This window comes from Chironomus tepperi, unplaced genomic scaffold (assembly GCF_022539635.2).
Source record: "Chironomus tepperi strain 1889 unplaced genomic scaffold, CSIRO-AGI_Ctep_v1 contig_351, whole genome shotgun sequence".
Lineage (NCBI taxonomy): Eukaryota > Metazoa > Arthropoda > Insecta > Diptera > Chironomidae > Chironomus > Chironomus tepperi.
This window is the reverse complement of record NW_027226473.1, coordinates 111,496-380,681: the sequence shown is the minus strand read 5'-3', so window position 1 is coordinate 380,681 and position 269,186 is coordinate 111,496. Positions and strand designations below refer to the sequence as shown.

At 33.1% G+C, this 269,186-nt stretch overlaps 23 protein-coding genes across 34 annotated transcripts; 13 read left to right on the top strand and 10 right to left on the bottom strand.

Moving 5' to 3' along the window:
• Positions 1 to 36,860: 36,860 nt before the first annotated feature.
• On the bottom strand, positions 36,861 to 73,133 carry LOC139094168 (trophoblast glycoprotein). 9 transcript variants are annotated; one of them, XM_070645135.1, is made up of 3 exons: positions 72,478 to 73,133; positions 70,183 to 70,596; positions 36,861 to 40,332 (listed from the first exon to the last, which is right to left on the bottom strand). In XM_070645135.1, the coding sequence occupies exon 3, from the start codon at positions 40,069 to 40,071 to the stop codon at positions 38,884 to 38,886; it is 1,188 nt and encodes a 395-aa protein (XP_070501236.1). In that variant the 5' UTR covers positions 40,072 to 40,332; positions 70,183 to 70,596; positions 72,478 to 73,133; the 3' UTR covers positions 36,861 to 38,883. The 9 variants fall into 9 exon arrangements, with proteins under 9 accessions (XP_070501236.1, XP_070501234.1, XP_070501235.1 ...); XM_070645133.1 differs by having other exon boundaries at positions 72,500 to 73,133; XM_070645134.1 differs by having other exon boundaries at positions 70,183 to 70,573; positions 72,500 to 73,133.
• A 365-nt stretch (positions 73,134 to 73,498) lies between these two features.
• LOC139094205 (1,4-alpha-glucan-branching enzyme-like) lies at positions 73,499 to 79,710 on the top strand. Its single transcript, XM_070645181.1, has 7 exons — positions 73,499 to 73,744; positions 76,374 to 76,543; positions 76,604 to 77,394; positions 77,457 to 77,941; positions 78,002 to 78,141; positions 79,143 to 79,227; positions 79,307 to 79,710. Exons 1-7 carry the CDS (start codon positions 73,653 to 73,655, stop codon positions 79,608 to 79,610), a joined length of 2,067 nt encoding a protein of 688 aa, XP_070501282.1. The 5' UTR covers positions 73,499 to 73,652; the 3' UTR covers positions 79,611 to 79,710.
• A 1,436-nt stretch (positions 79,711 to 81,146) lies between these two features.
• On the bottom strand, positions 81,147 to 86,649 carry Scm (Polycomb protein Scm). The gene is made up of 3 exons (XM_070645180.1): positions 85,765 to 86,649; positions 84,063 to 85,703; positions 81,147 to 83,231 (listed from the first exon to the last, which is right to left on the bottom strand). The coding sequence occupies exons 1-3, from the start codon at positions 86,389 to 86,391 to the stop codon at positions 83,085 to 83,087; spliced, it is 2,415 nt and encodes an 804-aa protein (XP_070501281.1). The 5' UTR covers positions 86,392 to 86,649; the 3' UTR covers positions 81,147 to 83,084.
• Positions 86,650 to 86,787: 138 nt separating this feature from the next.
• Positions 86,788 to 88,803, top strand: LOC139094188 (ATM interactor-like). Its single transcript, XM_070645162.1, has one exon. It carries the CDS (start codon positions 86,859 to 86,861, stop codon positions 87,807 to 87,809), a length of 951 nt encoding a protein of 316 aa, XP_070501263.1. The 5' UTR covers positions 86,788 to 86,858; the 3' UTR covers positions 87,810 to 88,803.
• Positions 88,402 to 91,475, bottom strand: Hgsnat (Heparan-alpha-glucosaminide N-acetyltransferase). The gene is made up of 3 exons (XM_070645161.1): positions 90,796 to 91,475; positions 89,793 to 90,187; positions 88,402 to 89,734 (listed from the first exon to the last, which is right to left on the bottom strand). The coding sequence occupies exons 1-3, from the start codon at positions 91,187 to 91,189 to the stop codon at positions 88,793 to 88,795; spliced, it is 1,731 nt and encodes a 576-aa protein (XP_070501262.1). The 5' UTR covers positions 91,190 to 91,475; the 3' UTR covers positions 88,402 to 88,792.
• Positions 91,476 to 93,105: 1,630 nt separating this feature from the next.
• Positions 93,106 to 141,292, top strand: Dh44 (diuretic hormone 44). Of its 2 annotated transcripts, XM_070645173.1 has the most exons (5): positions 132,103 to 132,190; positions 132,350 to 132,450; positions 133,834 to 133,951; positions 139,808 to 139,930; positions 140,004 to 141,292. In XM_070645173.1, the coding sequence occupies exons 3-5, from the start codon at positions 133,853 to 133,855 to the stop codon at positions 140,406 to 140,408; spliced, it is 627 nt and encodes a 208-aa protein (XP_070501274.1). In that variant the 5' UTR covers positions 132,103 to 132,190; positions 132,350 to 132,450; positions 133,834 to 133,852; the 3' UTR covers positions 140,409 to 141,292. The 2 variants fall into 2 exon arrangements, with proteins under 2 accessions (XP_070501273.1, XP_070501274.1); XM_070645172.1 differs by lacking the exons at positions 132,103 to 132,190; positions 132,350 to 132,450 and adding an exon at positions 93,106 to 93,557 and having other exon boundaries at positions 140,004 to 141,290.
• On the bottom strand, positions 137,539 to 139,329 carry slim (scruin like at the midline). The gene is made up of 4 exons (XM_070645143.1): positions 139,162 to 139,329; positions 138,642 to 139,089; positions 138,123 to 138,584; positions 137,539 to 138,049 (listed from the first exon to the last, which is right to left on the bottom strand). The coding sequence occupies exons 1-4, from the start codon at positions 139,244 to 139,246 to the stop codon at positions 137,854 to 137,856; spliced, it is 1,191 nt and encodes a 396-aa protein (XP_070501244.1). The 5' UTR covers positions 139,247 to 139,329; the 3' UTR covers positions 137,539 to 137,853.
• A 5,220-nt stretch (positions 141,293 to 146,512) lies between the features above and the next one.
• Dhc1 (Dynein heavy chain 1) lies at positions 146,513 to 169,544 on the bottom strand. Its single transcript, XM_070645182.1, has 25 exons — positions 169,479 to 169,544; positions 169,383 to 169,400; positions 169,208 to 169,325; positions 168,883 to 169,141; positions 166,537 to 168,364; positions 165,331 to 165,450; positions 161,719 to 165,260; positions 161,549 to 161,659; positions 161,225 to 161,420; positions 159,796 to 160,771; positions 159,493 to 159,726; positions 155,572 to 158,214; positions 155,227 to 155,513; positions 154,706 to 154,989; positions 153,141 to 154,591; positions 152,930 to 153,082; positions 152,747 to 152,821; positions 151,873 to 152,680; positions 151,513 to 151,605; positions 151,294 to 151,450; positions 149,991 to 150,086; positions 149,848 to 149,904; positions 148,741 to 148,843; positions 148,648 to 148,677; positions 146,513 to 146,900 (listed from the first exon to the last, which is right to left on the bottom strand). Exons 1-25 carry the CDS (start codon positions 169,542 to 169,544, stop codon positions 146,647 to 146,649), a joined length of 13,959 nt encoding a protein of 4,652 aa, XP_070501283.1. The 3' UTR covers positions 146,513 to 146,646.
• Positions 169,545 to 175,839: 6,295 nt separating this feature from the next.
• LOC139094209 (coiled-coil domain-containing protein 149-like) lies at positions 175,840 to 178,541 on the top strand. Its single transcript, XM_070645184.1, has 4 exons — positions 175,840 to 176,059; positions 176,120 to 176,803; positions 177,749 to 177,833; positions 177,892 to 178,541. The coding sequence occupies exons 1-4, from the start codon at positions 175,979 to 175,981 to the stop codon at positions 178,488 to 178,490; spliced, it is 1,449 nt and encodes a 482-aa protein (XP_070501285.1). The 5' UTR covers positions 175,840 to 175,978; the 3' UTR covers positions 178,491 to 178,541.
• A 695-nt stretch (positions 178,542 to 179,236) lies between these two features.
• Positions 179,237 to 183,587, top strand: LOC139094208 (bumetanide-sensitive sodium-(potassium)-chloride cotransporter-like). The gene is made up of 10 exons (XM_070645183.1): positions 179,237 to 179,490; positions 179,552 to 179,648; positions 180,047 to 180,970; positions 181,031 to 181,417; positions 181,481 to 181,752; positions 181,807 to 182,124; positions 182,185 to 182,336; positions 182,401 to 182,653; positions 183,021 to 183,294; positions 183,361 to 183,587. Exons 1-10 carry the CDS (start codon positions 179,366 to 179,368, stop codon positions 183,472 to 183,474), a joined length of 2,916 nt encoding a protein of 971 aa, XP_070501284.1. The 5' UTR covers positions 179,237 to 179,365; the 3' UTR covers positions 183,475 to 183,587.
• A 364-nt stretch (positions 183,588 to 183,951) lies between these two features.
• Positions 183,952 to 190,993, top strand: NKCC (sodium potassium chloride cotransporter). Its single transcript, XM_070645164.1, has 10 exons — positions 183,952 to 184,089; positions 185,843 to 186,134; positions 187,426 to 187,522; positions 187,627 to 188,556; positions 188,615 to 189,001; positions 189,085 to 189,674; positions 189,741 to 189,982; positions 190,042 to 190,327; positions 190,383 to 190,656; positions 190,717 to 190,993. Exons 2-10 carry the CDS (start codon positions 185,959 to 185,961, stop codon positions 190,828 to 190,830), a joined length of 3,096 nt encoding a protein of 1,031 aa, XP_070501265.1. The 5' UTR covers positions 183,952 to 184,089; positions 185,843 to 185,958; the 3' UTR covers positions 190,831 to 190,993.
• On the bottom strand, positions 190,859 to 201,703 carry LOC139094212 (uncharacterized). The gene is made up of 14 exons (XM_070645188.1): positions 201,212 to 201,703; positions 201,018 to 201,153; positions 200,803 to 200,936; positions 200,587 to 200,738; positions 199,110 to 199,568; positions 198,439 to 199,049; positions 197,921 to 198,378; positions 193,457 to 193,669; positions 192,935 to 193,395; positions 192,714 to 192,877; positions 191,887 to 192,655; positions 191,729 to 191,827; positions 191,622 to 191,666; positions 190,859 to 191,564 (listed from the first exon to the last, which is right to left on the bottom strand). Exons 1-14 carry the CDS (start codon positions 201,446 to 201,448, stop codon positions 190,994 to 190,996), a joined length of 4,509 nt encoding a protein of 1,502 aa, XP_070501289.1. The 5' UTR covers positions 201,449 to 201,703; the 3' UTR covers positions 190,859 to 190,993.
• Caf1-55 (chromatin assembly factor 1 p55 subunit) lies at positions 194,261 to 196,082 on the top strand. The gene is made up of 3 exons (XM_070645165.1): positions 194,261 to 194,521; positions 194,642 to 195,487; positions 195,546 to 196,082. Exons 1-3 carry the CDS (start codon positions 194,500 to 194,502, stop codon positions 195,968 to 195,970), a joined length of 1,293 nt encoding a protein of 430 aa, XP_070501266.1. The 5' UTR covers positions 194,261 to 194,499; the 3' UTR covers positions 195,971 to 196,082.
• Positions 196,557 to 197,777, bottom strand: LOC139094191 (SAP domain-containing ribonucleoprotein). Its single transcript, XM_070645166.1, has 3 exons — positions 197,606 to 197,777; positions 197,395 to 197,532; positions 196,557 to 197,333 (listed from the first exon to the last, which is right to left on the bottom strand). The coding sequence occupies exons 1-3, from the start codon at positions 197,630 to 197,632 to the stop codon at positions 196,728 to 196,730; spliced, it is 771 nt and encodes a 256-aa protein (XP_070501267.1). The 5' UTR covers positions 197,633 to 197,777; the 3' UTR covers positions 196,557 to 196,727.
• A 252-nt stretch (positions 201,704 to 201,955) lies between the features above and the next one.
• Positions 201,956 to 203,060, top strand: RpS18 (ribosomal protein S18). The gene is made up of 3 exons (XM_070645125.1): positions 201,956 to 202,009; positions 202,405 to 202,604; positions 202,667 to 203,060. Exons 2-3 carry the CDS (start codon positions 202,416 to 202,418, stop codon positions 202,934 to 202,936), a joined length of 459 nt encoding a protein of 152 aa, XP_070501226.1. The 5' UTR covers positions 201,956 to 202,009; positions 202,405 to 202,415; the 3' UTR covers positions 202,937 to 203,060.
• A 277-nt stretch (positions 203,061 to 203,337) lies between these two features.
• LOC139094211 (uncharacterized) lies at positions 203,338 to 230,824 on the top strand. Its single transcript, XM_070645187.1, has 23 exons — positions 203,338 to 203,573; positions 219,225 to 219,358; positions 219,419 to 219,814; positions 219,876 to 220,087; positions 220,146 to 220,322; positions 220,382 to 220,477; positions 220,543 to 220,664; positions 220,726 to 221,294; positions 221,358 to 221,476; positions 221,535 to 221,709; positions 221,770 to 221,913; positions 221,973 to 222,083; positions 222,438 to 222,474; positions 223,879 to 223,881; positions 226,855 to 227,210; positions 227,283 to 227,339; positions 228,230 to 228,384; positions 228,463 to 228,639; positions 228,698 to 228,915; positions 228,978 to 229,546; positions 229,909 to 230,202; positions 230,258 to 230,401; positions 230,457 to 230,824. The coding sequence occupies exons 1-23, from the start codon at positions 203,428 to 203,430 to the stop codon at positions 230,606 to 230,608; spliced, it is 4,563 nt and encodes a 1,520-aa protein (XP_070501288.1). The 5' UTR covers positions 203,338 to 203,427; the 3' UTR covers positions 230,609 to 230,824.
• Positions 230,825 to 232,017: 1,193 nt separating this feature from the next.
• On the top strand, positions 232,018 to 235,734 carry LOC139094181 (neprilysin-2-like). The gene is made up of 10 exons (XM_070645153.1): positions 232,018 to 232,080; positions 232,142 to 232,467; positions 232,795 to 233,006; positions 233,381 to 233,557; positions 233,623 to 233,718; positions 233,791 to 233,912; positions 234,095 to 234,663; positions 234,722 to 234,816; positions 234,878 to 235,069; positions 235,427 to 235,734. Exons 1-10 carry the CDS (start codon positions 232,064 to 232,066, stop codon positions 235,727 to 235,729), a joined length of 2,109 nt encoding a protein of 702 aa, XP_070501254.1. The 5' UTR covers positions 232,018 to 232,063; the 3' UTR covers positions 235,730 to 235,734.
• A 102-nt stretch (positions 235,735 to 235,836) lies between these two features.
• LOC139094182 (CUE domain-containing protein 2-A) lies at positions 235,837 to 244,920 on the bottom strand. Of its 2 annotated transcripts, none has more exons than XM_070645155.1 (5): positions 244,810 to 244,920; positions 238,339 to 238,513; positions 238,082 to 238,226; positions 237,620 to 238,012; positions 235,837 to 237,449 (listed from the first exon to the last, which is right to left on the bottom strand). In XM_070645155.1, exons 2-5 carry the CDS (start codon positions 238,499 to 238,501, stop codon positions 237,278 to 237,280), a joined length of 873 nt encoding a protein of 290 aa, XP_070501256.1. In that variant the 5' UTR covers positions 238,502 to 238,513; positions 244,810 to 244,920; the 3' UTR covers positions 235,837 to 237,277. The 2 variants fall into 2 exon arrangements, with proteins under 2 accessions (XP_070501256.1, XP_070501255.1); XM_070645154.1 differs by lacking the exon at positions 244,810 to 244,920 and adding an exon at positions 239,204 to 241,855.
• Positions 239,586 to 244,789, top strand: LOC139094180 (transcription elongation regulator 1). Its single transcript, XM_070645152.1, has 11 exons — positions 239,586 to 239,776; positions 239,874 to 240,093; positions 240,161 to 240,363; positions 240,426 to 240,979; positions 241,039 to 241,137; positions 241,203 to 241,388; positions 241,446 to 241,827; positions 241,974 to 242,124; positions 243,217 to 244,128; positions 244,368 to 244,537; positions 244,595 to 244,789. The coding sequence occupies exons 1-11, from the start codon at positions 239,688 to 239,690 to the stop codon at positions 244,722 to 244,724; spliced, it is 3,096 nt and encodes a 1,031-aa protein (XP_070501253.1). The 5' UTR covers positions 239,586 to 239,687; the 3' UTR covers positions 244,725 to 244,789.
• On the bottom strand, positions 244,730 to 245,690 carry LOC139094183 (zinc finger CCHC domain-containing protein 10-like). Of its 2 annotated transcripts, none has more exons than XM_070645157.1 (3): positions 245,510 to 245,690; positions 245,235 to 245,444; positions 244,730 to 244,973 (listed from the first exon to the last, which is right to left on the bottom strand). In XM_070645157.1, the coding sequence occupies exons 1-3, from the start codon at positions 245,536 to 245,538 to the stop codon at positions 244,859 to 244,861; spliced, it is 354 nt and encodes a 117-aa protein (XP_070501258.1). In that variant the 5' UTR covers positions 245,539 to 245,690; the 3' UTR covers positions 244,730 to 244,858. The 2 variants fall into 2 exon arrangements, with proteins under 2 accessions (XP_070501258.1, XP_070501257.1); XM_070645156.1 differs by having other exon boundaries at positions 244,730 to 244,976; positions 245,510 to 245,678.
• Positions 245,691 to 245,919: 229 nt separating this feature from the next.
• On the top strand, positions 245,920 to 247,363 carry LOC139094210 (CDK5 regulatory subunit-associated protein 2-like). The gene is made up of 3 exons (XM_070645186.1): positions 245,920 to 246,588; positions 246,836 to 247,030; positions 247,196 to 247,363. Exons 1-3 carry the CDS (start codon positions 245,950 to 245,952, stop codon positions 247,361 to 247,363), a joined length of 1,002 nt encoding a protein of 333 aa, XP_070501287.1. The 5' UTR covers positions 245,920 to 245,949.
• Positions 247,245 to 251,522, bottom strand: SMC2 (structural maintenance of chromosomes 2). Its single transcript, XM_070645177.1, has 6 exons — positions 251,352 to 251,522; positions 251,101 to 251,198; positions 250,341 to 251,042; positions 250,091 to 250,282; positions 249,885 to 250,032; positions 247,245 to 249,707 (listed from the first exon to the last, which is right to left on the bottom strand). The coding sequence occupies exons 1-6, from the start codon at positions 251,419 to 251,421 to the stop codon at positions 247,396 to 247,398; spliced, it is 3,522 nt and encodes a 1,173-aa protein (XP_070501278.1). The 5' UTR covers positions 251,422 to 251,522; the 3' UTR covers positions 247,245 to 247,395.
• Positions 251,523 to 251,823: 301 nt separating this feature from the next.
• JMJD6 (Bifunctional arginine demethylase and lysyl-hydroxylase PSR) lies at positions 251,824 to 253,679 on the top strand. Its single transcript, XM_070645145.1, has 4 exons — positions 251,824 to 252,126; positions 252,200 to 252,396; positions 252,456 to 252,747; positions 252,810 to 253,679. The coding sequence occupies exons 1-4, from the start codon at positions 252,048 to 252,050 to the stop codon at positions 253,454 to 253,456; spliced, it is 1,215 nt and encodes a 404-aa protein (XP_070501246.1). The 5' UTR covers positions 251,824 to 252,047; the 3' UTR covers positions 253,457 to 253,679.
• The last annotated feature ends 15,507 nt before the right edge of the window (positions 253,680 to 269,186 follow it).

Genomic DNA, 269,186 nt, shown 5'->3' with positions numbered 1-269,186 from the left:
CGACAGCATCAAATTGATGGTCTGTGAAATTAAGTTTTGAGCAACAAAAATAGAGGAAAATTGAAAAATGTTCAATTGAATTTGTCGGTGCTGAATATTCCCACAAGGACTGAATTTGTAACATGTCTGTTATGTATTTGATGTCTATAGAGGGAATTTATTACATGAGCCTAGTCAATGTCCATAAACAAATCACATTCGTTGTGTTCTTCGAGGCAAAAACTTTTCGGTTCTGCATTCATCCTTGGACATGCTGAACATTGAACGAGAGATGGAAATTCATATTGAAATCTTTTATGACTTTTGGAATGTCTAAAATGATGAAAAAGGGAAGTTATCAGCTCTAGGAACTTATAGACATGAAAACCGATTGAAAATGAAGCTCATGAACACATTGAAGAGGATGAATAGATAGTCGGTCATGTTGGTTAGTTAGGATGAATTATATACTCGAATTAATTGGAAATTTTAGAGTGTTTGTCATTTTACGGCTTGATGATTCATGAATTTATCATCTATATCCAACATACAATGTCAAAATTTGATGTTGAAAGTCCATTGGCACATCCTACATACATGAAATGAGTCTCGTCACTAACAATGATGTTTTCATGCCATAATAAAGTTGTATGTTGGTAGTTGGCATTGATGAACTTCTATGAATATTAAATCAGTTCCAATTCTCGTCCGTAATACCATTTTAAGCTTTAAATGAGCTTTTTTGATGCTGCAAATGAGTAAATTTTCATCTCATATTGTTTTATCGGTCATAAATTAATAATCATGAATTTATGTGTGCATGTATGTCTACATATAGGCTGTATAGCTGGATGTCATTAAAAAATATGTGGAGGTAAAAATGCGGCACATAAAAGCAGAAATCCGATTAAAGCAATATAAAAACAAGAGCATGAATATCAACAATTGAGTTATTGTTCGTCGTCAACAGCATCGAACGAGATTTATGCTTAAAAAGTCCTTAAATTATATTACCGAAAAATAATGTTCCCGATGTGAAAAATTGCATGGAACTGATTGATTTTATTTTAATGCTGCAAACATTTTTTGATGTCATTTAAATTAATGAAATGTTCAGCATGACATTTGGGGATTTTAATGAGGCACTTAAGCTCCTTTATTCCATTTCAAAGAAGCTTAAAAACAATCAAAATTGCTGAATTTTTAATTTTAATTAAAAAATCTTTTTTAAGCGCTAATCAGGAATGGAATTAGAGGATGACTAGGCAAAGCAGGCTTTAGTGGACTAAGGTGTGGGAAAATATTCAAGAAATTGTTGATGTCAGGTTTGAAGGAGTAGACTGGATGATAATGCAGTCCATATTCGTAAATAGCTACAAAATACTGTCCAAAGTTACATATTGGAACTAATGAACAGTAATAACAAGGATAATATGGATCAGAGTCATGGAATATGGTCACTTTGGGATCTGTAATCGGCAGACTGAAGTCATCAATATACCCAGCATTAAGAGACATCCAAGAGACTTCATAAATTCCAAATTGATCAGTATGACCAGCAAGATAACAGAAATAACAAGACACAGACCAGAATGAATACATTCCTCATTCTTAGACCACATCAAATGACGATATAAAGCAGGTATAAATGAATATTCAAGACTTTTGTTTAAGGTTGAGTGAAAAAAAAGTGGAAGGGATGAAAAAGGATGAAAATTTTAACGACTTAAGATGATTGTAAGTGATAGAACACATCATTAATCCTTGTTCCTTTCTATTTTTTGCTTCTGCTGCTGCTGCTGTTGATGTTGTGAGAAAAAAGACTTTAAGCATGCATTAAGAAGATGTGGAGAAAGGTACGAGACCACAAAGAGATGGAAAGGCAAGTGAAAAATGAGGAGACTAATGATGATTTTTAAGGCACAGAAAAGCTTTTCGCTTTTAACCTTTCTTTACTTTCCGTTCAGTTCCTTTTTTGCTTACTTTTCATTCCGCAAATTTTTTACATTCTCATTTCCATTTTCACCACGACTCAAAAGCCACAGAAGCACCGCACACGTGCATGATGATTGAAAAACGACTTTGCGGGTTCCTTTATTCATGTGGTTTGAACTTTCAGTGCTTGATGATGTTGAATAAATCTTGCATTAATTAAATTTTACTTCTATTTTACCTCATTTCCATTGCTTTTTCAGATTTTCACATGATTGCATGCAATGAAGAAATTATCTAGTACAAATGTGATGCACTTAAGCATGTATGATGATGAGGAAATTTCTATGATGAGCTCAGTTCAGTTCTTTATATTATTTTTGTGAATGGAGCACATCCGCAATTATTTTCATGAATTGCACTCGTTCCTCATTAAATATTTTCACTAGATTTATGTACATATAAGGATGTAAAGTCATTGAGAACTGGATAATCTGAAATATTATGGACGGAATTGTTTACTTGAACTTTGAGGATTAATAATTCAAAGTGCTTTGGTGCTGGAACTGTAAATAGAAATGATTTAGTCTGTGGGAAGGCAAAAGCTACTTGGATTAAGTCCTTAATGTGACTATAATTAGCAAACTTAAGCTAGAATGGCTGGTTAATGTATTTGAATTATATCCATAATGACTTAAATATTCAGACTAAGGAACACGATCAGAATCTGGAAGTTCCTCTTGTTCGATGGCTTAGGTTCAAATCCTATAATTCCTCATGTATCATGACAATCCACAAGATCCATCCTATCCATAAATATCACATAGTAACAAACATTGAGCTTAAATCAGTTTAATCAGCACTGGAAACTGGATCCTTTAGTGACTCATAATTCATACTTGACATTTATCAAAGGAATCATGTCACCTCCTCCCACCTCTTAATCATCATCATAGTTCTCTTTACATTCTGTGCAGTATTGCATGATGAAAGTCTTTAGATCAAATATTTACACAAATGGAACAAAGATAACAAGAAGGATGGATGGATGGATGGAAGAAGAATGAGGAAGATGAGGAAGTGATGCAAAAATACTGAAAAATTCCTTCATGCATGGAAAAATTTGCTTTGGAAATATTTTAAAAGAAAATTGTTTGCGATGCTTGTTGAAGGTATTTAATAGATGCATCACATAGTGCTGTGAATGTGAATGTGTGTGGATGTATGTAGAATTGGAAGTACTGACAGTTACGATGATCGTACAGAAATCCTTCACAATGCTATTATGTGAAAAATGAAGAATTTGTGTGGTAAAAAAAGCTCAAAAGTGTGGCAATGGGGAGATAAGAGTGGATGTAAGTGAAGGCACTTAGTGGATGTCACTATTGTGAATGTTTTATTTCCACCTTTTAACCTCACTTCCTTCCATTAACATATAAAATTGTAGAATTTATGCTTTAAATAGATAGTAAACATTTATGCTGCATATTCATGAGATTCGTTCCTATAACTGCTGAATTTATGTGAATAAGCAGCTTAAAAGTTGACTGACTGTGCCGAGCAGCTTAACAAACAATAATAAAAGAGATAAAATTTCACATCATTTGGATTTGTCAAGGATGAAAGAAACTTTTTTAATCCACAGTCGAGTTTGGAACTCCAAAAAAAAGGAAGGAAGAAGTATTTCCAATTTCAATTAATGCTTTAGTTTTAGTTTTATGTGAAAAATTTTCTTTTTCTTCAATTTTGTGTGCTTTTCATTTATTTTCCGAGCAAGTTTTCCTGCTGTACAAATTTCATTCACAATTTTGTTCCTGTTTGACTGACTTCAACATCATGACAAGAATCTTTGAGGATGTAAAGGAATTCAATTATTTTGTACATGTTTCTGTTACTTGCATGCATGCTGCTGCAACCTTAATTGGAATACAGGAGGTTTAATTAAATGGATATGAAGATGCTTTGTTGCAGGAATTGTCGAGGATTTTTAGGGACTAATTGAGGTGTTTTTGTGCTTTATATGCTGGAATTGTCTCTTAAATGCTTGCTAGACTGGCTGTCTACTGATTGGCTTGGCATGAATTTCTCGGCAACAAACGTGACCTCTGGACATCCACAAAGTCGAACATAAAACCTTAATTATTGAACCTTCAACAAGTCTAGTCGATTATGTCCAGCACAAAAGAGCTTATTGATTCTGATTCATCTGACACTAAATATCAGCCTGAACTTCATTTTTAGATTCTCAAACTTGCTCATTCCTCAACCTCAAAATATACAGCTTGAAGGCAACTTTTGTACCAATTTCATTCATTTTCTCATTTTAAAAGACCTGAATGGAAAAAAAGAATCGAAAAAGCAGAAGTGATGGAAGTAGAAAAAACTGAGAAATTTTCACCACACACAGAAAAGGCATCAACAACAACCAAACTTTTTTCCTTCCTTTTTTTTGAGTCTCGAATCGAGTCGAGAAAGGAAATTGAAAATTATTTATTCTTTTCATCTGCTTGTGACTGCAAAGCTCCTTTTTCCATTCATTTAGTTCCTTTTTTTACTTCTCATTCTAGAAGATTGAAACTTGCCAAACATATGCACGAGACTGTGTGTGTGTGGCTGTGCCTGTATGCTGAGCGATGAAATGGAAAAAGTTAATTTATATTTTTTTGCTGCTGCTGCTGCTCGTTCCTTAAACTTTTCATCAACTATGTAGCTTTCTTGCTTCCGTCCACTCGCTTTGTAGTTCCATAAATGGCTTAAATTGTTATTAACCGACACCGACACACAAACACACACAAAGTCACAAGAAATTGGAACTTTCTACCTTCTTTTGTACTCAATGTCAATATAAATGATTTCCTAAATTGATGTGAAAGTTAGTCAGCCCCACATCAAAATGGAAATGTCATCCATTGACATATTGTGTGTATAAAATGCCATAAATTTTCCTCATATCGGAATTTTCCTCTCATTCGACCGAAAAAGTAAATAAATGGAAGTGCCCTTCAAGAATTTCTTCTTCCTTTTTTTTTCTTCCTTACCAGGATGTTCATGGAAATATCATCAAAAGTAGAAATAACAATAAAAATAACAAAAAGCAGTCATCATAATATAAATTTTTTCGTGTCACAAGAGTCATCTGGATGTTTACATATTGTAGATGAATGTTTTTTTGTGGCTGAAAATTGTACTCGACATGTGATAAGTTGAGGTTGTTAAGCGAAGTGGAAGTAAATCGTGGTATTAAAATTTCACTCGAGTAGTTCATGTACATGTATGAATTTGAACATCAACCACAATATTAATTCTCGAGTGATATAAAATGTAGTAAATCAAAATATGTTGTGGTTGTGAAAATGTTGAATGAAATTGGAACTGAATATGATGAAAATATTGAATTAGACTTTAAGGAAAAGGACGTAGAATATAATGTAGGGTTTGCTTATAGCAACGGCACTCCAATCGATCTGTTTACTATCCCAAATTCTTGATGAAACCAACAATGTCCAAATAGCGTTGTTTTGGTATACCATCAACAACCGGTAAAGGAGGTAGACAATTTATACAATTTCAAAAGCTGTTAAGGAGCTTATGAGCCACCTGGAGAGAGAGGCTGAGTTGATAGAGACAGTAAAGCATTTGGTAATAGGCAATGGACACCCAGGAATAAAGTCAATTTTAGATGACATCTGTGACATCTTTGGAAAGAAATGAATCACAAATGATCTGTACCGCTAGCGAAGTAAAGGAGTTTATGGATATTAATTGGAGATCATAAATCAAAGGTAGAAGTTGATTGACATTTTGTGTAGATCAATCTACTGAGTCAAAGTGATTCGATGGCTTAATAGTTTCGTTTTTAGGACACCTAATCCAGCAACATCGTGAAAATTGTAGTTTGCATCCTTGAACCGACCCTTGATAAGCCCAGATTGAACTCAGAACAGCCCGAGGATCAAAATTAGACACAGAATCCTTCAGAAAAATTTCATTTGGCTTCATCCCAACCCCGAGCTCATAACTAAACCAATGCTGGATTAACTTTTATTTTTCGCAACACACTTTGATAGTAAGCCTTAACTGAGATCACACCCAGCATAAGATTCATGATATTTCCAACAAAATTTGACCCCATTCTTGTGTACCGCATCACACAGATTGCCCATCATTGACTTCCAATCTCAAACCATCTTTTCAGCCTTTTTTCTCTCAAATTTGCATCATCTATTCACATCTAAGCCATTCAGTACTTGGCAGACCACACAATATTTTTTAATGTCCTTAAAATGAAAATTAAATGAAAATATTACAGCAAGTCATTAAGTTTAATGAAAATTGAGCTAGAAGAGGAGGAACAGCCCCAACAACAAGAAAAAAAACCTCACATTAAGCACCACAATCTTTTTTCCACTTCTAAAGTCGGTTTGGGACTTTTAATTTTTGAGAAAGCTTCTTTCTTGCTTCATAAATTTCAGAAATTATGATCACAGCACCAAAGAAAAAGAAAAACTTCTTTGCCTTCCTTTTCTGCTCATTTAATCTTATTGATGGGAAGCAAAGAATTTTTCGACACTAAGATATGAATGTGTGTGTGTATTTGTGCCTTTTGGGACATGACTTTTTATGATTTTTGCTATTCTTCATCATGCTCAATTTCATGACTGCAACATCGACTGCCGTGCCTGAAAACATAAAAATTTCTCAAGTATTGAATTGAATTTGATTATGGAATTATTTTATTCGATGAGTTATCAAAAAAAAGGAGGCAGGAATGAGAAAAATCCACAACATTTCCTTTTTGATTGCCTCCCTTTTCTTGTGCCTTTACGTCTTGCCGGGTTGTTGCCTTTGCATGAAGAAAGATAATCAAAAAGTTGAAGGAGAAATATTTTCGCAATCAAAATGTGTATTGAACATAAGCATGTGAGCCATCAATCATGTCTCATTTCTCTTCCTTTTCAATGCATACATTTATATCCATTCATATATCTGTGCCTGTATGCGTGGGTATTACGAAATATTTTCAATATTAGATATAAATACACACGTAAATTATTAAGAAGGAAATAAAGGAAGTAAGAAGAAAAGTAGAAAGGAAAATATTTGCTTGAGCTTTTCTTGGAACATCCAAATTTATATTTCCAATATTTTCGCTAGCAACCACTTATCGATGCTAAATTGTTGCCATTTTTAGAGCCTTTTTTTGTGTTCATTCCTTAGTGACAGTTTGGCAGAATTGCTTTTTGTGGTTGATTTGGGGTATTTGATGCCATAAGCTCATAGGCTATTGTATCTGAAGATCTGTGGATGATTGAGAATCGAGAATGTTAAGCTTGGATACCTTATTATTGGTTACTTATGATAGCTTATAGTCAATACTTGTAGGAGAGGTCTATGGAAGTGTCTTGTGATGACTATGACTATGAGCCTGAGCATGAAGCTTACAAATCAACTAGATGGACATAAATCTAGCCTAAATACTGAATAACAACCTAAATGCTGCAAATCTCTTAAATGCTGGGTGCAATGGTCTCCAAGTGAATAGTCCCAGATCATCCAATTTCCGATTTTTGTACAAACTTGGCGGCATAGCCTGTAACAGAATCAGATGGGAAGCCTTTTGTTGTAACCTAAAATCAACCTAGGAACATGTTCACAGTCAGTACTTTTTCTTCGCTGGCCATTCAGATCAATTGTGATTCATGGCCACTACAGTAAGCAAGTCATACAACTTCTGGTCATGCGTTCGAATCCTAAGAAAATATATCAATGAAATAATAAAAATTGTGATATTATTAAAAATTCCTCATGTTAACCGCGTTAATTTCATCGCAATCTTATGCCTTAATTCCCAAATGTTCCCAAATAAATCACACAAAATCATCGTCACATCCAAAAAAGATGAAGCCATTCAGGAGAGAAAATTCATGAATAAACATGCTAAGTAGATTCCTTTAGGGAGTTTCCCTGGAAACATTTTAGTGATTAATATTTGACATCATTCTTATTTGATATAGCAACACATGAGCACCCACAATTCCATCCCATCCAATACCTAATACTCAGAATTGTATAGAATGAGGATATATGCAGCATCAGGAATGGAATGTGTTGTGATTAATAAACAGAAATTAATACATTTCATGTGAAAAATCTTTTATGGTTGTTGTGGCTGCACAGAATCGTACCTTGAATAAAACATGCGTGACATCCAGGCTGAATAATAACAAAAAAACAATAGAAGCACATGCAGGAAGTGGAAATAAAAAATTAATGTTGATAAATGACAAAATGAATACGAGCACATTTGCTTCTTTCTTTACATCCATTGCTCTTATTGTTATTGCTTCATTTCATATCCTTGTGCCTCTCATGCACGCACATATGTGAATAAAGACTAACAAATAAGGAAATGGATAGGTATGTATGCATGTACAAGAGTAAATTTATGGCGAAAAGAGTTTCGATAACACATTTGAAGCATTAAATCAACTCTTTAGACTAACTGTTCACGTCTCGTTCCTTTATATCATGAATGTCACGTGAATGACTGTAGGGAATGAGAAAAGGCACAACTTGACAAGAAATACAATCGAGTGCTGCATTTTATCAAGTCAAGGATGTGTGAAATACTTCTGAGGGTTCTTTGATATCGTTTCCTCAGTCGTGCCTCATTCCACAGCCTACAGGCACACAAAAAACTGTAAAAATTCGGAATGTATAAAAAGTTTAGGCACATGACAATCGTGATATGAAAGCGAAAAAGTCCCTTTTTTGTGTGACAACAGCAACACAATTCATTTTCAAGATTTATCACTGCCAACAGCTGAGGTTTTTACTTCTCTTTTGTTGGATGTTGTGAAGGAGGAAATAAAACATCAAACTTTAACCGAAATGGATACTTTTCCACTCGATAAACCAGAATTCGTGGTTCCAAATGGATTTTCAATCCTCTTTTGCAGCTCTTTTTGTGCCTCAACTGTCGATTATTGAGTCGATTCTTATGAAAGGATAATGTTTGCAATTTAAGTGATAAGATCCATGTTAAGGAAATTGGTAAACAATCTTTGAAGCTTAGCTGCAATGTCATCGATTTGAGGAACAACAATTTTAAGGTTTATATAGTCTTGTGCTGCATAAATTGTCTTTAAACTTGAGTTGTGGTTAGATACAGATCGTGTTGGCTGGTATTTAATGTATATCCACAGCCATGTCTAGGGAAAGCTCGTATCTGCAGCCTTAAATGGATTGACTCATCCAAACAAGCATCCTGACTGTGTTCCTTCATAAAACTCCATAAATGACACCAAATAGTTCAATTTAGGAACCAATGAAGCATTCCATGCCATGAAATAAAATACCGCAAAGTTGTCTGAGCGTCTTGCATAAATTTACAAGCAAGCAGCATAAAGCTACGGAAAAATCAAAGAAAATTCAATATTGACATTCATTTCCAATTCTCGTGTGAAAATTATGGCAGGAATGAAGGAAAAGTTGAACGAGAGCAAATTTCCCATCAGTGAATTGAATAATGGAAATATCTAAGTCATGCATCATGAAGCACATACAACATATAGCATATCGCACATAAAAACAATTTCTACCTCGAAAAAGCACATCCACAAAATGTGAAAAATAGCTTTTTTGTTGTTCCTTATTCTCGATTTATCTTTAGAATGACAGCCATTTGACAGTTCCACTCTTTCCATTTCAGCTATGGATGGGCTGATGTGTGACTCATCATTTTTAACTCAATCACATTTTCTGTGCAAATAAATTGGAAGCTTTTGTCACTCACTCGACTCGATTCATTCATGTCTGTGCTGTATAAATAATATGTCATATAAAAAATAACAGTAAACAGCCATCATCAAACTCCTTTTTTTCATGTGTTTGAGCACTTTTCGATTATCGAGCAATAAAATGCGATAGCAATAATCCGATTGTGTCTGTCTGTCATTTATTTGTGATTGCATATTTCATTATTGAGGTCTTTTTATGCTGAAGCAATCAAGTCACACTGAAAATAAAGTGCACATGAATTGGATGAAATGTGAGTGAAATGGAGAGAAAGGCATGAAAAGGTGAAGCGATAAATCCAGCACAGGAAAATATAAAAAATTGGCAACAAAAAGTTTTAAAGCCAAAAAAAATTTTATTTCATATTTTATCGCGATTTCAAATGCAAACACATCCACAGATTCATATTGTTGTATGCCTGGATATGCTGATATTTTGTAGAATTGAATTTTTTATTTAAATATGTCGAAAATGTTTATGTTCTGACTTCCATATGTCCATATTGATGGCTTAGATGCTGCATTTTGTGGATATTTTGAGGATATTCAAAATATTGGACATTGCAGTCGATTGTCTGGACCTGTTATAGAATTTCAGACATATCCAGCCATCCTGCCTCTTCCTCTACATCTCAAATGTCCAATTCCAGCTTTATCCAACTTAAATCACATTTTGACACCACACGGAAGTTCATGAACTGCTTTCAACATCCATTTATTTTTCATAAGCTGTTTCCAATTCCCTCCAAAAAAAGCAGCAATTCGACATGAGGAAAAACACGAAAATTTGAAATAACAATGACTGAATTGTGGATGAAAAAGCATTTAAAATTGGAAGTGGAAATTTTGATTGAGTTTTGTAGGAACAAGCAATTTATTTTCAATCTTTTGTGACTGACTCGTTGTCTGTGGCTGTAGCTGTGTGTCTGTGTATTGGAATCGACATCATTGAGCACAAAAATTGATGTATTTATGACCAAAGTAGCTCAGATTTATGAAAAATTACCAATTTATTGCTTCTTATCCGAGGATATCCAATACTTCCTTCCCCTCATCCTCCCACCCTTAATAAGCTCGTGTCAAGCTTTTTTGTGATTTATTGCCCGATTTTTTTATTAGTTTAGTTATGGCTTCTTCCTTCAACCTCATTCATGTGCTTCTTCAGCATCCAACTCAATATTTCTTTGTAATAATATCCATGTGATATGATATAATGCAGCACAATACAGCATAAGAGAATGGAAAGAAGGAAAGTCGGATCAAAAAAGTTTTCATCTTATATCCTGCAAAATGATATCTTATTCCTTAAAAACTCCTCGAATTCCACTTCAACTACGTCAATAAATTGTGCTGCTGCTTCTTCCTGCTTCTTTTGAGGATATTATTTATTTATAGTCATGACTATAATACACGACATGATGCTGCTATATGAGAATAAGAGAGAAAGGAACTGCCATTTTTGCCAAACGATTTAATCTCATAATGAGATTTTGCCTTAAACTGATTAACCTCTCACATGAACATTGTTGTAAGGCACTGGAACCAAACATACCCAATTATTTATGTCGGCAATTTGCTCAAATTATATTTTAACATGAAAGTTAATCCTATCAAGTTTCACAAATTAATTATTTAACACAAAAGCTTGCTTGCTGTATTCCTTGCTGTTGTTGTTGTTGTTGTTCCTTACAGAACTTTCTCAAAACTTGCTCATCCTCATCATCATCATCATCATTAAAATTTAAACTTTCTCATTATTTTTTTTGAGAAATATTCTTGACCTCCTCACAGATCCAATAACACAAAGTGATGCAGGATGAAGCAAAAGAAAGGAAAAAAGTCTGAAAAAGTTTAAGGAACTTCTGTAGAAATGTCAAAAGTTCCCGCAAAAATTCTTTCAAAATTGCTTTTTCTTCAGTTCTTTTAGACTTGAGCAATAAATAAACTTCAATTTTTGATGCTTGATGCTGAGCTTGCAGAAAAATTATTGAAAAAGTAGTTGGAATGACTGTTGAGGTTGGGATGACTTTGGCGCTTTATTTTCTGTCTTTACAGCTGTTTTAGAGACTCTTTGGAGAGTTGGATGTCTCAAAGTATTCAATTGAGGCCAAATCTGGACGGAAACATTTGAATTAAGCCTTATTGTGCCTTAATATCCTCAATATTGCCATGACAAAGCATCCAGACAAGTTTTTCACGAAGTTTTGTGACTCAGACAACCAATGTCACTAATTTTGAATCATAATCCTCAATTTCACCAATTCTCACAACTTCTTCCTACCTCTACTCAATCATTATGCTTCCAGCCATCAAGCAATTCATCCATACATCAAATTACAGAACCCTTCAATCAAAAAAACAAGTCATAATCATTCAATCCTGTCTACAATTTTGATTTCAATTGACTACATCCGATACCTGAAGTAATTTATTATGCATGAACTTCTTGGCACTTCCAAGTCCCAAATCTTGTGTGCTAAGTGATGAATCAAAAATTTATCTCCTGTACAGGTGCCAGATTTGCAACCTTAATCATATCAAAATTTCATGAAAGGCAAATGAAGCTGTCAAGTTGGAGAATTTATGGTAGACTAAGTGACTGTGGATGAAGCATTTCCGGCTTGGCTCACAACATGATTATGAATGTAGACAGAATGAAGATTAAAGCATGGATTGAAGTAATTGCCGGAAAATTGAGATGAAGAATTTAGTTTGGAATCATTAGAAGTTTTTGAAGACGAAACTTTATCTTTTGTCGATTTTCATCCTCAATATGAAGGAACGAGCGGGAAAATATTTCATTCATTCATCCATTCCGACAGCAACAACAACGAAAAAGAGAAATAAAGCATGAAAATTGAAAATATGAAGAAATTTCATATCCAAATCACGTACGACCCAAATGTACCATGCAGCATACTTATTCCTTTTCTTTTTTTAAGCTTTATGAAGCTTCTCAGAAGTTGGAATCTTCATCAGGATTATCAACACATGGATATGATTTACAATTTCATTTTTATTGTCGCAATGCACTTTTTCTCTGTCAGATTTATGCTGAACATGCTGATGCTGAGCATCTCTTTGAGATTTGAAAACTTCATTATGTTGAAAGCATTGAGGGAAGGTAAATGGTACGTGAAATTTGATGGAATTCATCACCCGACCCCCTACCATCCTCATCTTTAGATTCTTATTCGTCATTCGAGTCTTGAAAGAATTAAATAAAAAAAAAAGGTTCAAAAAGACTTTCAAGCTCCGTTTTTAAATTTTTTCTTATCTGATTCCGTTGCAATGAATGAAAAAAAAGGAAGCATAAGCAATGTCAAAAAGATTCTTTCCTCAGACATCTTTAAGATTTATTTGAAGATTCTTTCCCTCCGCTCACTCTCTGTGCTGCTAAGAGCTTCTTGTCAATATGAAAAAAAGCTCCTTTCAGCTTGCATTTCTTTTCACAGTTCCTTTTCATTTTGATTTATTTTATTCCATTCCTTCTTCTTTTCCATTTTTTATAGCACAGATTCTGACTGAAATGGAAGATTTAGAGCTGATGACTTGACTGACTTTCATGCTATTCAAATTATCATCTAGGTATGGCAAGTCAGAAGGTTATATCCATCATAAAGTAAGACTTTAATCCCATATGAATCATGTCTGGACACAAAATGACTTTAAAGTCAGTCAAGCCATAAATGCGCTCTCAATTCACATCCATAAACATAATAAATGTACAAGTAAGAAGCATAGAAGTTATAAAGGAACAAACAGAAAGGAACTCAATGCAATGCACAGCACAAAGTCAGTCTTATTTCCCACAATCCATTCATAAATAAAGTTGCATTAACATTTTTTGCTCCCACTTTACTTCCATTTTTCATCCATAGATAAACAACAATTGCTGTTGTGCTGGATATCCAATGCTTCATACATAGTAACATCCAGCACCAACAACAGCATAAAGTAGCTAAAAATATTTCTTAATTTAATAAATTTTCACTAACATACAGCACGAAGCAGAACGAAGTTGAGAGTGGTCAGCCATTATTGTGCTGACTTCAACTACTGCCATTACGAATGTACAGCATAGGATACATAAAAAAGGAGCGGAAAAAGCAGCAGAAATTGAAAATTATGTGAAAAATATTTTCTCGTATGCGATTTACTTTTACAATAAATTTAAATTATTTTTTGATTCCATTTCAGCTGCAACTTTTGTGCTGTTTGTTCCTCCTCATTCCACCCTCTTTTGTTTTTGGGTGCTGCCTGAAAACTTTCTCAATTTTATTTCCATAAACAAAATTTTATGCTGTAAATGTGAATATACGCGATTTAATTTTATGCATGTTCTATGAAGCATCTCATCCTGCACATTCCCAACAAATTTTCAGTTTCTCGTTAATTCCTTTTCTTCAATTCCTCGTTCCTTCATCCTCACAAACCGCATGCAAATATTGAAAAAAAAAGCAAAATTTTAATGAAGCAATTTCCATCCTTTCTTCATTCAACACATTTCCATTGATGCAGTTCCACACACAGTCGGTGTTACTTGATAAAATATTCACAACCACAAACACGATTGATATACAGTCAGTCAGTTGCTGGTGTCGTTTGCAGGATGAAAAAAAAAACAACAATCTTTTGAGCGGCTTTCACATCACATTTTCAATACTAATCTCTCCTTTATGCTTCCGCAAATCTCTTTGATAAAAAGCAAAGCCTGTTGATAACCTCTTTTTGTGCACACAAACAGATGTGGAAGCTTATGGATGAATCTTTTGTATGTGTTTACTCATCAAAAAAGAAAAATTCTCATTTATTAAAGCATTTCCTTTGTTTTCATTCATCCATACCCGCCGTATATTCATCACATCATTCAAAATCAGATACTTGATAAACATCCCTTGTGTTGACTTTTGGGTGGATTTTTGGGGATATTGTTGAGATTCTGTGTCTTGCTGTGTCGTTCTGTGTCGTTTTGTGTCTTCCTGTGTCATTTTGTGTCTTTCTGAGTCGTTCTGTGTCGTTCTGTGTCTTGCTGTGTCGTTCTGTGTCTTTGTGTGTCGTTCTCTGTCGTTCTGTGTCGTTCTGTGTCTTTCTGTGTCTTTCTGTGTCTTTCCGTGTCTTTCTGTGTCGTTCTGTGTCGCTCTGTGTCATTCTGTGTCTTTATGTGTCGTTCTGTGTCGCTCTGTGTCTTTCTGTGCCTTTCTGTGTCGTTCTGTGTCTTTCTGTGTCTTTCTGTGTCTTTCTGTGTCTTTCTGTGTCGTTCTGTGTCTTTCTGTGTCGTTCTGTGTCGTTCTGTGTCTTTCTGTGTCGTTCTGTGTCTTTCTGTGTCGTTCTGTGTCTTTCTGTGTCGTTCTGTGTCCTTCTGTGTCCTTCTGTGTCGTTCTGTGTCGTTCTATGTCGTTTTGTGTTTTTCTGTGTCGTTTTGCGTCGTTCTGTCTTTCTGTCTGAAATTACCTACTAAGTTGCCTGTGCCTCAAATTCCAACTACATGAACAAATGCCACAAAATCCAGCTTCCAGCTCCTCACTGATGAATTCCATCCTAAAACCCCAAAATAATCAACCTTTCTGACCAAATTATCTCTGTTTCCACCCAACTTTCCACATTTTCATGTCAATGTTATTGACAAAAAATTATCCAAAGGATGTTTATCTCATGTCAAAGCTGGTTTACATACAAATTTTCATGTAAACATCCAGATGACTCTTGTGACACGAAAAATTTTATATTATGATGACTACTTTTTGTTATTTTTATTGTTATTTCTACTTTTGATGATATTTCCATGAACATCCTGGTACGGAATAAGAAAAAAAGGAAGAAGAAATTCTTGAAGGGCACTTCCATTTATTTACTTATTCGGTCGAATGAGAGAACATTCCGATATGAGGAAAATTTATGGCATTTTATACACACAATATGTCAATGGATGACATTTCCATTTTGATGTGGGGCTGACTAACTTTCACATCAATTTAGGAAATCATTTATATTGACATTGAGTACAAAAGAAGGTAGAAAGTTCCAATTTCTTGTGACTTTGTGTGTGTTTGTGTGTCGGTGTCGGTTAATAACAATTTAAGCCATTTATGGAACTACAAAGCGAGTGGACGGACGGATGGAAAAAAGCATAGTTGATTAAAAGTTTAAGGAACGAGCAGCAGCAGCAGTAGCAAAAAAAATATAAATTAACTTTTTCCATTTCATCGCTCAGCATACAGGCACAGCTACACACACACAGTCTCGTGCATATGTTTGGCAAGTTTCAATCTAGAGCTAGAATGAGAAGTAAAAAAAAGGAACTAAATGAATGGAAAAAGGAGCTTTGCAGTCACAAGCAGATGAAAAGAATAAATAATTTTCAATTTCCTTTCTCGACTCGATTCGAGACTCAAAAAAAAAAGGAAGGAAAAAGTTTTGTTGTTGTTGTTGCCTTTTCTGTGTGTGGTGAAAATTTCTCAGTTTTTTCTACTTCCATCACTTCTGCTTTTTCGATTCCTTTTTTCCATTCAGTTCTTTTAAAATGAGAAAATGAATGAAATTGGTACAAAAGTTGCCTTCAAGCTGTATTTTTGAGGTTGAGGAATGAGCAAGTTTGAGAATCTAAAGATGAAGTTCAGGCTGATATTGTCAGATGAATCAGAATCAATAAGCTCTTTTGTGCTGGACATAATCGACTAGACTTGTTGACGGTTCAATAATTAAGGTTTTATGTTCGACTTTGTGGATGTCCAGAGGTCACGTTTGTGTCTAGGAAATTCATGTCAAGCCAATCAGTAGACAGCCAGTCTAGCAAGCATGTGAGAGTCAGCTCTAGCATATAAAGCACTAAAACCCTCAATTAGTCCCTAAAAATCCTCGACAATTCCTGCAACAAAGCATCTTCATATCCATTTAATTAAACCTCCTGTATTCCAATTAAGGATGCAGCAGCAGCAGCAGCATGCATGCAAGTAACAGAAACATGTACAAAATAATTGAATTCCTTTACATCCTCAAAGATTCTTGTCATGATGTTGAAGTCAGTCAAACAGGAACAAAATTGTGAATGAAATTTGTACAGCAGGAAAACTTGCTCGGAAAATAAATGAAAAGCACACAAAATTGAAGAAAAAGAAAATTTTTCACATAAAACTAAAACTGAAGCATTAATTTAAATTGGAAATACTTCTTCCTCCTTTTTTTGGAGTTCCAAACTCGACTGTGGATTAAAAAAGTTTCTTTCATCCTTGACAAATCCAAATGATGTGAAATTTTATCTCTTTTATTATTGTTTGTTAAGCTGCTCGGCACAGTCAGTCAACTTTTAAGCTGCTTATTCACATAAATTCAGCAGTTATAGGAACGAATCTCATGAATATGCAGCATAAATGTTTACTATCTATTTAAAGCATAAATTCTACAATTTTATATGTTAATGGAAGGAAGTGAGGTTAAAAGGTGGAAATAAAACATTCACAATAGTGACATCCACTAAGTGCCTTCACTTACATCCACTCTTATCTCCCCATTGCCACACTTTTGAGCTTTTTTTTACCACACAAATTCTTCATTTTTCACATAATAGCATTGTGAAGGATTTCTGTACGATCATCGTAACTGTCAGTACTTCCAATTCTACATACATCCACACACATTCACATTCACAGCACTATGTGATGCATCTATTAAATACCTTCAACAAGCATCGCAAACAATTTTCTTTTAAAATATTTCCAAAGCAAATTTTTCCATGCATGAAGGAATTTTTCAGTATTTTTGCATCACTTCCTCATCTTCCTCATTCTTTCTTCCATCCATCCATCCTTCTTGTTATCTTTGTTCCATTTGTGTAAATATTTGATCTAAAGACTTTCATCATGCAATACTGCACAGAATGTAAAGAGAACTATGATGATGATTAAGAGGTGGGAGGAGGTGACATGATTCCTTTGATAAATGTCAAGTATGAATTATGATCCACTAAAGATCCAGTTTCCAGTTCTGATTAAACTGAGTTAAGGTCAATGTTTGTTACTATGTGATATTAGTTTATGGAATGGATCTTGTGGATTGTCATGATACATGAGGAGTTATAGGATATGAACCTAAGCCATTGAAGAAGAGGAACTTCCAGATTCTGGACATGTACCTTAGTCTGAATCTTTAAATCATTATGGATATGATTCAAATCCATTAACCAGCCATTCTAGCTTAAGTTTGCTAATTATAGTCACATTAAGGACTTAATCCAAGTAGCTTTTGCCTTCCCACAGACTAAATCAGCTCTACTTCCAGTTGCAGCACCAAAGCACATTGAATTATTAATCCTCAAAGTTCAAGTAAACAATTCCGTCCATAATATTTCAGATTATCCAGTTCTCAATGACTTTACATCCTTATATGTACATAAATCTAGTGAAAATATTTAATGAGGAACGAGTGCCTGAATTCATGAAAATAATTGCGGATGTGCTCCATTCACAAAAATAATATAAAGAACTGAACTGAGCTCATCATAGAAATTTCCTCATCATCATACATGCTTAAGTGCATCACATTTGTACTAGATAATTTCTTCATTGCATGCAATCATGTGAAAATCTGAAAAAGCAATGGAAATGAGGTAAAATAGAAGTAAAATTTAATTAATGCGAGATTTATTCAACATCATCAAGCACTGAAAGTTCAAACCACATGAATAAAGGAACCCGCAAAGTCGTTTTTCAATCATCATGCACGTGTGCGGTGCTTCTGTGGCTTTGAGTCGTGGTGAAAATGGAAATGAGAATGTAAAAAATTTGCGGAATGAAAAGTAAGCAAAAAAGGAACTGAACGGAAAGTAAAGAAAGGTTAAAAGCGAAAAGCTTTTCTGTGCCTTAAAAATCATCATTAGTCTCCTCATTTTTCACTTGCCTTTCCATCTCTTTGTGGTCTCGTACCTTTCTCCACATCTTCTTAATGCATGCTTAAAGAGTTTTTTCTCACAACATCAACAGCAGTAGCATCAGAAGCAAAAAGTAGAAAGGAACAAGGATTAATGATGTGTTCTATCACTTACAATCATCTTAAGTCGTTAAAATTTTCATCCTTTTTCATCCCTTCCACTTTTTTTTCACTCAACCTTAAACAAAAGTCTTGGAAATTCATTTCTACCTGCTTTATATCGTCATTTGATGTGGTCTAAGAATGAGGAATGTATTCATGCTGGTCTGTGTCTTGTTATTACTGTTACTTTGCTGGTCATACAGATCAATCTGGAATTTATTACTGCCTTTGGATGACTGTTAATGCTGGGTCTAGTGATGACTTCAGTCTGCCAATTACCGATACCAAAGTACCATATTCCATGACTATGATCCATTTTATCCTTGTTATTACTGTTCATTAGTTCCAATATGTAAATTTGGACAATATTTTGTTGTTATTTACAAATAGAGTCTGTTTTATCATCCAGTCTGCACCACTAAACCTGAAATTTTCATTTTATTGAATATTTTCCCAAACCTTAGTCCACTAAAGCCTGTTTTGCCTAGTCATCCTCTAATTCCATTCCTGATTAGCGCTTTGAAAAAGATTTTTTTAATTAAAATTAAAAATTCAGCAATTTTGATTGTTTTTAAGCTTCTTTGAAATGGAATAAAGGAGCTTAAGTGCCTCATTAAAATCCCCAAATGTCATGCTGAACATTTCATTAATTTAAATGACATCAAAAAATGTTTGCAGCATTAAAATAAAATCAATCAGTTCCATGCAATTTTTCACATCGGTAACATTATTTTTCGGTAATATAATTTAAGGACTTTTTAAGCATAAATCTCGTTCGATGCTGTTGACGACGAACAATAACTCAATTGTTGATATTCATGCTCTTGTTTTTATATTGCTTTAATCGGATTTCTGCTTTTATGTGCCGCATTTTTACCTCCACATATTTTTTAATGACATCCAGCTATACAGCCATATATGTAGACATACATGCACACATAAATTCATGATTATTAATTTATGACCGATAAAACAATATGAGATGAAAATTTACTCATTTGCAGCATCAAAAAAGCTCATTTAAAGCTTAAAATGGTATTACGGACGAGAATTGGAACTGATTTAATATTCATAGAAGTTCATCAATGCCAACTACCAACATACAACTTTATTATGGCATGAAAACATCATTGTTAGTGACGAGACTCATTTCATGTATGTAGGATGTGCCAATGGACTTTCAACATCAAATTTTGACATTGTATGTTGGATATAGATGATAAATTCATGAATCATCAAGCCGTAAAATGACAAACACTCTAAAATTTCCAATTAATTCGAGTATATAATTCATCCTAACTAACCAACATGACCGACTATCTATTCATCCTCTTCAATGTGTTCATGAGCTTCATTTTCAATCGGTTTTCATGTCTATAAGTTCCTAGAGCTGATACCTTCTCTTTTTCATCATTTTAGACATTCCAAAAGTCATAAAAGATTTCAATATGAATTTCCATCTCTCGTTCAATGTTCAGCATGTCCAAGGATGAATGCAGAAAAGTTTTTGCCTCGAAGAACACAACGAATGTGATTTGTTTATGGACATTGACTAGGCTCATGTAATAAATTCCCTCTATAGACATCAAATACATAACAGACATGTTACAAATTCAGTCCTTGTGGGAATATTCAGCACCGACAAATTCAATTGAACATTTTTCAATTTTCCTCTATTTTTGTTGCTTAAAATTTAATTTCACAGACCATCAATTTGATGCTGTCGGTTCCGATATTTTTTGATTCCTCATAATTTTAAAATAACAGAACTAAAAGCTGCTTTTTGCGGACACGACGGAATTGAAAATGTTTTGTATTTGACAGGAATTAAATTGCCACGATGGAAAATGTTTGTTGGAATTAAATGAATTTTCAGGAGCAGAAGATGTGATGCAATGATATCAAATGCTGAGAGGGATGGGGGACATGGATATACCGTTCACAAGTTCATTGGAATGTCCATCACAGTAATAAATCTCAATAATTCAAATTAGACGCATGCCTTCATCAATATTCCCAGAACTAAGCTTGAGTCACAAAATCAATCAGAATTTTCAGCATATGAAGCATGTGCAGCACTTAAAACATCTCATTGTTCTCAATTAAAAGCTAAAGTTCTGTCAATATTTGTTAAATTGCCATCAGGGATGCTGCACTTGAATCTATTATGAATATATAAAGTATATCCATTCACAAAACTACAAAAGACTCAATCAATTCAGCAATTTTCTTTTGTATTTTATGCTGAACAAATGCACAAATGCTCAATGCAATTGAGAATGGAAGCTCAAATCATCTTCAAAATGGAGATTCAGGAACAAAAAAAATTCTCGAGAAATTCAATTTGCAATCGAGATTTTGAAAAAGTTTTATTGTAATGTCAAGTGCCACTGGTCATTGAGCATCTTCAATCTATTTAAATTGAATTCTTTGCAGCATGACTTAAAATAAATTTCAATTTGACTTTTTGAAATGTGAAATAAGTTCTGTGTCCATAAAAGTTGCTCTCAATTGACCTGAAATTTATGAAAATTAAAATTTACATTCCCAAGTTGAGGATGAGTGTCCAATGGAGGATATACTTCATTTAATATTCCATTAACGTGTCCAATTTATAATTTTTTAATCTAAGCTTTAATCACATCATAAAAGTACGTGACATAAATTTACAGATTTTATTCTCTCCAAAAATATTTTATCAGGAACAATGTAACGAGCAGCTTCAGGCACAGAAATAAATAAAATAGCATCGTGTACAGGAGAGTCAGCTCAATTACGGCGATAAATGCTATCGTCCTCGCGGGAACATTTTCAATATCGCGATTATAATGACAGAACAAATATTCAGCATGTTCATTCATTGATATTTTCGAATATAAGGCTTGGAGGACATGAGAGACATTTTTTTATGCGTGGATTAATGCGAGGCATTTTTGTCATGCAAAATGGAATTTTGTATTCAATTTTGGATGATGTAGCAATTATTCAGGTTGTTAAGTTATGGATATGAATGAGTTGTGGAATTGGATCAAGTAAGCATGAGAAGTTGTCCCAAAAATGCGCTTTATACCACTTAGTGCCTTTCTTACTTGAGTTAAATTGAAATATTTTAATTGCAAAAATTGCTACGATTTGTGAGAATTTCAAAATGAGAAATTTCCTCGCAGACAACTCAAATACCAAAGCAGAAACTACAGCCAGCAACAGAACTAGCAAGCAATAAAAAGGAGATGAAAATTTGTGTTAAAAATAGAATCAAAATTGCTGCACAGATTGCATAAATTGCCTTAAAACTTTTAAATATTATGTATCAGTTGCCAACAACTCCTCTCATCTGCTTAAGTAGCTTTTCACTTCTCATTCTCATTATTAATTAACAGCATCGATATTCCACTTAGAAACAGAATGCTAAGCTCATTACTAATATTCATATTAAATTGTTTACGTAAAGAAAATACCAATTTTGCACAGCACATGCCGATAGTGTTGTGGTTTATAAATATTTTATCAAGTAACACCGACTGTGTGTGTGGAACTGCATCAATGGAAATGTGTTGAATGGAAAAAGGATGGAAATTGCTTCATTAAAATTTTGCTTTTTTTTCAATATTTGCATGCGGTTTGTGAGGATGAAGGAACGAGGAAATGAAGAAAAGGAATTAACGAGAAACTGAAAATTTGTTGGGAATGTGCAGGATGAGATGCTTCATAGAACATGCATAAAATTAAATCGCGTATATTCACATTTACAGCATAAAATTTTGTTTATGGAAATAAAATTGAGAAAGTTTTCAGGCAGCACCCAAAAACAAAAGAGGGTGGAATGAGAAGGAACAAACAGCACAAAAGTTGCAGCTGAAATGGAATCAAAAAATAATTTAAATTTATTGTAAAAGTAAATCGCATACGAGAAAATATTTTTCACATAATTTTCAATTTCTGCTGCTTTTTCCGCTCCTTTTTTATGTATCCTATGCTGTACATTCGTAATGGCAGTAGTTGAAGTCAGCACAATAATGGCTGACCACTCTCAACTTCGTTCTGCTTCGTGCTGTATGTTAGTGAAAATTTATTAAATTAAGAAATATTTTTAGCTACTTTATGCTGCTGTTGGTGCTGGATGTTACTATGTATGAGGCATTGGATATCCAGCACAACAGCAATTGTTGTTTATCTATGGATGAAAAATGGAAGTAAAGTGGGAGCAAAAAATGTTAATGCAACTTTATTTATGAATGGATTGTGGGAAATAAGACTGACTTTGTGCTATACATTGCATTGAGTTCCTTTTTGTTTGTTCCTTTACAACTTCTTTGCTTCTTTCTTGTACATTTATTATGTTTATGGATGTAAATTGAGAGCGCATTTATGACTTGACTGACTTTAAAGTGAGATTGTATCCAGACATGCTTCATATGGGATTAAGCTCTTACTTTATGATGGATATAACCTTCTGACTTGCCATACCTAGATGATAATTTGAATAGCATGAAAGTCAGTCAAGTCATCAGCTCTAAATCTTCCATTTCAGTCAGAATCTGTGCTATAAAAAATGGAAAAGAAGAAGGAATGGAATAAAATAAATCAAAATGAAAAGGAACTGTGAAAAGAAATGCAAGCTGAAAGGAGCTTTTTTCATATTGACAAGAAGCTCTTAGCAGCACAGAGAGTGAGCGGAGGGAAAGAATCTTCAAATAAATCTTAAAGATGTCTGAGGAAAGAATCTTTTTGACATTGCTTATGCTTCCTTTTTTTCATTCATTGCAACGGAATCAGATAAGAAAAAATTTAAAAACGGAGCTTGAAAGTCTTTTTGAACCTTTTTTTTTATTTAATTCTTTCAAGACTCGAATGACGAATAAGAATCTAAAGATGAGGATGGTAGGGGGTCGGGGAGATGAATTCCATCAAATTTCACGTACCATTTACCTTCCCTCAATGCTTTCAACATAATGAAGTTTTCAAATCTCAAAGAGATGCTCAGTATCAGCATGTTCAGCATAAATCTGACAGAGAAAAAGTGCATTGCGACAATAAAAATGAAATTGTAAATCATATCCATGTGTTGATAATCCTGATGAAGATTCCAACTTCTGAGAAGCTTCATAAAGCTTAAAAAAAGAAAAGGAATAAGTATGCTGCATGGTACATTTGGGTCGTACGTGATTTGGATATGAAATTTCTTCATATTTTCAATTTTCATGCTTTATTTCTCTTTTTCGTTGTTGTTGCTGTCGGAATGGATGAATGAATGAAATATTTTCCCGCTCGTTCCTTCATATTGAGGATGAAAATCGACAAAAGATAAAGTTTCGTCTTCAAAAACTTCTAATGATTCCAAACTAAATTCTTCATCTCAATTTTCCGGCAATTACTTCAATCCATGCTTTAATCTTCATTCTGTCTACATTCATAATCATGTTGTGAGCCAAGCCGGAAATGCTTCATCCACAGTCACTTAGTCTACCATAAATTCTCCAACTTGACAGCTTCATTTGCCTTTCATGAAATTTTGATATGATTAAGGTTGCAAATCTGGCACCTGTACAGGAGATAAATTTTTGATTCATCACTTAGCACACAAGATTTGGGACTTGGAAGTGCCAAGAAGTTCATGCATAATAAATTACAGCAGGTATCGGATGTAGTCAATTGAAATCAAAATTGTAGACAGGATTGAATGATTATGACTTTTTTTTGATTGAAGGGTTCTGTAATTTGATGTATGGATGAATTGCTTGATGGCTGGAAGCGTAATGATTGAGTAGAGGTAGGAGGAAGTTGTGAGAATTGATAAAATTGAGGATTATGATTCACAATTAGTGACATAGGTTGTCTGGGTCACAAAACATAGCGATAACTACTTGGATGTTTTGTTTTGGCAATATTGAGGATGTTAAGCTTTATTGAAGTTCAATTTATGTGTTTCCGTCCAGATTTGGCCTCAATTGAATACTTTGAGACATCCAACTCCTTACAGAGGCTCTAAAATACCTGTAAAGTCAGAAAATAAAGCGCCAAAGTCATCCCAACCTCAACAGTCATTCCAACTACTTTTTCAATAATTTTTCTGCAAGCTCAGCATCAAGCATCAAAAATTGAAGTTTATTTATTGCTCAAGTCTAAAAGAACTGAAGAAACAAAAGCAGAAAAAAAGCAATTTTGAAAGAATTTTTGCGGGAACTTTTGACATTTCTACAGAAGTTCCTTAAACTTTTTCAGACTTTTTTCCTTTCTTTTGCTTCATCCTGCATCACTTTGTGTTATTGGATCTGTGAGGAGGTCAAGAATATTTCTCAAAAAAAATAATGAGAAAGTTTAAATTTTAATGATGATGATGATGATGAGGATGAGCAAGTTTTGAGAAAGTTCTGTAAGGAACAACAACAACAACAACAACAGCAAGGAAGAACAGCAAGCAAGCTTTTGTGTTAAATAATTAATTTGTGAAACTTGATAGGATTAACTTTCATGTTAAAATATAATTTGAGCAAATTGCCGACATAAATAATTGGGTATGTTTGGTTCCAGTGCCTTACAACAATGTTCATGTGAGAGGTTAATCAGTTTAAGGCAAAATCTCATTATGAGATTAAATCGTTTGGCAAAAATGGCAGTTCCTTTTCTCTCTTATTTCTCATATAGCAGCATCATGTCGTGTATTATAGTCATGACTATAAATAAATAATATCCTCAAAAGAAGCAGCAGCACAATTTATTGACGTAGTTGAAGTGGAATTCGAGGAGTTTTTAAGGAATAAGATATCATTTTGCAGGATATAAGATGAAAACTTTTTTTGATCCGACTTTCCTTGTTTCCATTCTCTTATGCTGTATTGTGCTGCATTATATCATATCACATGGATATTATTACAAAGAAATATTGAGTTGGATGCTGAAGAAGCACATGAATGAGGTTGAAGGAAGAAGCCATAACTAAACTAATAAAAAAATCGGGCAATAAATCACAAAAAAGCTTGACACGAGCTTATTAAGGGTGGGAAGGATGAGGGGAAGGAAGTATTGGATATCCTCGGATAAGAAGCAATAAATTGGTAATTTTTCATAAATCTGAGCTACTTTGGTCATAAATACATCAATTTTTGTGCTCAATGATGTCGATTCCAATACACAGACACACAGCTACAGCCACAGACAACGAGTCAGTCACAAAAGATTGAAAATAAATTGCTTGTTCCTACAAAACTCAATCAAAATTTCCACTTCCAATATTAAATGCTTTTTCATCCACAATTCAGTCATTGTTATTTCAAATTTTCGTGTTTTTCCTCATGTCGAATTGCTGCTTTTTTTGGAGGGAATTGGAAACAGCTTATGAAAAATAAATGGATGTTGAAAGCAGTTCATGAACTTCCGTGTGGTGTCAGAATGTGATTTAAGTTGGATAAAGCTGGAATTGGACATTTGACATGATAAGGAAGAGGCAGGATGGCTGGATATGTCTGATATTCTATAACAGGACCAGATTCTGACTTCACAATCGACTGCAATGTCCAATATTTTGAATAGCATGCAAATATCCACAAAATGCAGCATCTAAGCCACCAATATGGACATATGGAAGTCAGGACATAAACATTTTCGACATATTTAAATAAAAAATTCAATTCCACAAAATATCAGCATATCCAGGCATACAACAATATGAATCTGTGGATGTGTTTGCATTTGAAATCGCGATAAAATATGAAATAAATTTTTTTTTTAGCTTTAAAACTTTTTGTTGCCATTTTTTTTATATTTTCCTGTGCTGGATTTATCGCTTCACCTTTTCATGCCTTTCTCTCCATTTCACTCACATTTCATCCAATTCATGTGCACTTTATTTTCAGTGTGACTTGATTGCTTCAGCATAAAAAGACCTCAATAATGAAAAATGCAATCACAAACAAATGACAGACAGACACAATCGGATTATTGCTATCACATTTTATGACTCGATAATCGAAAAGTGCTCAAACACACAAAAAAAAGGAGTTTGATGATGGCAGTTTACTGTTATTTTTTATATGACATATTATTTATACAGCACAGACATGAATGAATCGAGTCGAGTGAGTGACAAAAGCTTCCAATTTATTTGCACAGAAAATGTGATTGAGTTAAAAATGATGAGTCACACATCAGCCCATCCATGGCTGAGATGGAAAGAGTGGAACTGTCAAATGGCTGTCATTCTAAAGATAAATCGAGAATAAGGAACAACAAAAAAGCTATTTTTCACATTTTGTGGATGTGCTTTTTCGAGGTAGAAATTGTTTTTATGTGCGATATGCTATATGCTGTATGTGCTTCATGATGCATGACTTAGATATTTCCATTATTCAATTCACTGATGGGAAATTTGCTCTCGTTCAACTTTTCCTTCATTCCTGCCATAATTTTCACACGAGAATTGGAAATGAATGTCAATATTGAATTTTCTTTGATTTTTCCGTAGCTTTATGCTGCTTGCTTGCTAAATTTATGCAAGACGCTCAGACAGCTTTGCGGTATTATATTTCATGGCATGGAATGCTTCATTGGTTCTTAAATTGAACTATTTGGTGTCATTTATAGAGTTTTATGAAGGAACACAGTCAGGATGCTTGTTTGGATGAATTAATCATTTAAGAGTGCAGGAACAAGCTTCTCTTAGTCATGGCTGTAGATATACATTAAATACCAGCCAATACGATCTGTATCTAGCCACAACTCGAGTTTAAAGACAGTATATACAGCACAAGACTCGTTAAACCTCAAAATTGTTGTTCCTTAAATTGATGACATTACAGCTAAGCTTCAAAGATTGTTTACCAATTTCCTTAACATGGATCTTATCACTTAAATTGCAAACATTATCCTTTCATAAGAATCGACTCAATAATCGACAGTTGAGGCACAAAAAGAGCTGCAAAAGAGGATTGAAAATCCATTTGGAACCACGAATTCTGGTTTATCGAGTGGAAAAGTATCCATTTCGGTTAAAGTTTGATGTTTTATTTCCTCCTTCACAACAGGCAACAAAAGAAAAGTAAAAACCTCAGCTGTTGGCAGTGATAAATCTTGAAAATGAATTGTGTTGCTGTTGTCACACAAAAAAGGGACTTTTTCGCTTTCATATCACGATTGTCATGTGCGTAAACTTTTTATCCATTCCGAATTTTTACAGTTTTTTGTGTGCCTGTGGCTGTGGAATGAGGCACGACTGAGGAAACGATATCAAAGAACCCTCAGAAGTATTTCACACATCCTTGACTTGATAAAATGCAGCACTCGATTGTATTTCTTGTCAAGTTGTGCCTTTTCTCATTCCCTACAGTCATTCACGTGACATTCATGATATAAAGGAACGAGACGTGAACAGTTAGTCTAAAGAGTTGATTTAATGCTTCAAATGTGTTATCGAAACTCTTTTCGCCATAAATTTACTCTTGTACATGCATACATACCTATCCATTTCCTTATTTGTTAGTCTTTATTCACATATGTGCGTGCATGAGAGGCACAAGGATATGAAATGAAGCAATAACAATAAGAGCAATGGATGTAAAGAAAGAAGCAAATGTGCTCGTATTCATTTTGTCATTTATCAACATTAATTTTTTATTTCCACTTCCTGTATGTGCTTCTATTGTTTTTTTGTTATTATTCAGCCTGGATGTCACGCATGTTTTATTCAAGGTACATAGACAGCAGCCACAACAACCATAAAAGATTTTTCACATGAAATGTATTAATTTCTGTTTATTAATCACAACACATTCCATTCCTGATGCTGCATATATCCTCATTCTATACAATTCTGAGTATTAGGTATTGGATGGGATGGAATTGTGGGTGCTCATGTGTTGCTATATCAAATAAGAATGATGTCAAATATTAATCACTAAAATGTTTCCAGGGAAACTCCCTAAAGGAATCTACTTAGCATGTTTATTCATGAATTTTCTCTCCTGAATGGCTTCATCTTTTTGGATGTGACGATGATTTTGTGTGATTTATATGGGAACATTTGGGAATTAAGGCATGAGATTGGCATGAAATTAATGAGGCTTATTATGTGTATTTTCTTAGGATTCGAACGCATGTCCAGAAGTTGGATGACTTGCTGGCTGTAGTGGCCATGAATTGATCTGAAAGGTCAGCGAAGAAGAAGTACTGACTGTGAACATGTTCCCATGTTGGTTTTAAGTTACACCAAAAGGCTCTGGTTCTGTTGCTGGCTCTGCCACCTAGTTTGTACAAAAATCAGAAGTTTAATGATCTGGGACTACTTACTTGAAGATAAGTGCTCTCGGCAGTCAAGGACGTTGTAGTATTTAGGCTATTTATGTCCATCTAGTTGATTAGCGCTATTCATGCTCAGGTTCATAGTCATAGTCATCACAAGACACTTCATAGACCTCTCCTACAAGTATTGACTATAAGCTATCATAAGTATCCAATAATAAGGTATCCAAGCTTAACATTCTCAATTCTCAATCATCTCCTGATCTTCAGATACAATAGACTATAAGCTTATGGCATCAAAGACCCCAAAACAGCCACAAAAAGCAATTCTGCCAAACTGTCACTAAGGACTGAACACAAAAAAGGCTCTAAAAATGGCAACAATTTAGCATCGATAAGTGGTTGCTAGCGAAAATATTCGAAATATAAATTTGGATGTTCCAAGAAAAGCTCAAGCAAATATTTTCCTTTCTACTTTTCTTCTTACTTCCTTTATTTCCTTCTTAATAATTTACGTGTGTATTTATATCTAATATTGAAAATATTTCGTAATACCCACGCATACAGGCACAGATATACGAATGGATATAAATGTATGCATTGAAAAGGAAGAGAAATGAGACATGATTGATGGCTCACATGCTTATGTTCAATACACATTTTGATTGCGAAAATATTTCTCCTTCAACTTTTTGATTATCTTTCTTCATGCAAAGGCAACAACCCGGCAAGACGTAAAGGCACAAGAAAAGGGAGGCAATCAAAAAGGAAATGTTGTGGATTTTCTCATTCCTGCCTCCTTTTTTTTTGATAACTCATCGAATAAAATAATTCCATAATCAAATTCAATTCAATACTTGAGAAATTTTTATGTTTTCAGGCACGGCAGTCGATGTTGCAGTCATGAAATTGAGCATGATGAAGAATAGCAAAAATCATAAAAAGTCATGTCCCAAAAGGCACAAATACACACACACACACATTCATATCTTAGTGTCGAAAAATTCTTTACTTCCCATCAATAAGATTAAATGAGCAGAAAAGGAAGGCAAAGAAGTTTTTTGGTGCTGTGCTCATAATTTCTGAAATTTATGAAGCAAGAAAGAAGCTTTCTCAAAAATTAAAAGTCCCAAACCGACTTTAGAAGTGGAAAAAAGATTGTGGTGCTTAATGTGAGGTTTTTCTTGTGAATTGTAGCTTAAAATTAAGCTATGGGTTTTGAGAATTTGTCGGACAAGCTACTTAAAGAGGATGAAAATGATGGAATGGCTATTTTTTTAGGTATCGGCATAGAACACGCAAGCCCGCATTTCTTGCACTTTAGATGCTCAATCCTGCAGTTGTGGACTGTGCTTTAAAGTCCATCCAAGGCTGCAGGCGTTCATCTTTTGTCTAAATATCTGCAATTTTTGACGAATCCAATTATTTTTGTAGCTTTTTTAAGGAATCAATTTCAATTAATTGCTTCCAATTTATGTATGTAACTATGGTGTCTGAATAAAGTGGAATCTGAAGGAATAGAGCCATATTTAGACAAATCTATCAGTTTATATGCAGCCAATGTAGCTAACAAACTCTGGTGTCTGAGCAAACTTGAATCTAAGGTAAATAGTCTAATATAGACGAATCAGCAACGAGAGTATGGCTTCTGTGGTCTATTACTAGAGGAACAGATTGAAAATCTGCATCACTCTTGAATGAGTACATGGATTCAATTCCTATCAGAATCTGGATCTCTCAATCCTTTATACTTATAGAATGTTGTCGATATGGCAAGGATTCGCACAATGCTGCAATGATACAAATGGCAATGATTTCCACAGTAGATAATAGAAATTGGGGCTTAGGAGTTGCTTACTTACCCTTAGCGACATCTAAGCCTGACAATGCTTCAATTGGAAGTATCTCGAAGCTCCCAAATTCATATGAATTCCAAACACACTGAAAACTAAATTTTCACATGCTTAATTTCCTGAAATTTGAAAAATCTGATTATGGACCGTTCACTTATCGCCAATCTATCGTTTTTATGTGACGCTCTTAGACAACGGGTGCCAAAAGGTCGACATTTCACCTTATATAATAAGCGAACACCTCTTAAAAATTAAAAAAAAAAAAAAAATCGGAATCAAAACTCGCATCACATTCCCTTCATCAAAAAAATAATTGATATTTATGCACTCCCTTCCATTTTCCCCTACAAAAAAAAGTCATTAAAATTCTACAACAATATACAATTATTATACAATTTAGTCCCCATAGGAAACTGCATATATGTACGTGAAGCTGAAAATTCGTTTTTATAAAATGAATAAATCATCATTAACCCAAAATATGCGCTATAATTATCTCCAACATTAACGAATCCTCGTAATATTCAAGTAAACATGTCTTTCCTCATCATCATTATCATTTCCATTACACTTAATGGTGGTTTAAACATATTCGTTTGCTTGCTTTTAACAGGAGGTTATTTGCTCGTTATGTATGACCTTAAAGGTAGTGCTTTTAAAGTATTTTTCCATATTTCAGCTAGAAAGACACTAATGTACTTACTTTGGTCTGTTCCACTATCTCCTTTTACATGATTAGTGGGGAACCTGTGTGTCACGGCATGCTAGTGTGGTCACGGCACACCATAGGTGCCGCGGCACATAGGTTACCCACTACTGCATTATAACTTGTCAATTGACGCTGAGCTGTAAAGTAAGACTTAACTAGGCCTGCTGAAGTTCTGCAAATTGGTTTAAATGCTATTCTTAAACATGACATTGAAGCCATTTTGTATTTTGAGGGGTATACAACTGCGATAAAATTAGTATAAATTAGCTGTAACTTTAATGTATTTCAACTAAATAACGTGAGTTTTGGCATGTTGGTTCAATGATTGTCCCTGAATATGGAACCAATGTCAAAATGTATTTCAAAGGGCATGCAACTACGCCAAACTTAAGTATTTTAGCTCTAACTTTAATATATTTTGACAATATGCACTGAAATTTGGTATGTAGTTTTAATGATTGTTCCTGAATATGGAGCCGATATCGTCATATATTTTGAAGGGTATGCAACTACGCTAAATTCTTGTTAGCTTCAATTTGTCAAAAAAAATTTTTGACAAAATATTTTAAAATTTAGTTATTAAGCTCAGTAGTTGTTTCTGAATATGGAATCAATATTTTGATATATTTTAGGGGGCCTGCAACTACGATAAATCAGTTTAGCTCTTTCTTTGATATACTTTGACAACATAATTTGAAATTTAATATTTAAGTTCAGTAGTTGTTCTTGAATATGAAGTCAACGTCACAATGTATTCCGAGGGGCATGCAACTACGTTAAATTCGTTTTTAACTCAAGCTTTCCTATATATGTTGACATTATAAGCTGAAATTTAAGAAATTAATTTATTTAGGTTCAGTGGATGTTTTCCAATGTTTTCTGATATGAAACAAACGTTGTAATATACTTTAAGGGGCATACAACTACAACAAATTAGTTCTATCTCTTTCTTTGAAATATTTTGACAATATAAGTTGGAATATATTTAGGTTTAAGGATTGTTCCTTGGTTTGCTACCAATGCTTCAATGTTTTTGAAGGGCATGCAACTACATCAAACTAATCCAAAATTTAACTTTGATGCTTGCCTGTATGATTCATTAAATCGACATGAAGAATGGCAAATTTTCGCATTACATCAACTGACATCATCTGCAAAAAATCCAACCGAAATAGCTGCAAGAAAAACATCAATTTGCGACTTTTGCGTAAAATAAATATTTAACAACCTGAAACAAAATGAATTTGAATTGGATGAGGGGCATCAAAAAGGCAAATATTTGATTCAACAATAAAAAATATTCAAGTTGAAATTTTTATTAAGATAAGAAATAAGAACAAAGATAATCAAAAACAATTTTCTGTTCTGTATAATTTTCATTATCATAAAAATAAAATAAGAAACTTCATCGCTTTTTTTTGTGTGTTTTCATCGCCTTTTATTGTTTTTAAAAATATAAAACTTTTATTTTTTTCCATTTTTTTTTTACTTCTAAATGAACGGAAGAAAAATTTTTATTTATTTCTATACAATTGAATGCATCACAGCTTAATATAATTTTCATTATACGTAATTGAATTTTCCATTTTGTTCATTTTTTTCTCCTTCTGTCTGCCTTTTTATTCTTTCTCTCTTGTCGTTCAATTTAGATTAACAAAGTGCTTTTGCTCATAATTCTTTTTTTTTCTTGGGAAAATTGTGTGGACCGTCAATGTAGAACACTCCGCATTTGATGAGGATATATTTGCGTTGCCTCAGGCAACTATAAGAGCAGAGGAATTTCAATGAATATATTCAATTTCATTGGAAATAGCTCAAAATGCTAGGTTGGAATTTTATTGCATAAAATAGTTTTAAAATCCTTTTTGGGGGTTGATTAGTTGTTACGTGACGCAGTGGTGAGCAATCTTTCATTTTTCGCGGCACACCTTGGTGGTAAGTATGCTTTCCCGAAATCGATCGGATCTCGGAAGATTTTCGGGACTCGGGACTGGACTTGGACGGGACAGTCCCGGGATTTCCCGGTCCCGGTATCGAGAAGGCATAGTGGTAAGCACCAACCGAAATCACACCAGAGTTGCAAAACAGGTGCCTGTGACAGGCAAAAACCGAACAAATTCTTGAACATTTGTATGGTTTTGTAAAAATCATATAAATGATCAAGAATTTGTATGGTTTTTACCAGTCACAGACTCCTGTTTTGCAACTCAGAATCGCACACAGCATACGGCTCGTGAGATTTCCAAAAAAAAATTGACGGCACACTAGTGTGGTGTCGGTACGTAACGGTCTTAAAAATGGTGGGAAGAGGGGGTATTGAGATGAAGATTTAATTAAGGAACCCCTCTCCGGGGTATCAAATTGTCGATTTTCACGTTACTTAATAAATGAACGACCCCATGAAAATAATTTGCATATTTTTATTTTTCTTAAGAAACTTCTACAAATTAGAGAAAATATTTCCGATTAAAATGAGGGCATTTGTTCAGCATGACAAGGGGTATTAGTAGCCTTTTGATAGAAAAAATGTGTTTTTCTGGAATTTTACTAAATTTAAAATGGGTTTTGTGCTCTTATTTTGCATAAATTAATAGCTTTTAACATAAAATTGTCTGAGTAAAATCCTTTCTATCTTAGCTGTTACATCCTTTGATCTCCCTTTGTCCTGGGACACCCATTGCCTTGGCATCCCATCAAATACCCTTCTGGGAAGGCAGTGGTCGACAACCTGTGTGTCGCGGTACATTAGTATGAAGCAAACAATTTTTGAAAATGCCATGAACAGTATGCTTTATCCGTTTTTGATCTACCCACCACAGAAGTAATTAAGGTAAAGTGAAACAACCCCCATTTTTGAGGATCCCCACCCTCTAAAACCTGATTTTTTTTCTGTATAGATCGCAAATATTTAGATGGGGGAGGGAGATTCGGGCTTTTTATCACGAAGAAACCTAACAAATTGAAGATTTTATTTCCTAAGAGGATTGGGTTGTTTTCTTCTTTTGAATGTACCCCTGGGTACACGAATATGCTCCCTTGGGTACACAAATATGCGCTACTGAGTACACCTCCTATTCATCATAATTAGGCTCATACCTATGGTTGGATGTTTCATCCGCAAAATTAAATCTTCATTCCACAGCATTATATCCTCTCTAAGTGTCTCTATTAACAATCCACAAATTTACCCTATCATCTTCTCATTCCTTGATATGCAAGAAAAATATGTTTTAAATATTATTTATGTAGATGAAATGATGCATAATTAAATTTTATAATAATTTTTTATATTCTCTGCAAAAAGTCATATGGAGATTGTATCTGCGTTTATTCTCTGTGAATGAATCCTTAAATAGCATTATCTTAATTACAAAAAACTTTATACAATTTTGGCACATGTTAAACTAGCATTATACATTACTTAACTGTACTGTAGTGTAATGTAATCATAAAATAAAAAAGTTAATTTTACACTCATGAAAAAAATTTGAATTTTTGAAATTTTGAAATTTTTAAAAATGTTTTTAAAATTTTCAAAATTCAAATTCTTCAATTTTCATTTCTAAATTAAAATTTCTAAAGCTTTCAAAATTCAAATTTTTTAATTGTCAAAATTTAAACTTTTTAATTTTCAAAATTTTAATTCTTAAATTTTCATTTCAAAATTCAAAATTTTGATTTTACAAACTTCAAATTTTTAAGTTTTCGAAATTCAAATTTTCAAAATTTTCAAAATCTTCAGAATTCAATTTCCTAAAATTTTCAAATTTTCAAAATTCAAGTTTTTAAGTTATCAAAACTTAATATTTCAAATTCTTGAATTTTTCAAACTTTTAAATTTTATTTGAATTCCTAAATTTTTAAAAAATTTGAATTTTGAAAACTTAAAAATTTGAATTTTGAAAATTTAAAAATTAGAGTTTTGAAATTTAAAAATTCAAATTCTTAAATTTTTATTTCAAAATTTAAGTTTTTTAAAATTTTTAAAATTCAAATTTTTAAAGCTTTCAAAGTTCAAATTTCTAAATTTCAAATTTTTTATAAGTTTCAAAATTCAAATTTTTAAATTTTCAAAATTCACACTTTTAAATTTCAAAATTCAAATTTTTAAGTTTTTAAAAATTAAATTTTTAAAAATTTTCAAAATTATTTTTTTCACGAGTGTATTAAAATGCGGGGAAATTCTATTTTGCAATTTCTGTTCTGAAAAGCCTGTCTTTTTTATTAGAAATTATAAATGTGCATTAGATTAAGTTTTAATTTTTTTTTTTTTTTTGATTCAGCTTTTAAATTTTATTGAGTTAGAAAAAATTAAACAAAAAAAAGAACTCTTTTGTCTGTTGTTATTTTAATATAATAATCTATATAAATGAAAAACTTCATCGTAATCGACTAAATTGTTAAGAATTTTATTCTCGTTAGTTATTTTTTTGTTTTAAAAAACATAAAAAATATATTTAAAATATAAAAAAAAATTCTCTCTTGACTATGTGAATAAATTTTGAATTTAAATTCAGATTCTCGTGCTAGAACAGCATCAAGCTGTTAGTTGGGAAATTGATGGTTGTTATCTGATAGTTTTTGTGCTTCATATTCATGGATAAACTTTTTTTTGGAATGGAATAACAAAAAATACCGTAAAGTTATGAAATGCAATCTACATCGTTATTTTTATCGTTTGCTGGTAAGCAGATTAAATGGGAAATTGGATATCTGAATTGGATTTAATTTTTTTTGACTCACAACATTGTTAGTGTTGGATAGAACTTGATATGTATATCAATTTAAAAATCAAATTTCAAAAGTGTTTATTTTTTTTTATTTTCATCAAAATAAGCTAAATTTTGTTGGTATTTTGAGCTTTTAAATTGGATTGTCTGCAGTTTAGCAGTGTCTGAGTTTGTTGGATGTTGATCAGATATGGACAGAATTTGATGACAATTTTAAGTTTGACTCTAAATGTCAAATGCTCTTGTTATGCACAGGGAACATCATCATGTGTTTGCTCCTAAAATTGTTGAAGCATATGACCAGTGTCGCTGTATTATTTTTGGATAAATAAGATGCTTCCACTGAGACACACGATGCAAATAAATCAAGTCATTTTTTGCAAAATTATAGCCGATTATTCCATAACTCGTGTTAAAAAATCCATTGAACAGTGTCCACATGCCAGCATAACGATCGGCACAAATTGAAATTGCCACCACGGCGACGAGTCGGTCGTATACTTAAAGCCAAGTGGCTGCCACTTGGCAAATTCGGTTGTTTTCGCCAAGTGGCAGCCACTTGGCTTTAAGTATACGACCGACTCGTCGCCGTAATGGCAACATTTCAATTTGTGCCGATCGGGCATGACTCTGTTATGGTGCCAGATTTCAGCAAATTTGATTTGATGAATCGATGCCAAAATCACACAGACCTGCGGACATTTTTCCCAACCTTTTTCACATCATTTCTCACAATTTCATTGATTTTCATTCATCTACCTTTTAGAATTCTATCAATTAACTCCAACCATAACAACACACAATTTTTAAATTTATTCCAAAACACGAAAATCTGATTTTTCATTCAAAATCTCTTTAATTGACTAAAAATAATAATTATTTCATTATAATCTAGCTACCATAGTAAAATTTTTCTTCAAATTATTTAAAATCAACCATTGAAATTTATACTCTCTTTTTTTTCACTAACAAAATCTTTGAGGTTGGAGGGCTTTTCCTGAAAATGACAGCAATATTTTTTGAAAAAAAGGCAAATTTTGAAGCCATGGAAATTAGAATTTTTTAATGGAAATTTTTGAAAGTTTGGGTCGTTTGGAAATTATGTAAGTTATATAGTATATTTTTAGGTTCCTAGTTCGCCATATTGACATTTTAGGTTGAGACCAAAACAGACATCGAGACTGCAATGGACATTATTCGAGATTTGTCGAAACTTAGACCAAGACTACCCATTCGACTAGGAGAATATCACAAAGTGGATTTAAGTAATGACTGTAAGGATTCTCGATACCAAAGGCATGACTTCTCAGTCTAGGAACCGCAATCGAGAGTGGGATATTGGCCGAGAATTCTCAGCGTCGGTCTCGGTATCAGTTGATCTTAGGTTTGGTTGCGATCTCGAGATTGAGAAGTTATGTTCTCGGTATCGGTCTCGAGAATCTTTACAATCAATACTCAAATTCAAATTTGTAATGCCTAACAAGTATTTGCTGGTTTTAGGGGCTAGACCAGTGAATACGATTCTAGACCTTTAAATCAAAAGCGTAGGACTAGGACCGTAGTCAGACAGTGAGGGGGTTGTAAATGGAATTTTTTCGGACTATCTCCCAAAAAACGAACAAATTGAGGATTTTTATTTCAAAAAAGGGGAGGTTTACTTACAACCTAATTCAAAGGGGGTCAATCTACAACCTAGCACCGCCCTCTAACTCAATCCAAGGGGTTTACCCTCAAAATTCTCCCTAACCTACTCTCAAAGGGGTTCATTGCCAACCTACCTCAAAAAGGTTAATCCCATCTTAGATACGCAACTGTATAGAAAAACGGTAGTCTGGTAAAAAGTTTCTCGAATATTCAGCATCTAACTCTTACATGAAAACCATTCCATAATTCACGAACGACCCCATTCCAAAAAAAGGCTTGTATAATTAATTCTAGTCATGCTTTTTCCCTCCAAATCCCATCATCATTTTCCCAAAAACAAAAAAAAAAGCCATCCCTCACCTCCGACATTTTCAACATTAATTAATTCTTCATTTAAATGAATTAAAAAAATTTCCCAGAAAAAAAAGACAAATAAATTTAATCAAAATTCAATTTACCCTCAACAATATGCCGTCGTCATTGACTCACTTGGTATCACAATTATTTTTATATTTAATTATATTTCATTTATTGGTACCAGAGTGTGGCTGTCTCAAATTCGAGTTTTATTGACATTAGATTCTCGAAAAATTCAAACAATTCGAATTCAACTTATTTTGAAATAAAAATTTCCGTTACAAAGAAAAGTAAAAATAACGGTAAAAAAAATTTTGAAAATTCAACGGTCGCTTTTTTTAAATAAATTTTAAAATAAAAATTTCCGTTACGAAGAAAAGTAAAAGTAACGGTAAAAAAAATTTTGAAAAATTCAACGGTCGCTTTTTTTAAATAAATTTTAAAATAAAAATTTCCGTTACAAAGAAAATTAAAAATAACGGTAAAAAAAATTTTGAAAAAATGCTACGGTCGCTTTTGAGAAATCCACACTCTGACTGGTACAATTTTAGGGACGAAATGAAAAAAATGGAAGATTAAAAAATAAAATTGAAGCAAAACAAAAAGTATCCGGCACAACAAACTCAAACGTATTGCTCCGGCGCATCATCATCCTTTATTGTTGTATAGTGGACCTTCCTCGAGACATTTGTCATCACAGGATTTACAATCTTCTTAATACGATTACGATTTATGTAGATGGCCATAATAACTAACGTAAGTAATATTGTTAAAATAACTACAGATAGAAAGACCAAAGCTATTGTATGACCTTTAGCTATGGCCGTATCATGACTTTGTACATGACATTTATTGTACTTGACTGATAATAATGGCTGATATTTGTGACCCTGCTTATAGCAAAATAAATTATCAAGATTACGTATCTTGACTTTTGTCTTTTTCAGCCAATCCTGTACATTATTTACCGTACAATCACATGCTAGTTGATTATATGTTAGATCGACAATTAAGTCCGTATCACGATTTGGTATATTACCCAACATATCCAACATATACAAATCAGCCTTACGCATTTGTGTAAATTTATTACGTTCGAGATCGAGAAATCTCAAATGACTTAGACACAGAATGTCAAAATTTATCTCTTCCAGTTGATTATCGCCTAGATGTAAGTCACGTAGACTCGGTAAATCACAAAATACACGCTTGTCCTTAAACTTTTTAATCTCATTCTGTTCAAGATGAAGTTTTGTTAATTTTGTTAAATTACTATTTACGAATATGTCATGTAAATCCTCAGATAATTCATCTGTAAGATTATCTGAGAATGCATTCGTAAGATGCAGTTCCATAAGATTTATAAAATTTGAAAAGACTCTCGGATGATGATGATTAAACTCGTCGTCATCTCTTGATATACTCAAATTATTATGATTGAGTATAAGACGCTTAACATTCGAGACATGATGATAACTTTTACCACGTATCTCACGTATATGATTATTGCTCATGTCTATAATTGTTAAATTATCTAAATTATTAATTGCACCAAATACATTCCATGGTAATTCGGGTACATAATTTCCGGTCCATATAAGCACTTCCGTCTGTTTTGGTAATGATTGTAACATTGTTGTATCACGAAAGCCTGTATTTGTGCAATTTACAATATATTGCATACGATCAATATATTCGCCTAGGCCACATGAACATTTATTTTGGAATTTCGATCCACAATCACCGCCATTAACAATTGGAAATGGTATGAGGATGAGAATTACCGCTGATAAATATCTCAATGACCACATTTTTGTGTTGTTTTTGCAGCTGATTCCACAATTTTTTCAATGTGCTTGTTTTGCTTTTGTGTATGGATGGGTGGTGATGTCAACCCAGGCCGCACTCAAAACAACAGCAAATAATTCCGGAATTGTTTTCCTATTGAGATTTTATGTTATTTTTTTCCTTTTTACTGCTGCTCTTCTTATGCTTGTTGTCTTTATATCTAACAATCTCGACTCGATTCAATATGCACATTTGCCAAAAACCCTCGATGTGATGTTCAGACTCTGAAATATAGAAGAAATATAATAAATTCAGTTTTATGGATGGAAATAATGGCTTGGAATTTTAAAATAAATCGAGTAAAATATTTCAATGCTTGGGATATTTTTTTTGGTTGCTTCTGGTTTGAAATGGTAAATGCTAAGGATTGGAAGCTGACAGATTAAAATGCTGAGGAATTGACCGTTATTTTTCAAATTTTGTATTTTTTGACCGTTATTTTTCGAACGTTTTTTGACAGTTAATTTTCAAATTAGATATTTTTGACCGTTAATTTTCAAATTGGGTACTTTTGAAAATTAATTTTCAAATATTTTCTAACCGTTAATTTTCCAAAAAAAAATATGATCTTTATTTTTCAAATTTTTCCTAACCGTTAAAATTGAAAATTTGAATTTTTTAAAACAATCCACTTCCATCAACCATAACTGACTACCACCATCTCACCAATTTCCCCCCAAAGCTTCCACCCCTTGACTCTATCTTTGGTCTATGCCAGAACAAAACAATATTTTTATTTTTTTCCCTTTTCTTTTTCTTTCATTGTGCCTTTATAAAACTCTATTATTATTATTGCGTTCTGTTTGCTGATGTAATGCAATCGTTTCAATGATTTTTATAGAAGGAAATGGAAATAAAGCAAGAAAGCTAAATGTAGATGGATTCTGTAGCTGGAAATTATTGTATGATTGTGAACAGTTTGTCGGGTTATTGGGTGTTGGAAGGGTTAGAGCAGTGGCTGGCAGCATGTGAGCTGCTGTAAATTAGTGTGTCTATTGCCGTGAACCGTATGTTGTGTACGGTTTCGGTCGAGGTTTACCACCAAGTTGTGCCGCGAAAAGTACAGAATAGTCGAATCCAAGTGCAAAACCAGCATCCTCAACATGCCATACCGACACCCACTACCTCACAGCTATTTTCTCCCTACTGAAACAGTCACAAAAAGCTTAGCAAAATCCAATTTGTTTCTTTCCTTTTTTGCAGCCATCCATTCGCATCCACACCAAACACATAATACAACTACGACCCAAACCACTTGACTGTTCAGTCGATTTTTACACAATTTATATTCATCACAATGAAGTTCAATTCCTACTTGACTCAAGTGCACTTCATATCTAGCAAGTATGTGAAAAAAGAAAATCAGATTATCAATATTATATTGAGTTTTTATTTTATGGATTTATTAAGTGCATTATTTAGTATTTTTTAAGTGTTACAACATACATAATCACATCATAAAAATCAGAACAAATTACAAAAGTATTGGAGCTTATTGAGTGATTTCAGCGCATTTTTGTCATAGATGTTTCATGCTAATGCTTCAATCATGGCTGGCTTGTCTGCCAGTCTACCAGCATGCCAGCTAGTCAGCCAGCCAGTCAACTAGATACTCAGTCAGTCAGCCAGCCAACCTGCCAATCAGACAGTCAGCAAGCCACCTAGCCAGACAACCAGCCATCTAGTCATCCAGTCAGTCAGTTAGTCAGTCAGTCAGTCATTCAGCCAGCCAACCAGCCAGCCAGCCAGCCAGCCAGCCGGCCAGCCAGTGAGCCAGTTGGCAAGTCACTTAGCCGCCCAGCCAGTCAACTAGCCATCCATCCAGCCAACCAGTCAGCCAGTCAATCACTCAGTCAGCTAGCCAGTCAGTCAGCCAGCCAGCCAGTCATTCATTCAGCCAACCAGCCAGTCAGTAGGCCAGCCAGCCAGTCAATCAGACAGTCAGCCAAGCCACCTAGCCTGCCAGCCAGTCAGTCAGTCATTCAGCCAGCCAGCCAACCATTTTACAAAAATTGCACTAAAAATCCCGTCCGTGTGAATTTTTTCTAATCGATTTTCCTTCAATTTCCTCTGCAAAAATTCCCATCAACTTCCCCAAGACTAACAAGAAACTGTAATAGTAAATTGCAATGTAAGGATGATTGACGCTGTTTGATTACCGTCAATAATCATCAATCTTTCATTGATTGACAGATTGATAGTGTTCACGTCTAGATACACATATTTAGGTCCTTAATTGTTCATCAATAATCATCAAGGCACAGACAACAACACAACATTGATTGGGTGAGTCAAGATTGTGGTTATTTCCAACTTGATATCATTTTATGTCTATGGTGATTTGGGAATGCAAAACAGAAGCAATTTCTGTTCCTTTTTCTTCCTTTTTGTATATCCTTTAACCTTAAAGCACACAGAATATACCATATGCATTATAATACTCAATAACATTGACTAATTCATGTCTATCGTATAATAAACCAAAGAAATAAGAGCAAATATACCCACAGTACTATATCCGTAAATGCATGCACATACAGTTATTTATTTATTTATATTTTGAATGAAACAAGCCCAATATTCATGCTGCATATACATGGATGTTTATATTTTTGTGGTGCTTTTTATGTTTAAAGCTTTTTTAAGTGCAATTTTAATAGGTAGGATGTTGGAAATGGCAGGTTGTCTGTCTTTCTGAGTGATGAATTCTAAGAATGGATGGATATGATTTAGAATCTGATATGATAACAATCGAGGTGGATCTGTGGAGGAATGGATTCGCACTTCTGTACTTAATTATTGACATATCGACCAAGCGGTCATGGGTTCGAGACTTGGTCGGAGAAACTTTTTCACCAGTCCTTTTTAGAATCATTTGCAGTGGAAATGCCGCTCATAAGTCTCCCTTTGAAGACTAAAGACGACTTGCTGACAATATCATCATCTAGGGAGTGGTTCTGATCCCACCATAAACTCTATGTCTTCTGAGTACATTGGACAGAAGAATCCTAATTTGTTAAACAATCATTAGCCGCGAAATGAGGCCTTTCAGATAGAAATGCGAAAACCACAAATTTTAGAAATTGAACGATATTTCTAAGACTATTAATTAAAAGTATGACATATTATATATTTTTGGAAAGGTCTTTTTTTAGGGTATCCAAAAAAATTAGTTATAGTTTATGAAATTGTCCAGGGTTGGAACACAAGAGCTTTGAATCATGACAAAACCATACTTTTTAATCACCCTAGTTCGGCATGTTCCAATAACTCAAAAATTTTGTTGTTATGTTTTTATAATAGAACATCCAGCATACTAAATTGCAGTGAAGAGATATTTTGAATACAACTCTGTACAACTGAAGAATCGGTATTTCAACTCTGCCTATTTTTACATGACATTTTCACAAAAATCAGCATAATTAATCACAGGAAACGATTTTTTGAATGATCTAAACGGATTCTGGTAGACAATTTAAAGCATAATTTTATGAGCATAAAAGTTTTTTGATTACATACATTTTGAATTTATAAAATACGTTAAACACATTTTTTCAAGTAATTTTAAGTTTTCATTTATGTTTCACTTTTTATTATTATTTATTGATTAAAGCATATTTAATATGTTTATTTTATTACTATGATCTTAATTTTATAAATTAGATAAGAATTTCAACTAAATCAAAATTACGATAATATTTGGGTAAAAATGGAAAAATGCATAGAAATTACATTTAACGTATTTTATAAATTCAAAATGTATGTAATCAAAAAACTTTTATGCTCATAAAATTATGCTTTAAATTGTCTACCAGAATCCGTTTAGATCATTCAAAAAATCGTTTCCTGTGATTAATTATGCTGATTTTTGTGAAAATGTCATGTAAAAATAGGCAGAGTTGAAATACCGATTTTTCAGTTGTACAGAGTTGTATTCAAAATATCTCTTCACTGCAATTTAGTATGCTGGATGTTCTATTATAAAATCATAACAACAAAATTTTTGAGTTATTGGAACATGCCGAACAAGGGTGATTAAAAAGTATGGTTTTGTCATGATTCAAAGCTCTTGTGTTCCAACCCTGGACAATTTCATAAACTATAACTAATTTTTTTGGATACCCTAAAAAAAGACCTTTCCAAAAATATATAATATGTCATACTTTTAATTAATAGTCTTAGAAATATCGTTCAATTTCTAAAATTTGTGGTTTTCGCATTTCTATCTGAAAGGCCTCAAATGTCCTAGCGATTATCTGATTGCATAAAGCTTTTGTTTATGACATTGATTAGGCATTACCAACTTACAACCCCTAACAGATCGGCGCAGAACAGTAATGAAAGGATGTCAGCTCAACGTGCGGACAGAGAATTTGTACAAACTAGGTGACAGAGCCAGATTGAAAGCCTTCTGTTGTAACTTAAGCTCCACATAGGAACATGGTTGCAGTAAGTAAGTAAGTAAGTAAGCCCTAACAGATAAAGAGGTTGCTGTCATTATACAGGGAAGCCACTACAGAACCAAAAAGTTGTCTCTCTTTGCCTGTTGAGGGGCGTGTTTTAGGGGATTTCGTACCCTCGGGAGAGTAATTCAGAACATTCAATTCAGATGTCTCTGGGAATTATCAAAAACTGCTGGTTTCTGCCAGAAAAAAAACCGGTCGAAATCTGGCCTTTTTTGGCCAGACATTGAAAGATTTCGGATGAAATTCCTGAATTTTTAACAATTTTGTTCGAAAAATTAACAAAATCTGGTCCATTTCCCTCCCAAATCATTGAACAATTCATTTCAAGCTTCCAAAATTCGGATAATCTCCCAAAAATGCGCTCTAAACCCACAAACCTTTAGGCATTTTCCAACTTATTTTTCTCCTCTCTTTGTGAGTAATGCTGCAATGCAAACAACAGAGAGAAGTCTGCATTGCAACAGAAAAATATTTATTTATTTATTTACTGTCTATGGATGGCTATAGATGGCCATAGATGTAGTTAAAAAGTGTAAATGCAGACTGAACAAACGAAAGAAAATGTGATGAAATTTATTATTTAAATTTCCCCTTGTTTCAATTTTTTTATGGATATAAAAGAAGTAAGGACCAAGAATAAAAAATATTATTTCCGGTCCGGAGTCTCCAGAGGTTTTCCTCATTATTTATGGTTTCCGAAATTAATACAATTATGAGCTGCTCTTTCGTTATGGCAAGAGAAATAGCAGCAAAAGCAGATTACAGGCAAAAGTGTGCAGGAATAAAAAGTTTATTTATGCCAATTTGGCCTTAAATTGAATTGCCAACAAAAAATTTCTTCTTGTTCCTGTTTTTCTCAATTTTCAACTTGATTGCAATGATTTCTAAGTGAGGGTGGAACGGAAGATGAGAATTGTAATGAAATCATTGAAATGAAAATGAGGAAATTGAGGATTTTTCCATCGTGCATTGAATCAGAAGTTGTAGATATTATTGTGGATACGTAATGAAAATTTGAGTATTTTTTCGTGGAATTGCTTGAGAGGTTTAATCATTTTTGGGACGGGGATGTTCGGAAATATTGTCCGCATGACAGTTAAGTGGGCAAGAGACAGCACATATTGAAATATGGCTATATCGGCGAGTTAATGACAGTTTACTTAGAATTAAAATTGACAATCGGTTGTCTTTGGCTATTTTTTTGTCTCCTGCAACTGACTGTCTTCGGCGATTGGCCGCCCTCGGTACCTGGTGTCAATGATCGCCGTCGATGCCTAATGTCAATGGTCGCTGTTGACTGCCAATAGTACATGATATTCGTTGAACTTTCGCAGATTGTAGTCGATCAATAGTAAACTCTACTTGAACTAAGTGGATGCAACTTGACAAATTTGGTGACTGCCATTTGGTTCCAAGTCTGTTAAAGCCTCGTCTCCGTGATTGCAACATTTCAATAGGCGCCAATCGGGTAGTTGCTTTGTAACTTTAGCGTCCGTTAGGCTTTTAAGCGGCTACTAAGCAGTGTTCTTTAGTCTTAGTCAACCTAAGGACTAGTCATGTAACTAACCAAGCTGCAGTAGGATATAACTTAGAATTATGATAATTTGGGGTCGTTCATTTATTAGATAATGCTCTTGAGGAGGAGGTTGCCGCTTTAGTGACCGTCCCAAGAGATAACTATCCAAACAAACAGCCTCATCCATCATTTCATCAACTATAGAATCAACTAAAATTCACTTCCCAATTACATCCACCAACTTCTTCTTTCCATCCAACTGCCTTCAAACTAATTCCTTAATTTCACAATTCTACAGCTTTTATCTTCAATTTAACACAGTAGTCAACAATTTTCCTATCATTAACAGCGATTTTCATGTAGTCAGAATGAGAATATCCTACAAGTGTTCATGTTCACAGAAAATTGAGGAGGCACGAAAAACTTTTTTTTTCCTTTCCATTTTCTTATTCCATTCAGTCAATTTCAATTCATCTAGTTCCAACATGTATATAAAGACATTCTATAGTACATACGAGTACAATGCATTAGTCATGACTGAGCAGAACGAAAGCATAAATTATTAATGCCAAATGAACGGAACTGAATGGACTGAGAATTTTTCCGATAATTTTATGTGTGGAAATACAAAAAATGTTCATTGGCAGCGACGACATCGACGATAATTTGATTCTATCATGCAATCATTTGTCATTATTAATTCATGCCATAATAGTTTATTGACTATGGTAATAAATAATACTTTTATCAAGGGGGAGGAACTTACATTTTTTTCATGAAAATGCATGTGAATGCATGTGAATGCATGTAAATGCATGAAAATGCAGGTAAATGCAGGTAAATGCATGTAAATGCATGTGAATGCAGGTGCCATAGAAAATGAAGCAATAGATCGGAACTGCCTCGATTTTCCTATAGATGGGTGAAAAATTACCGGAAAAACCGATTTCGCTTCAATTTTCTTGTTCATGGATAAAAACCACACGGTAAAAACTAGTAAATTGGTGTTTAAAAGTAGTATTGAAAAATATAGTAATAGTTCGAAAAAGTCGAATTTCGCCTAGATTTTGATGAAAATTCCTCAGAAAATCCGTATGCTTTATTAGTTTTCTTTATTGCTACGTCAATCGAAGCTTGACCTATCCGCTTAACCTGATCCCTTAAATATGTACCAAGCAAAGCTTGGCCTAATTTCAATTCTTTTTAGGGCACGGTATGAATATATCAACATGAGGCTTCTAACCAATAAACTAGTTGGTGCTGGATGTTACTGTATTTTAGTTTTTGTATACAATAGATCTCGAAATTAATGGATCTTATCATTATACTGTAAAATTGACTTGGATACACTTTGATGTTTTGAATCAGAGTTATTACGTATCGATTTGCTATCATAGGCAAAAATCCATCATAGACATTACCTATATAAAATATATTTGCCTCGTTGTAGGTTTGTCTAGCCAAAGGCAATACCTAGGAAAAGGCACTACCTAGCCGAAGGTAATAGTTTTTGCCTAAAAATTACCTGTAATAGTTATGCCAATGCCTAGGCAAACCTAGCGTAGATTTGAGAAGACACATTCTCGTTTCTACCAAAAAAAATCATTAGATATCTACTCAAATCTTCACTAGGTTTGACTAAGCATAGGCATACCTATTATAGGCAGGTCTATATAAAGGCAAAAACTATTGCCTTTGGCTAGATTGTGTCTTTGCCTAAGTATAGTCTTTGCCAAGGCAAGTCTAGGCAAATTTGTTTGCTTTTCTATAGGTAATGCCTAGACAAAGTCAAAAGATAACATGATACAGCCAGGCATCTATTCACAGGCATCTATCTGACAACTCTGTTATGTATTTAAGTATTCGATGATCATGAATGTTCATGGATCATATTATATAGTGAGCTTGTGTAAAATGGTTCTGGATGTCATTGAAATATTAACATAGTATGATTACAAAAATGTGCATGCTCAATTATATTGAATGAGTATACTCTTGAACACGCTCATTTAGGTGATTATGCTCATTGTTTGTTAGGGACAGTAACACTGAATGTTGCTGGATAATAGTTTCAATCTATTCCGAACAATTTCATCGGTCTTATAAGATCTAGTACGATCCTGGATCATTAATTCCTTCAATACATAACTTATAAGACAATTTTACAGAATAATAATAAAATTCAGCAACCTTTAGAACTATTATTAATAAAAACTAAGATCCAGTAACATCCAGCGCCATCAAATAGAGCATAATAAATCTATGTAACATCCAGAATCCTCGACTCTTTAATCTATGAACATCTAGGCTCATTATAAACAAAGAGATGATATTTAATAATGAACAAAATCACATACATTTACCGGTTTTTTGTGATTTTGAGTATACATATATGTATATTTTTTTGCATAATGTACGCATATAAATGTATATTCACCAAATCTTAATCTACAGTGAAAAAATCCTCAGAAAAGACGAAATTCGAACTAATTTTCTCATAAGGAGAAAATAAATCTTCAGAAAAGTCGAATTTTGTCATTTTTTTGAATCACTAGGTTATTAAACCATAAAAAAAAATCAAATTTCGGCTCCATTTAGTTACCAGAGTGTAAAAAAATCTTGGACACATTATCAAAAAGTTTTCAGGATGCATATATCCGTTAAAAATCCAGTTTTATCAAAATGCATGTAAATGCAGGTAAATGCATGTGAATGCATGTAAATGCATGTAAATGCATGTGAATACATGAAAATGCAGGTAAATGCAGGTAAATGCATGTAAATGCAGGTAAATTTTTAAGTTCCTCCCCCTTGACTTTTATATATTTTTTGGTGAATTTGTGCCTGCATTGATTTGATTATATCATCAGGCATTGATTATTAGTCATTATTGCATGCATATTTTGGATTTAAATTAATTGAATTATGTTCTGATGATTTGATTTTGATGTTTGCGATTGTTCATGAATCTCACTCGATTTGCTCTTCTTGTTCCTGATTCTCTCATGAGATTTGTGTGCATGTGGAGCTGATGTTATGTGAATTTCATGTTGATAGGGTTGAGGATTTGATTATTGACTGTTATTTCCATTTTATTAGACTTTATGTCTGCAAATTTTACTAAAATCATGCAAGTTTTATTGACTAGAAGACTTAAAACCTTAAAAAACTTCATACATGATCCATAAGACTCAGAATCACATCCACATGAATCCTTAATAAATCTACAACCCAGAAATCAATCATTAAATATACAAATATTCCACTAACACGCGCTATGTCCCATCCAATAGCTATAAAAAATCACAGCTGTTTGCCTGAATCGAATCCAATTGAATGGCATCAGATTTCTATCGATTTGGAAGTTTTATGAAGACATAAAATTAATGCAAGAAGCATAAAAGAAGACGAAAAGGATTGGAAATTCAATTATTTGCGTCATTTGATTGTCGATTGTGTATGAATAATAACGAAACAATGATAATATGGCCAATAATGTGCGTAGGTTGTGCATAAATTGAATCTCGTACCAGTTTATGTTGCTGTTGAACAGGCAATCCATTCAGATGGAAAATTGCTTGTCAAAAATTCACTTTTCCATGAAATTTCATTTTTTTCTTCTATCCAGCATCCAGCACAGCTCAGACTCCTTCCTACATGATATAAATCGAGTTATTACGTTCGAGAGGTCCTTTTTGTGCCTGAGTCATGCTTCAAAATATATAACTTTCACATATATTATGTTATGGAGCTTGCGACATGTCTAGGGATATAAAAATTTCACACATCATATATACAGCACATATACAGACACAACAGTAGAAGCATAAAAGGATTTTTGAGTGAAACGTGATGTGAAATGACTTGAAATGTTTTTCTTTTCGAGTTCATTGTCGCATTTTGTAGATCAGCTTTTCCATCAGGATGGAGATGAACATTTTCTTCGAGTAAATTTCAAGTCACATCGGGGGACATGATTGGTCATTGTATGAGAAAAATCTCAAAAAACTGCTGTATCTTAATGCTCATGTGATGTTTCGACGTATGGACACGTAGGAAGCTTCAATTCTACGGACTATGGAGTTGAAATGAGGGACATTAAGGTAATCTGGATGGGAAACATTTTTATGACTGCAGATTAAGGTTGGAAAATTGAATTTTTGAGGCATGTTTGGATAGTCAAGGCATAAATTTTTGTCGTTATTCTGTGAAATTCAATTTTCGTAGGAATCGAACTGTCGTCCCTTATAAAATGAAGATTGACAAGCCTCATGGCTGCATAGACCTCCTTGCATCAGCAAATTCATCTACAAACCACTCAAATCCCCACAAAATTGACATAACCTCAACTCCAAATTAAAGCCACAAAATCTTACGTCAATCAGAACTAGTTAGTAAGGAACATCCACATCTCATCCCATATCTTCGTCTCTGGTGAGTTTTGTGAGGTCAAATGAAAATCCAATTTGTAATTTCTTCACTCTCCAATAATTTTGAATGTGAACCTTCTCAGTCGTTCCGATAAAATAAATTCGGATTGACTAATTTCTAATGACAATCACGTGATGGAAAATGGAAGTGGAAAATGAGGACGAGAAACTTATTTTGTATAAAAAATTCATCATGAACCCTTCTCATTGAAGATTGATCTCCTCTTAACGGAATTACCAGTCATCAAAATCATCATTGGATATTATAGTGAGTCAAAACCTTCAATTGCCTATTCAAATATTTATCAAGGATTATGCAATAAACTTTCATTGCCTTAAGCACTTTTGTCGTTCTCATGCCTCATGCCTCATGCCTTGCTTGTGTTTTTGATGGTAAAACTTGAATAATATTGATTCTGTATATTTTTATTTCTATTTATAATCAAAAACAGCCTCAAAAAATCGGAAAGATTGATTGGAAAAACATTTTATTGCTGCCATAGTGCCATAAAGCCAAACTTTTCTTTTCTATTCAATTTTCATTTTGATGTCGGGTTGATGAAAAACGAGAGAAACACGATGGAAAATTCATTTTTTTCGTTCCTTTCGTTCTTCTTCTTCTCCTCGTCATCATCATCATCAGCATCAATGTTATTTAAAATTTATTTGTTCAGTACAACAAAAAGTTCAATTGAAAATTCAGCGAAAAATGAGAATAAAAAGGAAAATTTTTATTTCATTTCATTTCGTATTGGAAGGAAAATTGAAGATGAATGAGTAAGGAAGTCATTGGTTGATGTGGATTGAAGAGCATTTTGATTGGAATTTGAGGAATTGGCTTGATGCAATGCATGTGAAGAGACATTGAGTTGAGTAACGTTAAGGGCTTAAATATGAGGAAGAATAAGGCAGAATTGATCGGAATTGACCCGAAATTGAGGCTGATTAAGTCACAGAATGTGCATTTTAGCTTCTAATTCATCACAAATGACTTTAAATAACTTTATGCTGAATTCAAACCTTTTAACATCACAATACCTAATGTCCTCCATTCTTTCACCCAAAATGAAGCATCAAGTCACAACATGCAATCTCCAAAATGTCCAACAGAATCAAATAGACGAGAAATGTAGGAAAAGAATGAAAGCAATTGATTGAATTACAGTCATTGAACAACAATTCAATAAAAAGTAAAATTTTACGCCACATTTACTTCATTTTTATTTTATTCGGAACCGAAAGACACAAGACATTGATGTCGGAGATGTCTATCCTGTAACTTTTGTGTATTGTGCCATTAGGAATATGAAAAGAAATTCCAATGTGTATTGTCGATTGTAACGTAAATGAATCTAAATCACCGATGATTGCGAAATCGAGGAAGGAAAACGCCTCGTTTGAATATTTACATCCCCATTTCCACTATCGCGTGCTCCTTTTTTTTCATTTTCATTTCCATTCACAATTCACAATTGCGTAACTCTTTATTCCTTTATCTCTCAAGTTAAGCTGAAAAAATCAAATATTTGCTTATCGACGGCATGACAAAAAAGGAAACTTCGTTCCGCTCTTATCAATGGAAATCAATGACTATGACGATGACAACGACGACAATGAAAAACTTTTTGTTTTGTACTTGATTTTCACTCGTTCGTTCAAGCGAGCGAGCGCTTACTTCTTTAAACAAACGTGCCAATAGAAATTTCCATTTCCCTTAACAGTTTTCAATCTGTTCTTGGTTCCTTGTTGGGGATTTTGTCAGAATTTCAGGATTTTCAGGTGATTTTGTATGTTTTTGATGTTTTTTCTATGATTTGGGAGGAAATTAGACTTAAGAGTAACTAATTTGGCAGTTATATTGATACTAATACTTATTTTGGGTAGTTTGGAGAGAAACAATGACAAACATTGAAAAACATTGGAAAAAAATTGAAAAACATGCTGAATTCTACTCAATTTTCATTGAATAGACCCTTAGTCAGTAGATTAAGAGCCTGACAACCTGAATGTCTGATCCATGCCTTCATAGACACAAAACAATGTCAAATTTAACCTAAAATCACCACAAGGACTAGTTCCTCACTCTCATTCTCAATAAATGTGACTTTTCCCCAATGATAGACTTAAACTTTATTCATTTTTCCATGAATACATTTGAATTTTCAATGCCATAGCAATGATTAGTGACGAGAAGTTGGAGACAAGCGAATAAAACAAAGTCAGAAACTCAATAGAATGAGATGGAATAATTTTTAATATAAAATGATTCACGTACAGTTCAGTTGATGGTCTGGGTATGGTAAAAAGAGGAAAAAAGGAAGAATGCAAAAAGTTGAGGAACCGCCTGAAGCAGAATATGCCAAACAGTCAAACCAAAATTTTCGTAATTATTCAGCAGAAACTTTTTTAATTAACATGCATTATTTCATATGTCAAGTGAGAGAGAAAAACGAGTACGGAAGGAACAAGGAACAACCAGTAGAACTGTGTGTGCATTAACTCAGTTACGGTAGAAGCAAAAATAGAGATTTATGACAATTAAGACTAATGTTTCATTCCTGACTTCACTTGTGCCACTTTTTCACATGTCTCTCGATGTCATTTCATTTGAAGTACATACTGTGCTGTAAAGAATAGCTTAGTTAATTAGTTTTTGAGTCGCACACTTGCATCTGACATTTTTTAAGCTTAGTGACTCGAAAAGAGAACCAAAATTGCCTCAAATGGACCGTAAATTTTAATTATTTCATTCTATGACTGCCAAATCTGAATGTTGATGCTGAATGTTGTTGCTTCCTTAGCTCTAAATGAATAGAATCAAGAAAAGTCTCATAAATTTATTTTCATATAAAAAGAACATCCTTTAATGGCAGCAACATGTTTGTAATTCATTATGTGCTTTTCCTTTTCCTGTCTACTTCCTCTACTTTTTTTAAAAGAAATGAAAGAAAATTATTCAAAGAAATTCTTCTTTTTTGTTCCTTCACAAGAAGCACAGCACACAAATAGCACAAAAAAAGGAAACTTTTTCATCATCATCAAGACATTTGTGCTCATTTGTGTTGATCTAAACATGGAAATTTTTCTCTCTTCCTTCTTCGTTTTGTGGTCTGAGAATTTGGAAAATGTTTGGATATCTTGTGGGAATGTGATTTGGACAGGGCAACTAGCCACAAGTTAAGGTTTTGATTGAGATGAGGTGAGGTGAATTTGGAGTGTCTGTTGGATGATTAAATGACAGACTGAGTGTCTAAGAGCAGGAAATGTGACTCAATGCTCTCATATAGCTCATCTTAGTGGAATTGATCAACTCAGACCTATGCTTAACATTACTCAGACCCTGTCGACTATCCGATAACGACCAATATGATCCAGTATACTACGAAAAATAGTAAATCTCATTCAGACCTCTTAGCAGGCAATGAGCGTGCTGTCAAAAGCAGATTAAGCTCAAATCAACCCTCACGAGTATGCTCATCTAGTATATTGAAGGTGATCAAGAACTCAAGAGCATTGCCTTCAAATTTCTATTTTTGGATACTCCTTAAAGTATGAAAAACAAGCAAAAACCCATAATAATCCTCAACATCATATCCAAAAACAAAGTAAACAAGAAACTCAAAATTTTTGAAGACTTTTCAAACTTTTCAGACCACAATCGACTTGAAATCCTTTAAAAATAAGAACAGGAAAGTATAAAAAAGGATGAAAAAGCATCTTTGAAAGTTTTCAACTCATTTTGCTTCCATTAATTCCATTAAAATGAAAATTCTGTTCCAATTAATGAGCTGTATGAAAATGTGAAGCTTAATTCAATTAAAATAGTTCGTCTGTTGATGGAATTAAGCTTGTTAATTAGTTGATTTTGATGAATTTGCTAAGCAAAATAATTGAAATGTTCGCACAAAAATCATTTGAGGATGTTAGGAAGGAGGTTGAGTGGAATCAGAGAAACATTAATGCTCGAAGTTGTAATGTCAATTTAGCTATTTAATCGAGTGGAATTTTCATTTTTACACCTCAATGGACATGGAAAGAACTTGATAGTGTTGCTGTGCTATACAAACATGAATCCACGCAACTCTATTCGACTGTTTTCATCTACCATGAATTGATATCATTGAAACTTGATATACAGAACAAAAAATAATAAGAATGACAACAGACAACAAACGAAGGAATGAAGGAACGATGGAAGATTGTTTGCTCAAATAAACTTGATTCATTCTTCTTGTTGATGCTTCAATAAATTCATGAAAATAGCAAGATATATGATGGAACCAAGCTAGCTATAGCTATTGATGGAAAAAGGAGAAGTTTGTGTCACAAAATCCACAAAATTTGTTCGTCTTGCATCGTCGGAAATTTAAATATTTACATATCAATGTATATTTTAGCACCAGCATATTCTCTATGTGTCTTGTGTGCCTGCTATTTATTTTAATGTCTTTCATGTCACTCATCATTTTCTATGCAAAATCATAGCAAACATAACAAAATGAAACAATGACAAAAGCTGCTTTGAAGTCTTCTTTATGTTGATTATTGTTAGATATTTGTTATTCATATTTCATGGGATCAGGACAGGCTGTGGACATGTTGATGGACTTTTGAGGCATGCAAGTGAGTCAATTGATTCTAGGGAACTGAATTTTGAGGTTGATTCCTCAATTTTTTATGTTTTTTGTACAATTTAGGGAGATTTTTAGGAACAAAGTGAGGTCAACTGGAACTGACGTCCCTAGAAGTCACTAAGCAACTCCTGCTAAGATTGGTGTCCATTCTTGTGATTCTCCCAATGTCTAAGCACTTAACATCACTAAAACCATCACAAATACTCAGTCACAGTCATCTGTTCATCAACCCCATCAGCACCAAAGTTGAACTTAATTTTGCATCCACTTTCAAGTGCTGAAAATCAAGAATTTCCCAGAAAAACACTTCCTTTGACTGTAAACAGCTCAAACTCATTAAAAATCCAGTCTGAAAAGACATCTCAAAAAGTTTTAAATTCCATCAGAGTCTGCAAATATCAACAAGAAAGGAACAAAAGGAAGAAAAAGGAAAGTTTCAATACAGAATGAGACTGAGTACATCCACTAATTGACAGCAATGCTAAACACACACAAACATTTCATTCCATTCAATTCCATCCATTTGTTAATGACGGCTTTATTTAATTTAATTAATTCCTTCACATATATTCATCATATAAAGGCATCAATGGCAGAAGCAACAGCAAAAGGAATTAAATGAAAAGGACTAATGTGAGACATAGAGAATGAAAGAGATTATCACGTCACTTAATGCTTATGATAAATGGAAAGAAAATTAAATTTCATTTTTTGTAGACAAAATCCTTGAGTGAGTCACACATACATGCACAGGCGGTGCCTGATGTCTTTGAGCTTTGGTATTTTTAGAGAACATTAAGCTGAATGTCGTGACGAATTTGATGGTTTATTTAAGCTGAGATCAAGGATCTGAACAGACTTTGTGTGAGAGGAACAAGATCCGATTAGTCGACCGTCTTTTGTGCGGATGTGTGACTTACTATGAAATGCACAGTTCATAAGTAGACATTTGGTCAATCGCAGTCTGTTCCACTTAGGTTGTGGGTACTAACCTAGTCTGTTAAGCTGTGTCAGGATAAGCTATCGTCAAGTAGCATGACCAACATTCAAAACCATCCAGATCGGCATTAAAGCAAGCATTGAACCCATAAAAAATACCAAAAAATAAATTTAAAATTCAAATTTTCGAATAAAAATCGTGCAAAAGTTCTAAATGAAAATATCAAGGCACCAACAAAGGAAAGGAGTATGGAGGGTAAGATGAGATATCATTCAAGGACATTACAACAATGCCTGTAGATATTTTGCGAGAAAATTGAAACGAAACAATTTTAAGGTAAACAAATTTGTGATTTTCTTTTGTTTTACTTCTTATTTTTATGTACAGGCAAGCAGCACTTCTTTCACAGTCTGTCTGTTGTCACCTTTCTTAACCTTTCATCATCATCATCATCATTAATTGATTCCTTCAATTTAATTTCTCTTTCTCCAAAAGCATCCATTTTTCTTGTGTAAAATAAAACTTATTCATTTAGCACTAATTGCTTTACTAAAGTACATAACAACACGATAAAGCGGGTTGAGTACAGCAACAACAACAAAAATGAGAACTTTTTTTTTATGCATGTAACATTAAATATATAAAGTTTGTAGTAAGAAGAATGAAAAATAATTTCCATAATGCAGACGAGTTACTCGAACATGGGAAAGAAAAAGATGAACGAAAAAAAAGAAAAAAAATTAAAAATTCATTTCTTATTTCGAGCATGCAGTGCAGCCACAACTTATGCAAATTCTGTAAACCACATGAATAAAAATTAAAATAACTCTGAACAAGCATGTAGGGAGAAGATAGAACACAGCTCAAGATGTGGTAGAGAGAATGGGGCAGAACAAGTTTGGGTATGGTTTTGGATGGATGTGTGGCTTGCCTGAGCATTTTTTTGAGGTTGGGAATTGAACTTTTGGGGGATTTTTGAAGTTATGTAACGGCTTTTTTGGATTTGAATTTGGAACTGAAAAAAGATGTTATTTTGAATTATTTTCGACCGTTACTTTTATAACTCTTTGAGATTTGAAAGAGTTGGGATTTTCAAACGACTTTTCGAAATTTAAATTTTCTGCTTGATATTCAGATTATTTTTGAATATTTATTGACCGTTATTTTGTAATTTTGCTTTTTATTTCGAAACTGAAATTCAAATTAGGCATTTTTGAATAATTTTCGATCGTTATTTTCGGATTTATACTTTATTAACACAGAATTAGAATTTTCTAACGTCTTTGTGAGATTTGAATTGCTCAAAATCTAAATTTTGGTTTAAAATGGTTTTGACCGTTATTTGTGAGAATTTTGCTTTCTCTAACTTTTAGCTAGATCATTTTGATTTTATAGACTTTATAGAAAAATGTAGTAGCAATATGGATTCCTTAGTTCCAAAAGAATACTACAAAATCATATTTAAGCCCTAAGTTCACTTAATTCTCAAAAAATTCACGTTTTAGACAGCAAACAACATTCAGTGTTACTTATAACGTCTAATAGCCCACATCTTAGTGCATTGTTGGCCAAACTGTGTGCCGTAGAACTTTTTGAAAGTGCCATGACCCGTATGCCGTGTGCAGATTAAGTCAAAGCTTACCACAAGGTGTATTGCGGCTTAACAAAGTATAGAGAGTACTATCTTCCCCTATCCCTCAACCATACCCATCCAGTCAGTCATAACTGCATCAATTCAACCCAAATTCACACTTTCATTCAAAGTCAACCAGCATGAAACAGAAATAAAAAAAGAAATATTAAGCAAAGAAGTTGAAAAGATGTAGGAATGAAAAATAAAATTTAATTATAAGAAGCACGAAATGATGTCAGAACCGAGAAAGAATGGAACAAAAAAAAATTAAGCCAAAATAACATCGGAGCAGAAAATTGCATAAAAAAACTTGGATCCTCATCTTGCTCTTCCACTCAAAAAAAAAATTCTTTAAGAACTTCTTATTCTTTTCACAGACATTAAAATATGCAACAAATGCATGCAAAGTTTCTTATTCTTCTTCACATAATTCCTCTTCTTCTTCTTCTTTCTCATTCGTGGTAATGCGGTATGATGTTTTCTACCTTTAAAATGACGTTGCCCTCAAGACACAAAATAATAAAATAAAATTGTATATGTATATACACTTGCAATTATGTACATGCGAAAATGAAAAGTTTTATTTTACTGCAAAACATTATTTTTCCATTAATTGTTCGTTGTTCTCTTTGGGGTCGTTTAATTATTATGTGTCTGTGTTTTTTAGGGGAAGAGGGAGACATGGTGTAGTGTAGGGAGGTAGATTAGGTGCGTGACTGTAAGAATCTTATGATAAAAATGCGTTAAACTCTGTATAAAGGTGATTTACATGTCCTTAATTCTACTATATCATTATTAAGAACATTACAGGGGATATCCATGTTTTTGTAGCATTTGGACCGCGTTAACAGACAGGTATTTGGATTCTATAGATCAAAATTGTTCTGTGCAGTCGGAGAAGTAAGTAACCAAGTAAGAACAGACTGGTATGTGATCAAAAGACCCGTTTTTGGACAATTCAGTAACCAAGTAAGAACAGACTGGTATGTGATCAAAAGACCCGTTTTTGGACAATTCAGTAAAGCCAAATCGTATTTATTAATTTCAAACTATGCGACTATGTAAGTATGTATCCTAAACAGCATAATATGGTCGCTAGAACACCGATGTGTCGCTCTATTAACAGTAAGACGCAAAGTTGTCCTGACCACATCGTGAATGCAGATTTGGATCCATTTTAAAGTATTTAATACGGTTTACCGAATTGTGCTTCTCTGAATGAAACCTGAAACAAAAACAGCAAATTGCCATCTTTCGAATTGTATCACCTTGATTGCCAACAGTCTAAAAATCAAGATTCTCAATTGACGTCATTAACAAACTGACCCACTTTGCTTAACGAGAAATGAAATAATATAATTTTTGTTCCTCACTTTTTTTTTTTATTTCTTTTTAATGACAAGCGCATTTTCAGGTTTTATTTTGATTGACGTTAATTTACAGTTCTTGTTGATGATTTATTAAGAATCCACTAAGGAAATGGATGATTAATGTAATTAAGCTTTTGGTTTTTGATATCACAAATCACCGTGAACTGCCTTTTTTATGAGACTTTATTTGCAGACTTTTTGGAGGCTTTTTTTATGGAAATTGTTTTCTACTTTTTTGGATGATGATTTTTATCGCGGGTTTTGTGGTTAGGTATGTCAACGTGATTTAGTGATTCTTTGCTGTGGTTGTAAGCTTTGTTATTGAATTTTTGTAGAGATTAAAAAGGTAGATTTGATGATAAATGGCTTCTTTATGGATTATATTCCAAGAAATAGCAATCATAAATGCAAATTAGGCTCGGAGGTGGAGAATGGGGAGATTAGAGGAACTGGATTAGTCGCTGAGGCAAAGCTACGCTACACAACACTAGGATATGCAATATACTGTCGCGCCACACAGTTTGAACAACAGTGGTCTACAGATTCTTCAGAATTTCAAGACAAAGATGCCGCTGCACATAGTGTGAACAGCACTGGTATAAAAATTCTCAAGACGACTGTTCCACAGCAAACCGTTTGATCAGCACTGGTCAAGGATTCTCAAATCGATTGTGTCACGCCACATAGATTGAACAACATTAGTCTATAGATTCTCAAGACAATTGTGTCACGGCACACAGTTTGAAAAGCACTTGTTTTTAGATTCTCAAGACGACCATGTCGCGTCACATAGTTTGAACAACACTGGTCCATAGATTCTCAAGACAACTATGTCGCGGCATACAGTTTGCACAACACTGGTCTATAGATTCTCAAGATGATTGTGTCACGCCACACAATTTGAACAACATTAGTCTATAGATTCTCAAGACGGTTGTGTCGTGGTACACAGTTTGAACAGCACTGATTTATAGATTCTTCAGAATATCAAGACGATGATGACGCGGCACACAGTTTGAACAACACTGGTCTATAGATTCTCAAGACTACTGTGTCGCGGCACATAGTTTGAACAACACTGGTCTATAGATTCTCAAGACTACTGTGTCGTGGCACACAGTTTGAACAACACTGATCTATATATCCTCAAGAACACTCAGGAACCCATAATACCCAACTTTATCATACTCTACAAATTTCCACACTGATAAACTTATCCATTTTCCTAATAATTTCATTTCTATTCTCATTTGAATCAAACAAGTCACTTATCATTAACAATACTTTTCCCAAAAAATGAGAAGAAAAAGAACTTATGTAACTTGCCTCAAAAAAGATACAAATGAACAAGTTGGAGATACAATAAAGGCAAAATTACAACTTTTTTTTCCTCCTTTCTTAATCGAACATAGATGCTTAATGTAATTCAGTTAAGGACGGAAGAAGAAAAACTTTTTTGTAGTTTACTGTGTGTAGGAATACGAGAAAAATATGCTTGAGGGAAGCATGTCAAGAGAATTGTAAGATACAGTCTGATAAGAGGACCTGAATGTATTAGTTTTTAAAAGTGTTAATGTCAAAAAAGCACAATAACATAATCAATAAATTAAAGTTGGAAATTGGTACACAAACAGTGTTAATTGCTGTAAAGGTAGTAAAAAAAGTTCGGATGTGGCTTTTTTCATATTTGAATTCAAATTAGAAGAATTTTAATGAAAATTTTGGAACATTTGTAATGAAAATTGAAATCTGTGGATGGATATTAATGGAAATTGGTGATTATCTGTGTGGTAACTAAATTGTTGGCGTAATTGCTGTAATTTTCCATTTAATATTAGCACAAATTTTTTTGCGCCAAACGGTGTCACATTTTTAGAGATTATCTGATAATAGAGTTGGGTATGTTGGCAAATGATGTCTAGTGCAAGTCTGGTGCTTAATTAATATTGCTGCTTTTGTTTTCACAATAGCTTAGTGATTTGAGCATTTGACCTGATTAATCGGGAAACATAAGGTTCGATTCTCATTTGAGACATACCCGAGTATCACAAGTCGATCCGAAATTCGGCATCAGGTTGACGAGACTATGACATGGCGTTAAATCAGATTAAGTCATGATGTCTATGGTATGGTGCCGATTATGGATTATTAAATCAGAATCACGTCGGATTTCAACCCAATCCGGCATCAAGTCAGAGTCACATCGGCCTAGGATTGGATTTTTGATCGATTAACCGTTTTGTGCAGTTCCAAAAACCAAGCTTATAGAGCCTAATCTTACGTACCCCACAGCAAACCGTGTTCACTAATGCACCGCAGTGTTGCCATATGACGGTAGAAAGAGCTATGGGATGTACAGGATAGTGAATTAGGTACAAGAACTCGACAATCAGACATCGTAAAGAGCACTCTATTGATGCAAGGAGGGGAAGGCTCTTGAATGGGATAGGAGGGGTTTATAACCTTTACAGGCCCAAAGAGACCCTTCACGACCATGATTTGGAATATAACCACAGTGCTATTGAGCTATTCTAACATTGATTGGATCAATCAAATTGAAGCTGGATCAATGAAAAATCACGTCCCTAAACACGTTAGTCGATAATAATATTTGCTTAATCCACTATTTAAGTATGAATACTTTCTAAATTTACTAAATTAGACGTCATTTGTAAACGACCCCCCTTCTAGCTTAACAGATCAAAAAACCTCGTGACTACGTAACTTTCTACACGATAAAATCTTATCAGCCAAAAACTTACGCAAAATATTAATTTTTATCAATCCATAACCTACTTCCCATGCCACCCAAAAACAAAAAAAGATACATTAACATTAATAAAAGATAACGATTAAAGCAAATGACCCTTCTGGAACAAATAAATCATATAAATTGTTAATTGCTTATTAAGGCTGTTATGATTTAATTCTATCATCTAAAAACAATGCCAATAAAGACAATATCACTATGGAAATGAATGACTATATAATTAAAATAACGATGAGCGAGAGAATGAGGATGAAGAAGAAGTAGAAAATTACCATGAATCATCAAAAATTCACTTTACACGATAGATGTGCTGACTCAACGTCTGCAGAAAATATTAAATCATTTTTCAAGTTTCTTTACACTTATATCCATTCAATTCACAATTAGCCAAGTCGCAATAAAGTCATTTGTGTCAATTGGATATTGAATGTATTAAAATATTAATAGATGATGGGTTCAGGAATGAAAAAAGTTGACCTTTTTGAGAGAACGAGAGATGTATTCAATTGATTGAAGCTCTCTTTTTCAGCTTCTTTGTGATGTCGTAATTGCTTTGTTTTGTTTCGTTGGGGAATTTACTTTGAATAGACAAGATTGGGAATTTGTACTTAGTATGGAAAATTGTGTTTTTCTATGGATTCTTATTGTGGATTAGAGAATGTAAGCTGTGGAAAGAAGAAATCTGGGACGTAACCATAGAGTTCAGGGAAATCTGGAGAATCAGGAGGACAACATCATCTTCAAAATTTTTCAATTTTTAAGGGAATTAATTTTACAGAATATTCAATCAAATTTAGGAATTTTCCATCATTAGGGTAAGGGCAAATGGGTTAAGCTTCCCTAAATACGCCTCTGACTCACAGAATACGTCTGGTGTAAGAAGGAAAGGTTGACCTCCCCTCAATACCCCTCTGACTTACAGAATACGACCGTGGTAAGGGAGAAAGATTAAGCTTTCTTCAATTTGCCGTTGACTTTTGGCAAACGACCTCAATCCCAGTGAACAGTCTGTCTTTTGAAGTTGTGCATCATAAGTCACTTAAACAGCATCTAGCTTATCGTCTCACTATCCTGCGGTGAAGACTGTTACACTAAGCCATATAATCCCCACTAGACAAAAATATGGTTTGAAATTGACATAAACATCAACTGGATATTAACTTTATATTGACTAGTTCAAATGTATTTTTGACCATTTGGGAGTATAGCGCCTTAACAACGAAAAAACATCCTGTAGCGATCTTGCTCACCTTAAGTATACTAAATGAGCATACTTGTGAGCATTGTCCTAAGCTTACTCTGCTTTTGAGAACAAGCTTTTGGTCAATTATAGGTGGAATCGAATGAGAATCTGGTTTTTACAGGATACAGCAAGCTATAGCTATAAAACCCAAAGAGAAACAAAAACCAGAGCTCGAAATTCACTCAAATTCCATATGAAGAAGAGTCAACTTGAGTCGACTTTGCCATAAACTCGAGTCAACCTCTTTCTATGAAGTAGAACTCGAAGTCGGCTCGGATTTTGAATGGAAACTTGAGTCAATTTCAAGCTCAGCCTTAATAAACACCACCTCCAGTCTTCTAAGTACTCGAAAAAGCTAAAACCCAGTCTAAAATTAACTTCAGCTAGCTTATATCAAATGAATAGTATCAAGTGAATGTCATAGTTACCAAAATCCTGATATTGCATCTAAATATTCCAATTAAAACTCTCAAAAACTCCACATTTTACTTCAAAATCAATTTTCAATAGATCCACCAACATTAATAAAACATCAAATTAATGAAATATGATGTAGCATTGAACAGATTGACGCTTAAAGCCATATGGCTTCAAATTTTCCATCTTGAACATAATACAGCAATTATAGCTCAAAAATTTTTTTCCATCTATCCAACCCACGTGTAAGCCCAGAGTCAATGAAATTAATTAATTTTCCATAAAATTTTCATAGCAATTATGAATGACTTTAAGGGGAGGTAATTTTGACTATTATGTTGATAAGTAGCATAGTATGAGTGTGCAGGCAGGTTGAAAGGAATCAAATGAATTTTTTATGCTGACATCAAATACTCAGGGACATTAGATCTATTTTTAAATTTGAGCTATTCAAATTAAAATTTTAATATTTTATATGAAGATGTCTATGAACCTACCGGTGCAGCATGAAATATTCAAATGAACGGAAACTCAAACTATTTGATTGTTATACTGAGACAATGACAATTTTTGCATTAATAATGAGCTATTGTCGATTTCCAGAACAGTTTTTAGTTTTTTTGGAGATAAAAATTGGTCTTGTACAATTTATGGCAATTTGATATTCACGAGCACCACATGACAGGCAATTTTAGAATTGATAATTTATGTCCCTCATGTGACTCCCACGTATAATTTTTATAAGCCAGAAAAATAAAAAATTAGCATTAATTTGACATGAAAAATGTTGCATTTGTTGGTTTAAAAATGGTGAATTTTTTGGATTTTTTGCAGAAAAATTATAGCAAATTTGCTGATTAAATATTGAATCCGGGTGTTAAATGAAGATCATGTGGGGGAGCTGTTTAGTTATTTAGTTACAAAATGGTTCTGAACACATTGAATGAGCTGCTTAGCTGTTATGAAGACCATCATTGGGTAATAAGGGTTCTCAAGATCGTTTCCATGACATCTCAGACTTCATGACATCCCAGACTTGGGCTGAAGTGTCAGATAGGACTCCAAGTGTCTGGACTGAAGTCTCCGCTTAAGTGAAATGCTCTACAGACTTTGATGGATATTAGTTGTTCTCTAGAGCAAAACCATGACTTCCCAAGACTTGGAATAAAGTTACAGATGAAACGTAAAGTGTCTGGACTGAATTCCAGGTCGGGTAGGTTGGGTCTTGGTCTCGATATTTCTTGAGACTTCAGAAAACACCCTAATTGGTATGGTTAATCTACTAAACATTGTACGAATTCTTGTCACATCGCCAATGATTAAGAGATCGGTTTCAGGTGGGAATCGAACCCACGCACTCACAAAGGAGTGATACAGATTTACCGTCTGTTGCCTAACTCCTCGGCTTGCTTTTGAATTGGCAGATTCGACTATATATGGTTCGACACTTCAGATTCCACTTTGCTCAGACACCAAGTTCTGTTGTTAAGTGCGTCTGCTGCTTATAACCTGAAAGATTCGCCTAAATATCGATCGATGCTCCAAATTTCACTCTGCTCAGACTCCAGAGTTTGGTAGGTGCATCGGCTATGTAAAAACTGGTAGAATCGCCTAATTATGGCTCGATATCCCAGATTCTATTTTATTCAGATATCCTAGTTTGTTAAATGCATTCGCTGCTCACGAAAGTTGCTCAAAAATGCTTCAGAACCCCTAAATGACTCCCATGAAATTGAAACACATGTCCATATTATAAAGCCCCAATTTTTCGACCAATCTGTCCAAATATAATTCAACCCAGATCCAAAACAAACTTTTAATTTAACCTCAAAAACCCAGAAAAACACTTGTTATTCCACTAAGAGGTCGGTTTGGATGTTTACTAACCACCACAAATTAACATTTTACACCCTCTATCAAGCTTCAAAATGAAATTTTCTACGTTACATAACAATCGAACGACCGTCGTCATCCGTAATACTCTTTTTGTACGTGCCGAGTTCAGATGACCTCAACTTTACATTCATTTAATATTCTCAAGCTATCTAGCTATCTATTTACTTTAATAATTTAAACGATGATGTGAATAGGGTGTGTATACTCAACTCAAGTTAGTATGAATGCGCTTGAATGACTTCATGAAGTTTCTTTAATGGAATGATTCATGTGGAGCGTCTTACAAAAGTTTTGTTGGATGTTGGGGAATGTACAGAGTTATAAGAAGCGCAATGGAGTCGATAGGGTGTCGGTGTGTCAGTGTGTTGACGCTAAGACAGAAAGGTGGATTTACGAGTTATTTGGGTTCATTTTATGGAACAAAAATGAAAGTTTCTGAGTCATCAAATTTGGGGGTACTATGAATGTGGGCAGATTTTTCTTGGTGACTATTTGAGTAAGATGATAAATCGCATGACCTGGTCATCTGTTTGACTGATATCGTGGTCATCTTGTCGACCGCTCGACTAATGTCATCGTATTGCCGTCACTATAGTGACGATGCATTAGTGCATTAAAACTAGATACACACAATGAGTAGCTTTGTCTTCATTTGAACTAGTCACTAGAACAATTCAAATGAAAACCTGATTCCTCGGGAATAATATGTCATAATGCATAGCCTGAGTAGTCACTTGTCTAACATGTAGCGAGACTTCCTCCATTCTACTTATTCTTAACATACTTTACTTACTATACAGATCAAGAATTAATCATTGTCTCTTTTAAATGACGACTGAAGCTGCTTATATTGTTGACTACCGTTTGACAGTTGTTAATACCTGGGCATAGCTTGGTACAGGTACCAAAAGACAGCTCCAGGCGCTATTTAAATGAAGCTATTGATTGCAAGAAGACTTGTGGATGCTCCGTTATTTAAGGTGTTCAAGTCTGATTTTATGGATGGTAAAACAGCTTATGGGCGATCAAAGAACTCTTGGAAGGAAGCTGTCGATAGAGACATTGTTGTACCTTGTATTGGAAACTGTCAACTGGAATCTAGCGATAGAGCCAGCTTCAGACTGCTTCAGACAACATCTATTTGAGTTCATGAATCACAATTGATCTGTACGACCAGCGAAATACGTAAGTAAGCATTGACTACAGTCTCTTTGTAAGGTCAGGTGCACTTCAAGTGACATCACTCACCCTCGACCCTCTCCCCGAATAATTTATGCTTAGTTTTCATCGAAATGCATTAATACAATTTTAATAATGAATCATTTGCACAAATTTTCTCCTCTTTATTCTATCCTCTCTACATTTTAATGCGCCAATCTTGCTCGAAGCACGATGAATTAAAAGGAACATTATCGCAATATATCCATAAGCAGAGCGAAGAGAGTGAAAAAAAGAAACGAGAAATTCATTTCTTATTTTAGTCACAAATTTCCTGCAGCATTTAAATTAATGTTGCTAAGGGAATGAATGCGAGAAAGATGAGGCGAGAATTGAAAACAACAAAAAAAAGAGAAGAAGAAGAGGAATCGCTGAATTGAAATGCTAATTAGGTACATTATATACCTAATTTGAAATTTCAGAACGGAAATTCATCAGCATTTTAACTAAAAAATTATATTATTTTTTGACTCGATTCTTTCTTCTTTTTAGTTGTTTTGCTGCCGCATGTCGTGCCACATTAGGAACTTTTCTTTCGGATAAACGTCACATGATGAGATTTTATGTGACAAGAAGTAAGGTGTGCTATGATGTCAATGAACTTTTAGAGCGCATTTTTTTAGGTTTGGGAGGGTGTCAGAGGGTGGTTGGGTGATTCTGGTACTTAAACCATTCCTTCAGGATCCAAATCAGTTATATCCAAATATTTTTGATGTGTCACGTCACATCTTGTTGATAAGAAACGTTTCAAACCACACATGGGATGACATTTCGACAATCGACGAAAAAATTCCCAAAAAATCCTCAAATTTCAAATGAATTTCCAACTTTAATCACCAACCGATCAAAAAACCTCAAAAATCACATTATTTCAATAAATAGCAGCCTGCGTCAGCAACAGCACAAAAAATAATAAAAATTCTTGTTTAACCAAAAATTTTCAAGAAGCTTCAAAATTGCCCCTAAAGCGATTCACTGAACTGCGTAAATGCTTTTGCAAGCAACTTTATAGTCTTGTAATGCTGAAAATTTATTTTTTTGATAAATCTACCAACATTAACAGACGTTTTGAAGCAAATAAATAACATTATTGCTTGTTAAAATCTCAAAAGTAACATTTAAAAAAAATAATAATATTTATGTTATTTGTGAGATTAGTTTATGGCAGGCTTTAGATCCGATTTCTCCGAATGGATTAACAAACATTTTTCCCGTCAATTAATCCGGAAATATGCTGTGTTTATGAGCAAAATGTTTAAGGTTATGTTCAGCTAATTGGATGTTTAATTAGCATTTGAGTAATGCAGACGTGGGCAGGGTATGCTAAGGATGCTTTAATTGTGGAGATGGTTCTTCATTCGATGCTCAAATTTTAGTTAATTTGATGCTTCATTTGCTGCCAAATTTTAGCTTCACTTTATGCTAAACTTTTGCTTCATTTGATGCTAAAAGTTTGCTTCATTTGATGGTAAACTTTTGCTTCATTCGATGCTAAATTTTTACTAAATTTGATGCTAAACTTTTGCTTCATTTGATGGTAAACTTTTGCTTCATTCGATGCTAAATTTTTACTAAATTTGATGCTAAACTTTTGCTTCATTTGATGCTAAACTTTTTGCTTCAATTGATGCTAAATTATTGCTTCTTTTGATGCTAAGCTTTTGCTTCATTTGATCCTAAAAGTCTGCTTCTTCAATTTTTAATTAAATTTTATTAAATTCATTAACATTTCAAACCATTGAATTGAAAATATCTACCAAATAACATTTCCATCTCTTCTTAATTTCCCATGAACTTATAAATGATTTATCAAAAAATGTTCATCAAAGAAGCTAAATTTGCTACGGCTGGTTATCAACATTTCCCGCATCACTAGATTCATCAACTAATTTCATTGCAATTTAAAATTTATGCCTCAGCAAACTGAGAATCTTAATAAAGTAAAATGAATGAACCAAAAGTTTTGACAGACTTGTTAAGATCTCGTTACCACACCCAGCCAACCAAAACGAGCAACGTACCAAAAACAAATAAGAATAATCTCAATGCGTTTAAAAAAAATATACAAATGGATAAATATTAATAATTTGTAAATTAATATTCAGAATAGAAGATATTCATTAACACTATAAACGAACAATGATGATGGAGAATGAAGAGAATAAAATATATACAGCACCGCGTATATTAATCAGACTCGCAGTCCCGCTCGTAAAAAAATTTTTTTTTTATTTACTTATTTGTCAGCAAGAAAATAAGAAGAACAACAGAAGAGAAATAACAAAACAACAAGACAAATGTATCCCGAGCGGGGCAAGTTTGAAGGTTGTCTACACAGATGTCTTGTGGATGCAGGATAGATTGTTCACCGAACTTAAGGGACGTTAGAATTTGCAGATCTGATGCCATTTAGATCCAGAAATTGATGTTGATTCAATTTTTGTATGAAAAAGTGGACTCGAGTCGACTTGTCTGCATTTGAAATTCAAGTCGACTTCTAGCTATAACTGTCCTGTCCACTTGGTCATGTTTGACCATTTCATCAATAAAAAAGAGATTCAAAGCTCGATCAACAGACTATTGTGATTAATTTTAGCCAGTAATACTGACAATGCTGCAGTCTGGAGGTGTCTTGGTGACTTATTCATGATCTCAACCCAACTTGACTCTGTCTTGATGTCGGATTTGGATTCAATCCGGCACTATACAATACTCTAAAGCTAAAGTTCTCAATATCCCAAACTGACAGTAGTTATCGAAGGATAGAGCTTTCTACAGACGTTCTCAAAACATGACAATGGTTCCCCATGCGCCCCAATCAAGGAAGTAAGTAAGTATACCAAAATCATGTCACCCTGGTGTCGAATTGTGGCTCGATTAGCCGGTGCGTGTGGTATTTGAATCCATGATTTATCTCCCATACCAAAACCCACTCAATAAAAGACAATGAGCAGTATCTCATACCCGAACAGCATACTGAATTTCACTAAGGTACCACTACGTCGCTTTATTAACAGTAAGATTCAAAATTGCTGTGACAACATGGTCAAAATTAGTAGAAAAATACTGTTCGACGAATTGAGCCGCTCGGGATAGTAATGTGATTCAAGTACGGTGTGTCAAGTGCAGGGTCAAGTGTATATTACTGGATTTGGTCAAATTGATTGATAGCACCATCATGGGGCAGCATTTAGAATCGATCACAATGTCATATCCCGATTAGCTTGGCAGATTATTTGATTTTAAGTAGATATTGTCAAGACTAATGCAAAAGCTACCATGCTACAGCTCGATACTTTTCTAAAGGCACTATCTGACAACTCTACAGTCAATTAATCAACCTATACTGTTCGGGATTGCCTGACAAAGTTAGCAATCTCAAACTGCATTCTAAATTGCCATAAAACCCTCCAAAAAATCCCCAAAATAATAATATACGACTCGGGGCCATTGTATATATCTCAGTCAGAAGCATGAAGAAGTATCTCCAAGTAATCAAACATTTTTTTTTTGCTCGAGTGTGAAAGGCGTATCATCTCACCATAAAAAGCTTCTTTTATTGCTCCCACGATGACATCATCCGGTGCTAGATAGAAAAATTCTGTTAATCCAAATAAAATATACTTTTTTTGGGCTGCTGCTGCTATATTTTATTGTTTTGTATATAAATCCAAGGAAAAAAGACAATTAAAGAAATGTATCTTAATTGCGTCACTAAGTCCACAAGATTAATGCTATTTGATGTATGTAATCCGTGTAATTCTGATTCAAGGATGCTTTTAAGTAAATTACTATTCCTTTTTTTAAGCACAAATGAACTTTTTGCTGCTTCCTTTATAATTAACGTCTTTTCATGCTCTCCTTTTTTGCCTTTTTCTTCTCAGCAATAGCTTTTCACTTGTTAACAATTAATATACTGTATTAATGTACACCTATGTTCGGTCAATGAGACTTTCTGCTTTCAAGTTTAAGTACAATGACTCTTTTTTTTTAATTTCGAGTGAGTTTTTCCATAGAATTGCACTAATTGCTGTGGTGATGTGGATGTACGGTGAGTTTGGATTGTTGGAAGATTTGTAGATGACACGTTGAGAGGTGTAGCTTGGAGTAAATTAAATTAAAGTTCTTTGAAGTTTATGTCAGAGTGTGGACTTGATTATCTTTAACAATAGGAGAACCATGACCGAGATTAAGATGTCATTGTCCCTGTCTCGGTCTCTGTCTCAGTATCAGTCTCAGTCTCAGTTACAGTCTTAGTCTAAGTGTTTGTCTCGATCTCGATTTAGGTTTCGATCTCGGTCTTAATCTGAGTTTGAGTGTGAATCTGAGTCCGAATCTGAGTTTCAGTATCAGTATCAATATCAATCTCTGTCATGGTCTTAGTTTCAGGCTCAGTCTCAGTACCGGTCTGGGCCTCAGTCGGAGTCTCAGTATCAATCTTGGTATTTTTCTCGGTAAAGGTCTCGGTCTCGAAACTAATACTTTGGGAATCCTAACTCAACCAACAAAGCCAATAACTAGCTGTTACTTAGAGTTTGGAATTGCGTTTGAGATTTTTAAAATGGCTATGCAGCAGGGATTGAAACTGTACTTATACTCAATACTTAATATTTCAGAAAACTGACCGATTATCAATCCCTTCTGTGTAGCATAATCAGCATCTCAAATAACTCATATTTTGTGTGTTTTAATCGATGCCAATTCTAAAGTTGTTGGTTCTAACCAAGTTCGAATCCTACCATTCGCAAATTTGTATCTTTTTTAAAAGTTAAGACACAGTATCTTCTGAACTGCTTTATGGATGAGGTTGAGATGAAATCATATCTTTAGGTAATGTTGTATATGGGAATGAATCAGAAATACCAATCATTTCGAGAAAAATAAGAACTGGAATCATAAGACTGAGTTGAAAAAGCTCTGTTTAATTGACCTTTATATCTAATTAAAAAATTGGCATTTGTGGAGTTTGTCATGAAATGTTTTGACTATTTCTAGATGTTACTAATCGCAGCCTATTCCACTGGTGAACTTTATCTTTTAGATTTAATATTTATAGAATATATCTGAGCATAACCGCATCATGCGTAAAGAACAGTTTTGTCCAATTTTTTTTTGCAGTACGGCTGAACTTGGCTCACTCAAAATTCAAACCTTAGCTCCAAAATTGTTAATTCCAGCTCTTTTCAGCGCTGCAAATTTCAAACAACTACCATACTCTTTTACGTCACTAAGTGAAATACCTCAACTGTAGCGAAATAATTAACAAAAAATTCCAAGTTTAATTACTTGTGAATCATAGCTTGTAGTAAAAAAATGTCTTATCAATTTCACAACAATTCAGTCACAGAAATCATGAAAATGTGTATGATACTAAAGTTCTTTAGGAATGTCAATAAAAGATACAATTTTGGTATGTAGGTGAAGAACTAAGGCTTGAATTTCAGGAGTTTTGTGATATTATAAGATTAATTCCTTTAAAATTCAGAGGAAATGAATTTTAAAATAGTCTTGAATTTCAATTTTGATTCCACTTCTTCATTATTCATCCTTTCTTCTAAATTGTGCACAGCTTGAAGTCGACTTGGATTTTATTTTGAAAAATTGAACTTTGAGTATTAAAATTGTGCAACAAAAATTCTCTCTGGACGTCCGAAACTCTCGCTACATCTCAGATTCCCAACCATCCATACAGTCCACATTTTAAGTTACTCGAAACTTTATTCCATGACCTATTTCTGTCATAATTTATTGAACTATTTCATTCCAATAAATTTATCGACACATTTTTTGTTAATCCACAATGTTCACCACTGCAACTATAGCTTGCATTTCTCACAATCTCAAAAAAAAAGAGTCACCTCGAGTAAGCATTCATCCTCACTTGGCCGGTCATAGATACAAATTTATACATACGTATATAAACTTATCCAATCATTAGCAATGCACACAACACAAAAATAAAATAAAAAAACTACAAATGTTCACATGCGACGTTTCATAAGAGAAATCTGAAACCCGTTCTTTTTAAACTCTAACCGTGCCGATTGTTTTTCTCGCTTCTACGTTTATTTTTTAATGTTCATACGAATGTTAGTCAGACTTTATATATATTATATTGTTGCTGTTTTTTTTATTTTATTTTATTTCACATATATTAAGTTCTGCTTGTTGAGCTCATTCTCTTCATATCAAATGAATGGAGTGCATATACATGTATGGTTAAGGTACAGTGATGAGGAACTCAACACAGTTGATGGCACTTAAACACGTATCCAAAAAATTAACTTCCCAACCTTATCAATTGGATTTACTTTATGCTGTACACGAGTCACTATTATTTTTTGTTTACATTGCTTTATTACCCAACATCACATGGATGGGTCCATAAATTATAATTTTCATTTACTTAACACTTGTTTGTCCAAATAGGTGTCAAATAGATACCGAGTTTTGTATTTTGACAGGCATTCGGATATGCGTCTTATTAGTTTGAAATCGAAAACACTACTAAAGTGGATATACAGAATGAAATTTGTTGTATTGCAATGTGTTTGGGGACTCTTGAGTGTAGGTGAGAAAGAAGAGAAAATAAAATGACTGGAAATGCTCTGTTGGAAGTTTGATTTCGAATGTTTTGTGCTGCATGAGATTTATGTTTTGATGGAATTTGATGTTAGTTCCTTAAAAATCTACAAAAATACTTTCAAAATCCTTAAATTTAACTAATAATCCATCAAAATTGATAAATTCAGCAATCCAATGGAAATAACCGTTAAAAAAATATTCAAAATAATTTTTTCGGTTATAAAAAAATCTCAAATTCCAATTATCGAAAATTCGACATAAACAAAAATAAACATTCAGTTTTTTGCCGATTCTCACATCACAGTGCATCGTAATAATAATCAATTGATAATTATAAAGTATTTTAGACACATAACGATCAATAAAATCATTCAGTGATATCACATAGTACAAGTGTAGTGCAATAAAATATAAAATTGAGTGAAAATGGATACGAAAAAGGTTGAAATAAAGAATATTGAGGAATTGCTGAGACGTGATAAATATATAGAACCATATGAGACAGAGATAAGACGCAGGTTCGTGTTATGGATCAAATTATAATTAAAATTCATCTCATAAAGATTCATAAAATATCAAATTACACGAGAATTTCTATCAAAAGAATTAGAGTTCAAAAGTTTTTCAAAGTCATGCGAAGGTCGATCGAATCATCTGCTAAATGATGAATGGAAAGAAAAACATTATTTTTAGCCGGCCTGGAGTATTCTACTACGCACTTATCATGTCATGGCAATGCATGGAAAAAGTTTAGAATTAAAGTTATTATCCGTAAATCTTGACGAATTTTCCTTCTAGAAATTTCCACAGCATGGCAATATGATTAATTGCCAGACTTGCGAATATTATAAATTGGCATGATAATCTCATCAATTTTTGAGATATTTTCATAAATATTTAACACCTTCTTGACAGTTTTCTATGAATAATTTAGCCGATGCTTGTTTACACCGGGGAACATTTTACAGTACTCGACATACTATGACATACATTCAGTTATCACGTGAATCTTAATGATTTCTTAATTCTGTCTGAATTTATGTGATATATATGAAGATGCTGTGGGGGAAAAAAATCTGTTGAATGTTAGACGTAGGAATTTATGAGGGGATTAATTGGTGTTTTTAGCGTGCATGGTTACTGCGTGATTAATGTAGTCATTTTCGGGAACTCTCTTAAAATTGTTGTGCAATCGGAAGTTGCCATAATGGTCAGGAATCATCCACATAATTCATAAGAAATCTCAAAGCTGTTCAAGCAGAATTGGTTGGACTATTGGTGCCTACACATAAGAATCCATCAAACCATGTCTTCAGGTATATTCAGATTGAACTATTCAAGAGATTTCAGATGCAATGATAATAAATGCAATGATGATAAAGCACCCAAAATTAGATGTTCTTTTCAACAACACCAACTACATCAACTGATTTTACAATGAATTTACGTCGCCACAAGTGCGTCACACCGCAATATCACCGTAGCACAGCTGCACAATGTTCATATGTTAGCTTTTGATCAATTTATCATTGTTTCGCCGAAAAAACCATTTGTTTTTGGTGCTGTTCGTGTCAGATTTATAATTTAGCTATTGCCAGCACTCCTTACAGTATTTAAATCAGAGTCGAGTTGGCAATTTAATACAAAATCCAAATTGACTTGAGAATATGATTAGATAGTACGTCAACTAATCCAAAAAGACTACTTGTCTGCAAATATTAATCTAATAACTACCCAATAAAATCGAAAATATTGTGAACTTGCCAAGAATTTGCGTAAAAGATTAAAACAGATGACTTTTATATAGAAATAAGAATATTAATAGAAGATATTTAAAGCCAAAGGGCAAGATGATTACAATTTTAGCCTTGAAGCGATGAAAAAAAGAAAATCTAATCTACATTGTCGATAGTATTATCTGTTTTTAAACTATAATGCATAAATACTGGCGTATATGGGACATTTGTTAGAGTTGGCAGAAAATTGGCAGTCCGGACTCAAAAGTGGAGGCGTCTCTACTGATGTTCGGACTCCAAAAGTCTATAATGACACAGTTGGCAGAAAATTGAGCTCGGACTAGAAAGGAGGTGTCATTTTGGACTTTTGGAGTCCGAACATCAGTAGAGACGCCTCCACTTTTGAGTACGGACTGAAGTGGAGAATCTTTCATCTTGGAGCCTTACCAATTCTTCCATTTGTAGAACAAGAAGCCTTTCCTGGCTTTTAACTTACATTACCATCGAACCATGCTCTGATGAAGAGTCTAGGTTACTAAAATAAGCTTTGTATTTGACCCTTTTGCTGTCTTTATCGTAAATTTTGTGCAATTTATCTGTTGCCGCATTCAACTGCCATTATATCAGAACCGTCTTAGTTCATGTTGCTTTTGGAGTTGCCCTGGAGCATATTCCTTTGTAGATTCCATTCAAGGGCTATAAAAGAAACTTGTGTTTCTGTCCAAGCATTAACACATTCTTTTGAGTTTCTTCCTGACTTCTTAATAAGTCATAAACATTGTTAGAGTAAACAGAAGATGTTCAACAGTTGATATAGCCTAGGACATTAATGTCCGAGCGACACAAATTAAGAAGACTCCACTAAAGCTCTTTTATTGGCATCAAATGAGTTAGGCGACTAAGCAGTTCTTGAATGTTTAGTAGAGATCTAGCGGAGCCTTAATACCTCCGTATTTGAGCCTTCTTCATTTGCGTCGGTCATTTGATTCCACGCCCTTTCTTTCACATCCCTTAACATACACAGAAAACAATTCCAAATCAGATACATCAATTAGTAATTCTAATAATCCTAATTGTATAATATCATATCCAATAAAGGTCATCAAAATAAAATAAAAATCACATCAAATTTCCCAAACAACCTTTAACATTACAAACGTTTACATTACACAAAAAAATTTTTACCAAAACCGGATGTGCCTCTTGTTTTTCACTTCCAAAAACTTAGTCGAAGCATCTCTTACAATATTTTGATAAAGCTTCTTCATTTATGCTGTATCATTATTTGCTTTCATTTAATATATTCATAAAGTGGGCCCTTCTACGAAGTACACTAAACGTTCCTTAATATGGCCTAATGAAGTTCCTCTTGTATTTCTATTTATTCATTAACTTATGACTGTTTTTACAGACGCGGATGCGTTGATCAATGGCTAAAAACACTTGAACAATCTGAGGGTGGAATTGATAAATTCACAAAAGGATATGAATATTATGGTATACATGTGAATGGAGATAATTCTGTTGTTGCACGAGAATGGGCCCCAGGTGCCGTTGCTGTATATCTAACTGGAGAATTCAGTATGAATTTTAGAATAATTTTAACGTAAAAAAGCATAAAATAATAATTTTTTTCGACAGATAATTGGAACTGGGAGGAATATCCATATAGTAAGTTGGAGTACGGTAAATGGGAATTGATATTACCAGCAAATGATGATGGTAGTTGTCGTATTGCACATTTATCTGAATTAAAAGTCATCATACGTACGGAAAAGGGTCAATTGGTGCCAAGAATATCACCATGGGCAACATATACAGTACAACCAACAGATCTAGCATATGGATCTAATTATAAGCAAATTTTATGGAATCCACCACAAACAGTACGTTATCAGTTTCAATATAAAAGGCCAACAATTATCCCAAAAGCATTAAGAATTTATGAATGTCATGTTGGAATTGCAACCGAGAAATTGGAAATTGGTTCTTACCGGAATTTTGCTGACAATGTTATACCAAGAATTGTGCGTCAAGGCTATAATACAATTCAAATTATGGCTATAATGGAACATGCTTATTATGCTAGTTTTGGATATCAAGTGACAAGCTTTTTTGCTGCATCATCACGTTGTGGAACGCCAGATGACCTAAAGTATCTCGTTGATGTTGCTCATAAAAATAATTTGATAGTTTTATTGGATGTTGTTCATTCACACGCATCGAAGAACGTTCTAGACGGTCTTAATGAATTTGATGGAACTGATTCATGTTTCTTTCATTCGGGTCCACGTGGTGTACATGCATTATGGGATTCAAGATTATTCAACTATAATGCATATGAAGTTTTACGATTTTTGCTGTCGAATTTACGTTGGTGGTATGATGAGTATGGATTTGATGGATATAGATTCGATGGTGTTACTTCTATGGTGAGATTAATTCCTATAAATTTTTTAAAATTTAATCCAATTCCCCTTTCGTCCATGTATAGCTCTACCATAATCATGGTATTGGAACCGGCTTTAGCGGTGGATACGATGAATATTTTGGCATGAATGTGGATACTGAAGCCCTCACGTATCTGGCACTTGCCAACAAGATACTACATGACATTAACCCAAATATCATTACAATTGCTGAGGACGTGAGTGGAATGCCTACATTATGTTGTCCATATGATGAAGGCGGTATCGGTTTTGATTATCGCCTAGGCATGGCCATACCGGATAAATGGATTCAAATCTTGAAGGAGAAACGTGATGAGGATTGGAGTATGGGTAATATCGTACATACGCTATCAAATCGACGTTATAAGGAGAAGACCGTTGCCTATGCTGAATCTCATGATCAAGCACTTGTTGGTGATAAGACACTCGCGTTTTGGCTTATGGATAAGGACATGTATACAAGCATGTCAGTTGATTCACCATCGAATCTTGTTATAGACCGTGGAATTGCTTTACATAAAATTATCAGGTAAAATAAATTGGTAATTTCCATAGATAATAATCTCCAATTTAACATGCTATCCAACAGACTCATTACGCACAGTCTTGGCGGTGAGGCTTATTTAAATTTTATCGGTAATGAATTTGGACATCCAGAATGGCTAGATTTTCCGAGAATTGGCAATAATCAGTCGTTTCATTATTGTAGACGACAATGGAATCTCGTCGGTAAGATATATTTGATTAATGGGGTGGCTGTGGATTATGGTGAGACAGAGGTGTTGTGGATGGGATGAGGGTGACTTAAGTGCTATGAGATAAATTGAAATTGCTGTTCGCGACACACAAGCGTTGCTTTAAAGCATGTCTGGTGGTCCGTGAGACATTTTAGACAGAAGACATTGCCCTGACAGGCATAAAGTATGCTTTCATATTACAGAAATACTTACGGTATCTAAAAGGGGCCTCTTAGCTTGTTAGGGTACGTGTCAAAAAGCAGTAGTTATGTAATTATCAGCATAACGGCCTCTAACGATCCGAGATTGATCCAAGATGCTGTTTTGTTTAGATTAGTCTTGGTTTGTGAGATTTGTGACTATCAGGGACGTATTCAGAGGAGAATTTAGGTGTCAAACCTCGAAAACGGGAGATTCACGTCCTAGGGACGTCTACACAAATTGTGGCTTGACAATTTTGATTACAGAGTTGGTAATTGGCGGACGGTAATCGAAGAAAGCCCGCCGAATATCATCTTGCATCGGCAATTAACGGTGAAGGTTGAAAACTGCCATCGGTAAGCGTCCGGCGACCATTTACATCTGCCAACGTAGGCAACCAGTTGCCATAGACTGCCAATCGTAGAAGACTTATGTCTTAAAGTCAGCCAATTGCCAACTCTGTTTGATTACCTGATTAGACACTGATATACCTGAAATCATGCAAACCACCACTGAATCATGATGAATTGCAAGTCAATGTGATATCCACGGATTATATCTAAAGACATGCCTTGAATATCCTTAAGGCATTTCATAGCTTTTCCATTTAAAATTGCCGATTAATCTCCAAAATATCTCGAAAATCAGCAATGAACATTCTTTAACTGCAAATCAATTTGAACTACAGCTATACACGACCTCCTTCCATGTTCCACAGCAATTCCGATAATATCTCACTTATCACAACTGACATTTAATTTGCTTCCTTTTAAATTTATTGCTAACATTAAGACGATACAAAATTGCGATATAAATACCTCAATGAATTCGATCGGGCAATGAATATGACAGAAGAGAAATACGGCTGGCTTAATAGGTACGGAATATTATAATTACATTTTCTTAAAGCTTTTCCCGTACCTTAATCATGAAATTTACAAAAAAAATCTTTTCAGTGATCCAGCTTACGTGACATGGGCACATGAAGGCGACAAGATAATCAGCTTTGAGAGATCCGGTCATGTTTTCGTGTTCAACTTCCATTCGGACAGATCGTTCACAGATTATCGTATTGGTGTGGAACGACCAGGAAGCTATAAAATTGTTTTAAGCTCCGATGATGAAGCTTTTGGTGGATTTAATCGGATCGATACAAGCTTAACACACGTTTCAGTACCAGAAGGTCATGCGGGTAGAAGTCAATTTATTCATGCATATATACCGGCTCGTACTGGATTTGTATTTGTAAGACTGGGATAAACATAGAGAGAGAGAGAATTTAAGTCATGTACTGTGAAATTGTAGCCATAAATGTCATGCAATAAAAATAAATAATATTATTTTTGTAGACGGAAATGAATTGATAGCCAAAAGTTCTTAATTTTTTCTTACTTTCTTCCTTTATTTAGTTTTTTAGTTTTACTTTTTTTTTATACAATTGAATTTTTACTTCTTCTTATCGCCGACGTGCTTCTATAATATATAAAGGTCCATTTGTATTTGATAGGACCATTAATTACACAAATAAAATTAATAACTTTCATACTCACTGTAACTTCAACGTTGGGAATTGAAGCTCTGTACACACACACACACACACACACACTCAAACTTTTTCATTTTATTTATATTTCATCTCTCATGAGAGTAAGAGAGGTTGAGGGATGAGGAGGTGGATACATTGGTTATTTAGTAGATGCAATAAAAAAAGGAATGAATAATGAGTGTAAGTTGTCTGGAAGTGGATGGGCACTTGTTAGAGATGGTAAGGGTATTTTGAGGGAATTAGGACATGGAGATTGAATGATATTCAGGGTACTGAAGTGGATGGGTTTCTGCATAACTTGAAATTTAGATAGGATTCAAGAGGATTTCATTAGAATTCAATTTGGAGTTCTAGGTACCTAACGAAAAAAGTGCTGAAGCGATGTATTGATATATTTAGTATGATCAAGTAGTATACTTAAAAAAGTATACTACAATTAGTATACTTCAAGTAGTATACGTCAAGTAGTATACTTCAAGTAGTATACGTCAAGTAGTATACGTCAAGTAGTATACTTCAAGTAGTATGCTTCAAGTAGTGAACTTCATGTAGCATACTTCAAGTTGCATGCTTCAAGTAGTGAACTTTAAGTAGTATACGTCAACTAGTATGCTTCAAGTAGTGAACTTCAAGTAGCATGCTTCAAGTAGTGAACTTCAAGTAGCATACTTCAAGTAGTGAACTTCAAGTAGCATGCTTCAAGTAGTGAACTTCAAGTAGCATGCTTCAAGTAGTATACGTCAAGTAGTATACTTCAATTAGTGAACTTCAAGTAGTAAACTTCAAGTAGCATGCTTCAAGTAGCAAGCTTCAAGTAGTGAACTTCAAGTAGCAAGCTTCAAGTAGTGAACATCAAGTAGGATGCTTCAAGTAGTATAAGTCAAGTAGTATACTTCAAGTAGTTTTCTTCAAGTAGTATACGTCAAGTAGTGAACTTCAAGTAGCATGGTTCAAGCTAAATACCATTCCATTACTGGAGAAATTGGGGCACTTGATTGACCTCTAATTTCCATCATAATTAAACTCAAAATTCACCAAAAAAGTGACTATATCAAATAACCAACAGAGTTCCATCCCCATCGACAAAAACAAAAAAATAATTGTTGAAAAAGATAAAGAATTGTACAATTTATGAGCCATCTGCATGCTTTCCGACACAAGCTCAGCACACCAAAAAATTGAAAGCTATCGTCCATCATCATAATTGCTTCAAGTCCGGTTGTTATGAATTAATAATAAAAAAAAAATGATGAAAATTGTGAAGTAAAAGTTTTATTTTCTCTTCTATTTCTGTGCTGATGGCTAGAAAATGTACTGTGGGCAGGCACTGTGCAACCCTTACTATTTTGTTCTGGCTTTTTGAATTAATTACATTGATATATATTTTAATAGCATTTTTATGTAATGTGGGTAATTTTCATCATTTTTTTCTGTTCTTTTTTTCTATTGCAAAAAGTATTTAAATATTTTTTTTTTTATATATTTTGTAAGGTATGGTATGCCAATGGGAGATGTTGACTGGGGTTCGTTGTTCGAACAATTTTTACCTCCTGAGTTTAATGTGATATAGATTTTTTTTTTTCATTATTCTTGTTTCGTGAGCTTTTGTATTAGTTACCGAAACAAAAAAAGTTCAAAAATATACAAAGATATACACACGATGTGGGTCAATTGATGAATAATTCCTGTACATTTTTTGTGTATAGGGGTTGTTTGAAAATGACGTCTATTGGGAGCTTAGTTGACAGTCTGATAGATAGGTTTAATGATATGCATGACCTCCTCGATGACCAATGTTGATTGCCTTCTTTCACAAACTATTCAGGCTGTCCCCGCAAAGTATACAATGAAGAAGCCCAGAAGATGCTTTGGATTTCTGACTAACTTGCCTTGACGTTCTGTATACAATCCTAATGTTCCGAATTAAACCCATAATGGATTGGACAAGACCCGAAAGACTGTTTAGGAGAGACTGGACGTTACTACAGATCTTCGGCTTTTTAGACCTTTCTAGTTTATGATTTTCTATTTTCATCAAATAATCCTAATAAATTTAACAAACTTTTTGTAGAGAAGGGTTTCAACCACAAATACCCCTCTCTGGCAACATCCCAAGCTAAGCATTTCCTATCTTTTGTCTACAACTAACTCTAACTCTGATTCCCTTCTATCATGGCACTATCTGTAGTATGCTCTTCATTTAGAATTATTTATTATTCCTAAGTTATATACATAATGCCTCTAGTACAGTGGTCAACCTGACCACTTATCATTGTGTATCCAAAAATTCTTAGAAATGTCATGAACCGTATAGCGTGTCACCCTAGTGCATCTAAAACCACTTCAAGTGCGTCACATATCCTAACAAGCAAAGTGACCGCTTTTAGGGACCGTAGTAGTATTCTGTACCATAAAAGCTTTGCCTGTTAAGAATATTTATCTAGTGTACATTTGGTATACCACGAAGCATAGTTTGAGAAACACAGTAGTATGCATCATAATTTTAAGTAGCCCTAATGGAAACAGTTGCAGTCAGTGGTGGCCAGCCTATTTGCCTCTGAAAATTCTTGAAAATGGCATGATCCGTAAGCCGAATTCAGTTTTGGTTGAGATTTATTATTTTGTAATATGTACTATTAAAGCTTGCGCACCACTGACCTAGATGACCAGATTCTACAGACGTCATTGTTAAACGACCCCAAAAAAACAATTTTAAATTTTTCCTAAAACTCATCTGACCCAAACACATTAATAAATACGCAATAAATCCTCAACAAAAAATCATTAAAATTTCAAACCCATGAAGCATCCCCAAGTCGTTGTCCATTGGCAAACCACAAAAATTTGTTAACAATTAATTAGAATATTTTGTGTGTAGTTGAAAAAAAAAACTGAATAATTATTGCTACTTCTGTTGTACGCTATGAAAATAAAAAAAGAGTTTTACATTCTATTCTGTGTGCATCTACATCATCCGACAAAATGACTTCATCATAGACAAAAAGCATCTCTTTTTTTTTAAATATTTTAAAATGAGACAAAAAAAATCAACAATTTGTTCCTTAATATTATGAGACAAAATAAGAATTGATTCACTTTTTACAATAATTTAGAAAATGCTTTAAATTTAAAGGTTCCTTTACGAATTTTTTTAATGTTGGGATGTCGAGAGTTTCACTATGCTTGATTCAATGACTCATGTGTCGATGTCTATTCGATTTACTATTTACTTTTTCAACTAAATTACATATTTTCAGTGCAGGTCCTAATTTTATGTCCATGTATTTCATCATCATCTCTGAATTAAGAAGCAGCAATGCTTTTCCGTCGATTTCCTGGAAAATAATTGATAAGATTAATATTGAGTTTAGTTTATGGAAGAGTATTTGAAAAGTTATGTATGGGGAAGTTGCTGATATGGGCAGTTTTTTTGTAAATTATGTAATTCCCATACCAATTTAACACTCAAGCTTGATTTAAGCATGTAACAAAATGAGTCCCTTGCAACATTCCGCAATAAATCTCATTTGATTGCCATTAAAAAGGCCCCAGACAGTCATTAGGACAACTCAACGTGATGTTGACATCAGGACATCAACAGAGCAACGTTGCGATGTCTTAGTGACTGTTGTGCCACAAATTAGGCAAATGACATAAAATTCATAATCAAAATTCTCGATTTTTGCGGCCAACCCAAGTCACGTATTGTGCCACTTGGCAATGCCACTTTAATCTGACATTAGGCAAATGACAAAATTTTAAACATAAATTCCCGATTTCTATGGCCAACCCTACCTAGTGACTGTATTGTGCTACTTGGGAATGTCATTCAAATTTGCCATCAAACAAATGACATGAATGAAATTCCGAACCTAAATTCCTGATTTTTTTGGCCAACCCAAGACACTATATTATGCCGCTCGAAAAAGTCATTTTAAAATTGGCATTAAGCATTTTACATAAAATTCGACAAAAAATTCCCTATTTTTATGGCCAACCCCATCTGGTGACTGTATTGTGATACTTGGCAATGCCACTTAAATTAAACATCAAGTGAATGACATAAAGTTCAAAACTAATATTCCTAATTTTTGCGGCCAACCCCACCCCATCCCAATCCCCAAATCCCCATCCAACCACAAAACAAGAACAATCTCTATACTCACATGTCTCCTAAATAAATCAGCATGTACAGCTAGTGAACTATCAGCAGTTGAGATATACTGTATAACATCCTCAATCTTCCAGTCATTAATATTACCGCTAGGAATTGTCGGGCCCGGGCTTGATGCACTGCTCGACGGACAGTCTGTACTCTTGTCAATTTCAATTTCCGATGAACTTCGGATATCCGACGATCGTCCACCACGCATTTCAGCTGATTGCGGTGTCTCAGGCTCAGGAAATGTCGGAAGTTCCGGTGTCACTCGTTCCTCCTTTATTTTTGTCTCTTGTACATTTGTTACAGCTGGCGATACAATCGGCTTTGATTCCTTTACATTTGATGTTGCCGACGTTGTTGTCGATGTTGTCGTTACAGTTGTTGTAGGTGTATTGCTTGAAGTTGTTGTTGCAGGCGTTGATGGTTCAGATTCATTAAAAACTAATTTCTTTCGTTTAGGAATCGGTGAGTCAGTTCCTTTTGACTGCCGTTTTGGCGGCGTCGATGACATTGTATGATGATGAGATGTTGATGTTGTTGATGATGATGTTGTTGTGACATTTGATGATGATGTGCTTGTTTCTACTTTTTCGCTACATTTCTCGCATTGTTCAGGCTCGAGTGATAATGTGATTAAGTTCTTGCATGAATGACATGCTGTTAATAGTGATTCAAGGAAATTTTTCATCTCCTCATTGCCTTTCTCTTTCGTAAACATTGGAATCTTAACTGTAAAGTTCTTACTTGATGCTGTCACAATGTGAACCTCACCGTCCATATTAAATAAGACGGGCGACAGTTGACTTGTGTCTCGACATGCTGATAATATTTCCTGTATACAAAGCTTAGCTAGAGATTGATGTGATGGTCCAGTAAGGATGACGGGAAGTTTAAGAGGATTTATAAATGGTCCAGCTTTACATTGTGTATGAAAATGTGCAGTTACTGGTGTTGCTTCTTTCAGTTCTTTATCTTGCGCTAGTGTGTAATTGACTCGAGCATGACGCTGTCGACTTGATGTTGAGTCAAAACGTCCTTTATGTCCAGGCGGTTGCATTGGATGACAACTTTTTGCACACCATCCAACTGGAAAGATGTCACGTGAATCATAACAACACCAATAATCAAATGCACCACGCCATCCATCAAATGTGACATGAATTTCATTATCTTTCACAGCAGCAACTGTTGCACAGCATATTAATTGTGGATTCTTTTTATCTACGGCTTCAAGCTTATGGCCAACTTTAAATAAATTACGTTTAGGTGTTTTTGGCTCTGGTTGAAATATTTCACCCGGTGCCATTTCAGCACCATAGAGAGTTTTTGATAGAAATGATGGCCAACTGCTTGCATTCATACGAAAGCCTAACGGTGGTTGTAACATTCCTTTATTCCTCTCACAATCGCCGACCGGTTTAATTTCACTCGAGTCAACAAGTCGCCAAAAGTCATTCTTATTATCACTACCATCCAACCTTAGTCGTAGTCGTGATCCTAATACACCAACGACTGTCGCAATACATATTGAATTAACATTACGTGGATCTACAGCTTCCAATTTCATTCCTATTTTAAAATCATTTTTCGGTGGTGCAAAGGCTTGCTTGAAGCATTCGGATGGTGCAGGTACTGATCCAGTTTCCTAAAATGAGGAGCAATTAAAAATTAGAAAGTTGAGTGCATGTACAGTACAAACTGCTTACCTTTAAATATTCATTCCAATCGAACACGTGAAACGCCTCATATTGAAACATTGGACTAATTTTTGTTACTGCATAATGTTCCTTTATCGTGTTATTATTGTTATTGTTTGTCTCAACAGAACTACTCTTCTGTTGCTTACTATTGTTATTCTCAAGATTATTATTGTTATTGTTTAGTAATTTATTTTGTGATGTCGATGGTGCTTGTGTCTGTGACTGATTACTAGCTGTTATACCTTTCTTTTTATTATTCTTATTGAGACAATATGTTGAGCAAAAGTCACGATTTGGTCCACTACCTCTTATCGCATTATCACATTCCTTACATGCACCCTTACTATATGCTTTACGAAATTCCGCAATACATGTCTCACTGCAAAATTCTTTTTTACCATTTTGTGTCGGTAGGACATATTTAAGCGGTGTTTTTGTCTCAGCACACCAAGTGCATCTGTTTGGATTCTGTTGTTGTTGCTGTTGCTGTTGGGATGTTGCATTTTGTTGCTTTATTGGCGATTTTTTGCCACTATTACGATTTTTACCATTCATTAAACTATTTATACTTCCATTTTTATTATCATCACTTGTACTGCTACTACTTGTCGTTTCAGGTTCCGTCGACGACATTATAGCTCATGAATTTTTTTATATTTTTATTGAGTCATCAATTGGATTGGAATATTTTTATATTTTTTCGCGGGGCCGAATGAATTTTTTGCAAAAAAGTCACTTAAACTAGTGTTTTAAATGGCCTGCACATGCACAAGTGATGAATTTTTGCATTTAGAGTCTGTTAAATTTTTTCTGCAACACAAAATTTCCAAGAAAATGGAAAAATTAATTTTTTTATGTGAGAGTTTTGTCAAAATTACGCTTTTTTTTCGAATCGGTTTGTACGGTTTTAATGGCGAAAACGTTTACGTCAAAAAAATACGCATTGCATTGCATACAATCCGTGTTAATTTTGCTTAACGTAGTCACGTAATTTTTACGTACGTAATTTTTGAATCGGTTCATTGTTTTGAAAACAATTGGAATTTTTGTAAATAAAGAATTAAATTATGTAAATAGTGAATTAGTCAATCCAGTAAGCTATGGATTTTCATATAATCATACAAATATCACCGGATAATATTGAAAATAAGGAATATATGTGCAATGAGTTGAATTGTAATAAAATTTTCAATAATGAACAGAATCTTAAGAAGCACATTAACTTACACTATGACGAAAGTGGAAAGTCATCAAGAATTGTCTATCAATACAGCTGTCCAATCACTTCATGTCGACGATTTGTTGCTAATGAATATTTTTCATCTCGTAAGCACTTGATTCAGCATTTTTATAAAGTCCATAACAGTGAGAAAATAAGCTGTACAAATGTAAACTGTGATAAAAGATTTTCTACTGAAATATTGAGGAATTTGCATTTAAAAAATTGTGGAAAGACATTTGAATGTAATTTTTGTAAATCCAAATACAGTTCGGCTGAGGCTTTATTGACTCATCGGAGGAGGAAGAACCATTTGGACAATAAAAAGAAGAAGCCGGAAGAATCTCCAGCTAAGAAAACTGTGTCCACAGCTACATCAACAATCTCCTCACAAACATCACCAACCAAAGAATCTAGTCAGACGAAGATTGTCACATCCGAGTCAAAATCAACATTAACTGACAATATTTACACAAATCAGCCAGCAACTTCCTCATCATCCTCATCATCAACAAAATTAATAAAAAATTCATCAACATCAACTGATGATTTTATGAAGGAAGACAATTCCAACAGTTTGTCATCAACTTCTAGTCACAATAAGACAACAAATGTCAACTGGATGTCTACTGGTGGATTTGAGGAGGATTCTGTGACATTATTTGACAATGATGTCAAAATGGAATTTTATTCAGCTGAAACACAGACAGATTTTAGTGAAAATTTATTCAATAACAACTACACGCAGACTACATTTGCTGATCTTTATGATTTTGAAAAGTTTGATAGTCAAACGCAGACAAATTGGGATGAATTTAATCAAGGCTTTTGACAAAAGAAGTTTTAATGTTTATTGTTATGGTTTTTTGTTGATTTGGAAGTGAGTAAATGAGGATGAGGAGCTATAAGGAAGGACACAGGATGCAGAGGATGAGTTGAAGCTGTGAATCTAATTGGAAATAACTGGAATTGAAGAATATGAGGAAGAGGAGTTAGAGTGAAGGACTCTGGATAGAGAGAATGACTTTGAGTTGTGAATCTAACTGGAAATGACTGGAATTGGAGAATAGAAGGAAGTGAAGCTAGAGTGAAGGACAGTGAATGTAGAGGATGACTTTAAATTGTAAATCTAACTGGAAATGACTAGTTCAACAAGCTGAAATGGATATGAATAAGATGAATGTGTAATATTGATCCGTACTTACTAAAAGATTGCCATCAGAGCGACTAGGCAGCAGTATACTAAGAACCAAGTCTCATCCAATTGGCAACTTTGGTTGTTTTCACAAAATTCACTAAAAAAATTTATCATAGTAAGCACAAGTCCCTGAAATTGTTCAATATTCTGCAAATAACTAGTGATTCACCATGACTAGACCAAGCAACCATTGAAAAAAGTGTAAACAAACTTTAAAATATCAAAATTTATCATTAAAATGAACTTATTTATTAAAATCAATAGAATGTTAACAAAAATGTTGTTAAAGTTAAAGCAAATAAGCTTAATTGGTTAGAATCAATGGTTAAATAACTGGTAACTTGAGCTTGAACTCGACTTGAAATTTGTCTGGATTTCCATACAAAATTCCAGCCGAATTCAAGCTCTACAAGTAACTAATAATTAAATTAAAATGTAAACATTCAAAGGGGAAAATCAACCATCAAAAATTATCAAATACGTAGTTTTACTCCCCTCATTTCCTTGTAAACAAACAAAATCTTCACTGCCATTTTCTTAGATTCTCAAATTGTAAAAAATTGTTATTTTATAGCTTTAAAGCATAAAAGAATCAAAATAAAAATAATTAAACTGGGTTAAACGTTAATAAAAATCTTTTTGTGGTACATCCAGTGTGAGATTAAGATCCAAATTATCACTGTATATAGATTTTCCAAAAGGAGTACAAAATGTGTGTTCATAACATCCAGAGACCAATGGAATGGCCACATACTATGGAAGACTGAATGACCGACATAGAGGACAATTGCATTCATTCCTGGATATAAGAAAATTGTCCAAAAATCATCACCGATATTTTTAACGTCGACGAGGAAGTAAATTAGGCTGAGCAACAGGAATGCTAGAGATGATGTCACGCTCACAAATGACAATGACCACAAGTTCTTGTTGATTGGTATGAAGCCATCATTTACTGAGAATAATGTGAGGATACAGGTCAGTGCCAGCAATGCCAATCCCCACAAAATCCATCGTCTCAGTCTCTCCTTTGCTGTTGGGTACACAACCAGCGTCACACCACATTGAACACCCAAAAAGACCTGGACACAAGTCATAATACATCCAAAAAGTCCTTCCGGATCAAATGGAAGTGCATCATAAACGGATCGAATTTTGGCACGTTGATACAAGTGATTTACACCTAAAATAGTTCTGTCAATGTATCCAGCAATTCCACCTGTGCAGTTCTTATGACTCATGTATTCATGAATGCCACCAGGTCCATTATATCCACGATCACAATTTGGTGCATTAACTCCAAAAATGAAGATCAAATATACAGCAATAAACGACAGAATCACCAGCCATTGTCTCCAAATCATTCGGACATCGTAAAACAGTTGCTGAAATCTTGTTTCAGCATTGACGGAATTGTTCATAAATGTCAGATGAATCAGACTGACGACAAGGTAAGCGACCCCAAATCTCTGAAGGACTCCAAAAATTCGAATGTTTTGGAACGTTGCACCCCAAAGTGTATTGAGGCATAGACCCAAGAAGAATAAAGTAATCGACCGCTACAAGGATAATGTCATGTGAATAATAGTAAATTATTGATTAATTGCTGATCCGTACCTTAATAATTTTCTTGACGATGCTTTTTACGGCAACCTGTCGATTAACTTGTGATTTAATACTCAATGGAATGCATACACCCATAATAAATAGAAACCATGGGAATACTAAGTCAGCGAAATGTAATCCATTCCATACTGCATGCTCAATCCACCAATAGTGACCGCCACCGCTATTGACAAATATCATCAGCACAATTGCGACACCGCGAAAAATGTCCAAACTTTTGAGTCTCTTCTTGGCTTTTGATGTATCAAGTTCATTATCGGATGTTGACTCTTGGATTGGATTTTCTGTTGCTTCTTGTGCGTTGCGTGGTCGTGATATGAAAAAGATGTTGATGAACTTGCATATCCAGTAGAAAGATATGAGGAAAATTGATATGAAGAGAATAGCTGGAAATTATGGAAATTAAATTAAATTAGTAAGTCATGAAGGGGGTAATTTAGTAATTTAACGGATGTTTTGGATTTAAATTCTTGTATTTTGATATTTTGAATTCAAAGAAGCCGGTAAAATTGAAATTTGAATCTTAAAAGATCGATAAATTTGAGAAAACATTCAAAATTTTGTAAATTGACCAATTTTTACGGTTTTGAAAAATTCAAAATTTAACGAGTTTGTCAAATTCAAAAATTTTAACGGTTTTGTAATATTCAAATTTTGAATGATATTGTAAAATTCAAACTTAACGGATTAGTAAAATTCAAATTTTTTTTTGGATTTTTATAATTCAAATTTTTAACGGTTTTGTAGTTTTCAAGTTTTTTAAAGATTTTGCAAAATTAAAAATTTTTGACGTTATTGTAAAATTCAAAATTACTAACAAATTTGTAAAAATCAAATTTTTAACGGTTTTGTAAAATTCAAATATTTAGCAAGTTTGTAAAATTCAAAATTGTTTTCAGCCAAGACACAAAATTTGGTTGATTTTTCAAATTTTAAAAGTCCGTTAAATTAGAAACTTTTACAAAATTTTGTAAATTTGTCAATAACAACTTACAAGTCAGAGTATTCACAGGTTCCTTAGCCGTCTCAAGCATCGCCGGTCCAGTCTTCTTAATTAACAAGTCATAAACACCAAACTCCCCAAAATCAGGCTGATCACTCCAAAACAAATCATCATTGACAAGTTTTGGATCAACATACTGTCCATGATCTTTCCAAAATAACCGCAACTCAAAACCTTTATCGACATTTAATTTCACTAATGTATCATTTTCCGGTCTGATTGCTTTAAGAAATCGAAATGGACATTTTATGCATTGTTCCGACAACGAGTACAAAAAGTATTTTTTCGACTGTTGATTACTGATGTTAAGGTAGGCTTGATCAACTTTAAGTTGAGTAAGGTCCAGTCCACGAAATTTATTATCTGTCCATTCAATCCACGACATTGCGACAATTTTTGTGCATTTATTTTTCTTTCTTTCTCGTCACTTAAAGGTCAATGAGACCAGATAAGGCAGTGAGATGTGAGAGATTTCACAATATTTTCAGCCCTGACCGCTATTCTCTATTTGCTATATAGCTCGTTATCTCCAATACACTTAATCACATGTTATTAAAAATATTGTTTTTCACTTCCACACTTTCTAGTCTTTCAACAAAGGAGATTCGACGTGAAATGTCACAAAAAATACTTTTTATTTTGATTTTTTCATTGTTTTTCTCTCGTCTTTTTTAGCTGTTTGTGTAAAAATTAAAACTGTTGTAACGTTCAGAATTGGAAAGAGATGGAAGATTTGAATTAGATGTAGGCATGCATTGCTAATAACGGAATTGAGACATAGGCATATTTCGTTTTGATGATTTTTTTAGATTTTTTCACAATTTTAACAAATTTCTCTCAAAAACCAATCAAGTTAAAGCCAAATTCCCGGTTTTGAACCCTCAAATCCCCCTTCCTTAGCTGTCCCTGGAATGAGAGAATCTTCTTTTGGATTTTTCTAGAATAGCAACTTAAATAAGAATAGATCAGCATAAATATGTTGAACTATAGGCAAAATGACATTCAAACGTTAGTTCAATTAGTACCAAGAGTTATGTTCTAGCAAGGGCTTAGCTTGGGAGGGGTTTTTGGGGTTCAACTCGAAGAATTGCTTCAATTTGCCAGGTTTTATGGAAGCAAAAACGAAAAACATGCCCTGAAAAGTTGAGAAACCCTTACTTTGAAACATTTTTGTCTGCATCTCCATATCTGAGCAATGAAATTCACTTATTAGCCTTTTGGAAGCCTCTACCAAGCGGATATTGAAGGTTTCTAGCTAAGCTGCCCGCCAGGCTGCCGCGTACACTATACTTCAATATATACTGATATTGTTAGAGTCATAGTACATTTAAATTTGCACATTTACTGAGTTTTGACTAGAATACCATGAATTATGCATCTGAAATCGACTAAATGCTAAGAAAGCTAGATCATATACTTCCATACTGTTTCCATCTAGAGATCACGAGGAAGACCGAAGAATTCCTGGATCGGATCTGTTGAAAAAGAGAGTGACTAGTATCCCGAACTAATAGAAGATTTCCATTGAGAGAACTGAATTCAGACAATCCCTACGCGCGGCAATTGGCTTTCGTGCGCCCCAGCAAAGGAAGTGGTAATAAATCAAAAAGGGAAGAATCAAGCATGATCTGAACGGTCAGTCAAGAAAGTAAATCATAAGCAGCACATCCAACCCTACTTCATTAAATTCATTAAACTATGCAAACAACATCCAATATTATTGTTAATTCAAATCATTGTTTCCCTCAATTTTCGTTCAAAATATTTTTGTTATTATTCTACATTCTAATAATAGTCATTCTACATGACTCATGCATTCTCGTGTGTAAAGAAATCTTATTTTGTGTCAGTCGCGCAATAATTTCTGAATTTCACAACAGCATGTGAAAACTCTTATTGGAAAATGCCCAATGTTTTTTGCTTTGTTATCCTTTGGAAGGATTTACATTCCAGTGAAACATTGGAATAGAAATTTGAATATTTGAATTTTTCAAATACGTTAGGGATTGTGGAAGGATAAATTTGAGGATTTAAATTGAAACTTTTGAATGAAAATGATAAAAAAGTCGTGAAAAACTGGAAAATTGGTCGGATTTTCCATCAAAAGACATCAAAGTTGATTCAACAGCTTGTTCGGCATCATCGCGATCAGATTAAGGACGCAATAAGCATTCGTATCACGAAGTCCATACACATTTTCGTCTATCGTTAAAATCGTTGCGCAACGAATGAAAAAAAGTGAATCAAGAGCAATATAAAAAAGGATGTTAAGCATAAGCGAGCACCATTCTTCAATGAACATCGTGGTGATAGCACTTGTTGAATATAAGCGGTGAACCATAAGTGAACAAATTATTTAAAAAATAAAGACAATTAAGCTAGTGTCAAAAAAAATTTAAAATTCAAGTGACTTTTTTAATTTCTTCCGTTCCTTTATCCTGTTTATTTTTCAAAATTTAACTGAATCAGGAACGAAAAAAAAAAACAAACTTTTTTGACTGATAAGCCACAAAAAAAAATATATAAAAAAAGTTAAGAAAGGACACAAAAAAAATCTAATTTTTTTGGAAAAGGCACAAAAAATAAAATAAAAAGTTTTTTATGATTGAGTAAAGCGCCTCGCGTGTGTGTGAAGAATCCTTAAAAAATATATAAGAAAAAAAAAAGTTTAGAAAATCAAATTTGGTGAAGTTAAATAAAGTTTCTGACGATCTAATCATTCAGAAGTGAAAAAATAAGAAATATAAAGTCATGTAAGTCAATAATCTGAATAGATAAAAATAATTTTTTACATCTTGTTCCTACATATTTGCATTTCCATTTCATACCGCATTACTTATTCAAACTTCATTTAATTCGGAGCAATTTAAAAAGTTTCTTTCTTTTTTGTGATTCAACATCCTTTTGGATCCTTTTCTTTTTTGGTGTTTCTTGTGCTGTTTGATTTTTGTCTTGTGGTACATCCAGTCATCCGGATTATACTTGTACTTGTGTAACTATGTTTCTATGTGGAATTTAGATCTAACTAACGAGCATCTGTTAAAATAGTCTTTTACGGTACCTAGTGGACATATTAATTGTATACCAACATACCAGCCTACCTTAACAGGTTCAGTGATGCATATGCTCATATGTTACAAATAATAACTTTCTGGTTCAGTCACCTAGTTTGTACAATTTATTTGTAAGCACACCAATATAACATTCTTTCCTTGCTGTTCCGAGTCAAGTAGCTTTTACAGTTTCATTTCACCTTTCCCTTTGCGGATTTCAACCAAGGAAGGTAAAACAAACTTGTGTGCTTCCGTTCTAACAATGACATTTTTGTACATACGAGTTTCCTAACAGACAATGAGTATACTCTCTTAAATGATCATCCCAATAAGTAAAATCAATCAATATAATTGTAAATCCTCAATTTTGTGAGTATATTCATACTTCTAGTCTATATGAGATTAATGTACATATTGAAATATTCATTTTTTATGTTATGGAACTAATGGCTCAGGTGCTCTCTAGAACAAAACTGGAAAGTCTTGGAGATTTTGGGTCTCGAGATTTGTCAAGACGAGACTTTGTAACACTCTTGTAGTCATGTGCTTCTCAATCTTGGTCTTAGTCTAAGTGTCGTTTTTTGTCCCGGTTTCGGATTCAGTCTAGAAAGCTCGTCAAATCCAAGAAATTCAAAAAATTAAGATTTTTGGAAATAAATTTATTATTTTTAAGAAATTTCGAGCCAATTAAAATTAATTATGGATCTGAGTAACACAAAATAGGCAAAGTCTTCCTCGAAAGAATCCATACGAAGCTTACAAGAGTTAATTATCATCGAAAACTTTAAATTCTCTTCTTTAAACTTCCACAAATAGAAATGATTAAATTCTCAATAATATGCACCTCCTTCCAGCCATTCATACCTGTACAATATTCTATTACTTCAATACTCAAACTCAATTATTCTATAATCACTTCCAACTTTGTTTTCAATCCAAATACACTAACTTCTTTTATTTTCCCTCCTATTCATCAACTACTTTACATGAACACGGAAAAGTTTTACGAAACACAGAAAATTATATTCAAATAGAAGAAAAAACTATTAGCACGCGGATATAATTGTTTTAATCCCTTCTATCACAAATTTGTAATTTCTTTCTTTTTTACAATTCAATGAATCAAGATTTAATTAAAAAGTTATGCGGACCTAGTTGTTTGCATTAACAGCATCATTAAAGTTTGAATGACACTTTTTTTTGTTCTTGTTTTAATGGAAGTTTGGGATTTTGTTGGGATGATGGGGATTAAGGCGCATTGCTTTTGTGGATGTCCGTTGGTATAGAGGTAGCCTGATTAGTATGAGTCGGTCAATCGGCCCGAAATCCGGCATCAGACCAACGTGACTCTGACATGATTCAAACTGAGTTCGGCACCGTATCAGAGTTCCGAAAACCAGCATAAGACTGGCATGACTCTGATATGATTCAAAATGACTTAGGCGTCATGTCAGAGTCACACCAAAGTCACACGTTCAGACACAAATCGAATAAACGTTCTGAAATCCGCCAACACACTGACTTGACTCTGACATGCTGTTGGATTCAGTTTGAATTTGCATTGCAGCATCATCCCAGAGTCAAATCGTTCTGGTCCCGGATGTTGGATTAGCTATGAACTTGAAGAATCATCACAAGTTCCACTTTCCAAGCAGTTTTCTAAGCCTGTTGCTCTCAATTCTCCCAATTTTCAATTCATTTGCTTAACATTCCTTCTCCAATCTCCAACATTCCATAATCCTTCCATTCATTCCATCCTCAATCTTTCAACACTGCGACATTCCGACCGAACATCATCCAATCAATCCATCAAACATATCTGCTTTAAATTATAAAACTCAATTTGGAGCAATGAAATAGAAAAAGAAGAGAAATTTCTTCTGCTGTTGCTATTGCTGTATATTTTTTTCCGACGGGGTTTAATTGAAGGATGATGAAAAGTGTTTCTTATCGTCCAAGTGGGTTGACAAGAATAGTTTTGCTCTCTAATGGCTCGTAATAAATGACTTTATGTTTACATCAACACAATTTTTTTTGTTCATTTAAACAATTATTTTTGGCTTTAAGGGATTTTGAGTCTGTTTTGAGCAATTCGTGTTGTACATTCTGGTGTGCTTTGATCCTCTTTGGATTATTAATTTGGCTTCAGGTTAGTTTTGTGGGGAAAGCATTGAATCTGGATTGAGTTTATTAGCATTTTCGACTCAATCCTCAATGTGTCGGCAGGTCTGCTTTGTGCCTTACTATTAATATGACAACGTGGCGGTTCCTTAGCAAGCAAGTTGTACTTTCCAGAATTTAAGTTGTTGTTTAGGGAAATTTGTTGCAGTTTTTTGGTAGATATGAATTATTTTGAAACTAAGACAAAGGTACGGAACTGCTTTAATCATGTTTTGATAATTTTTATCAGTTTTGATCAGTTCCGCATCATTGAACTGATGTGTATCTTTCAAAATTAATTATTATTCCGAAAAGTCCTATCCTGATGCGGCAAATTTCAGTTGCATCATTAAAATGGATATCGAATTCAGCTGTTAAGTAACTGTCAGGACAACTCTCAAGTCTTAAAATCAGCACGGCAATAAAGCGATGCCCTAGCAAGTTAGCTGACGTTCTATGAGTTCTTTCTAAGCCAAGCGTCTTTAAAGTTGTGCTTATGAGTAGACTGGTCATCATTCCCAAGTTGAGCGTCAGTTTGGCTACAATTTATCATAATGCTGTGCGTATTCCTGGTTGAACCAAGGAATTGAAACTGAATTTCATCCGGATAAAAAATTCTATTGTTCCGAATGAAAGTTTATCTTTATATTGGATGAAATACCTTTGAGAGTCAATGCCTTGGGCAGGACGTTCCATTATGTCAGTTAAGAGCTTAAGGATTCGACAATTCCAATTCGGCAAATTATTAAGAGTCTTAACCTTAACCTACCCACAATTTAACAGATTGTCACAAAATTATCAACTTACTCGACTAAACCGCTCAAAAGCTCCCATTATCATCTCTAAAACCACCAAACTCACAGCAACAATCCACAAATTATGACAACTTAAAAACTGAAACAAAAGTTTTCTCATCAACATTAATAAGCCTCAGTCATTAAAATGAGCATTAAAAAAGGGACGTTATGAACAAGAACTTTCCATTCATCCATTCGCGAATGAAAAACATTGCAGTTTGTGGTCATGACAGATTTTATGTTTGTGAGGATTAATGAAGAGTCTTTTGAGCCTCAGATCGCAATTTCATTTCATAAAATTTCAAAGAAAATTAAGTCCTCTAGATTTTTTTTTTGTGTCTGCATGTATATTTGCTCATAATTACTGTTATATTTTTCTTTGTGATTTTTATGTTTCGATTCAGTGAGTAGGTGGATGTGCCTTTATGCTTTGATGCTTTGGCAGGTCAGTTGTCTTGGTCATTTTATTGTTTTACGTTAATTAGTTCCGTTCAGAATATTTCATATATTAATTAGCATTTCATGTTCTGTTCCTAATTAGAATAAGCGTGGCAAATTTGAAATGGAATTAAAAATTGTCATGGATGTAGAGATGTATTCAGGCAGAGTTGCATAACAGGCACCAGCGACAGTCAAAAACCGTACAATTTCTTGATAATTTGTAAGTTTTTTCTTACAAAACCATATAAATTATCAAGAATTTGTAAGGTTTTTGCCTGTCACACGTGCCTGTTTTACAACTCTGCATTCAGGAAGTTGTCCAACAATGTCATTTGTTGATGCAATTTAACAATGACATTTAAAGGATTCATATCTACTTATCTGAGCAATTAGTAATGCGATGCATTTTATATGCTGCTCATCTCTTGTCACATACTACGGGATATCTGATATTTTGTAGTAAAAATGAACCTGAACAGCCGTTGAGTGTTCCTAAGGCAGTGTTTTGCAAATTATATTCAACTACTCACTGATATTTTGCATCAAAGTCTCAGATAGAGCCAGCTTCAGGAACCGACTGAATAAGGCCATGGATCACACTTGATCTGTACGGCCATTGAGGTAAGGAAGTAAGTCTCAGGTATGTCATCCGAACTTGAAAATCACTACCTTAAGGGTACCTACACGTTATTTCGACGTAGAAACTGTGTTGTGTCGCTCGGGCATTAGACTTCCAATTTAGCATGTTGTAGCAATTGCCAAGAATCTGTATGCCTGAATAAAAAACGGACTTTTAGCGAAGTGCGCCTAAAATTGCAGGCCTGCACTTTTGAAATTCCTAATTTATGAAAATTAAGAGCTATTTCCAGTCTCTGTATGATGCAGAGTAAAATTCATTAAGACCTGACATACTTACTTACTTCGCTGGCCGTACAGATCAGTTGTGATCCATGACCTCAAACAGGAGTCACCTGAAGCTGCGATTTATGTTCGAAAGATATTAAAATGTAGTCATTAGATGCTTTTATATTCTTGTTTATCTAGCAAAAGTATCAACTGTCAAAACTTAATTTAGTTTGAGCCCAGATCATGCATATGACATATAACAAATATTGACAAGGTATTGATTGTCAAGACGAGATCATAACCGAGTTGTGCCTCGATTGTCTCAATTTCGAGTCTTTGTCTTTGTCGAGATATCCGATATGTATAATGACAAGTAAAACCGACGCTCTACCACTGCCATTGACGAAATATCACCATTCATCAAAGTACTGACTGCATCCCATATTTTTAGAAATGACACAAAACACAAACAACACAAAATTGCGGACAGCAGTTATCAATTCACCAATTTCAAAGTTCAATTATTTCATTTCAGTTATTGCGGTGGAAATTCCTATGAAAAAATCTCAAAACGTCATTTACTTCCTATTCCAATGAGAAATCAATCGTTGTTCTCAAATCACAATTTCTTCCTCAGAATTCCAAACATAAAAAATATTGACAAAAAATCCGCAAATTAAAATTTTCCAGCATATAAACAGTCAGGTGATATTTAATATGTTGATTGAATGCTCCCCCAAGGTTGGATTTCATATAATTTTTTTTATACACAGCATTCTTACAAGTTTTTGCTCATAAATCATTTATCAGCGAATTTTTTCATATCCGAGAATACACATTATATGCAGTATCGCGTATCACGTTTGCTGTGCGGCTGTAAATTCTTTGCTGTAGCTGAACAAAAAGAACTTTGCATGTGTGAAAAATATTTGAAATTTTTTTTTCATTATTTTTCTCGTCTGTCTTTAGAGGCAGTGGTGGACAACCTTTAATTTTTTGTGGCACACTTTAGTGGTTAACCTCGACCAAACCGCACACAGCATAAAGTTCTTGACATTTTCAAATAGTCTTTAGCAGACAGTAATTAGTGTCAACAAGACCCGCACATATGACATACGGTTCATGACACTTCCCAAACTTTTTGTGTACCAAGCCACACAGGTTGCCCACCACTGCTTTGGAGAAGCGTTTGTGTAAATTTGGAATTTATGAATTATTCAGCTTTGTGTTGGATTAGCTTGTGAATGACGAGAATAAAAGTTCTTTTTAATTTTGGACATGAAATAAAAAATGGTGTTGACATAATTTTTGATGAATTTGGAATTTAATTGGAATTCTATGAATGTAGAGCTTTATGATGATGAGGAAAGTGGAAAATTATTTGCTTTTTTGTGTCTAATAATGATTTAAAAGACACAGAAAAGACACAGCAGGTCGTACAGATCAATTGTGATCTATGACCTCCCTGGCTTAATATCGCTGGCTTCCTCTTACCAATTTAATTGACTTTTACAAATAGCACAAGTTGATTAATTGATCTAAAATGTAAAACACTAGCGTAATGACTCTGACATAGCGATTTGGGGGATTTGTTTTCCCGAATCCTGCACTGAATTCGAGTCATGCCGACCTGAGGCCCGAGTTTTGATGAAACTCTCAGTTTTGGCAGCAACCTTGATCACAAAGCTTGGCCTTCAGGTACATTGCATAAAGTATCAAATTCCCTTGTCTAGGACCCATCAAAAGTCACCAATTAAAAAATTTTGACATTTGATTTTTCATCTCAAATTTCCATTCAAGCCTGCCTTCAAGCTTGCCTTCAAGAAACAATTTTCATTAACTTCTCTCCTCACCCTTTTAAAAACTGAGAAACTCAACATAATTTATGGCAAAAGTTAATTTTACCATCGCACGCAAAATGTGGTAATAGAAAATAAACAACTCAAATGTGTGCAGCATTCAACAATTTCCGTTCCATTCCGCTATGTCTCATAAAACGATATAAAGCTTTTAAAGTTTGACGGCTTCACATATATTGAGAATCTGAGGTTGTAGACTAAGCATATGTGAAGTTTTTGCCTTAATTAATGATGACATTTAATGTATAATTGGAATTGTCTTTTTGGAACTTAATCATAATTCTGTGGAAATTTGAAGTTGAAAACTTTGAGTTTATGTTTGCAAATGTCATGACATTTTTAATGAGCTTTGAAGGAACTTATGAGTTTTTAGCTAGCAACTGTATGTTTAATGAGTTTGAACTGTTGAAATACGTGGCAATGCAGACTTGCGTGTTTGCCAAAAATGATTCAAATTTAGTCATAATTAACATTGTTCAAAGATTCTAGAAGGTCTACTTACTTGCTTAGTTACTTCGCTGGCCGTACAGATCAATTGTGATACATGGCAACCTATGGATGTTGTCTGGAGCTGGTTTTATCGTTGGCTTCCACTTGCAAATTTCCGTTGCATTGTCCCTGAGCCTGAGGCTAGATTTCATCGAATCTAACTTGATACTAGAATTACATAGGTCTAAGTCTGGATTTTTGATAATTTTTACGGCATGTGTCTGCAGATAGCTTAGTGAGAAGCCAGTTTAACGTTAGATTCTGTGTGGAATCATGAGCTGATTCAAATTTAACCCAAAAAAGCTTCCAAAATTTTCATTACCACCTAATTCAGATTATTATCAGGCAGCACCAAAAGCCACCCCAATAATTCTTAAAACAATATTAACCAAAATTCTCAAGTCATAAAATCATCACATTTTATACCCATAAAATCACGGCAAACAACCTCAAGAATGAAAATTGACTGTGCAACATAAAAGCATATGTTCTAATTTAATTTGAGACATGTTTATCCTCAAGAAGAAGTTTTAATAGCAATCAAGTGAAAATTGAATAAATATTAATAAAATCGGAATAAAAACTTCATCTTTTGCAGCAAGATGTGCCAAAAGAAGCTTTAATTCCTTCAATTCTCAAAAAGAATTCAGATCCACAACAAAATGTTGAGCAAAAAACAATAAAAATTTATATAAAAAAAAAAACTTTTTTTAAAAAGTACACGCTTTTATTCAAGAGTGAACTAAAAAGAAGAAAATAATTTTTTTCCGGACACACAAATATAAAACAAAATTTTTAACTAAAAATAAAAGCGTGGGGCGCTCATAATAGACATAATGTTATACATTCTTAGTTACTTGGACATAGTCTTGAAATTGTATAAATGTCAGCGTTTACCATTTACAGTAGTCGACAGCGCAGACAATGAATATTCTCATTTTCATGAGCGTGCTTATATGTATACTCAATTAATGTAATTGAACATGCTCAACTATATGAGCATACTCATAAGCATGCATCTTGTCTGTTCGGGATGCTTGACTACAATTTCCTAATTCTCTTTATGCACTAATTTAACTTTTCTTTTTAGTGCTAAAATAGAATCTTATCAATTTACATATTAATATCTATTGGAGTAAATCTGCTTGTTATATCTTGTTGAGTAGTGGGCTTGAATGTACAAGTACCTAAGAATGTATAACATTATGTCTATTATGAGCGCCCCACGCTTTTATTTTTAGTTAAAAATTTTGTTTTATATTTGTGTGTCCGGAAAAAAATTATTTTCTTCTTTTTAGTTCACTCTTGAATAAAAGCGTGTACTTTTTAAAAAAAGTTTTTTTTTTTATATAAATTTATTTTATTCTTTTTAGTCATATCAAGTAATAGATTTTTCGACCCATGTGTATTCAATTCGTTTACGTAAATACTTAAAATACTTCGGTGACGGTTCACTTCGCTTCGCTTCGTTCGTCCGACTGTGTATAGATCACAGTAATGTCGGACTCCACTTCGCTTCGCTTCGTTCGTCCGACTGTGTATAGATCACAGTAATGACGGACTCCACTTCGCTCCGGTTCGTTCGTCCGACTGTGTATAGATCACAGTAATGTCGGACTCCACTTCGCTTCGCTTCGTTCGTCCGACTATTATTAGGTCACAGTAGTGTCGGACTCCACTTCGCTTCGCTTCGTTCGCCCGACTATTATTAGGTCAGAGTAATGTCGGACTCCACTTCGCTCCGGTTCGTTCGTCCGACTGTGTATAGATCACAGTAATGTCGGACTCCACTTCGCTCCGGTTCGTTCGTCCGACTGTGTATAGATCACAGCCAATGGTGGCGGAGAGAAAATTTTAGGGCCTTATACTTAGAACTAAGGGCCTTATACTTAGAACCAGAGGGCGAAGCCGACTCATTTTTAGCTCGCTATAGCCAGCTAAAAATCGGCTAAACCTTAGCTGGCTTTAGCCGACTAACGGTTTTCGTTGTTTTCTTTTAGCTGGCTATAGCTGGCTAAACGCATATTAGCCGGCTAAAACCGCAGCTATAGCCGGCTAAAAAGAGCATTTTTGCCTTGTGAATTTCATACAAAAAAATTCAAACTTTTTCTTTTTTAGCTGCATAAGTTCGAGACTCAGATTTGTTATTTTTGTTCTTTTTTAACGCTAAAAAGTTTAAATTTATGAAAAATTATAATTTTTTAGTATTTAATTCATAAATTTCAAGTATCTGAAGTAAAAACTTATTCAAAACTAAAATAAATCATAATTAATCAGTTCATTATAATGTTTTAATATCATAATCCTTTAGGAAAGTTAAATTAATGTCCAAAAGTTTAAAATTTCATATTTTTGGCAGTAAATTTTCAATTTCTCCAAAAGATATGTTGAGAAATATAGGAAATTGTAATTATAGATAAAGAACTACTATGTAAAATGCTAAACTTCAATTTTAGTGAACTAATCATAAGGATTTATTTCCATTTTGAATGAGTATTCTTTTCAGATACTTGAAATTTACTTATTAAATACCAAAAAATTAAAAATTTAAATTTTTTAGTGCAAAAAAGAAGAGAAAAAAAAAAATTTGAGATTCGAACTTATGCGGCTAAAAAGAAAAAAATTGAAATTTTTGTATGAAATTTCATTAAACTTCACAAGACAAAAATTCTCTTTTTAGCCGGCTTTAGCTACGCTTTTAGCCGGCTAAAGAGGAGTTTAGCCAGCTAAAGCCAGCTAACGAAAATTCACGAAATTTTTTAGCCGGCTAAAGCCGTCTTTAGCTGATCTTAGCCGACTATAGCGAGCTAAGCTCGGCTTCGCCCTCTGCTTAGAACTAACGTAGAACTCAAGTACTAAATTTATAGAACAAAATATTTGAATTTTTAAAAACCGTTTTTTAATGAAATGAAAATATTAAATTAATGCTGTTTTTCCAATTGTAATAGTTGCAATCGAAATAGACACTGTTTATTAAGCCGTCATTTTCGTCAAATTCATAAAAGAAATGAATTTGCGTCACAAATTTATTTATCTTGAAAATAACGGTCAAAAATATTTTAAAATCAAAAATTTTTGATGTAAATTTGTAACAAGTTTCTTTTTAAAAAATTACAAAAGTCCTCGTGTTATTGATCGAGGGACTTAAGCGCATTTTTGTCCCAGCGATCAGTAATTGATTAACAAGTCACTTCTGAGCTCAAAAACAAGAACCAGTAAGATCCAGTTCACTTCCAGATCTTAAAAACAAGATCCATATAAAACTTCCACAAATTTAAGAACTTCATCATTTAACGGATTTTCATAATTCAAACCTCATAACGGTCAAAAAAAATTCAAACGTTGTTCAGTAAACACTGTAAAAACATCGACAAACATTGAAAAACACTGTAAAACAATGAAAAAACGTGTTATTGTTTTTGTTGTTGTTGTATATGAAAATGAAAAACTGTTAATTATAGTATTTATACGTAGATTTGAAACTTTTAAATGACCGTGGCCGCAATAACTTTATGGAACTGATCTTTTAAAACCATTCCGAGCTCTCTACGATGTCTAGATAAAAAGTTTTTAACGTCAGCCGAACAGACATACATTGTGTCTTATTAAGCTACTTTTTGAAAATAATTTCAAAAATGCGCTAAAAAATATTTGTTGTAACGTTGACTTTTCTATCCGCCATCATTGGGATCACAGTAATGACGGACTCCACTTCGCTCCGCTTCGTTCGTCCGACTATTATTAGGTCACAGTAATGTCGGACTCCACTTCATTCCGGTTCGTTCGTCCGACTGTGTATAGATCACAGGAATGTCGGACTCCACTTCGCTTCGCTTCGTTCGTCCGACTATTATTAGGTCACAGTAGTGTCGGACTCCACTTCGCTTCGCTTCGTTCGTCCGACTATTATTGTTATTAGTTATTGTTATTAGGTCACTGTAGTATATTTAACAGTAATGACAGCATAATTATTAGGTTCAGGCTTAAGTTTCGCTCTAAAGCAATAGACTATTCTACTTGTAAAAAAGTGAGATTTTGAGGCTTGTGAAGTATAATCAAATTTGTATTGAAACCGTACAACAGTTTTTAGTATTTCTATATTATCTCAAATAATTATTAAATTGTTCGTTTTCACATTGAGACCTTATAAACGTTAACATTTTACTGTAAAGTAAGATCCAGTAACATCCAGAACCATATTTATACAGTATAGTAAGATCCAGTAACATCCAGGACCATATTTATACAGTATATTAAGATCCAGTAACATCCAGGACCATATTTATACAGTATATTAAGATCCAGTAACATCCAGGACCATATTTATACAGTATATTAAGATCCAGTAACATCCAGGACCATATTTGTACAGTATATTAAGATCCAGTAACATCCAGGACCATATTTATACAGTAGATAAAGATCCAGTAACATCCAGGACCATATTTATACAGTATATTAAGATCCAGTAACATCCAGGACCATATTTATACAGTATATCAAGATCCAGTAACATCCAGGACCATATTTGTACAGTATATTAAGATCCAGTAACATCCAGGACCATATTTATACAGTAGATAAAGATCCAGTAACATCCAGGACCATATTTATACAGTATATTAAGATCCAGTAACATCCAGGACCATATTTATACAGTATATCAAGATCCAGTAACATCCAGAACCATATTTATACAGTATATTAAGATCCAGTAACATCCAGGACCATATTTATACAGTATATCAAGATCCAGTAACATCCAGGACCATATTTATACAGTATATTAAGATCCAGTAACATCCAGGACCATATTTATACAGTATATCAAGATCCAGTAACATCCAGAACCATATTTGTACAGTATATTAAGATCCAGTAACATCCAGGACCATATTTATACAGTATATTAAGATCCAGTAACATCCAGGACCATATTTGTACAGTATATTAAGATCCAGTAACATCCAGGACCATATTTATACAGTAGATAAAGATCCAGTAACATCCAGGACCATATTTATACAGTATATTAAGATCCAGTAACATCCAGGACCATATTTATACAGTATATCAAGATCCAGTAACATCCAGGACCATATTTGTACAGTATATTAAGATCCAGTAACATCCAGGACCATATTTATACAGTATAGCAAGATCCAGTAAAATCCAAGACCATATTTATACAGTTTAGGAAGATCCAGTAACATCTAGGCACATTATGTTAAAATTCAGTTAACATCCGGACACACTATTTCCATAACATCATGATCCAGATTCAATATGTCCCGATTCAATATTACTGAATAAATTTTGATGGAAATTTCATTTTAATTTAACGGTTTTTTAAGATTCAAACAATAACGGTTTTTTGAATTTTAAATATTTCATGAGAAAAATACTTAACTTTGTTTTTTCTCTTCCAAAAATACTTTGAACGAATACTATATTGAACATAATTAATAGCTAGTATTATTAATCAATGCACAATAAATCATAGAAACTGGGTTTCAACCTTATATATGGTCTAATTCATATACATTAGAAATATACTTAATTGACTTCGGATTTTTTTCCCATCTCAAATGTTATTTAATTAATTATAGCATAATTAAGCATTTTTGTGTTTTCAAAATGCCTAAATATTGTATTGTCATCGGGAATACACATGTAGAAAAAATTTGAGCTCAATTGGAGCAACAGAAGTGGTCGAAAAATCAATTACAAGATTTGATGCAGACATACAAACAGAGTGAGTTGAATAAAAGCGTGTAAAAAAGTTGAAAAAAGAGACGAGAAAATTTCCATAATTAAGACGTAACAGTCATGTCATGCATGTATGAAGAGGGAGAAAAAAAAATAAAAAATTCTGCCGGGAAAATGAGAAATGGGTGGATTGTAATTACATAAAGGAAGGAAGTAAATTGATTGAGCACACAATCTATTGATTATTTATGTAAGTCATCTCATCAACAATTTTTAATTGATTTAAAAATGTCCATAAAATGTTTTATTTTTATTGCTTGGTATTATAGCTGAATTTTAGTGTATTCATGAGTATTTAGGTGGATAATCATTTAATTTGGAGAGAAATTGTGCACTACGGGATGTATTAAGGAGAGATTTGGATGTCAACCCGCTCCTTCTCCCTTTTTATGGAAAAATTGTTCAATTTTTTGAGGTTTTTCGTGAAAAAAATCCAAAATTTCCCTATACTTGGGCTGGTTACATCCATACCTCTTTTTTCTGCAGTTTAAGAATGTTCTTAATCAGACAATCACTCCTTTAATGACGCTTTTAGGAAAAGAGTGTTGGAGATTATTTTACGGAGGGTCATTCTCAGCCATTGACTTTCATTTGCTCTAAGTTTTGTGCCACGACACACTTTGGATTTAAGCCTCGACCAAAGAAGCACGAGGCGTGCGTTTCATGGCATTAACAACAACTTAACGGCACATAGGATGCTAACCGCTGCTCAAAGTTTATGTACTTCTATTTTGGCATCTTAGTGGCAACGGTGGTCGAGGAATAGAGGGTTCAAGTAAAGGATGGAAGATGGTAGTAGGAATGGGAGGTTTGTTGGTGTCAAAAAGTCGATGTAATTTTCAAATTACGTAATAAATCTAATCAAATTTGTTTTTAGAAATCCCCTGTCATACCTTAAAATTAACAAAACAAATTTGATGACAGAAATTCTAATCAACTCAAATTATCGGTTTCATGTAATCAGACAGAACCTATTCATTATTTCCAAAATAAACATTATATTTATCTCTTACGTAAGGTCTCTTTCTGAGCTCCTACAAACAAACTATCAAGCTCAAGCTCAAGCTCATAAAAGGAAAACTATATTTAAATGTGAGGAATGACATGTAATTTATGGATTCTAAATATAAGTTTGAAGCTATTAAGCAGCATAAAATACAAAAGTTATTTCTACAGAAGTCCAAATATGAATCAACAATATTTCAATATCAGACTTCAAAAGCATTTTTTTTGCTGTAAATCAATATTTGTTACTCATTTGATATTCTTGTAGTGCATGCAGCCAAATTTTATTGGAAATTTGTAAAGTCTCGAATAATTTCGAAATGCTTTGTGATATAAATCGGTTTTACATATTTTAAGAATTTTTTGAATTTATGGAAATTTTAGTTACATTTTTGGATAGATTTCATTTAACTTTGTGGATGTGAATTGGGATTTTTGGATTATGGATTTGTTTTGGAAATGTTTTGATTGGGATTGAGCTTTGCTCACTGGCTTTGTCTCGTTTGGTGTCGCAGCCGTTTGATGAAAATGACCGAATTCAATTCGCTGCCACTTGATTCTTACTAAACTGCTGTATTTGCGTCATAGCCTCAAGTACAAACTCCTAACGATACCCGTAAATGAAGTGAAACAGGGATTAGTCCTTTGTATGCCTGATTATAAACATACTGCTTCCATAATTTGCAACGATAGGTCAAGTTTATATCTAGTAAAATGGTTGACTAATCACAGCCTATCTCACTCAAAATAATCATAAAAATAAATCATACCAAAGCTTTTGTTCAATTCTCCTAGAAATTTTAATTAAAAATTACAAAATAAAAGCCTGTTAATGAGCAATATTTCATCAGAATCCCTGTAAGCAGGTAATTCACAAAAATTAAACAATAGCCATTAACAAGTAAATGTTTTTAGACTGTAAATTTATTCAAGCTTTGCACCCGTCATCTCCAAAAAAGAAAATCTAATGAGGCCAGCAACTCCAACGCACAAAAATACAGAACATTCATCATGAAAAATTTGTTCGTGATTTTATCATTCGTGCTTAACATATTCTCACACATTAAGGGCTTTTTTTATTTTTAGATCTAAATATCATTCATTAACATGACAGATAATTCAAAAATGGATATGATATATTTAGTCATATTCATCATCATTATTGTAGCAATTATTCTCATTCATAAATTACCCACTCAAAGCAAACAAATGTGATCAACTGATTGATATTTAAAGCTTTGTAATAAAGTGTTGTGCTGTTCATGTGTTTTATCAATGATGACAGATAAAATACAGGTTAAAGGGTTTGAAAGAAGCTATTAATGGAGAAGGTAGAGATGCATGCTATAGCCCGGGATTGCGGTAGCTTTAAGTGCTTTACCATCCAAGGCAGTTATGGACAACCTTTCACTTTTTGCCACATACCTTGATGGTAAGCCTCGATCGAAACTGTACACGGCACATAGGTTGCTCTCCACTGATCTAAGGTGTCATCTAATTAGGGTCATGGATCATAATTCATAAGTAAGCAATGGCTATGGAAGACTATTTGATAGTGATGATTGGTTCCTATTGATCCACTATGAATCGTAAGGCGTTAATAAAGCGATTGAACATGTCTCTGTTCCGGGCTATAACGGCTACTTCTGCTAACTTCTTTTGTTGTTGTTTTGACTCCTTCTCTACTGTTGTACGCCAAGTAATTTTCCTTCTAACAACACTCCTTTTGCCTTTAACGTTCCAAAACAGTGCTTGTCTATTTGATAGTGCACAAGCTATTGTATATCATGAAACAAGCATGTAACGGAATTTGTGACCGATATTGTTAAGGTTTGGACCAGGTGTGTATCCAGATCAACTTCTTCCATCTTTCTCTAGCAACACAAATTAATTAGGCTCCGTAGCGCAGGCTTCGGTGTTCACTCGGGTTTCCCTCATTGTGGAAACAGAGTTCATGGAACCTGTTGATATATACATTATTGTAATTGCTAATTGATAAGCGATAGGCGGTAGTCAGCACGGAAGTCAAAAGCTCAGGACACCCATTCCATAAATAATTAATATCTAGCTTAGTTACTTACTTAGCTGTCCGTACAGATCAATTGCGATCCATAATCTCCTATATTTATCGCCTGAATCGCTGACTTCCACCTGGTAATTCCAATGCCAAGAGCACTTCTATCTCTATCGGCAGCCTCTCCTTCCAAAAATCATTATCTAACAACGTCAATAAATATCTTAATTTTGTGTACCTTACATGTATCCTTAGTTCCAGTTCCTCTTTCCCCCTGCTCCATTACATCACTGATCCCAATAAAAACCAATAAAAGAAGCACACGAACATTATTAAATATTTACTTCCTCTATTGACTTCATACCATCCATTAAATGTCGATTGATTTAATTAATCGATAAAAGTCAAAGTAAACAGTTCTCAGTGGAGACACAAAGGCAACATATTTGATGACATTCATTCAATAAGTCCTCGTTCGTGAGGAGCTTGATGGTCATATGATGTCTTGAAGGATGGATGATAATAAGAAGACATAATCTCACGTTTCAAGCTTAGCCGAACAAAAGAATTTTCCCCAATTGGATTCTTTTTGAGGCCATAAGTGGAAGCACGTAAATTATTTATTTATTTGATTTCTTATTTGGCAATGTGAAAGCGATTAAGGCAAAGTAAACAATAATGTAACGATGACATTTTAGATAATATTGTATTTGTTAACTCATTATTATTATAAATGGACACAATTGTATGACGCAGGTTGACTATTGTTAAGGTTTTTTTTTTCATGCATATTTAACTGATGTGTATCTCCTTATTGTTTGCAATTTTCCGGATTGTTAGCTTTTTTGGATGGAATATGATTTGTGTATATTTTATTTTGCTACAGTTGGGACAGTTGCTATTAGTTACAGCAATAGGTAGAGTACGTTAACTTTAAGGAAGGATTTCTTGTTCGATTGTTGTTTTAATGAGCTATTCCTTGGCCATTATCCGGTTTATTTGCAAGTTTGGGAGATGTTAGCCAAGAATGACTAGCTTTTGATGTGCTGCATCATATTCTGCACCTAAAATCTTATTGCAGAACATCTAAAAATCCCTCTACAACAATCTGGATTGCCCACATCAGACATTTGGTAAAAATATAGCAGATTATAAACATATTTAAGTCTTAACCCTAGAATATACCTAATATTGCTACTAAACTGCTTCCAGAGCAGCACGCTGCAGTTATTCTCATTTATTGGCATCAAAATGGTTCAAAAACAATCGTTGAGGTGTTATCAGGTCATTTTCTTGGAAGGAAGTTGTTGATAGAGATAGTATTGCACTTGGTATTGGAAATTGGCAAGTGGAAGCCAGCGATAGACCCAGCTTCAGGCGACTCCTGTGGGAGGTCATGGATCACAATTGATCTGTACCACCAGTGAAGTTAGTAAGTTCAGGTCACTTTGATGTAAACACGTCGAAAAAGTGAAACCTTGGCATATGCTGCTCAGATTAACTTTTATATCAGTCAATCAGGAAGTCAATACATCTTTCTGATACACTAAAAGCCAACATAAAACTCAGAAAAAATTCTCTTCCTTCCAATACTTCTGTCTATTATATTAATTGTGGAAATAAGAAGAATTTCTTGCTATATTTCTTGGAATTTAATAATAGCTATTGTTAGAATCACCAAGATAGCAATAAGCAGACAGTAAATACATTTATTTTTAATGGAATGCACTTTAAGAAAGATTAAATTACCCAATTACTGAGTATCATCACGTAAAATTCATGAAAATTAATTCAAAGTTAACCTTTTTGGTGAGGATTTAATTACTAAAAGGAATATTTATTTAAAATTAACTAACTGTTGATGGAATGGGAGCTTTCTTCAAGTTCAAGTTCAGGTTTTGAATGTGGTTAATTGAAGGTTTGAAAATTGGAACTGGAATTGAATAGAATTTCAGCTAAAATCAAGGTTGACATCAAGCTATGTTAAGTTTGCATTTCGCAAAGCTTTCAGGCAACATCTTGCTTTATTTGCACATGTTGGTCACGATGATGCTAGGTTGTAAACCTTTTCAATTTTCTCCTGATTGTCAGGGTGACACCCTTAAGGCAGGGTTGTTTAGATAGACTTTGAATCTATCATTTCAAGAGCTCGAAGTCGACTCGGTATTTTGTATGAAAAGGCCGAATCGTCTCCGTATAAATACAAATCCCGGTACGGAGCTCGGTCGTAACCAATGTATAATGATAAAAGGGAATACCAGGAGAAGGTATGCACTTGACATTTGGTCAGCTTCGGGGTAAGACTTCTGCTTCCACAATTTGATCAAAGGATGCGAATTCCATATTCAGAGTTAATTCCCGAATAAGTCAAGCAGCAACATCAACTTATGACTATTTCATAGCATTTTTAACTGTAGCGGCATCTTGGAGAGTGGACAGCTGTACAATAGGGCACCTTCGCGGTACCTTCACAGCTTCCTCACTAGAATTATCCTAACACAAAATATGCATACTCACATGATACCACAACATAAGCATGATGCGCTCATTATCTGTCAGGGTGTCACACAACGCGTCATTTATCCCCGGAAGTCTTAACTATTGACACAATAAAAGACATTATTTCTAATATAAACTACAATAATTGATATTAATTGGAATTACATATTACATTCTATACTTGATCAACTAAATCTTCGTATTACTATTTATATCAAGTCTTATCCCACAACATTGTAACCTAAATACTTTCAAAAACTCGTATTTAATTCATGGGAAAATGAATAGTTTATAAAGTGGTATTTAATAAAAGGTCTGTGTGGCAAAAGTTTAGGTTTAATTAATATATGCTTATTATTTAATGAGAAAAGACTTGAAAAAGACTTGAAAACTTTTTTTTAATAAAATCTAATGAAAAAAGATTCTTAAAGTTGCAAAAAAAGGAGGATTTATGATCAAATATCCCGAAGCTATGACGTAAAACTTTTAAGGATTACTGTATAAAATTGTTCCTAATCACAATAAACAAGAAGAATTAAATAATTATCTTAATTCCTTCGCCGAAAATGACGAGATTCTTTTGATGGTTTTTGGTTGACATGAGTTTTATCATATTAAGTGAATTTTCACCGTTTCTGAGGATTAAAAGACACAAAAAACTTGATGGAATGAAATCCTCGTCGGAATACAGGTCGGCTCTATGAGTAAAATTTATGTAAATTCCTAAAATATCATTCCTACGTCTACATTGTTTGATACTTGCCAAAATATTTCTAAGTCACGAAAGTATTTGTGGAGTTGATGCTTTTAAGGTAAACATAGCTTGCTATGCCGGAATTCTTATATCCTATTTGACTGCGCTTAACATTTGTTTGCCGAAATTCTTTTAGTTAGATCAAAATTTGAAGCTTTTTTAGTGGGAAAATTGAGAATCTATGTAGTATGAAGATTCATGTCTATTGTGCCTGAGGCAAGTTGAGTGCTTTTTGTTGCTAAAGCTTCAAATCATGCTACACGACTAGTAAAAAACAGATTGTCATAGAATTCGTCAACATAAATCCACTTTTTATGGTTTTAATAAAAAATATTCTCAGAACTTCATGATTGTTCAGAAACCTTAATCTTCTTGTCTTCTTCTTATGCTTACAAATGTGGTAGAAGTTCTGTTCAAAAGTATCTTTTAGAAAGTTCAAGCAATTTAGAATATCCCTTTTTTGTCATTTATCTTTAAGCTAAAAGGAAGTTTTTTTTTGAAGTTTTTCATGTATAGACACAACATCAAACATTTGTATAGAAATGACACTTCAGAGACAAATTGAATTTGATCCATTATGTCCGATGGACCTGAACATTTGTACAGTGTTGTCTAAACTATTTTGAACTAAGTTTAGTAACTCCTTGAACCTTAAACCACGACCGAAACCACACACGACATGCAAATCATGACATTTCTACGTCACACTAGTGTACCGCAACTCACAATTTGAACAGCACTGCATCAGTATCTCAATATTCCCCTTAAAGTATCAACATACCTTCCAAGAAATCATATTCTCTCCAATAATCTTCATAAACATTTTCTTAAGTTTCAAAATGACAATGTAAATCAGAACTAATACTTCTTTGCATTCATTATTGACCATTTGGTAAACCTACACCACATCTAAGTAAATGAAAACTCAAAGTTGTCTGTAATTCAAACAAAATTTACAAACAAATCTTCAGTAAAGTATACAGTTACGAGTTATTGATGTTTGGACCCGAGCGACACAAATGAAGGAGTTTTCCGTAATGAAGTATTTTGGACTCTAGCAAAGCTCTTCTATTAACACCTTCAATTTGCCTTAAATTGGCGCATATGAACCTCACGTAATCTTCTTGATTTGTGCCACTCGGGTAATATGCAGAACTCAACGTCGACTCGGTTTCTGCATGGAAAAGTCGACTCAATTCAGCTAGATTTCATATAGATTTCGAATCGACGTCAAGCTCTTATAAAACGACATTAAAGACAACTTATTGAATGAGATTTTGACATTAATTCAATAAGACAAGATTTACCTTTTAGCCACAACACAAATCAAACAGAAACATGAACATTTCTTTAAAGCAGCAAATTAATCAAAAGAAAAACAGGAAGGAAGAGAATGTTTTTGTGATTATTATAATCTCTTTAGGCTAGAGAAGTCGGATTATAATTCTTATTTATTTTTTTGTGTGTAAAATATGACGTTTTTGGAAATGAAACGAAGTTAGATTATGAAAGAAAGAAAAAATGAATTATTCTGAGAGTTCAGTTCTGTTTTGGCTTCAAAAATGAAGAATGAAGATGATTTTTTTCACAAGAACAGAAGAATTCTTAAAAAAATTATCAAAGTAAGGTTGAGTTAAGTTGGACTAAGGCGCAAAATACCAATCAGAGTGGACATCAGAACATTTTAACTAATTAATGGCAAATAAATATCCAATTCTTGCGTATTTTTGCCTACTTCGGTAGTATTTACATGGAAATGGATGTTTTTAGATTTTGCTCAAAAGCACTACAAATATTCAGTCAGTTTGGTTATTAATCACAAATATAGCTTCAAACTCACTAAATACACAAGGATATTTTTACATTAATCCAGAATTTCAGCTTATTTCCATGATTTTTGATCTTAAAATTAAAAACTATTGAAACTAATCTTACCTTGCAATGTTTTCTTCAATTCTGCAATTCTGCTCTTTTATATGACTAGTTTGGTTAACAAACTAAGTATTCAAATAGCAAAAGCATTACAAAAATATACAAATCTCACTTACTTAAAATTTTAAGTTAATTTCACTTTTCACAAAAACACAAACACTAAAGGGTGTTAAACTATAAAAATTAAGTTCAACGAAGAATATTTAAATCTAAAAAGTTCGTTAGTTCAAAATCAACAAAATTGTGGATCAATTTCAATCAAAATTATGATTTCCACTTTGTTTCACATCAATCTACGTCTCATTTCAAAATCAACTAAAAGAACAATCTTTTAGAGTTTCAGATTTCAGCAAAAACTTCCCAACCAGTTAAAATTTCTCTTTTCTTCTTCCTTTCATTTCTGATGTAAAAGTAAAAAAATTCTTCAAAAAAAAACCCTTTTTATCTATTGTTGCAGCTGATAAGTGAGCAAAAAGAGATCCTTTTTGTGCTGTTATTTCAATCGTAAGACTTTTGTCATAATAATGTGCTGGTAGATGCTTTAGCATTCATTTCTTTGACATCATTTTTTTGTCAGAAAATGCTTTAAAATTTGAGGAGTTTCTTGTGATACATCAAGTATGGCTTTATTGATTATTGCTGCTTGATATGAGAAGTCAACATTTGAAAGGTTTCTATTGAAGGTTGACAATTTTATAGGTCAATAGAATTTTGAGAGTTGAATTTAGGAAGTGAATTGTTGTGATTGTGAATTTTAGATGTTTTTTTAGATAATACCTGGTCAGAGAACTCTTGGAAAGAGGTTTTTGGCAGGGACAGTGTTGCATTTGGTATTGGTAATTGATAGAAGACAGCCAGCAGTAGAGCCAGCATCAAATGCCAACTAAGAGAGGCCATGGATCACAGATTGATTCATATTCTTTGAATAACAAGCCAAATTGTGTTAACATCTGAATTTACAATCCAAATCAGCAATTTATATCCACAAACCATTACAGCCATCATCAAAAAATCACATAAAACTCAAAACTCACAACATCCAAAATCCAAGACGATTACACAAGTGTAAAACTATCGTACCATAAAATCTTATCTCCAAAAATTTTAATACATATTTATTTCAACTGCCTTTTTATCAGGCAGACGACCTTTTTCACACATTCCTGAGCTCAACTTTGTCCTTTTCGCAATGACAAAAATTTTTATTTATTTTTTTAATTTCATATGTGTCAATGAGAGATAATCGTATATATGATAAAATGTGAATATACTATAATAATGACGTACCTTTAAGGCACTTATATCGTGTTTATAGGTATACAGACAGGAAATTTCTTCAATCCCACGCATGGTTGCATTTATTGACAGGGATGGTGGCAGGAGAGGGGCATGGAATGGGTTGGAGAGAGAACTACATTTGGTTGTGGTTCTATGGAAGCTTACATACTGCGCTGGTTTTATAGATCAATTGTAATTCATGGCATCCCTCAAATGTCGTCTGAAACTGGCTCTATTGCTGGTTGTTGCTTTCTAATTTCCAATACCAAAATACAATGCTATCTCTATCAACAGCTTTATTCCATGATTTCTTTTGCCGTCCTCGGTGCTAAAGATACTTATTTAATTGCTGTAACCATGCTTCTATGTAGAGTTGCTCACTCTGTCACCTAATTTGTACAAATTCTCTCTCCGCATGTTGATATTACATCCTTGCATCACTGTTCTGCGTCAAGTAGCTTCTGGAACTCATAGTCTTCCTTTACCTTGCAGATTCCATCCTAGAACGGTGTACACATCAATGTTTCATGAAATTGTAATGACTGAACATCGTCTTAAATTCAAAGTCTTCCAGATACACTCCTGCCTACCTATTACCTCACATCGCATCCTAGTATTTACATACAATATTCTTAAACACGTTGAAAACAAACGGAAGAAGTCTCAATGCCGCATGATGTACTTTAAAATTTTTATTAAACATATTTGTAAGTCTCTATCGTTCATTTTAAAGCATCAACGTGTTGTATGTTTAACATAAAATAATGAGAAGAACATTTTTTTTATGACTTTATATTTCTTTCATCTTTCTTTTTTTTCCACCGGTGCCTTTGCCTGCGTTCTTACTCTAGTTAGATACACAGGAGCATAAAGTAAATGTTCTTTATATTCTTTATTATGATTGAAAACAAATTGATTGAGGTTGTAAAGCATTCAATTTAAATAAATTATTTATATAAACTTATTTCTAGAAAATTACAAAAGTTTGAGTTCAAGAAGAAATAATTCATCATTTCGCAGTTGTTTCATTGTCATTAAGTTGAGCATAAGTTGAAATAACATTAATTTACATACAGAATGACGTTGTTGTTGAAGAAAGTAAACAAAAGGGGTGTTGAACTAAGGTTGATGAATGAAATTTGAATTTAAAAAAAACCTTTATTTTTGGATTTCCAGGAAATTTCAAGAAAATGAAGCAATTAATGTTAAATTCCAATTTAGATACTGTAAGAACACAGACAATCAATCATTTGACATTGAAATATACACATTGTTAATAATAAATTAAGCTATTACACTGAAGATTCTTCAAAATATTCCCTTAAGGAACAAACAGCACATAAATAAAAAGACAATTAGAAAATTTCTCGTGAATTTTAATTTGAGATTGTTTATAATTGCTCAAGCTTTTGTCTTTAATTGAGCATTATTAAGTCTTATAGATAGGAAGGTAATATCTAGGAGCTTAGTTCAAGGAAGCTCGATAAATATCAAATTTTGACGTTTTAAAGCATTTGTAGGCAACGTTTTCTGTACTACAGCACACCTTGGTGGTAAGCCAAGACCTAAATCGCAAATGGCATGGGATTCATGACCACATGGCATCACACAAGTGTGGCGCGAAACACAGGTCACCCCTCCGTTTCCAAAACGTAAAAACAAAATAGTTTAACGATAAATTTAATTGATGCCTTTACATTAAAGCTTCTGTCATCAAAAGTGTGTTGGCAATAATATTCCATTCATAATGCTTACAGCAGAAAAAAACAGCAACAGTTTCATTAGAGTGTGGTAATTACAAGCTAGGGTAATCGTCCGTAAGAAGCAATCATAATAATAGTACGAAGGAGTGACTATTACTGTTTGTTAGCTGAGCTGTTCATCTTCTCTCGTTTTTGCTTGTTGCTTATACTCACTCTTGGTCTTTAATTTGCTGGTGATGATTTTCTCTTTTTTAGTGTAGTTTCTGAGGAAGATGAGTTGACGTTTTGGATTTTTCTAGCTGTCCTTTAGTATTCTAGGCTACATAATACCTTTTGAAGCTCGTAGTTCGTGTTCTATGGATTTTTATCAATCAATAGTTTAATTTCAAATTTTTCTACTAATTTTCTTGCTCAAAGGGGTTGGAAACTACGTCACATTTAATCAAAAGGGTGTGAAACTTTATACAATACAATATTGAAATTTGAAGTCAACTTCAAGTTGATCGAAATTTTTAATCCGTACAGTTTGCAAAACAAAGCATTTTTAAAATTTTTCAAGTGAATTTTGCTTAAATTGAGGCTTTTTAAGGAACTAATTCTAAGGTACGAAGATCTAAGCATTGAAGAAAAGTGTAAACAACAACAAACAGAATGGAAAAAAGAGAAAATTCAATAAATTAAACACATTTCATGAACAAATTCTTTTCTTCATAAAATGCGTGAACATTCAGCATTACTTACATACTTTTCCATTCATTCACAAGCATTTGCTCATGTGGGAATGTTGAAAAAGAAGAAAAGAAAATCCTTTTCTTTTCTATTGAAATAAGAAGAAGTGAGCATCATCAAATTGTTCGGTTAAATACACACTTTTCTCGGACACTAATAAATGATGACATTAAATGTTTGTTATTCTTTTAATGGCTGAGCAAGTTGATTGTAAGAATTAAGTGGGATATAAAATACATTTTCTCATATAAAGATTAGTATCATTTCACCTAATGAAGAGCATTTATGATGCTTCATAGTAATTAGTGTAACGTAACGTCTATAAAATATCAATAAAGGCTTTTTTCTGAAAATTAATTTCAATTTGTCATTGAAAATTTTGTTGAATCCATTCAAACCCTATTCATTGAAATTTAATTATTTGTGTGTATCGCTACAAGCTGATGCTAAACTGGCATAAAAGTGCGGTTGAATAGATTGTGCTGTAGAATTCGATGATATAAATTCCTAATATTAACTGTAAATGTATTAAGATGTGTAGTGGGGATTGTTCAGAAGTGATGTGGGTTTGAAATGTTGAGTTCTGAAGCTAGTTTGCTGCTTATCCTTTTAGGAACTCTTCGATAATGTCCGAATAACACAAGTCGGTTAATCGACCCAAATACTGCCCTAAGGCTGACGTAACTTTGGTATTGTTCCGGATTCAAATCAAATCTGACACCAAGTCAGAGTCACGTCTGCGTAGAGTCGGATTTTGGATCGATTAACAGACTTGGGCTACTCGGGATGAGGATTTGGTCCTAAAAGACATTAAATTAAGTATCCTTTAATTTTGGTTCGTAGCTTCTCTATCCCCATCCAATTACTAGCTCGAACGACAAAAAGGAAGGCTTCTTTATTTATATCGCTCGATAAAACGTCACAGAGGAACATTCCCTCTCATTCCCGTAGGCGTTCGAATGAATAGAATAGAAACCCCTTTGCTTTAAATTAACGAATTAAATGAGATCCTCAAAAAGCATCCAACATATAAGGATGAACATTCACAAATGTAACAAAAATTTCTATTGACTGTGCCTACTCTGGGAAAATTTCATTTATCACATTTTGTATCAATAGCAATAAATGCTGTAAAGTAAGATAATATAACTGAATTTCATCCCACGCATCACATACACGCTTCATACATCTCAATTTTCATTATTAGACATCTTTTCTTCTTAACATTTCAAATTTTTTATATAAAACATATTGCCAATACTCATTTGATATGAAAAGTGTTCCTTCCGGTATTACGAAGAAATTGAAAATTAAGGAAAAAGTTTTCTAATATTGAGTTGTCGAAGCTGCAATCAATTTTGGTACAAATTTCGAAGAAAAGAAGTTGGTTCTCTGGAAAATTCTTGATTGCTTAAATTTAATTTAGAAAAAAACCGCAAAATACCAAGTGAGATGTCAAAATTGAAGAACATTATCAAAATGTCGTTACTCAATCAACAAGGAGTAAAATTGATCATTTGACATCTTGATCTAATTACCTAATGACATAGAAAATGAAATAATATTGCTTAAACTGAATGAAAACATTTTGATTGGGAAATGTTTGTAATTGGATGATTATTGGGAGTGAATTATGTGATTTGTAAGAAGTCATTCAATAATGACATCACAGATCTGTCTTTTGATTAGGTAGGTTGACTCAATTGTCATCTTCTGGAATCTCAATTGCGATACAGAAGCACAATTAAGTCGAACTACTAGTCGACTTTCCGCGAATGGTTCAATTTACACGTCTGGTCACGGCTAATCTTGGTGATTGGCCTCGATTGGAACCGAACGCGGCATACGGTTCATGACATTTCCCAGGATGACACACAGGTTGCCCACCACTGACTAAAGAATTAGTCTTTAAATCTTTTGACTTTCTGTCCATTTACTTTATCATCAATCTCATCCAAATTTACATTCATATCCGACTTTTTGAACAGCTTTGTTATCCTCAATAGTAACTGTCTATTTGAATGTTTACTGCTGCTTCATCATACAGCCTCAAGTATTAACTCATTCAATACAGAAATCTATATTCCTTCTGTTAACTTCCATTCAATTTCAAATAATTCAATTGAACTCAGCATTTATCAATGTAAAGAATGCTATGCTTTATTCTGTTGTTGCTTAACATTCGCTATAAAGTATCTTCTTACTTATCTGCTGTATTTTCATGTTTGAATTATTCAATAGTTTTGTATTCCGTAAAGTATTCACTTTTGATAGCAATCTTGTGAATGCAACTTTGTAGCGCTATTTTATGCTGTTTTGGTTTTCATTGCTTGCTATTGGAATCTGAATACTTTTAAAGTAAAGAGAAGAACGTGGATAAAAAAATTGCAGAACAATTTTTAATGTTGTTGTTTTGTGTAAAGAGTTACTGATTCTAGGTTGAAGTCGATTAAAGTGGTTTCTGCAATTCATGGAATTTCTTTTTCCTTTAATATTTACCTTAAAGGCAAAGAGACCGCTATTAGGTACCATAATGGTATTTCTGTACCAAACTCTTTGCCAGTTAGTTAATGCTCATCCGAACGATACAAGACTCTGATGACAACCATGCGAAATTCGTATGGAGGTAATTGTGGTTTATAATGACGCATAGTCTGATTTGACACTCGAGACCGAGACTAAACCTTCTCAGTTTCGGTCTCAAGTCTAAGACGTCGAAGAGTTCTCTTGAAGTCTTAGAAAATAGTTCAGAGAAAGTCAAACTATATAGATACTGTGTTGAAAATTCGTCGAAGCCCAAAATTCGGGAAACTCAACTTGGCACAGTGAATCTATTTCGCTTTCGCTGTTTATCAAGGTTCTATTTAGTTAGAACATTTCATCAACCCCTAGCAACTATGCAAGCCCGAGCGACATGAATGAAGAAAGTTCTTACACGAAGCTTTTAATGCTCCTCTAAAGTTCTTTTATTAACTACCGATGGAAGCCATTTCTATGTGAATTCTAAATGAGAGCCATATGGAAGTCACATAAGAGTCTCTTTCTTCTTTTATGTCGCTCGGATAAAGTGTGAAAATTTGAAGACTTTCCATGCTTTTTAGGATAAGAAAGCTTTAAATTCACAATTTTCCATTGACACAATTGGAAAATTATATAAAGGAATCTAACTAACATCAATCAACGCTTGATTATAGACATGATCATGCCCAAAAATGCTACCCCAAAACACCCACAAGCACACAAATTTTAATCCTAACAATATTTTCCCAAATATTCCAAACATTCATAATTTAAAGCCCCAACAACACAAAAACTATCATGTATAATTTAATTTTTTTATGTGTAGGATCAAAGAACTTCCAAGAACATTCAAGAAACAAGACAAACGAACATAAATAAAGGTCAGCAAACATCAAAGGCTCTTCTAGTTCCACAAAAACAATAATCAAAATTTTTTATAAAGATTCAAAAGGGACAAGACATTAAATACGCAAAAAAATGGAAGGAAAAACTTAATGAAAGGTTAAATAAGCTCTTGTTGGAATCAAGTTTCAAGTACATGATACATAAAAACCCGAAGATTTGATTAGATATCGTTTTACCTATTAATCAAATATTGGACATAAAAGAAGTACAAAATTAAATTATTGTTTACACTTTAATAACAAGAATAAATCACATGTCTGTGCCTCATGTGAATCCTTTGTCATTCATCTGAATGTAAAGAATAAGACATGCTTTTGACTCCGTTGGGGGTGTTGAGAATGTAAATCACGTTACGTTTGTGATGTGAATTTGCTGAATTTTTTGCTCGAGATGATGCTGGAATTTTGGTAGACGATAAGGCAAGAGTGGGAAGTGAATGATATTAGGGTAATCTTTTATCTTCAAGATTGTTATTTTTATCTTGAATTTTTAATGATAAATTCGAAGGGGGAGAATGAAGATTAAATTGCGATCAAGGGGATTGTCAACCGAGAGTGTTTGTAAACACATTTTTGAGTATTATTTTGGTAAACAAATAAACAATTTTAGATGTAATAAGCAGGAATAAGCAATTTTAAATTGAATTTACATGCCCAAATGAACTAAAATAGATAAGAACTAGACATCAAGTTGCCATTGACTAATTATAACGTATTTTACTTGAAATTAGAGCTAAAAGAAGACTCAAATTTTACATTGAGTCGAGCCAACTTGTCAAAATCCAAGTCGACTTCGAGCTCTGCTTGGAATCAAACCATGATCAAATTACTTAAATCTTAACGAACTTTAGAAATTTGAAAGTAATAAATTTCGTAGTTTTGGCCCCTTTTGTTTACAATTTTTATTTTCAATTGATTTTTGGTTTAAGAGTTTAAGTTAAGTATATCAAATTTAATGGCATTAAGTACCTAAATGAACATTTAAAGGTAAATATGATCGAAGTAGAAGCTTCATAAATTCAATTCCAGTCATTAGAAACCAAATTTTAGCAATTTTTGAGACAAATTTAATCTTTACAGCATTTCACAACAAGAAATTGCATAAAAGTTTCAGATATAAGCGATATAACTGAGGAAGGCTCCTCTTAATCTCCAAAGGCTCCGCTAAACCTCTAAAAGCTTCGTGGCGGAACCTCCATCATTTGTTCCACTCGAGAAAGCTTCAAAACATTGCAAATTTATCCCAAAATTTCCACTGCAAAAGCTCAACAGTCATATAGATTCCCACCCCAAGATCCTAAAAAAGCACAACTCACTGCGATTCAAACGAAGCCAATCATTTCAAATATATTTTTTTCGCTCAAATGATTGACAACTTTATGATTTTTATAAACTTCTTTCTATCCTAAAATAAGAAAAACTTTTTCATTCTTTTAATAAAATTTTGGATTTTCTTATTCTTGCATGAATTCAATTTACAATTGACTTGATTTGTAATGAGCAAGAAAAGCGTGAAAAGGGAAGAAATTTTCTACCAAATTTCCTCGATAAACATCCTCAATTTATTCATAAAAATTACTTCTCATAAATTCTGCGGTTATACACAAATCAAGACATTTTTTCATATTTTTCATTGGAACTGAGGTTAATAAAAATTTATTCATTCATTAGATCGCTGATGCGAATAAAAGATGTGGGAAAATTGAGTTCCTTTGTGGCAGTTGTGGGCAACCTTATGGTACACCTTGGTGGGAAGACTTGACCGAAACCTTACACGACATATGGTTCATGACATTCCAGAATGGCAGCACACTACTGCGTAGAGTTACAAAACAGGTGCCTGTGACACGCAAAAACCGTACAAATTCTTGATAAATTTGCAAGAATTTGTACGGTTTTTGCCTGTCACAGGCACCTGTTTGCAACGCTGCTAGTGTCTCGCAGCACACAGGTTGGCCATCACTGCTTTATACCAAATTTTCCCACGTAATAACCTGAAAACTCACGATTACTCACTGAATGGGGAAATGCGTATTGCAGAATTAACCTTACAATACAGCCACAATTTATGTGCCTTTTATTATCAATTGACAGCAATGAATAATGTACGGAGGATGAACTGCTTTGAATCTGACCTTTAGAGGCTACAAGAATGCAGTTTCTATTGGAAAGTCTTCAAATAATTTGAATTCAAAGGATATTGACAAAATTGTGCCAGCTATTAATAATCTAATGCGAATATCATGCTGTAAACATATTTTTCTGTATTTTATGCTTATGACACCCACGTTGATTCTTAAAATTTCCTTTATAAAGTATTAAATGATCGTGAATTTTAATTAAAATTTGAAATTTGATAATTTTGTCTTGTCGCATCCGACAATCGTGTGTTAGCTGCCTCAACAATACCCAAAAGGTCAAGTTAAAGCTTGATCATCCATAATTGCAGATGCTTAATCCCACGAAACTTTCAAACCTCTAACTTTACAACAGGAAGCAATAACTTACAAATTAAACTTAAACAAAGCATGATTCTAATATTATTGACCTGTTTATTCAGTCGTGTATTCGGTACACATCTACATCATTATAAATTTATTGATTCTTTTCATCTCCGTTAAGCACATTCAATTTGTTATAAAGGGAATGAATTTTTTTTTTGCTTCCCTCAAATTCAATTATGTTCTATGCATTATCTTAAAAGAGAGCAGGCATCATCTAAAGGGTTTGCAGTTTGTCAATTAGTCTACTAGTGATTGCTTACTTACTTACTTACTTACCTACTTTGTTAGTCGTACAGATCAATTGTGATTCATGGCCTCTCTTGGTTTGCGTTTGATGTTGGCTCCATCGCTTGCTATCCCTTGTCAATTACTGATGCCAATTGCGCTAATGCTTCTAACCATTAATTGGATTCAAGTTTTAATCAATAAAGTAGAAATACTATTAAAATCACAGAATTGATTCAGAGTTTGACATTAAAATTGAATTTGAATTTCAAATATTTTATTTGTTTACATTTTTCTAACGGTCAAATTTAATTCAAATTTTTGAGTCAAATTTCGACTTTAATTTCGAATTTTTCGACATTCAACTAGAAGTAAACAATCAAAATTCATACTAAAATTATCAAATTTTCTTCTGCTTTACTAATCTGGAATGGAATCTCTTCTGAGTGGACGAAACTTTTTTGGAACTAGACATCAACTGGAAATCAACTTGTCATTGACTAGTTCATTCTGGTTTTGAATTGCATACTAGATTTGGCTCTTTTTTCCACAGATTCTGATACACAACAAGTGCGCTTAAAGTCACATCGCTGCTAATCAATTTTCCCTTCTTTCAAGCTCCACATAAACACATGATTCCTCTTGTATTATTCCTTCATTGAATAATATTTTCATCTCCATCCACTTACTCATCTTTAAAGTAAATAAAGAATGCATTATAAATTATTGAAGAATGTTTCTATTTTTCCCACAAAAAGCAATAAAAAATACATGATAAATAAATTCCGCTTAAATCTCATAAGCGTGGATTAATGAACCATATGAACATAACTCTGTGCATCATTTCCAGCATGTCTCTATGCATTTGTATCTGAGAATATTCTCACATGCTTTATCATGTATTTTTTGAACAAGAAAGGATTCTTGTTGATAGTAAAATGTAAAGTTTGTAGTTTTTGATGCTTGTTGATGTTGCAGGAATAAAGCTTTGTGAATTTACATTTTTGAGAATTTTATGAGATTTATGATGGAATTTAAAGTTTTGTCTGAATTTATATTGAAAGTCAGTACTTTGTAGATTCTTAGATTTCAATTGTCAACAGCTCAGAACTAAGGATTGTCGATGTCTTGGCTACAATTGATCAAGATCAGGACAATAATGGAATATCTCAATTCAGAACTGAATGAATAGCTGAAAGCAATCCAGAAGTTACTCAGGAATTGAAAATTTGATATTGATTGACATTTTGGGAGAAATGAATTTCAATACATTGATGAACTTCCAGGTGTCAATAGGATGAACTTTTTGCTAACAAGACTTACTAAGAAGTCAACAGTTCTCAAGACTTTGGAAATCTGGGTGCTCAGTGGTTCTATCATCTCTGAATGTCTAATTGCCTAGCTAACCCTAATAAGTTTTAGGTATCGTAGTGGCCCTTTTGTACCATGAAAGCGTGTTCTTTGCCTGTATAAGTAAAATCCTTAAGAGCTTTTGAATTTTAAAGACTTTTTTACTTGCTCAACATCAAGAAACATGCTTATACACAGCATATGACATCTCAAAACAGATATGCTTCATTTCAACTCTAAAATTACTTCTCTCAGAATATTTTAATTCCAACAAAACTCCATAAATGTTTGACATAAAACATGTGCCAAAAAAATTACACACGTGCTTCAAGTCATTCAAATGATACTCCAAAACTTAATCCATCTCACTTCACATTATCACCACACTCATTAAATTGCGAGTACTACAAAACAATGACGAAATGTACTTCTTTACCAATATCTCTAAAATTACCCAAATTCTCTCAAAAGAACCAAAAAAAAAAAAAATTTTAAGTCATTCCAACAAAACTCCATATTTTTGGTCAATTTTGTTTGACATAAAATTATAATTTTTATTTGCTTATGTTGCCAAAAATTAATCTACACACGTGCTTTTAAGGTCATTATAGAGAGATGAGAAAGGTAACTCAGGTAATGGGTTATACTAAGCCAAAACTTAATCCATATTTCTCACTTCAAATTTTAAACTGCATTATCACTTACTTTTGGATGTTTTACACTTTTCATACAAGCCATAAATTGCTTTTTTTAAAAAATTATCAAAAAAGTGACTACAAGATAATGAATCGGACTTAATGGTATCTTTAAAATATCAGATTACCGTAAATTCCGGTATTTTCAAACAGATGAATACTTAATGTATCAAAATGCAGATTTAAATTCACACAGATGAATGCTTTAAAAAAAAAAGCTTTTAGTCACAAATAATATTTGTGGAAAAACTAAAAAGCAGCGTTTGCTGGCTGCATAAAAATACACTTTTAAGCTTACAAGTTGTAATCTTCAGCAGCGAATTTCGCTTAAGAGCTTAATGCGACACATTCCAAAAAAATAAATAAACACATCAAGATGTAAAAGCCCTTTGCGTCAGTTATATTATAAAGAAGAGATTATTACAGCACATAGAGCCATGTGATTTTTGTGTGGGTGCTGGGCTCTCAGTTCAAAGACAGAATCAGAAAGCACATATTATTTTATATTTTTGGCTCATTTTTCTAAGAGAAGAACTGCTGTCGTCAACTTTTTGGGTGTTTGGTAGTCAATCTGTCTTCGTGCTAGTCAATCAGTTCTAGAATTCCATACATTTCAATTTTAGGGATATAAATCTTTGGATCTATGGTTTTGCTATCCGTATTTTGGTTTGTCTGGCTGTCCAAAGTACTTTATCTACAGCATTTGATCCAAGACTACATTTTCAATTAGAATCCGTACCATTACTGTAAAGTAACACTCGGAAACAGTTTTATTCAATCTACAAGGGAGTTTTAAGTCTGAAAAGCGATTTTGAGTTGTTTTTCCAAGTTCTTATGCCCAAAAGAACAGCTAATTACCTAGGAGAAACCTCATACCCCTGACACTCTTCCCCACAGACAATTATCTTGTTCTCGGCCTACTCATCCATATATACATCCTCATTTCTAAATTCTCTGTCCAAAATAGCAAGCTCATGAGTATAAACATGCATTTTTCCGATTGGAACAGGTTGCAAGGTCGGTTCAATCCCGAGCTGTAAACTCTTCAGTCGACAACATGTTCAACTGTTGTGATTTGGATAATAGAGTGAGTTAGTCCATCAATTTGAAATTCCTAAAGGACATTCCACTTCTCTCGAGTCATTACAGCTCATAATAGTAACTTCCAACTCTGAGGCAATGCGCTCCTAAATCTCATAACTATCCACCCCCATTACAACATTTCAGAACCTTCTTCATTCATGCTTACCTTTTCAATTCTCATGAAAAATATTAGAAAGCATTAAAATAATGAATGTTGATTAAATTGTAGAAAAAAACCCAAAAAAATTCTCATTTTCATGCTTCATCTGCTATATTACTTAAATGTACCTTTGGGAGGATTATGTAAAGTATGACTGTAATTCCACTGGGTGGATATAATGCTAAAGATTATGTAAATGAAAGATCGCAAAGCTATACTTGAATCTGTTCATTCTGAGAACTTTTTATACAGTTTGTTGATCAGATGTTTAGTTGAATATACTCTCGTGATAAATGTTTTTACGTTAAGGATTATGAGGTTATTTATATACTTTACAAATGTTTGTTCCATTTTGTTATTTTAAATTGAGTCGCATCTGGTGCTGTGCTGTCATTTGCAAATGATGAATATCTTATTGTTGTTGTAGCTGCTTTTTCTGTTTAATTGCCACATCTGTGAGTTTATTGAGGCTTTTCTGAGAATTTGTACTGATGTTCATTTTTATTGCCATCATTCAAATGCAATCAAGTGACTATAAAGTGTAGAATATTGATTTATGGTACTTAAAAGTACTCAATCTGGCCCGAGCGACACAAAAAAGAGGGTTTGGTCACGGAACTCTTAGAGCTTTGCCACAGCGCTTTTAAGGCTTCTCAGTTGAGCTTTTAAGGATTTGCCGCGAAGCGAAGCTTTTAAGGCTTCACCGCGGAGCTTGAAAGGCATTGCCTCGAAGATTTCAGGACTTCGCCGTGGAGCTTTTAAAGCTTCGCCGTAGAACTTTCAATGTGTTGCCGCGGAGCTTTGAAAGCTCTGCTAAATCTCTTTTATTAACACCAAATGAACGTCGCCTGTACGTATGATCCAAGTGGTCGAATCCTTCCTCATTACTAATTCCACCTAATTGCCTTCAAAACCCTTAAAATCAAACTGCTTCATAATCTGCTAAATAAACAATCAAATTCTCCAATTTCATTGTCATTTCCCACCCTATGGCCAACAATTATCCACACAAAGCATTCTATTAATCCGATAATTGACGTTTTATACGTGATTGAGTCTTATTTAATCTTTGCTAATTTCGATTTGATTCGATTGAGTGCATTTGAAACACATTATGATGACAAATCACGTCATGTACAGACATTTAATGACATATGTAGATTTTTGTCAGTAAGGAGAAACTTCAATGTTGAGTATCATCATGTTTATTGATGCGTATTGATATGTGTTGCTGTTTATTCTTGTTATGAATGTGAAGATGTTTTGTTTATCCTGTGATAGGCTGGTTGGAGTTGTTGCTGTTGACATAACACAGATGTGTGGTAACATGTGTGCCGTGACACGCTGGTGTGTCGCCATTGGCAATCGCATGAACCATATGGCGTGTGTGGTTTCAGACGAGGCTTGCCACCAAAGTGTGCCACGAAAAACAAAAGGCTGCCCTCCACTGATCTAGCACAGTATGCTCCACGTCACTTCACACCTTGGTGGTTAGTTTCGAACAAATCCGCAAACGGCATACGTCATTTCCATAAATAAAATAGATAATCTCGAGTGGGACTTGAACCCACGTCCTTTAATTTTCATTCACAAGCTCTTACAACTGAGCTATCGGAGGTTACTCGAATATATAACAAAGTGTTCTATATAAACTGTTCATTTGCTACGTATCTCCTTAACTACTACACTACGAATGATATTCCATTAATAGGCAATTGCAACAATTCCATTCCATAAATTCCTCAATTAAGAAAGGTCAAGTATGTTCAAAAATATGAGCATACTCAAGTATACTAATTTAATTTACTCCTTAGCAAGGTCATTTAGAGTTTGTTCCACCTCAACAATTCTAAAAATACAGTATTCACTCTATTATTATTCTTCTTAATACAAACCTACTTCCTTTTTATTTTGAAAATATTTCAATTGAATCTACCTTGAATCTTGTGTCTAACTTTCAAATGTTAAATGATTTTTGATTCAAAAATAGAATATTATATTTATAAATAAAGCAAAGCCTACTAGGAAATGTATTTTTAAAATTAGAAATATTTCTAAAATAACTCTGATTCCAAAAGTATTTTAATTCATCCTCAAATCTTACAAGCTTTATTGATAAGAATATAATATGTGATTACGACTAATTAGCACTTCCAATGCAGCAATTTAATACTTTTTAAGTCAGATTATAAAATATTCTGGGTTTTTTGTTCATAAATCTCAAATTAATCCTGAAATTCGTCCTATTTGCATTATCAGTTGCTGAGCTTATTATTCTGACTAATAATTAGACAAAGCTGCTCACACTTCCTCATAATCTTATCAATTTTATTACGATTATTAAAGCGTTAATTTGATAATTAGTGAGCATTTAAAATTTGATGTTTTCAATTTGTCTTCATGACTGATATGAAGTCAAGCATGACAATTCTTAATCTCTTGTCAAGTCCAAACCTTCCTCAATGTAGAATAATCTTTGTAGAATTCTTTTTTTGTGAACTTTAAATCTACCTTGAATCTTCGAATTGTTTCTAATTTTATCACTTTACAATGTTTGTGGCAGAAGAACTTAAGAAGAACAATTGTGTATTATTAGTATCCATTCTTATTTTTGAGCATACCCTTGAAACCCACATGACATTTTTAAAAATATATCAATCAAAAACTCCGAGCGACACAAATGTCACATGGTGGGTGAATCTCCTTATCTCATAAGTCATTGTTGTCCATCTTACTTCGCTTGACGTACAGATCAATTGTGATCCATGAATTCCCACATATGACGCCTTAAGCTGGCTATATTGCTGGTTTATACTTGCCACTTTCCAAAACCAAGTGTCACACTATCTCAGTGTTGTCCAAACTGTGTAGAAATGTCAGGAATCGTATGTCGTTTGCAGTTTCGGTCAAGGCTTATCACCAAGGTGTGCCGAGACACAAAATAGTATAGACAACCCTTCTCCTAAGGGTTAAGTTACTTCCAAACAATCCCTTAACCCTGCAACATCCGTTGCGTATTCTTCTTCAAATGTGTCGCTCGGATAGACTGTGTTGCGTAGTATTCTACAAATATGTCGCTCGGGAAAACTGTGTTGCTTACCATACCCAATAACATCCTTCAACCCCAAAAATAGATTCAACCTGATCCCAACAAAAAGTCACAAATCATGTCCAAAATAAATAAAATTTTAAATGTCACGACTTTATTGACTTAATTGAATTTAGGCACACCTTAAAAAAAAGTATTATTTTGGACTTTATCAGATCATTAAGAATTATATCTAATGTCACGCAGTAATACAACATGAAAATCACATTAAAAATGGTGAATACAGTAGCGATATGGAAGTGGAATGTTTTTGTTGATAATATTCAGTCGAGCATTGAATGTTATGAATAATTTTGCAGATTTGTCATGTGATGCGATAACAATACATTCATGCTTTCACTGTTCCTTCCTCTCTCCCATAAAAATAAATGTCACAGTTGTTGGATGAAATGAAGTGACAATACGTTTTTGTTATTATATCGATGTGATGTGCTACAAAGATACATTTGAAGATCCTGTAATCTGTTGAAGCTAAGACGTTTTATGATACATCTCTTTGCTAAGTCTAATCCGATATGTCTGTCACCTTTACGTCAGATTCATGATGAAAATATACAAAGCCGATTAAAGCGACAAAAAGAATGTGTTTATTTTTAGTAAATCTTCTTCTTGCTTATATTTCATGCTTTTTGATGATGCTATGGTTCGGCATTGGTGACGTTTTATTGATTGTTAGAAGAAATTGCTTCAAAAATTCTGTTTTTCTACGTAAATTTGCAAAAATTCATTTCGTTGACGCACAGGAAGCCTATTGACGTACTTTGACTTGATTGAAAGTGAGTATTCTTTATTGGAATTCTTCTATTTACTTTCGATTTACAGCTATTTATAGAATATTCCAATTTTACTTCAAAATCCTGAAAACAAAACGTAAACAAATATTAAAAACACGATGATTTACAATTTTGATAACATTATGGATATACAAACTTGGAATTTATGTATTCTAGTGCCTAAGCAGAATGAAATCTGATGCAATAACTCAATTATTTACGAGTTTTTAACACAATATAAATTTAAAATTGAAAAATCGACTGAAAAATGGCGGGAAATTTTAGACACTAATTCAAATTTTAAACAATCTAACGATTTTTTATCTATTTCCATTCAATAGACATTAGGAATAAATAGATTCCTAGAATAACTATTTTTGTAGCAATACGTAAATATTGGTAAATATTTTGATGACTTCTGTTGTTTATCGACTACGATGTTAACACCTGTAGATTCAACATATTGACATATAACCCTTAACTCGACTGTAAACGTTTACCCGTTTCCATTTCAATTACGAAATCATTCATAATCAGTCAAATAAATAAATTTCAGAGAGGAACTGCGAGAGAAGCAGAAAAAATTGAAATTCTCTCTCCATACAGAATAAGAATTAAAATCAAAAGTCATCTCAAGAGTCTTCGGATCAAAAGTCAAAGTTCACTTCGAATCAATAAAAATTTAATGAAACTGAACATCGAAAGCCACTCATCAAATACCATAAATTGGTTAGGTAAACAACAAAAAAAGCAATTTCACTTCCCCGATAATAAATTGTTTACTTTCCATGGTTCTTGTGGAAGTGGAATAAAGCTTAAAGGATATTTTAGATTGTGTTAAATTTGGAATCATTTTATTAATTTTTGACTATTCCAATCTTACTAAAACTTAGAATTTTAGAAAAACAAAGTGAACTTCGCAACAAAATAGCCCGAGTCAGACTCGAACACAAATTCTTCCAAAAGGTCAAGCTAGTCACAAATCAATTTTATGGTAAGGTTAAGTACCTTTATTACATCCTTTTACATAAGATGAGCATCTGTTTACGTAATACCTATAAATACACTTGTTGCTACATGTATCCGTTTTTCATTTCATCATATCTGTAATTTTGCACAAGGGAATGTTCGGAAATTACGGAGCGCTTAGAATAGGAAGGAGGGAGGCAGTGGACTTTGGAGTCCACTGGAGTCCGGACTATTGTGGAATTGGGCTCCACTTTTTTTTGGAGTTCGAATTCCAATAGAGGCGCTTCCACATTGGAGTCCTGCCAACTCTGGATGTATGCCAAAAAACACTATTTCAACTGTAACTCAGTATGTTACGTAACATCCAAATGCACCCCAAGATAACAAATTTTATTATCAAGGAGATACCCAAAGAGATATCATAAAACGGTCGATACTTCACTGAGCTTATGCATAAAAGGAAGTAGCCAATATGTAAATAGAAAGAAAAAAATGTATTCAGAATCGCATCACGCCTATGCTTGTACATCAAATACAATCTGTGAAAAATTTACGATTTGAAATAATACTCTTGAGGTTAGAGGCCGACCGGCATACGATGCCAAGTGGCCTTAGCAAAGGCTTATCAATGTTATAATGTTAAGGGTTATCCAAGCTGTTTTGTATTACTGCATACCTTGGTGGTTAGTCATGACTGAAGCTGCATACGGCATGCGGTTACAAAATAATTTCGGCAGCGACAATTTGCACAGTTTTGCTAAATGCCAAGGATTCCGGATGCCGAGACCTAGACTCGAAGTCTCGATTTCGACGAATTTTCGAAACCGTCGAGTTTGGTAAGTCTAGGTCTCGGCCTCCGGAATCCTTGGCATTTAGCAAGACTGTGCAAGACTATGGGTAACCCTGCTAAATCCAGAAATAATGTTCGTAGCCAACTGCGTACCATAGAGCCAACGTGCTACCATTGAGGCCACTGATGCCATTTTAATGTGCATAGCTACTATAAGTGACTTTGATTGTCATAATATGTCATTCAAGTTGACCATGAAGTGAGGTTATGAATCCCAATTAATCTGTAGGTCAGTTAAGTATCTACAAAGTAAACCAGATAAGTAAATACGATGTCACATGACTAGTATCCATCACATGTGACTTCAATAACCAATCTGCATCACTCGGATATCAATTGCTACTTAACATTCCTCATTCCATTCCATTTTTCTCATTCAAAACATAGTAAACAGCATAAAGAGATAGAAATGCAAATTGATTTTTTTTCTTCTTCTTCTCTCAGCAGTTACTGCATGTGTGCCTTTATATTTAATCGACATTTAAAAGTTAATGAAAATTTATCAAAAAGGAAATCAACAATTTATTTATTATTTATTTTCTTCCTATATATTTACAGTAAAAGTAAACTAGAAAAGATGAAGGCTCTCTTACTACAGTGTACATTACTAACGACACTCTGTCTAGCATCGCAATGTATTGCGGCAAATCCTATGGACAATTCAAAATATTTACCCGTAAGTATGATTTTTACTCAGAATTTTTTCATTTTCTCAGTATTTTGAGTATGCTCGAAAATAAAAATCCCTCGATTGCTGTGACTCATTTTCGTTTTAAAGAGAATTTCGAGAAGAATTGCGGCATTAAAAGAACACATTAATCATTTGTTTTTGTTTTTGTATGAATAATGTTTACATACAACAGTAAATTAGGCATTCAAGCGAACAACTTGATATTGCGAAATCCATTTATGGACCGAAAGCTGCCTTTACGTCACTAGGACCGGATGCTTCCGATGAAAGTCTAAATCATTTCGGTATTATTAGATATATTCCTAGATTAATTAAGTTCAAGTTTAGAATGGAGTTAGGAGTCAGGTTTGACGATCCTATATGGCAAGCTTAAGTCTAGCAACCACATTGTGCGGCCCAAGTTAATGCCACAATGTCCAAATAATATGAGCAAATGAAAGTCAGAAACAATGTTTCCTCGCGATGATAGAATTGGTCGGCAACAACATCCGTATTACTTAATTTTGTGTATAACATGAACAATTAGTAATACAAATTGACTCAGTAATATGACTTTTTTGAGTTAATGCTTAAATTCTTGGCTGCACTTCTAACCCGACGTCAAAGCTCCCATCCCGAGCGACACAAATGAAGAAAGCTTTGATACAGAGATTTTAACAGCTTCTCAATGGCTCTTTTGTTTTGGCTACCATTTGATTGTTATAAAAGAACTTTAGCAGATCCTTAAAATCCGTAGTGAAGCCTTCCTCATTTGTGTCGCTCGAGAATGTTGTCTGGATCTTTTAGATTAATCAGATCAGAGCATTAAACTTTAAAAAAGCAAAATTTAGAATTGACTCATCCCAATTGAGCAATTTACCATGCCGATTCCACCATTCCCATAACTACTATCTCCCGATATACTCAAGACACAGTCCTCTGACGTTTATCACAATTAGAAATTCCAAAATCACAATATAAAACAATATATTTCTTCCTATGTAAACAATTAGAGTTAATTTTGATAAGAGTTAATGTACAGAGTATTAAGAACAACGAAAAGAGAGTTTGATAACAACAAGATTTAATATAAATTATTATTAAAATTCAAGAGCAGCTTCAGTTGACAAATAGAATTCAAGTGAGAAGCACAAAGATCCAGTATAATGTTAAAAACAATAATAATATCAAGTTTATTAGTCAGTGTGACATTCGCAGCACACAACTGCTCATCATTTAGTGATAGAAATCATGGATTTGGATGTGAATTAAAGAATGTATCACCAAATAACGATACATTTGAGATAAATGTAATGATGCGTGACAATGATCAAAATAAGACAGAGGAAGACATCGTTTGGGTGCAAATTCGTGATTCACAGTTTGTAGATTTACCTCGAGGTGTTTTTGAAAAGTTTATGAATTTGGAAAAGATTATGATTATAAGCTCGGCTGGATTTAAAATCTTCAATACATCCTATTTTGATAAAAAGATTACATTAGTGCTGATGAAGAATACAGACGTTGAAATTATTGGGGAATATCCATTAACAGGACTGAATGAGTTGAAAATTCTAAGTTTAAATTACAATCAAATCACAAAAATCCATAAAAATGCCTTCCGAGACTTGGTAAAGATGGAAAAAGTTGAAATTGTTGGAAATAAATTAGAGTCACTGGATCCGGATACATTCCAAAATAACGTCAATCTTAAGCTAGTCTTACTATACCACAACATGCTCAAAGTAATTCCATCAGACCTCTTCGGACGCAACAAATTAATCGAATCGATTCAGTTACAAAACAATTCAATATCACAAATTGAAAAAGGATTCTATAAGCCTCTAGAAAAGCTGACTAAGGCTGACTTCTCATCAAATATTTGTATAAGTGAAACGATTTCGTTAACGCGTGCTATCCAGTGGAATGGTCAAGTGTTTAAATTTAAGGATTGTTTCAACAACTACGCACTTATGAAGTCAACAAATGATGTTATTGATGCCGTACGTACAAAATTGACAGATTTAGAAGACAAGGTCACTAATATGGTCGAGAGAGTTGATAATGATTTGACGGTGCTCGAAGGCAAGATGAAAAATGCAACAGAATTGGAAGAATTTAAGACAAATTTACTCAAATTCTTTGAAAGTGATAAGGAGACGTTCAAGAAGCAATATGAGAATGATTTAGAGAACATCACATCACACGTTCGTACCGATATGATGGATGAGATTAAGAAGAATGTTGTTGATGTATTAGGCAAGACACAGGAAGCACAACAAGCTAAACTTGTGTCGGATGATTTTGAGCAATTCCGGGAAAACTTTTCAGGACGATTTGCAATGATTTACGTGATGTTATTCTTATTAGTGGCTTTTGTTGGTGCCTTAGCTTACGGTATGGTCAAATATGTGGGAATATTTCCATTTAATACACAAGGAGACAACAGAAAACTAATTGATGCGGAAGTATGCTAAACAATGTAATTTTATTTGCGATAAATTTAGTTTCCCACAATTGATTTCCTTCCTATTAATTTAAGTTCTCGCATAGAAATCGCATTATAAATGCGCCATTACTTAATAGATAGTCATAATTATGATTTATTTTAATATAAAAATAAAAATAAATAATGTGTTTATTATTTGTTATCTTTGCTGCGCTTGAAATAATAAATAAGTACATAAAGAATGGAAGAAAAATATAAAAAAAATGACGGATTTTGTGATAAAATTATAACTGCTTTTTGTATATTTAGTCTTAAATCCATACTGTGATTATTACAGCTTATTCAGAAATTATTTCCGTAAAAAGCATTGTTTAATTATATTCCAGACTGATTCAGTGATAAGTCTTAATGCTTTGTTCCGTTGGGAAACATAATTTAATTAGAGATTTTCGTAATATTCGGACACTTACCTCCCGAAGTCGTTGACATTGCTGTAAATGTTTTGATAATTCAACGAAAATCAAAGCATACTGAGATTCTAACTGAATTTTGTTGTACAATTGAATTTTTTAAAATAACGGATTTTTGATATTTGAATTCATGAATCTAGAGAGTTCAAATTTTATGAAAATTTAGTTCAAAATTTGATCTCTAAAATTCGGTAAAACTCAAAATCCTTCAAAGTTCAAATTTTATAATTTATAAATCAGTTCAAATCGTCAGTTTTCATAATTTGAGTTTTATTAATCCGTTTAAGTTCAAAATTTCAAAAATTTGTCCAAGTAAAAATTTTGAAAGTTCAAAGTCCGCCAACGTTCAAAATTTGAAATTAAAGAATTCGGTCAAGTTCAAATTTTAATATTCTAATTTCGTTGAAATTCAAAATTTGAATTTTCGGTAATTCGTCAAGTTCAAAATTTGAACTTTTAGTATTCCGCTTAAGTTCAAAATTTTGAATTTTTAGCGATCCGCTAAAGTTCAAAATTTGAAATTTTAGCAAACCGTTAAAGTTCAAAAATTTCAATTTTTTAGAATCCACCACACATTCAAATTCTAAAAAGCCAGTAATTCTGAAAACACATTCAATTCAATAAAATCCAGTCACACAAACAAAACATCATCAAATTTTTCAAATTTCAGACAACTTAATTTATTTAAAAATTCATATCAATTTAATTTGATTCTATTTTGTAATTCAACTTTTTTCAATTTTGATATAAATTTCCTTTTAATATTATTTAAAAATGCGGAAATCTTTGGAGATTTCAGACCAGACTAACTATCCTACCTAAATAGATTGAGACTTGCATTTTTGAGATTAATTCATCAATGACGTCTGTCATTTAAGGGAGATTTATTCTTTGGATACTCAATCAATACGACAGACGTCATTAAAGAATAATCCCCATAAGAAATTTAGACATAAAAATTAGCATAAGCCGAAAAATCAACAGGAAGACTAGTTTGGATGTACACGATTCGCAAAATGCAGTGGCACGCCTTTCTCCAAAATAAACTTCTTCGATGCTTTATGTATGTATGGATAGTAATGCAATATAGATTCCCATGCTATTGCACTTAATTTTGGAATGGTGACCCACATTTTATACAAATTATTTGTACGTTGTGCACTGGATGTAATTCCACCGAATATGCTGTGATTGGATATAAATAAACTATGTAGCAAAAACAGCAGTGACATAAATTGTCATGTAATCTTGTACTTACTACATACAGCCGTCACTTGTTATAGCTGAATCATGAAAATAGAGAGTTGTTCGTAAATTAGCTTTTTTGAAGCAAAACCATTGACGGGTTTTAAGTGAAAATCTCCAGACATCATTCAATGGCCCTGATTGATTATTTCCACCAACAATATATACGAATATCTCCTCCTCACCATTCGCATCTTTTACTGTATGCTGTACAAGTGAATGACATTTACGTGCCTTTGGATATTCATCATCAGCATTAGGATAAGTGTCTACACGATTCCATTTACGTTCGAGTAAGTCATAAACTGGCAATTCCTTTAAGTCAAACACTTGATCGGCAGTTCCACCTCCAAATATGTATATATAACGTGAATCTATTGCTATTTCATGTCGATACCTTCCAATTGGTTGAATTGGATCTATTTCAGGCCTACTTATTGCTAAAAGTTCCCATTTATGATTCTGAAGATCCAGTCTATAATGATTTTAAGGAATTAGTGGATGTATAGGAATGAAAAACATGAGAACTTACCGAAAAAGGTCGGCAGTATAGTCAAATCCCTGCGTGCCACCTAGAGTATACAAATAATTGTTCCTACATACAATTGACATCCCATATTGCTGTGGCGGTTGATTCATTTCATCATTATAAGTCTTTAGTTCATTTATCCGGAAAGGCTGATCAGTTTTAATTAATGTGATTGTATTTGAGCAACGTAAACCGAATGGATATGAAGTTCCACCAAAAATAACCAGTGTTTTACCATAAATTAACATTGAACTGGATGCCAATTCATCAGGAATATCCTCATCACTCATCCCATCGTCCGATATGTCATCGTCATTAATTAACTTCCAACGTTTTGTTATAAAATTATAGCAAAGAATTTCTTTGTACAAATTATGAGAATCGTCCGTATCCTTGAAGTTATAGCCACCAAAGCTATATAAATTAATGTCGTCACAACATATTCGATGTCCTTATCGGAAATATAATTAAAATTTAATTAGACATTGACGTGTTGGAAGTAAATTTTTTTTCACAAACTTACCACTTCTTTCGCCAGGAATAAAGGAATCTGAGTAATTTTCTTTAGTTATCTCAAATGGACGAAATTTATACAATTTCATTGTCATTATTTATTACCTAAATACATTTAATTAAAGCACAAATATGTATTTATTACTAAAAATTTATGAAATTTAAATGATTCCTGTTTTTCTTTCGAAAATTTTTTCAAAACAATCCCGAGCGTTAAATGAAATCAGCATTAAAAACTGCAAAAACAACATCACTGAATTCCATGTGGCTGTCATGTTGCTTTCATGTGTCGCTCGGGATTGAATCCAAAGTCACTGTTGCTATGAAATGTTTAATGTAATTCACTCAAAAAGCAATAAATTACATGGGTTTATATCCTGTAACTCACAATTCTCTCACAAAATGGAATGTAATGCTGTACAGTCTATATTCTGACAATGAACTGTAAAACTGAAATTTATGTACGAAAATTTCTTATGCCGAGAAAAAAATGCTCACTCACACATTCAAAGATTTTTTTCGTGTTTTGCGCAAATTCAAATTTTTCGTTCGAAAATTAACGAACTTTCTTCTTAGACATCGTGGATTTTTTGATCGAAGCACTCTGTGGCATTTAAATAATGATAATAATTAAATTTTCTTTTGTGTAATTTTAGGATAAATATTTTTCTCTTAAACGAACAAAGCCATCGCTGTCTATAGCAAATCCACTGGATGTTTTACGTCAACGAGTTATATTGGAAATGGCTCGAAGGCAAAGAGAAAAAGCTATACAGCAGGTAAAATGGGTTTTTTATAGCAATATTTAACAGTATGAGATGCTTATTCTCTCTTTTGTTCTTATTCATCCAGGCCGACATCAATAGAGAAATTCTAAAGACGATTGGAAAGCGTGGAAATTCACTTGATTATAATGATATTGAAGAATACTTGAGAAGTCGATATTATGACGTTGCACGAGGATATGCGCCTATCTATCAGCCTAATCATGGAAGTATGGTGTTAAATAAGGTGGAACCACAACAGCAGCAACAGATTCATTCAAATTCAAATGCTCAAAATGATAAGGCAAATGTAAAAGTTGATAACGAAAACAAATTAACATCGAATGGAAACGCAATAACAAATGAGGCGAGTCAGGATCCAATTTATATATTTGATGACGCAGGCAACAGTAACAATATTGAAGATGATGACGAAACGCAAGTAAAATATTTATACAGTCTACTCAAAAACAGAATCCCCAATAGCATCTAAGGAAAGGTCTTTGATGATAACGTAGATCACCCTCTCATAGAACAAAAAAGAAGAAAGTCATAATGCTAGCAAAAAGATCCCCACAAAAAAATGCCCTGTAGAAACTCTTTAAAAAAATCTTTCCATGTAGAAATATAAAAAAAAAAAATCAATTACAATGAGAATCAGTATTATCTATTCACAAGAAATCTTGAATATGATTAAATGGGGTACGCAATGTAAGCACTTCTACCTTTATTAGAGTTTATCTCGTGACACATTTAATATAATTAATAATCTTGTATAGCTGTATCTTTTCGTGTAAATTTTTTGAACTGCAAATTTGGAAATTTAATTTTGAAAATTGGTTGTTTTTGGGTTGATTAAAGGATTTTTGTTTGGTTTAGTTATCAATATAGCATTGATTAACGCATAAGTTGTAGATTGCCAACTGTTTAATTTCCTAAATATGCATTAATTTGTGGAAAATTGAAGGAAATTGTAATGATAACGAAGTAAATTTGTACAACATGAAGTTTGCTACAATTTTCAAAATTCAAAAATCTACAACTTGAAGTTGGCTTTTATTCTAAAAACTCTAAAATCTAGAAATTTAAGTTGGCTTTATTTTTGAAAATTCCAAATTCGGCAACCTGAAGTTGGCTTTAATTTTCAAAAATCAAGTCTTTTTAACGGATTTTTACAACTTGAAGTTGGTTTTTATTTTGAAATTTAAATTTCTTCAAACTGAAGTAAGCTTTAATTTTTAAAATTCAAATATTTTTCGTTTTTTAACGGACAATTTATTAATTTCTATCCATTTATATGAAAAGATACAGAAATATTGTCACAAACCACCTTAAACCTTTAAAATATATATTTTATTTAGAGTCCTCTAAAATCCAAAAAATAATATTTTTAAACCTAATTTGTCAACCATACCAAAACATTGTGTACCTCAGAAAAAAATGAAATTATGAAATTAATCACAAATAAAAAAAAAATAAATTTATTTAATTAAAAAAAATGAAAAAATCAATGTTTGTTGTAGAATTTCTATTGCTTTGTTACTTAATCTATAAACTCGATGGTTTTGCTTTACAATCACAATCCTCAAACAACAAGAAATGGAAATAAAAACACAAAAAAAAAATTATTAAGTAAATATTTTTGTACTGAAAAACTCATTAGCTGGCTTTAATTAATGTTAATATGAGAAATATGTTACAAAATGTCAAATAATTGCCAAGATTTTTTGTTTTGCTTTCAAAAAGTTCACTGAAAATTTGACGAGAAAAACTTTTTCTTCCTAAATTTTTTGTTGTTTATTTTCCATTTTTTTTATGCAAACTTCCGTTTCATCGCACACATGTGGAAATATGATTTCAATTTATGTCATATCGATAGAAAGGAGATAAGACACAAAATTATTGTCATTTTTATGACGTGTGCTTTATGTACACATTTTTTCACTGTCTTTATCTTTTCGTGCAAAAAAATTTACTGCTAATGGAAATAAAATAAGAAAGTTTTGACTTCTTTCTCGGGGTCTGCTAAAAAGGTACGAAAATTTGATTGAAAAATTGTTTTGCGGTTTTTTTGTTTTAAGAGAATTTTTAACTTTCTTCAGACAATGACTTTCTCAAAGAGATAAAGGAAAACTTGAACAGTTTTGGACTAAACTCATCACAAATTATTTCAATAATTTTAATGGAATTTAAAAACTTAAATTTTTCTTTAAAAAACTGCTTAAAATTTAAAAAATTGAAGTTTTTTTATAATAAAAACAAATAATAGAAATTCAAACAAAAAAATTCTTTAAAAATATTGAATATTGTTCAAATTTTTCATAAAAGTTCAAAGTTTAATTAAATTTATTTTTTAAGAAAAAGTTATTGAAATTTAATGAAATTGATAATAAAAGTTTTAAAAATAGCTAAGTTTTAAATAGGGTTTCTGAAAAACCGCACTTTTTCAAAACCGCAGTTTTGCGGTTTTCCAAAATTGCAAAAACCGCGGTTTTGCGGTTATTTGCGGTTTTCATTTTTCATACAAAGGTATGAATTTTTTGGAAAAAATTGAAAAGTTGATTTTTATGCATAAAATAATTTAAACTTTCTATTTTTCTCTATTTAATTAAGATTCAGTTCCAAATTGCTTGATAAAATAGTTTGAAAAATTATTTATTGTACAAACTTTTAAAATTTAAGTTATTTTTACCATTTTGCATAATTTCAGTCCAGATTTTCAATATAATATAAAATTGAAACTTATTTTTGAAAAATTATCTTCAAAATTTAATTTTTGTGGATTTTAAGTAAATTTTTCCATGTAAATGTATATAACCGCGGTTTTTACTTTCAGAAACCGCGGTTTTTAAAAAACCGCATTCTGGGTCAAAAAGTGCGGTTTTGCGGTTTTTGAAAAACCGCTTTCAGAAACCCTAGTTTTAAATAATAAATTTTAAAGTGTAAATTTTTAAAAATTAAAATTTTCAAATTTTTAAATTTTTAAAAATGAATTTTTTACAAATTTAATATAAAAATTTGAATTATTTTTAAAATTTCAAAAACAAAACTTTTGGAAATTTCAAAAAATAAGAATCTTTAAATTTCAATCAAAAAATCTTCAAACTCATTTGCAGACCACGACGATTCAAAACACGAGCTTTTTATTTCCATAAACAGTAAAATAATACTAAACAAATGTTTTTCTTCCATTACATTTTCTGCATAGTTTATAAAAAGAATTCTCAAATTTCAATTTCTATTATATGTCAAAAAGATTTCTTCGGAAAAGCTCAGCTTCAAAAGTTCTTTTTATTACAATATTGTAAATAACGAGCAAATTAACAAGAATAAAAGAATACAAAAGAGCCTCATTTTACAATCACGCTGGTTATTACAAAATTCTGATTATTTTTATTAAAATGTTGCATAAATTGAAATTTTTGTTAATCGCCGATTATCCATTGCATGTGTTTGGGGAAATTCCATTGATTTTAGTCAATTTTTAGTGAAAATTTGAAAGTAAAACTTTTTAAAAATTCATAAATTTCAGATTATTTCAGATTTTGTTGCCTTATTTACAGAAAAAATGAGTTAAATTTTGTATATTACAGCTTTTTAAAAACAATAAAATCTAATTTATTAAAAATTTTTTGAATTAAAAATCAAATTTTTTTCAAACTAAAAATGTTAAAAAATATTTTAAAAAAAGTTGAATTAATAAAAAAAACTGTGAATGATAAAAATTTCCTAACCTCAAATTTTTGTTCAAATTTTAATTCAAAAATATAGAAAATTTAATTACAGAAATGCTTTAAATGTCTACAAAAACTGGATAAACTAGTTAATTTGACGTTTTTAAAATATTTATTTCAATTTTGAATATAAAAATATTCTTAACCTCAAAAAAAAGCTATTTTCATCGACGGATTCGCCCACTTTTGCCCAAACTTATAAATTTTAATGATTCAAAATAAATAAGAGGAAAATTGAAATAAAGAGACATGAATAACTGCAACTATGGCAACTATTTAAATCATATAATAATAATAATTATAATGAAAAGTTTTATTATTACAAAAAAAGAATATATATACAAAAATTAAGGCAAACAAAAGGATAATTATATGGAAAATGACAAAAAATTTACTTTTAATCAAAAAATAATGACATTTATGGTGTTAATTCAACAAGAAAGTTCTATAAACACAGAAAAAAAGTCACAAAAATTATTTTAAATGATAGAAAATGAAAATAAAAATGAAAAATGTTTTAATTAATAATGAAAATAAAAAAGTGTGTTTTAAATATTTATTATTCATTATTATTGACAAAAAAAAAAAAAAGAAAGGAAAAGAGAGAGACAAAAAATATGAAATAATATATTTTATTTTACATACATAGAAAAGAGAATGATGAGAAAATATAGGAGATGAATAACTATATACAATGAAAAGAAGTTAAAATAATATGATATTAAAATTAATAAAGAGAGAAAATTATTGAGTTAGCATTACTCACGTATGTATATAACTTTAGTGCTAAGCAATAATGATATGATATATATTAATTTTATGAACGATGATGATGATGAAAAGAGACAATGAAGAAGTAAAGTTGAAATTGAAATTGCACGTCTTTTTAATGTTTTCCTTATCACCTGAGACAATTTTCCTTAACTTTTCAGACTTTACTTTGATAATCAGCTTTAGTTACTTTCAGTTTGTTAATTCTTCAATCTTATTTAATTAAAAATTCTTTAATTTTCAGTCTGCAAATGTGCTTTTGTTTTGATTTTTCTGCTTCAACTGATGCGAAAGTTGACATTTGAATTTCAAAAAACTGTTAAATTTCTGATTTTTCTGCTTCAACTGATGCGATAGTTGAAATTTGAATTTGAAAAAACTGTTAAATTTTTGATTTTTTTTTTGATTTTTCTGCTTCAATTGAATTTCAAAATTCTTCTTCAAATGATGCAAACGTTTTCATTTGAATTTCAAAAAACAGTTAGATTTTTATGATTTTGTTTAAACTTTCTGCTTCAATTGATGCGAAAATCTTCATTTAAATTTCAAAAAACTGTTACATTTCTGATTTTGTTTTGACTTTTCTACTTCAACTAATGCGAAAGTTTGTCTTCAACAGATGCAAAAATTCAAACTTCAAAAAACCGTTACATTTCTAATTCAAAGCTTGCTTATCAAAATATCTTCCAAAATTTCATCACCCACTCAAAACATAAAAACTAGGTTAAATGCCACAGTCATCTCTTAATCACCAAATTTGGCACAATCCATTTAATCACAATATAAATCTTTATTATCCCCATCCAAAAAAAGCTAAACTATTCAACATGTTGACGTAAATGAGAGAATTTTACGGACAATTAATTATTTTAATGCTACGTATCAGAACATTATGTCATTTAAACTATGACTCACTATATCATCGACGTCTTAAATGGCTGTATCGTTACAAATAAACTATTCAACTCTACACGACATGAATAATTGTTGCAAAATTACTTTTATTTTTAGAAAATTGCAATTTTTCATGTAATAATTTATCATTTTATCGTAGGTTTTAATGAACTTTATGCGAGTAAACTTGTCTAATTTAATTATAGATTTAAAATGTCTATCCCTTATTTTTCCACATCTCGTATGGAGTCGAAGATGCACAGCAAATATGGAAATGCAAAATTTCCCAATGGAGTCTCATATCACAAAGTAAATCACAAGATTCTGTGACAAGATGACACATCAAGGTTGTTTTCATCGTACATTTGCTACCGATAAAGGGGTTGTTGTGGATGTTGGCATTCATGCTTTGAAACAAACAAATCCGAGCATAGTTGTGAATGAATTTTAGAATTGAGGTTTGTTCATGGATGACGTCTATGGTTCACCCTTTGAGCTTAGGATTTAGGATTCCTGTAGTCAGTCGAGTGGTTCTGATCCCACTATAAACTGTAAGAATATTGAGTGCAGTGGTCTGGCCCATTCTCACTCGTTAAACAATCATTAGCCGCGAATCGCCCCTCCTAATCTGTTTGGATCCATAGCTAAGACCTTCCCTTTCACTTAGGGGTCGTTCATTTATTACATATACCGAAAAATCGACTTATTGAAACCAAGATTGAAAAGAGAGGAGGTGGCTCTCTGTAACAACCCCAACACGCCTCCCTCCACTCTCCAGTCTCCCCTCGAAGCGTTCGGCAATAAATGAACAACCTCTTATGAATATTAAGCATCATAGTACGTCAGTCAAAAGGCAGTCATCGGCAGAACTAATTTTAGACGCCTACTGAGAGATGCCATGGATTTGAACTGCCTCAGTTAATTTGAACAGCCCACGAATTAAGTAAGGAGTACGTCACAATCGCATATCTTCAATTGAGTAAACAATGAATGCCAAATATTTGAAACATGCTAGTAAGGTAACATATAGTAACAGAAGAACAGCAACTTTATATCCCTTTTGACAAAATTCCACGAAAATTCACTTTAAAAACTTACAAAATAAGACTTACCTCAACAAAAGATATCCAACATCCTCCCACGAATATCCTACATTCCTCAACTTGATTTGAAGCAAAAATTTTAAAAGTCAATAATGTCAAAAATGTTGTGCATGTAAATTTTTATTTCCATTTCTACGTCTTCCTTTATCAATTTGTACAATTTTTATATTCATGTCCTATTGACTTTACATCTCGAAAAAAGAGAAACCATAAATCATATCCAAACTTTTTACTTAATATCACACAATAAAGCAACACCCCTCAATGTCCAATGACGTGGACTCAAATCTGTTTCAAAATCAATTGATCCCACATACTTTTGATCCGTTCGTTGTGGTTTACGGTAAATTGGACATTCATAAAGTTTTGGATCTTTACCAGCTGTTGTATTTATGGCATAAATGTATATTATTGGCATTTGTTCGTACAGTATTTTGGCTTTTGATTCGATCAGCTTGCCGCTGCGACGGTCTAGAGATGCACCTGTTGAAAAATGGAAGTTTGGAATGTTAGATTGGATTTAGTTTGAATTTTAAAATTTTAAGGATTTATTAACGGTTATTTCATATTTAAATATTTTGAACAACTCTATGTAAGTGGTTGGTCTCCCCTTTTATAGTTTATTTCCCCTATTATAGTTGATTATCCCCTATCTAGTTTTTGATCAGCTTTTTAGTGAAATTGATGTTTATTACAGTTTATTTGAGTAATTTACGAAGAAATAAGTAATTTATTAACTAAACAAAGCATCCATTAATCAGGTAAGCTTCTAGATTGTTGTTTTTAAACAAAGAAAGTTCAAAATTTCAATCAAACTAATGATAAATTAAAGTTATTGCTATATTTTCAGAAATTAACTCAAAATCTTCACAAAATTAATCCAGAAGATCAACATCTCAAGTAAATCTCCACCGAACCACAAAAAGCTGTCAACACTCCGTTTTTCTTTCTAAAAACAAGCTTATAAATATGAAAAAAGTTTTAGATGTCTTTATAATTCTATAAATATCTCGTCAGTCGATTATTGTTTGTTCTCGTTATAAGGCTTCATAAAATAACTCGAGCTAATCATTACTACAAACAACAACAAGCAAAACAAGCTGTTCTATGATGTAAAAGATGACAAATATTTACAAATGACAAACAAACAAAAAAAAACTTTCTTTCTTAACAGCCGCAGTGATAATGATTTCGGACATAACAATGTTGTTTGGACAATTGGAGATGGAAGCAGTGGAATGGGAAGCCTTTTTGGTGTATTTTTAAACGATAATAATAAGGGATTTATGAGATTTATAATATTTTCAACTGTTAATTCTCAATTCTGATGGCACATACAACATAAAGCCACTGACGCCTATCGGAGATTATGATAAATATGAGACAAATATTTATATATTATCAGCAAACAATGCTTATGGCGTATGGATTGTTTATTATGCAAATTTTCAAAGGAAAAGCCAATATCATAAATAAACAAATTTTATGTTCATTTATTCTTGTCTCAATTCTTTGAATGTACATCCTCCCACAAGTTAACCGTTGTTATGATATAGCAAGGACTCGATGACTATCGAAATGTCATTGAGATTGCTTAAATCATCGTGAGAAAAATGCGTTCAAAGATCTCACGACTTTTTACCCTTTCTCAGCTTCCTTTATCTATTCATTGTTGATTAAAAATCATTAAAAATTCAGATTGCATACACATTTTGTTGATTGCTTCTTCACAATTCCCCACGTATATTGATAAAAAAAGAGACAGCTCGCAATCATCAATAAAGAACAACGCAAATGAGGCATCGGTTGAAGAATAATAAGATTTTGATAACTTTGATTGAACTTGAAGACTGACTGAATGAGAAGCAAAATATCATCTGGAGATTTAAGTATTAGACATGCTAATAAAAGCTCAACAGTGTCATTTTTCATGAAATTTAATCTGACAGCAATTTTTTGATTTATGGTGGGAATGTTTATCGAAAATAAGAAGCAAGAAAAGCTTTAAGTTTTCCAAGAAAAAATTCATCTTTTTGGGGTTGCGGCTTAAATTTTTCAACCTCAATTGTCATAATATACCCAATATATATAATTTATAGTGATTATATTTCACATATGAGTAAATTCTCAATGACGTAGATGAGATACTCAATTAAGACTTAAAATCAATATATAGTTATAATCCGCTTATGGATGCGGCACATTCAACAGTAAAAAATATTTCACATACCTTCTAAAAAGAGTCCATGAACATAAACACCTAGAAATAACAGAACAGAAATTTATGGACAGTCGAGTTATTTTAATGATTTATCATCTTTACCTTCGGCCGGTGGATCATGGATGTCTTCTTTATTGTAACGTGTTATTTGATTCTGTAAGATTACAGAGTCCAGTGCCCAGCCTTTGTGTGCTCGAGTTACTTCCTACAGTTGAAAATGTAAAGGATATGAAGAAGTCATTTAATGAAGATGTAGAACTAATAATAAAGTTAGTTTTGAGATTCAAATTGGAGTGATAAAGTGATGCAGTTTATGTAAAGGATGTAAAGAAGGAATGACGAATTTTTTCAAAAAGAGACAATGAGATGGAGCGATTGACAGCCTGACATCTTCACGTCGCAGCAACGATGCGAACTGCATGACACCTCTATGTCATACGCATGTGTCGATTGACAGCATAACACCATTACGTTACAGCGACGGAGCGATTATCACCATATCACCTTCACGTCACAGCGACAGAGCGTTTGATAGCATGGCACATTCATGTCACAGTGACAGAGCAATTGTCAAAATGACACCTTCACGTCGTCACAACGTGATAGTTGACAATATGACGTAGTGTTGCCTTAACGACGAATTTGTTCTGTTGCTCTTTAGTATCCTGCTTCCTACGTCAATTCATCTAACTCTTATCCAAAGCTAAACTACAAATTTCTTCTTTATCATTTCAAATCCTATTTCTCTCAGTCCACAGCATATTTAAAATGAAAAGGAAATATCAGGAATAAAATAATCCATGACGTCTTGCAATTACTTTCAAAAGCAAACCATAGTGAACGTTGAGGATAAAACAAGATGACAATCAAATCATAATGCTTGATAAAAAGCACATTTAATGTTATGAAAAGGTACAAAGAAGAAGCCTTGATGACGATGAAAATTTCATCAAAAACAAATTACCGTTGAAAAAACTGCTTCAAAATGAAGATCTTGTGAATAATATTATTATTCCTGTATTCACATAAAAAAGGCACTGATTGGCGAGTGAAAGTGACCCCCCTCCGTCCATAGCTTTATCTTGAGCGCTACTTAATCAAATTTAGTTTAATTTTCTACCTTCTTATATTCTCCCATTCCTCAAACTACAGACAGACGCTTATGTTGATGATGATACAAGATGTGAATAAATTCGTGTCATAATTTACCTGTCTCATTGCTGTTAAAAATCCTTGTGGATTAAAGAAGCCTGTCATCCAAAATACCTGTATAGTAAATTATTTTTTATTAGTATACAACAACCCACTCACATTAGATAGATATGACGTATATATAAAGAAAAATATCATACTTTTGGTCTGTCGTGTGCACACCAAATGCGGAATTGTGAATTTCGTTCAAGAAGCTCCGTGTACCAGAATCCCAATGTTGTTGATTCCCATGAGATCTAGAACAAGGTGAAAAGTTTATTATGACATAAATGTAAATTTTTGCAATATAACTACAAGTTGTAGATGAATAAATTATAAACAATTTTTCTATGGCTTCTTCCCGGTAGTGGCATGTGCCTTTTGGAAATAAACTATATGAATTTTCTAGAATAATTAAGCAATCATCAATATAGTTCAAGTCGATTGAGTATCATGTTAAAGTCACGCTGGACTGATACCCGATTTGAATCGGATGCAGCACAAAGTTATAGGCAAGCCGACTTCTAGCTGAATTTCTGGTCGACTAACTGAATCTCGGGGTAAACTCAAGAGCTCACTGTGTGCATCAATGCAAGTGCTGAGAATTTGAAACTGGCAAAAGTTATCTAAAGACAGATCTAGCTTTTGCCGAGCTTAAATCCAGCAATGGATCTTCGTTTGCCTTTTGCCAAAGACGGCGAACTGATTTGTACTCTTTGGAAATTACTCCCGAGTGAACAAGGTCCAAGAACTCATGAAGAGAAGATATCGATAGAGATAGAATTGCTTTTGATATCGGTGATTGGCAGGCAAAAGGCCAGCGATAGAACCAGCTGTAGTTGACATCTAAAAGAGATCAAGGAACGCAATTAATCCGTCCGACCAGCGATCTAAGTAAGTAATTTCAAGAACTTTACAATTTTTATAAACATCGCAATAGAGTTTTAGTTAAATATTTCAAGGACATTAATCCTACATCAAATACAGTCAAAACACACATTATGATCATTTTCATCATTCCTACATACTTTTCAAAAAATATTAATTTTTATCCAACTAAATAGAAACCTTTATCTGTTCAAATGTTCTCCAACTAAGGTACGCAAATATATCATCCATGTCATGTTGACACAAAGAGTATATAAGGAAATACGGAAATATTTCTTCTGGAAAATTTGAAATGTTGGGGATGTTTGGAAGTTATGGGACGGTAAGAACTGACTTTTTCCTCCCCTGCTGTCTAACCTCTCAACACTCCACCTCCTTCACGCCAGTGTGCACTGAGACACTCAATTTGGACAAAATTACCCGAAATGTCACGTAACTTCCGAACAATCCCCATCATTCTCTCCATTCCGAATTCAAATGATATTTACAGCCCTCAAGCAAGGACCTTTCGAGCAACCTCATCATAATGTTAGTAATAAAACTGTTCAAACATTTATGTAGTCAATGTCTTCTTACCTTTTGCCATCGTTCCGGTATACGAGCATCATACATAGCATCTAGTGAATCACGTAAATATTGACTCATTACAATCGTTCCATCAATGGCTAACTTTAAATCTGATAAATTTGTATAAACTGTTTTAATGACTCGCTGCATTCGGTCGACTTCTTGCCTATCATTTGAGAGATGGATGTGATAATAAATGAAGTCACGATTACATTGATTTATTCATACCTTAAGAAAATATTCATTGGAAGTAATGCTCCCATTCGAGCCAATGATTCCTTCACTTCAAATGCATTGTATTGCTGTGGAAGTTTTCGCAACCTACGCAGAATTAAAAAAGGTAAAAATGTTAATGAAGGATGATTAGCAAATGTTGTCTATAATCTACGTAGCAGACCCGAACAGCTCGACATGACTCTGCCTTGATGCCGAATACGGTTTAAGCCCTGACACTACGCCAGAGTCACGCCGGTCTAGTGCTATCCGAGAGAGAGACAGGAAATGTTCGTCGACTGGAGCAGCATGACATCATAATTGAACAGACCCCAAAAAGCATCTACCAAAATCCCATTAATTTACAATTCTTACATGTCATCTGCCAGTTGATACACAACAGTTTCACGAGATTCACCACTACCGCCTCCGCTTTCTTTCGGCTGTACGCTTAATATCGTATCCAAAATTCCTTTTGCCGTATTAATTTGATACGTGATATCAGCATTACCATGCAAACCGAAAACTTCAGGTGTATCATTGGGTGGTAGTGAGGCAATATAATCGACATAATGTTGAATATTTTTGGTAACTGGAACCTTATAATTTTTATAAAATTCAAAATTAGACGTTAATAATTGATCGCAAAACCATACAGCACAGAATGTTGTAAGTAAGCGCTTATCAAAATCATCTGTAACACGTCCACCGTACTGTACTTCACCAATCATGTAACAGATTGTTTGCCATGACACACCCTTCTTTGGATCCATCTCATCAAGATGATTTTGAATGAATGCAACGCTTGCAGCAAAATCAGCTTGATTAAATTCATAGCCAACATTCCAGCCAAGTGGACCAAATTTTCTTCTCTCCTGTACGACTGTATGAAGAAATGCAACGGTGTAAAGTAACGGTGGCCATTGAAATGCTGATGTATAGTCCAAATAATCTTGTGTGAATGTCTGATATGTTCGCTTTAAGCTTGCTCTGATACCTTGCGGTGGTTCATTGGTAAATTTAATTGCAAGTTGAAGTAGACCAATTGGGAATTCCTGATGAACTTCGGTCGTTACCCATAGACGGAATGTGTCTTGGACATGCTCGGTCTCAATCAATATGTCAATTATTTCAGCACAAAAATTTAAGGATAGATGAACATTCTGTAGCAATACCCATCCACCTATAAAGTCATAACAGTCAGTAGATACAAAAATGATTCAATTAGATGCTATAAATTCCTTAATACCTGTTGCCATACATTCCGTCATCATTTTACGAGCATGATATTCTTGTCCCTGACCCATTGAAACAGCCCGTATTGCTGTATAAATGAAAAAAATAGGAAAATTTTCATGAATGGAATTTTTCGCTGTCGAATCGCTCAATAAATTAATTGTCATCGACTTTACTTCCATTTATGAAAACTTACGGATATTTTTCAATTTAGCCAACGCAATGATTTGATTTGTTGGATCAGATCCGATGGATAGGATACAAACTAATGGTGTTCTTGGTTCCGATTCTTCCCATGTTTGCTCTAAGTCTAAAATGTGTGTTTCACTGTATTCGGGTCCAAGTGATTCTAATCAGGATAAAATTGATATTAATTGCTTGAATTGCTTCAAATTTCAAAAGTTTACCTTCGATGTACTTTCTGGCTTGAGATATTGTTCGATCAGGGCTCCAGCTTCTAATCAGGACTAATTTACGAAAAACGTCGAGTTGATTATAGCCACATGGGATTTCCTCCTTTTCAGGCCTCTCGGCATCATACCAGATCTTCCAATCCCTTTCGTTATTCTCAATCTTCTTTAAAATATCAACAAATGGCTTTAATTTTGATATTTCAACAAGATTCAGCCATGTTATGTCAAGAATCCATTTAAATGGCTTTGGTGTAACAGCATTTAAGTCCAACGACGCACCTCCTTTAATAAAACTCATGAATTCAGAATGATTTATGACTCCTTTATGATAATCAATTTTTATAGCCAACATCAATGTAAACAATAGTTTATGACGTTCATACAAGCTACGACTTGTAAATGCCCAGACTTCATATGTCAAATAACGTAATATGATATTGATACGTTCCTCAGTTATATTGCTTCGAGCTGATTTTGTGATGGAATTATCAAAAATATTGAGGAATTGCTTCAATGAATTTTGATACATAATATTGACATTACTCATTTCAACAATCAAAAAGTATAAAATGGAACCGCGCGTTGCTACAGCACGATATTCCTCACGAGCTTTCATTATTTTCTTTTCAGTTATTTCTGATATTTGTAATTTTTGATTTACGTCCTCTGCTGTTGTTTTCGTCTCACGAAGCACTTCAATTAATGCTTCATCATCAACAAGTGAACCTTCTGTTGATGTTAAACGACATAATAAATTAGCTTCCAATTCCTTCATCGTTCTTTGATTCTTCATTACACTCTCAAATAGACTAACACGTTCCGATTCCAGTTCCGATTTTTCCATTAATATTACACGACCCAATAACTGATCTTCAAGACCACGCATTGTTACTGTAAAATCAATTATTGATGCTTTTGCACTTATCTCAGGACTAAACATTGGATTGGGTAGTTTTGTTGTGATATAAATCATAAAACCAGGCATAACATCACACTCTTTATCACCAACAAGTACTTTCTCAATTGAACCGGATTTAATGAAATTCTTCTCAAGGACATTATCAATAACTGGATCTAATTCAACTCCAACATCCTCAATCAATAGTGGACGACCGAGTGACAAGCTATCTTCTAAATGTGTACGAAAATATTTATGATTAAGTGATGTTGTTTGTAATTCATTTTGATCTTCTTTTGTTTTTATCCAAATTTTTCCTTGTCCTTGCGGATCTATAAGCAAGGGATAACTGCTGCTTTTGGTAACAATTAAGGCATTTTGTACAGATAATTCGTCATTCGGAAGACCCTGAAGTGTCCATTCTGATATTGTTGCGTTGTCAACAAGCATGCTAATTATATTTATATTCATTGTGTATGGTATCTTCTTATCTTTTAATAGCTGCATCCAAAATTTCATTAGATTTGCTCGATAATCTTGATTATAGCTATTTATGGATGAAATATATATATATTTGGATATTATTAACATTGTCACTAAGAGCAATTAAGGATGTAAATCCACAACCCACATTCCACTACCTTAACAACAATCTACTTACGGTCCACAATATGACAAAAATCCAGTTGCAAGCAATACGTCACCAACAAGTCGTCCAATTTGTTCCTTAAACTCCTTACTCTGTTGAGTCCAACGAATCTTCTCACCAGCCAAGCCATTAATCAATGCGGTTGCTGCATTCATTTTTCTCAAACACACATTCGCAGCGTCCGTTAACCTTTGTTTCTCCCTTACAGCAGCATCATAGCATTCTTTGACTTGCTGTAATGCTTGCTCACGTTCACGTAATTGACTTTCAGCACCTGCCAAGTCTTCCATGGCAACCTGATTGTTTTGATTTGTTGTGATTAATAAGTTAGGGAAATTTGGAGTGGGGGGTCGTTCATAAGTGATGGTTAGTAGCTATTTCCGAGCAGCACAATGCAAAGAATCGCAATTTTCATTTAAAATGGATCGAAATCCGTCCTAAACATGCCATCAGGGTTACTTCGCTTGTTCCCGTTAAAACAGCTCAAATGTAAGACACATCACTTACGAACGACCCCAAAAATCCTTACTTACCCTCAATCGAGCTTCTTGCATGGTCAAATTTGCCTTTAATGGCAATACTTCCTTATTTACGCCGTGAAAAAATGCCATAGCTTTTGTCCATGATAAAAGTCCAGCAACGTCACCGCAAACTCTTCTTGCTGTATCCATATTATAATCCTCCATCCTAAAGTACGGTTGTAAGTGCTCAATCATCTCCTCGTTAATTGAATCTTTTGGATAATTTTGTAATTGAAGCAAGAATGTTGTTGATGCCATCATTTTCAAACTCTCAGCCCAACTTGGTTTGGGTGATGGTGCTGATTATGAAATAAAAATTATGTATATCATGATAAGAGATTAAAGTGATTTACATACCGGCCGTATCAGGCATTGTTGGATGAAGCTTCCTTTGGAACAGAATCAACACAGAATCCATAATTCTCATAATTAAGTGCGGTGGACGTCCTAATTTTCTAACTGTTGCAATATGTGCTGGCTTAATTGTGTTAAGTGCTGATTCTGCCTCCTCAAGAGCTGGTTTTGCTGCTTCTAATTTCTCCTCGGCCAATGCCTTCTCTACGGCTATATTGGCTACGAGAATTTCTGCTTTTTCCTTCACGATCATGACCTGATTTTTTACAGTTTCTGCTTGTGAGGCACGTTCTGTTACCTCAATTAAGACACGCTCGGATTTAAGTGATGCTTCTGCTAATTCCATTTCCATAACTGCCAAATCTTTTTTTAAAACTTCAACAGATTCAGATGCTTCTGCTAACTTTTCTAAACCAGTGTCCATTTTTTCTGCTCCCTCGCATAATTCATTGTGCTTCATTGTGTAAATATTTTTATATCCAGCAATAAAATTTAAATATGATTTTGGTGTGACGTGTGTTGCACGTCGGAATCGATGGAAATAGTCAACTGATGTGGCTGACACTCCATCCTGAATGGTACCTAGAGCTCTGACTAGCTCGATTTTTATTTCAGGTGCACATTCTATCTCATAAGATGTCAAGAAATGCTCAGCAACCATAATTAATGCATCTCTCGGCCATGGTTGGAACCAATCAATAATACAACCACTAATTAATGCTGGAAACTTGACAATTCGACGACGGAATGTTTCACCGACAGGTGAGAAGCAGAAAACGACATGAAGATTATGACATGTACGCTGTAGGAAATATTCCATGACTGTCTCTTGATTTATTGTTCGCTTTTGATTTTCACGCTTCATTACGGGTGTTAATTCCGATATTATTTCCTGTTGCTCATCACGATTAAATAGATTTGATATGACACCGGATGAAAGGATGTTGTTTAGATACTCAAGGAAAATCTCTTCCTTGACATCAAGATCCTGGAATATAAATGTCGTTCCTTTACCTTGCACACCACAGGTACGATACAGCAGCTTTAGATCTTCAAGGAAATTAGCCACATTATATGACCGAGTCAAACTAATTTGGAATGTCTTATATCCAGCAATAAATGATGCAAGTTTTGTCAAACTCTGCTTACCACTGCCGCCAACACCAACCAACATACAATTTCCTCTTGGATGTCTTATGACACGTGAAATTTTCACAAGATGCAGCATAGCGTCTGGGAAAAATACCAAATCCATTCCAACACCACGAACCATTTCATTGAATTGGACTAAGAACATTTTCAGTCTGTCTCTAAGCATCTCAATATCAGTGACTGGCTCATAAACCTTTGGCAATTCCATATCAGCTTCCTCACCTTCTTCACCAGTCGGTTCAGGTGCGTCACGCATAAAATCAACAAAAACTGGACTTGGACCAAACATTGGCTCATATGACTCGCCAAGATCTTTAACTGCAATTGCCTTTAATTCACCAGAAAACCATTTATAGTCAGCAACTGTCGTAAATCGATCAGCAAATACACGCGTACATTCATTCTTCCACAATGAGATGAGATACTGTTCATTTGTTATAACTGTTGATAGTGTTCCAATCATACCTTGCCATATTCTTGACAGATCACGTAAACTAAAGATATAATGGAATTTAGCTGGTGTTGGAAGTAATTTTTCACGTGTTGCCTGCCATAATAATCGTGTTAATGGAATTAATTTTTTAACAAGCTTACGAACTTCACTGGTAAATCCACGCTTTGAATTATAATGTCCTTCACCAATAGTTCTAAATATAGTATCAATTGATGTATCATCCGGGACATTACAATTAAATATACAAAATTGTCGCTTTAATCTTGATGGTATATCATTACGTCCACCACCTGGTAATCCCATAGCAGCAATAAATTGTAAATCAACAATATTTGTAAAGTCACCAGGCTTTTCTAAATTAAAGAATCCTTTCATGTCCATCGTTTGCCGAACAATTTCATTTGTAACTTGATCACCCCATTCATTAATGTGCGGCAAGTTAATGTCGTCAATAAATACAATTAACTTTTTACCACCCGATGGTCCAAATGTATTACCCAAACGCTTGTCAATATAACTTTCTATCGTCTTCTGGAACTGAAATGGACTTGTCGCTGACGAAAAGTTGAACGAACGTACCATATGCGTATCTGGATTTTGTTTTTTCATAAAGTTTTTAATCATTATAGTTTTGGCTGTTCCTTGTTCACCAATCAACAGCACAGCTCGCTCTTGATTAGCAACAGTTCCAATTAAATATTCAATTCGTGCATTATCGATAATTGGAACTAAAATTGATGAATATTCTGGTGTTGATGTTTCGGGGTAGACATAAGCTGAGACGAGATTCTTCCATGGTTCCCAAGCTCCAATGCCTGATACAAAGAAGTCAAAAACTGTTCCATCCGGTACTTCTGGATCTTTTGGATAGTCATAGTTCTTAAACTTCTTTCTCATAAATGTGTCCATTTTGATTCGGTCACCAGAATTTAGGAATGCTCCAAGTGCCCATGCCATTGAGAAAATATACAGACGATGAAGATGTTCGGGACTTGCTACTTCTGTTTTCGATTGTGCTTCATCTTCCTCTAGTAAATCATCTGAATGAAAATTGGATAAGCAAAAGAAACAGAGAAAAAATACCGAAAACAGTCAATTGTTCCTTAACATAGTTTAACGGATACTCTAAGTCAGTGATAGGCCACCTTATGGTTTTCACGGCATACTTTGGTGATAAGCCTCAATCAATGGCATTTTCAAACATTTTTGTAACCAAACAAGTGTGCCGTGGAACACAGGTTGCTCACCACTGCTCTAAGTTCATCTAACATGAACACACATAGTGCACAAGATACAGAACAACAAGATATGTACATGAGACATAAAACATTTAAGATTTTTTTTTTGCATAAATATAGTGATGAGTTTAATGGTGATGGAAATTTCATTGATTTAAGGACTTGTCAAAGGGGAATCAGCTTATGGTAAAAATAAGGAATGAATCCTGAGCGACACTAAACGACACAAATCGGCGGATCGAAATCTGCCGTCACGGTGCCTTCAAGAGTCAGACAATCCCAACGTACAGTGCTGTGCTTATTGAATTTATATGAACATGTACAGTAAATACAGTAAGTACAGTAAGTACAGGAAGTACAATTACTACATTAAGTATAGTAAGTACAGTAAGTACAGTAAGTACAGTAAGTACAGTAAGTACAGTAAGTACAGTAAGTACAGTAAGTACAGTAAGTACAGTAAGTACAGTAAGTACAGTAAGTACAGTATTGTCCATTTGCGTGTCTGACCCTTAGAAACCGCTAGGGCATCTTCATGTCTTAACGTTAATACAGCGACATAGCGACACCCTAGCGAGCACTATATGCTGTTCGAGATTCAATACAATAGGGAGTCATTCGTAAGTGACGTCCATCAAAACATCAGATTTTCGCTTTTTTTTGTCTCAAAATTCACAACCAAGACAGAATTTTAATCTTGTCAAGCTGTCATAAACCCAAAATAAGGAAAACGCTTTAGAATTCTAGACGTCATTTACGAACAACCCCCAAAATCCCTAAAAAATTCATTTTCCCATAAGCATCTCCCTTTCGTGACTTAATTTTTTTGCAATTTTTTCATAGGTGCAAAAAAGTATTTGAACAGATTTTTTTTCACGAATTTTAACATGAATAAGACACCTACGAATGAGAATACGCTGTTCTAAAACACCTGTTACATGCCAATTGAAAGAAAAATGTTGAACAAAGACAATTTTATATTATAAAAAGAATTTACACATATACAGTATAATATGATGAACAATAATGATGAAAAGAACAATAAAAGAAAAGGAACATCAAGGAACATTTTTTTCTCACCTTCAGTGCTTCCGGCAATTGACTGTGTAGCGGCTTGTTCAATATCTTTTGAGTACGGTATTAAACCATCAAGGATGAACAAGACTTGTTGAATGATGTTACATTGTAAGACTTCCATCATGAATTCACAATTTTGGGTACCCCACGTAAATATAGCCAAGAATGACTGTTCAAACAGTTCCGAGAATACCTGCTTCTCACGATTCGTACGGACTTTGAGCCATGCGGCAAGAACTAAGACAAAAGGAAAGAAAATTCATTAAAAAATTAAATTTTCAGCCTTAAAAAGTCATGAATTTTTACTTGGCTTCCAGTCTAGACCACTCGAAGACATGTAGACCATTCCATTACGACTGACAGTAGCTGGCGATGCATTGTCAATGTTGTGTGGTTCAAATATAATTTTACAATGCGGTGACATTGCCAATCGATCACCATTAGCCAATGTCAATGTCTTATTATCATCCAAGACTGAATTTAAATTCTCAATCCAAATACTATCGACTGGTCCGTCGAGTACCAGCCAAATATTCTCCTGCTTCTTCGTCTTTAATGTCTTACGCCACATCGCTGAAAATATTCCATCTGTCCAATCATTTGTTGCAACATCCAATTTACCAAACATTTGTGCTGCTGTTATAGATTTTGGATTCATTCTCATCTCTTTATGGATCTTTCCGGTCTCGGTTATTGCCTTCATTAGCACATGAATGCATTTTGTTTTTCCGGCACCAGACGGTCCGAGGACCATTATACCGTGACGTACTTTTTGTGTTTCATACAACTGAATAAGTTTTAATGTCCATGGCGGATGATTTATGAGTGCAGCTTCTTGAATTTGATGATCGATTGCCGCTTCCAATTCAGCATATGTGGTCTTTTCTAAACTTTGATTGGGAAACAGATCACTGACCAATGACATAAAGAGTGGCTCATCTTCATCAATCAATTTTGAAAGATTCATGTCCCTTAGCACACGCATGACAATTGTGCTTTCACTATCTTTACAATTTAACCTCTTTGCAGTTCCTAATGTCCTCAAAACTGACAAAATATTACGTAAACCAAAATCATAGTGAACTTGCTTCGTCAACTGCTCCTCACAAAGCTTATAAAGTGTGTAGAATTTTCTAGCGAGTGTAATGTTCTCTAAGAATCCACAAGATGCAAGCTTCACACGAATAATAATCTGTCGGTCGGGTACCATCATCGCAACGGTTCTAAATTGGATTTTAAGATTTTCAGGCAATTCCTTTCTTCCAGCATAACCGGGATTCATCTAAAGGATTATCATGTTAGCATCGTAATAATGAAAAAAATTTCTCATCGTAGGATGCAGAGTTGTTGGATGAGTGATTTTATGGAGATTGATTTGTGTGTGGATAAGGTGGTACTTTAAGTGTCGCTGACTTAGCTTGCCCTGGCTCAGGACTTATTTTTAAAGAATTTAGGTAGCTTAGAAGACCAGTGTTGTCCAAACTGTATGTAGCGACACACTAGTGTGTTGTTTTGGTCATGGATACGCACTAAGGTGTGTCGCGACACACTAGTGTGTGGTTTTGGTCTTGGATACGCACTAAAATGTGCCGTGACACACAATTTAGAACAATTAAGAAAAATCCTGACCTAGACTATCTGACTACCCAATTTCTAGCTTTGATAACGCCTACCCAATCTTCATGTAGCAGACATCATCACCACCAACTCTGCATCACCATCAACATTCACTTACCGTAATAAAAATACCAAACTCAGGATTTAAATCAATTGTGTCACCGTCAGTAAAAATGAATGTTTTCTTTTTATCCTTCTTCGCTGTTAGTACAACAGCAACTTGTTGCGCAGCAACAGATAGTACAGGTAGTTCAATACGATTGAACTCATCAAAGCAACCCCAAGTACCAGATTGCGCTAAGCCTTTATAAATTCTTGAGTATGAATAGAGAGAAATAGAAGAAAAATTAATTTAATTAAAAGTGGCAATTAAAATTAATAAAAGGAAGCTTTATGATGCTGTGTCATTTACACAGGCACAATTAATTTGGAGTAGCTTTACCTTCCCAAGCCTCTGTAATCCATTTGATCCGAACAATTGAAGACAACAACATATTTTCCCAATGTTTTACCCATATCTTTTACAGTCTCTGTCTTGCCTGTACCAGCGGGTCTATATAAATAAGAATTTAGTCAATATATATACATATTGGAATATAAACATTATCATACCCGCAAGGAGCACCACCCATACAAAGTGCAAGTGCTTGTGCAAGTGTTATGTAACATCGATCCGTAAGTGGAGTTATAACAAGACGTTCAGTACATCCAAGATACTCATTCTGATATGTAAATGTGACATCAGTAACGCTCATAAATGTCTTGTCTAAATCATCCTTAAAATAGAATCGACATTGTTTAAGCCATTCAAAATCATTTGATGACCTGATATTCATACGACATAGTATATCAAATATATCACGTTGATGTACATGAATGGTAATAAGTGTCTCAAACTTTATTCTGTCCATTTTTGTTATATCCTTAGTCGTCTGATCAATGAGCGTGTTAAGAAGTTCTAAAAATTTATTATTTGTCTCTGACATAATTTTCTTCTCATGACGTGATTGTGTTAGTGCCACTTCACTGTCTCGTGTCCATATCATTTGTATACCAAGTATACCAACTTGTGCAGGCATCTTGTCTAAAAAGACTAAAATTTGTACATTCGGATCATTGATTTGTGAATTTGCTTGTCGTATAATCGCATGTAACGATGACTGTGATGATTGAAGTAATGATGTTAACCACGTCTCAACAGATCCCTCGGCGCGTATTGCTCGATCTAAAGGAATTGATTCGCCTTCCGATGATATTATAGCAACCATTTTATTATATTCAACGTCATGAAATTTAACATATCGTGTATTATCAAAAATTGACAATAAATGATTTTGTATTGTATGTGGATCTGATGCCTGACCTAAAATTTCCAATAATGCCGGATCAGAGACGAAAAAGAAGCGCGGAAACATCATACGCTTCTTTTCCAAATAACCGCTGAGAGATTTTTGACACAACTCAAGTTGTTCCTGTAAATGCGGTAATAGTTGCTTTAATAAATCATCACCGACACAGCATGCAATCACGCCAGGTGTCTCATGAGCACGCTGCATAATCTTTTGCCAAGATTTATCGATTTTTGAGAATCTTTTTGCCTCTTTCGGAAGTTGCTTTGCAATATCACCGCCAACAAATACAGCCTCAAGATACACCCACATGTTCTGTACGAGCAACCATCGTTCAAGGATATCATTTGAATTTGATAAATCATACACCCATTGTTGAATTTGCTTTCTAAATGGTGCATTATAACGATTTGAAAGCAATGAACCGAGTACCATTAAACTGTCTTCTAATTGTCCTATTGTCTCGGCTGTTGTGTCACCACGTAGCAATAACTCACCACGATTATTGAATGACATGAAGCTTAACTCATGTCCCGACCATTCATTTGTTACTTGTTTTAATTTTGCTTCAATATCCTTCTCCTTCATGGCTGAGATACAAATATCTTCAATGTCTTCTTTATGCTTTAATAATGGTGCATCTAAGATGTGCTTTAATGTAAATCCGTCACTATCGAACTCGAATGTATATTTTGTGACTTCCATAATACGTTGCCAATGACGTGGTTTCATTGCCTTATTTGCCATCAATTCAAGTAATGGACACATGTCATTAAAATCATCGATGGTTCTCTTGAGAGCATGAAAGGCTGGCCATTCTTTAAGTGCTTTTGGTAATTTTCGACAACGATTTTGGAATTCCATAAGTTCATTATTGATTTCTTCAATGTCAACATCACCCCATGCGATATCGTAGTAGCTTGAGACTCTATCGATGACGTCATTGTAGAGTTTATACAGCTTCTGTAGCAAATTAAGTTCCTTTTTGATCTGACCAAGTTCGGGATAATCAGTTTGTGGTAAACCGAACAACTCTTCGCCATTCTGAAACAACTGCAGACGACGCCACATTCCATCGAATCGATTTTGGAAGAGAATAAGTCGATCGGAAGCTTCACGCGGTGTCAAGCCTGGCTGCATTGGGCCAGCATTATTATATTCATTGACGTAATCAATCTTCTCATTCCTAAATCTATCCAAATTTGTTGTGAGTTCCTCTTGAAAGACTGGCTGCATTTCAAGTAATTTACAATGTGTGTCAAGTGCACGATTCTTCAACTTATACCAAGTGTCTCTCAAGTTATCAACACGTTCAGTATGTTCCTTCTCAATTGGAATTTCATATTTCGCCAATGTGTTAAATGCCTCCTCAATTGGATCAATCTTCAACTCCATATCGACTTCTTGATCACGAATTTTACCCAATGTATCCATAACCATTCTGACGTCATCAAGATCTCTTACCGGTCGGTCAAGCTTACGATCCATTTCATTTATTACAGCATAAACATAATCCATTTCTCTTTTGTATTTCTTTTTCATTGCTTGACCAATTTTATGCTTAAAGGCTTTTACTTCAATATTAAGACCAAATTTCAATTTCTCTGTTGACAATGCTACACATGATTGACCAAAATATTCCATATCCGGTTCTACAGATAAATTTGCATCAAGCTCTGTTAAATAACGAAGATTTGTTTCAAATTCAGGAAGTGTATATTCCAATAATTGACGTATGGTCTTGTCATTTTTCCATAAAAATTGATAAGGCTTCCATTTCTTGACAAACTCTTGAATTTCACTTTTAAGATTCTTTGTACATTGTGATAACAGTGAGAGAGTCTTAACGACTTCCTTATTATCCATCACATAGGTGTAGAAGCTTTTCGCCATATGAGGCATTTGTGGACGCTGTTCAGACAATACACGATACACGCGTCGTCTATTAGCACGCTCATTAGCAACGGCAGCTCGTGGACCTTTTGGATTAATTTGTGTTGTACATCGATCATCGTCTCTGCCAGAATTCCATTGTGCAACACCTTTTGATACACCAACAATGTTCTTGCCAGCCTGCGCTAATGCTTCCTGCAATTCATCTAAACTTGGACGAATGGCTATTGTTGGAATCATAAGTACAGCATTCAATATAAATATTGGTTTTTGAGATACTTCATGCTCATTGCTTTCTAATATAAATCGCCTACGAAGTAGATCCAATGATGCGCGAGTAACCTTAATAAGAACATCAATAACCTTCCGACTATAATAACGTCTCATTTCATGAATTGCATTAAAAACCATTTCCGTAAGTCCTTTGGGTAATCCACCTTCATAAGACGTAAATAATGACAATGGATTCTCAAAACACGTATACAGTAAACTCCAATCTTGTTGTTGATTTGATGTTCCGGTGTCATTGTCATTTGTTGGTATTTCTGTTGCTTGCAATCTTAGTTCTTCCTCACCAAACAAATCATTTTCCGGTCCAATCATATTTCTGAATATGACACTTGCTTTTTGAACTAAATCGAGTACTTCCTCGACTGCTTCCTCAACCATTTGACTTTTTCGATTTAATTCAATTGCAGCAGCACGACATGCATCTTCATTTTTCTCCAAAAATTTCTGTACCGTCCATAGCTCATCGATTGGAAGCGTTTGCAATGAAATTTCCTGCATTGAATTCAGTACAAAAAGAATTCGATTTGTGTAAATATCATGTACACGTTGCACAAGTATATCAAAGGTATTAATAGCTTGCTTGCATTGTTCGTAAAATTCCATCCAACGTGAATTTGTCCACTGTAAAATAGCAACAAAAAGTATGAGTATAAAATAATTAAAACCTGGAATTTTATTATCCATTTCATACATTTATATGCTTTAATCCTGGCCGAAGCATTGTTGTTAAACGCACGAGTTGTGGTAGAAACAGCGGCCGAACTTCATGAATTACAGATTTTGTAACACGAAAGTACAGTTTAATTAATTCCTACAGCAGATAAAGTAGAGAGAAAAATATAGTAATCATTTGTACCCAAAAAATGTTGTTAATTAAAGTGGTTTTTACATGGGAATTGGGTGAAAATGTTTGAAAAGTAGAAGAAGTAATAGCCGGCATGAGTATGAATATTAACTTTGAGACTTCCGTACTTTAAGAGTGATGAAGATTAAATTCTGCGAAAAATATTCTTGAAAATTAAGTATGAACTTCTTTGTTATCTTTTAATCCTTCAAGTAAACAGCCTGTTTGTCGGAAAACCAGCATGTAAAAGTTTTTTGAAGGAAGTTTAAGAAAAGTCGTAAGATATGACGTCTTACATTAAAATTAGAGAGGATTTAGACTCTAGAGCAGTGTTGTCCAAACTTTGGATTGTGTCAAAGTCGACTCAATTCCATGTAAAATTCGAGTAGACTTCGGGCTCTGCTTTGGACACATCTGGTTTGGACGAGTCCGGATCATCTATCATTCAATGGATTCCATTGGATTAACAAATTCTATAAATTAATCCATAGAATTCATGGATTCCACGAATTAATCCATAATTTAAATGGATTCCATTGATTCCACCAAAAAATCCATAAATTCCATGATTTCCATAAATTTTTCCATGGATTCCACAAATTCCACAAAATCGATGGAATCCATAGTTTCTGCTAGATGATCCATTTCCGGTTTGGACAACACTAGCCTGGAATCTCTGATCTAAAAGTCAAATTCTCAGACTTTGAAGTCGACTAGAATATGGAGTAGAGTCGACTTGTCCATACCTGATTTCTCATTTTACTCAATTGCCATTACTTAGGATCCGAACCAGTATCTTGTTCCAAGCCTCTTGTTGTCCTGTGACAATGCTCTATTTATCCCTACCTTTGTCAATCCCATCAGAGACTCCATAAAGCTTAGAAGAGTCATCACTTACAAATTATCCCAGAATATCCCTCAATTTTCATGAATACGAAAAATTCTTCCATTCATAAACTCAAAACTCACAATAATTAACAAGTTCAATAACAAGAAAATGTTAATCCTTCCATTAATCATTCTCACAAAACGCAGAAGTTCATTCCTACTTACGTTCATAGAATCCGTAATTGTATCAAAGTGATGTTGTTTACATAACAATGTTGTTGCTACAATGGGCAGGTCATGAGTACTCATTTTTGCTAAACATTTTGCCTCTTTAATTAACAACGAAATTGTTGGATGGAGGTTGACAACTAATCTATCATTTTGTATTGCCAACACAGGCTGTACAAGACATGCATCGGCTATAGAAACATCCTGTGAAAGCCATAATTGTGTCATTTCCTGTTCATATTCAGCAATATATGTGTTTGCATAATTATATCGATTTTCTAAGTCTTTACTTATTGGATGATTTGCAAGTACAGGATGTGATGAAATGTTTGTTATAAGCTCTTTAAGGTGCGATAATAAGCTACGACACCATTTAATTCGACCAGATATTGGTGGAAGGCATCTTTCAAGTGGTGGATCGTCTCGTTGCTTCTTAAAGAGTTTCAAGATTCTGTCAAGTTCCTTCTCACAATATTTCAATATTCTCTCATATTTCTCATTCATTGTGCTGATTGGAATCTTTGCACTAACTTTTTCAAAACGTATCAGGAACCGGATGCCTTGCGGTGTTTCCCAAACAGAATCAAAATTATTCTCAATCATTGATGCAATTGATTCCTTCAGCATGTTTGTCTTGGACATAAACAAGTCAAAATCTTCATTAAATTCTAAATTGCGATGATCTAAGTAGTCATATTTCTTAACTAAAACTGCAACTTTTGCTTCCTCAAATGTCGCCATTGCTTCCTCTAAAGCTTCACCTAACAGCAAGCCTTCAAGACGTCTCTCAAACAGATGATTGTAATCCTCAATCAAATTAAACATTGAAATGATTTTCGATAGACGATCACAAAAAGTGTCAAACTTTCCAAAGACAAAATTCTCACTGAATGCGAATGGCGCTTGATCGGGTAGGAATGGCTGCGATCTAACCGTGTAATAAGTTTCTCTATAAATGTGATTTAATTTAAGACAATTTGTGAGTTTTGTGCGAACTAAATTACGATCCTGTGACCATATATTTTCCATACCACGACACGTAATATATGACTTACATGTCTCAATCATTTGATTTGTTATCTTAACCATAAGTGTCGATGTACGTTCAGAATTATTGTAAAATTGTGATACAGAATAAATTAAACGAACTGTCTGTAGTAAGCTTAAAATGCTATCTTGCATTGTGACAGGGTCATCCAAATACAGTGAGTGACAACATGATTCCATAGCTTGAATAAATTTTGCATTGTCACGTGCCTCATTATAGCAGAATGTAATTTTCTTATCAGTTTCCTTCCAATTCTTAACCATTCTCGATCCATTGACAGTAAGACAAAAGAGTGTCCATTGCACCTCGCGTTCCTGCAGGTACGACAGAAGTTGTGAGAATTGTGCACCTCGTCGCTTCCAATACTCTAATTCATCTTGTGGACCACTTGAATCATTTTCACGACGCAATTGTTCACTTTCCATTAAAATCTTTGAGATATTTTTAATCCAATTTGTGACTCGTTCCTCTAATTCGGATATAATTTCCGCATCTTTGGACATGTCTTTTACATCAGCAACACTTTCAGCTTTTGACACAATAACCTTTCCGTCATCAAAGATGTTATTTTTGGTACAGACTTGCTCACAAACACGCAATGCACTACAAAAGCTACGTAAGCCGGGAAGTAGTTGTTGTTTAATCAAATTGCAGTTCATTTCTTCGTCTTCATTCTCAATGTTTGGAAAGGCTAGTGCCTGCATGAAAACAAATTCCACAATCCTTTCAATTGACGCTACCAATCCGACTTTTTCCGCATCAATTATTCCACAGTATCTTTGCAAATGAGAAAAAAAATAATAATTATGAAATTTTCCTTTTTTTTGTGTCGTCGTCATCATCATCATCGAAAAAACATCAATTAATGGATATTAATTTTCCACTCTGTCAAATCTTTAAATTACAAATTAAAACAATCATGTGAAAACACAACACAAAAAAAATGAGAACATTTTTAATTACAATTGACAACGAAAAATTGACGTAAGTTAAATTAGTTATGGACATTTTGCGTGGGTTTAGGTATTGTGTGCATTTTTGTGTCTCATTTGTTGTGTTAAAACTGAGATTTAAAAGCACGTGATTTTTTCCCGCCATTTTTAAAATTTCCCATATTTAACATTTTTCTTCGCTTATTCCTCAAATTTAGCCATTAAATCATCAAATAACAATGCAATTCCACAATAAAAAAAGCAAAGTTTCATCCAAGTCAAAATGACCACAAAAAATACATCAATATTAACAAAAATTCAGCTAACATGATATGTGGCGACAAAATATGATAAACAACTCACAGATCTTTATGAAATCCTTCCTCTGGTAATTGTTTGGAGATGTTGATGCGAAACATGTAAATGCAGACGCCCGTAAATGGACATGACCATCCGTCAGTTAAAAATAATTTGTTTTTATTCGCACTCATTGCCGATGATGAGCCAGGTATTGGCGTACGTGATGATGACGCTGTAGCACGCGATGGACCAGGACGACCTGAATGATCTGGAACGGTTTCAGCTTCTTCGACTTCTTGATAGAACCACATCAGCTTATTTCCTATAAACATAATGATTATTTTTGTAAGATTATTTATAGAATTTGTGCAAGTCAGAGATTATTTACGCATATTTGGTAAGAATAATTGATTAATCTCATCTAACATGTTGCCTTCGAAAATATGATCCATAATCTGATGCCTCGGTAAACCCGTACCGTCCATAAGAAGTTGAAATGTGAATTCCTAGTTGTGTGGGAAAATTTTAATTGTGGAAAAAATGGATAAAAAGGGCTTTTTTACCAAACGGGGATCCATTTCCTTTATTTCAGCAATATTAAGAAGAAATTAATGATTTATTATGAACAGATAAAGGCATTAAAAATTATAAATAAATACCCCACGTCTCGCCTTTCTTTCGCATTCTTCTCGTCGTCGCTGTATATCAGGATCATCGGGGGACATCATTTTGCGTTGTTGTTATTTATTTTTTATTTATTGTTGCAAATAAAAAGGTTTCAAAATTCAAAAAGGAAAAAAAAATTCAAAAATGCTTCCAAAAAAAGATTTAAAAATCCTCAATAAAAATTGGAAAAAACTTTAAAAATTTCCGATAAAAATAGAAGAATCAAGAGCTATTTACACAATTATTTATGTACAATATTATCCTACAAACAACAAAGAGATTACAAATTGTCAACAAATGCTTTAAAATCTCAAAAATCAACATGCAGAAAACAACAAAAACTTTTGTCGCATGAAAAAAATTGGACAAATTTTTTCGTGACTCAAAACAATTCTGATTGCACATTAATATTTATGATGCCAATTCCAATTTTTTGGACGAGTTCCAAGTGATAAATTGTGAGAAATAATAATAATAAGATAATTGAATCCATTAGTCAAATTTCCATGAAAATTTTTAATTTGATTTGAAGAAAAATTAAAAGCACATTTTTAATAAACAAAAGGATTGTTTTTTGAAACTAGTCACATTTTGGAAGGGTAGCTATCTGTGGAGATTTTAAATTGATTTCTAAATTGGTTTGTATCTTTTAGTAAAGTTTGTTGAATTCTGTATTTCGACATAGACTTTCTGAATCCGAAGTCTGAATTCGAATCCGAAACCGAATCTGAATCCAAATCCGAATCTGAATCCAAATCCGAATCTGAATCCAAATCCGAATCTGAATCCAAATCCGAATCCGAGTCCGAGTTCGAGTTCGAGTTCGAGTTCTAGTCGGAGTCCGAGTCCGAGTACGAATCCGAATCCGAATCCGAATCCAAATCCAAATTTGAATTTCTGAAAAATCGAAAATCTGAATCCGATGCCTTTTGAATCTGAATCCAAATCTGAGTTCGAGTTCGAGTTCAAATCCGAATCCAAATTCGAATCTGAATCCGAGTCCGAAACCGGAATTGAATTCAATTCCTTGACAAATTTCGAGATTGATAATAAGAACAACCTTGGTATCAACAACCGTCGCGTTCCCATTAAGACGCTCTTTCATTTTACCATCGTTTCTAGTCTATAATGTAGCAACGCCTTAACAAATGAGCTGTGCTATTCGGTTTTGGAGAATATTTTTAGAAATAACAAATAAATTACAAATCCACTCCAAAATTTCAAACTTATTTGTTTTTCTTTAAGAATGTGCAACAAGACACTGTTAGAACACATGTCTACACACAAGATACAGTGAAAATATCCATTTAATGCAAAAGTATTCAAATTTTTTATATTATTTTGTCTATCAAGTTCAGAATATAAACATAAATGACAACAGCAGGTCGATAGCCACCCAACATTTATGTAACAAGTTCCGGATTATATAAATTAATTAATAAATCATCAAAATAAAAAAATTTGTAAATGTGTTGTGTAAAAGAATGTGATACATTAAAAAATTGAACTTATTTAAATATAAACATATATGCAAAAGTTAAGTTGCTAAGGAAACTGATTGAATTGTTTAATCAATGTTTTCATTTTGATAGCATATTTTTAGAGTTGGATGAGTTAAGGAATGTGGAATGTTTGACTGTTGTTTGGTCTTTGATTGATTTGTATTGATTTAAAGGAATTTGTGAGTATATTGATGTGTTTGGTACTTAAATTAACTAAAACTAATATTTCAAAGTGTCTATGACACTGTTTCTATGACATAATGTTGAATATTTGGTTGAAAATTCATTAAATCACAAAATGCGCCATAAAATTTTGCACACTAAATGGTTCAATTTCTAAATTTTCAATTAAAAGTTCTAATGACTTCACAGTTAGTGCTAATAACATTTAAACTAGATTAATTATCTTGAATTATGTTTAATTTATGTACATTATGTACAATTCAGTAGATAATCCAGAATTTTCATAAATTATTAGTTATATAACATCAAAATATGGCGGATTATTTCGTTATATAACCAAAATAAAGTGAAAATTTACAAATTTTCCATTAAAAAAGTGAAAATTCGCAATTTTTCCATTAAAATTCAACAAATTTAAAACTTTAGATGTTTTTAAAGTTAATAATTAAAAGTTTTATATTAATTAATTGACTTAAATTGTTCGCACCTGCAGGAGATCAACCTCAGAAACTTCCTCTCCCTCATCATCGTCTGAGTCATCCATTTGAAACATTTTCTAATTGATTTTAAGATTTAACTTACTTGAAAAAAAGTTGAAAGTTGTGTAACAATTTTATTTTATTTTTTTTTTCTTGAGATAAAAACTTTCACATCTATAAGATACAAGTTCTTTTATTCAATCTGAAAAGCTATTGATCAAACATAACTTTTATTTTTTTCTCTTTCGCATGTTGCTATAACAATGTATTGCTTATTTACACGTGCAAAACAGTTTTTGGGGTTGTTATAAATTTTCGTTACAATAAATTTAAATATATTTTCATGCATAAATAGGGTTGAAATATTTCCTAACTTATGGAATTTTCCTTGTGCTGCAATTTGAAATAGAAAACTATAAATAACAACAAATATTAAGTCGCAATAGATTTGGGTTGTCTATAGAATTTGCATGTTTAGAACAATGCTAAGAAGATAATACAACAATGCTTATATTACAAATGAGTATAATTAAAGAACTTCCTTACGGATTTAAGTAAAAATGATGTTTATTGTTTGAAATTTGAATACAGATTGAAATGTTTATATGAAGGGGTCAACAACTGTAAAAGGGGAAAATCAACTAATTGCAGTTGCAAATATAATTTGAATATTAAAAGATAGTTGAAGATTTTGTCAAGATTTTGTTGATCTAATTTAATGAATGAACTCTAATAATTTTCAAAATTAAGACACCAAATGTAATCATATAGCCATCCAACAAAAATCCCAACATTCACGAGCAAACATTTTAGATAGTATTAAGTTTCATATTTTGTTAGATTTGTTTTGTTTTTCGGGTATGACAATTTATAAGTTAATTATATTTTCAAGGTTCAACCCAAATATTTTATTGATTTCTTTTGGATAAATAATGAAAAAAATTTAATGACTCTGTTGCATGAACAAGATTTACACACGTTCGTTTAGTTGAGTCTGCTTATTGCCTGATATGGACAAAGGACTCTGTTGTCAATTGGTTAAGCAGCTAGCCGGATATCTGCAATCATTTCTTTATAAAGACGTGGGTTTAATTCGTACCATCGATTGATCTCTCAATAATTGCATAAAGTTCAGTGTTTATATTAATGATTCGCACAATTTTAATGATATGACGTTATTAAAAATCGTTAATCATTGGCAACAAAATTAAACCATTTTTGATTCCCCTATTGTCGTTAAGGAGATTAATTAAATTTGGTATTGAACTTGAATAAATATAATTTACATGAACTTTATATTAATAAAAGTTTTAAGTCTGATTTTGTAACATGAATGCCGGTTATAGAACTCTTGGAAAGAGGTTGCTGATAGAGATAGTGTAGCATTTGGTATTGTTAATTTGCAGATTGTAGTCTCGAGATTGAGCTACGCTTTCGGTCAAGACTGCGACTTCGTGAAAGCTAGTCATTTGGTATTCGTAATTTGCAAATTGCAGTCAGCGATAGAACCAGCTTCAGATGTCAACTAAGAGAGGCCATGAATCAAAGTTTATCTGTACGGTCGGCGAACAACAACAACTGATATATTCTTAAATCTTTTAACTTTCTAAAAGAGGAATCAACATTATCATTTTGATTCTTAACTTGTTCAAGCTACAAAAATCCATTATTCCATCAAAAACCATTCTTCAAATCTACATAATTCAACTAAATTGTGCATCATTGATTCACTTGTTGAATTCTTGCATCAAAAAAACTTGAAAACTCAAAAGCTTATTTTTTAAATAACAATCCCTGAATCACCCCTCAACCATTCAATATTCAACCTCCACAATCCAATTTTCATAATAATGTTGATTATTATTTACATAAATATAAAAGAAATAAATAAATACAAGAAACATCAATAATAGTTTTTAAAGATTTGCAACAAGTGTAACGTAAACATTTATCCAAGTTGCTGTGGAAATGGAAGGAAAATTGAAAATATTATAAAATTTGCTCCAATGAACTTGTACTTAATCATTTACATTCTCGCCTACCTGTTGAAACAATAATGTTTGATCGATCAAAGACGTCTGACTTCCACTTTCATTCTTTAAACATCTCCCTATTCAACAAGTATACCACCACAGTTATGCGATAGACAATACCTAAACACAACTGTTGATTGCCTTTTTTTATGGTGAAATGTTTTATAAATAAACTACTTGTTGAATGAATGGCTGGCTTTATTATTGATTTCTGAAAAGTTTATGGAACGGAAACTATTGCAAATATTGTCAATCTATTTCGAATTAGTGTTATTTGCATTTCATGTTGAATAAAGCTGCTGTCTGTCTATTTTAAAAGCTCAGCCTTAGGATAAAATCGATGAATTTGAATTTAATTTAATTTAATTATTTACCTAATTAGTTGGTCATGGATCTCAATGTAATTTACTGGAATTGTAAATGATGGGCAAGCGTTGTGGAAGTACTGGTGACATATCACGGTACACTTTAGAGTCAAGCCTCGACTGAAACCTTACACGGTATACGGTTCTTAGCTGTTCCCACCGCTGCTCTAATGATTGAGGAATCGGCTTCTGATGAGAATTGAACTCACATCCTCAGAAGAAAGAAGATTACAGGATTCTGGCCTGTTATCTAGCCACTCGACTACTGAGGTCTTACTCTCGATCTGACAGATTCCCCTCCTAATTCCTAAATACCCAACATTCCTCTCCACCCCAGGCGCCACATGAATCAAATTCATATTTCCCTTTAAATTCTAAAATCACTAATTAATCTTTACATTTCCACAGAACTCAACCTATCATCAATATCGCAATAATATTATCTACTGACTAATTCAAGATTGATGCATTTTTTTAAATCGTCATCAATTATCACCTATTAAATAAATATTTGTCACTAGATTGTATTACATATACTAAGCACATGTTTGAATCACATGAGACATTTCATTTAAGTAGAAAAATCTACAATAGATTAGTTTATTAGCTATGATGCTTCACGTGCAAACACTAATATTGATTATTTTATGTATATTAGTAACATTCCATACAGAACATCGATACAGAGACTATATCAATTATATTTGATCTAAATAATATAGATTTATATGAATTTTTATGAATTTACAGTAGTTATTGAGAGCTTGACAAATTGCGCTTTTATATGAGAAATGGCAGTAATGGATTCACGTTATCCAATCATCTGTCTAATTAAATCCATAGCGGCACTATGTGGCAGAGCGACAAACCACAATTTCGCCATAAAAATTGGTCAAAATCAGCCGTCACGGTCCTGTCATGGCAACTTTGAGATTTACCACAAACACGTGATGTTCTGGAATATTGATGAAGTTTCAAAGCGTTTAAATGATTTTTGATGCTGTTTTTAATGAGTGAGGTTGCACTAGACCACTGCACTCAGTAGACATACAGTTTATAGTGGGATCAGAATCACTCCTGTGATGTCGCTACTATCAGCTTATTATCTTTAGCTTACAAAAAGAGGCTTTGAACCGCGTTTCCACTGCATATAATTCAAAATCCATTAAATGATTCCAAAATCAAACACCAAGCAGGAGTGTATCCAGATTCAAATTGTATCCGGTACCAAGTCCGAATCACGTTGACCTAGAACCGGAATGTAGTCAATGGGGCGCCGCTTCGTCATCTTATTGATGAAAAGACATGAACGTGCCCGGAAGACAACTTCGAGAACTACTTTCGGGATGTTTTTGTACCTAAAAATTGAAATTTGCTGAACTGCCCTGTTCCGATTGCAGAATTCCGAAAGAAAAACCGAAAACTAACTCAAAGTATTCATTAAATTTTAAAAACTGACCATAATCCTAACAGAACAAATTGAAAAAAATACACGACAACATGATAATCTTCAATTCTAGAAAATAAATTGCGAATTTATCCAAATATTCACAAAAAAATTCCCTTCATAAAGATTATCGCATGTACGAACGAAATTTAGTATTTTTTTCTGTATCGCGAAAATGTTTTACGTCATAGCTTGTACACAGCATGTAGACCCAAAACATGTTGCATAAAAAGCCGTTAACTGGAAAGGAAATGAACATTCCAATGTTAACAAAATCCCCACATTTTTGAATTTTAACGGTTGATTATGAATAAATCGTGACTTCCAGTTGTCAACATTGCGCATGCCATGTTGCTATCACAATAATATTTTCAAATTATCGAAAAAAATAATAAAAATAAATGCATTTTAAGTTTCAATGATTTGATTTATATATAACAGTTTCACACATATAATTAAGCCTCAGACACTGACTCGCACATTGATGTTAAATCAAATTCATGAACGTGAAAGAAGTAATCGTGTGAAATTTATGGACGAACATATGGAAAATTACGATTTAGAAGTAAATTATCATTTAAAATCTAATATTAATCACAATTCATTGAATCGAATTAATTTACAGAACACGGCGATGCATCGCAAACTGCAAAGTAAAAATGAGGCATTGAAGATAATGCGAGCGGAAGTTGAACGATATCGTACAGAACGAGATCAATTTAAACTTATGGCTGAAACAATTCAAATGCGTTATTCTGCGATGAAGAATAGTCTCGAAAAGTCGGAACATAATGATACATTTGGTAGTTCCAGTTCAACATTAGGCTTCCTACTCAATCAAACGAGAGAGAAAAACATTTCATTACAAACAGAAGCTGAAACATTAAGGCAGAAGTTGTATGAGTTGCAAGGTGACATTAAGCTACTTAGAACCAAGAATGTCGACATGTCAAAATTATTAAAAACTAAAGAAGTTAAGAATAAGGAAGTTATGAATGATGAAATGCAAAAGCTATGGAATGACGAGAAAGGAAAGTTAATTGACCAATTAGAAACTTTAAAGAAGAAAAATGCTCAACTACAATTTGATTTTCGTTCATTGCTTGATGAAAAGGAAGAAATTATTACTGAACGTGATGCCTTTAAATGTAAAGCTCATCGATTAAATCACGAATTAAGTGCTATTTTAAAAGGAAATGAGACTATTGATATTGATGCTCTTATTTTAGAAAATAAATTTCTTCAGGAAAAGTCGACCAATTTAGAGAGTGAGGTGAAATATTTAAAGAAGGGACATGATAAGCTACAGGTGAGTGCTGATATAGTGCGACATCAGTTTAATCAGAATTGATCAGACCTTTAAGATCTGGCATGGCTCTGATCCAAATAAGAGTTGTAGTCTTATGGACCGGTTTGGTGTTTTCACTTTAGTCATATTTTTTGGTATAATTGAGATTTGCCTCAGAATACGACACGGTAAAGGATCAACGGTTAAGGACTTTACAATTTCTAGAAAACTTTAGAGCAGAATAATAGTTTAAATTTGCAAATTGCAAAACAACTTAGCCGATAGCTTGGTAAGAGCATAATACTGGAAATCGTAGCACGCGAGTTCTATCCTCATTCAGAACAAGTTGTATGAAAAATGCAAATTTTTTCTGCCTTACAAACAAATCTCAAGTTATTAACAGATTTCGAACTTAAACAAATGTCTCAACCTGATATACAATTGATAATAATCTCTATTGTGACTCGCAGCTTCTAATTTGTCTAACTTAAATGTGCGAGGCATGAATCTAACTTCTTCTTAATCTAGGTTATAATCAAAATCACAATGAATGAATGATTGAATGCCTATACTACAAACCAGAGCTCGAAATCGAGTCAGATTTTGTATGGAAAAGTCAAATTAATTCTTTATAAAGTCGAGTAAATTTTCACCTCTTCTGCAAACCATTGAAGTGAGACTAAGCATTAAGTCTTTAGTGCTGAGATTCAGTCTACCCACATACAACTCCTTTAACTATACGCGTATTAGAGATTCTATTCCCTAGTGGATAAACATTCGTCATAATTAGTTAATGACAAGTCAATGAATTCATTCATTGCCATTTTCATTAATGTTTTTTCCATATGAATCAGAATTTATCCACTACAAAACCAGTTAAATCAGTTATCAACTACGATTGTCAAGTTCTTATAAATTATTAATAGCAAATTTAATTAACTATTTATTAATAATTTATATTTTCAGCATCTTCTGGAGCAAAAACGTGTAAAAGGAATTATTAAGTTAGGTGATGATCGAAATAATCAAATGATTATGTCACATAAACAAGGTATGAATGAATATTATACTGAATATTATTTAATAATGAATTTATTCTATTAATCTAGTTAAAAAGCTATTAAACGATGGAACTGTATCTGAGCTTCCACTTAAAGCAGCAACAATAACTGACTTAAAAGCTCTATGTTTAGCATTATTAGATAATTTAAATGATAAAACAACAGCATTGGGTCATCAAAAGAAAACTAATCGATTATTAGCAGCAAAATTAGCTTCATTAGAGCAGAAAATAGCAGTTTTATCAGGTGAAACTAAGCCTGAATCACTTTTGTCTCCATCACAATTTCTACTAAATGGATATACGTCAGCAAAAGTTGACGAAGAATTGAGACTAATTAAGGAGGAAAATTATCAAAAAGTTAACGGAATCTTTGGCGAATCATCGGAATCAAATCGTAGTTTAATGTCATCAGAATTTGAAACTCAATCAACGAGTGACATTTCGACTGAATTTAAGCATTTAAGTTATATTAAAATACTTAATGATGATGAAATCAATGAAGATATTGAGGAAGAAATTGAGGATTGTCAAAGTCAAACAAAATTAGAAGAATCAAGTGAACTTGCCGCTCTTCCACCCGACATTCAAAAGCTAGTCGATGAAGCGATGAAGAATATAGAAATTAATGAAAATGATAATCAATAATCATATCGTTGTTGAGAGAAATAAAATGATCTATCTATAATTATAAACTAATCTTTAAAGACTTTCATTTATTTATTATCATGTCCGTTCCCGAACAGCGCAACACAGTGATGTCCACCATTTATTTTTTGTGACATACCTTGGTGGTTAGTCTAGATTGAAACCTTACACGACATACGGTTCATGTCATTTCCAAAATTTACAGGCGCCACACATGTTGTGCATCACTGGTACAACATGTGGAATACTTCTACGTCGACGCATCAACGGTAAGATTTGGCACACAGGATACTCAACACTGACACAACATGGAGGGCACCTATGTGTCGCGGCTTTAACGATAAGATTCGGACACAGGTTGTTCAACATTAGCACAACATGTAAGATAATGTCACGTCAACGTATTAACGACAAGATGCGATGTTGCTCAGGCGACACTTTGCATTTTAACATCAAAAATACGATTCCCCAGCATTGCGCTGCTCGGGTTTCATTCAAGATTTCGTGAACAATTTCACATCCACATCTTACCGACTGTTGACAACATTGAATATTCTCTTTTTTTTTGTTTATTGCGCAATGGAGGTTAATGTAACAAATAATTGATCATTCGAAAAGGTGTAAAATGGATGATAATTGATCAATATGACACAAAATTAAGGTAATAATTAGATGCTTTTTGTTTTTTTTCGGGCGTGTATATATAGGGGTCTCATGGCTATCATCTCAATAGTTTGTGGGTGATTTTTGTGACAATAAGTGAAACAAAAGCCAAAAAAATATAAAAAATAAAATGAATAAAATTTAAAGGAATCTTAAAAAAAATTGAAAAAAAAGATCAGAGAAATCCTGAACATTAAAATATTAAGTACAAGATGAATTCCAGATTCCAAATATCACCTGTGCCTAATCTTAATCTTGAACGATCAATTGATATTGAAGATGAAAATGACAAAGTTGATGGTCTTGATAGAAAAGTGAGCTTAGCTCAACTTACACGGTACAAAAGAAGTTTATAATTATAAAAAATATAAATAATTTTAATATCATGTGATTTTCAGTGAGAAACTACCTCGACTTGATCATTTTCGGTTGTCTAAACGCTTGTTTACACGTCCATCAATTGGTGAGCTTTATGGAGATCAAAATCAAAGAACTGTGAGTATCTAGGAACTATAATTAACATTAAGATCTAGAATTGGATGCATTTTACATCCAAGAAGTCTTCCTAACCTTCAAATCTACAACCAGCCACCCAAAAACTCCTTTATTCGATCAAATCACCAAATTCTCAGTCAAAAAAAGAGAAATTTCGATTTTATTTACTGTCTGCATTTTCATCACATGCTCCACCTTGGACGCCATAATATATCCAGATTAAGCTAGTCATTACCAAATGATATACTTCGTGCGAATTGAGTTACATACATTTATCATTTCTCAAACTCAATGTGCTAATAGAAAAGAGCGATTTGATGATTTTATTGCGTAACAAATGATCGCTGATTGAGGCTTAATAAAAATTTAATGACGTTTTACTTACTTTTATGATTTAGAATCAAGATGAAGTCATGATGGCAGGTCATAATCCTCACTTCCGACTAGGATGGATTCAAGGTGTTCTTATTCCTGTTCTACTTAATATTTATGGTGTTATGCTGTTCCTTCGTATGGGATGGATTGTTGCACAGTCTGGAATAATTGAATCAACAATTATTATTGGAGTATCGGCAGTTATTTGCATAATTACGACATTATCCTTATCAGCACTATGTACAAATGGTGATGTGAGAAGCGGTGGTATTTACTATATTGTGTCACGATCACTTGGACCTGAATTTGGAGCATCATTGGGTGTTATATTTGCATTTGCAAATGCTGTTGCAGCTTCGATGAATACAATTGGTTTTTGTGATTCCTTAAACGATTTACTATCAAAACATGGCTATAAAATTATTGACGGTGGCATTAATGATACAAGAATTATTGGAACTGTTGCAATTCTTATCATGATCATTGTTTGTGCAACTGGAATGGAATGGGAAGTAAAAGCACAAAACTTTTTACTTTTAGCTATTGTTGCAGCTGTTGTTGACTTTATGGTTGGAACAATTTTGGGACCGAGTGATCAACAAGCTCTTGCAGAAGGATTTACAGGATTTTCTGAGAAAGTTTTAGAACAAAATTTAAAAAGGGATTATCGGTTTAGTGAAGGATTAGATCAGAATTTCTTCACAGTTTTCTCGATTTTCTTCCCATCTGTTACGGGTATTCAAGCTGGTGCTAATATTTGTGGTGATTTGAAGGATCCAGCATCAGCAATTCCAAAAGGAACAATATCAGCATTGTTTATATCTATGGCTACATACTTAGGATTTGTTTTCATCGTTGGATCAGCAGCAGTTAGAGATGGATCCGGTATTGTATCTGAGATTGCTAATCAGTCATTGCCTTACAATTTTGCCTGTGCTGCTAATCATGTAAGTCTGATTTTTGTTATGATTTAAGCCTGATTATTAAAATTTTTGATGATTTTTCAGACTTGCGAATTTGGTCTTCATAACAACTTTTCAGAAATGCAAGTGATGTCCTATTGGCCAACACTGATTTATATTGGTTGCTTTGCAGCAACATTGAGTACAGCCTTAACAAATCTCTTGTCTGTTCCACGACTTATTCAAGCCTTAGGTGTTGATCGAATCTATCCTGGATTTATTTTCTTTGCTAAACCTTATGGAAAAGTTGGTGAACCTTACCGTGGATATGTCCTTACATTCATTGTGTCTGTAGCATTTTTATTGATTGCTGATCTTAATGCTGTTGCACCACTGATTACAAACTTTTATCTTGCTGCTTATGCATTTGTCAATTTTTGTACATTCCATGCTGCATTTGTTCAACCACTCGGATGGCGTCCAACATTTAAGGCAAGTAGAAATATACTTATTAGTTCTTATTAAATGACACTAAATATGTATATTTCTCTTCAGTACTATAACAAGTGGCTTAGTCTCTTCGGTTTTGTGATTTGTGTTGTCATCATGTTCGTGTTATCATGGCAAGCGTCACTCGTGACTGTATCGATTGTATTTGCACTGTATCTACTTGTTCACTATAGACAACCTGATGCTAATTGGGGTAGTAGTGCACAGGAACAGGCTTATAAGAATATCATATCGACCGCACATCGTCTTCAGGAAACTGGTGGACATGTCAAAAATTATCATCCACAAATCTTAGTCCTGGCTGGAAATCCATTTAGGTAAGTTGAATTTATGGCTTTAGAACTAATTTTTAAACATTTTACATCCAACAGTCGCCCACCTTTGATCGATCTAGCACATAAGATAACAAAAAATAGTTCACTTCTAATGGTCGGTGATGTAAGACCGGAAAAAATGACGAGCTCTGAAAGAGCAAAGAAAGTAAAAGAAGCATACAAGTACTTTAATGATAAGAATATAAAGGCATTCTATAATCTTATTGACGATGTAAGCGTTGACGTAGGCATTAAACTAATGATACAATCAAGTGGCTTTGGACAATTGTCACCAAACATTGTACTTATGGGATATCAACAAAATTGGGCTGTCGCTGGTTATTCGTCGTTAAAAATTTATTATAGTATTTTACAGTAAGTGATTTACTATTTTAAGGTTATGTGAATTTAATTGACAATTTTTGAACTTTTTAGTAACATTTTCTCGTATCGTGTCTCGGTTGCAATCCTTCGAATGCCACATGGTCTTGACTATTCATTGATATTAAATAGTGGACTCACTAATTTAGGTTATGCGCAGTCAAGTAATGGATCGTTGAATGGATTGGATGATCCTCCAATGACACGTAAGTTCATAATTCCTTAATTCGAATTCTTAATTAATTTTCATCAATTTATTTTCATAATCAGCAACATCCCCAAAATCAGACATGAGCAAGAAATCAATTGATCCAAAGAATATGTCAAAAGAAGACATTGAAATGAACTATTTCAATATTAAGCAAGATAAAGGAACAATTGATGTATGGTGGCTTTATGACGATGGTGGATTGACAATGCTCATACCTTATATCATGACGATGAGAGCAAATTGGGCAAAATGTAAAATTAGAGTATTCGCATTGACTAATAGACAGCAGGAATTGGAAGTTGAGGAACAGAAGTAAGTTGTTTTTTAGGTGTTAGTATATATTCGGTACTTAATTAGGAGTGTAGTCCAGGAGAATAGCCAGTACATCTGGTTTAGTCAGGGCAACACCTAGAAACCTTCAAGATGAAGGGCAGGTTAGGAGTCGAACCCTTTTCCGGCTTAGCCTCTTTTAAAGGTCTTATGAAGTGGATGTATCCTAATTAGGAATGTAGTCAGGTCAACCCTGACGGCCTGTTCTGGGAAGGCGGGTTTGGGGTCATCACCTCTTCACCCATTTTCTGGGTATGCTCTCGCCAACCCCTTCCCAAGAATGAATCTAACCTAATAGCAATTAGACTCGGATTATTAAGTTTAAATTCTAATATTAATTCCATTTCAGCATGATTCAATTACTAAAGAAATTGAGAATCGACTTTTCGTCACTCGTCATGTTGCAAGGCATCAGTGATCTACCAAAAGAAGGAACAACAAAGTTACATTCTAAAGTTCTTAGCGGATTCCGAGAAGGTGAAAATGATCAATGCTTTGTAACAAATGAAGAATTCGAAAAAATGCGCGATAAGACAAATCGTCAACTACGATTACGTGAAATGTTGCGTGAGCACTCAAGGAAAGCCAATTTAATCGTTATGTCATTGCCAATGCCACGACAAGTAAGATTTTTCATTTTGATTTTCTATTAGCATTAATTTAATACATTTTACATATATTTTGAATAGGGAGAAGTTTCTGCACCGCTGTACATGTCATGGTTGGAGGTCTTATCAGCTGGTATGCCACCAATGTTGTTCGTCCGTGGCAATCAAACCTCAGTATTAACCTTCTATTCTTGATGGCCTTGCAACATAAACACTTTTTAAGATTTTTTTTTCCTTGAAATTTTCTTTGTAAAAAATTTGTAAACAAATAAGAAATAATAAAATTTTATCGTATTTCAAGCTCAAAATGTCGATATTTTCACTTTACTAAAGCTCATAAAACAATTTATTTTGATTTTATTTAGAGGAAAAAGAGCCAAGTCTTGTATGTTTAATAAATTTACACTCATCTACAACCATAATAAATGTAAATGAAAAGTTCAAATATTCAATTGCTAAGTACTCTATATTTTTGCATTAGCTTATCATTGCTGTCTTATAGCTCATACATATTTGAGAAAAAATAAAAAAATATAGAGAAAAACCTTACAACGAAGAGTGTCAATTAGCGAGGAGAATACACGAAGTTTTGTGTTCTTTTGAAAAAGCTATAAAATCCACTGCCAATAAGCGACAATTTTCCACTTAAACGTTAACAATCGTTGATGTCCGTGTCTAGTTGTCGGCTTTTTATTATAGTAAGAATTTAATACTTGATTGAAAAATTCTTAGCATTGATTTATCAGATATCGAATCAGTTGGAAGCTATAGCTTGACTGGTGATGATCTAGTGCTTGTGGATTATTAAGTGTCAGAAAAAAATTGAAATTGAAATATTGAAAATTGTAAATTTTGGATTTTAAAAAACTTACAATTTTAAAGAAAAATTGAAAAAAAAATATTTAAATAAAAATTGAAAAAAATTAGAAAATTGAAAACTTAAAACAAAAACAAATGAAAAAAATATCTACCTAAAAAATGAAATTTTAAATAAATACTTCAAATTTTTAATTAAAAATTTAAATAAAACCTAAAAATTTTAAATAAAAACTCAAATCTTTTGAACAAAAATTAAAAATTCAAAAATTTAAGAAAAATTCAAATTTTTAAAAATAAAAATTACAATTAAAATCGTAAAAATCGAAATCAAAAAAATTGCATTAAAAAATCGTAATTGAAATCATAAAATTCAAAATTATAATTATGATCGTAGGATTTAAATTAAAAATTTCGATCTTTTTTTTACGATCTTAAAATTTTTTGGGATCGAAATTGATTGTAAAATTTTTTTTGTGACTCAATTATGATTAATTTCGAAGAATTAAAAGATTTTAATATTCAAACTGATCTGCAAAATTTTATGCTTTTTCAAAATTCTCATTTTTTTGGCTGTTTTATTTAAAAACAGCGATTTCATATTTTGGTTCAAATATTGAAATTTTTAGTTCCTGAGATCAGATCACATGCTTAAAAAGTCATGATTCGTCGAGAAATGAAATAAAAATATTTTTGGCAGTTCCAGCCAGTTGGACATAGCCAGTTATCAATCAGCCGTTAATTGGAAGATATCGATCATGTTTGATGTAACATGTGTCTATCAATACACAGGATATTTAACGGTTTAAAAGAAAAAGACTAATTTTTAATCACTTCAGTCGGTTCCACCTTTCTGAAATTAAATTGTTTGTCAGAATAAAGTAAATCGTCAAAAAGCAACTTTTCTCGATTTTTGAATAAAAAATTCAAATTTTAAAAGTTCTCTTTAAAAAATCCAAAATTTTCACATTTTTTTCTGATCCTTAATCAATTTTCAACCTTTTACGGAATATAAAATAACAAGCAATTTTAAATAAGCATATCAGTGACAATTAATAATTCAATTAAAAAAATTCCCTGAAGTGATATTTTAATCAATTAAATGAAAATGCCAATAAATTTCTTAATAAATCATTTTTACACCGCTAAACACTTTACTACTCATTTTCACGTCAAATTAAATAACAATCTATTAGTAATGAATTAATAATGAATTTATAAATCGCAATAAAACCTTTGCAAAATCGTTAATTTTAAATTGAAAAAGCTAAATTATAAGATAAGTTACATTTACTTTAAGTGTCAATCAACTCGATTTTGATTTCAATCATTTGAATTTAAGAAGAAAAATCAAAAAAGTGATTTCAAAAAACTTTAAAAAAATTCTAAATTTGCAAAAAAAAAACTTTTTTTAAAAAAAAGTAAAAGTTTGTTAAAATTTCAATATTTCAATAAACATTACTATAATTTTCAAAATATAATCACCCTACAAATTCGAAATACTTAGCATATTTAGCACAAAACTAAGCAATAAATTACAAATATATATATCACTAACTATCACTAATTAAGTTCGTGGGAAAAACAAAATAACAATTTTTTGGTGCAAAAAAAAAAAAAACCAGATCGTGAACTATTTTAAAATTGCTATATTTATTCCGCAGTGCATAACAAAAAATTAAGCTTAAAACCGCAAGTTCATGGTTTATTTTTTAATAATAATAAATATCCAATAATTAATTTGTAGATTGAGTTAATTCTGTGATTGTTCGAGTGATATTGCAATGCAAAATGCAATCAAGAACTAATAATCTGTGAATGCAAGTGAAAAACCAAAAAAAAAATTGTTGAATTTTGAACATTATGGAAAGATTCACGGTTACTCGTGTAAGTAACGGAAATATGAATAATGACAATAATAAACGAGGCACTACAGAAGTGTCTCTCAATGTGAATGACTTAATACACCGAAAAAATTCCCATTCGGTTCCTGTTTCATCAATTGATCGAAGAAAATTCAGTTTTGCTCAATTGACACGGTAAGTTTAGTTAAAAAATTATAAAATTAATATGTTTTAAGTGAAAACAATAAAATTAAAAGCTTTCAAGCTTTTTAAATTGAACCCAAATAGCCTTGAGAATAAGACTCTGAAATTAGGTCGCACGACAAGAAAATATTACGAAAATTTAATTTTTGTTGTAAACAAAATGTTCAGACCTTTCCAATATTTATTTTCTGCTGTATTTTTCATATTTTCTCAAAAGTTTTAATTTTTTATGATTCATTATTTCTCTTAAATCGATTGACAAACCCTAACAGAAAATGAGCATGCTTGCTTAAATTAGCTTGCTTTTGAGTATAGCACAATATTGTCCAAACTATGTTTCGCGACACACCAGTTTACCGCCAAAATACCATGAACCACATGCTGTATTCGGTTGTGCCATGACACAAAATTTTGAGCAACATTGGTATAATCAATCAATATAATTGAGCATGCTCAATTTTGAGATAATACTCATATGCATCTTCTTCGAGTGGACAAAAATACGTTAGAACTAGTCATCAACTGGACATTAACTTGCCACCAACTAGTTATAACGTATTTTTGTCCACTCGGGCTCCTTATCTGCTCGGATAACGTTCCGAGAATTCATATAGCGCATCGATTTTATCCTTTTAACAATAATTCTTAAATCTATATTATGTTTATATGAGCTCAGATATACAGCGCATAATCTGTTTTCAGAGATTGATGTACAGTAGCCATTTAAACAAGTTATAAAGAACAGTAAAGAACCAATTCTTTGAAAAACAACCAAAAGATTTGAATATATTCCTATATTTAGTCGACTCTGATTTTGTATTGAAAAGTCGACTTGATAACTCGGTCGACTTATGATTCGACTTGAGAAAAACCGTTGAGTCTTCAAGTAGACTTTTCCTTTTACTAGTTAAACCGTATCCGGAGTCGACTTCTAGTTCTGCATATTTTCAACTCTTGGTGGCTCATCCAATTACTCCCCCTGACTCCGCCCCTGAACTGAATTATGACTTAATCCAGGATATTAGATCACTTGATCGCTAACTTATGATAACGTATTCTAAGTGTTAAAAATTAAATTCATAATAAGACATGATAACTCGATCATATCCAATTATCAAATGCTTGTGAAAAAAATCTAGTCAATCTTATTAACAGCTTGTTAATTTTTGATTTAATTTAATTCTCAAATCAGTTGTGTGCTTTTTGAGGTTCAAAAACTTACTTAAAAATTTTCCAATATTGAAACATTCTCGATAAAATATTTCGCATTTATATCATTTAGTGAAGCACTTCCACGACTAGATAATTATCGTATATCAAAAAGAGCACTTAAACGTCCATCACTTGGTGAATTACATGGCGATCCCCAGCAAAAAATTGTAAGTACTTTATTGTTTCGTGTATGTAATAAGCATAAAACTATTTATCAAGTGTATTTACACTTAAATCAAAAAAACACGTTGTAAAATTAAGTACTTAATAGGATGAAGCAGAGGGTGATGATCATGCAACGACTGGACATGGACATTTTAAGTTAGGATGGATTCAAGGTGTCTTAATTCCATGCTTACTCAATATTTGGGGTGTTATGCTCTTTTTGCGTCTGTCATGGGTTGTTGGACAAGCTGGAGTCTTAACGACACTCGGAATTATTGGAATATCAACGATTGTATGCCTTATTACTGTATCCTCACTATCAGCTATATCTACAAATGGTGAAGTTAAAGGAGGTGGAATTTACTACATCATATCCAGATCACTTGGACCTGAATTTGGAGCATCTGTCGGTATTGTCTTTGCATTTGCTAATGCGGTTGCGGCTGCTATGAACACAATCGGTTTTTGTGACTCTTTAAATGACCTCCTTAAGAATCATGGATGGAAAATTGTCGATGGTGGCGTTAATGACGTCAGAATTGTTGGAATGGTTGCATTAGTCATCATGATTATCATTTGTGCTGTCGGTATGGAATGGGAAGTAAAAGCACAGAACGTACTAGTCGTGATTATTGTTGGTGCCATTTTTGACTTTTTGATCGGCGCAATGATGGGACCAAGATCAGTTGAAGATACAGCGAAAGGATTTAATGGATTCTCAATGGAAGTGTTGAAATCAAATTTGCAGCCTGACTATAGATTCAGTGAAGGTTTAAATCAAAACTTACTTACCGTATTCGCTATTTACTTCCCATCTGTTACGGGTATTCAAGCTGGTGCTAATATTTGCGGTGATTTGAAGGAACCAGCATCAGCTATTCCAAAGGGAACATTGCTTGCTTTATTGATTTCAACAATTTCTTATGTATGCTTCGCTATTTTCGCTGGTGCTGCTGCAATGAGAGATGGATCTGGAATGATTATGGATGTTGCTAATGGATCCTTCCCATATGAGTTTAACTGCATTGCTAATCATGTAAGTTTGCTGATTTTCAAACCTTATCTTTAAAACATTAATGATAATACCTTTCCAGACATGCGAATATGGACTCCAAAACAGCTATTCAGTTATGCAACTTATGTCTATTTGGGGTGGTCTTATCTATGCTGGATGTTGGGCTGCAACATTAAGTACAGCATTGACAAATCTTCTCTCCGTTCCACGTTTAATTCAAGCATTAGGTGTTGACCGTATCTATCCTGGACTTTTCTTCTTCTCGAAGCCATACGGCAAAAATGGAGAGCCTTACAGAGGATACGTTCTTGTATTTATTGTATCTGCTATTTTCCTCTTAATTGCTGATTTGAATGCTGTTGCACCACTTATTTCAAACTTCTATCTTGCTGCTTATGCACTTATTAACTTCTGTACATTCCATGCCGCCTTTGTTCAGCCACTTGGATGGCGTCCAACGTTCAGAGTAAGTTATAATTTATTCAGTAAATATCAATTTTGTCAACAGATTGGCTTATTTATAAACTTTATATTTTCTCTATCACTTAGTTTTATAATAAATGGTTAAGCTTGTTTGGATGTATGCTGTGTGTTGTCATCATGTTCTTACTGTCTTGGTTCTTTTCACTCATCACATTTATCATCATATTCCTACTGTATTTGCTTGTTATGTATCGTAAACCAGATGTTAATTGGGGAAGCAGTACACAAGAGCAAACTTATAAGACAGCATTGTCAGCTGCTCTTCGATTACAGCGTGTTAGTGACCATATTAAGAATTATCATCCACAAGTTTTGGTCCTTGCTGGAAGTCCACATGTTCGTCCACCATTGGTTGATTTGGCACATTTGATCACGAAGAATCATTCATTGATGATTGTCGGTGACGTTGTCAGGGAAAAGATTTCATATCGTCGTCGTAATGAGATGATCAATGATGCACAGAAATGGTTGGATGCAAGAAAGATCAAAGGATTTTATAATCTTGTTGACAGTGCTGTATTTGAGGATGGTGTTCGATCTTTGGTTCAAGCTAGTGGTTTCGGTAAATTACAAGTCAATATCGTCCTTATGGGATACAAGGCTGATTGGAGAACATCTAGTCCTGAAGATTTACAGACATACTTTAATAGCTTGCAGTAAGTATTGATAATGATCAATATGTTGATGACTTTTCACTGATTTGTGATTAATTAATTTTACAGCACCGCATTCAATTGCCGTTCAGCCGTTGCATTATTGAGTCTCCCATCAGGAATCGACTTCTCACAATACGTACCACAATATAAGGAAAGCAACAACTTCCTTCATAGTACATCCGTCAACTTCTCAACTGATGTTGAAGCATCGCCAGAAGTCAAGACCACAAGATTCATGCATGTCGATTCTAATTTGAATTTGGAAGGAATGGTTTCAAGCACATCATCTATTAATACTCCACAAAGAGGTATGACATAAGATCTTTATTAGCTATGCTTATGTATTTAACAAATATATCCCTTCCAGCTCCCTTACCTAACCTCCAAAAGCAACAAAGTCAAATGTCATCAAGCGAGATTAACTACGCAACACAAGGTGGAACTAAAATTCCTAAAGATGTTATGGATGCCATGAATGTTTTCAATGTTAAGCAACAGAAAGGAACTATTGATGTATGGTGGCTTTATGATGACGGTGGTCTGACTATGCTTTTACCTTACATAATCTCAACGCGCTCAAACTGGACCAACTGTAAAATTAGAGTATTTGCACTTTCAAGTAGACAGCACGAATTGGAAGTTGAGGAACGAAAGTAAGTTTAGGGATTAATATATTTGCAAATTACTAATATCCATCTCATCTTCCAGTATGGCAAATCTCCTAGCAAAACTTCGTATTGACTACTCATCCTTGACAATGCTTCAAGGAATCACTGAACGACCAAAGGAAGATACAATAAGAATGCATCAAAATTTACTTAATGGATTTTATGAAGGCCAAAATGAACATAATACAGTTTCAATGACAGAACTTAAGCAACTTGAGGATAAGACCTATAGACATCTTAGATTACGTGAAATGTTGAATCAACATTCCAGTCAAGCATCGTTGATTGTCATGTCATTGCCAATGCCTCGTCAGGTAATCAAAATCTCATTAATAGTTGAGAATAGTTTAAGTAAATATTGAATTATTTAACAGGGAACTGTATCAGCACCGCTTTACATGTCCTGGCTTGAAATGCTCACATCAGATATGCCGCCTATATTGCTTGTTAGAGGAAATCAAACATCAGTACTTACATTCTATTCCTAAATATTAGATTTAATGTAGACATAGAAACTTGTTTTTCTTGAATTGTACGTCTTGAATATTATTAGTTGAACTTAGTTTTTATTTCTTCTGCTCATGCTGAGTCTTACTCCTTTATAATTAAAAATATTGTTATCAAAAAAGCAATAAAAACTTATAAACTTAATCATGCTGTTATTTCTGGAGTGAATGTATCTCGAGGTGGTGGTGTATATAGTTCCGGTGTCTTTCCTTTTGTCCTGTCACCTGATTGCTGATTATTTTGATCACTTTGTGGACTTTCAATACCATTTGCCTCTTTTTCCATTCGTCTCTCAATTTCTTCAGCTTCAACCTCAAGCTGCTTTTCCATTTCTTTCATTTTCCGTTCCTCGGCTTCTTGCTGCTCTCTTAATTTCTGCTGGACATGCCGTTGAATCTCACGAGCACTTTTTAACAATTTATTTGTTTCTATTCCACCTTTTTCTCTTGACGGTGACGCTTCACGTGACCAAGTTCGTCGCTTCTTTCGTTTATGATTATCATTATCGGATGACCATCCGGAACCAGATCTTGAACGTGAACGTGAATTATTTTGTCTAGTTGGTGGCGTTTTCTTGACATTGCCATCTCTTAATGTTGTGACTAATCTTGATTTTGATGTGCTACGTTGACGACGTGAGGATTTTGAACGAGACCGAGATCGTGAGGAATGAGATCTTGAACGTCTGTGATTCGAGCGTGAGCGACTTGAACGGCTAATGATAAAAATTGAAATTAGATAAATGAGATTAAATTGAATTTTCATGACTTACCTTCGACTTCTCGAGTATGATCGTCGACGACGTGATCTAGTACGACTGAATAGGTGATAGTGAATGTTAATATTTGAATGCTAAGCTGTTTATCGATTGAAATTTACCTTTTGCTTCTTGAATATGATCTACGACGTGGTGATCTTGAGTATGAACGTCTATCATCATGTTCATTATAATAGTCATCATCGTTTCGTCGATGATATCTAACAGAATGTATTATCCAATGTATTAAGCTACAAATTAAATTATTATCATCACATACCTGCTGCTTTCATTGTTATAATACCCACGTCCTCGACCCCGTCCGCGTCTTGGGTAATTTCCACGATAATTAGGATTGAAATATGGTCGCATTGGTGCCATTCCAGGGAAAAATGGTGTATACATATATTGAGCTGGAAACCACTCACCTGTATCAGGATTGGGCATCCATCCCGATGAATACATGTTATTAGGAACGGGCCTTAATGATGATGATTTTGAACGACTTTTATGATTGCTTGATTCATCTTCAGATGAACTTGAACTTGCTGAACTAGATGCTGACGAGTCACGATGTTTCTTTGATTTCTTTCTACTTTCATTGGAACTAACACTACTAGCACTTTGTGATCCGTCATCATCACTTTTTGAACTTTTCTTTGACTTTTTACTTCTCAATTTATTGCGTAGATCAAAACCTTTAAAATCTTTAGTTGGACCGTCAACATCATCTGCTGGAAACTTTGATTTGATTCGATCAAAAAGTGCTTCCAGCAGACGAATACTTTCCATTTTACGTTGAGCTTTTAAAAGCTTCTTCTGTTCCTTGATGATTTTCTTTGTTAAATCGCTGCTCTCAGATTCTGTAATTTTTTTGATGTTTTTCTGTTTTCGTCTTTCCTCGCGCTGCTTTCGACGTTCTGCCTGAATTTGCTTGCGAACTTCTTCTTTTTGCTTTTCCTTTTCTCGTTTTTCTTGCTCGGCGCGCAATTTTTTTTCTTCTTCTTCAGCTTTTTGTCGATCTTTTTCCATAAATCTTTCACGAATTACTGAATTAAATTTTATCATTAATTTATTGTAAACAAGTGTAACTTATAGGGCATTTACCTTTTCGTCTCTTAATGCTGACATCGCTTAAATGCTTAGTCTTATCAAAATTGACTTCTATATTGACAGCGACTAATTTATCCTTATCTTTTCGCACTAACTTCATTGCTCTGAACTCATCCATACACCTGACAAATGATGCGTATTCAGCGAACTGGACGTATCTGAAGGAAGTAATAATCACTTATAATCCAGTAAACAGTATATCAAGTCATTCTTACCCTTCAAAATATGTTTCATTGTCATAAGCAAAGTTTTTGAGTCCTGTTAGGCCTGACTTCATTTGATCACGGTAAGGATCACATATTGGAATATCCACTGTCCTTACTTCACCAAATTTCTCAAAGATTCTCTTAAATAAGACTTCGCTTGGCTTAACTTGATCATCATTTTCATGATGTCTTGGACAAAACCATCGAATTGGGAGATTAGATATGTAGATTGTGTCTGGTCGTTCGCCTGCATGCATTTCATCCATATTTTTGGCATCACGAAAGAATGAATCCCAATCATGTTTTGTTGGAAATGCACTTCTGGACTCAAATGATCGAACTTTAACATATTCTGTAAATCCAGTGAGTTTAATTTGTCTGCCATCAAGTCGTGCGATGACATGCTTTATCTTATGACGATCATCCAGTTCGGCATCAAATCGAAGGAGCTCTAGAGTTGTTTTTGATACCTAAATTGGAGTTCCATTGATTAATTTACAGTTATTTGATTCCTTAAGTTGTGTTCCTTACCTTGAGCAATGAAAATGTATCCGGAAGAATCATTTGACGAAGCTTATCCATGACTTCGAAATTACTTATTGTCTTTCCAGTCACATTGGCAGGAAGATTGATGGATATTGTCAAGTTGGCCAATGGTTTAAGATACAGTTGAAGTGGAGCATACAATAATTGTAGATCGGAATCATTCTGGATTGTTTGCATATTCATGTTGAACGTCGATTTTTATTTTCATTTATTTTACACAATTTAATCACACATTAATTAATTATTCAATGATATTTCGATATTTTTTGAGAAAAAAAAAATTTAAAGGAAAAAAATTTTTAGTTGAGATTAAAAACCTGAAAAAGAAACCCTAAGAGACCCTATGAAAATGACCTAGTTATGTTAATTGAGCGCTTAATGCACCCAACTACAAGAAAATACACAATTTTATCCGCGAAACGCGATTTTAAATAGACTATTTAAATGAATTAAAAATTCTCTGGCAAATATTTTCACTGTTTCTTATTGTTTGTGTTTAATTTATGTAATAGTGTGCGTGTGCAATTTATGAATGTGGGTGAATTTTAAAACATTTGAAATTATTTTGACCGTTGTTGATTGAAAAACTGTAAACTTGATTTATTTGAGAATAATCTGTAATGAAATGAAATTTAATAAACTTTTTGTTGCTTAAATTTCAAATAAACTAAGGAAAATTGAGAAAAAAGCAATTTTGTTGTTTCTATCGAGATCCAAAAATAACGGTCACCAAAAATTCAAAAGTTTGCTTCAAAATTCATAAATCATAAAACTTGCCCGCAATGTTGCATAGCTAGACGCCGCAAAGCCGAGTAGTAAGACGCCGGGATTAATTTAAGCAAATTAACTGGTTTAACGAGGAGTAAAACGTCTAGAATTTATTGAAGTAAGTTAATTATTGTAATCATAAGGATAGTAAGAAGAAAAAGTGATTAAAAACCGTTAAAAAAGTGGAAAAAGTAAATAAAACTTTTTCAAGCTAAACACAAATTTGCGCCAATTGAAAAAGTTGTTTAAAAAAATCAAAAATGGGCGAAAGAGCAGAAGTTGGTAAGTTAAATTAACTAAAAACATAATATTATCTCATATAAAGTAACATAAAACATATTTATAATGTTATGAAATAGAAATAAAGGTTAATAATGTAAATATTCTTTAATTAAACTATAGCTGAACCTTTTGATAACGATGCAGTAGAGGAACGTGTTATCAATGAAGAATACAAGATATGGAAGAAGAATACACCATTTCTTTATGATTTGGTCATGACCCACGCATTAGAATGGCCATCATTGACAGCTCAGTGGCTTCCAGACGTTACAAAACCGGAAGCAAAAGATTATACAGTACATCGATTAATTCTCGGAACACACACATCCGATGAACAAAACCACCTACTTATTGCAAGCGTTCAATTACCAAATGAAGATTTCCAGTTTGATGCAAGTCATTATGACAACGAAAAGGGTGAATTTGGTGGATTTGGAAGTGTATCGGGAAAGATTGAGATTGAAATTAAGATTAATCACGAAGGAGAAGTAAATCGTGCACGTTTTATGCCTCAAAATCCTTGCGTAATTGCCACTAAAACACCATCATCAGATGTTTTAGTCTTTGATTATACAAAACATCCTAGCAAACCTGAACCATCGGGTGAATGTCATCCAGATTTACGTTTAAGAGGACATCAAAAGGAAGGATATGGATTATCATGGAATCCAAATCTTAATGGCTATTTATTATCTGCAAGTGATGATCATACAATTTGTTTATGGGATATTAATGCTACACCTAAAGAATATCGCATTATTGATGCAAAGAATATCTTTACTGGACATACAGCTGTTGTTGAGGATGTTGCATGGCATTTATTACATGAATCTCTCTTCGGTTCCGTTGCTGATGATCAAAAACTTATGATTTGGGATACACGAGTTAATAATACCACAAAACCATCACACACTGTCGATGCTCATACCGCAGAAGTCAATTGTTTGAGCTTTAATCCATATTCAGGTAAATTTAACTAATTTTTTGTAAGATTTTCATAAACTAATGAGATTTTCCCATTTAGAATTCATTTTGGCTACTGGATCTGCCGATAAGACTGTTGCTCTTTGGGATTTACGTAACTTGAAGCTTAAATTGCACTCATTTGAGTCGCATAAAGACGAAATTTTCCAAGTTCAATGGTCACCACATAATGAAACAATTTTGGCTAGCAGCGGAACTGATCGTCGTCTTCATGTATGGGATTTATCAAAGATTGGTGAAGAACAAACAGCTGAAGATGCAGAAGATGGACCACCAGAGCTATTATTCATTCACGGTGGACATACAGCAAAGATTTCAGACTTCTCATGGAATCCTAATGAACCATGGGTGATTTGTTCAGTATCAGAAGATAATATAATGCAAGTATGGCAAATGGCTGAGAATATTTATAATGATGAAGAGCCCGAAGCAGCAGCAAATGAAATTGAAGGAGCAAATGCTTAAGAAGAACATTTCCAACATTATTAATTTCTTTTTTTATTATTATAAGTTCACAATTTTTCTTTCTTTCATTACTATTCTAAAATAAAGTAAATTTCGAGTGAATAACGGGCAATTCTCTAGACTTATTTTGAATATATACTTTTTTCTTCCTAATGTCTAACTACAAATATATTTTTCATACAAATTAACTTTAGATACGTAATAATAAATCCAAAAAATTATTTATTTGTGCTCGAATGCTCAATTTTTGTTAATTTACGGCGAGATTTTGATTTGTTGTGTCTAACTGTCATGAAATATTTGAATTTTATGTAATTTTCGTTTTTGAAAAATCGTAACGGTCATTGAAATTTTAAAAAATATGGCCGTTATTTTGAAAAATTCCAAAAATAACGGTCAAATTATTTTGAAAATTGTCCAAAAATATTTTTGAAATCCAAATGACCGTTATTTTTGGATCAATTCAACTAAGCATTAATTCTAATCAATCAAGCTGTAATTAATAAAAATTGTGCAACTCAAAGAATTTTTCACATCTAGAGAACTGCCTGCTCAGCACAGAAACATCATAAAACACAAAAAGCTATTGTTTTTATCAATTTTATTATTTTAATGTTTTCTCATTTTTCATGAATAATACATAAATGATTAATTAGATATCATAGAAATTTTTACATCGTTTCTATCTCACCTCACATGTTTAATGACAAAAAAAGAAAAAAAGACTTGGTAAAAAAAGATCCATAAGAAAATTAATTTATGCTGTTTGCTTAAATCGTTCTAATCGTAATCGAGCCTTTTCAGCATATTCATCGCTCGTCTTTCCTGGTGCCGTAATTGTAACTTTGCCTTCAGATCCAAATCGTTCCTTTCGTTTATTCAATTTGTCTTCAAGTTCTACCTTTTTAGCTGTAACTGAAATGGCTCCAAATCGTTCTGCTCGCTTCTGTAAGACATCTGTTGTCGTACTATTGCTTACTGATACGGTTGATGAGCTTGTAGGTGCTGATATTCCGAAACGTGCTGCACGAGCCTCTAATTTTGCGGATGGCGGTGCGGAATTAACTGTTACTGATGAATTGGCACCGAACTTTTTGGCACGCATTTCCAATCTATCTTTTGCTGACAATTCTGATATTTTAACCACCTTTTTATCTGGTTCTGATACATCATTCTTGTCAGACACTGTTGAATCTGTCTTTTCTTCTGGAAAAACTGGCGTTTCTATGCAAACATTTCGTTTTAATGATATTTTTTTCGGTGGTGGTGCCGATTCCGGTGTAGATGATTTTGATGAATCTGGTGATTTCAAAAGATCATTTGTTGAATCCAAAAGTGATTTTTCCTCGCTTTCTAAATCATCCTAAAATAGAATCAATAGCTATAAATCATCGATTTTAATTCAATAAATTAAAATATCTTACATCATTTAGTAATTCATCCTCAAATTTCGGATCGATTACTGAATCTGAATTAGATGCAGTCAAACGATCAATAAGTTCCTGCTTGTTGCCGGTTGTATTTAATCCTTTGGCTTTTAGAGCTTCTCTTAGCTCAGATACCTTTGAAAAATTTAAAAATAAACAAATCCAGGTTAACAAAAGTTATAAATGAAAAATTTTCACAAAATCTCACCTTCATTTTACTCAAATCCTGGTCCATTCTATGAATTATGGTTTATTCTGTACGGTTATTTAGTTTTAACTAATTAAAACAATGAATTGATTGAGTTATTTATTCAATATTCTCCAGATTTGTTAGCTTCAAAACTTTTTTGTTTTTAGGGGTGCGCAACTACTCAGGTATTTTAAAATTTACAAACTATTTTTGACCGTTAAAAATAAACAAAAAAAATCTTCATTTTCTTTTTCTTTCTTTTGAGCTTTAATAGAATAATTAAATGTGTATCATACATTTGCCATATATATAAACTAATTTAGAACATAATTAACGCTTTGACGACCATCGACTGCCTTGTCTTCGCCCCTCACGAGTTCTTTGTGTTGGCTTTTGATTATTCGCATTATTATTAAAGGCTCCATTATTACTATTATTATTAAATCCTGAATTATTATCCCATACAGTTGGAGATTTCTGTGCTGATTGGTCTGGAAAATTTGCATTTGCCGGCGGAGGTACATTAATATTAAGTAATGATGGAATTCCACCACTATTACTATTATCATTATCATAATTGTTATCAAAGTCAACGTCGGCACGAAATTTCTTAGCTTGAGGTTCAAAATCATCACCGTCTAGTCTATCATTTGCACTGTCTTGATTAGAATTTCCATTGCTATTGTCATCATATGACGATGATTCGTTCATCTCTTCTATGTCTCCTGAATTGAGATATTTGTAAAGAGTTTCATTGCCATCCATAATGGCTTTAAACAGTCTAGTTCCAGCTATAAATGAATTTAAGCATGTTAATATCATACATATACAGCATATCTCTAAATACTTACGTTTAACATCAATTTCCTTTCCAAAAATAATTACTTTATTTGGACGTGACTCGTCAATTCTCAGCACGCCTGGAAGCCGTTCCATAACACTCATTAGGACAGTCTGTGCAGTCTTTAGAATATCAAATGGCTCATTTTGACGCCCATAAGGTTTTTCTGCCTTTGACTCGACATTCCATTGTTCCTGGAAATTTTTTGGTATGGGCTTAATAAAAGGCTTTTTAGCTGGTGCTTCAAGATCCAATCCAGGAATAATTCCAACATCAGCAGAATCAGTACTTCCATTATTTGCTGTACTTTCTTCTTGCTGTGGTGGCTGTAACATTTCGGGTATCTGTTCGTCATTATATTCTTCATCATTGTATTTTATGTCCATTCCTGGAATAACTGTATGTTCATCCATCTCATAGTCTTCTAGACCTGCAAGACTTGCAGGTAATGTATTCAAATTATATTTATCTCTCATTTGATCTCCTGGACGATTTCTAGTCCAAAATTTGACAGTATGGTCGTTTGATCCTGAACATAAAATATGACCGCATGGATGCCATGCTAATGTCCATACAATACTCTCATGCGCTGCCTCAATTCCGCCAATTTCTTTGTCAGTACTAAAATTAATAATTTAAATTAAATAATAAGCTATAGAAGCTATAAAGCATGCAACTTACCCAACATTCCAGAATAAAATTTGTCCATCGGAACCGCCCGAAACGAAAAGTCCTTCATGAATTGGATTCCAACAAACAGCACTTGCCTCCTTTTTATGTCCACGGAACGTCTGCATATCTTCCTTTAAATTCCTCAAATCAAAAAGTTTAAGGAGGTGATCACGTGAAGCTGTAATAAGCCAATTTCCATTGTCATTCCATTTTAAGTCCATAACAGTTGATTTGTGAGCATGAAGTGTACTCAATGCTTGACCACTCTTTGGATCCCATAACTTAATTGGCTGTTGATTGTCCTTACTTCCGGATATAACAAGTGACTTTTGTGGATGCCAATGAACACATTTTACATCAGCACCATGTCCTCTCATGACACGCTCCTCTTGACATCGTAGAAAATCAAATATACGTACAGTTCCGTCGTCGCTGCAGCTCGCAAATTTTGTATCAGTTGGACAAAAGCTGTTATGAGCATGGGAAAAGAAAATAATTTTATGTGTTTTTTTTTTGATGCACTGATGAGATTTATTTGTGGATATATTTTTATTTTTTTTTGGGGATATTCTACATTAGTTTTCATTTCTCTTTATTTATTTATTTAAAAATTGTCATGATAAAGGTCATTTGAAGTGGAAATTCGTGGTGTAACCGATCAGTAATTATTTCATTTGTAACGGCTCTTTTTAATTTGAATTTTATGTACAAGTTCGTCAAATGTTCGTTAAGTTTTGAAAATTTAACGTTTTTTCCAACATTTGAAATTTGATAAAATTCGTTAAATTTTCCAAATTTAAATTTTTGACAAAAAAATTCGTTAAATATTCGTTAAGTTATAAATATTTGAAAATTTAACGGTTTTCTGAATTTGACGAAATTTGTCGAATCTTCTTTAAGTTTGGATTTTTGGGGAACTTAATAATTCTGTCGTTATTCATTAAACATCCAGTGAGCATATAATCGCACAGAAAAATGTCCTTGATATGTAAAAGATTGACGCAAATATTTTATTTAAAATTCTTTCTATCATCTCCAGCTAGGTCGGTAAATAAGAAAAGTGATCCAATGAAAAGACTTTGGAATTTCTTTCAGCAAATAATATCCAAAAATTTATTCACAGAATTTCTAGATATTTTGACAAATGCAAATTTTTTTAATATGCACAATATTTTTCACTGTTTTTATATTTCAATTATAAGTTATGGACGTAGTCTTTATTTTGTTTCATCATTATTTATCACAGTAAAAATTATCACAGAATCAAAATATTTATTTTTAAAATAAATTGCGTCGTTAAGATCCTTATTTTTAAATCTTTATTAATCTGGATCTTTATGGAGACTAGTTATGGTCATTAAAAAAATCTTTATTTAGAAAAATTTGTGATATTCTTTGAGATCTTTTTGGGGGGATTCATAATTAGGGAAAGTTTCTCTTTATTTGTCAAAAATATGTAAAATTAAACAAAAATCTTTGGATCTACCTTATTCCTCTAATAGGCTCCTTGTGTGCTTGAAACTGTTTCACGTTATTCATGTTAGACTGCCAGTATTTCACGAAACCGTTGTGATCGCCAGTCACCATCCAGTTGTCGTTGTGTGACCAAACCATAGATCTAACTGATGTACTGTGTGCCTGTTGAAGGAACAGCCATAAAATAACATTAATCATAATAATCGATTGACTTTAATTAACGTACTTGTAAAATTGTTTCAAAATTAAATGTTAAGCCATTCCACAATGTAAATTCACCCGAACTTGCGCCTGTAATCAATCTTCTTCCTTCTGGCGTCCATGCAACAGTAAATACTGGACACCTCATCTTGTTCGTAGCTGTAAAATTAATATTATGTTATTTCTAGTCCAGAATATTGAAATGAGCAGCCTTTAAGATCCAGTGACCAGCTAATTTACCTGTCTTAACGAATCTTGTGGTTATTGAGTTAGTTGGATTATCCAAGTAACTCGATGGTGGCAACAGATCAGGAATGTATGTGTTTTCTGGCTGCAATGCTCTTCGGTCTCTGTGATCTCGCTGCCAAATTCGATTCTGCAATGATTCAACATATTTGAACTGTAAATTATATGAAAATAAGAAGCAAAATTACCTCTAATGCTTTTATGATTGATGCATTATAATCAACAGTCTTTCTCATCACACTTTTTCGTAATCTCTTGCCATCAAAGTCATCCTGAACTTGCATTCCATGTTTATATGACTTGTAGAAAGGTTTATGATGATGATAATTTGGATGAAATGGTCTTGGCTGGAAATTTGGTTGATGAAATGGTGGTGGTTGAAATGTTGGTGGCGGCATAGACATTTCTGGTGGTGGAAAATCCATTTTATGTATTGTTTAATTTACTTTCCTGAAAATTTTTCTTTATTCTGGATCTTTTGTTTTAGATATTTTTTAACCGCAATGCGTCCCACTTTAAAAACTCTATTTAAATCACATTCACGATACTTATTAATAATATAAACAGTTTATTATGGTGTACTAGAATGTATATTCTATGTTTAAAATATTTTAAATCATTATTGATGAGCTTTTCTAGTGAAATTAACAAAATTAAAATAATTTTCAATAAAAACTGATTTGCGATTTATTTTGACAAATTTGAATTTTTGACAACCGTTGATTTTTTTTGAACAAAGTATTCCATGAGAAAATGGTGAAACTTTCAAAAATTTCTAGACAAAAATTTGCTCACATTTAGATAGTTTAACTAACTTCATTCAACTTTATATGATTATTTACATCCTTAGATGCTGATAAATGATTGAAAAAGAGGTCAAAATACATAGTCGATAACGGTCATATGAATTTTTGAAAAACACTTGAGTGCGTTCAGTGAAAAAATTCTTTCTTTTCCTCTAAATATTTCTAGCAAACGTGCAGAAAGTGAGTGAAAATAATTAAATTTTACGGTCAAACAAGGATTCAAGTTGCTGAATCTATCGTGGACATCCAGATAAGATACCTACAAATGCTATCCACATTAGTTTCCGCCGTAAAACAGGCTGAATTAGTGATAAAATTAATAACTTGATCTCTCGTCAACAAAAAATTGTGTAAAGCATAATTACATATTTTATGCAAATTCTGAGTCCTGCTAAGCAAATATAATTCATGCTTATTGAAGGAACATCAAGTTTTAATAAGCCGAACAACATAAAAGTTGATAAATGTTAATTAAATTTTGTGGATAAATATTTTTAGGTTAAATCTTCTCTGGATGTTAATTTCTCAACCAGTAAAACATCAATATTAATCATGTCATTTCTTCTCTATTTTAGAATATTTTAAGATGTCTCTCGTCATACCAGAAAAGTTTCAGCATATTTTGCGTATCATGAGTACCAACATTGATGGTAAACGCAAGGTACCAATTGCAATGACAGCAATCAAGGGTGTTGGACGTCGTTACTCTCATGTCGTTCTCAGAAAAGCCGATGTCGACACAGACAAACGCGCTGGTGAATGCACAGAAGAAGAGGTAAGAAAATGAGTCAAGTGATATTTGAGCATTAAAGGAACTAATGAATGTCCAATTTACAGGTCGAAAAAATCGTCACAATCATTTCCAATCCACGTCAATACAAAATCCCAGATTGGTTCCTTAACAGACAAAAGGATATCATCGATGGTAAATATTCACAATTGACATCCTCATTAGTCGACTCAAAATTGCGTGAAGATTTGGAACGTCTTAAGAAGATTCGTGCTCATCGTGGTATGCGTCATTATTGGGGACTCCGTGTTCGTGGTCAACACACAAAGACAACTGGACGTCGTGGACGTACTGTTGGTGTGTCGAAGAAGAAGTAAACATTCTTACATGCTATATGTGCATTATCAATATCAATGCACTGTTTTTGTATAATGCATAATGTCTGCATTAACTTGAAATTTAAGAAAAATACAAAAAAATCCAGAAAAAAACAAAAAAAAAGTTTTTAGTTCCTTTAAAAGTTTCAGTGACGTCATTTCGCATCCTAGAAATCGGTCTGCAACATCAAACCAGTCTGCAAATATTCACGTGTCCGTTCATCCACAGAGAAGAATTTATATCAATAATTGCGTGTGTTTTTGGATGCCTTGCTAATAGCAACATTGAATAAATTAAGATGATTATTATATTTTTTTTTGAAAAAAATCCAGTTTGTCCGGAATGAATGGAACAATACTTATATTTTTCTACAAATATTGGCAGTTTCTTTTCAGATTCTGAAGTAGTTAGCCGTGTTTAAATGTTTAATATCATAAAATTATTTAATATCCGATAAACAATAATTAAAAGTCAATTAAAGTTACAGAACATGACAAAAGATATAGTAAATCAAGCAGAAGTGAAGCTTTTAGGCACACAAAGCTCATATCCGCAAGATGCAGAAACAATTACGCTTGATAATACACACGAGCCAGAAAATGGTAAAGACGAGCCTTTTGTTCAGCATAAACAGAAGTAAGTTACATGAATGATCATTAAGACCTTAATATTCGGCACAATGGGGGTTATTGCTTTGATCATCTTCGCGTTTATCAAGCCAAAGGTCAATCATTTAATTCGTTAATACACTTGTTTGCTGAAATTGCTAGTTTAATTAACGTATGGATGTAGTCAGTCTAGAGTGTCGATTTTTGGTAATAATATTATAATTTCTGTGAATTAACGACGGTCAGTAACAAAAACAACTCATTAAATTGTGTGGTCTTTAAAGATCCAGTCTGCAAACCTCAATTGTTTTCGGGTCCATTGACGATTTATCGTCCATCGCATAAAGACAATAGAACAATCAAAACACAAGTTTTATAGAAATCGGAAAGGAATTTTGCCTTTGTTCTTATCATCCAACCATTTCCTGACCAAAAAATATGTGTGATAGTCGTCAGCCAAATCTGTCATAATTTGCATACAAATATTTTCTGTGATCAACATAGTAAAATTTGAATAATCTGGTGATTTAAAGAACTGCTGAAGTTTTTTTTTCTTATTGGAGACAGTGAGGACTTGAATTCTCTTTTGATGCTTATCTTATTATGTAGATTGGAATTAGCTGTTGTGCATTTGATAGAAAAATTAACCGTTGGAGATAATTTTTGAATTTTATGAACAAAAAGGGGCGTTGATTTTGTATTTTTTTGGATCGATAAATTTTTGAAAAATAGTTTTCCGTTAAAATTGAATTTTATGAAAGAAAGGGAGTGCAAGAACTTTATTTCAAATCTTTTTGGACCGTTAAATTTTTAAAAAAGATTTTTCCGTTAAAATTTTCAAGTTTTTACATTGAGCTTTCATTTCTCTTGAGTCATAGACCTCTGCATCTCATTCTCGACATTAATAAGTATTGCGGAAATTAAGTAATCATAATTGCAGTCAATACATAACATAAATAAAGCTCGATTAAATGCTGACAGCAAGCAATATTGAGCATATGAAAATTGAGCATGTAAATGTGGTCAAGGTTGCAAAATCAATCAGATTCATAATAACTAACTTAATGCACTTTTAAAGTTTCTATCTGAATAAGATTCTCATCTAAATTATGTCAATTAAGCATGATACAGACATAACTATTGTGTCTACGCCTTGCACATCAATTATGTTAATCTCTTAACACTAGATTATCATGCACACGCAATAAAAGTCTAGATTTATATCAGCACAACATACATATTGTGAATAAGCAATGAAAAGAATATGAGCATCTTAACATGCTTAAACATTCAACTTTGAGAGAAAAAAAAATAGTCTGAAAAACATTCAAACAGCCACACGAAGCACAACTAGCAACGACAAAAAAAAATAACAAGTGTTAAGCAATATAAAATCGTTAACAGTGAAGTCGAATGCTTTCAGTTCTTTCGCGGACACCGGTATAGTAACTTGTGGTCATTCGAAAGCTCACACATAATTATAGTGAATATTTTTTTTGGGTATCATCCCCAGTTCATCCCCACCACAGCTATAAAAGCTAATATTTTTATGATTAAATAAATAATTGAGTTAAGAAATTAGTGAAAAAAGTGTTAAAAAGTGCTTAAAAAATCTAATTTACACGACTTTAGTGTTGAAAGAGTGGAACTAACATTTTCACCTAATTTACTACTTAAAGCTAGTTTTTTGAAAGCTTAACAATAATCGTACATTAAAAAACTCTTCATCATGACTCAAACTGTAATCAAGTACGTATATCCCATCCTATTATGATCAAATTATAATCATAATTAATGTCAAATGATTTAGTGAAAGAAATTCGAATTTAATGACAAATTTCCTTAATGAATTTTTTAAAATTCAACGCATGATCAGCAATGCCATTTTTATTTGAGTACCAAACTTATTTTTGGAATGTACAATTAGTGTTACTTTCTAAAAATAAGGTTTAAATATATTTATTTTTATTTTGATTGCCTTTAATCCCCGTGTAAAATGATGATAATCACAGTAACTTGGTCAAACTTTAAATGTCATCAACAATAAACATAAAATTATGGATTTAGATCAAAAGTGAACGTATGAATCAGAATGAAGGAAGGAATTCCTTTTTGTGACCTAAATTTGATGAGTTTAATTTTTTTTCGGTGCATTTTTCTTTTTTGTCGAATTATTTGTGTTAATTTAATTCTGATTATTGAGAATTCGATAAACACGACAACTTTCCATTTTAGTGAATGCTTAGCTGGTTGAGATAATGTTTGCGGTGTGTGATGATTTAGTTATTAGTAGTAGAAGCGCATTTCAAATGATAGTAAAATCAGTGTTATAACGTTCATTTGAAGTTTGAACAATATTTATTGCACATAGTTGAAGACCCCTTTTCATATAAAAAGTTCAGTCTGTTTTTGGACTCCGAAGAATAAACATGATGAATAAATCATTTATCCGTAAGGAAGTCGTTTTAATTAAATCTAACAAACTAAATTACATCTAAAAAATTACAACAGGATTGCTTTGATGTTTAGGAAATTGGCTTGTTTCACTCTTTTTTTGGTTCTTTACATCATTTTTTCAAAGTTTCATAGATTCCCTATTGCTCAATACTGTTGTATCATAAAGTTCATCATGTCTTTACTATCATTAATCTAGACAGAAAGCTCAATAATCCATTACCGACTTGATTTGTCAATTAACCTGCAATTGAATTCATAATTCTCCTGTCCGATCTAGTTCTCTGTAAAGTTAATTACTATTTCTACTTAAAATCCATGCTAACTCATTCCCACCTTAATAAGCACCACGAAAAACAAAAGTACGAAACATTTCCATATCGCTGTAAATCAAAGAAAGAAAAGAACAAAAGATAAGAAAAAGTGCCTTAACTAGGCCAACTATATGGCTTTTACAACAAATAAACTTGATGACATTTATAATGTGAATATTTTTTATAAAATCCCAAAATTAATATTCATTTACGGTATCATAAAGATTTACATGTATATGAAAAACAGTGAGCATATCTAAATGAGAAATTTTTGTGTTTTCTTCTTTCTGCTGTCTCAAAATATGTGTGTAAAAATTTTTATATCATCAATAATGTAACAAATCAAAAATGCCAAGTTTTAAAATCTCAGCAGGTGGATTAGTCAGTAGACATTGGATGTGTGTTGAGATTATGTTTCAAATTTATTGAAAAAATTGAATATTTTTTGATTGAAATCAATTTTTAACGGACAAATAAAATTTGAATTTTCGCATCTTTTTTCAAATGGTTTAAAGAATTTGAAAATTAATAAGTCGTTGTAAATTTTTCTGTCAAATAGATTTTGAACTTGCCATTCTTTCAATTTACTTCAACAAAATTCAAAAACAAATTGTCCGTTACTAAATTGGCCATAAAATTCAATGATTTTGCAAAAATTGATATTTTATATCCCTGAAATTTTCGTCAAAATTAAAATATGATTACAAAGTAATTTAATAAATTTTGCATCAAATTAAACTGTCAAATTTTAAATTTTCGCATCTTTCAAATTGCTTCAAAAATTCTTAAAAACACAGTAACCGTTGCAAATTATTTCAAATTATTCAAATTAAATTTTAAATTTTTTTCCAACTTCCAATTCGCATCAAAATCTAATTTGAAAGTTAATCGACTGTTACACAATTGTGGAAAATATAAAAACACATCAAAAAAGATACAAGAATCAAGTCTATTAAACAAAATAGTAACAAAACATGCATTAACTCTTGCGAAAATTCCAATAATAATAAAAAAGTAAATAATTTATGAATGTAAAGAAAAAAAAAATGTAAAAACTTGTGAACAAGCAAGCAGGTTGATGATGATAGTATTCAATTATACAACAAATCTGTTCGAATTTGTATCTCGTGCTGAGATTTTTGTTTTGTTTCTATTGGTTATTATTGCTTTACAATGAAGAAGATTCCCCAAGACAGGTTTTTTTCAATTGTCATGCTTTACATTCACATTTTATCACATGATTTTGAAGGTTTTGCAGCCTTTCAAATTTTTTTTATATTTCTAAGCGATCGTACGGAAGTTTTCAAAGAAAAAGCTTTAATATTGTTCTTGAACATGATATTGAATTGTGGAGTCGATGAATCATTCAGACTGAAAATAATACCTAAGATTAGTGATTCCAGACACAGCACCACTCAATAGAAATGCGATTTATAGTCCATTTATCAATCATATTAATGTGCTTCCATATTATTATTAAGAGCTCACACGCAACACTTAATTGAAGTGAAAGATTGTTTTTGCAGATCATTTGAAACTCATACGAATCATTTAGTTCTCTTAATTGAGATTTACGATACAATTGATTGAATCGATTTGTTGTGTATTTTTTAATGCCATGAAATAACTTAAGATGAACTAAAAAGATCTTTTCTACTTTCTTGTGTTTTCATTCATTAACATACATGCTATGATTAATAAGATTCAAAATATGATTAACTAAGCTTGAAGTCATTAAAACTTGCGAAATTAGAAATTTATGTGGGAAATGAACTTTTGGAATTTGAAGATTTTTGAAGTTTTTCTTCAATTCGCCTTACTTTCGACTGTTGAAATGTTTGGAATTTATTTGGTCGTTAAATTTTGATTGAATTCTTTTCAATTTGCCTCATTTCTGAAAACTTTTTGACAATTAACATTTGAAATTTATTTGACCGTTAAATTTTGAAAATTATTTGACAACTAAAATTCAAAATTTATTTGTCCGTTAAATTCAATTAATTTTGACACTTAAAATTTTGAATCTGGACGTTAAATTTTGAATATTTTTTGACTACTAAAATTGAAATTTTTTTGACCGTTAAAATTTAAATATTTTTTGACAGTACAATTTTAATTTTTTTTTTTTTGGCATGACTTATTCATTACCTTCATTTTGTCTTGAGCTTATTTTTCATTTAGTCATCTAATTCCATTGTCTCCCTCACCAAAATAACAATTCCAACATTCCCAAAAATCATATCAAATTTCTCAAAAATTCCAATCGCAAATCTCACAGACTAGATGGTACCATTGCCAAATTTAGAAATAAATAATCATGCAGAGAGACAAAAGAAAGAAAGAAACAAAAGTTGAGTCCATCAAAAACGAATTTTTCATGCATTCCACGCTGAGTCATTTAAATTTCCATTTCATAACTCAATACGTTTATATCTCATGACTATTTAATTTAAATGTGCTTAATTGAGATGAAAAGAGTAGAAAATTAATTACATTTTAACGCAATTCAATGCGAAAATCATGTAAAAAATGCGTAAATAATCATTACACATAAGATATTTCAATGTGAAGCCCTTCATAGTCGGATGTAATAAAATAATAACGATGATTATTGTTTTTCAAAATTGAATGTGAATATCGAGTGAGAGAAGCAATTTCCCTAGTCGTCCGGTTACCAACCTGACTTTTACGTAATCGATTGTCTACAATACATACATGCTGCTCTCTTCTCATCTCTCACCGCTGAGCTTGTTTTGACTTTTACTTTTCACACAAACCACATTCCACGCATATCCACTGTGTGAGGAAAACTCAAGCAGCAGCAGCAGTAAGGTCTATTAAATACTTATTATGTATCTCATTAATAGTGTTAAGCTGTGCCGTAATTAGAAACTTCAGGCAATAACATTTCGTGAACCGTTTCGTGGGAGACATTCGAGTCAAGTTCATTGCCATTTTAACTTTGGAGAAAGAAGTTCCTCCTTATTTTTAAAAAGTAATTCCACTATTATTAAATATTTCTCACAAATTTTCGAGACAGATTAACTGTCAGTTTATTAATTGTATTTATCATGAGGTCACGGCTTGATGTTAAATCATCATTAATCATAAACTATGAGCAAGTGCGAGCATCTCTATTTATTTTACTTTATTGCTGTCAAACCTTTAACATTCATGTAATTTCTTGAGTCAATCACACAACATGAAATTTGATATGAACGGCAGTCGCTTCTGTACTTTTGATTTGACGTTGGATTTATAGTGGAAATGATTTTTACATGCGATGTCTAGTATTAGGACATCGATTATTGTCAAGATTTGTGATTTTTAGACAAAATTAAGCATTTAAGGTGATTTTCATCAATTATGTTCATGTAACGGTCATTTGAGATTTGAATAATATTCATTGAATATAGTTGAACACCCCTTTTCAAGCTAAATTTCAGTCAGAATTTAAAATTCGAAGAATAAACATCATAAATTAACATTACAATCCATACGGAGTTCTTAATTACATTTACATCCAACCAGACTACTTATTTGAACGTTGCATAACTTCAAATGAGCTTTAGTTCGGAAGGAAAGCTTTAGAAGTACTTTATTGTGTTGAAATACGCAGAATTTGTGGAAATTAAAGTTTTTTCTCTGCAGTACGTAATCATTTATAAATTATTCTTTTTCAATAGCTTATTGAGGTCGGTGTGTTATGAGTTACTTTATTATTATAGGAAAAATGCGTAATGTAAACACAATCCTAGAATCTAAAACACGTTGTTGAAGGATTCCAAGAAATAAAATCTTCAATAAAACAAGCAAATCGAAGGAAATTTCATTGAATATGTCAATTATATTAGCTTTAAACAAACGATTAAAATTAATCAAGTGTCAATGAACATCAAAGAAATTTAAACAATTATAAAAGCTATTCCATCAATTCGCTATTGTCTACAGTCTCAGCAGTTGATCACCTCTCCATTTATGATGAATCATTTTTATAACTTCTTCCTTATCTACCTAATATTTGTATTATTTTGCACTTTAGTATATTCATATGATGTAAAGGCGTGAATTGGATATTTAAATAATATTTTTCAGTCATTTTACAATGTGAATTTTAAATGAAAGTTTTTTATATTTTTATCTTCGTCTCGTATGTTCATTACCTTCATTTAAATTGAATTTATTTACTTATTGACTCTAGTGTTTTGTTGTCTGAAACATTATCAAAAACGGAGAGTCATCAATTGTTAGGTTGTCAATTATAGGCATGGAACTGAATAGTGGTTAATGCATGGATTGTTAAAGTTTATTTTGGGTTGAAGACTTGTTGAGTTGAGTTATTGGAAATTGATGAGCTTTTTAATTGAATTTTGTTATTTTAAACATTTTCAAAATATAACGAACTTTTGAAATTCAAAATTTAAACTGATAATTTGTTTCTCACTTCAAGTTTTGTTTTGCATTTATTTCATACTTAATTAACTATTTTCAATACAACTTTCTACTAACATGAAGCTGCATAATGGCAAGAACCATTTACAAAAACTCTGAGCTTTCCAAACACCTTCATTTTCAAATTTAAAGTGACTTTAAAAACTAGTCATGCATGTGAATTAAATTAAATTTTGTTTTGCAAAAAAAAATGTGCTTTAAATTTGAATTTGCCATAAAAATCAACTTGAACAATACGCGTTACTGATTCAGCATTTTAAAGTGTTGATTATTGAAATAAATCCTTGAAATTTTGAATGATAAATGACTGAAAATTCTAAAATATATTATGGGAAATTAGATGAACGATTGATGATCTGATGCTAGTATAATTTCGCTCTTGATCAACAAAGTATGATAGTGGGAATAATTAAAAATTGTTGACATACAGCGATGTTGCAACTTAGTAATGAATATTTTGATGAGATTAGAATTACAAACATTCAAGTGTCAATTATACTGCTAATTTGAGATATTTACACAATGAACTGCAGTTAATTTATGGATTTTAATCAGGTGTTGCTTGCATTATATTAAATTTGAGGATTAACATAAATGATTGAAAGGCATCGTCCAATTTTTTTATTGATTTTAACATTTTACATAAATTTATCTCAGTATGCGTTATTCAATTAATTTATGTGCATTTAAAACAAAAAACTGCAGCAATAATTTAGTCTCAAACTGTTGTTTTCGTGACGCATTAGGAATTACAAATTAGATAATAAGTGAATGATCGACGACGAAGAACTATGCATGAAGTATTCATTTATGACGCCAATTATTCCAATTTTTATTATTATTAATAAATTTTTAAACATTTCGTGTTGTTTCAAAACCTTTTACATTTATAGTCCATAAATTATCTATGTCTATTGCTGTTGAGCACCTCATTTGTATCCAAAGTTATTCATAGCATAAAAATATCAACAATCGTCGATAAGTTGACCAAATTTGCTTAATAAACAGTTATCGGGAAAAAGAGTCATAACAGACTGATTCTATATTTGCACAAAAATTATCTTCAATTATCGATCGAAATGTCGTTAGTTCCAATATGTATATTTGCGCAAAACCACAGATTATCGAGGCTTCATGCATCAATTCTTAAGCTTTTGTTTTTCCCACAATGACTTCTTCTTCCAATTTGCCATAAATCATAAACAATTCTGCTTTACTTGAATCGATTTAATAAAATGAAATCATTTTAATGAGCAATTCATGTCTAATTGTTGCTTGATGATGGAATAAATCCAATACACACTTGTTCAAATTTAAACAATTCTAACTATATTGTTAAAAATCATTGACTAGTTCTTCAGAAATAATTATATTAATCATGGGTGAGGTAATAAGTCAAGAGATCTCTAAGAAAAGATGACTCCAATCAAGGTGTGGTGAATTTTGTTTATTTTCTTAATGACTGATCAATTAGATAACTAACGGATGTTTGATTTTTGAATCTTTGCTTCAAATTTCTGCATCTTTAGAAGCGAAAAGTTTTTTTCCACGTGTGTAAATAAACCAAATTTTTAAAAGTGAATTTTCTTCAAAATTTAATACTTTAAAGCATAATCAAAGACCTTAAAGCTTTCAAGCTACATAATAACAAATCAATTAGGCTACCAAATATCAAATTACAAGAGAAGCTTTCACAAAACATTTAAAATTTATGAATTTGTAAATTCAAAATATTTACATTCATCATAAATTCCACAAAACGAAACAAATTAGTAAGACATAAAAGCTACAACGTAATGAATTCAGTTCATTTCTGAAGATTTATCATCATGATATCTATCTAAATTATTGAATAGATATTTAACCTACGAGAACTCCAATTATCCAAGACAAGAAAGCGAATTATTAGTGAAATCATTCTCACAGACAATGCATGATTTCATCATCAATCTTCATCATAAAAAGAAGTCTCATTATGACCTTCAGATCATCTTTGATGTGTCCAATCCGGCACATGCATAAAAGATAAACAAATGAGATATAAAGTTATTGGGGAATTTGTTCATCGGTGCTTCTTTTACCGCTATACAGATGATAAATTTTTCTTGCCACATTTTGGGTATGGCTACTGGCACTTGACAGTGCGGTCAATGATCGTGCGCCTTATTAATACAATCAAAATATTGCAAAATACCAAATTTTTTTGTTTGACTTCTCGTAAATTTTATGATTGATTGATATTGGCAATATGAGATTTTGAAGCTGAATAAGAAGATGCTAATGAATTTTGACACGACCAGGTGTTTTTCAAGAGATACAGAACAAATTACACAATGGACTTTTTAAATGAGTTTATGCGGTGGAAAGTAAATTAGAGTTCTGAAATATTTTCGAAAGTCAAGTGTCATTGAACCATTTTTACAGCAGATTCGCAAATGATAGTGATTGAGTAACGATCATTCTATTCGTTCCTTATGAGCTATTTTAAATGAGATAAAGTACATAACAATTCAATTCGTCCAAAATTAATGACTTGAATTTTTTAAGTACAACCTAGATTACTTTGATATTTTAATGAATCTTTCTTATTATTCTTCCGACTGTTAACCATGTTTATGGTCAATTTTTATATACAACAACAAATTTTACAGCTTGCTGTTTATTTTTCGCATATTTCAATGTTGAATCATCAGTTTTACAACTTCCAAAACATCTTCGCAGTGTGACATTGACAATTCTTCATGGAGATTACGTTTGGAATTTGGGACGTTTTGCAATCTTTGGGTAGAGCATAATTAGCATGTTTTCATATTTTGAGACTTGAATTTATCTTTGTGTGGATGATGTTGATGGGGTTTTGACCTATTTCTGTTAATGATTGACAATGGTTAAGAGGAGAACCTGATCAGGACAGATTCGAATGTTTCCATCATGTTTCCATCACTTTTTAGTTTGTAGGAATACTCTAAGGGCCAAGTGACGGCCACTTGACGGTTTTGTTTATTATCATCAAACACTTGCAATTAAGAACACTGATGGGAATATTTGACTGTTTGCTGATTAAGAAACTGAGCGTCACAATGCACTGAACAGCATAAGAATCGTAAAAATGGGTCAAAATCAGCCGTCACAGTTCCATCAGGGCAATAAAGTGTCTTTTCTGTAATACAGCGACGCAACGGTGTCCTTGCGAACAAGTTGTGCTGTTCCGGAGATTTACAAATTCAAGTTTCTTAGGTTGTTGATATTAGTACAGATACTAATAATGTGTATGGTACCTAAATATACAGTTAATCCATATCATATCCAGAAGTGCCCTAGCATCAACATTGATACTTGAGAAAGTAAATTGATCTGTTTTGTGAAGCTTCATTTCTCCTCAAACTGCGATTTATTTTACTTTAAGTACATTAACTCATGCTATAGTTCCACAAAGAGCATGTCATACTCGAAAAAAGATATTAATCTAATGAATACATCCACTAATATTAAGTGATCAAAATTAATTTCACACTTATTAAGTCCACATTATATTAAATTATCAAAAAAGCATATCGTGACATAAAAAGAAGAAAGAGACATAAGAAGGCATGAAAAATAATGAAAAATCCGTTAAGGCCACCTTTTAGAAATAATTTAAGTACAGCAACAACAAAAAAGCCCCAAAACAACCCATTGTGGTCACAACAGTCAATGTAAATCTATGTTTACGACAAAAAACAAAACACAGCACTTAATAAAAAGCTTAAGGCCTTTCACTCCCCTCCAAAAAAATATAAGAAGTGACTATAGTAATATCGTTATAATCAATCATAAAGTGAGAAAGATTTGACAGTAATGCGAATAAAAGAAGGCAGTAAAAATACCAAAATTTATGGAATTTTCTTAACTTCTAACGACTCGAAACTCAATAAATGGGCAGTTTACCATTAAATGGAAGAAGATATCAAAAAAGTATTATGTCAATGATAATAATGGACGGTTCCATTGATATTCCCGCTTATTTTTATTGTTCCGCAATATATTACTTCCAATAAAAACTCGTTTAATCGTACCTAGTAAATCAGTCACTTACTTTTTGTGTATTGCGCTGTACTCATTTGCCGCGTCTTGACTGCACTTTTACATAACCTGATAATTACTTAATAAAAAATCAACACTTCATTAAATAAAAGCTGAATGATGTGACGATACTTGTCAGGTTTTCGTGCACATCGTTGCCTGATTTAATCATTAATTACATTACTCTTTTCCTTAGTTTTATTTTCACTAAGCAATTAAGTTAATATTTGCGATGCGAAGCTAAACAGACGCTCACTTTAAGTGATTGAACTGGTTTGTATTGCCTTTTGCTTTGTTGTGACTTAGAGATTGAGACTTTTGGCTTCCTACGTAGTAAACAATGCTCATAAATTCTGGCAATTATGGCTTCTTCTTAAGTTTTTATCCAAAGATGTGCTTTATGGCTTTAGAAGTGACGTGTTAAGCATTGCTGTTTAAACTTTTGTTGAGTCATGGCACATTTTGGATGTAGTTACATATCTGGACATGTTCTATGGCACATTAGGGTATCGTGGTAAATAGTTTAGACAACACTGAATTAGCGTGATATTCAACCGAGCATTGTCACGCTCCACTCCTTTCACAACTGAAATCTATTCAATCTAAACATTTTTCGGTATATTACAATGGTATACCGAAGAATAAATTCGGAGGATAGAGCTGTCTTCAACATTCCCTACGCGCGGCAATGAGCCCTTGTGCGCCCCAGCCAAGGAAGTAAGTAAGTAGTATACCGAAGAATGTTTAGATTGAATTGATATCAGGTGTGAAAGGAGTGGAGCGTTTCACAATGAATTTTGCATAATACTTACTGAATATCCAGTATTTGGATCTTATCTTTCTTATCCTGATTAGAATGTTTATTAATAATACAAACAGGTTCAATAGATACATTCAAGAATTCCCACAAGATACGATGAGCCAGATGCAATTTGTTTTTGATTACTGGATCCTCGCCTAGTAGAGAAATGTTCAAACCTGCTTCTATTCTTAAATATCAAAGCTCGTTGTCAACTCATATTTTATATGGAATTTATTGACCTGAAACTATGCTAAATATTGATCATTATTCCTGAATAGAACAAGTCGGTTTCTACTTGCTTACTTACTTCGCTGGTCGTACAGATCAGTTGTGATCCATGACCTCCCACAGGAGTCTCCTGAAGTTAGCTCTATCGCTGGATTCCACTTGCCAATTTCCGATACCAAGTGCAATACTATTTCAATCGACAGCTTCCTTCCAAGAGTTCTTTGGCCGTCCACGAACTCTTTTACCGTCCAAAAAATCAATTTTAAAGACCTTAATTAATGGAGTTTCCACAGGCCGTCTAATAACATATCCAGCCCATCGCAGCCTGTGCACATTAATTTGCTTTATAACAAGCCGGTTAGTCGATCCAAAATCGAGAACCAGGTCAGTGTGACTTTGTCATTGTGCCCGATTTGTCGGGTTACAAATAAGGAAATTTTGGACATTATAATTAAAAAACCCCAAAAATCTTTTTGTTAAGTCATTCAAGCGTCTTGATATTTTGAGTTCTTTGAACGAAAAAAACTCAATTAAATTTATTTTTAAGGGGAATTTTGAACATTAGAGTAGACTGGAACTTGATATTGAATATGTATCTGATTTCTCAACATGATATCCCAATTTTCTGTATTCTATAGACAATATTATCAGCAATAAAGCATCATCTGACCTTTGCATATCAATAAAAAAATATTTAATTTATAGCTAGGTTGGTCAAGATGATGTTCGGCAGTTCCTCTAAACATCAAATAAAAGCGGAATTTCAAAGGCTGTATAATTAAAATCCATCAACATCTCTTTAATCACCTTTCCAATTCGCCAAAAACATTTCGCTCAATCAATTAATTGATTGAAAAAATTTCAACAGCTTAGCAAGTGCCTTTATGTGGAAGTTAAATGTAAAACTTACATTGAAATTCCAATCTATTATTAATAATAATACTCAACTTTTTTTTTTAGTGTCGTTCCATAATCATCATATTGAGTCATGTGTAAAAGTTGACATTACGCAATTTAAATTTCTGATATCGTCCGTACATGCTTAACATATAACGACATTGATGATGATAATGTGTTATATGCGAGGAAAAATCTCTGAAGCGCCACACGAAAAAGAAGTTGAAAAAATGTGAATGTTTTATTGTTGATTGTTCAATGTTTAATGTTTGACGTTCAATGTTTATCAATAAATTGTGAATGTTGAATGAGGAAGACGTGAAAAAGTGCTGATTGAGATGTTTATTGACATTCATTTATTATTGATGTTTTTCTGTTCGTAACTAGCTACTTATGAAAAAGTCCGGCAAAATATTTTTGCATGAAATTTACTGCATTTCCTCAAACAAATTGTTTGATGTTAAGCATTTATTGCCCTTTATTTATAAAACATACTTTAATTCCATTTGTCAACAATTTCAACGGAATGCATTTAAATCGAATAAAAGTAACGCCTGATAAGGAAATAGCTTTTCGAAAGTGTATGGATAATTTTTTAAAGGCGGAAACTTAATGTTTCCGTCGTTAAATGCAGAACATCCGTTAATAATCCGTACTAGTGACATTAAAATTGTGATTTTATACTGAATAGTCGTCATGATAAATCATTGAATGTTTTGAAGGCTTGCGTGGCTAATTGACCATTCACAACCTTTTTTTGTGATGTTCTTCTTCAATTTTTTGGTAAGGTTAAATCTGTATATGCCGAAATAAACATAGAAAGTACCATCATTATTGGATGAATACTAATGTGATACACATTCAGCATGCTATATTGTCATTTACATGTGCGAGCAACTATGTGCTGAATTTATAGTAATTTAGTGTTAATGGAAACCTCTTTTGCCAAGTTTAATTAATTAAGACAATCAGAATAGATCCGTAATGATTATTAGCTACATAAATTATTACAGTTGTGCACAAAAGGCGTAGATGAGAAAATTATCATGTATGACATTTAATTATTGAGAGATTCCCATAAATATTCTTAACTGTTCTTCAAATGGGGGAGTGTGTGAATGACTTAATTAAATGGGAAAAATATGTTCGTCTACTTCTAATTGCTTAGCTTTATTAGAAAATTTAAATGCATTGTTTTAGGTTGGAAGAAAATTTTCGGAATGTTAAGGTTTAATCTGAAACTTCAAGGGGCTTTTGTTATGGAATCTTTATCGTGAAAAATTTCATTTAATAAGGTATTTTAATCAGAAATTTGAGGAATTGCTACGTTTTTAGGACGCAATACTCAATATTCGAGTTACTTAGTAATCAATGCACAATTTTAAGGCATGGAATTCTCGGAATTTTAAATGCTTTAATCAAATTTTAACACCCTTTTTCTCTCTCCCCTCACTTCCAAACAACGATTCAAGGTAGATCTAGAACCTTATAGGGTTTATTATTCTCATCGGAGCTTTTATGCAAGTAGATACAGCAGTCGATAACCCTTTGAATGCTATTGATATCACCCTGTATTACTTACTTACTTTGCTGGTCGTACAGATCAGTTGTGATCCATAACCTCCCACAGGAGTTGCTTGAAGCGGGCTCAATCGCTGGCTTCCACTTGTCAATTTTCGATCCCAAGCGCAATATTATCTCAATCGACAGCTTCATTCCAAGAGTTCTTTGGCTTGGTTCTTGATCTTCAGCTTTGAAGATCTTAATCAAAACTTAATCATCATATATTACAAGACTTAAATAAGACCGGGTTTTAATTAACTCCATAATACCTAAGCAGAGGGCAGACAACTCAGTTGTTGACAAAGTTTGTCACTTGAAGCTTTGTCTGAGATGTTCGCTCCCCGGTCCGTAGTTAAAACATTATTTGCAAATAATTCAATAACATTCCTATCAAATAGAAATCAACATTGACAGAAAATCTTACAGAGTCTTACAGGCAAAGATACAGCTTTTCGGTACCGAAGTGGTTTTATTTGTGTACCATGAAAACATACTCTTTACTTGTAAGGGAAGCATTCTAACCTAACGTAATCTGAGTATACTCAATAAATAAAGTTGAGAATGCACAATTTAGTAAACATACTCATAACCAAGCTCCTAATCTACTCAACCAATAGCTTAAATCACCAATTAATGATTTCACAAAATTCCAATCAACCGCCACACACAGTTAATCATAGCAGAAAATGCAGATAATATATATCTGTGAACATGTTTCTGCGCCAAATGTTGATTTCATCTTAATTAATTTGACGTAACAAATTGAATGGAAACCGTAAAATTATCTGACCAAAAACAATTGTGTAACATGCCATAAATATTTAACCTTTCGTCAATTGAATTCGCAATTTCTAATTTACTTATCGGTTAAATCTTATTATTAATTTTTTATTTGTTCCTATTTTAGAAATCCGAATTGGTGGCGACGTCGGACTGGATTGGAACGTGCCCTCACATTGGTTAGCATAGTATGCAGTTTAGCTCTAATAGTACTTATTATTTCACTAGTTTCTGTGATACTCAATGATAAAACAAAAGAGGGTAAGTCACGTTTAACTTCCAGTTCCTGAACAGAATTAATTCCATTGAATTTATTAATAGGTTTTATGAAAAGCACTGCTGAAGCTTTAAATGGCATCGATTCACCAAAAGTTCACATAGTAACAGCTGAAAGTAGTAAAGATAAGACGCGTTCAGCTACCAATAACAACAATGACAATGTTTGCTTGACAGAAGGCTGTGTGCATGCGGCATCAAAGATGTTAGAGCAAATTGATGAAGATTTCGAGCCATGCGATGACTTTTATGAATTCAGCTGTGGCAAATACATCCTTAACACAATGATTCCAGATGATAAAGTGTCGGTCAATTCATTCAGCGTCATTAGTGATAAGCTACAGGAACAATTAAAAAGAATCATCACATCACCAATCGAAGACGATGAGATTGAACCATTTAAGATGGTTAAGAAGCTATATACAGCATGTATGAACAAAAGTAAGTCATTCATTCAATTTTATGACAGTCGATAAACAAACAACTTTGAATCTCATTTTAGCACTGATTGAAGAGCGCGGGTTAAAACCACTTGTTGATATTCAAGATGAGATGGGTGGATGGCCAGTTGTGAAAGGTGACGCATGGGATGAATCAAAATGGACATGGCAACAATCAGTTAAAGATTTTCGCAAGCGCGGTTATTCCACCGATTATATTTTTGACTTTTCTGTCGGCACTGATTTAAAGAACTCATCAAGGCGTATCATTGATGTGAGTAAATTGACAGTCTCTTAATAGTTTGATGATTTTCAATGTCTTAACAATTTAGATTGATCAATCTGCATTGGGACTTAGTCGTGAATATCTTGTAAAAGGATTTGACAATCCAATCGTTCAAGCGTATCACTCATATCAAGTTGACATGGCTGTATTATATGGTGCTGACAAGTCACGTGCTGAAAAGGAAATGAGAGATGTACTTGAGTTGGAATTCGCTTTGGCTAATGTAAGAAGTTAGTTCTAGCATGGTTAATGGATTAATTAACAAATTTTGGATGTTTTCAGATTTCCCTTCCAAATGAGAAGCGTAGAAATGCAACAGCACTTTATAATCCAATAACAATTAGAGATTTACAAGTCAAATATCCATACAATGATTGGGTATGTATAACTATAATCGATTCCACTGTGAATTCTGTACTTAAATCTTACTTACCTCATTCTAGCTTGATTACTTCAATGCCATTTTACCAAGCGTTAGTCAAGTAACTGAAGATGAGGTCATTATTATTAGTGTAATCAGCTTCTTTGATGAATTAGGACCTCTCTTAGAAAAGACTCCAAAGAGGTATGACTTGCAATTTAATAATAATTCAGGCACAATCTAAAATCCCACTTGAAATTTTCAGAACTCTTGCAAATTACGTCATGTGGAGAATCACCGGATTTTCTTCTTATTTCCTAACCGAGCAGTTGCGAAAACGTCAATTACAATACAGCACAGCAATCAGTGGAAAGCAAGAACAGGAACCACGTTGGAAGGAATGTATTGATTTAGCATCTGGAAGTTTATCAACTGGATCTGGTGCATTATATGTCCGTAAATATTTCAAGCAAGATTCAAAAGCTGCTGCCTTGAAAATGGTCATGTCAATCAAAGAAGAGTTTGAGAGAATCTTAAAGAAAGTTCCATGGATGGACGAAACAACTCGTGCTGCTGCATTGTCAAAAGTTAAGAGTATGACAACACATATTGGATATCCAGATGAGTTGATGGATGATAATAAGCTTATTGAATTCTACAAACCAGTCAAGGTTGATGAAGATAAATATCTTGAGTCCGTATTGAGCATTAACATTTTTGGAACAGATCGTGCTTTTAAAAAGCTTCGTGAATCTGTCAACAAGACTGATTGGATTACACACTCTAGACCGGCTGTCGTTAATGCTTTTTATTCATCCATCGAAAATAGCATCCGTAAGTACCTAAATAATTTATTCAAAAAATGATGTCAGTCTAGAATTTTATTTGCTTTTTTAGAATTTCCAGCTGGTATTTTGCAAGGTCAATTCTTCTCTGCTGAACGACCTAAATACTTGAATTATGGTGCCATTGGTTTCGTTATTGGCCATGAAATAACACACGGATTTGATGATCAGGTATGATATGCAGTTTTTATATTATTTTGACAATATTGATAATCATTGTGTCCAAAAGGGGCGTCAATTTGACTCGGATGGTAATTTAGTCGACTGGTGGGAAGAAGAGACCAAAAAGGCATATCTAGAGAAGGCAAGATGCATTATTGAGCAGTACGGAAACTATACAGAACCAAATGTTGAGCTTAAATTGAATGGAATCAATACACAAGGAGAAAATATTGCTGATAACGGTATGGACATGCTTAATATGATTGATTGACATTCTTAAAATATTATATCAAATTACTCAGGTGGAATTAAAGAGGCATACTTAGCATATCAAAGATACGTAGCAGAAAATGGACACGAACAAAAACTGCCTGGTTTAAATTACACAACAAATCAATTATTCTGGATTTCAGCAGCACAAACGTGGTGTTCAGTATACAGACCAGGTAAATTACCAGATTAATGTTTCATCGATGTCGTAATTAACGATTATTAATTTCCACAGAGGCAATGAAAATGAGAATTACAACGGGAGTGCATTCGCCCGGACAATTTAGAGTTCTTGGTCCACTAAGTAACATGAAAGAATTTTCAAAAGACTTTAACTGTCCTGAAGGTGAGTCATAATGTGGTTAATGCAGCTTATGTAAAGCAGAGTTGCGAAGCAGGCACATGTGACAGACAAAACCTTTCGTGATAATTTGTATGGTTTTGTAAAAAAAGAACACTCAAAAACCGTACAAATTCATGATAAGTTGTAAGGTTTTGTCAAAAAGACAAGCAAAAACCGTACAAATTCTTGATAATTTATAAGGTTTTATAAGAAAAGCCATACAAATTATGAAGAATTTGTACGGTTTTTGCCTGTCACAGGTGCCAGTTTTGCAACTCTGATATAAAGCATGCCTGATTGCAACAATCATGACTATAATTACTGTTTTATTTAATAATACTCATTATTCTTAATTAGGTTCACCGATGAATCCAACCCACAAATGCGAAGTTTGGTAAAACATGAAGCTTCAATGAAGCCCCTTTACTGTTGTGAATGCATTCAAATTTTAAAAAGTTCTCACTTAAGAAACTTCTTTTATAAACGTTGGAGTTAAGATAAAATCTATAAATATAAGACATTTTAGACTTTTTGGAGACATATTAGAAGCAAAAAAAATGTTAGGTTCACTGTTAAAATCACAAAATTTGTACGTTTTGTACTTACATTACCTAACCGATCAAAAACCACATAAATCACGCTTAAAAAATAAACTATTTATTGCTAAAATTTTATAGCTTTAGAAGATTTATGAACGTTAAATGTGCTTTTAAATGTTTAAAGCATTAAAGCTTTTTTTTCACGATTGCATTTTATAAAAGTGTTGAAAAATTTAGTTAATTACTTTTTCCCCGGCAGAGGTCGAAGTCGGCTTTGAGTTCGTCACAGTTCGGTAAAAACCGATTGAAATTTGTATGAAATTATATACTTCACAAGTGTTAGCAGAAAATAATTCCATTCAAATTTCAAATTCGGTTCTTAACGAACTCGGCTTTGAGTTTGCTTCGATAAAAACCGGATGAGATTTGTATGAAATGTTATACTTCACAAGAATTAGCAGAAAAAAAATTGAATGCAAATTTCAAATTTGGTTTTTAACGAAGTCTGCTTTGATTTTGCTTCGGTAAAAACCGATTGAAATTTGTATGAAATGTTATACTTCACAAGAATTATCAGAAAAAAAATTGAATGCAAATTTCAAATTCGATTTTTAACGAACTGCGACGAACTAAATTTGCCTTCCACTTCTGCTTTTTCGTCATCTCCTTCTCATTGATAAGTTATTAATGAATGACTAATTTTACGAATAAAAAAAAAGAAAATAAAGAAAAATTTTTGTTTGTTTTATCCAAAAAAGTTTGTCGCATTATTTGTTTGTTCCTCTCAGTTGGTCGATATTTATGTCTATTTTTATAATAGATTTAAATGCACGCACACATTACTCTCGAGAGAGTCATTAGTGCCGTCAAAAGTCTGTTTCTCATAGAATCATACTCATTTAAAATTCACGTTCGATGTTTTTTTATTGTTATTTTTCCTCGCTCAACTTTTACTGTATTTTCGTAGGTTATTTTCCACACATTGTCTGTTTTTCACTGCGAGTGTTCGGATCGAGATAAAATTATTTCAGAATTTTACAGCAATTTCTCATGCTTTTCATGTAAATTTTTTGCTGATTTTTCGGATTATTTCAATTAAATTTTTATTTATTACGGTAAGTAAGTTAATCCCAATAACACATCAAATTCGCTAAGGCACCGCTATTACACCATATTAACGATACGACGTGAAGCTGCCCTGGACCCTTGATAGTCCATTGAAGTAATGTCAACATCTGTCGAACAAACATTCTCTGTAGCAGGTAAAGGTTTTCAATCTCAGGATTACTTATTTACTGGAATCATGCTCCGACGTGGAGCCTTAGTTGCAACTAAAAACCTTCCATCTGACTATATTGCTTTCCGAATCACAAAGCTTGTACAAATTCTCAGTTTTGACATCTAACTCGTATTCCTTCATTACCGAGATTAAAATGCACTGAATCTTGAGATTAATCACGGGATCACATATGACTCAATCCCACGAATGAAAACTGTCATAGTTAGTTCTACGATGCTGGGTTTTAATCCCAGAAATTATAATCCCAGATACAAAATTAATACACAACCAAAATATAAGTCCAGAACATAATGCCAGGAGTAATTGGGTGTGGCATTATAATCTGCACGTGTAGTTCATAAGGCCACATACATTTACTCCTGGACTTATGTTTGTTCAGTGCAATTACAAGTCCAGGTACAATTACTCCTGGGATTATTATCTCTTCGTGCAGTTTAAGTCCAGAAATTTTTTCAATTCTGGACTTATTATCCTGATGTGTATTTGAAGCTTTTGATTTTTTCCTTGAAAAATCTTATTAAAATTTACTTTGTTTTTTAAATCTTAACACTTGTTAATTGAGTTTTTCTTTCTTACTTCCTTGGCTGGGGTGCACGAGGGCCCATTGCCGGGAATAGGAAATTGCTTACTTACTTACTTACTGCAACCATGTTCCTATGTGGAGCTTTGGTTACAACAGAAGGCTTTCCATCTGACTCTGTTGCTGGCTCTGTCACATAGTTTGTACAAATTCTCTATCCGCACGTTGAGCTGACATTCTTTCATTACTGTTCTGCGCCAAGTAGCTTTTGGAGCTCCTGGTCGCTTTTTCCCTTGTGGATTCCATCCAAGGACTGTGGAACAAACTTGTGTTTCTGTCCCAGCAATTACATTTTTCTTCCGAAGCGTATGCCCTTTCCAGCCGTACTTCCTCATCTGTATCTCCTTGTTGACCTGCTTTTTGCAGAACCTTATCGTTCGAAGGCATCATTTGGATTCCCGTTCCACCAAATCCTGAGAATCCTTCTATAGCAGCTATAGACGTATATTTGCAGTTGGCGCTTGGACATAGGGAATGTCTAAAGACAACTCTATCCTTCGAATCCTTCTGCCAGTTCGGGATATTAAGTACTTTAGCGTCCTTTCCAACACATACAATTAAGGAATTTTTCGGTGTTCTTGCCATCCACAATGTCTGCAGTTGTTACTTTAAGAGCTCATTTGGACTTCTGCATGCATGACCTATCCATCTCGATTAGCACGTAAAACTGTCACTATATCTCCTCCTGGAATAGCACATCCTTCATAGGACCATAAATCGCTCGTAGTGCGCGTCTCTGAAAGAGAGTAGTGCGTTCTCATCAGCTTGTGTTGAGTTCCAGGTTTCTGAGCAATATAGTGCAATGACCAGGATAAGCGTCTGGTGTAGCTTTGGTTCCTCTTGCATAATTCGATTGTGACGTCTGTTGTATTGTTTACAAAGGATCCGAGGTATTTGAACCAGAAGTCGAAGTCGGAGTTAGTCGACTAAAGCCGACTAAAGAATTTCAGAATTTTTTCTTAGTCGACTAAAGCCGCGACTAAGATCGACTAAAATGAAATTTTACTCTTGTGAAGTATACGAGATTTCATTTGAAAATTTCATTATTTTTTTATTTCAATATTGAGATATTCTCTTTGGCTAAGTAAGCCTACAAGAAGGCAGATTTGTTTGCCTTTGCATAGGTAATGCGTAGATAAAGTCAAATTCTAACATGATACAGTTAGGCACCTATCCACAGGCATAATTCGCCTTAAAAGCGTTAAGTGACAAAGGAACGACCCCTAAATTAATTAATCCATTAAATTAGTTAATCGAAATCTAAAATTAGACAATTAAAAAGTGTTAAGATTTAAAAAACAAAGTAAATTTTAATAAGATTTTTCAAGGAAAAAATCAAAAGCTTCAAATACACATCAGGATAATAAGTCCAGAATTGAAAAAATTTCTGGGCTTAAACTGCACGAAGAGATAATAATCCCAGGAGTAATTGTACCTGGACTTATAATTGCACTGAACAAACATAAGTCCAGGAGTAAATGTATGTGGCCTTATGAACTACACGTGCAGATTATAATGCCACATACAATTACTCCTGGCATTATGTTCTGGACTTATATTTTGAAGTGACGTCTGGGATTATATTTTCTGGGATTAAAACCTAGCACCTAGCTGTTGACAAATTGTTAACAGTTCTAATTACTAGGATATGTAAGCAGGAATTAAATGTTTGTGTCTAATTTAAAACTTAGCTTTGCTTTAAAAATCATCTTAATATAATCATCTTAATAGAATAGCTTTTGATAAAGAGGGTGCAATGTGAACATGAACTTACCCTAACAGACAAAGAGACATCAAAAGGGTGAGACTCCGAGGATTAAATCAATAAACCCCTGTTTTTAGACATTCCCTACGCGCGGCAGTGGGACCTCGTGTAAGTACATATACTCCCAAATAATTCATCAAACTAAAATATGAGCCATAATCATCCAAAAAGTCATCCCAACTGGTTCATGTTTATAACGGCTTTCAAAATAAAATATCCACATATTCTCGATACATGAATTCTATAAAAGAATATTTTTTCAGCGAATGATTACACAGTATCGTTCGGAACATCACAAACTAAGCACGCTTTTGTGATTTTTCAATTTTATCTTCTTCAAAAAAAAAAAAAATAAAATATAAAAAAAATTTTCATATAATTTTCATATTTCTATAGAGTCACAAATATAATTGCAGGTTTTGTTGATATTCATAGTCCATCAAATTATATGCTATGAATAAAAACAGGTATGTAAAGTGCAAGAAGCAAAAAAATAAAAAAATTTAATTAATTGTGAAAAATTTAGTAATAAAATTTAATTTTTTTCACTTCCCGTCTATCGATCGACGTAATGAACGCGTGTTTTTTAGAATCATCTTCATCATTGTTATTTATAATTTTATTTTGATAAAATGTGAAAGCGAAAGCGATGATGATAATGCTGTCGAATATTGTTCTACGCAAGCGTGCGAACGTGAATCTAAATATATTCTCGATAAACTAGACACATCTGTTGATGCGTGTGACGACTTTTACAAGCATGTTTGCGGAAATTTTATTAAAAATACAAAGATCCCAGATGATAAAACATCTGTTGATGTGTCGACTGAATTGGATGACAAACTTCGATCGCAACTTAATGAAATTTTAAATTCATCCATCAGTGATGATGATATTGAGCCATACAAGTTGAGTAAAAAGTTCTATAAAGCTTGTATGAATAAAGGTGAAATGACATCATTCGAGTTTATTATCAAAAATCCTGACTAAAATGCAATATTTATTGTCATAATTTTAGAGTTGATAGAGGAACTGGAACTGAAACCGATGAAAAAGCAACTTGATTGTCTTGGAGGTTTGTGAATATTTTTTGAAAAAAATGCAAATCAGGAGCTCATTAGTGGATAAATATAAAATTTATTAGTTTTTGTCTCGGTTGCAAAAATTTTTTGTAGTTTTTACAATGACAATCACGCAGAGCAGTTTGAATTGCAAAATTTTAAATTATTACCCAAAAGGAGTTGTTCATAAATAACGTTTGTATGAAAAGTTTGAGATTTTTGACTCAAATTTGAGTTTTGGGAATTTAAAGGGTGTCAAACTACAAAGGATCAAAGTTACCTTTGTTTATGATCAAAGAACTCATTGATAACAACTTCAAATACCTTTAGACTACTAATCTGAGCAACATAAATGAAGAAGGCTCCGATAAAGTTCAGTCATTAACACAAAATAGAAGTCGCCTCATTGTGGCATCCATATGGTAGACAAATTTAGGCTCTTTCCGTTTGATGTTAATAAAAACAGCTCTGTGACCGAACCTTCTTGATTTGTGTCGCTCGGGTAAACGTTCTTCGTAGTGCAATAAGGATTTGACAACGGATCATCGATCTCAATGCCTATTTGTTTTCCCAAACTTTTAACTATTTGCTATCTAAACATTTTACATCAAAAACAGAGCTCGAATTCGACTCGAATTGTATATGGAGTCGAGTCGACTTTTCTATTCAAAATCCAAGTCAACTTCGTACTCTGGTCATAAATGAACAACTCCTTAGGGTTCTTTTCTATATTATGTAATGTAAACCGGGTCTTTTCTTAAAAAATCTATTGTTTACATCCCTTAAAATCCCAAATCCTATTATCTAATAAGCAAACAACCCCTAAACCATCAATCCCCTTTGCTTTAACAAGTTTAAACTCTAAACTTCAATGTTCAATTCTAATTTAATTCACATTCAACAGGTTGGCCAGTTGTCGAAGGAAAAACATGGCAGGAAAATGTATGGTCATGGCAGAAAATTCAAACAGAATTAGTATCGCGAGGTTTCGACAATAATTTCATTTTTGATTGCTCAGTCGAGATGGATATGAAAAATTCGAGTCGCAAAGCCATTTATGTAAATATAAAAAAATTTACGTAATTTGTATCTCATTGATGTAGGTCAGGAACGAACTGTTAAACATTATTTTTCTAGATCGATCAAATGTCATTTAGAGTGGATAGAGAATATCTTGTTAAAGGTTTTGATGACCCTAATGTACAAGCTTATTATAATTATCAAGTTGATACGGCCGTCATTTTTGGTGCTGATCGATTTAATGCTGAACTTGAAATGAAGGATATTTTGTCATTTGAGATCCAACTAGCTAAAGTATGGCATGCTTCAATTATTTTGGTATTTGTTGCTTAATTTTTTGTTATTATTTTAGATTTCAAAGCCTAAAGAAGAGCGACGCAACATGACACTGTTGTACAATCCAGTAACAATAAAAGATTTTCAACACATGTTTCCCATTCACGATTGGTACAAGTATTTTAATAAAATTTTTACAAAAAGTAACATTACTGAAAATGAAGTCATTATATTGACGGATTTTATAGAAATTGTCGATGAACTTTATGACTTTTTGAAAGTCACACCAAATCGGTAAGTCACCAAAAAAAGTTATTTCTCTGTGGCTATTATTATTAAAGCACAATAAATTGCAGTGTGATTGTTAATTACTTGTTATGGCGCACAACATCAGAAAATGCTGAATTACTGAACAACAAGCTACGAGATCGATATATGGAATTCAAAACAAATATAAGTGGACAAAAGAGTTATGAAGATCGATGGGAGGAATGCGTTAATGCTGTTTTGTTGTACCTTCCAGTTGCAACTAGTGCATTGTATGTTAAGCATTTCTTCCAAAAAAGCGCTAAAGATACAGCACTGGAATTAGTTAATGCAATCCAAGATGAATTTGAAGATACATTAAGAACAATCGAATGGATGGATGAAGAAACGAGAAAAGAAGCACTTAAGAAGATTAAGGCGATGGATCGACATATTGGATATCCAAATGAATTGACTGATAACATCAAGCTTACAGATCATTACAAAGATTTAGTCATTAATGAGAAAGCATACTTTGATTCAGTTTTGAATATTTCCAATTTTGAAGCTAAAAGAACTACAGATAGTTTAAGAAAGCCTGTTAATAAAACGTATTGGGAAGATCATGCAATGGTTGCAGTCATTAATGCCTTCTATCATCCGTCAGAGAATAGTATACGTAAGTTGATAACATGGCTCGTCCAAGAACTGCAAGACGATATTTCCCTTTAGATGCGTAGACCTGGAACTTTAGGATGTTCCTTATAGTTCATCCAAGACTGCAGGTTTACGAATTTTGTCTACAGACCTGCAGTTTTGGACGAATCCTAGTTAATAAGTATTTCTGAGTATTTTTTGGAGTATGCTCGAAGGCAGAACACGAAGTCGATTCAAATTTTGTAAGATATTCCATGCAAAATTCGAATCGTCTTTGAATTCTGCTCTAAGTTATCAAATCATATAGAACATCCAACAGATGCATTGAGGTACCCACTACAGCATATACTCTAAAGTCCACAACCTTCCCTTTAATTTCAACAGAATTCCCCGCTGGCATTCTTCAAGGAGTTTACTTTGCAGCTGACCGACCAAAATACCTTAACTTTGCAGCAATCGGATCTATAATTGGTCACGAAATTTCTCATGGCTATGATGATGAAGGCAGTCAATTTGATGCTGATGGAAACATAGTAGACTGGTGGCAAGAAGACACAAAGCAAGCTTATCTTGAAAAGGCACAGTGCATTATCGATCAATATGCTAATTTTACGGAATCACTAACCGGAATGCATCTGAATGGAATCAATACACAAGGAGAAAATATAGCCGATAATGGTAAGTCACTAAAAATTTCCCGTTAAACATTAAATTATGAGAATTTTAAATCTAGGTGGACTAAAACAAGCTTATAAAGCCTATATGAGATATATGGAGAAAAATCCAGTCGAACTTCCACTCCCGGGCATGAATTATACTGTTAAGCAGCTCTTTTGGATATCATTTGCGACAACTTGGTGTTCTGTTGGACGGCCAGGTAAGATGAATGCTTAAATAGTGGACATCCATCGCTAAACCCCATTCCGTTTCAGAATCAACAAAACTTGAAATTACAGGAGATTCACATGCACCCGAAGAGTTTCGCGTTAATGGCGTCATTATGAACATGCCTGAATTTGCCGAAGATTTTGAATGCTCAACAGACGCAAAAATGAATCCTGAGGATAAATGTTTAGTTTGGTGACAGTGGTAGTCGTTGTGATAGTTTCGAAATGATATTGTTGGTGTTACTTAAAAAACAAAAAAAATTTAAAAGTTTCATTGTTGGAATCATCTTATTGAAAGACAAATTTAAAGTTCAGTCTTGTATGGAGTCACGAATTTGTACTTTTTGTTTAGTCTTATTTATCTGTATGAAAGAAGCAACAAAATAAAGCTGGAATTTATTTGAGAAATATTACTTTGAAAATGTATTGATGAATTAGTAGTTTAAGAACATCCGATTGGAGTTTAGATGGTTGTAGTTGAATGTTATGCACGACGGAGATCAGAGTGGGAATCAGGGAAGCAAGCAATATGTGTTTTGATTGGGACTTGGTTAACAATACCAAGAGTTAGAGAAAGACTACTGTGATCAATTTGTGAGCAACAAAGTTCATCATTATCATTGGAAGAATTCGACATGACTACTAGGTTGATCTCACAACAATTAGAAAATTGATTATATGAAGCAGAGATTGAAGTTATTTTAGATCTTATATCAACTTGGGTGGTCTTTCAGACTTAGAGTAGTCTTGAGTTCGCTTTGGTTCGTTAAAAATAGATCAAAATTTGTTAAATTTTTTCTGTTAACACTTGTGAAGTATAAAATTTCGTACAAAATTCAATCGGTTATAAGTGGCTTCGACCTCTGTAAAATCCGAGTCAACTTCGAACTCTGATCTAAAAGGAGACTCAATCTCAAGAGTTTTATATCCAACTATCGACGCATACCACAGCTAATGTCAAATTTCCCAAATACTCATCAAACCCAACTCTGCTATTCAATCCAAAATAGAAAAGATTCAATTCCCAAAGAGATAATTCATTATAAATCAATTTTAAAGTCAGATCATCAACATTCACAATTCGTCTAAACTGGTTTAAGTTATATACAAAAATATCGAATAATAATTAGTCCAACATACAAGCTTGACATTACGGTAAATAATATTAGCTACAGCGGTGTATTTATATTTCTTGTCAATCATTCATGCTGTGCAAGTTACTCGATTATTAATGATTTGTTGATGCTTTTTTGACATGTTATAGCTCGGCACTTTTGTTGATAAGAAAGAAGCAACAACTACACACGCATACTGTATCATTTTGGCATCAATAATTGAATTTTCATTTAGGAACCGAATTGGAAATGCGAAAATTAATTAGCTATGAATCATCGAATGTAAAGCAACAATTATTATGCCCAAAACCATAAAATATTAGTTATCATGAGCTTACAGCTGATTATTGTAAATAGAAATCAAAAGATTTAAATGCATGTTAAGTAGGTTGAATGATCTTTTTTTTCTAATAACATACGTATGTGTGGGTGTTTCATTCTACGTATTAAAGGCATCTTATGAGAAGACTTTCTTCAGTATTTTCGCACATTTCAGTCAGTTCGGTTGCTCGTCTGAGAAGTTCTTATACTGCGATCATGTTTTGGAAGACGAAGTAAAATAAAAGATTTAATTTTATTAAGGAACTGATAATTATTTTGTAATTCTTTAAATAGGTTTTTAGTGTTGTTAGTTCTCGTGACTGTCTTAAAATCAGCAACACCGCAGAAAGTATGTAAATCGAAAGTGTGTCAATTAGAAGCTGAGAATATGAGAAATAAAATCGATGATTCTGTATCGCCGTGTGATGATTTCTATCAATATGCTTGTGGCAATTACAATCCAGCTATACCTGACGACAAGTCGGAAGCGAATATCTTTAATGAGCTACAAGATTTATTGGACGAGCAGCTAAATGAAAGTATGAGTGAAGAATCATCGGATAAAGACATTAATCCACTGAGAGTTGTTAAGAATTATTATCAAGCTTGTATGGATAAAGGTTTGTGGATGTTTTGTGTATTAATCTAAACTTGCTACTCTAAAGGCCGAATAAGAAGCAAAAATGCATCATTTATGCAAATTATCTCAAATTATGAGAACAGCTTATTCATTGTGTACAGCTTCAGGTAGAATTATTGTTCTTATCTGGAACCAATGAATAATATATTCATAGCATAGTACAAATCGGTATATCCATTAAAAATTCGACCTAGACGTGACTTTTTATTGTTGCTGAATTTGGTTTAGATCCGGCACCAGACCAGAGTCACGTCGGAATTATTATCAATAACTAATTCTATTGATTCTTGTTTTTATGGATCCACAGAAACCATCAACAAAATCGGTCTAAAGCACGTTGTTGATAACATGATCTACCTTGGAGGATGGCCGGTAGTCAAAAGTCATAAATGGGATGAATCTACATGGAGATATCAAAAGTTTGTTCAAACTGCTGAGCTTCTAGGCTTTCCTCAAAACTATCTATTTGGATTTGGATTAATACAGGATCTGAAGAATGAAACCCGGAGGATATTGGTGGTAAGGTTTTGGATTCTTTTGGAGTTGGTCATTATATAGATCTTTAGTGCTTATTACTGTAATTGTCTTGTGTACTGTGCAGAATCCGAAGCCGACTTTGATTTCATACAAAAATCGTGTCGACTTCAAGATCTGATAATGTATTGTCTTTCTCTGGAGACACAAGGCTCCATTTGTAAGCTACTCAGAGATCAAAGTCCTTTAAGACTCTATACGAATTCTTTTGGTTCCTTTTAATTCATAGAAATTGATCTATGACTTTAAAATCTATCCAAAATGTCATGAATTCCCAAAAATCTAGCAATTAATTATCACTGCTACATCTTAACATTGGAACATCAACTCCTATTTATTTCCACACCTCCCTAATATAGGTTGATCAACCCGGATTAGGACTGAGCCGTGAATTCCTGGTCAAAGGACTCAATGAGTCATTAACACAAGCATATCATTCATTCCAAGTTGATTTGGCTGTATTGTATGGCGCCGATAAAGAAGATGCCGAGAATGATATGAAGGAGGTCCTTGACTTTGAAATTGCTTTCGCAAAAGTAAGCAAGTATGCCATAAAAAGCTTAATTTTTAAATACCAAACAGAGATTCTCTTTCGACACAGATCACACAATCAAAAGAAGAAAGACGCGATGTGACAAAGCTGTATAACTTGATAACAGTTAGCGAACTGCAAATGATGTTTCCATGTTTACATTGGGTGATTATTTAGGTTGAATTGATTACTGATGATGAATTATCAATTAGCACTATTTTCTTTGACGTTTTGCAGCTCAACTATATGAATGCATTCCTTCCAAAAGATAAACAAATTGATAAAAGTGAAGTTCTTATGATTACTAGTAAGCAGGTGATGATTGATATTCATAAGCTGTTGACCAGCACACCACAAAGGTATGTAAATGTTTGGGTTTGATTAGATTCTGGGTTTGTTTACTTCTGAATCTGATCCTGAATCTGAAGAGATCCAGATCTGAGCTTTGCAGATTGAGATATCAAGCACAGATCTAGCTCTTTGTAGAATAAGGGATGTATAGATATGAATCCTAAATGCAATTTTTCCCTCATCAATTCAGAACAATAGCAAACTACGTGATGTGGAGAATAGCCTTATCAACATCCAGCCTACTATCCGATGACATCCGAGAGCGACGACTTCAATACACAAAGAAGCTAACTGGTGTTGAAAAGTATAAACCAAGATGGAAGGAATGCGTCAGTTGGACATCAAATTATCTCTCAATCGCTTCCTCAGCTCTTTATGTCCGAAAGTATTTCAATGAAAAATCAAAGCACGATGCATTGGAACTTGTTGACAAGATTAAGGATGAATTTAGAACGACATTGAAGACAACAGAGTGGATGGATGAAAAAACAAGGGAGAAGGCTATTGAAAAGGCATTGAAAATGATAAATTTCATTGGATATCCTGATGAACTTAATGATGACAAGAAGCTAATTGAATATTATGAAGATCTTGAGATTAATAACAAGGAATTCTTTAAATCCTTCCTTAAATTAAACCGATTCAGTACGAAGAAAGAACTTGCCAAGTTCCGCGAGACAGTCAACAAAACAGCATGGGAAGACCACTCTGACGTTGCCCTAGTAAATGCATTTTATAGCCCAACCGAGAACAGCATCCGTAAATATATGCAAAATAGTAATTTACGTCTATAAATTAATCAAAATATCATTCACAGAATTTCCTGCCGGCATCTTACAAGGTCAAATGTTCTCAGCTGATCGACCAAAATACATGAATTATGGATCAATCGGATTTGTTATTGGACATGAAGTGAGTGCAACTTTTTGTGGGACAATTAACAAATTTGTGCTAATAATCTTGAACTATTTAGGTAACTCACGGTTTTGACGATCAAGGTAGACGATTCGATGGAAATGGCAATTTAGTTGATTGGTGGGCTAAGGACACAAAGAATGCATACAATGAAAAGGCACAATGCATCATTTATCAATATGGAAATTACACAGAGCCTACTACTAATTTGAAATTGAATGGCGTTCATACACAAGGAGAGAATATTGCGGTAAGTTGATATAAGGGTTCAGTTAAGATGGATGTATTGTGGATGTGCAGGCCTGCAGTTTTTGACTGTACCTTATAATTCGTCGTAGACTGCAGGCCAGTAGCTATGGACGAGTCTTGGTTAATATTGAAATTGAATCGGTGGTTGTCGTGTTGCACACTTGAGCGACACAACATGGTTGCAAGGACACAGCAACATTGTGATGTTGACGACAAAACGTTGAAATGACGTAAATGTAGCAAATGGCTTGTTTTCGATGGATGTTGTAATTTTGTCGCTCGGGACAGGATATATGTTTTCTAGGCGTTATCCACAAAGTAGCTTCATTACTAAATTAAATTTAATTTCTCCAAACAGGACAACGGAGGCCTTCTCGTGTCATACAAAGCATACCAAAACTGGGTGAAGGAAAATAAAGAAGAACCAACATTACCTGGATTGGATTTCTCACCAATACAACTGTTTTGGATGTCCGCAGCTCAGACATGGTGCAGTAAAACCAGACCTGAGACAATGAAGCTGAGAATTTCGACTGATACACATTCACCTCCGCTGTTTAGAGTTAATGGCGTTGTAAGTAATACTGTTGAGTTCTTGAATGACTTTAAATGTTCAGAAACATCTGCGATGAATAGAAAGAATAAGTGTAAAGTATGGTAGATAAATAGTTAGTAATAGTAGAGTAGAAATCGAAGTCGACTCTGATTTTTTATGGAATGGTCAAGTCCATGGAAATCAGAGTCGACTTTGATCTCTAAAATAGAGTATTATTTTTTGACAAAGAAGGATATGCCCATTTTTTTATTATTGAGTTAATATTTATGTTGAGAAGTATGAGAATTCTAAAGAACAATTTGTTTATGGTCAAAAAATGTATCAATTAAGTATCTTAAGATATAATTAAATTAATTTATTTTATTTTTGTAATATCATTCAATCCACTTAATAGGAGCTGTTTCCTAATCTTAACCCTTGAGATTTATTCTTTTCACAAAAAATCAAAAAAAAAAAAAGTCTTTAAAATAAGTTAAATTATAAAGCAAAAAAATGTCTTTCATTCACTGTCCTTTGTTTGTAAGTTAACTTAAATATTATGCAATAAAATATATATACTTTTTATGATAAATCACAAGAAATAAAGTCTAAAATAAATTTTATACACAATTCTTTTTGGGGATATATTAACTTTAAAATGCATTTTGAGCTTAATTTGTTTGTTTTTTCATTTTTGTATCCTTTAGGGGGGAAATACTAAAACCATTCAAGATAATGGTTAATAACATACACAGTCTCTACGAAACTACATTCAATAATAATTATTAAATTTTTTATGTCTTTGACATACATTATTCACTTAAATTTGTGACATTTTCATTGATTTTTTTAAACAATTCATATAAAAAATATCAAGACATGAGCGACATTAAGGAATAATGATGAATTTATAAAGGATTGAGATGTAATTTGATATTTTCAAGTACGGCAAATTTAAAAAGATTAACATTAACCCGAGGATTAAAAATAAATCCTGGGATTAAATATTTAATCCATCGGATTAAAAATGAATCTAAGTCTCAAATGATTCCATCAATAGTCCATAAAGTCGTCACATCTTGTCAAAAATAGTACATTTTTTCAAAAAGATTAAAAAAAAATAAAAAGATTAAATAATTGTCAGAGAATTGACATGGAAATGTTTCCAGAAATTTCACATGTCAAATATCCTAAATTAAACAGACTTGTACTACATAAAACATATACAATTTTATAATAATAATAACTTAAATTAACTGAATTAAAATACTAAATGTGCTTAAAATGAATATCATGACTAGCATCAAATGAACTTTTAATGAAATTCGAAAATATCACAAATTTAAATGAATATATCATTCTCAATTTGAATGATTGTGTCACAGACGAAAAGATTAAGTTTATAAAATACAGTGCTGAACTACAACTACTGCTGTATAATAGGAAATGAGATAATTTTGTTGGAAAATATTTTTTTGAGTAATGATAATCATCATTATCGTTATTATAGTTGTCATTATAAGTTGAGATCATTCGTTTAGTTAAGAATGAAAATGGGTAAACATCAAGAATCATCAGTATTGGGACACACATAAACACTATATGAATGGTATACATAATTGTATACATAAAGGATGTCAAATTTTGATGTTTCCGCACAATAAAAGCGTTTTGTTACGGTTGAACCTTTTTTGGCTTACGAAGTTCACCATCATTTTCCGTATAACGTTCACCTTTCAATGACACAATCTTGTTATCTCGATATCGTATCATCTTTTTCGGTTCGACTTTCGGAATGAATGGACGATGTTCTTGCTTTGCTTCGTTTTGATCGACGTATGAGTATCTAGACGAAATTAAATAAATTGACAATTATTAGAATTAAATTTAATCAATAATATTAATGACAAAAACATGGTAACCTATGACTAGAGCTTGAGCCCGAGCTGCACACTTGACAAGGTAATGCTCGGACTTAACCAGCTATATTCATAGTTCGTGACATCATTGCTATACCTTTCAATGATACGATTCTTCAATTCCTTTTCGTCGACAACTTTATTGGAATGCTTAATATTAGTGCGTCCAGAATTGTAAAAACTTTGGCCTGATTCTTGACGATGCATGATGATTTGACGAGCACGGTCAATTTCACCATTTGCAATTGTCATGCAATACTTAATTTCCATCGATGTACTTTCGGGAAACATTTCATGTAAACGTTCACAATCTTCCAAAAATATGTCACAATTGCTGTCTGTTGATCCACTGCCATCACTTGTCTCAGACAAATGTTGAATTCTCTTGACATGACTGTTTGTTTCCACAGATTCATTCGATGTATTTGACGTGTTTAATGGACGACCTTTCAATTTCTCCTCCGGAATCAAGTCTGACAATCTCAATGTCCTATATCATTTTAATAATAAATGAGATAAGTTTTATTGGATATCTAATAAAAATAGACAATTTTCTTACTCGAAGCTGAGAATTGGCTTTCCATTTTCTTTTGGCTCGTCTAATTTAGATAATTGAGATTCAAGTTCGAAGATCCATGAACAAATGACGGCCGGATCAATTTTGGCAAAATCAGCAAAATATGCCGACATCATTTCTTGAAAGGCTGAATATGGGAGAAAGAAAGGAAATTAGAGATACTTATTGGAATTAATGGACAGACTGATTGTGGTCATTCGGTCCAAAACACTTGAAAATAGTTAAAGTATGTAATTTACCTTCGACATCAAAGCTTTCATCTTGAGATGCTTCCTCAAGGATTGATATAACGTATTCCAAGACGACTTCGTCGAGAACCTTCAAGTTTGCACCCGGGATATTTTTCTTGATGAATTGCGATAAGGATTTTTTCACAATATCATGCTGCTCGTTTACATTCATTTTCCTTCAGTGCTAAAATACCGAATGAACGAAACAAAAAAATATTTTTTATGCCTTAATTAGATACACAAAACTGAAAGGCTTCATATTAATATTTTTTTGGCTCAGGATCAATTCAACAAGATATTTAGTTTTGTAAAACGCAAATTAAATGTTGCAACAACAAATTAAAATACAGAGAAAAAAAAAATTTTCCTCTCCTTTTTTTCACTTTTATTGATTTTCAGTCACTCGGAACCCACCCTTGAAAATTGTAAATGTAAAATAAAGTTAATACCAATATTAAAGATTGCGTTTATTTGATAAAAAATCATGTCGAATATCCATAATAGGGAAATTTTTTTGTTTTCCCTACGACAATAACTATAATAAACATAAACGAGACATTGTACAAACTTTTTTTTTCCAATAAACTTATGCAGCAAGTCTAGCTTAATGAATATAAAAAAGTCCGTCTTTATAATAAAAATTCAAACTCGCCGGAACAATATTGAATGATATTATTTTTAGAAAAATACAATTAACACTGAATAGGAAAAATCCTTCAACTAGATATTGATCAATATAAGGATATTTCCATTGTCTCGTTTAGTTTGCTGGAATTTTCACAGATTTTTTTCTTGTTCAATCTTATTTGCTCAATTTTTCATGAATAATTCATGCGTAATAACGTTAAATTCACTTTTCTTCAATTAAACTTACTTTATTTTAAACACCGGCGTCAAAAGATTAAAATTTAAATTAACTAAAAACACAAATATCGTCAAGAAAGAAAATTCTTTAATTTTCGCTGATTTTTTTGGACAATTTTTTTTAAATCGATACAAAAATTCGGGGAGGTCAACTACGATGTGTTTTCTTAGCCAAATTTTCCGAGCATTTATTTTGATCAATTTTGTCCGACTGTCCCGATTACATATTTTTTGAATTTTTAAAAACTGTTAAAGTTTTTATTATTATTATAAATTAATTTAACAAACTTTTAGCACCTGTGCTTCATTTATCATCAAAAAGTTCACAATAAGTGCGCTTTAAATAAACAAAGTTTCCTACTCTTTCAATGTTTACTATCATACAAGTCGAAATCATTAATTTTGAGAGTTAAAAATAAGGCGAATGTGAAAATTTTAATATTTTTAATTAAATAGCATAAAGTACAAGTTTTTGACGTCTCTTAGTTAATGAAATGGATTTAGACGAAGGTACAAGTGCTATTGACAATGGAGAACAAGAGGAAAATGTATTTTCCAACGACTTTACAGAGGATTTTGAAAAGTGAGTTTTTCTTTCAATATTTCGTATGAAAAAGCATTATTTATTAATATTTCTATGATTAAATTGCATTTAACTAACTTTTTGTCACCTATTTTAGTGGTTGGAACAATGAGAATAACGATAACCAGCCGCCAATCAATCAACCAGTAACTTCCCAACAACCTCCAGTTCAGAGTGAAAATCGATTTGTTCCTAATAATAGCAATCGAGGAAGTAATCGTGGGAAAGGTCATAGAGGAGGGAGAATAGCAGGTCCAAACAATTGGAATCCTCATCAAACTGGCTTACCACCACCACAACAACCCCCTCAACAAATGGTAAGATTTAATTAAACACTTAATTTCGTATGTATGTACATATTAAACATGATTAATAATTCATTAGCAACAAGAATTGTGGGTTGAGACGAAAACTGGTGACAATAAGTCCTATTTTTATCATGCTGTAACACGCGAAACCACTTGGAATCGTCCAGATGGTCCGAATATTAAAGTCATGACGCAGGCTGAGTTTGAAGCATATACTAGACAACAAATGAGACCAATGGAACAACAAAGACCTGATCAAATGAAGGATCCCAAAATGACGTGAGATTTAATGAATTTGTGGTTTCTAAACTTTTGTGACTTAATTACTTCTTCCTTTTCAGAATGATGCCGCCAAACTTATTGGAGCATAATACACATTTGCCACCACCAACTCAGCAAATGCCTCCATTTATGCCATCATTTAATGCAAATGTCTCACCATTCGGAATGCATGCTCCTCCTCATTTTAATGCACCATTTCCACAATGGCAACCACCAAATGATCCAGCAAAAATGTTTGACAATCGAATTGATCCAAAAATTCTTGCAAAAGCAGCTGAATGGACAGAACATCGTGCACCAGATGGTAGACCTTATTACTTCAGTTCTGCACGCGGAGAGAGTGTTTGGGAACGTCCACAAGCATTGAGAGAACTTGATGAAGCCAGAGCAGCGTTTATGCATCAACAACCGCCAATGACATCAAGTCAAGGTAGTATAACGTTTGATTCTGCAGGAAATATGGTCAAACCAGGAGCTTTGATGACTAAGCCTCCAATTGAAGTTGCTGATCCAGGTGAAAAAGATCGCAAGCGTAAGGAGGAAATGGAAAAGGCAAAATTGCCACCAAAACCGCAAGATAAAACTCGACCAATTTCGAGTACTCCAATCGCAGGTAAATTTTGATTCTATTCATGCTTAATTTCTGGATTTTTAATAATTTAATTTGTACAGGAACACCATGGTGCGTTGTCTGGACTGGAGATAGTCGAGTTTTCTTCTACAATCCATCGTCACGAACAAGTGTCTGGGAAAGACCTCAAGATCTTGTCGGTAAGCAAGTCTTTAACATTATTTATGTCCAACATCTTCAAAAAATGATTATTTTCTTAATACAGGACGTCCTGATGTCGATAAAGCAGTTGGAGAAATACCTAATCAACTGAAAAAGGATGGTAATGTAAAGGAAGAGGTACAGGTTAGTGAAAAAGCTAATAATCCAGGTACAAAAGTGGAATCGGAGAAGAGCAGCGAAGAGGATGAAGAAGATGAGGAAGTTCCGTCAAAGAAATCAAAAGTCGAAGGTAATTTGTGACATATTATGTCCTATGTTTAGTTACTAATTCTAATAGTCTTTACAGAACAAATAGCAGTTCCAGTAAAAATCCAAAATGCACCACCAATTGTCGAGAAGAAAGTCGATGTTGTTAAGGATCCAGCAGTTGAAGCTGAATTAAAGGCTGCAAAGGAAAGAGCACAAATTCCATTGGAAGTAAGAGTTAAACAATTCAAGGAAATGTTAAAGGAAAAGGAAGTTTCAGCATTTTCAACATGGGAAAAGGAATTACATAAAATTGTATTTGATCAACGTTATTTACTTCTTGCAAGCAAAGAACGAAAACAGGTATTTGAGAAATATGTCAAGGATCGTGCTGAAGATGAGAGACGTGAAAAGAGATTTAAGGCACAGAAGAAACGTGATGACTTTAAAGCCTTAATGGAGGAAGCAAATTTGCATTCAAGGTGGGTTGCTAACGTGTTTTTATAATTTGAAAATTGTCAAAAAATTGGTTTAAAATTTTGAAAACTGTTGAAATTTAAATTTTTGAAAACCGTTGAAATTTAAATTTTGAAAAGCCGTTAAAACAAATATTTTTCTTTAATTTTAGGTCAAACTTTTCAGACTTTTGCTCTCGATATAGCCGCGAAGAGCGCTATAAAGGTATTGAAAAAATGCGAGAACGTGAAAATCTTTTTAATGATTTCTTAAGCGAATTAAGACGCCGTGAGAAGGACGAGAAACATCTTAAGAAGGAACAGGTGAGCTATATGACTTCAAATTTAAGAGAAAATGATATAAAAAAAGAAAGAAGATTTTCTAACTTTTGTGCACGAATGGAATTTCACACTCAACCTATTTTTTTACTTGTCAATTCATTCATCAATACACGATTTTTTTGTGTGAAATTTTATGTTGTGTAAAGTCACAAATAATGAAGCTTTTAAGCATATCCTTTAAAAAAAATGACCAAAAAATATCTAAATCTCTATCAAAGTTCATCATTTTGTGTTTTCCTTAGTTTAATGATTTTTTAATTTTACTATTCATTGTTGTTATTTATTCTAAAAAATATATTCTACGTCGATGGTTATACAGATTACTGTAATTACAACATACTACCACTTATCCTTGAAAATTCAGTAATTTGTTAATCTACATCCAACAAAACCGGTGTCGGTTAGAATCAGAGAGATGCTGTCGTCCTCAAATAATATTGTCGCAGGACATCACGATGACTAGGGTTCTTAGACGAAGAATATAAAATACTATTTTTAATGGTATAGATCACAAAACTCATGCTCTGCAGAACTATAAATATTTTATTATGATATATTATGCATTAGAAGTGACTATACGGAATGAATAGAGTATTTTCTGAAGAATTGATGATGTTTGAGAAGGAAAATGCTTGAAATCTTTATGTTCTAATGGTTCTTTTAGTCAATTGACGCTTTTGACTTGATTTATTGTCAGAATTGCGAAATTTAAAAGAACTTGCAAAATAACGGTTTTCTAAAATTCAAAAATTTAACGGATTTCAAAAATTCAAAAGCTTAACGAAGTTTTTTGAGAAAAATTTAACGAAAAGTCAAAACCATAAGAACTAGTTCCGTGTACAACTTCTATGCAAATTACGTGTTCCATTATCGAGACTTAATGTGACCTTCTCTTTCAGCAGCTAATCAATTTTCTTCCAGGAATGAGAATGTTCATTTAATGCCAATAATTAAGTGAAAATTTTCGAACAATTTTGAATTTAGTTCCTAAGTCAATTAGATATTAAGCATGTCACTGTCATTATTATTTTTATTGATGTTCTATTCTTCCCAATCTCGTTTATCAATGACTAGATTCGTAAGGACTTCTTTGACTTATTAAAGTCACATTCAGAAATCGATCGACATTCACATTGGATGGATATAAAGAAGAAATTGGATCAAGATCCAAGGTATAAGGCCATCGTAGATTCAATTCAACGTGAAGATTATTTTTATGAATATGTCAAGATGTTGAAGGAGGAACGAAAGAAGGAAAAGTCCAAAAAAGCTAAAAAGTCTGAAAAGAAGGAAAAGAAAAAGAAGTCAAAGGATAAGGATCGTCATCGTAATGAGTCAATAAACAGTAATAATGATAATGGAAATAAGAGCAACGATGATTCAGTCAAAATTGTAAAGGAATCGCCGGAAAAGAATGATGAAAATAAGCCAACAGACATGGAAATTGATGATGATGATATCAAGTCTGAAATGGAAATTGACAAGTCTGGATCTGAAAGTGAGAAAGATCAAGAAGATGGCGAACATTCAGGCACTGATGAAGACAGTGAAACTGAAAAGGTTCGAAAAGATAAGGAACGTCAACAGCGTGCAGAAGCGAGCATTAAAGAGCGTGAAAAGCAAGTTCAATTGAAGCTGGCTGAACATTTGAGAGATCGTGATAAGGAACGACAGCATCATAAGCACGATGAAGCTATAAGAAACTTTGGTGCTCTTTTAGCTGACTTGGTGCGAAATCCAGACTTGACATGGAAGGAAGCAAAGAAATTGTTGAAAAAGGATCATCGATATGATTCTGATTTAGAGCGTGAAGAACGGGAAAGGCTGTTCAATGATCATATCAACATGTTGGCAAAGAAGAAGCGGGACAAGTTCCGTGAAATGCTTGAAGAAATTACAACATTGGAACTGACTAGTTCATGGAAGGAAATTAAGCGTTTAACTCGTGACGATCCACGTTACTCTAAGTTTGGAAATTCTGATAAGGTAAGGATAATTGATTGCTTATGACTGCTATGCATTGAAAATTTTCAAAAATTTAAATTTTTAGCGGTTTTCAAAAATTTGAATTTTTAACGGTTTTCAAAAATTTGAATTTAGACAAACTCATAAAATTTGAAATCTAAAAAGCCGTTACTTTTTTAAAAGAGTTTCATGCAGCAGCAACGAATTCAGAGCAATTATTAATTAATGACAATCAATTAATGATTCATATCCAATTTCAGTGCGAACGAGAATTCAGAGACTACATAAGAGACAAAACAGCAAATGCAAAATCCGAGTTTAAAGAGCTTTTGCAGGAATGCAAATTGATTACTCACAAGAGTTATGACCAATATAAAGAAAATCATAATCATTTAAAAGAAATTGAAGATATATTGAAGAATGATAAACGGTGAGTGAATAGGAAATAGCCAATTGTGACTCAGTAATAATTAAATTTTAATTACAGATATTTAGTATTGGAGCACATGCCGCGCGAACGAACAGACATGATTCTATATTACTTTGAAGATTTAAAGAAGAAAGGATTTCCAGCACCAATAACACAAACAATAGATAATAATCGACGAAAGAAGTAAATTAATTTGCACGTTAAAATGTCGATTGTATTTCAATCCAAAATAAAAAGATTAAAAATTTTAAATTCCTTTTGTTTGTACATACTTAAAACTTAAAGCCTTAAAAAAATTGTTTTGATGAGAGAATCAGATGATTATCCTGAGGAACTAGATGAACTGCTCGATGAGCTGCTTGTTGATGAGTCGCTCTCTGAATCGCTACTGCCGCTGGATGATGAACTGCTCGAGGATGAGTCCGAATCACTGGAACTGCTGGAAATATGGAGGAAACGTTAGATATGTCTGGTTTTGAGACGCTTTGAGACTAGATAGTCAAATATAGTCGAATTGCTAGATTTTGGGATATGACATACGATAGTCAATTTTAGTTCAAGATCCTTTCACACAGTAAATGCACAGGACTCAGTCATTGGACCAAATCCAGCCCTTGAAACTCAAGAATCATAGAAAATCCTGAATTCACAATCATCAATCGAAAAAACCAGTTGCACTATCCAAATAGTCACTTACCTTGAATTCGCAGGCGAACTTTTCTTATTTTTCTTTATTGGCGGTTCCTCTTTATTATCCTCTGTAACTTTTTCTTCAGTTTTTTGCTCCAAATTCTTCTTTAAAATTTTTGTTCGACTGTCTCTCATTAATATTTTACGTTTGTTCTTGCACTCATAGCTGTAATGTCCATATTCCAAACACTTTTGGCACCGAACTGTCGCTAAATCCCTAAAATACAAAATTTTGATAATAAATTTTTTGTTTTTAATTTTTTCTGCACAACTTTAACTTACTTTTCAGGTTTTTTCTTCGGAACAATCATAATAATGAGTATTAAGTTAATTAACGTTTGCCGGATGAATCAATAACTTCCCGTTCTGTTTGTTTTAATGTTTTTATTTTTCTATACAATTTAAAACCGTACAAAATGAAGCGCTTTCGATAATGCAAGTTGAGAAATAATGTCAAGTTAGTGGTCGAATAAACCGGCTAATTAAAGTGGACTATAAAATGGTCAAGTTAATGGTCAAATTAATTAGTGAATTAATTCACTGGATCTCAAAGGGTATACAAATATGGATTTATTGTGAAAATTTGAATTTGAGAAGCTCGTTAAATTTTTAAATCTCAAAATGACGTTATTTTTTAATTTTAGCAATCTTTGACATTGATTTAAAATTATTAGTTAAATATTTTTCTACAATTTTTCTCGAGACTTAAAATCCCTCCAAAAATGTCAGACGATGATGCTATCATTCGAAAATTTCAAATGCGTGCCTCGTCAGCACAAAGTCCAGTCTATTATGTCCGGCAATCTGAAGAGGAACTGAGAAACCTTCAAAAAGAGAATTTTAACCTGAAACTGAAGATTTATTTTCTTGAACAAAATCGTGACGGAAGCACAAAAATGCCGGAAATAACAAATATCGATGAAAAGGAATATTTTGATTTAGTCGTTGAGAATGAAGCATTAAAAGCTGAATTAATTGAAAAGAAGGAAATAATGTCCAATGCATTAGATGTAATAGACTTGCTTGAGAAGCAAAAGGAAGACGAGAAGAGAAAAGCAGAAGAGTTGGTCGATGACTATACAAAAAGGATTGAAGAACTTAAGGTACGGTCAAAATTGTCCAAAAGAAAATTACATAAAACCATGAAGCAAGTGCCAGCCATTGAAAATCCGAATAATACCAAACTTCTCGAAGAGGAATTGAGTGCCTTTAAGACACAAAACACAGAATTATTTGCTAGAATTAATGATGTCAAAAGAGAAAATATCAGTAAAAATTTAATGATTGAAAAGCTATCAATAGAAAAGTTACAGCTTCGTAAGCAATGTGATGAGATGGAGAAGGCATTCAAAGAGAATAATGTGAGTAATTGGAAACAATTTTTAACGGTTTTCAAAATTTTAAAACTTTTTAACGGTTTTCAAAAGTTTGAATTTTTTTGACGGTTTTCAAAATTTTGAATTATTTTGGAAATTTCCAAAAATTTGAACTTTTTTCACGGGTTTTCAAAAATTCAAAAAACCAAACTCACTATTTTTGCAAGATTCAAATGATTAAAAGCCGTTAAATTCAAAAATCAATAATAACCGTCTCTTTTCAATCCCACAGAACCTCATAGCCTCTCTCAGAAAGGAACTATCCGAAACCACAAGCGAATGCGACATGTCAGACCTCCTTAATCAAAACAAACAACTCAGCATGAAATTCGAAGAATTATCTCAAAAATATTCAAAATTAGACCAAAAATGCCGAGATTACGAAAGAATAGTCAATGAGCAGTCAGAGATCATGAAGGCACTCAATGTGAGAAGAAAATTTTACTTTGCATTAGGCTCCTGTATAGTTTCTACCGCTGTTCTAATTTATGTTGATTTCTTCCGAAATCCTTAATATTTAGTCCTAAATAAATTTAAATTAATTAATTTTGGATATCCTTAAAAAATATTTTTTTAATTTTTCTCATTTCAGCGTGCAATTGAGACTAAAAATGATGAACTTGATGACTATAAAGCAAGAGTAGAGTTTAATAGCACAAACTTTATTCAAGACAATGAAATTAATCTCAATGAATCAAGCATACGTAAATATCCCTTCCATAATCCACTTTTTGGAAGCTTTCAAAGTCTTTATCGATAAAAAGTAATAAAAAAATATAAAAATCTTAAGACCTAACTCTTATTAACTGTCCGCATAACACCAGAAACGCCATCGACAAACTTCGTCCGGAACAGCACATTAGCATTGTTGAACATTCCATCCTTAAGTGACACAATAACGAATTGTGAATTTTTAAAATGTGCTTTTAACATTCCGCCAATATTCTGGGTATGTGACAAGTCTAAGGCAGCATCGACTTCATCGAGAATGTATAGTGGTGCTGGTTTGTACTTAAGCATAGCTAAAATTAATGATAAGGCAACGAGAGATCTTTGACCACCGCTTAATTCCGTCAATGACTCCTTCCAAATGCCATTAAAGCCAACCTTAACTTCCAGTCCTTTGAGGAAGTTCTGTCCTTCTGGTGGATCTAATTTTGCTTGTGCGCCTGGCAGTAAAGTTGTAAAAATGGAACCAAAATTGTGATTGACAACTTCCCATGCTTTTTTGAGATTCTCAACTTTCTTTGTGTCCATATTCTTGATGCTGTCCAAAATCTTCTTCTTGTCATCCTCGACTTTTGATCGTCTGTCCATAATCTTTTTGTAATGCTCTTCTTCCTTCTCTAACAGCATCATGGCTTCCTGGTTGATATTTCTGCTTAATTTTTCCTTATTTTCTTGTAATTTTTGGAGTTTTTGACCTGCTTGTTGTGGATCTTCCTTACTATAATCATATCTTGTGTTTCTAGCTCCAAAATGATCTTTGTCTTCAGGTATCCATGGATATTTCTCTTCTAATGCTGCAATCTTGTTATATCCATCAGTATTGTCAGCCCTGACTTTAACAATTTCATTTTCCTTCTTCTTTATGTCCAATTCCAGTTCCTGAATTTGTTTCAGTAATTTCTCTTTTCGGTGTGTTTTGGTACGAATTTCTTTGTTCTGTGCTGATATTTCATCCTTTTGTGCCTTAATTTGTGCTTTTAGTTCTTCTGTTCGTTTCTTCAAGTCACCGTCGCTGTTGCTGGTCTCATCAATTTTCTTCTGGAATTCCTCAATATTTTTCTCCATTTGAATGACTTGTTCCTTACTTTCAGCTATTGTCTTCTTTAATTCCTCAATTTCAAGCTTCATTGTCTCATATTGCTGCTCACGTTTCTTCCAATTTTTCTGTGACTGTTCATGTTTTTGTTTGGCCTTTTTCAGTTCCGTTTCTGCATTTTTCAGTTCTCGTTCTCGATGTCCTTTAGAATCGGCTAATTTTGATGTCAAATCCTTGACTTTTGCTTCATTAGTGACGAGTGTATTCTGACATTCCTCAATTGTTTTTGTTAATGTCTCAATTTTGGTCTTTAATTCATTAATTTCATCTTGATCTTGTTGGAATGCCGTCGATTGGATTCTCTCCTTGGCTGCTCTCATTTGGATCTGGAAGGTTTCTAGCTTTTCCTTAACATTTCTGTACTGCATTGCAATACTTTGAAGACTGTCGATTTTCTTCGTTATTTCCTGAATTTCACGAAGTTTTGTGTTCAGCTCATTCTTCATGTTATTGACACGAGTTACTTCCTCTAGAATTGGTGGACCAACAGCAACAGCACCACCTGACAATGCTCCACTTGGTGACATTTCATCTCCATCGAGTGTATAGCATTGTCTTGAGATATCTCTATGATATGTGACTTTCTTAGCTGATTCCATGTCTTTACAGATGAAGGCACTTCCGAAAAGATATTTCATTGCTGGCTCAACTTCCTTGTCATACTCAATCAAGTCAATTGCTGGAATTGCATTTTCCTTGCCGACCAACTTTTGGGCTAGATTGACTGTATGATTGTCAATTGTACGTGCTGTGATCTTATTTAAAGGAATGATTGTGACACGATTGACTAAATTTCCTCTTTCCAGCAGTAACTTGCCAGTTTCATCGTTGTCTGTTATGACATTCCTCCAACTTCCACCAATCATGCTTGACAATGCACGAGAATATTTCTGATCCTTAACACGAATGCAATTAGCGACAAGTCCTTTAACACGTCTTTTGTCCCAATTTGGAATTGGATCATTATATTGGAAGTCGAATTTTGAGCCATTTTGACGGTCGATATTTTGACGCATTGCTCTGCATTCTCGAGTCAGCTCGTCCTTCTTTTCCATCAGTGCCTCAATTTCACCATCTTGATATGTTATTTTCTTCAGCTGATTTTCGAGATTCTTAATTTCCTTGTCTGTATTGTTGATAACTTCTTGATCCCTAATGTATGCTGTGTCATTTGTCTTTACTTCCTTTTCTCTCTTTTGCAATGTTTGCTTGGAATATTTCAGTTCCATTTCGCTCTTCTTGATTGTACTTTTGGCATCGGCAATTTTCGAGTTTGCATCTGGTTGGAAGAGATTGAAATTATTAGTTTAACGGTTTAAAAGAATTCAAAAAATTAACGGTTACAAAATTTTTAAAAATTCATAAACGGTTAAAATTTAAATTTTGAAAAGCCGTTAATTGTTTTCAAAAACGGTCGAAATGTCAAAATCAGCTATAAAACGAAAATTATACTCACTAGTCAACTGATCCTGAAGTGATGTTGCTTCTCCATCATCATTGATAGCCAAACCCATATTAACAGCTTCAAGGCGTTTCTGAGCGACTTGGAATGCTTTTAAGTCATTTGCTTCGCCTTGTTTTAGTTCCTCGAATGTTCCGCCCATCTAAAGCAATAATCGTCATTAAGACGTCCATAAAATAACGTAAAAATTGCAAGCTTACCTGTGCCATTTCATTTTCCTTCTTTTCAAGTGCCGTTTCGTCAATTTTGATGTTCTTTTCCAATGTTTTCAGCTTGCGTTGCTCGCTCTTCATTTCCTCTTGTGTGGCATTGATTGTGGCTTTAAGCTTGGCATCTTGTTGATTTAGACCTTCCAGTTCTTTTTCAAGCTCCTTCAAGTCGCCTCCTGATTGCTGTAAATTTACAAAAATTAATATTTTGGATAGTCCAAATATATAATCAATCACTTACATTATCTAGTGCTTCCTGAATTTCCTGGACTTTAACTTCAATTTCCTTAATCTCTTCGTGATCTTTCTCAATCGTTGCCTTATTATTTTCAATGGCATCCGTAAGATTCTGAATTGTATTTTCACAATTTTCGATATTTTTACGGCACTGGAGATACTTGTAGGATATGTGGATTCTTGTAAGATTCTCAACATCACGACACACTTTCTGATACTCAATATATTGTTGCTGATCCTTACGCAATTTGTCTAATTTAGGCTGGATGTCGTCCCTGATCAATGAATTAAGTTCATCAAGTTTTGCATCCTTTTTCTGGATTAAAGACATGGATTTTTCTCTCTTTGACTCATACATGCTAGTTCCAGCAGCTTCTTCGATCATTGATAGAATTTCTGGTGGTTTCATGTTTAAAACTTTTGTGATACGTCCTTGCATAATAAGGAAGTTTGGATTATTGACATTCAATTGAACGGAACAGAAAAAGTCTTGGATTTGCTTGTATTGAGCATTTTTGCCGTTGATCATGTACTTTCCCTTTCCACCGACGACAATTTGACGTGCAACTGAAATTTCCTTACAATTTTCATATCCAATTGGACACTGGTTCTTGTTGCTGTTATCAAAGTTGATTGTAACTGTTGCTTTTGTAACGCCTGCCTGTCCACTCTTGTAGACGAGATCTTGAAGTGAATTGGCGCGAACCTTAAAAAGTATATGAAATTAATTAGCTGCTATGAAAATAAAGTTTTAATAACCTTACGTGAGAAAGATTGGATATTCCTAAGACAAAGCATATACTGTCGAGGATGTTTGACTTTCCAGTTCCGTTTAATCCAGTGATTGCATTGAATTCTTTGTCTATATGAAAATATTAATTTAGAGACATAAAACATTATTTCCGTTTTGCTCAAATGATTCTATCTTGTGTTATCAGCTATTGTGTTAACTAATAAGCTACTATCTATGCACAATTCACTAAATATTTAAGAAATTCCACAAAACAAAACTTACCAAATCCATTAACTTCTGTTCTTCGTCCATAAGACTTGAATCCATCAATGACTATCGACTTGATGTACATTATTTCAACTTATTTGGTATTATAGATTATAATTAAGGATTATTAGCTTAGAAATAGCGTAAAAATATAGAATTATTAATTTTTTGACCGCTCAAGTTTTCTTGTTTACTGTTTTCAAAAAATAACGGCCGAATTTTAATTTGTAGGGTTTTGAAAAAACATTTGTGAGGTTTTGATGGATTTTTCAATGTTAGCATGCATTTTGGGAAATATGATTGAATTTTAAAAGTTTGTCGGCTTGTCTTACAGATTTACTGATTATTTTGAAGAAATACAGGATAATTAACTAATATTCATTGGATATAGATTCATTTGTATACGCTTAGCATGATTTGCAGCTCCACCTTGCTAATGCAATAGATGCGCTTTAACATCAAAAGATCCAGAAAGTTTTATCACTGCCATAAGCAATTTTCCCCCTATTTATACAAAGTCTACGTGATAAATAAATTTTTTCAATTTTATAGCTTAATTCACCATCATTAATTCCATTTAATCTATTAGACCAATTAACAACTAATTAATCTACGACTAGACATAAGAAAATAAAGAATTTTACAATAAGCAGCCGTGATACGAAGTAAATTAGGACAGTGCCGAAAAGTAAATATTTGAATAATTTAGAAATGTCTAAGGAAGACGAAGTTAAAATCTCTCATCGTGCTAAGAAGCGTATAAAGGAAGTCAAGAAGAAGGCTCGACCAGGTAAATGGATATTAATGCTACAGTTTAATGAATGTCATTGATTACATCGGAACTGTTTTCTTCTTGTTTCTAGAACTTGCCTCAACATATATGTGGACTGAATTAGATTATGCTAAAAACTTTGAACCATACACTCAATTTGAAGACAATTGCCCACGTATTTATGGACCCGATGTCAGCTGTGAAGAATTTATTGAGCAATATGAAAAACCTTATATTCCTTGTGTAATAACTAACATTCAGGAAGGATGGAAAGCACAATCAAAATGGGTAACATAAAGCTTTATGTATGTTATAGCTATATGCTTAATAACTTGTTATAATTCCAGACAATGGAAAGATTGGCCAAAAAGTACCGAAATCAAAAGTTCAAGTGCGGTGAGGATAATGAAGGATATTCAGTCAAGATGAAGATGAAATATTACGTTGAGTACATGCAAAAGTCTAATGACGATTCACCACTTTACATATTTGATTCGTCTTATGGCGAACATCATAGACGCAAAAAGTTACTGGATGACTATATTGTTCCTAAATATTTCCGCGATGATCTCTTTAAATATGCTGGCGAAAGTCGTCGACCTCCGTATCGTTGGTTTGTAATGGGACCAGCTCGTTCTGGTAAGCTTAACTAAAGCATAAACCAAAATATTGTGTAATTTATAATTGATTGACATTTTCAGGCACAGGAATACATATCGATCCGCTGGGTACAAGCGCATGGAACGCATTGGTACGAGGCCATAAACGTTGGTGTCTATTTCCAACAAACACACCCAAAGAGCTTCTTAAAGTAACTTCATCGATTGGCGGTAAGCAACGCGATGAGGCAATCACATGGTTTAACAAGATTTATCCGCGCTGTAAGCAAATAGACTGGCCAAAGGAATATGCACCAATTGAGATTCTACAGAAGCCTGGTGATACTGTTTTTGTGCCTGGTGGATGGTGGCATGTTGTCTTGAATTTAGATGATACAATTGCTGTAACCCAAAACTTTTGCAGTCGAACAAATTTCCCTGTTGTTTGGCATAAAACAGTTCGCGGACGACCAAAGTTAAGCAAAAAATGGCTTAAAATATTGAAGGAAGTAGAACCCGATGTAGCAAAAATGGCTGAAAAGATAAATGTCAATGAAAGTTCAGGAATGGCATCCGACAGCTCAAGTAACTCGTCATCATCAAGTAGCAGCTCTAGTTCAGATCAAGATTCCGATTCAAGTTCGGAAAGTGACAGCGGACAAGAAAGTCTAACTGCACATAAAACAAAGAAACGTAGGAAACTTGATGATTCACCACGTCCGGGACCATCATCGAATAATTCAAATTAATCAATCAAATTTAACAATTCTCATCAAGTCGCTAGAAGATTTCTATTAATTATAATTAATTAAAAAAAATTTCTTAGAAATTTAAATGTGTTACTTTCGTGAAAAAAATTTGATTGAATTTACTTTTCATTCATATATGTAACGTATTTTACCTACTCAATATAGATAAAATGCCTATTATCAAGAATAATTTGTAAAATTACCAAAAAAAAAAAATCAACAACTTTTTTCGTTTTGGAATAAAGGCTAATTTATGGAAATTTCATAATTGACATAAAAATCTCTAATGGTGCAAGTTTGTAACCATTTCACAAATAAGGCTATATATAACAATCAGCATTAATCATGATACCCATTTTTGAATATATATACACTTTTGTTGAGAATAAATTTACTTTCGAGTATGAGGTATTCAAAAAAGGAATCAATGATTAATAAGTTGATTGCATACAGCTCAATTATTGACACATGGTATCACAGCTTCACTTACCTTTTTCTCCTTATTTACTTACTTTGTATTTCAGAGATAATTAAAGGATAGTCACGCTATGTTTTTATGCTTCAGATTTGTAACGGCTGAAATTTGAAATTGCAACGTAAATTTTGGATTTAAATTTGTTTCGTTAAAAATCGTAGTTGACTTAGATTCACACCCTGAACTGTGTTTTTTTAAAATTTCTTTCCTAGAAACAGTGAATATCAAATTTTAATTAAATTAAATGTAAATTACATGCTACGGACATTTCAGTGTCGAAAAAAGTCGACATTTTTGAAAAAAGTCGACCTTGTGTCGAATTTGGAATTTTTTGCATATTTTTGTCTAATTTCAACATTATTAATCATCTATTTTAGCTAAAGATTGATCTACAAACAAGAATTGTTCAATTAAACCTTGTTATTCAATGAAAATTAACTAAAATTAGTGAAAATTTGACGGTTATTTTGAAATTCAAACGAAAAATAACGGCTAATTTCGACATGTCCGTAGCATGGTAAATTAGTGTAAAACAAGCAGCTATACCATCATCCAGTCTAACAACAACATAAAATCTAGCACTTAATCATGAATTATTGTAAAAATTGTCACCACATTCAATTTAAAATTGATTACCAGGATCAACCAGTAAACAAGACAAGGAAAAAACATCAACTGTAATTAAATGATCAATTGCTGAAGCTAGCGTCATTCAGGTATGTCATTTTAATATGTTTTACTATTCCACATAACTCAATTGAAATGATTTAATTTTTATTATCGATAAATACACATGAAGAAGCAATAATTCATACATGACTAGCATATAATAAGAAACTATGTTTAAATAATGAAAAATGATCAGAGATTTCATTTCGAATAAATTTATTTCCATCGCTTCTACAGATTGTGTTTCATAGATAAAAAAATAAATTAATTTTGAGTCTTATAAAAATAGAAACTCAAAAAATCGTGTTAAAGAAAATGTCAACGCAATTTTTAATGGACTTAGTTCTGTATTATGAAATATTATAGTCATCTAAGAATTCGTACAAGTTCCGGTATCTCTTAATAATCTTTATTATTGTGAAATTTGAATAAAATTTGCGAAATTTGATAGATCCAGCAGAGTATAACTGAATAGATTGATCAACAAGACGAGCAGATATCAGTTTCTGCATGGAAATTGCTATTAAGATGTAAATCGACCGGCATTTTATTGACTGAGTCACAAATGTAACATAAATTCACCAATATTATGATTCTAGTGACTTGAGTCATCTGACGCGTCTTAATTTCATTAAAACTCCATTTATAGGCATTATTGGCTATAATTGACACTGATAGCTATGAATACTGAATATTGATATTCACAAAACTCTAAGTCGTTCTAATGAAAATGGGTTTGAAAGTTCCATGTAATCGCGAAAACGTGTACATTAAAAATATTTAAATAAGCACAATGATATGCACATTAAATAATAATAAAAAATTCAATGAACAATGTAAAAATGTGAAAAGATCCAAGAATTATTATGCCGGTAAAAACCAATTTCTTTTTTTTAATGTGACTAAAAGAAGTTAAAAAACATCACGGGCGATAATCTAGAATCAAGAAAATGAAAAATGTATGCAAAAATCGTTCCACCTACGTTCGTATCTATTTTATTCCCTCTCACTCTTGTGTGTATCTTATTTTAAATTCAAAACTCGATTTTTAAGGGGATTTTTAAGAACGCGACAAATGGCATTAAAATTTGAGTTCAACACACGGATGAGGAGAAGCAAAAGATATTCATGAATTTTATTTTTATTTTTTTTTTTTACTTCTACTTCGAAGTTCATGGCTAAATAAATGGTAGAATGGAAAACAGTATATATAAATTTTTTGCAAAAAAAAAAATCAATCGCTGTATTCCTTGCATGGACAAGAAACAAACGCTCTTGTTAAATAAAGCCCTGTTCTTATATATGAATGTATTCAGCAATCATCTGAATCTGAATGTATTTTCTTGTAGTTTATCTCGTTATTTTCAATTCTTTTTTATTTTTTTTTTGTGAACGATGTAACCTTAAGAAGAAAATTCTGGTTCTTTTGATGGGCTTGATGGTCTCAAGGTTTGGAAAAATGTTCAGAACTTGAGATCGTTAGGGATATAAAGAAGTTAAGTGCTTCTGAGGGGTATCATGTCAGTTACAGGAGAAATTGAATATTTATAGAATTAACTAGAAGGGTTCGATTGTGTCTGTTAAGAATATGTCAACTGTCGTTTCATATTCAAATTATATTTGCAACTACAATTAATTGATTCCCCTTATATAGTTGTTTACCCCTTATAAATATTTTAGTCTGTTTTCTAACTTCAAACAATAAACACCATTCTTACTTAAATCCGTAAGGAAGTTCTTTAATTATACTTATAAACAAAGCTTTAAGTTGACTTTGATTTTGTAAGAAAAATTCCATGCGAATTGTGAGTCGACTTTGATTTCTGTTTAGAAATAAGCTTTGTTGTATTATCTCCTCAACAGTGTCTGTAGAGGATTCAGATGGAAGCTAAGCTCAGGGTTCTAATTTGTACTTGATTGTACTCTTCGTCAATAGCAAATTAGGCCCAACTAGGCTAGAAACTGTAACTTCATTGAATCTCAACAAAAATGATGTCATAGTAGTCTTAAAAGTCTTATAAGCATCTTCATCCCGTTTTCTACTTCAAAAATTTGAATATTTCTCGCTATATTCAGAACACTATGATGCGCATACATTTGTATGAATCTCTACGTTTTTCTTATGTATCGAATCTTTTTGCCCATTTTGCTGATTTTTATTTTATTCTTTTCTTAAAGTCAATTTATATATTTTTTGCTTGCTTTGCTTGCTTTATGAATTCGGTACATAAGACGATGATGATGCCAAAAATACTTTTTTCCGTTGGTTAAATTAGCTTCAGATGAAATAACTCCCTTTTATCTCTTCTTTTCACAATAATTGAGGAAGAAATTCTGCTCTTTTGATAAAAAAAATCTGAAATTGAATTAAGTTAACCGTAATGGAGAGGAATTATTTATGGTTTTTCAATTAAGTGCTTTGTACATGTTGATTTTTTTACAACATGGATGAACTTTCAGAGGCAAAAAAATAAATCGTAACATTTTGCTGACACGTAATTTGTTGAAACATCGAAAGACGCTTAATGACTTTTAAGACTTGTGGATTTTAATTACAAAAGCTATCAAGATTTGTCCACCTACGCGTCATTCGACAGTCGTACATGTGGTAGATTAATATATGCTTCATTTGCTTGACCACAAAAACCAGATATAATTAATATTCAAGCTAACAGCGCAGCGTCCTAAAAAAGTAAAGATGTGGTACACGCACATGTCATGTTATAAACAAAATATAGTCGTTTAATTTCCAAATTAACAGGTGAAACTTGAGCATATTTTTATGATAGCATCTATATCGATTATGTGCCTGTTTAGTGCTTTTTTGAGGCTGGCTATAGATTTTTGGGGACAATGTTGAGCTACGTAATGCCTAATATATCAACAATTCATCCTATAGCCACCCATGTCCAATTAATTGGTAACTCGAGCAGTGTTAGAACGGAATAGAAGGTTAATGACAGCAACACATGAGGATCATTTTGGAATGTGCTAAAAATTCAAATTATTATTTGACGATATATTTTTAAACACTAATTTCCATAAAATTAAATATTTTTAAAATATTCAAAAATCGACCCATGACAGATAAACAGCATAAATTTATGGAAATCATGAATCAACCAAAATTCCTCGTGGGCGAAAAAACATGAAATTTTTAAATAATTGTCGACATTAATCAACTGCAAAAAGCCATGACAAGCTTTAAATACATTTGATTGAAGATGGCTTGTGCTTAAATAAATTCTGATAATTTATATAATGGAAATCAGTTGGAAACGCCATGGCAGTTGAGAATTATTAAATGATATAAATGCGAAAACTAGCAATTGGATTAATTGGGGATTCATTTTTGCGATTGGTAAAGGTCTGTTGACCATATGTGGATCGGTGGGTGTAATCAGAGTTGTCACAACAATTTCTTAATAATGGTTTTTCTTACAAAACCATACAAATTATAACGAAATTGTACTTTTTGCCTATAAGGTACCTGGCGACTTGGGTAACAGATTCCTGTGACCGGCAAAATGAGTACAAATTATTGATAATTTATATGGTTTTTCCTCCAAAACCATACAAATTATCAAGAATTTGCACGGTTTTTGCCTGTCACAGGCACACAATTTTTGCACCTCTGGGCAGTGATAGAGTCAAATGAGTGGTTTAGATCCTATTACAGACTGAAATCTAGTATAACGCTTTAGTTCTGAAGTTAGAGAAGTTCTGTCTAAACGAGTAGTTCTGAAGCCTTAGTTAGGAAGCTACCACTAACCATGAATGACACCCATATGATGCCAAAGCCTAATTGTCAATCCTCCGTGATTACGAACAGCTTTTCTTTACAACTGTAAAGATAGCACCCTTACAGACATGATCTCCATAATAATTATATTACCGATACATTAATGTCAGTTCCTTTTCTTTGCTTAATGAAATAAAGAGAAATAAAACTTTTTCAGTATCATGTTGCACGTTGTTGGAAATTAACAATCATTTTCAATCTCTTACATTTTTTTTTGTTTCTTCATTTGTACATTCTTTAAAAAAATAAAAAAAGATTGTGCATTTATGCATTTATGTTCGCTATTAAGATTAACTGCAAAGAGTTGTGATGGTTCATTTATTTTTAGCCTCATGCCTATATCATCCTTTTTTTAAAACATTTATTTTTTAATACTTATTCGCATAAATTAAACATTTTTATGGCTGTACGATTATTTTCATTGAATTGTGAAGGTAATACTGGTACGAAAGTAGCTATTAAATTGAAATAGAGTTATTGGATATTTTCCACTTAAATTGAAATCAATTATATTCGCATAAATTTTAACGTCTTTTTATAATTTAAAAAAATAAAATTGAAATCTTGTTGGCAATTTCGTCAGCAAATGTTCAATTTAGACTAAATTATAGAGGATATACATTGTTTAATGTAAATTTCGCAATGGTTATGAGTATGTTGAGCATGAAAATGATCAATAATGATTAGATGCTAATAATTTGATTTAAAATCATTATGGATTTGGTATTAAAGGCCTTAAGCTAACGCAGTTGCGGATGCTGTAGATGAGGAATTTGGATTTAATGGTAATTCATGGTTGGTTAGGACTTGGATAGAGTGGATTAGGGATCGTTCGTGTATTAAGGGTTATTATAATGAATTTATGAATTCGAGCATCGTCCCCAACATCCTTAGCAGCTTTACGTAGTGTAGTCAATAGCTCCTAAGTCATTCAGAATTGTCCAAACAAAAGAGTTCGAACTCCACCTGTTTGGAGTCCGTACTTCATTAGGAACGCTTTCACATTGAAGTCTGCCAACTCTGAAGTCACTTATTGATGGAAGCATCAATTAAAAACATTAAAAATGACTAAAACCTGAACAAATTTAATCAACCCAACATTAAGCTCACAATTCCGATACAAAACCTTGACATTAAACCTTTAATTTCCCAGAACAAGCCATACAAGCAGACATACTACCTACATAAGCATCTCCCATAAGAAACAAGCTCATGCGACACGTGTCCGGATAAAAAAACATTGATCTGAAGGACAAAAAAGTCTGCAGTCAGACTATCAACAAGTATGTACAAGTAAAACATTCAATTAAAGAATTAAAAGATCAAAAAGAAATACGAGTTTTTGCAGAACAATCCAACAATCCATAATCATAATGTGAAGTCAGACAAAGTGAAATGACTTTAATCGTATATTTTACAAGCACATTAGTAACAGAAGTAATAAATAAGTAGCATAAAGTATATAGTTTTAAGTAAATTAAGCAGATCTAATTGAATACGTATGAAGCAACTGATCATTTTTAAAAGATATAGAATTAATCCGTGAAAATTCTTTTAATTTTTTCTGTTTTTTATCGATTTTTCGTGTATCAAAGTTCCTTCATCTGGCTTTTTATATGTAGCATGACATACTCGAATTTCCACATAAACGGGAATATAAATTAAGAATATTTTTTAAGAGATATGAGAAGAATAAGAAAGAGGAAATTTGCAAGTTTGTGTCACAAAAGTTAATTTTTTGTTTCGTTCGTTTCTCTCTCAAAAAAAAACATAACTCAATAGACTTCAATGAATGTATGGGAACGCAAACCAAAGTGATTTATTAAACACGATAAAAATTCTTTAGTTATGGAGGCTGAAAAAGAAATGAACGAGAAGAGAATGAATAAGAATAAAGAAAAAATGAAAAACTTTTTTGCATGATATAAATTTTGTTGAATACAGCAGTTTTGAAAATATTTCTTCGACCAAGCTTGCTTCAACGTTCAAAAAAAAAGAACGCGTTGATAAATGATAAGTTATTAAAGTTTAATAGAACCAGTTTTCTTCTCCTCTTCCATTCAATTCTTTGCTTCTGTCAAAAAAGTATATACAGAATGTTACAGCATCATTGTGGTCTGAAATGGAGGTAAAATGGTGGAATTTTGGAATTTTAAAATTTAACTGTTAAATTGTTATTTGAATAAGTATATAGGTGTCTTTCTGATGAATAGGGAGGGTGCTTGGCTCAATTTTGGTCGGATTTTGGGAATCTTAAAATTGAACGGTCAAATAATTATTTGAATCTGCAGTTAAGTGTATTTTTGGTTAAATAGGTAGGGTGTTTGGCTCAAATTTTGTACACTAACTCGAAGGTCGTCGGTTTGAATCCAACCATTTCCAAATTTGTTATTTTTTCAGAAGTTAAGATACTTCAACTGCCTAATGTACGTAAAAAAGCCTTAACTTGGCTTTAACTTGAGCTCTGAGCATTCAAAGTTGTCGTTAAGTTAAGGAACGAGTCATAAATTCGAATCGTAGAGATAGATAAATTGATGAGAGCTACTAGATTAACTAATGATTGGAATATTGATAGAACGACCTAGAAAATATCATTATGTGCCTATAGAAGATCGAAACTAGTTCCTGAATTTATTTTGAATCTGTTTGCTACTCAAGATATGTTGTAATAATGTCATGAGCATTTCTGCGAATCTTGGTCATATTGACAACAATCTATATAAAGATTGAGAGGTTATTGAGAGGATTCGAACCCATATACCCACAAACAGAGATAATGATACGGTTCTGTAGCTTAATCATTTGCCCACAGTGGTCTTATTATCTCAAGATTTCACTTTGCAATGACACTTCAGTAGTCAATTGAATACAATTGGAATTGTTGAGTTACTATGAAGCTACACTTCATAATTAGTACATATTTAGACTTGGATCCTTTAAACTGAATATGCCAGACTTTGCCTATTAGCTGTACCTTGGTGAACCCAATTTAAGAAGCAAAATCCACATCATACTCAATTTCTGAACATTCATTCTATCCTTAGTCCACTAAACAGCTAAAATGAAATGGAGAGAACAATAAAAAATTAACGAACTTTTTCATGATTTTCTGTTCATTGTCTTTTTCCATCTTCTTTTTTTTCTTCTTCATGCATGCTCATAAACAATTTGTATGTATGTAGTTTTTCCATAAGAGAAACTGAACGAAAAAAAAAAGAATGAAATCATAATAAAACAAAAGATATTGACCAAGTAAGCACTTTTCATATATGAACTCCTTATTTAACTTTTTAATGATGCTTTTATTATATTTTTTTCTCTCCTTTTTTTCATTATTTAATTTTCGTTTAATGTTCTCGCTCTTTTTTCATACGTTAAGGAATAGCATCGTATAATCTTACATTACTGTGTAATGAATCCAGAAAATGTTTTTTCTTTTTTCCTTATTTCATCTCACTCACTCGTTGTATATAATATTGTATGTACTTTGATGATGAGAATACATTAGTAACATTTTGAAAGTCATTTGAAGATGATGATTTTTGGCGCATTTTTTTAAAAGAGTTTGCATTTACTTATTCTGAGTAGCATGATATGGTTCTTGTTTGGGTTTCTTAGTAAAGCTGAATCAACGGTAGGGATCTATACACTGTCCAGAGTCTCATTGTTCAAATATTTTATAATAGAAACTCTGGATAAAGGTTCAAGTTGACATTCTGCCAAGCACTTCAAATTAACTTCGATAGTCTAGTGGTAAGATCTTAGCATGTTTGCCAATCGACCGTAACGACCAGGGTTCGATCCCAACCAAGATCAGAGGGTAAAATCTAGTAGAAATCGAGTGATTTTTCGTTGTTTCTCAGTTTGTGTATTTGTGACTGAGTTGTGTGGCTTAGTGTTAAGGGCCATACGACCAGAAATCGTACCGGGGGTTCGATCCCCATTCGGAACATATAGTTGTAAAAGGATTGTTTTTTCAGTTTTACAGTCAATACTCTAGTTTTAAAGTTTAAACAGTTCTAACATGCTGGTATATCGCTACGTTGATGGCTTGTCGTAAGGATACCATTTAAAGCTGATTTCGGTCCATTTTTGATGCGAAAAATGAAATTTTTTTCCCTTTGTTGTTCGGGCATGTTCTTTGCCATTCATGGTTTTCTAAATATATTTTCCAATTCCTACCTAATTTAGATCGTGTTCAAATTTTTCCACGATTCTCTCATACTGTCCAATTAGACAAACTGACTTCTTCAAATCTTCTTCTTAGGAAAATTCCTACTTTTTACAAAAAATTGCTTTCGTTTGCTAAAGTTTGCGAATTTAAAATATTCTCGTATATAATAAAAAAAAATTTTACAATCACGTTTCTTTCTTAAGTTTCGCCATATACATACATTTTGGCATCATGATTTATTATGAGATAACGAAACAGCATTCGAAATATGAAATGAAGGGAGAAAACCGGGTTTTTTGGTGAGTGAGATGGAGAGTTATGGATGAAATCCACAAATGGTTTTGTTTGGGATTTTGTTTGTTTGTGGCACAAAAAAAAAACTTTATAAAAGAAGGAATGAAGAAGGAACTAAATAAAAAAATTGAGTCATTTGTTTGCGTTCTTAGCTTTAGCCAAAAATTCGTTGAACTCCTAACAGCGAAAAAATTATCTTTGAGAGCTTTTCAATCTTTTATTTTTTTGTTATATAGATATTTCGTGAGTGCCCACATGAGATGATGCTGTGTATTTGACAATTTGAACTTGAACTCACTGCTTGGTCAATAAACTTTGTTAAATATTATTTGAACTCTGTATGTCTTTCTTATTTCTTTTTTTTTTTTCTTCGATGATACGTTGTTTTATTATTATTATATCTCTTGTCTTCCTCACTCATCTCGATGTGGTGTATATACATACAACAACTTTACATTTAACATTATTCAAATGGATCATTTTGATTGACATAAGAGCGTTATTTCAGGTATGATTGCTTACAGTGAATGTTGAATGACGATATTTTTTTCATTTTTTATCTAGGGTGCGCAATCTGGTTTTGATTCTGTTGATTAATGTTTAAAGCTTAAGTTATTTGCATATTTAGTCGGTAATATGATTACCCAATAAGGTATGGCTCTTGTGTTGTTTTAAAATTATTGGACTTAGTGACAACGATAGTTTGAAAATTGATTCTGCTGTATGGAGTCTGAGTCGACTTCGAACTCTAAGCTAAGTTTACTATTAGAAACAACCTTACTGAACTTAATTTATTTACTTCGCTAGTTGTACAGATCAATTGTGATCTATGATCTCCTTTAGACGTATCCAAAGCTAGAAGTCGACTCGGATTTTGTATGGAAAAGTCGACATGAGTCGAGCTGACTCTAAACAAAATTCGAGTCCGCTGGACTTTATTCGTCTCCTAAAACTGGCTCTATCGCTGACTTTCATCTGCCAATTACCGATACAAATTACAATACTAGCTCTATCGACAGCTTTTTTCCTTAAGTTCTTAGGCCTTCCTCGTGTTCTTTTTGACTTAAATTCCTTGAATCGTTGCGCTTTAAGAGTTCTTGTATGTAACGTTGTCGTTCGATTTAAGAGTAAGGATGAATAAAAAAAAATCATTGTTTATTGGGTCTCCAACAGCATACCCTCCCTAATCTAGCCTGTTAACCTTGATCCATCTCTCGATATCAGCTCAATTTAAGTCCAAGTTTCTCCTTAGAAACATCATTACAGAACCTTTTTCCAATATTCCTCAATCAACTGTATCTCAAGTCATTCACAAAGAACTCATTCCCTCCGTCACTGTAATAATCTTCGAAATGGTACATGTCCATATTTGGACAATGAATCGATTCAATCAGTGGTAAAAAGAAAAGAAATGAGTTCTTACTTCATTCTCTTTTCACATTCATTTCTGTACATCATCCATTAATTTATTTTCGATGGCCATTTAATGATACTTTATACAAATTCTCTCGCTCTCACTCACTCTATCCATCTTACATTTCGACACTATGTGGTTTCTAACTATTTCATTATAATTTCTGTACGTATATGTTATACATCTTGGTAACCACTACGTCCATATAATGATTAATATTTTTTTACTCCATGCAATTACCAGAAAGCATTTTTTTTGACTATTAACAATCATTATTTCATTGTTAGAATCAAACTTTATTTTCATAATTTAAATGGAACGAGAAGGCAAATTTTGATTTGTTGATGTTTGGAACGCATTTTAAGATTCAAATTCAGAAGCTGTGTAATAAGAATTAAATAATGTCATTAATCGATCATTTTTGACTGCGATTTAAGATATAAATCTTTGTTTTACGATGTATTCAATGCTTTGCGGATCCTCATATTAAGTAATTTATTTAAACTGCCAATTTTAGAATGATTTTAAGATCTTACGACATTTTAAAACTATTTTTCTATATCAACAAGAGCTTAAGCAACAGTCAATAGGCACAAAATACTCAATCATTCATCATCATATGAATAAGTCGCTAAATATAGAAAAATATCCATCTCTATTTCAAGACATATATTGGGTTGTACCGCGAGATAGTTCATTCCCAACATGGCCGATAATAAAACAGAACTATAATTACGAAAAGCTTCTTACGAGCATCATCTACTTACGTACAATTCATCCATACATATATTAAAGTTTTTTTTTAGCGAACTAGCAACAAAGAAATCAGCAGCGGCAAAAAAAGAGCGAATTTTTTTTAAATATTGATTGCCAATTAAATAAGAAAAGAACAATCATTATTATTTTAGTGATGTGGTTCAATGAAATGCCGACTGTGAGTGCAAAAACTGTTATTTGGCATTAATATTTGAAGTCGCTTTTTTGATTTTTTTGACTGGAAGGATTGAATCATAAAATTAATGGTAAATTTTGTGTGAATGGCTTGGGCTGTGCTTTTAGAAAATTTTTTTGATTTTTTTGAAAGTTGACAGGTTATTGATTGCTGCAATTATTATGAATAATCCATCATATAGACTATTAATAGAATGTATCTTGAGATACGGCAAGTCATATAATATGAAGAAAGACATGAATATGAGGCTAACGATGAAACAGGTTGTAATTGTAGGATTGGAAGTTGAATTTTGTTAAGAATCATGGTTTGGTGACTTGTCTTATCGATTGTCTTTGCTCTTTAGTCGTGTCTAAGTTCCATTAAATCTAAATTGAATGTCAAACATGTCTATGCTTTTGAAATATCTCAGATGCCTCAAATTTGAACGACATCAATCCAGTAGCTCTGCTAAGAGTATGTTTGGTCAATACAAGGAAGTTGAGACGGTTCTGTATTCAAAATAGACTTGGATCTGGTTAATGTTCGGAACCTGAGTATTAACACAACTATAGTCCGAGTATGATACAAATCTGAGTCTTTTCAAGTCATGTCAAGTGCACGTCAAGTGCTTCTTCCTCCCAGTGATCAATTTCTCGATATACAATAAGTATTCACTCATCCTTACACTTAGGCCTTTATCTACACTCTCTCTTGCTTCTGCCCTTAGGTACACCCTAGCATATCCACCAAGTGAAGGTGTAGGAGTAACCGTTTACCCAGTAGCTGCCCCCAGAGGTTGCTAAGTAGCATGACACAAATCACACATAGTCTTGATTCTCTATTCAGTTCTCATTGCACAGTCCATACAATTGTATTAAACAAAGCTGCAAATTCAACAGCTCCACCCCTGAATTTATCAAATCTAAATTCATGATCCAAGGATAAAAATTGCTATTAATAAAATCGCATTTACCTGCTTTAAATAAAGCTTAACTTTAAAGCACTATTATTAAGCAAACATGATTTTAAACACAGCTACTGTATTGTGGAACCAGAATCATCATACAAGCGCATTTACGAACCACAAGATCAAATCATTTTCATTGTTCGAGATCTGGTCAACCGTAATTATTGGACTAAAATGTGAAGAATGGAAGCCTTAAAAATGATCTTTAATATCTCAACTGTATATATTTTTATGAATAGATGAATTGATTGATGTATCCAATGTGACATTTCCTAATAATTAACTTAATGTATCAAAAATCAGATTAGCTTCTAAATGGAACTCCATCAATTTATTGATCCACAAAAAAAGGAAAGGAGAGAAATAATAAAAAAATGTTAAGGTATCATTCTTGATGGCTTTGACCATAAACAATCTTTAATTGCTTATGTTATTCGAGCATCACCACAGTAGAGCTTGATTGATTCTACCCAACTTACGACTGTTTCGCTATTGACCATTAAAAATCACCAGGAGTATTTTTAACTTGAACCGTGAAAAAGTCATAAAATTTAAATGAAGTTTTTTTTTAATTCCACTCTCGAGTGCCTTAACTCTTTTTTTTTATTGATTCCAATGTGTCAGTTGAGTTTTGGCACACGAATCATTCAAAGCATGAATAAATCAATATCAGATTTGTTGATCAATGGAAAAATTTCTTTAGAAAACAATACGAATGAATTCATAAATCTTGACATGATTGAAATATGTTTTTAAAAATCTATAACTATATTCATGCTGTGAGTATTTAGAATATGTGGACATTCCAGTTTTCTTTTTAATCATTTCATTTGTTAGAAATTTTTATATCTGTTTTATATTTTTATGTGTTCGTTCAATAATTGGAATTTGTTTTTCTTGAGGGAAAGGAGTTGGTCATAAATGATGTTTATTCCCTTAGTCACTTCTAAAATGAGATTTTCTAAGTAAACGAACATACTTTTACAACTTCGAAGCATTCAAATGTGATTATGAAGGATATTGAATGAGCTATTGAGAGCCCAAAGTTGGTTCGAATGTCGTTAGAAGTCGAGTCGACTCAGGCTGACTTTTTCCATACAAAATTCGAATCGAACAATGGATTATTCTTGTTAAGTAGCTGTCTGAGCGGAGTGGATAAGGATATTGAACAATATAAAGGTGATTCCGCCAGTGCGAAGATAATGCTTTCTTAACCGAGTCGTCAGACAACAGGCCAGATATCTGTATCATTCTTAATGTGAAAAAGTGGGTTCGAATCCTATTAGAATCCGATCTTTCAATAATTATAAAGACTGCTGTCGATATGATAAGCCCTATTGGACATGTTTTAATTTGTTTCCTTAGCAGGTAAAGAGACCGCTTTTAGTTATCTTAGTGGTATTTCTGTAGCTTGAAAGATGTGCCCTTTGTCAGTTAGGGTCTAGTTGCATATCTAGTTCAAAGGACGACTAATTTCGTATTGATGTGATTTGCAGCTCATAGAAAAAGACATTAAACTAGTCAAATAAAATCATGTCCACTTGGAAACGACTTGCTACGTAGTTAAAACTAGAGAGTACTGGAAAGGCAGCGCCGTAAGCAAATAGGAATAGAAATGATTGCAAAGAGTTATAAACAGTTCATTTGGTATTTTGACTTGAGATACTAGATCTATAGGTTGTTCCTATGCCAGAACTGAATCCTAAATCTTAATACATAAATCGCGAACCAGATCCCGAATGAACCAATTTACTGTCCCGAATATTTCAACATCATTAATAACCATCCAATAAATTTAATAACATTTTTGCCAAATAATTATCCAACAACTGAATTATTATGACTGACTTCAGGTCAAAGAACTGAAAAGACGCTTGTTGAAAAAAAATGCTTGAACAAAAATTTTATAAGAAGAGATGCTTGAAACCAAAGAGAAAACTTTTTTTATTTATCATTCAAAATATCGCCATAAGCCCAACAAATTATGATAGCGGAAACAACCACGAGGGAGTAATGGAATGCCATCAAATAATTAATTTAAAAAAAAAATTCCATTTAAACGATTCAACATTTTTATATGCAATGACACTTTAATTTTTTTTTATTGAGATTTCTTTGAGCTTCCTCTATTAAATATAATTTTCTTGAAATAAAAGCTGAAAAAAAAGAAATTAATCGATATTTTTATTGGATGTAAGCGTAATCAGTCGAAAATTCATGTGTTCACATTGAGTTGATGAAATAATGATCTCCCTCTGTGTATTCTCCGGTTCCAATGATACGCTAATGTTAAATTAATGTAGGTGTTTTTATGGATGCTGAGCGACGCAATGTTTTTTTTTCTTTTTTACTTCTTTAGAACAAGCTTTTATAACATCCGCATGTCTTTTTGATTCGTATTTTATCTCTTTTTTTTATATTTTATAAAGTTTTTTTTTTGCCAGTATGTAAGTTACGTCACCATATCCGTTAAAATTCGACATTGATTTTTGCACACGCAGTCGATGGCATGTACCAAAATCAACTCTTGACTCCTCTACACATATAATATAAAGAAAAAAAAACTGTTTTTGTTTCTGCTGGTAAAATCAGTTTGGTGGTGACTTGTTTTTGGATGGGTGTGGTGGAGTTTGAAGGTCGGTTTGACTGTCTGGGTTAGATTGGAAAGGAGTATTGATTGTATTGATTGAGGAGTAGGGTTAAAGAAGCATGGTTATTATTGAGTTTAAGCAGGATAGATTAAATAGAGGTTACACAACACTTAAACCGCTACTAACTTATTACCATTAGTGTACGTGAGCGATGTATTTTAATGTAAAGGACTTGACATTTAAAACTAATTTAGATCACATCTCAAAAGCAGAGCTTGGAGTCGACTCGTATTTTGTATGGAAATGTCGACTCAATTCAGACTACTTTGTAGAATTGAGTACAAATTTTGGTCAACTTACAGGGAAAGACCTTTTTTTTCCAAACAGAAAAGGATCATGTTCAAGAGTAT

Bases quoted from the DNA above. Each gene is read 5' to 3' on its own strand.
- LOC139094168 (XM_070645135.1), bottom strand. From the start codon at position 40,071: ATGTGGTCATTGAGATATTTATCAGCGGTAATTCTCATCCTCATACCA.
- LOC139094205 (XM_070645181.1), top strand. From the start codon at position 73,653: ATGGATACGAAAAAGGTTGAAATAAAGAATATTGAGGAATTGCTGAGA. The intron at 77,395-77,456 runs GTGAGATTAATT...GTCCATGTATAG, and splicing joins TCGATGGTGTTACTTCTATG to CTCTACCATAATCATGGTAT. The intron at 77,942-78,001 runs GTAAAATAAATT...GCTATCCAACAG, and splicing joins GCTTTACATAAAATTATCAG to ACTCATTACGCACAGTCTTG.
- Scm (XM_070645180.1), bottom strand. From the start codon at position 86,391: ATGTCGTCGACGGAACCTGAAACGACAAGTAGTAGCAGTACAAGTGAT. The intron at 85,704-85,764 runs GTAAGCAGTTTG...TCCTCATTTTAG, and splicing joins ATTGGAATGAATATTTAAAG to GAAACTGGATCAGTACCTGC. The intron at 83,232-84,062 runs GTGAGTATAGAG...ATTATTTTCCAG, and splicing joins CTGATTTATTTAGGAGACAT to GAAATCGACGGAAAAGCATT.
- LOC139094188 (XM_070645162.1), top strand. From the start codon at position 86,859: ATGGATTTTCATATAATCATACAAATATCACCGGATAATATTGAAAAT.
- Hgsnat (XM_070645161.1), bottom strand. From the start codon at position 91,189: ATGTCGTGGATTGAATGGACAGATAATAAATTTCGTGGACTGGACCTT. The intron at 90,188-90,795 runs GTAAGTTGTTAT...CATAATTTCCAG, and splicing joins ACCTGTGAATACTCTGACTT to CTATTCTCTTCATATCAATT. The intron at 89,735-89,792 runs GTACGGATCAGC...TTATCCTTGTAG, and splicing joins TCGTCAAGAAAATTATTAAG to CGGTCGATTACTTTATTCTT.
- Dh44 (XM_070645173.1), top strand. From the start codon at position 133,853: ATGAAGGCTCTCTTACTACAGTGTACATTACTAACGACACTCTGTCTA. The intron at 133,952-139,807 runs GTAAGTATGATT...GTGTAATTTTAG, and splicing joins ACAATTCAAAATATTTACCC to GATAAATATTTTTCTCTTAA. The intron at 139,931-140,003 runs GTAAAATGGGTT...TTATTCATCCAG, and splicing joins GAGAAAAAGCTATACAGCAG to GCCGACATCAATAGAGAAAT.
- slim (XM_070645143.1), bottom strand. From the start codon at position 139,246: ATGACAATGAAATTGTATAAATTTCGTCCATTTGAGATAACTAAAGAA. The intron at 139,090-139,161 runs GTAAGTTTGTGA...ATTTCCGATAAG, and splicing joins TATTCCTGGCGAAAGAAGTG to GACATCGAATATGTTGTGAC. The intron at 138,050-138,122 runs GTAAGTACAAGA...ATCCAATCACAG, and splicing joins ACAAGTGACGGCTGTATGTA to CATATTCGGTGGAATTACAT.
- Dhc1 (XM_070645182.1), bottom strand. From the start codon at position 169,544: ATGTCCCCCGATGATCCTGATATACAGCGACGACGAGAAGAATGCGAA. The intron at 165,451-166,536 runs GTAAGTAGGAAT...TATCTGCTGTAG, and splicing joins CAATTACGGATTCTATGAAC to GAATTAATTAAACTGTACTT. The intron at 154,592-154,705 runs GTAAGTAGATTG...ATCCATAAATAG, and splicing joins TTTTTGTCATATTGTGGACC to CTATAATCAAGATTATCGAG.
- LOC139094209 (XM_070645184.1), top strand. From the start codon at position 175,979: ATGTTAAATCAAATTCATGAACGTGAAAGAAGTAATCGTGTGAAATTT. The intron at 176,060-176,119 runs GTAAATTATCAT...ATTAATTTACAG, and splicing joins TGGAAAATTACGATTTAGAA to AACACGGCGATGCATCGCAA. The intron at 177,834-177,891 runs GTATGAATGAAT...CTATTAATCTAG, and splicing joins GATTATGTCACATAAACAAG to TTAAAAAGCTATTAAACGAT.
- LOC139094208 (XM_070645183.1), top strand. From the start codon at position 179,366: ATGAATTCCAGATTCCAAATATCACCTGTGCCTAATCTTAATCTTGAA. The intron at 179,491-179,551 runs GTACAAAAGAAG...TGTGATTTTCAG, and splicing joins AGCTTAGCTCAACTTACACG to TGAGAAACTACCTCGACTTG. The intron at 182,654-183,020 runs GTAAGTTGTTTT...ATTCCATTTCAG, and splicing joins TTGGAAGTTGAGGAACAGAA to CATGATTCAATTACTAAAGA.
- NKCC (XM_070645164.1), top strand. From the start codon at position 185,959: ATGGAAAGATTCACGGTTACTCGTGTAAGTAACGGAAATATGAATAAT. The intron at 189,675-189,740 runs GTAAGTATTGAT...TTAATTTTACAG, and splicing joins ACATACTTTAATAGCTTGCA to CACCGCATTCAATTGCCGTT. The intron at 189,983-190,041 runs GTATGACATAAG...TATCCCTTCCAG, and splicing joins TATTAATACTCCACAAAGAG to CTCCCTTACCTAACCTCCAA.
- Caf1-55 (XM_070645165.1), top strand. From the start codon at position 194,500: ATGGGCGAAAGAGCAGAAGTTG. The intron at 194,522-194,641 runs GTAAGTTAAATT...ATTAAACTATAG, and splicing joins GGGCGAAAGAGCAGAAGTTG to CTGAACCTTTTGATAACGAT. The intron at 195,488-195,545 runs GTAAATTTAACT...TTTCCCATTTAG, and splicing joins GAGCTTTAATCCATATTCAG to AATTCATTTTGGCTACTGGA.
- LOC139094191 (XM_070645166.1), bottom strand. From the start codon at position 197,632: ATGGACCAGGATTTGAGTAAAATGAAG. The intron at 197,533-197,605 runs GTGAGATTTTGT...AATTTTTCAAAG, and splicing joins AGGATTTGAGTAAAATGAAG to GTATCTGAGCTAAGAGAAGC. The intron at 197,334-197,394 runs GTAAGATATTTT...ATTCTATTTTAG, and splicing joins AGGATGAATTACTAAATGAT to GATGATTTAGAAAGCGAGGA.
- LOC139094212 (XM_070645188.1), bottom strand. From the start codon at position 201,448: ATGGATTTTCCACCACCAGAAATGTCTATGCCGCCACCAACATTTCAA. The intron at 193,670-197,920 runs TAATTATGTTCT...AAATGAAAATAA, and splicing joins GTCGATGGTCGTCAAAGCGT to AAATCGACGTTCAACATGAA. The intron at 191,667-191,728 runs GTAAATTTCAAT...TCACCTATTCAG, and splicing joins TCATATTCAAGAAGCAAAAG to TCGTACTAGATCACGTCGTC.
- RpS18 (XM_070645125.1), top strand. From the start codon at position 202,416: ATGTCTCTCGTCATACCAGAAAAGTTTCAGCATATTTTGCGTATCATG. The intron at 202,605-202,666 runs GTAAGAAAATGA...TCCAATTTACAG, and splicing joins GTGAATGCACAGAAGAAGAG to GTCGAAAAAATCGTCACAAT.
- LOC139094211 (XM_070645187.1), top strand. From the start codon at position 203,428: ATGACAAAAGATATAGTAAATCAAGCAGAAGTGAAGCTTTTAGGCACA. The intron at 203,574-219,224 runs GTAAGTTACATG...TTCCTATTTTAG, and splicing joins TTTGTTCAGCATAAACAGAA to AAATCCGAATTGGTGGCGAC. The intron at 221,295-221,357 runs GTAAGTACCTAA...TTGCTTTTTTAG, and splicing joins ATCCATCGAAAATAGCATCC to AATTTCCAGCTGGTATTTTG.
- LOC139094181 (XM_070645153.1), top strand. The intron at 232,468-232,794 runs GTTTGTGGATGT...ATGGATCCACAG, and splicing joins TCAAGCTTGTATGGATAAAG to AAACCATCAACAAAATCGGT. The intron at 234,817-234,877 runs GTGAGTGCAACT...TGAACTATTTAG, and splicing joins GATTTGTTATTGGACATGAA to GTAACTCACGGTTTTGACGA.
- LOC139094182 (XM_070645155.1), bottom strand. From the start codon at position 238,501: ATGAATGTAAACGAGCAGCATGATATTGTGAAAAAATCCTTATCGCAA. The intron at 238,013-238,081 runs GTAAGAAAATTG...AAAATGATATAG, and splicing joins AAGCCAATTCTCAGCTTCGA to GACATTGAGATTGTCAGACT. The intron at 237,450-237,619 runs GTATAGCAATGA...AATTTCGTCTAG, and splicing joins AAGAATCGTATCATTGAAAG to ATACTCATACGTCGATCAAA.
- LOC139094180 (XM_070645152.1), top strand. From the start codon at position 239,688: ATGGATTTAGACGAAGGTACAAGTGCTATTGACAATGGAGAACAAGAG. The intron at 240,094-240,160 runs GTAAGATTTAAT...ATAATTCATTAG, and splicing joins AACAACCCCCTCAACAAATG to CAACAAGAATTGTGGGTTGA. The intron at 241,389-241,445 runs GTAATTTGTGAC...TAGTCTTTACAG, and splicing joins AAAGAAATCAAAAGTCGAAG to AACAAATAGCAGTTCCAGTA.
- LOC139094183 (XM_070645156.1), bottom strand. From the start codon at position 245,538: ATGATTGTTCCGAAGAAAAAACCTGAAAA. The intron at 245,445-245,509 runs GTAAGTTAAAGT...TTTGTATTTTAG, and splicing joins CCGAAGAAAAAACCTGAAAA to GGATTTAGCGACAGTTCGGT. The intron at 244,977-245,234 runs GTAAGTGACTAT...CCATATTTCCAG, and splicing joins AGTTCGCCTGCGAATTCAAG to CAGTTCCAGTGATTCGGACT.
- LOC139094210 (XM_070645186.1), top strand. From the start codon at position 245,950: ATGTCAGACGATGATGCTATCATTCGAAAATTTCAAATGCGTGCCTCG. The intron at 246,589-246,835 runs GTGAGTAATTGG...TCAATCCCACAG, and splicing joins AGGCATTCAAAGAGAATAAT to AACCTCATAGCCTCTCTCAG. The intron at 247,031-247,195 runs GTGAGAAGAAAA...TTCTCATTTCAG, and splicing joins AGATCATGAAGGCACTCAAT to CGTGCAATTGAGACTAAAAA.
- SMC2 (XM_070645177.1), bottom strand. From the start codon at position 251,421: ATGTACATCAAGTCGATAGTCATTGATGGATTCAAGTCTTATGGACGA. The intron at 250,283-250,340 runs GTAAGTGATTGA...GTAAATTTACAG, and splicing joins TTCAGGAAGCACTAGATAAT to CAATCAGGAGGCGACTTGAA. The intron at 250,033-250,090 runs GTAAGCTTGCAA...TTATTGCTTTAG, and splicing joins AGGAAAATGAAATGGCACAG to ATGGGCGGAACATTCGAGGA.
- JMJD6 (XM_070645145.1), top strand. From the start codon at position 252,048: ATGTCTAAGGAAGACGAAGTTAAAATCTCTCATCGTGCTAAGAAGCGT. The intron at 252,127-252,199 runs GTAAATGGATAT...TCTTGTTTCTAG, and splicing joins CAAGAAGAAGGCTCGACCAG to AACTTGCCTCAACATATATG. The intron at 252,397-252,455 runs GTAACATAAAGC...TTATAATTCCAG, and splicing joins GGAAAGCACAATCAAAATGG to ACAATGGAAAGATTGGCCAA.